This window comes from Lutra lutra, chromosome 17, assembly GCF_902655055.1.
Source record: "Lutra lutra chromosome 17, mLutLut1.2, whole genome shotgun sequence".
Taxonomy (NCBI): Eukaryota; Metazoa; Chordata; class Mammalia; order Carnivora; family Mustelidae; genus Lutra; species Lutra lutra.
The window spans coordinates 1,522,499-1,800,941 of record NC_062294.1 but is presented as its reverse complement, the minus strand read 5'-3'; the positions used below and the strand labels follow the sequence as shown (position 1 = coordinate 1,800,941).

Below are 278,443 nucleotides of genomic sequence, written 5' to 3'. Positions count from 1 at the left end.
TCTGTGGGGCACGGCCACGTCCATACGCAGGCCGCCGCGCTCCCGCGTGGGATGGTCCTGACCATGAGCTTCCACAGCCGTCCTGGACACAGCCCGGCTATGGACTCTGCCTTGCTTTGCTTATCTCTAGCTGTTTCTCTGCTACCTTTCGAGCAGATTTCTTTACTACACTGCACTGGATTGCTATATTTTTAACCAGAAATAAACTCAAGATTAGAGCATGTTCCAGTTAAACCCAGCATCGTTTGTTCCGTCCCACATTCACGCCCCCTTTCTTCTCATCTTGTCGTAGTTCGGGAGTCTTTCTTGGGGGCCTGGGGACAGAGGAGAGCGAGGATCCATTAAGAAATACGCTGCTGATGATGTCGCTTCCTAATGGGAAATGACATCTTTTTGCACATCTTACCTTCCGTGCTTTCTGCTCGGACCCGAGGTGAACCAGAGACTCCAGTTCCTGGCGGCTCAGAGCCCTCCGTGCTGGGACGTGGGTCTGAGAGTTCTGTCCGTGCCTCTTGGGAAAGATGACAGACTTCCGTACATTCCGGGGACAGCAGGACACGAAACGGGGCCTGGAGCGGCAGGTCACACACGCACACACACGCACGCACACACACATGCACACTGACCTGGGAGGAGCAGAGAAACACAAGCTGCCACCCCGTGAAGGCAGGACTGGTGTCATGACAAGGGGCTCGTGTCCCATTACACACCGGCCCTGCAAACACAGCCGTGACACCACACGGCCCACCCTTCCCTGCACACCCAGGGGGTTCCCCGTGGATTCCACCACAGCCACAATGTCCTGGACTGAGGGACTCCAGAAGCTGCTTCTTCCCTGGTTTCCCAACCGATTAGGACCAGTCAGCTTGGCACTTCTGCTCGCCAGGCTGGCTTCTCCTCCCGGCCCAGAGCCTCCAGCTCCCCCAGCGGGTGCCGGTCCTACCATGGGGCCAGGGCAGCTAACCCGCTTCTCTCCTGCGCGCTCCCGGAGGGCACACACGCAGAGCTAGACCAGGCCCCTCAGGCCCGTCGGGAAGCACAGGCGAGCAGGTCAGGGCCGGCCCCCCGTGGTTTGAAGTGCTGACACGTTTTAATTACTCCCAGAGCAACCTCGCGAGAGTCCTCTTCTCCCATGACAAATGCTTCCACACTCTAGATGTGAAAGCCAGAAGCAGAGAAACTGAGTGACCGGAGCCCCTGAGCCCGGGCCCATGGAGAGGTGGGGCGAACAGGTCCCCGGTCTATGCCCAGCTCCTGCTGCCCCGCTCCCCGGGCTGGGAAACCTGCACTCACACCTCACCCCAAAAGACCTGGGAAGGACACTGCCCTCTGGGGTCCATAGGTACGCCTGTCTGTGCACACAACGCACCTGCTGCATTACCAGAAAGCTGAGGAAACTTAGGAGGCGGGCTGTGCTTTCCGAAACCTGCTCAGGGCCTGTGATGTGCTTGGAACAATGTCAAGCACATGGAAAGTCACCCACCGGTCTAAGCTTCCCAATCATTAGCACACGGGATCCCAAAGACCCAGAGCAGGGAGGCAACACAGGAGCCTAAGTGACTGGCAGGGAGAGGACGGACATGGAGGAAACTCCCGGTAGCCACAGAAGTACAACACCCGTTACCAAAACCGCTGTCCCCAGAAGTCCACAACCACAGTTACAGCCGACGAGCTCCCGTCTGCATCGAAATGGCTGCAAGGGCTGTGCGCGCACACATAACTGTAGGGCACGGCTCTGTGCCACTTGCACCAACCAGACTCCCCAGCAAAGCAGGAAGAACACGGGCGGGTCCCCACAGCCCATGGCCACCCCTTGGGAACCGTGTCTGGTGCCCACACCAAGAGGGGACACAAAGAGGGCAGCCCCACATCCTGGTCCTAAAGGTGCTCCCTTTCCCTTTCAAGAGCATCCCCATTTGGACAATCCATTAAGTGGGGACCATCCACCCCCACTTTAAGCCAAGGGACGTCACCGAAAGCCCCAGGGCAGGGATGAGACGCTACGTACAGCCCGACGCAGACGAACATCTGGGCACTGAAGGAAAGTGGTTTCTCGCATTTTTTAGTTCGGGTGTTTTGACCTTTTCTCATCCCCCTCCTGAATCAGCACTAGTGCTGGGGTCCCTCTTGAGGCAGGTCTTACTTGCACCCACGGGGGGACACGCTCCGGACGCCCGCGGTGCCTTCCTCCAGGGGCAGGGGCTCGCTGGAGGGCGCAGGAAGACACGGCTCACGGTCGAAGAGCGCCAGCCTCGGCTCGGATGAAGCTGACCTTCCTCGACTCCCGCAGGTCTCGTCTTCCGGTTTTTCTTGCCTTCGGTCTCAGAAACTTATCATAAAGGTGCCTACTAGATTTTCAGCCTCTAGTCCACAGCCGCACGTGCTGTCGGGCCCCCCACTCTACAGCCAGCACTGAGGAGCGCGGACGTTTCGCGTTTCCGTGGTGTCCTGCCTCGGACAGGACTTGCTCACGTCAGTCCAGCATAAACGAGAAGCAACAAGACCAGAATTCCAGACGAGAAATAAGGAGCAGGGGTGACGTGCTCTCGGCAAACAAGGGGTCCTGTTAGTTTCTCCCCTGCCCAGGCCCGGCCACATGTCACACGCTACTGCCAGCAAGCAAAGACTGGGAACATGATCTGCCCCCGAGATCCGTTCCCAAGAAGTGTCGCTAACAGCCTTAAGAGCATCAGGAAAAAGTGCAGTTACCTTTGCTCCAAGACGGAAGAACAACGCTGCATTTTTACAGTCTGAAAGCTCTGGGAGCCAAGGGTCGCAGGCACTGAAAGCGTCTGAGGAAGGTTGGGGGGGGGCGCTGGGCACCTCAAAAAGCAACAGACAGAAGACACCAGCACGCGTGCCCCTGGACGCAGAAGACCCCAGGACGGCTGCGCCTTCTCCACGAGAGCACCCACTAAGGAGAAAGGGTGCCTCTGCGTGAAACCCCAACACGGAGATGCCTGAGATACAAAAGGGCAAACGCGCATCATTCCAGCTTGTTCCTCGGCCTCCGAGAAGCAGGCGGCCCGGCCGCGAGCAGCCCGGGGCCAGTCGGGGTGTGCGGCCGGGACCCGGGGCTTTGGGGACGGCAGGAAAGGCGGAGAGCAGCACACCTCATACCTACCTCACTTCGGTCTGCCCCCACCACTCCCACCTGCTGCAGACCTGACACACAGCTCACCGCTGTGTCTGCGCACGCCCACCCTGGCCGCGCTGCCACTGCGTGGGGACACAGGGACAGCAGCAGCCTGAACCCATGAAGGGCAGGAGGCCCCAAGGGGCGGCGCGACAGGTGCTGGCGGGGCCCCTGCTCGCCCCCAGCACACTGGCTGCACCTGCCCCGGCGATCCCTCGCACGCCTGCTACCAAGATAAGAGATGAGCAGGCTGGAGCATCCCAGTCCCGTAAGATGAGCGTCACCACCCCAGGGCTTCCCTCGAGAGAATACAAGTCACAGAGGAAGGGCTTTCCATCACGAGGCCAACCGCGAGGCCAAGAGCACTAAGGGGGTCTCCCTCCCTAACACCGTCAGGCGTGGGGCAGCCCACACCACGCAGCCCAGTGCTCCTCAGCGAGCGGCACCCACGCCACCCGCCCGCGAAGGGCAGGAGAGCAGTCGGGGAGAGGGCTGCCCTCAAGTCACCCAGCAGGGGCTTCCACACGGCGGGGGGGGGGGCGCTCGGGGAGAAGACGGGTCTGCGCGCAGGCGGCGGGCACCGGCAGCTCACGTGTGGCCGGGGTCCCCCTGACCACAGGGCCAACCCCGACAGCCGGACTCAGCTCACCTGCACCGTGTCCAGAGAAACGAGGCCCGCCGCAGCCCGATGGAAGTCCCAGTGGCCCTGACCGCGCGGGGGAGCAGCTGTGTGCACTCGCCCTCCCGCCAGACTGAGGCCGCGCACCGACAGAGATGCCTTTCCGTGAATTCTAACCGAAACCGGCCGCGGTCTGCAGTTTGCCTTCCCACGCCCCCGTGCATGTAAACGTTACCACGGTGCAATCGCTCGTGCACTGACAGGAAGGGAATGCTGACTGTGTTTTGATTTTTCCGACCGATGAAGCAGCTAAGTATGTTACCTCGCTGTTTTTTACCTTTTAGCCGGAAAATAGCTTCGTCACTCACAAAGGGAAAATTAAGACCTTCTCCTTGATGAATGTAACACTCGAAGTCATACCATTATCGTGTATCTCGCTCCGTGAGAGCAAGGGACACTGTCAAGATTTACAACACTTTTGCTCCTTTTAGTAATAAACGTCATCGTGTGAAAACTCTGGGTCCCTGCATGGTGTCATTACAGCCCAGAGTCTTCACTGAAGCCTCCTCAAGCCCAAATTTTCAGAGAAACGGATTCCTTCCCGGGGCAGAGCCTGTGTCGCCCCGATGGCAGCCCTGCAGCCTCGGTCCCCGGCGGGAGGGCTCCGGGAGCCCAGCCCAAAGCGCACCCCCTACCCCGAGCCAGGCCCGCCAGCCACGCCCACTCCCCTCCACAGGCTCTGCCCCAAGGGCCACGGCACCTCTGTGCTCACCTAGTTGGATCTCGCTTCTCCTGGGGGGGTCCCCAAGAGAGCTTTCCCATCTGAGGACCCCCTCCCGACACACTGGAGTCTCTCCAGGCCTCCTCCCCGGTCCAGAGCCCTGGCGCACGGCTGTTGAGCTCCACAAGCAGGTCTGGTCCCGAGGGTCCCACGCCCACTCAGCAAGGGGAAACCAGGCCCAGCGCAGCCTGTGCCCACGGAGGCTCCTCGGGCCCCGCAGCCTGATGTCCGCGGCCACTGGCTGCGCAGGTGGGCGCCGCAGCTTCCCGCGGGACACCACGGTCAGACCGCGGGTGGACGACCAGGCCCCGCCTGAACGCGGCACTGCCAAGGCTCTCGTGAAACAGAAACGCAGACGCCGCTGCTCCATACTCGGGAGCCGCCTGGGCCCATGAGACAGCACAGGCCTATGGTGGCCGAGGCCTGCACACAGCCTGCCTCCCGGTTCAGAGCACGCAGGGAAGCAGCGGTTTCTAGAAAGCTCCTTCAGTGCTCAGGGAAGTAAGCAGTGGACAGCAGATGGGTTTCTTGCTCACGTGAGCCAAAGGGAGTCACATCCCCCCGGCCCCGTACTAGGGAGCAGCTGCCCCTCCCCAGCCCCCAGGCAACACCGTGTCCCCTCCTGCTCACCCCAACACACGCGGGGGGACTAGTTCCCAACTGGGAGCCTCACTTAGGTCACCCGATCTAAACCCAATCTTATGCCTGAACTCCCCTGGGTGGCAGCCTGAGGTCCCTTTGAGCCCCGGGGGATAGCCCTGACGAGACCATCTGTCACCAGCAGGCCCTGGCCAGCCTCTAGCCCCTCAGTGTGTCTCTACTGGCAGCTAGCCGCTGACTCCCCTCCTGTACAACTTGATAAAAAACCCAAAACGTGTCCAACTGCAATAAATACCACTCTTCCAGCCTTTTAGAGAGAAATGGAAAAACACTGTGAACGTAAGGACATTTGTTCCATTCAAGCCAATCCCAGAAATCTACCCCCTCGGGGCAGCCCTTTGGAACCCGCCTTCCTGCAGCATGGGCTGCCCCGGGACTCAGCAGAAGTCCTCACACCCCACACCCCCCACGCCCCTCAAGGAGCTCTGCAGGCGTCCAAGACGGCACAGCCAGCGGAGGAGCACCGTGCGCGAAAGGCGCAGACCCAGCAGCGGGCCGCGGCACGGGGCTCACCAACAACTCAGCCAGCCGAGGAGCAGACGAGACAGGGTGTAACCGCAGGGTCCTTGCTGACCCGGAACACAGCTGTTTCCAGCTGTTTGGGCTCCAGCAACACGGGGAATGGGGGCCTTGGGCTTCGTACCGGCCACTCATGCCCGTGGCAGCCATCAGGGCATCCGGAACCTTCCGTGGGGCACAGCCGTCACCGACAGAGAGCAGGGCAGGCGGGCGGGTCCTGCTCCTGGGGGCCCCCGCCATCCCAGAGTGCATGGCCACCTCTCCGCCCGCTGAACACCTCGGGTGCGTCTGTCTGGAGTTCCAGGCTCAGGAATGCAGCAGCGGGGGCGGCTCCTTCTCCGGAAGCTTCTTTATTCATCCTCTCGGTCCACTCAAACTGAGTGTCCCAGCAATGACCCTGCGGACATGACGGCAGAAACAGAGACTTGTTTGTACACAGTTTCTTCAGGGGGGTTGGGACTTCTCTCTCGACTGGGCTGACTGCAAAACAGCCTCCTCCCTCAGACCTGCTCTATCCTAGAGACGATCAGAACACCCTGGTCTCTGACAACAGAACTCGGAGGCACAGCTGACAAGCTCTTCGAGGACCTCCCCAGAAAGCAGCCGCACAGCCGGGGCCGAGGGCCACATGTCAGGAGAGGGCACAATGGGCACCTGGAGGACCCGGGAGGTCCCGCACCTCAGCCCCGGCCCCCCACCAGCCGTGCCTGAGGGCCATCCAGCAGGACTGCCCCCCGCGTGTCCGAGGAAGACCCGGCCTGCCCCAGCGTCCAAGGGAAGGGGCACAGACACGCCCCTGGGGCCGGAGCGCTCAGCTTTTCCTCCAAACCCAGCCCATATCGAGTGGAAGGGTACTGTGCTACCCGGCCCCTGGCCTGGCAGGCCTGTGGCAGACGCTACAGCCAGGGGACAGCTTCCGATTTCTGTCTGCTAAAAAGCCCCCAGGCTCCGTTCCAGAGGCGTGCCAGTCTGACGGGCTGAGGTCCCACTGTCGAAGCTGCTGGGGCTGAGCAGGTGAGCAGGCTAGGGGAGCAAGGGGCTGCTTCTGGGGCAGGTCAGCCCTTACCCCTCCACAAACACCTTCCGGGCCAGGTCCCGCTCTGCCACAGGTGGGCAGCACCACTCTCGTCTGTCAGCGTCCCGGCAATGACGGGGACGGCCTACCGCGGGGAACGAAGAGGAGCCGGCCGTGTCTCTACAGACCAGCAGTACCGCATTCTCGCTGTAGGGGATGTTGAAGATGAAGAAAGGTGCCCGCTGGGACTTCAGGCCCAACTTCTGACCCCAACTACACAATGAGAACTGGTCTCCAGCCACGCAGCCCGGAGCAGGCACCAGTGTGGACGTGCAGGCGCCTGAGGCTGCCACCGCGGTGGCCCCGCGCTGCACGGGTGCCGGACAGCAACACCACGTGGAGACGGTGGAGTCCCGGAGCCCGGGCCTCCCATCCTCCTGTCCCTCTGCCAACAACAACCTAGAGGGAAAGAGCGCAGGGCGGCTCTAGCATCTCCTCCTGAAACCCACGGAGGGGCAGGTCTGAGGAGTCGGGGACGGTCCCTCCGAGGCCCGAGCGCAGCCAGCGGCACAGAACACGCACAGCTCCCCGGCCAACACAACTTTATTTCGAAGACTGGCAGAGACAGCGTGAAGGTGGCTGGGGGGCTGCCACCGATGACTTTCGGAAATCACAGCGGGGCCCGCAGGCCGAAGACACAGCGTCCACTGGAGCACGCGGCCCCTAGTCTCGCAGTGGGGAAACCACCCACCCCGCACCCCGCCTTCTACCTCGTCTTCTAGGTGCTGCCTGCAGCGCGGGGGCCCCGCTGGCACCCCCGGGGGCCGCACAGAACATCACCTCTTCGCCCCAAGGCTGGCATATTGGAAATCACACCCAGTCCCAGTGACACTGAGGGGAAGAAACCGCATCTCGCTCAGGTTAACTCCAGGGGTCGTCGTGGGAGTCGCCACACCGTTTGCCACAGCGTGACCGGCTCTCCTCTCGACGTGGGGCCCAGCGTCGTCCAGGGAGAGCTGCGCCCGCTACTGCTGGGGCCAGGCAGTCCATGTGCAAGCTGCTCAGCGGGCAGCACCGTGCGTGTGGGAGCAGCTCCGTGAGGCAGGAGCGGGTAGGAGGGGGCAGGAGGGGGCAGGAGGGAAGCACATCGAGCCCAGGATGGAGGCCCGGGTCAGGCAGCTCCAGAGGCCCCCGCTCCCCGCGTGGCAGGATGAGCACGGGAGCACCCTAGGTACAGCTGTCGTGCGGCGAGGGCACTCTTCGCTCCGTCCCAGACACCAGCGCGCTGCACTCCACACATAAACGTCCCTTCACAAACTTAGGCGTCCCCTGAGAGCGCACCTACGAAGCAAAACCAAACTTCACTGCAGTTGGAGTAAAGCACAAAAGTCTCTCGTTACCAGTAAAAATCAGGACTGTGGGAGCCAAGCGACCCCTGAGCTCTGGGTCTGGTGTGGGGCACTTGGCTCTGGAGCGGCGCGGCCAATGGCCTCCTGCCACCCCTCGCCAGCACACACGCCACACTCACCCCCAGCCTCCCCACCGCGCTCGCTGCTGTCCTCGTCCCCGCCCTCGGCACTCTCGCCCTCACTGCTGTCCTCTTCGGAGTCTGTGTCCTCCAGCCACTCCTGAGCTCCTGGAAAGCAAGAGCACACGTTCTGAGCGTCGGCGTGGTGGGACAGCCCGCTCACGGGACTCGGTGTGGACGCAGCTGAGCCCTGGCACTGCTGTACGCTCGGAGGAGACGCGTTGTCTCTCGGTGTCCGAGTGGAGGCGGGTGAAGGAGACGGACCGGCGAAGATGCGAGACCGCATCGCGTTCTCTCCTGCTCCCCGGCTCTAGGCTGGTCTTACAGGAAGACAGAGGAGTCTCAGGGCCACGGAGTAACTTCCCCAAAAGTATGAATTTTAACTTTATTCCTAGTCTCCAGCCTTAAAGAAAGGAGCAGCGGCTTGCGTCCAGCAGCTGCCTGTGTAGGACGTGGAGGTGAGGGACAGAGCAGTGCAGACTGGAGCAGGGGCAGCTGGAGGCTCCCCCATGTCACAGCCGGGAGGGGGCCATCCTCGGACCAGGGGCTCTGGGAGGTCTGTTCCTGCATCGCCCCTCGGAGCAGCGCCAGGACAGATGTGAGGCTCCTCGCAGCGCTGGGGCCGGCGGCCCATCCCCTTCCGCCCCCGGGACAGGGTGACTGGGGCCCAACGAGGGGAGAGGCAGGTGGCTCTGTGGCACAGGGCAGATGTGGGGGGCGTTGCTTGCAGGCAGAGGTGGCAGAGGCGCTTTGACGAGGTCCCCACCCCACCATGAGGAGTGTCCCTCCGGCCCGGCTCACCTGGATCCATCTCCACCAAAGCCGTCCACTCCTGCATCTTGTGCAGGTCCAGGCAGTACAGGTCACCAAGCGTGACCTGGCGGTCACCTGCCTCGAACATGCCCCCGTAGAGGTAGAGCCGCCCGTGCTTCACGGCCAGCATGGCGTTCGAGCGGGGGCTCGGCCCCACCACAGGGCCACTGGCGTTGTCGGGGCTGTCCTCCTCATCGGACGGCGGCCGTCCAGCCGAGCCCGGGGCAGCCAACGTCTGTCTGATGGTGACCACAGTCCCATCCTCTGTGACCACCTCTCTGACCACCTCCAGGGGCCCCTGGGCTCCAGCCCCCCTGCACTCCTGCTTGTCAGCACTTTCGGGCTCTGTGGTTTTGCCCTGCCTACGTTTCCTCTTCTCTGACTTGGGTCCCTGTTGATAAAAAGCAAGGCCATGTGTTTTACCCACAGACAGCGGGGAGCAGGCAGCGTCCTCAAGTCCCAAGGGGGGCTGGGCCACACCGGAGAAGCCCCTGCTGCAGTTTAGCCTGGGGGCCTGCAGCCCCCGACCGGGCGTGACCCCTGAGAGAAAGGCAGAGAGCCCAGGCGTCCAGACACTGGCCGCACGTCTACGCGGTCAGCTGCAGAGGCTCTGCAACCACAGGGAGTCCCTGCCGGAGTGGGCCGCCGACCCCATGCACTCATCTAGACCTGAAGCCCCAGGGGGACCCCACTGCGGGCATGGCCACCTGGGGACCCACTGTGGCATGGGCGGACGGAGCACCCACGGGGCCCCACACACCATGGGACCCGGGAGGCCCCGGCAACCCGAAGCCTCGCCAGAAGAACCGGCCGACGCGACAGAGGGAAAGCAGGTGCGGCCCTGCACGGGCTGCGCGCTCCAGGCCGGGCTCTACCTTCAGCTGCGCTGCAAACCAGCGGTTCTTGGTGGCGTCGTAGAAGTGCAGGTCATTGAGGAAGTCCCCCTCCAGGCTCTCCTCCTCCTCCCTGTCACAGACACCCCCGAAGAGCAGCGTCTGATGGTTTGGGGTCACGGCCACCGCGAAGCCAGACCTTGGAGTGGGCTTGGCCCCCGCAGGATTGATCCGGGTCCACGCCCACTTGCCTGTTGGAAGAGAGGGAACGCGGGGTTAGGGGGAGCTAACGCAGGCGCAGCCGGGATCGCCCGACCCCAGTGACTGGGACGGGCAGAAACGCAGAACCGCAGGCAAAAGGCCACCAGCTCACTCGTGCAGAGCCCTCCACGGAGACAACACAGTTCATCACGCCCCAGTTTCACCCTGCTCCTGCGTGCACTGAGTAGTATTCCCACGTGCTCTCCAAGAGCCCCCAGCCAAGCACGCCCCAGTGGGGGCTCTGAGGCCACGCTAGAGCGAGGCGGGCAGGCCGTGGTGACAGGAGAGCCTCGCGCCGCGCCATGCCCTGCCTGGGGGGACCGTGGACCCGAGGCAGCTGCTCCACGCAGGAGCCTCAGAACCACAGGCTCCCCCGCAGCCAACACTCTCACTCTCAGCGCCTGGTGAACGCGGTGCCCCACGCCGGCAGTCCGGAGCCTGACGCCCGGGTGCATAGGCTGAGCCCATGGGCTCAGGGGCTGGTGCCTCGAACACAGTCCGGATCCAGCTCTGGCTCCCATATGTGCACACCAGGCGGGTTTCTCCTCGGCTCCAAACCTTGGTGCCCACAGGGGAAAAGGCAGATGTCCTCCTCGGTCACTGAGGGGCCACAGCGCTGGCTTCCTGCGAAGCGCCCGGCTTCACAGAAGTCAGGGCGGGAGGGAAGGAGAGGCACTGTGCCCTGCCGGCCCCGGGGCAGACCCAGGACCAGCTGCACCACCAGGGTCCGGCACAGCCGGCTCACCCCAAGACTCACAGACAGGCCACTACCAGACTTTCTGAGCTTTAGAAAGCAAACGTGGGGGCCAGTGGCCCATAAGAACCATGCCCAGATCCCACATCCTGGCAGCCCCTGCTCTGGAGTGAGGACAAGCCAGGAAACGGCAGACAGGAAATGGCTTCCACCGGCTCTGAGGGGAGCTCCTGGGTCAGCGCTGCTCGTACTGGCCGTCCCCAACACCCGAGGGTAAGCACACCTCGATGGTCCCTGCCAGGCAGACACCTGGGGTTATTCATGGAGCCCCCGGACTGCCTGCTCAGGCAAAGACTCGCCCGTGACTTGGCACAGTGCGTGGGGTTCGCCGCCACCCCCCAGACCCCAGTGCCCCCTCCACGGGGCAGGCGGGCTCTCTAATCTCTGCCCTGCTTCCTGTAGGAGCCTGGGGCCCACGCCCACGGCCCATGCCCACGGCCCAGTGCCTCTACCTTCTCTTCCATCCTCCGGCTGCAACAGGAACATATCTGAATGCTGGGTGCCTCTGTCCACATCCTTCTTGACTCTCTGCAAGAGAAACAGGGAGCCATGTGAGAACCGGCTGGGTACTACCTCTGGCGCCCCGCACAGTCCCCTCAAGCTCACGGTCTGGCTTCCTGTCGGGGTGCGGCAAGGATACCTCCAGAGCCTTCCTTTGGACCAGCCCCCAAAATACCGGACCCACAACCAGTTCAATTCTGACCTCATTGAACAGATTATGATAAAAAATGCTGGTATGATTTACTAACCAAGAATGGACTTTGCTACAAACTCCCCATTCTTTTTTTTTTTTTTTTTAATATTTTATTTATCTATTTGACAGAGAGAGATCACAAGTAGGCAGAGAGGCAGGCAGAGAGAGAGAGAGAGAGAGAGGAGGAAGCAGGCTCCCTGTTTAGCAGAGAGCCCGATGCGGGGCTCGATCCCAGGACCCCAGGATCATGACCGGAGCTGAAGGCAGAGGCTTTAACCCACTGAGCCACCCAGGTGCCCCCAAACTCCCCATTCTTAACCAGCACCATCATGGCAAGGACGCTCCAGCGCGCTCTTGCGGGAGCGTCTGCGGCTCTGCAGCGACCCTGTTGTAGGTGGAGGAGCCCCTCCCCCAAGGCCACTGGAAAGTTCCATCGCAATTCCCGCGTGTCCCCCGCACCACCATCTTTCAATCCACGTGCTCAGGCTTCCCCGCAAAATCACACACACCGTCCAGCCAGCCAGTCTCTACCATTTTACAACTTTCCTGAGCATCTCCAACAACGAAACCAAGGTTTCTCTGCCCCATCGGCCGCATGGCCCTAGGCCCCCCCAGCTCCAGTGACCCTCTGGAGTGGAGAGGTCGCAGCTGGTATGATTCGTCTCCCGTCTCCCCACACATCCCGACACTTCTCTCGGCACTGCACGGGGCTACGCGCTCACAGATGACACGCCTTCTCTCGCAGCACGCCAGCGGGGCACGCTGGCTCCATGACTCACCACTGCTGCCCATCCTGGTCACTGGGCTGTCACGCCCACCCCCCACGCCCCCCGCCTGCAGCTCTCCAGTCCTCCAGGGCAGGTGCGGAGAGGGCAGCACGCTCCCCCCACCAAGGGCAGAGTCGGCCCCACAGCTCAGGAGGAATTGCCCCTCGCCCCTGACGCGTTTATTCACTCAGTTGTCGGCTTGCATGTAATCCAACGGACTCACGGATCGTTACGTCACACCCTGAGCTATAATCAAAGCTGCTTTCCTTACCTTTGTTGCTTAAACAGTTCCAGCTTTGGCCACGGGAATCCTTTCAGGGGCTCCTGTGTCCATCTGACATGCCCCCTTATGCGGGTTTCCTGTGAGCCCTTTCATGGGAGGGACAGCACGAGACCCTCCAGCCTCATCCCTACATTTTTTGACCCAGGCCTACAATCAGCCATTTCCCCAAGGAGCCCCGGGTCCTTTCACTGGAGTTGGTCAGAAACCAAGATCTGGGCACCAGGAGTGCTCGCTGCTGCTGCTACACACACCCCAACTTCTCCACCAAATGCAAGATAAGATCAGGAGACACGTGCATGTCTTCCCCTCTCAAACACGGGTGTGCGTGTACTACAGCGGGGAGAAGCTGGTTTCCTTCTGGAAGACAAAGCCACAATCCAACTGTCCACAGACAGGACGTGTGACCTGCAGGAGGTTCGGATCAGCCGTGCAAGGGAACCAGCCCGCGTCTCCGGAAAAGGGAACTGGGTGTGCCTCTCCGGTGCTCCCTCCAGACACAGGCGCAGGATTCAAGTGAGGCGATGTCTGCACGCTAGCTACTCAGGCAACACGCTCCCTTTCTCAAGCCGGTCTGCACGGCAGGAGGGGCCGTCATTTCACACCAAAAGGCCCGACACCTGCAGGAGCGGCATTCACACGCAGAGGCCCGGCCCGCTGGGGGACCCGGAAGGAGCTCAGGGACTACTCCACCTGGGGCAGAGACACACACCACAGCTGGGCCGCAGCCCCCGCACTGCTATACCTGCTGACCTGCGTGCCGTTCGGCTGCCGGCAGCGGTCAGAACCTGCTCCATGCTGCACCCATTAAATGCCTCCTCTCTAGGCCCACCAGCCAGATCCCTTCCCGAGAAGGGTGAAGCCACAAGCCCGGGGCCATGGCTTTGGGGCAGGCTGGCACACAGGCCAGGGCTCTGGCTGGAGGAGATGCGTCGCACGCCTTTGGATCAGAGCGCACTGGCCCTGGGGCTGCCCGCCCCACCAGCTCCCCAATTCCTCCCGTATAACCGTTTGTCCCCAGGGTGGGGAGAGGGTCCACACAGTGCCTGCAACCAGGTCGAGAGTCAAACAACGTGAAAAAGACCACGTGGGAGAAGCACCTTCAAGGAACCCGTGTTCCCAGGGCCACAGTCTCCTCAGCACACCCCGACCGGGGCCTGCGGAGACAAAGGAAGACCCCACATGCCCTTGGGAGAAGGTGCTCCCGCAGCTCCCAGGGAGAAGGGGGGCACAGTGGGGCAGGGGGGCCCATAGCCTCATTGTTCCTGCCCCAACGGCGGAGAACCGGCACGGAACCACCACAGAAATGAGCCCGTGTCCAGAGCTATCCTCCCCCACGGCAGGAGGAGTGACTTTGAAACCAGGCACAAAGGCCAGCTCACCGGCCTGACACGGGGCAGAAGGCCCTGCCCCCTCTAAGCAGCCAGGGTTGCCAACTGGCCGCCTCAGCATCTAGGCAACGGGAGGTCCCTTTATAAAGTCAGCACAAACTCATCCTGGTTCCCCGGATTCGCAACAGCAAAGAGCTCTCGACGCCGTCCAGGGACAGCTGTGGTGCTCAGGTGGCCGTCTGCGGTGCAGGAAACCACGAAGAGGCCGTCTCTCCCACCGCACAAGTTCAGACCCTGCTCCGCAGGCCGCCCCAAACTGCTCCAGGGCATCTGCGCCGGATGCTGACGGCTGTCCACTCAGCTCACCGCCATGGTGCCCAACGGCACCTGCCCTGGGTGGGGGCTCGGGGCAGGAAGGAGCACTCCACCAGTGCAGGCTCCGGTACCTGGACGTGTGCTCCAGTCAGGGCTCAGGCAGCCCGCCACCCACTCGGAATGACTCTAGTATTTCACAGCAGCCAGAACTCAGTCTTCCCCGGCTGTGATCAACCCCATGGAGCCAAACAGAAGTTTTCCACAGGGACGCAAACACCAGAGGTCTGGCGCAAGTGACCTGAGGGAAGGGCCTCGGCGGGTCCACAGCCCTGCCGGCGCCGCTAGCTGCAGAAAGCGGCTGCTGAGAAGCCCTGCTGGGAGCAGGCAACATGGCTCTTCCAAGGGTCGTGAGCGTCACGTGAGTCCCTTCTGCATCCCACTCGGGCGACAGTGAAGAACACGATGTGGGCGCAAGCTTCCGGCAGAAACAACCTGTTTCCTGGGCCTCCCGTCGAACACCTGGCTGAGGCCAGAGAACCAACCTAGGCCCTCTTTTCAGAACAAAGGCTGACCACTTCCTGAGTGGCAGAGCCGTGACTCACTGGGGCGAGGCGGGGGGGTGGGGGGAAGAAGGCAGAAGCGGGACGCTGCCCCACTGCGGGACAGACTCCTTGCCTGTGCCATCCCAACCACCCACAGGCGACCTGCTCAGCCCCAAGTCAGAGGGCCCATTCCATCGTGTGGAAATGAAATCAAAAACCACAGTGAGACAGCTCACATCCACCACAATGGCCAAGAACAAAAAAGACTGGCAGCATCAAGGGTGGCCAAGGGTGTGGGCGACCGGCGCAGGAAAGGCTGTGACACGCTCCACCCTGTGACCCAGCAGTCCCACTCCTGGATATTTTCCCAAGAAACCAGAAGGCAGAGCCACACAGTGACCTGCACAAGAATGCTCAGAGCAGCTTTGTTCCTAATGGTCAAAAGCTGGAAACTGCCCGGTGGCCGCCAGCAGAGAGCCGAGAAACTGCCCGGTGGCCGCCAGCAGAGAGCCGAGAAACTGCCGTGGTGGGACCTGCTTGGCATGAAGCAGCGAGTGACTCAATGTGCCACAGGGTCGGACCTCAAAAGCACGATGAAGGAAGGATGAGTTCCTCCACCGAGCACATCTGTCGGAAGTCCCAGAACAGACACGTCGAGGACAAGGGGGGACAAAGCAGACCCCAGCACCTGCCTCTGGGTGGGGGAAGGGCACGGCAGAAGAGGGCTCCCCAGCCCCAACACACTCGCCTCTGCGACCGGCAGGTACACACTGAAAACGAGTGCATCACGGCAGAGAAACCGTACATTCAAAATGGGACTTGGAGTGGTGCCCAATGGACTCAGCCAGAGGAACATGCGCCTCTCGATCTCGGGGTCACGAGTGCGAGCCCCTTACAGATGCAGAGAGAACATAAAATAAATAGAGTTAAACAAACTTGACTGCTGACCTCCACGCGCTGCTATGCGCGCTCCGGCGTTCAGGGGGAAGGGCCTGATGCTGCGCTTTTCCCTGACAAAGGCCCAGAAAGACGGCGGCGGACGCGAGGACAGCAGAGCGCTAACTACAGACGTCTGGGTGGGCGGGCGTTAAGGGCTCACTAATTCTTTTAAGTCACTTTGCGCTGGAGACATTTTCAAACCCTAAAGAGTAAGAAAAAGTCTGCAGTGAGACACCAGCTCAGCCCTCTGGGGCTCTGAGGCACGTGCCAGCTGGGGCGGGGCCTCGGGCAGGCACAGATGCCAGGCGGGAGGCACGTCCCCGAGAGGGACGCAGGGGCGCTCACGCCTGCCCACCTGCACTGCCCACGCCGGCGGCTCTACCGCCACAGTTGCCGGACCGCGGTAGCTGGCGTCTGGGGCTCAGCATGAAGAGCCCCCCGCACCCCCCAGACGGAATCACGCACGCTGCGGCAAGCCGGCCACATGCGTCCCCACACAGTGTGGCTTAATATGGCTGAAGGAGTCTTCGTACATTCACGGGGGAGCAGGGGACACTGCATCCATTTCCACTTCAACAGAAAGTGTTTCTAATAAAGCAATTCACAATCCTATTTGGAAGTTTCCAATCCTGGTGACATTGAAAAAGGCCAGAGAGGAGCTCCTAGTTCCTGCCGCATCCTTACCTGTTTCGAGTAGCCCCCGTAGATGACAATGCTGCCTTGAGGGGTGACGGACATCTGGCAGCCCGATCGAGGTGTGGGCCCAGCCCCCGATGGGGACAGTCTGCTCCACGTGAACGTGTCCAGGTTAAAGGAATACACGTCATTGTAGTAGATGTAATCTCTGGTTATAACACAGGGACACAAACAAGGAGGTGGGGACATTAGAAAGTGAACCTGATTCAAATTAAAGGTAAATTTTCTGCCATTTGTAGTAAGTTACTGGTTTCATTAAAGTTTAAATCCACACGAAGGGACCATGGGCATATGTGAGTTTGCATCTGGGAACTAGAGATAATGCTACCTTAGGGAAACACGGTAATTTGCCTAGAGCTGAAAGCCTTTTTAGCCTGAAAGTTATACCAAACTTCCTTACAAAGTTTACAAAGTCACAATCTTGCAAATCATGACATTAGGTTACCATGTGTGTAATTCTACAGAGCCAAGTGCATACTCAGGAAGGAGACACTCAGAGCTGCGCTAGAGCTGGGTGGAGACCCTGAGCCAGGCTGAGCATTCCTGAAACTGGCGCGCCTACAGGCCCGTGCCCGGAGCCCAGCAGCTGGGCAGCAGTAAGAAGGGCCTTGCCGCTGTGCCCTGCCTAGTGCTCCTGGGACTTTAGTGGCAAAGGACTTGAGCACAGACAGGACCGTGAGCAGGAGCTCGTGCAGGGGAAAGCAGCGGCTCGAGGATGCGGTGTTCTGGCGTCGTGTCATGGACAGCCACAGCCTGGCGTGAGCACACACGGAACACACGATCACGGCGGCTCGTACCAACACGGCTACACACAGGCACACGGGAGGCCCCTCTTCAGACAGCACTGCTCTCGCCATGGTCCCCAACACAGACAAGTTCAATTTTAGCCCAGAGGCTCTCAGAGTGGGGTCCCCCGGCCAGCAGCACCAGCGTCACCTGCACCTTTGCTGAAAGGCAGATTCTCAGACCCCACCCCTACCGAGTCAGAAAGCAGAGGGGGTGACGCGGCAACCGGACTTTCCACAAGTCCTCTGGGCGAGTCTGTACCAGGGTAAAGGCGGAAAATCCTGAGTTACACAGGATCGGCCCTATCACTTCCAGGTCTCGGTGTAAAACAAGGATGCAGAGCTGCCGCTCAGTACTACGGACTTCAAGACACTGAGAGCAGAGCGCGGGGGCTGCCGCTTCGCTGCGTATCCACGGAGCCGGCTCCAGTTTTCGGGACAGGCAGCACTTCCCGTGCATGTTCCGAGTGGTTCTTCCCACAAAAACTCTGCTCCTTACTGTCCCAGGAAAGAAAGATATCTCCAGGTGGTACCAACCTTGTACTCTCATGGAAGCCACCAAAGAGGACTAACTGTCTCTTCCAGGCCACCATCCGATGTCCGCTCCGGCCCGAAGGGCCTCCCGATGCTCTGAAATGGGGAAGAAAGAGACCACTTTTTACACCGAGTTCTGTTTCTTGAGCACTTACCGAGAACCGTCTAACTTGACCACAGGTAACCCAGACCGTCCTGAGTCTACTAGCTCCTACAAACATGGAGAACCAAACAGGAGACCGTCTCCACGACCATGGAGTAAAGCCAGCTGAGTGCAAACAGGGCCTTACAGAAACTGGACTTGGTTAAAACCGAAAACCTCAGCTCTTCGAAATAAACCATTACAGAATCAAACGACAGGAGACGGAAAGTCGGGGGGGGATTTCTGCACTCACCGGACCAATGACTTGTGCCCAGAATATGTAAAAGAAGTCTTGTATGTTTTGAGTAAGATAAACCCAATACGATTATAGGCAAAGACAGAACAGAAGGCTGAGACAAAGACAGGAAAGAAAAGACGCACGAACAGCCAACAAAGACAGCAAGAGATGGTCACCTGCCTCCGCCCGCCATCAGTCGCTGGGAGCGAAAGCCCAAACCACAGTGTGCTCCCTACCCAGGCCACTAGCAGCCAAAACCCAACGACAGGCTCAAGTTCTCCTGAAGCCACGGGCTGAGAGCCGGCTCGTTCGCACAGCACAGCGGCAGGGGCAAGGTGGCACGACCACCACGACTGTTCCTTATACCGTGAGACGTGCTCGGCCCATGACCTGGCGATAGGATGCCAGATCCTCACTCAGATCTGAAAACACAAGTGATCACAAAGACCTACACACACACTGAGAGAAGCTTTACTCCTGTCAAACACCGGAAGCGGCCCAGATGTGCCTCGACAAGGGATGCATCGAGCATGGTGCGTTCATTACGATGGACTACTTCTCGGCAACAGAGGAGGACGGTGCCCTGAGACATGCCACATGGACAGGTCTCAGACACACCACGCCCAAGAGAAGCCGGCAGCCAAAGAGCGCGTACTGTGGGATTCTGTGCCCAGGAGAGTCTTTTTTTATTAATATTCTGTTCCTGTATTTGGCACACGGAATGAGAGAGCACAAGCAGGCAGAGGGACAGGGAGAAGCAGGCTCCCCGCTGAGCCGGGAGCCAGACGCCGGGCTCCATCCCTGGACCCCGAGATCATGACCTGAGCCAAAGGCGGACGCTTCACTGACTGGGCCACTCCGGCGCCCCTAGGAGGCTCTCTAAAAGGCAAAAGTCCATCCATGGTGATGAGAGTAGCTGCCTAGGGCCAAAGAGTACAAGGGGACTGACAGCAAGTGGGCAGGAGAGAACTTTCAGGACGGACGCACACCTCATCTGTCCCGAGCACGGTGGTGGTCAGGCAGGTCTGTGTATTAGCGGAAACTCCTCTCTAACCGTCCAGCTAAAAGGCTGTCATTCTACAGAATGTGATTTTATCTCAATAAACCCGACATAAAAATACATGTGATAAAGAACCGAAAGACGGGACCTCTGAGCTCTGGTCTGGCATCAAAGGACTTGGAAGTCACCACTCGGTCCCAGCAAGCGGGACGCTGAGCAGACTGCAAGTCAGCCACTCTTCCCGACTCACACACAGGTCGAACTGCGGGCCCCGAAGTAAAGGCCAGCGGACGAGCACAGGAGGCTTCTGGAAGCAGAAGTTCGCGGGCAGACGCTGTCAGGAAAACCTGCACTGGACAGACACACTGCAGGAGGCTCAGTGCGGCCACGCGCGGAGTGGGATGCTCCAGGGGGACCTAGTCACGGGGCCTCTGTACTGGGAGACTAACCCGAGGGGCTCAATCGTCCTCCCACAGAAGTGCCACCGAACAACCCCTCGTGCTTCCGGCAGCGGCAGGGGACGGGGGCACCGAGCATCTGTACCCTCAGGGGCAAGCAGCGACCCAGGGCCCACCATGGGGTGCAGTGGTACCAGAGGCGCACGGACCCGAGGAAGGGAGATGGCTGGCTCCAGCTCCGTCTGGGCATGCGGCCCACCTACGAAGGGAGGAGAGAAAGCGAGAGGCCTTGGGGAAGTTCCAGGAGGGAGCCGAGCCCTCCTCCCCTGACGCGCACCAGCCCGCTCACACGCCTCGTCCCGGCCGGTAATCCCAGCCCGCGAGCGAGGGGGCGCGGACGAGGCGCGGCGAAAGGTAAAAATCTGCCCGCGGGTTCAGAGCAAGCACCAGAAGCAGACAGGCAGGGGTGCTGGGACCGCAACACAGTATCTTAAAGCAACTGTGAGGAACATGCTTAGGGCTGTGACGGGTAAAGCAGACGACATGCAGGGACAGGCGGGCAACGAAAGTGGCGAGACACAAAGCCTAAGAAAGAACCAGAAAGAAATACGAGAGATCAAACTACTAACAGAAGTGCGGGGGCCCAGAACGGCTCCGACGGGCTCACGAGCAGCCTGACACGGCTAAGAGCCCCAGAGCCAGAGGATACAGCAAGGAAAAGCTGGAAAACCCCAAACCACGGGGAACCAAGACCGAGAAAAAACAGAGGACAGTACCCAAGGGCCGTGGGGCAATTGTGTTACAGGCAAAACAGAAGCAGGATGGGCTGGAAGGAGAAGACAGAGGGATAGAAGAACAACACACAACGGTGAGAAGTTCCCCAGACTGAACTCTGACATCAAAGCCCGATGCAGGTCAGCGGACACGAAGAGGACTAAATGCCAAGAAAGGATACCAAGGCCTGTCATTTTCAAATTACAGAAAACCAAAGGTAAAGAAAAAATCCCAAAAGGAGCCATGGGGAAGCGACACCTTACCTATAGAGAGACAAAGATGAGAATCCAGTCCAACTCCTGCTCAGAAACCGGGGCAACAAGGACAGTGGACGAGGAGTTACAGTGGTGGGAGAAAACCCCACCAGCACCAGACTCCGTGCTCTGCGAGAGCGTCCTTCACGAGCGAAGGAGAAGCAGGACTCTCCCCGACAAACCAAGATTAACGGACTTGGTGTCAACAGACCCGCCTCACAAGAAATGTTTGACAGTCTTTGAGAGAGAGAGTGAAAGACCGTGTGTGTGTGCGTCGGAAACTCGAATCCACACACAGGAAGGAAACGGACTGAAGAAGGGATAAAGTGAAGGTAAAATAAAAAAGTTTTCTTTTCCGGATTCTTCACCTCACAAATAACAACTGGTACACAGTGACAGCAGCAGCGAAGTGTCTGACTGTGTGTGCTTCTCTACACACGTGTTCTTATAAGCTCACTCTTGGGGGAGAGAAGACAGCAATGACACAAGGGACAGGGAAGGAATTAAGATTATGTCGCTATCTCAGTGCATCCGCACAACTCATGAAGTGGTACCACGTTATCAGAAGGTGGACTTGGGTCAGTTGTACACGTACATGGCCAACCGCAGGGCAGCCACCCAAAACAGCAGAAACGCTGGTATAACAGATATACTAAGAAAGGAGAAAGCTGGAATCCTACCACATGATCGATTAAAATCACAAAAAACACCCCAAAAAGTCAAAAGACAAACAAGAACAAAGGACAAGGGCGACCAACAGGACAGTGACAACACGGTAGACTGTGATCCAGTCTGCGGACAACGACGGTGAGCACTAAGGTCTAAACCCACCATTTAATGACCGAGAGCGCCAGAGCGGATCAAAACACAAGCTCCAGCCATGTTGTACAAGGAGCCCACCCCAAACATGGAGACACACGCAGTGGAGGACACACACGGAGAAGACGCACACGCGACCAGCCAACCAAAGAAAAACCAGTGTAACTGCATTTCAGAGAGAGCAGACGTCAAAGCAAGGAAAGTTACCAGGGAGTTAAGTGGGCGCCACCTAAGTACACAGGGGATGAACCCTCCAAAAAGACGGAAAGGTTCTTATCACGTACAAATCCAACAACAGAATGCCAACTGACAGAATGTCGAACTATGTGAGGCAAAAACTAACAGAATTGCAAAGAGAAACAGACTTATCTGCTGTTGCGGTGGGAAAACTCAATGACCCGCTCTCAAAAATGGACACAGCAGCGGAAACCGAGAAGGATAGAGCTGAACTCAATCCCGCCAACAGGATATAACTGACATCCACAGACCACTTCATCCAACAATGGGCAAAAACATTCTTCTCAAGCTCACTTAGAACGTTCACCATGAGAGACCACATTCTGGGCCACAAAACATACCATAATGAACTGAAAATAACAGAAGTAAGACAATGTTTGCTTTTAGACCACAGTAGGAATAAACTAGAAACCAGTAATAGATTGCTGGGAAAAGTCCCAAACACATAGAGGTTAAACAATATTCTTATAAATAACATGTGGGTCAAAGAAAAAATAGGAAAAATTTAAGACTATTTTGAACTAAATGAAAATGAAAACAATTTATCAAAATTTGTGGGATGCAGTGAAATCAAGTGCTTAGAAGGAAATCTGTAGGACCAAATGTACTAATTAGAGAAGAAAAAATATCTCAAGTCAATAATCTAATTTTCCACCCCAGGAAACTTGAAAAAGAAGTAAGCAGAAGAAAAGAAATAATAAGAATGAGAGCAGAAGGGGCTCCTGGGTGGCTCAGTGGGTTAAAGCCTCTGCCTTTGGCTCAGGTCATGTCTCAGGGTCCTGGGATCGAGCCCCACATCGAGCTCTCTTCTCAGCAGGGAGCCTGCTTCCCTCTCTCTCTCTGCCTGCCTCTCTGCCTACTTGTGATCTCTATCTGTGAAATAAATAAATAAAATCTGTCAAATAAACAAATATTGATAAGCCTCTAGCCAAGCTAAAAAAAAAAAGAGAGAGAGAGAGAAAATACAAATTACTATTAATTAAAAACGAAAGAGGGGACACCACTACAGATCCTATGGAAATTATAAAGATTTTAAAAAGCAATACTACTAACAACACTATGCCCACGAATCTGATAACCTGGATAAAGTGGACCAATTCCTTCAAAGAGAGAATTTACCAAAATCCATAAGAAGTAGACAATCTGAATAGGCTTACATCTACTAAAGACATTGAATTAATAATTGATAATCTTCCAAAATAGAAAGCACCACATGCAGAGGGGTTCACTGGCAAATTCTACCAAATATTTAAGGAAAAAATGATACCAATCCTCTACAATCTCTTTCAGAGCACAGCTTCTGTCATCCCTCCAGCACTACCCTAACACCAAAACCAAATAAAGACATTACAAAAAAAGACTACAGATCGGGGCGCCTGGGTGGCTCAGTGGGTTAAAGTCTCTGCCTTCGGCTCAAGTCATGATCCCAGGGTCCTGGGATTGAGCCCCACATCGGGATCTCTGCTCTGCGGGGAGCCTGCTTCTCCCTGTCCCTCTGCCTGCCTCTCTGCCTGCTTGTGATCTCTCTCTGTCAAATAAATAAATAAAATCTTAAAAAAAAAAAAGACTACAGATCAGTGCCTCTCACAAACAGAGATGCACAAAATCCTCAATATTAACAAACTGAATCCAAGAAAAGTCTAAAGAGAAGTACACACTGTGACCAAGTGGGATTTATGCAGATGTGCAAGGCTGGTTCCACATTCTGAAATCCATTGTTATAACCCAGCACATTAACAGACTAAGAAAGAAAAGTCACACGGTCATACCAACAGATGGAGGAAAAGCATTTGTCAAAATCTTACACCCATTCAGGATAAACTCTCTCAGCAATCTAGGAATTGAGGGGAGTTTTCTGAACTTGATAAAGATCTACAAAAACCCGCAGCTAATACTGTACTCGATCATGAAAACTGAAAGCTTTCCCACGAAGATTAGGTACAGGGCAGGGATGTCCCCTCTTGCCAACTCTTTCAACGTTGCGTTAGAAGTTCTCGTAATGAGATAAGGGGGGGAAGGAAATAAAAACTATAAATATTGTGAAGGAAGATATAAAACTTTGTTTGCAATTGACATGATCTATGTATAAAATCTGAAAGAACTAACCAAAAACTCCTGGAACTAGTAGTGATTATAGCGACACTGCAGGCAACAAGACTAATACACAAAAGTCAGCCACTTTCCTACATACCAGCAGCGAACAACTGAGATTTGAAATTAAAAACAAAATTACCATTTATATTAACACCCCCAACATGAAACACCAAGTATAAGTCTACGAGATTTATAAATCTATTTGGGGAAAACTATGTCACTATGACAGACACAATCAAAGACCTAAATAAACAGAGGGACAGTCCACGTTTGTGTACGGAAGAAGTGGTATCGTCACGATGCCAGTTCCTCCCACCTGGATCTACGGAGCCAACGCAACCTCAACCACAATCCCACGAATTGCTTTATGGGTACGGACAAACGGATTCTACAGTTCACATGGACAGGTGAAAGACCCCAAATAGGGGCGCCTGGAGGGCTCAGTCGTTAAGCATCTGCCTTTGGCGTGGGTCATGATCCCAGAGTCCTGGAATCGAGCCGTGCATCGGGCTCCCTGCTTGGCGAGAAGCCTGCTTCTCCCTCTCCCACTCTCCTTGCCTGTGTTCCCTCTCTTGCCGGGTCTCTCTCTCTGTGTCAAATAAATAAATAAATACAATATTTTTTTTAAAAAGACCCCAAATAACCAACACAATATCGAAAAGATCAAAGTCGAAGACTGACCTACCTGACTTTAAGACTTGCTATAAAGCTACGTGATCAAGACAGCGTCGTGCCAGTGCGGAGTAAGCAGGCCGCTCAGGGAACACAGAAAGCCCGGGATCAGGCGCCCAGAAACACAGTCAACCGCTCTTTACTGAAGGCGAAAAGCCACGCGACGGAGCGACGAGAAGACGCCGACACACAGCGCTAGAACAGCCGGACACCCACGTGTCAAAACACGAGCCTAGAGGCAGACCGTCCGTCCTCCACAGGCGTGGACGACAGAGCGAGCTGTGAAACCACCGATAACCTGGACGTCGCTGACCTTTAAAACGTCTCCTCTGCAGAAGGCGCTCACAGGACAACCAGAAGCCACAGCCTGGGAGAAAACATTTGCAGATGACGCATCTGAGAAAGGATCAAAATCTACAAGGAACTCCTCAAACTCGACAACAAGAAAACAACCGGACTGTAAAAGAGCTGGCGCGCGGGCGGCTTCCGGGATTCTTACCGATTACAAGCTCAGCTCCTGTGTGAGAACCGGGCTCTGGGTGCCTCCGCTTCCCGCACGCTGCTGCGTGGCTCCCACGGCCCGGCTCCCCGACCTGAGAGAGCTCGGTCCAGTCCAGCCCACAAAGCCTCGGCAGCTCCAGGCTGCAAAGGACGGCTGCGACCTGAACCACGCAGCCCAGCACTTCCTATACAACGTGTTCTTTCCGCTTATTTTTGTGCATTATACACAGTTTCCTCCAAAACTAGGTGCCGCAAAAAATACATTAACAGCGGCAGCTGGGTGGCGCAGTCACTTAAGGTCCGACTCTTGGTTTCAGCTCAGGTCATGATCTCAAGGTCATGAGACAGAGCCGCACATCCGGCTCCACACTCAGCATGCGGTCTGCTTGCAATTCCCTCTCCCTCTCCCTCTGTCCCTCCTGGTTATGTTCCCACATGCTCTCAAATAAATAAATAAATCTTTTTTTAGGATTTTATTTATTTATTTGACAGACAAAGATCACAAGGAGGCAGAGAGAGAGAAGGGGAAGCAGGGCCCCCGCTGAGCAGAGAGCCGGACATGGGGCTGGATCCCAGGACCCTGAGATCATGACCTGAGCCGAAGGCAGAAGCTTAACCCACTGAGCCACCCAGGTGCCCCTAAATAAATAAATCTTAAAAACAAAACAAATAAACAAAAAAACCATCAACACACAGAATCTCAAAATGAAAACAACGTTCAAACGGCCCCGTGTTTCCAGATGAGGCGCCTCATCGCATGCCGCCGTGAGGACGGCCAGGGTCTTCCCTATTCCAATCCAGAACCAATTCCGTTCTCCCCACCTTTCCCCAAATGCCTGATCACAGGGTCTCTCTCCCCTAAGGCCCTCAGTTCATTAACGTCCCAGGGAACGTGTTACTCACAACGACCACCATACTCGTCAGGGGAAAGTCAACCACAAGTAATCCGTACCTGTTCCTGGAGGCCAGACCCTGTTAATGCAACCTTTACGCATTAGCCTTTGGGCAGCCTCGCCATGCGCTGATGCCAACCAGCGTTCCGAATCACTAAACCCTCCTCTTCTACTAGCAGGGGCAGCTTTTTTAGTCAACTGTTTTAATCCTATATTTACGTGCAACCCACAAGGGACACTTCTCCCACTTCAATCTCATCTTGCTGGATTTGGTCCACAAAGGTTAATTTTGGATGCTGACTTTGTCAACCAATTTATTTGCTCTCCCTTCCAGCTTTGTATCACCCACAAATTTAGTAAGCATATTTTTAAGTCCAAATTCCTGATAAAGATACCAAATGAACACGGCTCTGAAGGGGGGTCTGGGCCCACCAGGATGCCACCACCCACAGATTCCTGCAGTGGCTGGGCACCGACCTCGACTGGCACTCTGACGTCGTGGCAACAGCGTGCAGCCACTTCTGTCCCCACTGTGCCAGCTGTTGAGGAGATGGGCCACCCTGCATGACAGAAGCCGAGTAAGAAGAAAAACACCGTGCATGCTGGGGACAAGGACTCTCCCTTCTGAGAGATATTCTCATACGATACTTTCAAAGTACAACCCAGGGAACGAATTTTCATTCAACAACTAAGCCAGTACAGTGCTTCCGGTTCTACTTTAAAAAGAGTTACGTGGAGACCCGAATGCTACGTGAACCTAACGGCTGTCATGGCCCGAGGACGCCCGGCAGCCGGAAGGCTGCAGGTCCAAGGCCCTCGCTCAGCCTCCTGCCCACGCATCCCAAGGGTGCTTGCTCCTCTGGGGAGGCAGGCATGAAACACCAATTCCCTTTTTCTGGCAGCAGCCAAGTATCACTGTTTTGTAACCAAAAAGAGAAAATTTTTCTATAAAAAGACTCTATATACCCCTTTAGAAAAATAAAGCAACCAAAAGAGCCTGTTTATATCTGAATCTCCAACGAGCACATTTCAATTGCCGTCACTCCTAAATATGGAGTCTTAGAAAATTAACAAGTCCTACTCAGCCAGATCTATATGTGGCACAAAAACACGTGTGTAACGTTGTGGGAGTGAGTGCTTTTAAACGCATCTGAGCTCCGTGCAGAACGGCATCCAACAGGGCAAGCCACCGCTCTCGTCACCCACCCTCCGGAGGCCGCCGCGGTGACGTCTCCAGGACACATACGAGCATCAGCTCACTCCGCAGCTCCAGCACAAACAGTGCTAAGCACCTGGTAGGCAAGTGATTCCCTGAGTTACTTTAAAGTGTACACCTTGCGAAATGATACGCTCTAGCAGCATGCCATACCAGCAGCCCCAAGACGTCTAGGGAGCAAAGGAACCATTTCTCTCACAATCCCTGAGATTCAAGGTCACACAGGGAGACCCAACAGCGAACTTAGTCTCGTGACTCTTCCTCAGAATAGAAAAAGCCCCTCCTCCAAGAATGGTTATAACATGGCCTGAGGAGGAAACGAAACACGTACAAGAGCATCTCCCTTTTCATTTCAAACAATGTACCTCTGGAATTCGGCTCCACTTTTCCAAGGATCAACAGATTCTGGGCAAAGTAAGTATAAGGTATTCAACTGCATCGTACAGAATAATCGGTACCAGTCTCTAGAACCCAGGCAACCTAAGGCACTATATCCTTGTTTTACTTTTATTTTAACTATTACTATGAATGATAAAACTACTATCTCTGCGGTGTTTATCTTACACTAGGCATGCTCCTTTTATGGGCTCTCATTCATAACAACAACCAGATGGGCAGGTACTATCCTCAATCCCATTTTACAGATAAGAACGACAAGACCTAGAAGTCAAGAAACACACTAGGCTGGCCAATGGTAGAACGAGAACTGAAAGGACACAGTCTGCCCCAGAACGCACAAGTGCAACCACCAGTTAAGACATAAAGCCACCCCAGATGAAGCCGGAGGTCTGAGCACAGAACAATCTATGAGTCAGTAGACCTGAGCACCGACCCCCGGGACTGTGTCTGCACTCCCCACCCTCTGTGTGCTGGACCCTCCTCCTTGCCCGAGCAGGTCCAGAGCGACAGTCAGCCAGCAGGGCAGGAGCAGGGAGTCTACACGCACTCCTGCTCCCAGTTCTCCAGGTGCCGGGCTCACACCCAGCCACAAAGGAGGCCGGAGAGCGTGCAGCCCCCAAGCTCACAGCTCCCGGCAGACCCCGGAGAGCAGGAGACATGTGTGTTCACTTCCACATGCATTTCAGGTCCCAAAACTCACACCCTTCCAAACGACACGGCATGGTCCTCACAACCAGATCAGACAAAAAGTGCTGCTAACGGTCCTCCTCTCTTGGGGTGCTCATGTGTCCCGTGTGTCTCAGATGCACCATTAACACACACACACTACGGAGGTCTGAGGACCAATGTCCGTGCCGTTCGCAAATCAAGAGAAAATGTGCACACACATTTCTGTGTATTTTTTCATTCAACCATTTCTATTGCTCATCTACTAAGTGCTCAGACGCACAGAGAAGTGCCTGAGTTGTACGTGAACGTTCCTGGCAGCATTACTCGCAGAATGGAAAAGTGCCAGAGCCCACGCGTCCGTCACGAACGAATGGATGAGCGCAATGTGCCCCGTCTGTACAACGGAATATTATTTGGTCATAAAAAAGCACCAACCAGGGTGCCTGAGTGGCTCAGTGGGTTAAGCCTCTGCCTTCGGCTCAGGTCATGATCCCAGGGTCCTGGGATTGAGCCCCACATTTGGATCTCTGCTCAGCGGGGCGCCTGCTTCTCCCTCTCTCTGCCTGCCTCTCTGCCTACTTGGGATCTCTTTCTCTGTCAAATAAATAAATAAAATCTTAAAAAAATAAAAAAAAGCACCAACTCCCGACACAGAGTGGGCCTTAGAGACTATGCGCAGGGAAAGTCGGTCCCAAGAGCGCAGCAGCTGCAGGCCTGTGGTTGTGTGAAGACCTGAGAGAGACAGACGCACAGACAGAGGGTAGATGAGGGCTGACCGGGGGGAGTGGTAACGGGAGCGGAGCTTCTCTCTGCTCTACGTGAGCTGGCGGCGACGGCGGCACGACTCTGTGAGCCATACGTCGAGAACGGGTGACCTCCTGGCACGCGAATGACCTCTGAACACACAGAGCTCTAAGTAGCCCGGCCTCCCTCTGGGTTTCGAGTCACAGGGAACTGCTGGGGCGGCCCCAGATTCAGAAATCAGTAGAAAAGGGATGCCGAAATCTCTGTCCCCTTGGTGACCCACCGTGGGCGCCCATCCTACAAGAGGGTGACAATTCTGTTCGGGGGCAGAGCAGGTGTGCAGGCATCCCCCGGGGAAGACAGAGACTGAAGGAAATCTCAAAACATCTGGGAAAGCTGGTCTCACGCGCCCCTGAGGCCGCCACCTACCGCGGCCTTCCTGAGGTCAGCAACCCTGCCGTCTTCTCGTCCCGTACCGTCATGAGGTCGAGCGGGCGTCTGCCGCTAGCGACGCGAACGGAAGCAGGCAGGACCCGAAACGACAGTGGAGTCCACTCGGTGTCTAGTGTGCGACGGAAGCGGCGCCACAGACGGCCGCGGCCGGAGCTCACCGCGGGGCTGCCGAGCGAACCGGCGCCACAGCGTGCAGATGCGTGCGCCAGCGTGGGCCGCAGCTGGACGTGCTCACTCCGCCTCGACACACTCGACAGAAACACACGGACGCGCGTCCCAGCATGTGTGCGGGCGTGCGGACGGCAGACCCCTCTGCACCTACTGGAACCCGGTGGCTTCCCGACGCCCGCCCAGCGCCCATGCAGCGTCCTATGTCCCTACGAGTGCGCCGCAGAGCTCCCAGTGAGCCGGCTACTGCCGCAAGCCGCGCGGCCCGGGCTCCTGGCAGCGACGCCCAGGAAGCCAGGGGAGGCAAGACTCCCTCCCTGCGCTCCGGGCCGCACAGGGGTTTTGGGCACAGCAATAACGCGCTTTTCTGGGCCTAAGCACAGAGGGTGTTTGCTTCCACGGATTCATCGAGCTGCACAGAACTATGTAAATTCATCCCAGCGTCATTTTTAAAACGGCACCTTCCCCAAAACCAAGCTGGCATTCGGTCCCTTTGGAGCCAGCAGCAGCACGCGGTGAGGCCGTCCTCTAGCAGAGGTGGCTGCAAGGCGGTCCCCAGCAGCGCCCCCCACCGCGGGTACGGACAGCACTCGGGGCCCTGGCTGCACTGGCTCAGGCCCCGCGGCCTCAGCTGGCAGAACCAGGCGCGTGGTGGGACGGGACGCCAGGCCGGGGCGTCCGGGGCACAGCACGGCCGTGAGACAAGGAAACATGCGGATGCTGGCCGATCAAGGCGCCCCTCTCAGGGACCTGACTGCAGACCTCGGCACAGCGGCTCTTCCCTGACCCTCTGCAGGCCCCGACTCTTCTCCCCGGCAAGCTGCACTCGCTTCCCCAAAGGTCCGTTCTCCAGACCAGCCCCTGCACGCAAGGATGGGCCGGCACACCCGCTGTCTCAGATCGTCAGAAGTCGGCCAGCGAGAGGGAATCGCCCTGCCCTCCCAAAGGGAAAACCTGCTGGAAAGCCAGGAAGGGTTCAATACACCCTACATGCCGATTTAATACAGCCGAAGCTGGCCTTGACCCTTCTCTGGAAGCCCCACCAGAAAGCTACCCCCACGGGAGTGAGAAACGAACTGAGCGCCGGGCCGAATCCTGGGCAGAAAGCTCGCTCGAGCTCGCCGCGGGCTCTGCCTGTGTCTCCCGAGCGATGTGGGCTCTCCTGGCCTCAGAGGCCTTCCCGGGAAAGGGGAACTCAGTCCGCATTTTAAATGAATCTCCCCACCTTTCTCTGAGATGAGACGAGATTACGGAGGCCACACGGCCACCAGGGGTCCCCGCTCCACAGCAGCCACTGTGCCTGGGCGGGAACAGCCCAGTCCCCTGCCCAGGAGCAGCACCTCGGACCCCCAGGGACTCAGCAGACAGGCTCTCCTCGGCAGCCATGGCAGGTGTGTGCAGCCCAGCCGGGAGGCCAGCAAACAGGCCGTGGGGTGCTCGCGGTCTGCCTAAGCGATACATTACAGAAGCACTAGCTGGTCTATTTTACTGCCTAAGGAGCTAAGGAACTGGGCGCCTGGGTGGTCAGTCAGTTGGGCGTCTGCCTTCAGCTCAGGTCACGATCCCAGCCAGGGTTGTGGGCTCAAGTCCCACGTCTGGCTCCTTGCTCAGCGGGAAGCCTGCTTCTCCCTCTCTCTGCCCCTTCACCTGCTCGTGCTCCCTCTGTATCTCAAATAAGTAAATAAAATCTTAAAAAAACAAAAAACAAAAAAAGGAGCTAAGAAATTTTACCCGTTTTCTTACTTCGGAGACAGCAGCTGACGTGCTCCATGTTCACGTCCGCGAGCAGGGCCCTAAATAAGCACTAAACCCACCAGTCACCAAGGCCAGTGGCCCCAACTGTGGCCGAGGCCCACCTCGGTCAAGATCACTGAGTGGGGCGGGGAGGGCTTAAGTGAAGGGCCGATTCCCGAGCCCCATTTGAAACGTGCTCTGAACCAGAGGCGGGCAGGGAGGTGAGAGCCCGAGAAGCACGAACAGAAGTGTGACCTCAGCTCTGGGCCACAGGTCTCCCAGCCACGACACCACCGAGTCTCGCTGGGACACCACAACCATTCTCTGGGGAACCCTTCCCAAGTCCAAGTGAGGACAGGAAATGACTTACAGGGCTGCCGCCCGCCATTAAGGAGCTGCTCCACAGAGAAGGAAGGGTCCAGAGACCACCAAACAAGAACACGGAGCACCCGCTCAGCGCCAGGGACAGGCGTCCTCCCAGCAAGGAGGGAGCGTGGCTCCAGTCTCTGCAGGAACAGACACGAGGGGAGAATCCCGGAGGCACGGCTGGCCTCTGACTCCGCAGTGCTCCTCCGAGGTGGCTGCAAATTCTACGGCCGGGCGAGCCATAAACCTAACTGGAGACAAGTGCAGCGCTGCGGGGGGAGGACCGCATCGGAAAGACGTCGGCTCCCCGGCGTGCAGGCTACAACCAAAAGAAGCCCCGTCAAAATCCTGCCGGGGTTTTTTAAAAATACCACCTGAAAAACTGATTCTGGAACTCGTATGAAAAAACACACAGCAAAGCAAGGTTTTCAGTAAATGAGCAAAGCCCTCCGGCTCTCAGAACACACCGGCCGGCTGCAGGGACGAAGACAGGGAGCGATCCCGGACAGGCACAGACCCGGCCGGCGCAGGCACGGCTCTCCTGGTGGGCGCACACGCGTGTGTACACACTCGGGCTTTGTTCTCAGGCACGGACTGTTCCGCCCCGTGGTTTTTTGGTACGTTTCTCGGTATAAAACGAGAGCGAGTATTTCCTTAGAGTACGTTCCTAGAAATGCACTTGGGGCGGAGGCCCATGTAAAGCCGCACGGGGCTGACCGATGCATCGACATCCTGGCTGGGGGGTCGTCCTGCTCGTCCGCCTCCCCCCTGCCCGAGCGGCACCTGCCTTCACCCCTGCGCAGACTCCCCGGGGCCGCGTGGGGCTCTGGGCTCGCTCCTCTACGGTCTCCGAAGGAATACGCGCTCGTGCCCCCTCTCCCTGCCAGTCCCCGCCCTCTGTGTCCTCGTGGCACCATCTCCCCTGCAAAACCAACGGGTCCCATGGTCACGTGAGTCAGCTCTCGTGGCTTCTGGTGCAGTGGGAAACCCTTCTGCAGATCTGCGCGTTCCCCGCCCCACGGAGGGCTGCGGGAAGCCGGGAGGGCAGGAGAGGGGCGGCACAGGGAGCACTTCCCTCCTCGTCTCAGAACCACCTCTGGGGCAGGCGAGGCGGGGGCTGCAGCCTGCGGGCAGTGGAGCACCCAGCGTTATAGGAAGGCAGAGCTCAGTGCCCAAGATGATACAGCATGGGAGCCATCGAGGACACGGACGTGGGCAACGGTCATCACATAATGCCTCCTGAACGCCACTTAGGACTTTCTGCTTGTCATCAGCCACTCAGGACAGAAAACAGCTCAACGAAAAATGCGTGAAGCAGCAAAACACAGAAATCCAGCCACTCGTTCAGAAGCTCGTGACACACAGAATCGGAAGCAGGGCCGGGGACAGAAGCCTCCCTCTCCTGCCTCGCAGGCCGACCTCCTAGTCAGGGGCACACTCCCACGTGGCCTGTCGGACAGCTTGCGCGACGCCACCCGCCAGACCTGGGGCCCTTACCAGGAGGAAGGCTGGATGAACTCAGGCACGAAGTAGAACAGAGCAGCCCGGCCTGTCCCAGGCCCGCCACTCCCCCCGGACGAGCACGGGTTAAGAACGCCAACGGGAGGCACCGCGCAGTTCCCTGTCAGCCTCTAACGCGCTCTGCGACGCGCTTTCCACAAACTCTGGCATCACGGTCACAGAAAGCCTCCAAACCGCGGCCGCCTGTTTCACAGAGACCACTTCCAACCCAGGACACAAGCCGCGAACGCCATGCCCACGTGCTGGGACTGACAGCCCGGGGCACACGGAGGCGAGGGTGGCTGTCCCGGGCTGGCTGGGAGACAGTGGCCACAGCGAGCCCCTCAAAGGGCACATCCGCGAGTGGCCATGTGTCCCTAGTGCCCCCGGCTTCCGTGTTCCACCCACAGTACACGCCGCAGAAGCAGGCAGGGCTGAAGGCCACGAGAAAACGCGCACCCCGCGACGCAGCTGAGGACGGCCCCGCCCCCGCCACCAGCCCCAGCCCCGCGGAGCCCGCCAAGGGGGCCGCGTTCTCTCGTGGAGCTGAGCACTGCCCCTCACCCACCCAAGAATTATGGACAGAAAGCTACTCAAACTGATAAAAAAGTGAAGAAAATATGGTGTATCAATTCCCCAAAGACGGACAGACGAGCGGGAAGTTAACAACCGAGCCGGCGCGAGGAGCACGGGCGGGCGCCCTGGGCCCGAAGACGCTTTAACTGAGGACAAATGGCCAGTTTCCACATGTGCCCAACAAAACCACTTTTGATACAAACGTGACTGAACCCTGTGCCTGCCGAGGCGATGAACATCTCCCAGAGCGAGCGAGGGGACCAGAAAGGACATCAGCCCTCGGCCGCGCTCACAAGGCTCCCCAGTTCCCACTTCGGTACGATGAACTCGAACCCCGTGGCGGCTTCGCTGAGCCGGGGCCACACGCGCTCTCCTTGCACACAGCAGCCTCCACCGAGCTACCAGCCCAGGCCCGGAGCGGGTCAGAGCCGGCCTGCACAGCCCGTCAGCAGTCTCCTCACACCACCCGCCACAGCCTCTGGGGAGTGGGGCTCCCTTCCCATCCAAGTCCCAGGCCCCGAAAAGGGTGCTGCCCCGTGACTGAACTCTGCGATCCGGCCGCCTGCTCCGGCGTGCAAGGAAGCTCTGGCCCGAGGCTACCACAGCACAGCCAGGGCCCGGAGATTGCGCTGTACATGGCCCCAGCCACGGCGCACATGACCCCCGACACCGAAGAATAAAGCCCACGCACCCTACTTCCCATCTGTCGTCCCGCGGTCGTTCTGCCGACGTGCAGCTCTGACAGGCGGTGAACGTGCAGTCCAGATGCGACAAACCCATCGTCAATGTCCCCGACGGGGCAGAAACCCAACACCAACGACCGTGGAGCCTGGTTTGCTGAAGAGCAGCAAGGACGCTCTCTCCCCGTCCTTCCTCCCCTCATCCCAGCTCCGCTACGTCTAGGTCCACCAGACCTAAGAAGACTGTCCCTTGTAGTGACGACCACAGTCCACTGCCAGCAAGCGGACACCCAGCGCTGCCTCCAAGGGGATCCACAGATGTCCTGGGAGGGGACTGCGTACCAGACGCTGCCATAGGTGCCCCGGAGGGCAGACAGGAGAGCAAGCAGGGATACCGTGCTGTCCCAGCGAGCCCAGCGACGCCTTCAACAAAGTCAGGCGGTCAGGGAGCTATCGCCGGGCCGGGCTTCTCCAGAAGGGTCTAGAGAAAAAGGCGAGCTCTTGCCTGCCTTCAGGCACCAGCGAGACTGGCCACTCATGGCTCTGCAGTCATGCTCCTCGAAACCCCGGAATTCCTAGAGCTGGAGCCGCATCACCGTGAGCGCAGGATGCCGGCGCAGGACCGGAGCCAGGCCCAGAGGTCGAGCTCACCACCCAGCACCTCACCTCACTTGCTCCCAGGTCTTGGTGGCTAAGTGCAGCACCCAGAGATCCTTGTAGTGGTAGAACCGCTCTCCGTCGGGAGAAGCAAACTCCCCTCCAAATGCCCACAGCTGTCCTCCGCCCTGAGGAAGCACCACCGCCTAGCAGAAGAGAGAGAGAGAGGTCAGGGCCGCCATGCAGCTCTCAGCTGGGTCCACGTCCCCAGGACGGCCCAGAGCACCACACCCGGTGGCCGCAGCCAGCACCCGTGCTCAGCGATCATCTTCCCCGGTCTGAGGGGAGGAAGCCTCAACAATCCCGCATTCGGCAGATCCTCCGCAGTCCCACACCCACCGCCCGTCCCGGAATTCCTAGGAGGCAAAAGGGACGCAGGCAAGCCCAGGCCCCGTTCAAGCGGACCCAGCGGTGCCAGACGCTCGCAAGGGCTCTACCACGAGCAGACAGAGTACCTTCTCCTTCTCAAATACGGATGCTAAAGCTGCTGGGCCGCGCGCGTTAACCCCTTCCCCAGCCGTGTGGCACGAGCATGTACAACCCCTCCGACAAACCGAACCCGCGCGGGACGCCCGCCGCTTACCGACATGTACCTCTAAGGGACAGACACACAACAGCAAAGGCAAGCGAAAGCGGGGACAACGGTGCCCTTGGGGCCGCACATCCCAGGGCCCGGGAGAGGACGGGGCGAGGGCAGCAAGTGTGACACGACGCAAGAAGACTGACGACGGCGTATTTCAAACTGTCACTGGGCTGGGGCGTCTGGGCGGCTCCATCGGGGAAGCGTCTGCCTGTGGCTAGAGTCGAGGTCCCGGGGTCCTGGGATGGAGCTCCGCACTGGGCTCCCTGCTTCTCCCTCTCCCCACTTCTGCTCCTTCTCTCTCTCTCTCCCCCACCTGCTTTCTCTCAAATAAATAAATAAAATCTTTAAAAAAAAAAAAAAAAAGGCGTGGTTGGGCTTAGCAGAGTATCAAAGCTCTCAGAGCAGTGGTCCCCGGGCACATCTCATACACCCACGTGCCCAGCTGAGGGGAGAGCAGAGTGAGGACGCGAACTCCAGGGCTCAGGTCACTCACATGCCCGAGGTCACCACCTCAACGACAACGAGGAATACCCAGCACCCCGAAATAGCAGCAGGAAAGCACACGCTCGGCCACGGCAGACCGGGACCACCGTCCTGGGCCCCCCACAAGAGCGGAAAAAGCGAGTCAAATCATGGAATTAGAAAGCACGTGTCAAAGCAAGTCCACGTCTTCAGGTTTTCCAGAAAAGGGACTCGACCGTGGAAGGGCATGTGCTCCAGGTAGCTAAACTAAGAGCGAACGCCGCCCCCCCCGGAAAACGACCTGGACAGACGCAAACGCACACCAGTTCGGAGGGTTAAAGGCAGTCTCTGGACGACGTGGTCCAGGGCTCTCGAGCTCTGGGCTGGCTGTGCGGCGAGGGAGCAGGCCGCTCTCCAAACACAAGCTTCGGTGCAGACGGACACGCGCTGCGAGTGACACCGGAAGCCGGAGCCCAGAAGCCCAGAACCCGCACCCCCTTCTCGCCCTGGGGACACCCTGCCCCCACAGCTGCGCCCCACCTCAGAACGCCTGGCCTCTCCGCGAGTTTGCTGCAGGCCACGTGCCATCGACCACGACCGCCTGAACCCGCGACAGCCGCCCCCGTGGCCGCCCAGTGACGGGGAGTCCTGCCCCCCTGAGCTCTAGTCCGATGACACTCCGCCGGAGAGGCGGTGCAGTTCCAAGGACCGTGGTGACCCAGAGGACTGCAGGGTGCGGTGCGCGGGTCTGCAAACAGTGTGGCCGCGGGGACGACTTCACAGAAGCAGGCTGTGCACACGCCCTGCAAACCTGGGCTGTGGCAGAGCGGAGGCCGGGCCGGTCTCCTGCCATCACCAACCACGGGCACTCGGCCACGAAGTCAACACCACAGGAGCATCCGTCACACCAGGGGGGCCCTCTGGCCCGGGAGCTCCAAAGCAGGGGCCACCGTGGCAGGCCATGCGGCAAGCGGGGACTAGGTCCGGAAAGAAAGCGCTCACTGGCCGGGTCGGGCGGTGGCTCCCAGCAGGCTCTGTCCCCGGGCACCCACAGAGCACCCCAGAGCTCCTGCGGCAGCGCCCTGAGCCACTCCAGGACGCAGCAGAGCCGTGGCCCTGTCACCAAGCCACTGTGGCCCTGCACTAACTGGGGAGTCCTGTTGACGCAGTTAGGGCGACACGGCACCCGTCTCCACACAGAGGACCACCGTGTGAAGAGACAAGCCCGCTTCCTCACACTCTGAAACACCAGTGCATGTGCGGGGAAGACACTGACCGTTTCCAATCATTAGAGCCGACGTCCTGATCCGCTGAGGCCCAATCTGACAATTTTCGGAGTTAGTGGGGTTAGCGGGCCCGTGAGGCTGCACATTACAACAGCGCCTCGAGCTTCCACATTACAGACAGCGCACACCCCGCGGGGCTGACGGCGGGGCCAGCTAGCAGGAAGTACAGATGTGCAGAAACGTGCGTCTGTTTTTTTAGATATTTTCTTTATTTGAGAGAGAGAGAGAGAGAGCCCACGCGCACACACGTGGTGTGAGCACAAGCCGGGACGGTGGAGAGGCAGACTCCCCACAGAGCAGGGAGCCCGACAGGACTCGATTTCAGGACCCGGGATCATGACCTGAGCTCAAGGCAGACGCTTCACCAACTGAGCCACCAGCTGTCCCCAAGTCAGGTGTTTAGACAAGAGATGCAAAAATGGACAATGGACTTACTCAACTTTCTAATTCTTTTCATTTTTTCATAACGTATCTTTATTACTTATATAGTAATTTTTAATCTACTTTTTTTTTTTTAAAGATTTTACTCATTTATTTGACAGAGAGAGATCACAAGTAGACAGAGAGGCAGGCAGAGAGAGAGAGAGAGAGAGGGAAGCAGGCTTCTTGCTGAGCAGAGAGCCCGATGCGGGACTCGATCCCAGGACCCTGAGATCATGACCTGAGCCGAAGGCAGCGGCTTAACCCACTGAGCCACCCAGGCGCCCTTTAATCTACTTTTTAAAAGATGTATTTGACACCGATATGCGGAGTCTGAGAAAGAGACAGGGTCACAGGGGAAGGGAGGGAAAATGAAACAAGAGGAAACCGGAGAGGGAGACCAACCATGAGTCACTCTTGGTCTCAGGACACAAACTGAGGGCTGCTGGAGGGGAGGGGGTGGGAGGGATGGGGGAGGGACTTTGGGGAGCGTGTGTGCTATCGGGAGCGCCGTGAGCTGTGTAAGACTGGTGAATCACAGACCTGTACCCCTGAAACAAGTATACATGGTGTGTTGATAAATAAATCATCTGCTTGAGAAAGCATCTGTGCACATGGGGCAGAGGGAAAAAAATCCCAAGCAGACCCCACCAAGGGCAGAGCCCAATGAGGGGCTTGATCCCACAACCCCAAGGATCATGACCTGTGCCAAAACCAAGAGTCAGACACTTAACTGACTGAGCCAGCCAGGCACCTCACTTTTTTCTGCCATTTTGGAAAAAAAAAAAGAAGTCAAAGTCCGGGCAAGTAGAGCTCGGTCTTTCACGCCGCGTCCCCACTCACCCGCAACGGCAGGCCCGGCCCAGTGGGAACCCTGGAGGCTGCACAGAGGCAGGCTCACGGTCCGTGACCTCGGAGTCGCATTTAAGCCGCTCCTCGAAGACTGTGGGCACCAGAGGAGAGCTCGCACACGGCCAAGACAGGCTACGGCTCTATCCACCCAGGTGTTAAACCCGCCCTTCTAACCCGACGGACCACCGTGCAGCGGGGCAGTCCTACTTCCCCCACGCCATCTGCAAGGGGAGCACTGGACCATCCACAAAGCAGCTGTAACCAGGCGACAGGAGGGGCAGGCTGTGCTCCCAAGAGTCTGCGATCGGGCAGGACGAGCACGTCGACTCTGGGGGCGCTTTCTGCCCCTGCTGCAGGGAAAGCAGCCCACCAGGACAGGTGGTCTTCCTGAGCCGAGGAGCCAAAGGTCAGAGTTCAGGGATGCTGAGGGCTGCTGGTCTGCAGGGCAGGGAGCTGGGGAGAGAGCACGCTGTGAATCCACACGGGGACCCCACTGGGGCCTTCCAACCCAAGCAGCACAGCTGCAGGGCCGGACCGCAGGCGGCCGGGCAGCCGCAAAGCTGAACGCCTGCGAACAGCCTGAGCTTACCAGGGGCTCGGGGCCCAGCAAGTTCCGACCAGACAGAGCGAAACGTGTCACTGAACACCAGGGCATTCAGTGGAGACCCCGGAAAGGCCACAGCCTGGAGCCAGGCCAGCCAGAGGGAAAGCCTCCAAAGATCACGGCGGTCTGCGGGTGACAGAGCCGCAGGCCAGGACCGACCTCGTCCTTCACTGACAGGAGGACAAAACCCAGACAGCCAGCAGGTAGCGTGCGCCCATCTACCCAGCTGCTGCCGCACGCCAGGAGCACCCTCTGGCGTCTGACCAGCAGCTGACCACACATTCCTAGGAGGAAAATGGAACCCGTTAGAAGAAAAGTCAGAGCAGAAAGAGGCCCGGAAGCGAGATGAGAGAATGAGTACCCGAGGACGCAGAGCAGTTACAAATATGCCCAAGGATTTAAAGGAAAAAAGAACAGAACAAACAGACATGGGAAAGGTCACCAAAACCAAACACCCTCCCGGTGAAAAACACCATTTGTGAAACGAAGACTGCTCAAGTTCACGGCACGTCCACTGGGAACCAGTGGGAACCACAACCCAAAATGAAGCCAAACAGAAAAAGGCTGCCAGAGGCACAGACTGACCGACCGCCAGGAGCACACCTCACCCGACCCCCAGAGCGCCACGAGGGACCTCCAAACCCAACTGCTAAAACGCCAACAGCAAAGAGAAAATCATTTAAGCAGACTTAGAGGAGGAAACAGACACATTAGCTACGGGAGAGCAAAGACAAAAATGACCAGTAACCTCTCATTGGAGCGATGGAAGCCAGAAAACGGAACATCTCTCCGGGCTCTCGGCCTAGAGTTCTGTATCTAGCACGCATATCGGGTAAAACCAAAGTAAAACGAAGACATTTCCACTCAGAAATAAAGCTGAAGGGCGCCTGGGTGGCTCAGTGGGTTAAGCCTCTGCCTTCGGCTCAGGTCGTGATCTCAGGGTCCTGGGATCGAGCCCCACATCAGCCTCTCTGCCTGGCAGGGAACCTGCTTCCTCTTCTCTCTCTCTGCCTGCCTCTCTGCCCACTTGTGATCTCTCTCTGTCAAATAAATAAAATCTTAAAAAAAGAAAAACGCATAAACATTTAGACAAATGTATAAATTAAGAGAAACAAATCAGTGAGATTCTTTTAGTCCCACAAACCTTCCCCACCTTTTAAGGATGATTTCAAAACGACTACATGAAAAGTACTAAGCAAATCACTTTCCTACCAACCTCAAACCAGACCCAGCCTTCAAAGACTAGAACCTAACACAACCCCAGTCATCCTAAAAAATGAGGAAATTCAAGTCAAAGAAAAGAAGCAAAGGGCAAGTCCCAGGGTTGCCGCTCACACACGCAGGCCCCGCGCCGCCGGCTCCCACCAGCACGCGCAGCCCCAGAGAGAAGCCCTTCCGGGGCACCAGTTACAGACAAAGCAAGATCAATTCTACATCTCCACTTCCTGCTGAACTACTTTTTTTTAGTTTTTTTTTTGTTTTTTTTTTTAAGATTTTATTTTTATTTATTTGACAGAGAGATCACAAGCAGGCAGAGAGGCAGGCGGAGAGAGAGGAGGAAGCAGGCTCCCCGCTGAGCAGAGAGCCCGATGTGGGGCTCGATCCCAGGACCCTGAGATCATGACCTGAGCTGAAGACAGCGGCTTAACCCACTGAGCCACCCAGGCGCCCCCTTTTTTTTTTAGGTTCTTAAGAAAAAAGATAATAAAGAAAATCTCCCTTCACTTGCCACCCCTAAAGACGAAGAAAATGGGTTTTAGGGCAAACTAAATTCATCTTCCTTTTTTCCCCTCTTCTGGGAAAGAAAAAAAGTCTGTGCAGTGCCCGTCGGGAGGCGCTCCGGCGCGTTACTGATGCTGCTGAGACCGAACCACCCTAACAGGGTTTTCAACGGGCGACCCGAGTGCACGCCTGCACCGAAGTGCACAGCAAGGAAGTCGCACGACTGCACAAATACACCCTCAACCAGGCGTGCTTACAAGTCCCGCCATTTCAAATAACCTGCCCCACTCGGACATTCTCATCGACGGTGAGGAAAAACAACCCACAGGTCTGTATCAAAGCAACCAGGGAAAAATGAAAACAGAAAAGTTTCTTGGCTACGGAAAGAGTAAGGAGCGAAGTGGCTCGTTCGGGAGTTCGCGACAGGATCTTACAATTCCCGCCCAGAAGTTTCCGTCTCATCAAGTCAAATTTCCAACCTCTTTCTGTTTCGTAACTGTTGAGTGAGTGACAGGGAAACTGCTTCGGAAAGGGGTCTAATCCAGGTCACGATCCGCGCCACATTTCCCCAAGAACGGATTCTCGTGAGGGTCACTGCCAGTTAGAGCTGTTCGCAGAATAAACACGCCGTACTCTAAAATGTCCCGCAGCAGAAGAAAAAAATGCATTTCCCAGAAGACAGCCATAAAATGCACATTCACGTCAAAACATAACACAAAAATAGTATGTTCAGGACCCAATAAGGAGATCTTCCAGAGTTTACGTTTTGCAAAGAAGTCTAGCACTAACGAAATGACCTCCTGGGACAGCCTAAGATATGGAGTCCTCTCACGGAAGACATCGAGGCAGAGGCTGGACCGCTGGGCAGCTCCTCAGGGCAGGCCTGGCCGGCTGGCGCGCACATACACACAGCGGCCCCGAGGGAACTGCTGAAGCCGTCGCCCGGGCCTCACGAAGACGAAGCCGGGCCGCTGACGGGCGGACGGCACGGCACCCTGCTCCGGGCGCGAGGCGAGGCCGGCCTTGCCCACACTGCGCTCTGACCTGTCCCATGAGGCATGCTTACTGCTGCATTACCTGGAAGGGAGTCGTGTCGGGAAAACCCCAAGTGCCCCACTCTCCCACCTCCAAATGCCAAAAACAAGCCCATCAGAACCCAAAGGATCAGACTCCGAAGGGACATTACAGCAGCTTCGGCTTCGTGAAAGCGCGAGTCTGAAAAACGCACGACGCCCTCGGGATCAGAGAAACACGAGACACAGGACACCATCATCAGGAAAGGCAGACTGTTCTTTTCTGTCGCCACATCCCAGCCCCAGAAGGGCGCCTCGCAGGTGAAAGACGCCTCCTGCTTCCTGTGGGAGCCAGCCGGGACCCCCGCAGTGCCCGCTCACCCGGTCGGGGACGCGGCCACTACTCACACGGAGGCCGGCCCTTTCTGAGCTCCAGGGGCCAACGTGGCTTCGGCCGTCTCAGGAGAAAGGCTTCCCGTGTATTAACCTCTCTCCAGAAATTACCTGCTGCTCACTAGCGCGCTAGGCTGACGTTTTAACCGTCTCTGACTGCTACTTTAGGCGAGAACACCTGTGTTTCGTGTGCGTTTCAGCTACGACTTCGGCAGAAACCAGCCGGGGACCAAGAAGACATGATCTCACGACCGCCACCTCCCTGCCGCCCGTCCCCGCAGTTCTCAGCGGCCCCTCCTGCTGGCGGTGACAGCTTCACGGTCTAGGCGCAGCCGTGTGAATGCGCCCTCCCCTCCTCCAGGGAACGGGGTGCTGAGGAGTGAGCCACTGAAGCCTGCACACGTCCGGCCACACCCCCAGCAGCGCCACAGCCCTTTCCTACCTCTCGCTGGGCTGTGTTCCCACAGAAAAGTCACAGAGGGTCTCCAATTACACAATGAAGTCAACCTCACCCTGCAGAACTCCAGAACCCAGGAGAAGAGAAAGAAGAGTGTGCGTGCGGCCTTCCTCTCCCCACACTCCCCGCCACGGTGGAAAAGAAGACAAAGAGCGTGGCCTCTGACATCACACTGAACGAGTCTGTAAGAAGGAAGGTTCTAGGTCTCGGGATTCAATGTTGTAGAACTCGGACTGTAATGACCTTCAGGCCAAAGACTTTACAACCAATTTTCTGTTTCCTGTGGCTCTACTTCATTGGGAAATTCGGAGAAAACAGCAAACCAAGCTTAACTACAAAGACATTATTTAGTCCCAGACTAGCAAAGTCCTCCTCAGGCACGCACATGAATCAGAGCCTGCCCAGCACTCCGGCCAGGTCACTGCATTTAAAAATCGCGACGGCTTTTACACTGATTCTTCAAGAATGCCGTCAATAACTGTGCTTAGAACAGCTAAGAAAACAAACGCAAAAGAAGCCCGAGCCCACATCACGGGATGCGGGCCAGAGTGGGACTGCCCCATCAGAATGTGAGCGGTCTGCGGGTTCAGGAATCCACGGAGGTACGTGGGAGGGCTGGGGACATGGAGAGACCACGGCCGGGACAGGACAGGACTCGTCCTCAGCCTGGAGGCCTGGGGCAGATCACGCGTTCTCAAGAACTGAGGGTCTCTGGCAAACGGATCAAACGTCAACATCCATGACCTAGGGGTGCCTGGGGGGCTCAGTCAGTTAAGCATCTGCCTTTGCCCTAGGTCATGACCCCAGGGTTCTGGGATCGAGTCCTGCTTTAGGGCCCCTGCTCCGCGGGGAGCCTGCTTCTCCCTCCGCCTGCCGCTCCCCCACTTGTGCTCGCTCTCTCTCTGCCAAATAAATAAAAGCTGCAAAAGAAAAAAAAATGCATTCCTTATTAAAACCCAAGCTTACTAAGACCTGACGGCTAAACCCGCAAGCACACCCGTCTTTTCCACAAGACGGACCCGTCCAAATGCCTGCAGGTCTCGGTGCAGCTCAGGTGGCCAAGTCCTCCTCTCAGAACCGGTTTCAGACCCGCGGGTGCCCGTGAGCAGAGAACCCGAGAAAGGACCCCCACGTGCTGTGGGGGATGCTTCCCTCGCACCATGGCAGGCTTGCACAACCTTCTCTCTCCAGGCTGAAAACACATCAGTCGTTCAAATTATTCTCTGCGCCCTGACACTGGTCCAAGTCCGGGCTTAGGACAGTAACAGGAAAGACCAAGGGCCCTTGCTTGTGGAGTTACAGAACCGGACAGCAGCAGCTCTGGCAGAGCTCCCCGGGGTGAGCAGAAGCCAGTGACAACAAGCCGACGTCAGCTGCTTCGTGATCTCTGGTTACGATTCGCTCCTCAGCAACGACGTCGGAACACTCGGCTTCTCCCGAGGAACTCCTCTCTCTGGCCACCAGGTCTGGGGCCCGCGGGAGCCTCTCACTCCGACGGAGGACGGGCGTTTTGCCGTGTGGCTGCGGCGTGCTGGGCACCACACGAGGCAGACCGACTGGGCCTCTTCCCCGAGCTCTTCGGCCACCTGGAGAAGGTGCTCAATGCCGTCTCGTAAGTGAACACGCCGAAGAGCAGAAGCTTCTCGATGCGTCCAAACAGTGACAGCAAGCGCACCCGCATGTCAGTCCCCACCCTTCCGAACCAGGCCGCGTGTCGTCCGCCAACCCCACGAGCACAGAACACAAGGCTCCCAGGGAATGAAGAAGGCAGAGCGTCAGCACAGACACATACCTGGTGCGCACAGCGTCTTGGAGGTGGGTTGGGGATGTCCACTCGGGTCCAGGCGTCCTTCCTGATGTTGTAGGTGTACAGGTCATTATACATAAACGTCTGTGAAGGAAGAGGGACTCCGTGTCATCCGTGAAGCCTCCAACCAAGCGACAGTAAGTGGAAAGTGGGACCTCAATCACTAGCTTTCCCCAGGAAACGCATTTCCTAAAGCCACGTAAATCCCACCAGTGCGGGAAGCCTGCGGCTGGGCCCCTTGGGTCCCTGGGATAATGACAGTCATGCCCAGTAGCGCCTACGGTACCCAGATCCTTGGCTGCCTGGCAAGTCGCCTCTCAGAGTCCAGCCGGGCGCTTAAAGGCGTGCGAGTTCGGAGCGGACGCGGGCAGGAGTCGGGCTCACTGGGATCCTCGTGCGGAGGAAGCCCACCCACACTTTCCTAAGGCTTCACACGCGACTCTGACACGCAGGCCTGTCTGGCCCGCTCGGAAATGAAGCTGAGCTCTTCACTCTACCGCACTCTCCTCCACTTTCCCAAACAACTCTGAGCCCCATCACGAGCTCACGAATCATCAACCCAAAGGGGCAGCAGAGCAGCGACTCGGAAGCTCGCGGAAGGAGCCTGGTGGCCTCTCAAGGACAAGGTCACGTGCCAGTCCTGCAGGCTCAGGACAGTGGGACCAGTGCAAATTTGCTATCACCACTTTAAACTAGTTTTACTCAAAATGAGACCCATGAAAATTTGAGGATGAAAGAAAAAAAATATAATATATACTTTACTTTTTGGCCATTGAAATATTCACCTCCGAAAAGGATTAACTCGTCTTTCTCGGGATGAGCGGAGAGGGAGGCGTGTAACCTGCGAGAGACAGAGGCAGCGGTTCACCACACAATCCGGCCCCGCGTGCCCAGCCCAGAGCCGCCTCCCTCCCGCCAGAGGCCGCATCACCTCCCCAGACTTCTGTGAAAGACAAGCCTGGCAACAGGAATGGAAACTAAGGCCCCCATCCCTTAAAATCAACCTCGCGGCCACAGTACGAGGGGGCCCCCCCGAGCTGGGTGACTCACACAGCTTTTGAGTAAAAACCATCAAGCAGTGAGGAGTCCAGGTGCCCCTAACGTACATGCCACGTTTCCCACAGCTGACCCGTTTCACGGGCCCGTCCCCTTAAGTCACAATCAAAACTGTTCGACAGGGCACCTGGGTGGCTCAGTTGTTAAGCGTCTGCCTTCAGCTCGGGTCACGATCTCTGGGTTGTGAGATCGAGCCCTGTGCTCCGTGTGGAGTCTGCTTGAGATTCCCCCCCCCCCCCCCCGCTCATGCTCTCTCTCCCTAAAATAAATAAATCTTTTTTTTTTAAGATTTTATTCACTTACGACAGAGAGAGACCACGAGAGAGGGAACACAAGCACGGGGGGCTGGAGAGGGAGAAGCAGGCTTCCCGCTGAGCAGGGAGTCCCGTGTGGGGCTCAATCCCAGCACACTGGGATCATGACCTGGGCTGAAGGCAGACGCCTCATGACTGAGCCATCCAGGTGCCCCGATAAATCTTTAAAAAAGGGGGGGGGACTATGCTGTGGAAAGCAGTCTGACAGTTAAAAACACAGAATTAGCACACGACCCAGCAATTCCACTCCTGGGTACACGCAGAGAACCCTGCGAACGCGGACCGGAGCAGAAGCCCGCACGCCGACATTCAGTACAGCGTGCCCGTCCGTCCGTCAACACATGGATGTGGTACGTCCGTACAGCGGAACACTACTCAGTCTTAAAAAGGAACAGAGTTCAGATTCACGCCACGACAGCATGAACCTTGAGGACGTTGCGCTAAGGGAAAGAAGCCAGACACAAAAGAGGGCCGTTGGGTGACCCCACTTCTATCAGAAACTGGGACGTCAAGGCTCCCGGGGCCGAGAGGAGGGGCGTGGGGAGAGACATCCCTGGGTCCAGAGCATCGTGACTGTAAGGAATCCCAGTGACTGCACAGTTAAAAATGGATGAGATGGAAAATTCTATGTTAGATATATTTTACCACAATTTTTTTTTAATTTCAAAAGAAAACCATCTGTTTCCCAAAGGTATTTAACCCCAAATCTTTTTTCCCTTAACAGGTATTAAAATTTTCTACGTAAAATTAACAAGCACAGCTGGGAAACCATAGCCCAAGTGAACGCCACAGCGGCCACAGGGTGCCCGCAGGGTCCCTGCCCCCCACAGCAGGCCATGCCCACCCCCTCAGCCCTGCACCTGCCCCTCTGCTGCACCTGGTCTACGGCCCTTGCTTCCCCACTCAACTCCATTGCCGCCAATACGCAGGGACACGTGCACTCACAAAACCCAGTAAGTTCACGGTTTTTCCTAGAACGTGATGGAGGAGGAGGAGGGACGTTACCACGCTGACTGACCGAAAAGTCTCACTTTATCCCAGCTCCATCGCAACCAATTCCCGGCTGACGGGGAAGCACCAAGGTTCCTAATTATATCCGAACCCTAAACCTGGCTTTTTAGGCATGTTACCTCAGGAACAGTTTTAATGGTCAGCAAGAGGCGGGGGGTCGGGGGCCGATTCACATTCAGAATGGCTTCCCTCGGGGGTGCCGTAGGCATGAAGCCTCCACCATTTCTCGGACTCACTCGCCCTTGCCACTCTGAGGACGGCGTGCGTCGACCACGTGGTAAATGCTGTGTGGCCCTGGGGTAGGAAGCCAGACACGGAAGAGCGCGCCCCGCTCCCTGATGCTGCTCTTAGATGAAGACAGGGACATCGCACAACTCGGGGCGCTGCTGGACAGGGGAGACTAACCCCAGAGGCACGGCCGGCGGCCCCTCCTGATGTGCTGGACCCCGGGCCTCCGCTCGGGCTGGTGGCAGCTCCAGTAAGATTCATCTCATTTCTTTTTTCTTTTTGAAGATCGTATTTATTTACTTCAGAGAGAGAGTGAGAGAGAGAGAGCACGAGAGTAGAAGGTCAGAGGGAGAAGCAGACTCCCCACGGAGCTGGGCGCCCGATGAGGGGCTCGATCCTCCAGGATCACGACCTGAGCCGAAGGCAGTCGCTAACCGACCGAGCCACCCAGGCGCCCCAAGATTAATCTCATTTCTGACAACAATACTAGTGAGATTAGTTTTTATTCTGAGAGGAAGGAAGCAAATCATTTTTCAACCAAACCAAACAGTCTCGTGTGCTTGTGAAGTTAACGTTTTTCCCTTCTCTGAAGAACGCGGCATCTCTTCTAGGCTCGTTTGGCCTTTCCCGATTCCTGACTCAATGCGTTCCGGGTTTCCCCGCTAGCGCGTCAGCAGCGAATACAAGAACCACAGGCCCGAGTCCGCCCGTAACAGAGCTGCAGCTCAGAAGCCAGCAGGACAAGACCTGACACCAAAGAGTAAGGAAGAGGAAAACCAAAGCTCATTCTGGCTCACTCCGAGTACGCGAAATCCTGCAGAAGACTCTCGAGTTCTCCACATAATTTATAAATTCATTTGAGGGGCGCCTGGGTGGCTCCGTGGGTTAAAGCCTCTGCCTTCGGCTCAGGTCATGATCTCAGGGTCCTGGGATCCAGCCCCGCGTCGGGCTCTCTGCTCAGCGGGGAGCCTGCTTCCTCCTCTCTCTCTGCCTGCCTCTCTGCCTGCTTATGATCTCTCTCTGTCAAATAAATAAATAAAATCTTAAAAAAAATTCATTTGAAATGGCTGGTACACGCTTCTGTTTGAAAATCACACCTGTCGTTACGAACAAACAGCAACAAGAGACTATGCCTGTGACACTTCTGCAACGTTTCAAGAACCTAAGAGCTCGCTGGGGCAACGCTCCCGTGTGTGACTCTGACCAGCTGGACCGCTCTCGAGTGGCGCTCCCTGCAGAGCAGCCGAGGGGCCCCGTTTCTGTGTTCCTGTGACTAAAGAGCTGAAAAGCCTCACCCCATCCTTCAGGAGGAAAGTGAAAAGCTGTGTGATGGGCACTTGTCTGGAATGGGAACAGGTTTAATGAGGAAAACATTCCACGTGACTGGTTATTTATGGGAAACACGGTCCCAGGGTGCCTGGAGGGGCTCAGTCATTAAGCGGCTGCCTTCAGCTCAGGTCACGATCCCAAGGTCCTGGGATCGAGCCCCGTGTTGTCAGGCTGCCCGCTGGGTGGTTCTGCCTCCCCCACTCCCCCTGCTTGTGTTCCCTCTCTTGCTGTGTGTCTCTCTGTCAAATAAATAGATAAGATCTTTTAAAAAATAAAGAAAACACGGTGCCAATTTAAAGTGATTTTCCAATATAGGCAAGAAATCTGTCAGCTGCTCGAAGAGTCCTGCCGACGTACCTTGGTGAAGGCGGGGGGCATGGGGTCTCCACGATCTGAGTCTTTGTGGCGTCCAGGGTCTGGAAGTGGGCGATCAGAGCTTCGAGGTCTTCCTGTAGACAGACAAACAGTCACACTTGAGACATGGTTTTAAACTCGCGCCAACCTGCCCGCCCTGTCTGACCCGCCCAGGTCCAGTCACATCCGGGGATGAGAACGCGCACCCCCATATCAGGGACACGGACTCTGACACCTGCAAAAACACTCAGAGCTTGACCCTACGGGCAACGGTCTCGGAAGCACACGGAGAGGCACACACGCTGCATGCACCACCTCATTCCAAACCCTCAGAGTCCCCGCCAAGGGCCTCCCCTTCAGACAAGCCCTCCCCGGCTTCTGCCAGCACCTTCTCACACGGCCACGCCTGGCCACCCCGCCGCACGCAGCGTCTGAGAGCCCCCTGCTCACTCACCCACTCTGCCCCCGCCTCCCTCCCACCAAAGTGATAAAAGGCGACCTGCAAGCAAGACTGTCTACCGAGAACCGCGCCTGCACGGCGAGCGCCGCAGCTGCAGCCACAGCCGAGCTGGGTACGAAGGGCTCCGCTCCTACAGCTGCCGGAGCAGACTTAGAAGGGAAGACGCCAATCTACCTGCCCAGCAGGACGGCACCGGAACCTGGCCTTCCTAAGCCCAGTCGAGTCCTACCCTGCATCTGCCGGTGGTCACACACGCGGGCGACGTGTGACCCGTGCATCACAGGGAAGCTCCCTTCCGTCCTCACGCTCTTCTTCAACGCACTCTCCTCCCCTCACTCATGCAGGCATCTACGTGTCCCCGCCTCCTCCTTCCCTGCTTCTCTCTCCCTCCAACCCCCAGCCTTCATGCCCCAGTTCCAGCTTCCCCAATGTCCTTCCTGAACCTAAAACCCATCCTGCCCACTTCATCTCCCACCCCACCTCCTGGCTCCAAGTGCGCAGGCTGCCTCAGTTCCTTTCATCAAAACGCCACGTTCCTGGGGCGCCTGGGTGGCTTAGTGGCTAAAAGCCTCTGCCTTCGGCTCAGGTCATGATCCCAGGATGCTGGGATCGAGCCCCGTATCGGGCTCTCTGCTTGGCAGGGAGCCTGTTTCCTCCTCTCTCTCTCTCTCTCTCTCTGCCTGCGTCTTGCCTACTTGTGATCTATGTCAAATAAATAAGTAAATAAATAAAATCTTAAAAAAAAAAACAAAAACACCACATTCCTCAGCCTGAACACCCGCTGCAGCCCTCCGCCTCCCCTGTGTGTACCCCTGAGCCCCGAGGAAGCACCCACTTTCTGGGACAGAGGGCGCCTTACTCTCACGCATTTCCTTATACTCTTACGGCACGTAAACGCACCCCAAAGTGACATGTATGAATTATCGTTTCACACGTTTCAACTTCACGTCACCAGCATCAGAGTGTGAACTCGCCTGCAACCTGCTACGTGGCTCGATGCTGCGGAATGAAGTCGGACGCCCCGACCGCATTCCTGTTCACTGTGGCAGAGGTACCGCTCCAGCCCGGCTTCTCCACTCATCCTGCCGCTGCTGAACATCTGGGGCAAATCCAATGGTTTGTTTTCACAAACACTACCGGGGTCAATTTTGTGAAATGTCTTTGTGTAGCTGGAAGTTTCTCCAAGGTAAGCCTTCAAGTGCGTAACTGCTTCGTGGCAGCTCACTTTTCTCGATAGGGACAAACTAGGGTCCAAAGGGGCTCTGCCAATTTTCGCCCTCATGGCGGTCTTCAGAAGCACCCACTATCCCGCCACGTCTATGGGAGCAGATGCCTGAAGGCCTCCTACCGACCACCACATCCCCCGTGCAAAACCGGTGCCGCGGGCCAGCAGGGCAAACTGCTGACCCACTGGGATGTTACGGAGAGCTGGCCGAAGGGACTGCCCGTCGGGAGTCACGTTACTCCGGGGCGCCTGGCCCAGTGTCCTTCATAAAACACCTTCAACACACGCAGCGTAGAAGCAGGAGGAATGTGCGTGACACCCAAGTGAAGTTGTCACCAGGTTCACATGAGTTCTGCGGGAGGCAGAACTCCCAGCTGTCCCCAAGATGCTCCCCTCAGGCCCCAGCCAGGAAATGATGGGACGCACACTCGTGATGAGATTACGTATGTGACACAACGGACTTTAAGAAAGGGAGAAGGGGGGCGCCTGGGGGGCTCAGTGGGTTAAGCCGCTGCCTTCGGCTCAGGTCATGATCTCAGGTCCTGGGATCGAGCCCCGCGTCGGGCTCTCTGCTCAGCGGGGAGCCTGCCTCCTCCTGTCTCTCTCTGCCTGCCTCTCTGACTACTTGTGATCTGTCAAAAAAATAAAAAAAAAAAAATCTTTAAAAAAAAAAAAGGAACGAAAGGGAGAAGATCCTCTGTGTGCCTGACCTAACCAGATGACCAGCGATTTTCAAGATCTGTTCTGAGGAAGGATGAAGGCACCATGCAAAGTCCCAGGCCCCAGACCTGACAGGCTCTCTCTGTCCACAGGGGAGCCACTGTCATCCCCCAAGTACGGGGCTCCGCAGAGAGACGGGAACAGGAGCGAAAAGCAGCCACCAGTCACAGCACTTGCTGTGTGCCAAGCAGTGTTATAAAGGCGCCCCACATGGAGCACCTGGGTGGCTCAGCGAGTGAAGCCTCTGCCTTCCGTTCAGGTCATGGTCCCAGGGTCCTGGGATCGAGCCCCACATCGGGCTCTCTGCTCGGCGGGGAGCCTGCTTCCTCCTCTCTCTCTGCCTGCCTCTCCGCCTGCTTGTGATCTCTCTGTCCAATACATAAATAAATAATCTCTAAAGGTGCCCCACAACCTAACTATCTTCTGTGCCACGACCCCACGCAGGCCCGTGCGGTGCCCCGTGGGACACTGAGACGCGTAGGTTGCACCGACAGTCGTGCTCCTCCGAGGCCTTCCAGCCAGCTGCAGCGGAGAGGAAGTGCAAACCCATGCCTGGGGCTGCAGGGCCCGTGCAGGCGACCGGCGAGGAAAAGCCCACCCCGTTATTCCACAGATGGGGAGACTCAAGACAGGAGCGGCTCTGAAGAAGGGGCAGCGCGGAGTCGGAGCTGGGACCCGGGGACACCTGGTCGCACGGCCGCTGGGCGCCGCGTCCCCGCTGACTCGCCGCTGAGTCCCGCCGTCAGCCCGCGCGCCCCAGCTGCCGCGCCAGCTCGCGGTGCGGACCGAAGCCCGGGCCGTCGGAAAGCACCGCCACAGGGAGCGGGGCCCGGGGCGCTGAGCTCAGCCCGGCCCCTCCGCAGACCCGGCCGGGGCAGGACGCCGAGACCGGGAGAGACGCTGCGGCGGTCGCGGCACCCGGCGGCACGCGCCCTCGGAAGCCCGCGGCTCCGGCTGCAGTGCGGCTCGCCCACCCCCTCTCGAGGGATGGGGACGGAGGCCCGGAGACTGCGACCCTCGCCGCAGACCGCGCGGCGCCTCCCGGCCGACGGAGCCCGACGGGACCCGGGACCCCGGCGGCGGGCGGCTGGCGCACGGAGCCTGGCAGCCGGCCCCGCTCACCCCCGCTCACCTCCTCCTTCCGCGAGCGCTTCGACACCTTCTTCTCCATTTTGGCGGCGGTCTTCTCGGCCCCGCGGCCTTTCTTCTCCTTCTTGCCCTTCTTGCCCATCGCGCCGGTCCGCGGTGGTACCGGGATTCCCCTAGCGGCGGGCAGCGCAGCGCGGCGCGCCGGAAATACGCGCTCGCCGGGCCGGCGCGCGGAGACGCGTCACTTCCGCCCCGCGGAGACGCGTCACTTCCGCCCCGCGCGCGCACGCCCTTCCGGCCGGCGGGCGGGCGCTCACGTGGCCGCGGGAGGTGGAGATCCGGGAAGGGAAACGCCGAAGCGCGGCGCGGAGGCTGGAAGCGCGGTCACCGGAAGGGCCGGCCGCCGGGGCCTCGCGGGGGAGGGCGCCGGCCGCCGCGAAATCCCCCGCGCTCCGGGCTCACCCCCGCGGGCCCCGAGGCGGACAGCCGTCCCGGCCTCCTGCGGCCCCCCGGACGGCGCCCGCCCCTCGCCCGCGGAACTCGCCGCGCCCCGCCTGCGCGTCCGGGACGCCGGCTCCTCCGCCGCGGCCCGCGGAACGACCGTGCTCTCTGGGCTGTTCCGGAGCCCCGCGCCGTGCAGGGAGCGCGGGAGGCGCGGCGGGGCCCGGCCGCCTGCAGGAGCCTCGAGCGCGCGGGCGGCGGACGCGCGGGCGCCGGGGAGCAGCAGCGGGGTGTCGCGGTCGCCGTCTCCTGCCCGCGCGGCGTGGCCGTGGGAGCGCCCCGGCCCCGGGGCGCCCTCGCTAGGGTCGTGGTCCGGGGGTCGAGCCCCCGTCGGGCCCTCGGCTGGGGCGGGGAGCTGCGTCCCCCCTGCCGGCTTGTGATCCGTCTGTCCGACGCGTCAGTGAGACTCAGGAAGGAGCGCGCCCGACCCTCTCCTGCTTTCCTGAGATTGAGCACCCTGGAGGCGACACGCTCGCGGCCGAGTGGCCCTTGCGTCGCGGAGCGTTTGTGGGACATTCGTTCCCGCGGGGCTCCAGGGGGCTGAGGAGGGGAGCGCGGTCGCTCTTGGAACTCAGGAGCGTCCGGTAGATATAGGGTTAATGCTTTGTCACCCGAAAGCGTCGCGAAGCGAGTTGAAGCTCCCGGTGGGGTTCGGTGGTTTACGGGAGGTTGAAGCGCTCGTTACCCGGAGAGAAGCCGGAATACGTGGAAGGAGACCAGAATCCGGAAATAGTAAGATTAACTACGTGTTCCTATTTCAGTGAAATCGCGTTTTTGAAACTTTGATGGGTGATCGTAACAACGAAGAGATCGTGAACTGTTACAGTGTAGCTTTTCCTGCGGTCAGGCGCCCTCTGCGGCCTTCGAGCCGGGACCCAGGAGAGAAGAAATGCCGAACCCGGGCGCGGGCCGCAAATAATCCGTGTGCCTGGGAGATTCTCCCACGTGTGGAATGGGTGGTGCGGTTATTTGCCTGTTTCCCATCCGGAAAAATGAGTGTTTACCAGCCTTCCTCCTGCACAGCATTCTTGGGAGAATCAAGCAAAATAACAAAAAAGCTTAGAAAAGTTTAGCAAAATACAAATTTAGGAGATTCCTGTGCTGTGAAGTCACGAATTTGAGCGGCCGAGAGCAGGACAGGCAAGGTAACAATGTCAACTTCCGCACGAACATTGTATCAGAACACAAGACCGGCCACTGGCTTCCAGGAGCTTCCTTCTAACAAGACAGATAAAGGTATGATACATGTGATGTCGCCCCTCAGATGCTTTTTGAAACAAAGCAAGGAATGAGGAGGGACCAGGGAAGGAGAGGAAGGAAGGCAATAAGGGAAATCAAACCATTGTTTCACACATTCATCTAGCGATCAGGACATCCAAGGGGAAAAACCCAGTGTCGTTGCCACATTGGAAATTTTGCTTTGAATGCAAAATTCTCTCCTCTTTGGAGTTAAAATGTGGTGTTTAATTTCCAAATGTTTGGGGACCTTTTTGTTATTTTTTAATATTTATTTCACTAACCTGAGATCTCTGAGAGTTTAGTGCTCTCGCTCTCCCTCTAAATACTGCTTCAGGTGCATCTTACAAATTTTAATATGCTCTGTTTTGATTTTTCATTCTGTTCAAGATACTTCCTAATTTCCCTTTTGAATTCTTCTCATATCCCCGGGTTACTTAGAAATGTGCTCTTTCGTTTCCAGATATTTGGAGATTTTCCGAAGATCTTTCTGAAGTTTTTGTTTTTCCTCTTAACTGCTTATACGATTTTATCTTCATTCTTATTGCCTGTAGTTTCACTAAGGTACATTTGGATGTTAATTTCTTTTTATTTATCGTGTTTGGGGTTCAGTAGGCTTCACAAAGCTAGGGATGGCTCTCTCGTTTTCAGAGAATCCAGTTCTTTCACTGCTCTTCTCCTGGAGCTCTAATTAACTACATGACATCCCTTCTCAGTCTCTGTTCCAGGTCTCTTCACCAATTTCCCCCATTTTCCATTTGTTTGTCTCTGTGCTGCATTCTGGATAATTCTTTCTGATTTACATACTAGTCCATAGGCTCTTTGCCCAGCTCCATCCAATGTCTTTCTGACAGCCCAGGCAGTGAGAATTTAGGCTGAAAGTCCAAGGAAGGGCTGGGATATGGTTCCAGTACCCCAGGATCTTTCATTCTCACCCTGCTCAGCACCGAGGTGATGTCCTTGTGGCCCCAAGTACCAGAGGGCGGTGTTGCTTCTGCTCTACTCTCGCCTTCAGACGCAGCCCTTAGGGCTTGAGCTTCATCGGAGATCCTCTTACCCTTCTAGATCCCACCTGGGCAGCCTTGGACTTGATGACATTTTTTCTTACCCTTTGAGGCTGTCAAAACCAAAGTCAAACATGGCAACCCTTGCTCATGCCTGGAAGCAAAAGCCATTCACAGAACCTAGTTTCTACCCAATTTTTTTGTTCTTTCTGTTGGGTTCCAATTTGGTGGTGCTCAACTTGTTAGCTCTGAAGTGTCTTTAAGAAACTCATTACAACTGATCCAGCATTTTTAGTCGCTTTGAATGGGAAGGTTGGTTCACATAACCCGGTCTTCCATGTTACAGCCTTGCTTCCTTTTTTAAATGGTACTTTTCAGTATGTAATTAACACATACTGATTTTTGAAATTTGGAAAACACAGGTCTAAGAAGGAAACTTCAAAGTCGCCCACGGGCTTCCCTCCCACATGCAACCACTCTGCATCTGTGGACTTTCCTATTGACTGATGGCCAGCAAGGGTCTGCGTTGTCTTTCCCTCACCTGCTTAGCTCTTGTGTGGGAGACCTCCTTCACTCTTGCTTCTCTTGCTTCTCCCGTGTCTTCTTTACCCCTGGATCTCAGAGCATCACATGAAGATCTAGAACGGTCCGTAAGTCGTTAGATGTAGACACCGGGGAGAAGGAAACACGGGAACCTGGACGATAGCACAGGAAATGGAACAGAAGACGGCAGTCACGCTGGCTATGGTCATTGCAAGCACGGAAGCACCTTTAACATCACAGGGGCAGCAAGGGGTCGGCGAGCAGGCCCGTGCATGTCACCCACGTGAGCCTGTAAGTCCCATCCATTCTGTGGCAAGTGTGTCCCATCAGCCTACCCAGACACAGCCCAGAGTCAGCTTTCCTGAACACAGTGGTCAGAGATGGCAGACAAGAGAAAATACAGTCAGAGAAAACAGTGCCAATCTGTCCCTAGTGATTATTTGATTTTAAGAAGGTAAAACTCCAACTTGCCAAATAGTTGGAGACACTGGTGATTCCTAAAGGAACTTGATTTTTTTTTAAATCCCAGTAAAAAAAATAAAAATAAAATCCTGCTAATATCACTACGCTGAGCGTCTGGCCCTTGAATCCAGGAACCAGCTGTTTGCAAACTCACTCACCTCGTAGGCAACGACTTATACCAAGGGCTGCTCGTGGTATCCCCTTACATTCCAGCTGCCTGGCTATTAAGTTCAATCACACCCACTAAAACCTCCTTGCTCTCAAGAAGGGCTTTTTCTGTCATTGTTCATCCACATGGCTCTGATCTCAGGCCATCTGGCAGAGGCAGGTGTTAACCCTTCACGGAAGCACGGTTGTGAAAACTGCATTCTGGGCACAGAGCTCACCACATCCTCCTTCCCTTGTCCACACTAGTGAATGATGCAATTCATAGAACATGTGCGATTAAAGAAAGGCCTTCTCCATCAGAGACTCTGAGGACTGGTCTGTCCTAAGATGCACCCCGTGACTGGACTGGCGAACTGGTGTCGTCTTGCCTAGTTTCTCAATGACACGCCAGGAATAACAGAGTATCTGATTTCCAGGTAAGTCAGGATTTTCCCACTATCGCGCTTCCTCCAATGGTCCTGAGAATTCACTAGAAACCCACTGTGTTAGAATCACCCACGCGCTGTAGCTCCCTTCCCCTAGATTTAATCTCCCTTCCGCCTTGCCTTGTTCACTTTCCTATCCCCAGATGGCAAGGTCACACTCTTTGTTAAATGTTCACAAACTGAGTAAACGGTGAATGCATAAAGTCCCCTCGTGACGGACAAGGGCTGCGGAAAGCGTTGTCCAGCTCGGGCAGACGAGGGGAGGATTTCAAACGTTCTAGAATAGCAAGCCGCACTACACACAGATCATCTGTTCCCGAAGAATAAGAAGGGCCCATGTTGGGAACTCGGGTGAGGTTCGGGTGGGGATTTAGGAAGGTGCAGCAGAGGAACATAGGGTCACTGAATGAATTCACAGTTGCTAGAATGAGAGAGAAGCCCACAAAAAAACTGTTGAGTTTTGAGTAAAATGCAAATCCCATCTTCCCCGTGAATGGACTTTGCGTGAGACTTGATGGTTTCCAACCTTTATTTCCATCCCTTGCCAGCTCTGCCGTCAGCTCTCTGAACCAGGCCTCTCGTTTCCCTTCCTTCCTTTGTACCCCCACTTCCCTGTTTATGTTTTGCCCGAGTGGGAGAAGGAAGGCCTTAGAGGGGAATTTAGCAGCAACAGGAGATGGTTAGTGCTGAAAATAAACACACCAATTACTCCTCCCGGAAAATGGGTGGAAGCAGATCCAAGGCAAAACCCTAATGCCAGTGACATCGGTGTGAAGCCACCTGAGGCCCTCACACTCGCGCTCTGCCCCGGGGACCCTCCCACGAGGGCCTCCACTCTGGGCCCCTCGCATCCCCTCTAAGCAGGTCCCAGGTCTTAGGCTCTTAATGTCCTCTCTCTTCAAAGACACAGTTAGTTCAGGACTTTATACATAATGAAGATTGCCCCACGTCCTAGGTCATCGGGGAAATGCAAAGTAAACCGAGGAGACCGCATCATCCCACGCCCATTAGAACAGCATCCAGACACAGCCGGCACCAGATGCCGGCAGGGATGCGGAGCCCCCTTTGCGTGGCAGCGATGCCACTAACGTTACTATCCCCAGTGCATTCAAAACCAAGTAGCCGGCCTGTATGACCAGGGCTGGGAGTCGGTACAGCAGGTGGGGGCTCAGCCGCCAGTGCCAGGCTCCGGGAAAGTAGGGTCAGGGGACACAGTCCCACCGCAGGCTCCCAGGGCCGGCACGCAAGGCTCTTGGTGTCATTACGAGCTGCTCGCTGACTGGTTGTTACTCATGCGTCTTAAAGGTTGCTTTCCGGCAGGCAAAGCCCATGTCCCAGATTTAGCTGAGGTTTCCAGACAAGGAAACGGCCGCCAGGCTGCGCGGCCAGCAGGGGGCGAAGACGACCCCTCCCAGGGAAAACTGGCTCTGCCCGCAGGCACTGGGGCCACGCTCACATTGATTTCTATTTAATAAACGTAGGGACGTGTGGTGGGGCGTGCCACTCTTGATCTCAGGGCGGGGAGTTCAAGCCCCATGTTGGGCGTGGTGATTACTTAAAAATAAAACTTAAAATGTATATATTTAATAAACACAATAAGAAAAAAGAGATATAAAAACTAGCAAAGAAAAAAAAAGCATGCCCTCACTTTAAAATTACCCGGGGGGCGCCTGGGTGGCTCAGTGGGTTAAAGCCTCTGCCTTCCGCTTGGGTCATGATCCCAGAGTCCTGGGATCGAGCCCCACATCGGACTCTCTGCTCAGCCAGGAGCCTGCTTCCTCCTCTTTCTGCCTGCCTCTCTGCCTGCTTGTGATCTCTGTCAAATAAATAAATAAAATCTTTAAAAAACAAATAAATAAAATAAAATTACCCGGGACTGGGACACCTGGGTGGCTCCCTCAGTGAAGCGTCTGCCTTCAGGTCATGATCCCCGGGTCCTGGAATTGAGCCCGCCATCTGGCTCCCTGCTGAGAACTTCCCCTCCCCCTCTCACCCCCCCACCCTGTGCACGCATTTGCCTGCTCTCTCCCAAACAAATACAATATAAAATGAAATAAAATAACCAGGGATTATGAGAACTGGACATCTTTGTCTCGCCCCACCCCTCCCCGTTTCTGACCCTTGTCCCTGCCCAGTCCCCCGGCCCCAGCTCCCACAGGGAAGTCCCAGGGGTCTGCATTTGCTGCCCCAGCGTTCTTGAAAGTGGAAGGTGGGGTGTCTCATTTCCTCTTGAGTCAGATCACTCTGGTCTGTGACCCCCGGGGCCACTGCCCAGAGACAACCTGACCGTTTTGGGCCAAGGTCATGGGCAAAAAGGGTGGAGGGACAGGATGTCAGCGCAGGTAGAGCAGCAACAGCAGATAGGGCTTCCTTGGAGATGATGAGCAGGCCATGTTCCTAGTGGACCCCCTGCTCCCACGGCCCCCGGCCCCCAGCCAGGCCCAGGGCCAGGGGACTGTGGACACAGTGCCCACGACAATGACAAAGAAGCCTGGGAGGCGAGCATCACCCCACCACCTGCACCTTATAACCCAGCAGCCTTGAAAGGCCCTTGCGGGGGGCGGTGGTCCGGGTCACACGCGCCTGGAGCCCGCCGCCACCCCGCCCCCCGCAGATGATGCAACACCCGTTCCAGTTTGCTAATGAGCCCCAAGCCTGCAACGCCACGAGCGGCCACGAGAGGGCGGCCCTGCGCCGCGGACGGCGGCCCCGGCGCCGCGTGCTGCGAACCTTGCATCAGCTCCCACGTGCGCTGTCCCCGCAGCAGGGCAGGCGTCCGGCCAGTGCGGCCTTCCCGGTGCACGTGCGGCCTGCGGTGGCACTCACGCCAGAGGTCCTCGGTGCGCCCGGGGACCTCACCTGCAGGCCGGCCGGGAGGGTCCCCGCCGGGGATAGCCAGGAAAAGTGGCTTTTCCCAGTGTCCGAGTTGGACCTCCGGGATGAACCGTGTGTTAGAAGCCGCATCTCGGTTTCCCTTTGTGCTTTGAGACGGGCTTGGGGCAGACTTCGCCGGCGTTTCCCCGGGTTAATTGAGGGAGGAAGTAGAGGCTGCCGGTGGTGGATGGGGGAGGGGGTGCTTGGCTGCAGCCCTGGGCCCCGGGAGAGTCTGGGGAAAAGGGCAGCAACCAGATCCCAGGATGTTTGCCGTCCCTGCTGTCCCTTCCGTCACCACCCCCGGTGGCTGTGCAAGCCCGTGGGTTAGTTTGTTCAACTGTTCTGAAGCCAAGCGGTGCAGAAAGGCTCCCAACTGGTGAGGAGAGCGCAGGCCGAGGGCTCCCCGAGGCTGTTGGCGGGGTGATCCTGACCGTCCCCAGTAGCGTCTCCGTCTTCACAGTGCTCCGGCTCTGCTGGGAGGACGCAGCTCCCAGCGGCAGCCACACGCCCTTCTCCGCCCGCCTCCCGGGGCTTTCTGGCGCCTTCCGCCCTCTGCTCGCCCGCCGGCCCCCTCCCCTTGCCCCAGCCCTCCGGCACTTCCACCTGCGGCTCCACCGGCGCTTTTGTTCCTGCTGCCCTGCGTTCGTTTCCCATCAGGTGCCCGTGTTCTCGTTCACGGTCATTTTAGACTTCCGACAAGTCGCCGAGACCTTCCGAGAGTCCTTGTGTGCTCATCTCCTGCGACCACAGCGAGTGGGTCGGAAGGAGAGACGCCCACCAGGGCCTGACTGTCCGCCGCACCCCCGACCTCATCTGGATGTTGCTGGCCTATCCACAAACGTCCTTGGTCCGGTCTCCACCGCGACCCCACGCCGGAGACCGCACTTTCAGGTACAGCTCGCTTCTCCGAGAGCAACCCCTCACCCGTCCCACCCTGCGTGGGTCCTGGGCCTGGGGGCTCCAACTGCCGCTCTTGGGCGACAACATCCCCCTGCGTGGCAATTCCCAGCATCCCTTGGGTGCCGCTGGGCTATGGGTGAAGGTGGCTGTGGGCATTCATTTGCCATTCTCCCTACCCTCTCCCCTGTAAGAACTTTTCCTGCATCCTTTTAGGGAACCACTGGCATCCTTATCACGCCAGTTGCCCTGCTCTCAAGTTTCGAAGTATCAGTCTTTCACTACTTAGTATATAAACCACAGGCTACCAAGCCTCACCTCGCTGAGATGGGCAGATGCAGAGTCCTCTGGGGGTGAGACTCATCTAGAATCCGGCGTAGAAGTAGGGATTAAAGCCTCTTTGAGATTCTCCTTACTTAGAGTCCCCTCTGTCCTTCTGTGACTGTCCTTTTCCGCCCCACAGGATGCCCACAGTAACATATCAAAGCATCTCCCTACAGAACTTTTGGCTAGCAGCCGCCTACCCACCGGATGCTTCCCCAGACCTCACAGTCAACGCACTGATGCAGGATGTCATCGGAGACTCCCTTCCAAGCCCCACATAGAGGCTGGCAGGAGGAGCTCTTCGCTCCAAAAGACTAAGGACAATCTCTTCTTACCGAGGCCGGGCCCTCCTGAGGACCTGTATCCTAGCAAACCCATGTCTTTGTCCAACTACCCCTAAATCATTGGGTTCAGCTCAAAACATCCAAAGAAACTCAGGGGTAAGATGCAGAAACCCGAATGTCTCCCAGCTGTGCACCCAGGACTCCCAGCACTGGTTTCTGCTCCCAGGGGCCCCGGAGCACATGGGTACCAGAAGGTCCATGATTTCGTTCACGAGGTCACTCTGTTTCACCATGACAGTGCAATGGGGCCAGAACATTTGGGGCTCCAAGCTGTGCCAGTCACCAGAGGAGACTGCTGTCCGAGTCAGGGATCACAGTAAAGCCGGTAACCCGTGGGGCCATCCCTGGGCAGGGCAGAACTGTGTACCCAACGCTGCCCCGCCCTGCCGGCCCCAAGTGCAAAAACAGGACATCCTCCTGACCCCCAGGGTCACAGGGTAGCTGAAGAGCCTGGGGGAGGATCTGAGAGCAGAGCCTGGAGCAAGTGACAAGGGGGAAGCGCTGTCCGGAGAGCCCGGCACAGGGAACCCACGACCAGTGTGAGCTCTCATGGCCCTGATGGGGCACCAGGGCGATGGGGGCTGGCTTCCCCGTCCCTGTCCCTGGCCTAGGCTAGGCCGGTTCCCTGCTCCCCCGCTCCCAACCCCGCAGAGACACAGTTAGTTCTAGACGAGCGCCTTTCGTCCCCGCCCCACCCCAGACCCCTTGCAAGCTTCCGGAAAGCCCCTGCTTTGTTTTGCAAATCAGGGGACTGAGCACAAACAAAGGAAGTGCAGGTTCAGGAGGCTGCGGGCAGCCGGGATGCGGTGGGGAGGGGTCCTGTACCCTCCTCCCAGCCCCCAGGCCAGACGTGCCGCGTGTGCTCAGGCGGCTGTGTCCCCTCCGCCCAGGAACATTCCCTGTGAGCACCCATGGTCCCCTCGGGCTCCCCCCACGGCTAACCCTCTCCAACCATCACCGCTCCGTGTTCTGCACAAAGAGACCAGAACAAACGCCTTCTGGCCCCAGCGGTGGTGTGAGAAGTCCGACACCCAGGGAGAGTAAACCCATTCTTGGGAGCACAGAGGGGGCTGGGCGACGGCGACGTGTCGCTGTAGGCTCTGACGGTAGCCCGTTACTGCTCAAAAAAGTAAAGTCCATACAATTTTTTAAAAAATTAAAAAAAATCAAGGCAAGTCTCTGTAGCTTGGCTGGTGCCGTTCCCATGAGGCTGGGGGTCCTGTGCCCTTGGGCCAAACGTCACCTCTCTCCCCCTCCATGCCCGCAGGGGTGGGCGGCGCGGTTTCTTTAAGGGCAGGACACCACGTGCAGGCAGGGCCCATGCAGCCCTCTGGGCCTGAGGGTCCCCCCACGCCCACCACAGTCTCCTGCTCAGGCCACCAGGGCCATGCACCACAGCAGGGACAGACCGGCTCTCCCAGGGCTGAAGGCAGGAAGGCTGAGGCCGAGCTGTGGGCGGGTCCTCTGGCAGGTCCCTCCTTGGCCTGCCCAGTCCCAGGGCTTCACGGAGTCATTGCTCTGTGCCACCGTGAGATCTCAGGTTAAGGGATCAGCTAATGCCATGTTAACCAACCCCTCTTGGGGGACCCTATCTCCGATGGAGGGGACTTGCGGAGGAGATGGGGCTTGGCTCTTCCACGTGTGAATTTTGCAGAGATACAATTCTTGTCCTCGGAGCCACACGACTCTGTGCTCGTGCTCACGTCCTCTCTCTCTCTCTCTCTCTCTCTCTCTCTCTCTCGGTGATGCCGGGCCGGGACGCTCAGGGCCTTCCCGCTCTCTTCACTAATCCCATCACGTCGTTCTCATCAGGAGGCTGGAAGCCCGGCGAGCTGGACCTCTGGAAGGCCTGGTCTCCTGCTCGCTTACGGGGGTATATTTCTTTGAGGACAGCCGGGACATATTCTCGGTGCTTTGCTTAATTTGCCTGGTGTGCGAGATAACAGGCTCTCTGTCATCCTCAGAGTGTGACTGATGAGTGCATCCATTTGCCTTCATGCCCTCACGAATGCACGGATTCAGATGCAACCGAGGGGTGTCGGTGTCAGTGCACGTCTTCACGTTACGGAAGGTCCGATCACCCCAACTTCAGCCAGCAGGAGCCCCCCCAGGGCCGGCCCCCTGCTCCTGCAGTGTCTGACGCCCCAGTCGCTGGTGTGTCAAGATGTTTCAGACTTGCCTGTGCCCAGACCTAGAATCCACAACTTCCCCGAGCCCTGCCTTTTTGGTTTATGGGGAGGGAGTGAGAGGAGGAGTGGGCTGGGAGCAAACATGGTACCTTAAGACCACGGTCCAGGCTGTAGAGGCACCCGGTGCGTGTGGGAAGGTTTCCCTTGACTTCCTTCATACCCCATCTTCATCCCTGGGAATGGTGTGGCGCAAGGACACCTGGGATGACAGAGCTAGACTCTCCCTGGCCACCCATCGGCTTTGTCCACACCCTGCATATGGTGTTCTCAGAACAGCCGAGTCCACGCTGCCAACATTCGTGTGATGTGTGTCCATGCTGTGTGGGGCATGTGAAACCCTATCTAGCAGGCGTCCCAGGAGGCTCCTGGGAGCCTGCGTTCTTACAAGGCACAAGCACTTTCTGTGCTCTGCGTGGGAAGATCCATTTTGCTGGGTATAAAAATCTCGGGCTCTGGTTTCTAGTACCTTCCAGGCGTGACTCCCCTGTCCCGGCATCAAGGGCTGCTGTGGAAAAGTTGTGTGAGAATCTCGATTTCTGTCTCTTCTAAGCCAGTGCTCTCTTTTTACCTAGAGGCCTCAAGGATTTTTTGTTTTTCTTCAAGTACCAGTCATTTTGCTAACATATGTCTTGGCATTGGTCATTCTGGGCTGGATTTCAGGCAACTTTCCTTGAATACGGGCCTCAGAATTTGTTCTGCTGTCTTGCGTTGGCGCCGTCCTCAAAGAGCCCTGTTATCTGTCTGTTGGAATTTTTTTGCCAATTTTCACAATTTCAAAGTTTCTTTGACATCCTTCGAATCGTGGTTTTTTTCTTCTTTTGAAGTTTGACCTGTTTCTCCTTTTCATCTCCTCATCCCCTGAAGGCATCATGTCCTCGTGCTGCCTTCAACTCTTGAATTTCTCTCTATTTCATCTACATTTATGAAATAATCGTTCTTTTGTTTTCCATTCCTTGCTTGAGTGTCTTGCCTCACTTCTGAGTTTTAAACATTAACTCGTGGTGCACGCATCTCCCCCCTAGGTTTTCTATCATTTTCTCATTTTTAGTTTATTCTGGAACAGCATGTTGCAATTTTGATGTTTCCTTTTTTTGTTTGTTTTGAGCACGTCCTTCTGCTGCGCTTCCTCTCTGTAAGGAGCGCCGTTCTGTGGCACACTCTCATGTTTCTGGCAGTAGCTTGTATGGGATTTACCCCTGATGCTTTTCTGTTGCTCAGTGTCAATTTAAGGCTCTTGAGCGTCTTGAAGAACACGGGTTACAGCTTTTCTCATTTCCCCAACAGCCCTCTCCTGTCACTCTCCTGGGCACACTGTGACCCCCGGGGCTTTAACGAACAGGGTCGCTGACCCTGCCCCCTCGCTGCGCTTGTCCGCAGCTCTCCCTCGCTGGTCTCTCTCGTCCCCGTCCTGCTTGGTGCTGACCCAGCAGTTCTCCCTCTGTGTGGGGCTCTGTCCCGAAAGAGCCACCAGAGGCTGCACTGTCCACCGCCGTGGGACATGACCAGGCCACCCTGCCCCGCTCCTTCTGCCACAACCCGCTGTCCACTTCACCTGCTGCCGTCAGACTCCATGCCGTCCAGGGCATACTTGTGGGTACTCGTGCCCCCTGACACTCAGGTTTGTCACACACACACCCCCCACTCTCCCTACACAGACCCAACACCTGCACTCGGTGCCTCCCCGTGACTCAGCCCCACCCACTGGGACTCTGAGATGTGCAGACACCACACCTCCTAGTTCTGTGTAGATGTCGTCTGTGGATATTTCTTACTTTATCTTGTTTATTTTTTTAAGATTTTATTTATTTATTTAACAGACAGAGATCACAAGTTGGCAGAGAGGCAGGCAGAGAGAGAGAGGAGGAAGCAGGCTCCCCACTGAGCAGAGAGCCTGATGCGGGGCTCGATCCCAGGACCCTGAGACCATGACCTGAGCTGAAGGCAGCAGCTTAACCCACTGAGCCACCCAGGTGCCCCGGATATTCCTTATTTTAAACAATTTATTTATTAATTCATTTAAAACAGCAATAATCATCTTATTACCCATTAACATAAACTACCTACTATTCATGAAAAGCAACTACATTTCTTTTTTCTTTTTTTTTTAAGATCTTATTTATTTATTTGAGAAAGTGAGTGAGTGAGAGATAGCATGAGAGGGAGGAGGTTCAGAGGAAGAAACAGACTCCCACCAAGCAGGGAACTACGTGGGGCTCAATCCCAAGACCCTGGGATCACGACCTGAGCTGAAGGCAGACACTCAACCGACAGCCACCCAGGCGCCCCTGTATTTCTTTTTAATCAAAAGTGACAACGTTCTGTGAAAAGACGAGCATGATTTGGTGTTTCTTTTTTTTCTTTTTTTAATATTTTATTTATTTATTTATTTGACAGACAGAGATCACATGATTTGGTGTTTCTTCAGAGGTCTCGGTGTCTGGCTTCGTAGACAACGGATGAACTTCTCATTCCCGCCTGTGCATTTCGTCTGTCAGGCATAGCATGTCCCTGGCCTCTGGAAAACTCCACTGCACACTTATGAGAGTTCTTGGAAATTTTACTTTTCTTTCCAGTGGTGCCATGTTTTACGTGGGGCTTTGGAATAGCCAAAAACCAGGCCGCCATGGCCATCTCTCCAGAATCCTTCGTAGGCTCTTTGATGAAGGAAGGAGGTTAGAAGGAGGTGAAGCCCCAGCATCCCCTCACCACATCGCTCTAACACGGCAAAGGCAGGCCGGCCACGCAAACAGGCAAAACAGACAAAAGGCACAAGGTTTGAGAAAGGGCAGGCTAAACTGTCCTTATTCACACAGAGCACGGAATAAAAAAAAAGCCAAAGGCATCTCCCAATGATCTATTCAAATTAAAGAGGTAAACTTAGCGAGGTTGCTGGATACAAGATCAACATACAGAAACGGGTGGTTTTTTGTTGTTTTTCTTTTTTTTTTTACAGACCAATCACAAATAAATACAAAATAAAAAATCTTTAGAAGTTACCATTAATTAGAGCACCAGAAACCACCAAATACCTCGGAGCAGAGGGAGCGGGAGATGGGTTAGACCTTGCCCTGGAGACTACAGGGCACCACTGAGGAGAAAACTTAGCAGACCCGCATATGGAGACAGAGGTCTGAGAGACGAGGCGAGACTTGCCGCTGGAAAGGTTTCAATCTCCCCGCCATGACTTACAGATTCAGCAGCATTTCCTCAAGATCCCAGGGGACTTTCTGCGGACCCAGACGTGTGCACTCACAAACCGAGAAGCCGATTCTAACACGTAAACGGAAATGCCAAGGACCGAGAAGGACAAGGCAAAATGCAAAGCAGAACGAGCTCTTGTTTGCCGTATCCATTTGAAAAAACAAATGACTAATGAATCTTCGGGCCACAGAGCCAGGTCGGGAGCTGCTGGTGTTCTCTCCTCGGGGGAGGCATTATGGAAATGGCCCACAAGTCGGCACTTGGCATTTCCCCTTCTTTCTGAACCGAGATGCACGCACCCCCGGAAAGCTTTGGCCGGCTGTCAAAAAAGGACAGGATGAATGAAAGGCCAGGACGAAAGTCGGGTTGGTGGGAAGCAGCTCCCTGGGCTTGCTGGGTCGTGTTAGGGAACCCATTAATCTGGTGGAGTAGGAGCCCGGCAATTCTTGGGTTGTTGGGTCGCTCCAGCGGCTTCATTCCTTGGGAATTAACATACAGGATCCTGCAGGTCTCGACAAACAAATCCAGAAGAGCAGACGGGATGTGCCCTGAGCGTTCGGGCCGCGGTCCCGGGGATGGGACAGGGGCGTGCTGCTCTGCGCACACAAGGCTCCAGCTGCCGTGCCGGGTCCCTCCACCCCCGGGATGGTCAGCAGTTGGTTGGACTGTACGTCGCCTGATACAAACACCGGCTTCACAAATGTGCAGAAATTTGCCCGGCAAACTGTGGCTCGGCACGGGCGCCGGGAAGGGTGTTGTGGGTGGGGAGGCTCCAGAGGGTCCACGCCCCACCGCAGCCCCATCCCATGGCTGTGGTTGCAGAAGTTCTGTGTGACCCTGTGGACACCCTGGACCCTTCCCCATAGAGTGGACCACTGCCCCCCGCCTCGAGTGTTTGCTTTTGGCTCTTTGCTTTGGTCTTTGGGGTCTCCGGGGTCTTCAGAGGGCTCCTCCCTGGGGCAGCAAATGGAAACGAACACACCTCAGGCTCACCTTTTTTATTCATCCGGAAAAGACTCTTGCTCCATTGGCCTTCTTTCTACTTGGCGAGTGGATGCATCTTTCCAGCCCTGGGCAAAATCATGCAATGCTCTCATCCTCCGGAGATCATTGCGGATCTCTGTCATTAACAACCATGCCAGCACCCCGCAGAGGACCCCGCTGCGCGGCGCAGGCCGGCGAATGGGCCAAGACGCCGCTGTGCTTCTTGCCCCCCGGGCTTGGCTGTGCTGGTCCCTGTGTCAGCACCTTCCTCGTTCCCCGAGGCTCTCCGGCCCAGAAGGAACAGTCCATGCCCTCCTGCCAAGATTCGGGGCATCGTTTATCTTGTGGTCCCACAGCCCAGCCAGGCTGAGGCTTCCTGCCAACGAATACTGCTCCCCGTGGCCGAAAGCCAAGGCCAGACTGGGATTTGGAAGTGGGGTGTGGCAGAAGCAGAGCTCCCAGACCACGGGTGGAGAAGGGCCCGCAGCGGAGCCCAGCTCCCTGATCCGCGGCCGCTTCCTCACAGTCGCAGGAAGTTCATCTGCTCAAGGGACACAATGGGGGCCCAGAGCCCAGGGACTCGGGCGTCTCTGCCACAACACTGTGCCCTCTGTCTCCCCAGCCCGGGCCAAGAGCGCTTTGTGTGTCTGAATCCCTGGCCGGGAACTGGACGACGAGCCCGTGCCAAGAAACAGACGACAGGGCTGGCTTTAACTCCTTGGCGTCACCCGGAATGCCTCGGCGTTTAACAAATATCCTTGAGTGCCCACCGTGCGCTAGGCCTGCTCAGGGGTCCCCGGACCTCGGCTGGGGAACTCTGCTTCTGGAGGTGACACGGACGGGAGACAAGTGAACGGAATCACGGACGGGTTTGGACAATGACAAGTGTGTGAATGAATTAAACAGGACAGCGCGGTATGCAGGAAAGCTTCCTCCATGGGACGGCGGGAACACTCTGGAGGAGGGGCGGAGTGCTGAGGGTGTTAGGGCTGCCTTGGGGTGGGGGAGGCTGGGTGGAGAGACAGGGCCCCCCTCCTCTGGGGTTGTGAGCACCGGGAGGCGTCTGGATTTTGTTCTAAGCACCACAGGAGCTGCTGGTGGGTATAAGCAGGGCAGTGACTGGAAGAGACCCACCCTTTAGAGAAAGAGCACTGTAGCCCCTGTGAGCTGAGGGACAGACAGTGAGGGCAGCAGGGTCACCCGGTTCTGATTCCCAGGAGGACTCTGTGGTTATGTGACCCTATCGGGGGGACAGAGGGGACTTTGTAGCTACTTTCCTAGTAGCCTGATTTCATGATAAATCAAGACAGAAACCAATGGCAAGGAAAATGTAGGACAAACAGGTGGGTGCCTTGCTTCAGTGTATTAGAGATAGGAACCAACAGGGTGTGCAAGTGTCCTGGGGCCATGATAACAAACTGCCACAAAGTGTGTGTGGAGGGCAAGGGGGCGAAACACAGAAATCTATTGTCTCACAGCTCTGGAAGCCAGTCGTCCAAAATCAATGTGCTGGTGGGGCTATGCTCCCTCCGAAGGCTCTGGGAGGCTCTCCTCTCAACCCTGTGGTGGCCAGCAGTCCCTGATGTTCCTTGGCCTGTGGCAGCTTCATGCCCAGCTCTGCTTGCCTTCGCATGGGCTTCTCTCTGTGTCTTCACGTGTCTTCATACAAAGACAGCAGTGGAAGGGCACCTGGGGGGCTCAGGGAGTTAAGCCTCTGCCATCAGCTCGGGTCATGATCTCAGGGTCCTGGGACCGAGTCCCGATCAGGCTCTCTGCTCAGCGGGGAGCCTGCTTCCCCCCCACTCTCTTCCTGCCTCTCTGCCTCTTGCGATCTCTGTCAAATAAATAAATAAATAAATTTTAAAAAAAACAAAAAAAAAAAAAAAAGAAAACAAAGACAGCTGTGGTTGGCTTTAGGGCCATGTTCATCCAGTGTGAAGCGGCGAGTTGAAAAGCGACCCCCCAGAAAGATATGTCTAAGTCCTAACTCCTGCGCCCTATGGATATGACCTTATTTGGAAATAAGATCTTTGCAGATGTGATTAGTTTACAAAAATCAATGTTGAATCTCCTTGAAGGTGACAGGAGAGGGAGAACTGGGATGTAGGGACACAGGGAGAGGTCATGGGAGAACAGAGGCAGAGAGTGGAGGGAGGTGACCACAGGCCTGGGGGGGCCCGGAGGTGTGTGATATATTTTATGTGTCAACGTGGCTGGCTCACAGGGTGCCCTGATAGGTGGTCAAACGTTATTCTGAGCATTTCTGTGAAGAGAGTTTTGGGTGAGATTAATGTTAAAATCGGTAGACTGAGCAACGCAAACTGTGCTCTGTAATGATGGTGGGCGTCATCTAATCAGGTGAAAGCCTGAAGAGAACCGAAGGCTGACCCTCCGAGTGGCTCCCTAAGTCTCCGGACTTGTCTGCTGCAAAGCCTCCACTACACTCTGCACACGGGAGGCAGCTCCTGATCCATGCCCTTGACACATGGGAAGGTGTGAGGTTCAGTCCCTCCCAGCTGACCATGCGGATGTGGAAAGCCTAGAGATAGGACATACGCTTCACTTTCCTTGGGGTCCCCTTCATGGGTCACCAAGCCCTGCCCATGGTGTGCTTCACTCAGCTGCCCAACAAGGCTGGGGGGTGCTCCCAGAAAGCAGGAGGGGGTTTTACTCATTTTGGGGGTCCTTCCAGCTCCAGGTCCGAGGTCCTGCCTTGGGCTACTGTTGTGGACTGAAATGGCTGGACAGAGGCTTTGGGGCTCTTCGTATCCAGGGGTGCGGCCCACAACTCCGATGCTCTGCCAGCTTCGGGCCAGGCCTCGGGAGGCTGGCAGCTTCCCCTTCTGGTCTCTCGGAACAGTCCTTCCCGGAGCCTAGAATTCCCACCGAAGAACCACGGAGAAACTGGCAGGCTGAGGCTCTCCCCACGTCAGTCCCATGGAAAGGCCACATGGACAGAGACGTGCCTGACCGGCCCTCGAAGCTCCAGCCATTCCAGCCTAGGGGCCAGACATGGGGACCAAGAGTCCCTGACCTGAACTCTAGATCTAGCTGTCCTCTGACCCCGGCTGCCTGTGAGACCTCTTCAGGATCCGTCCAGTTGAATCCAACTCTCCAGAGCCATGAGCCTCATAATGAATTGTCTTAAGACACTAACTTTTGGCTGACTTGTTGCCTAGCGACTGGTGGAGCAGGTGGTTTGGCGAGAATGGAAAAAAAGTCTTCCCCTCTTGGCGGGGGACACACTGTTCAAAAGTATTCCCTCTGGGTGGGCACAGTGGATGTCTCAGCTATTGGATGGGATTCTGTGCAAAGAAGCAGATGCCCCGTCTTCAAGCTGGAGGAGGCCTAGGCGAGTACACAGGGTGCACATGGAGCATGGGCCAGTGCCATGTGCCTTTGTGCAGTGTACAAACTGTGCAACTGTACGTGGCAGCCCTGTGCAGAGGCCTCACTACCAACAGGAGGAGGTAGGAAGTGTCTGTTTCAGACGCGTGATCCGCCGCTATTCCTCCTCACAGCAACCTTGTGTTCATCGCTCAGTCGCAGTGGGCCCCCTCCCCCAGCCGGCCAATTTTGGCTACTGGGGAGCTCAGCCAAGTAGGGACCTGGAGGAATGCTCTGATAGAAGCAGGTCCAGGTGCCAGGAGAGCTCAGACGAGGTGCCGGGTAGGTGCCAGCAAGGCTCTGGGATCGGGTCTTGACCCCACCTCCCGGGTTCGGTCTCTAGTCGTTGCTTGTCTAGCGGGAGCAACCTGACAAGAGCTCACCTGACAAGAGCCCTTTTGAAGTCCGCTGCTGGGGATGATCACAGGGCCCTGATCCGGAACAGAGCACCCACCCCCGCCCCTCTAATCCTTGGCTGGCTCTGCTGGAAGCGGATGGGCCTCTCCCACCTCTTCCGCTATGACCCCAGCCTGCCTGGAGCCACCTACCATCATAATCCAGCCTGCTCTGCCCGGGCCTGAAAGCACCCAAGCCGCCGCCCGGGGCCCCTCCAGGGCCTCCCTCTGCCGTGCCCCCCCACGTGTCCCCCGTCCTGCACCCCAAGGCTGCTCTGGATGGCCAGCTCCCCACTTTGTTGCCCTCTGGCTGCTGGCTGGATTTGACCAATGGGGACGCTACCGCGGGAGCCCGGAGGCTGATGCTGGAGGGACAAGGAGGCCAGAGAAAGACGTGTTGGGGCCCTTCCTGCGGGTGGGGCTGCATGTCCCTGGGAGCACTACCAGGCAGCCCCTCCCACAGCCGCGGGAATCTCAGGGCGATCCTAACCTGGGCGGTCCCGGCTCCTGGCCTTGCCAGCGCCACGACCTTCATCTTGGTGACTAGTTCCTCAGCAGCCTGTTGGGGGCTGCCTGTCCCCCGAGACCCCGCCGGCGTGGGATTAAAGGGAAAGCAAGCTGGCTTGAACAGTACATGAGAAAGCTTCCATCCTTCCTCTGATTCAAAAATCCCCCAAAAGTAAGGGCCTCAGAAAGGCACTGCCCCAGAGACAGTTGTCCCCTTTACCCCATGTCTTCGGGGTCCGATGGGGGCAGCACGTGCTGCAGAAAAGGGGAACCATGCCTCACGCTCCCTCACCAGACTCCCACATGTCAGGGTCATCGTCTGGGCCCCATGTGGCCGTGCTGGTCTCTGACACCTGCCCGACCCTGCGCTGGGGACTTGGCAAGGCACCAGGCCTCTCCACACCCCCAGTCCCTCCTGGAGGATAATAAGAAATTACCAACACAACGTCCCAGTCTGTGATGAAGGCTCCTTGACCCGGGTCTCGTAGGCTCCTCTGCACCCTTTCCCAACTAGGCCTCTGCAGAGGCCCGTCCCCGGGAGCCCGGAGCTAGCGCGAGCCTGGCCACGTCGGTTTGGCCAGATCTGCCATGTTGACTCTCCGGTCCTCTGCTCAGCTGGAACCTCCCTCCCTGCCATGTTCATCTTCACGACTCGCAGCTCCTGACCCCAGGGCCCCTGCCATGCTGGAGCGCTCAGCTCTCTCCCCCGGGCGGAGCCCCGTTGCACTGGCCCTATGTCCTGCACAAACCTGCCTCCCCCACCCCGCTGTGACAAGGGGGATGCGTGGCTCGTGCCCAAGCCTCCCACGGGAGCCGCCGCTTAGAACCTGCTGCCGCGACACCACCCTCTCCTCCGCAGTGAGTCTCTCCGTTTGTCCCAGACGCCCAAGCAGGTGCTTCTCCCCTCGTCGGAGGGCCTCCCGGCAGACCTCTGAGGGGACCAGGTGACACCCGCCACTTGGAGATTCTGTCTTCACGTCTGACGAGGCTCGGGGGGCTTCCCTGCTCCTGTGGACACGTTGGCAGGGGTCCTTCCCAGGAGCCCAACCCAGGAGAGGGTACCAGAAGCGGGGGCAGGGGTTGGCCAGCCTCCGAAGAGCCCAGGGCCAAGAGGGTCAAGGGACTGGGAGAGGTGGGTGTGGCTGGCGGATGTCAGAGCTGGGACAGGAGGGACCGGACTTTCAGCTGGGCAGAGGACAGAAGGACTGTTTCTGGGGATTTGCTCCACTCAGGGCCCTGGGGCTGGCACTCACTCAGGGTTGAAGGTGCCTCCAGGGGACACTTGGGGATGTTTGGTGACATCTGTCAATATGGGGAGAAGTGAGTGCCCTGGCATCTGCTGGGCAACCTACGACGCAAGGGACAGCCCCGCCGTGGAGGACCTCTGGCCCCAAGTGTGGTGACTCCAAGATGAAGGGCATGGCTGCCTGACTCCTGTGTGTCACTGTCCCCTCCTCCTTGTCACTGTCCCCTCCTCCTCCAGGCAGAGACCACAGGGAGGCCACTTCCTGTGCTCCGGCCCCCAGGTGCCCACTCAGCGGAGAGCTAGGAGGCAGGGGCTGAGCAAACAGCTCCCAGGCCACCCTCCCCGGCACGCCGGCCCCTGTGGCAGCAGCTGCGGGGCCTCAGAGCCTCCCCGGGGTTCCCGGGCAGGAACCCTAGTGCTGGGTCCCGCCAAAGACTGGCCGTGCTATTTCGGGCCTCCTCAGGCTGTCGCCCCTCCTCCCGGCCCCGCCCCCCCCGCCCCCCCGGGCGCGCGCAGTCTCTGGCTGGGGAGGTCGTGTGTGGTGCTCCTTTTCCTTCCTGCCATCCGTGCCCACAGCGTTGGTCCCTTTCTAGTTCCCCGTCGGCAGAGCCCCGGCACAGCCCCTCTGTCTCTAACTGTCGGCCACATGTTGGCAGCTGCCTCCGCCTTCTGAGCCATCGACTCGTCGACTTGTCCTTTGCGTCCCGCTCCCCCCAGCCCGAGCAGCAGTTCTGGGGAACAGGCCACTCCAGGGGGGCCTCTTGCATCAGCCACCCTTTTGCACGAGGCGTGGGGGGAGGACGGACGGGCTGCTGGAGCCTCCACCTGGCTGCCGGCTCGCGGATGCGCGGGAAGGAAAGCGCCCCTGGGGTTTCTTTCCCAACACAGCCCGAGGCCTTCTCTGCCCAGATGGGCACTTGCGTCACCAGAGGCTGCCATTGTGGTCGGGCCAGATGCTCCTTGCCGCCCTTACTCTGACACTTGCCTGTCCTCACCTGGGTCTGGGAGTCACGTACCCCCACCCCCTGCCCCCGGAGGAAGCACAGGCAGGGCCCAGGGCAGGGGCGCCGGGAGTGAGGTGCAGCATCTGCACGTCCATGGGAGGCAGCAGGGTTCTGGAAAGGGTCACGGTGCTAGAGAGAGAATTCACAGAATTCACACACCGGGACCTGGCAGGGAGGGCAGAGGGGCTCCCCTGGGGCTGACCCTGGCGGGCTGGGGCCCTGAGTGGCATGGGGCCTTAGTTCCAAGCAGGGATGCTCGGCCGCGTCTGGGGACAGCTTGGGGAGGGGCGCCCTTGGCGTCCCGCGGGGCCGGGCCAGAGGCTGCTCATGCGCTTCAAGTCACACCCGGCCCCCAGCACGCACGGCCCCCAGCACACACATCCACAAAGCATGATCTGGCCCCACACGTCCACAGCCCCAGGATCAGAGAGAAAAGGAGCATCTCATCTGTGGCTTCTGTGTGCCCTTGGCACCGGGAGGGGTGCAGTGAGGCTCTGTTGTTCCAACCTGATCCCAGACCCACCTGGCAAACTGTCCTGCACGGAGGCAGCTAATCCGTTCCGTCTCTCCGCTGTTTCTCTCCAGGCCTTTTGCTCCCACAGCCTCTGTGCTGCTCGCCCCGGGCACAGAGAGACGCTCACTGGACCCCGTGCAAACCAGGGTTTCCGCGATCTGGTGGCCTTCTGCGGATAGCTTTTCCTCGGGGAAGGTGGTTAGACGGGCAGGAGTTGCCATCTCAAAGGGTTCCAGGGGCCAGACCTAGAAGAGGGGGAGTGGGAGGGGCAGGGGGAGGCCATGGTTCAGCGCCCAGGTCCGCCAAGAACCTGGGCCACTGCTGGGCCGCTCCAGGGGACCAGGAGCCCAAAACTGCTAGACTGCTGAGTTTTCTTTTAAAGAGAGAAGTCAGAAATTTGTTGTCATTTTTTAATGCGAAATCCCCCACTTTTAAATGACAATTGGAAGTACTGTGGGGTGGGGAATAGTTTTGGCGGTGGCGTGGTCAGCCCCAGCTGTCCCTGCCGCAGCCTCTGTGCCTCATCAGAGGACGGCCCAGCTCCTAAGGCAGGTGCACCCGCTCAAGAAACGGCACCGCACGGGCTCCGGTCCCACAGACTGTGACGTCATAGTCCCCACCTGTCCAAGGACCCACACTCGAGGGGCTTGGGGCAGAAGATAACACGGCATGGGATGGGGGAGGGACGGGACCCAGGAACGAGTCCCTGCTTGGGACTTCAGATCCCGACCCCAAACCAGAACCTCCCAACCGGCTTCTCCACGGTACCCTTCTGGGAACCCCTTAAACTGTGGGCCCTGGGACTCTGCCCAAGCCTTGTGAGACCAGAATCCTGCAGGTGTGACCAGGAATTTGTTTTCCAAAAAACCTTTTTTTTTTTTTTTTTTTAGATTTTATTTATTCATTTGACAGAGATCACAAGTAGGCAGAGAGGCAGGCAGAGAGAGAGAGAGGAGGAAGCAGGTTCCTGGCTGAGCAGAGAGCCCGATGTGGGGCTCGATCCCTGGACCCTGGGATCATGGCTTTAACCCACTGAGCCACCCAGGCGCCCCAAAAAAACCTTTTTTAAAAGATGTATTTATTGACCCGAGGGGTGGGGGGAAGAGCAGAGGGAGAGGGAGACCCCTGCACAGCGCATATCCCCATGCGGGGCTCGATCTCACAGCCCCGAGATCATGACCTGAGCAGAAAGCAAGAGTCAGACGCTTACCTGACGGAGCCCCCCAGGTAAAACTCTGTAGTAACGTTTTCCATCACAATGGGGTGTGAGGTCCCCAAGGGCATGTGTCCAGAGTCATCAAGCCTGGGCTCCACCGAGAGTCATTTTCAAGGAAGAAGGAAAGGGAGACAGAACTAAGACGATGCGTGGTTGGAAGTAGGGCCCACGTCTTCACTTCCTGGGCCCTGCAGGTGTCTCAAACCTCGGCCACCCCGCGGACTCCCCATCGCTGTCCTTTTACCGCTTTTCCTAAAATGGACTCACTTAATGGGAAAACCAGCCGTAAACATAAGGAGAAACGCCACATTAGAGGGTCGCGGGTCTGGCTGTTCATGGAAGGAAGGGAACGCCGGGCCGCGGAGACGGAGGACAGCATGAGTGTCAGGAGGTGATGGAAACCGACTGGCGGCGAAGTGGGACTCACAGGGGCGGGAGGTTCTGGAGAGACCCCTCAGCGCCAGTCCACACACGGTCTATGGACCCTGATGCACCTCCGGGGATCGCCTCCGAGGCCCGGATCTGTGTGTCAGGGACACCCTGCCCCCTGCGGCCTGGCCGTGTGTGAGAGATGTCCCCTCCCCGCCGCGGGGTCTCGAGGGAGCAGCTGGGGACCTGGCCCCGCGAGCCAGATCGTCAGTCAGACCACAGGGAACGCCGGGGACCCACCGGCTCCGCTCCCCGGCGCGAGCCCCGAGGAGAGGAACCTTCGTGTTCGAACCGGCCCCGGAGTGCCCGCGGCACACACGTCCGCGCGGCGGCTCCGCGCAGTGGGTTGGGGCATAGCCAGGGGGCAGGAGGGGCAGGGAACCCCTCTACGACCCACCGCGTGGACCCGCTCGGACCACGTGTCATTCGGTCACGGAAGCTGGTTGCAGAAGGCCACTGAGGATGTGATTCCACATGGAGGACGTGTCTGGAACAGGCGATTCCGTGGAAACAGACGCTCGATCGCGGGGGGAGGGGAGGCCGCGATGGTCCCAGCTCCGGGCTGGCGGGGAGGGAGGGAACCTCTCGGGCAGCGGGTAGAGTGGGGGGCACACGGGGGTGAGTCTCCTAAGTACTGCGGAGCCGGACCCTTTAAAGTGCTGTGTCACTTATAGTTCAGTTAAAAGGAACCTTTAAAACTATGTACGTATATTTGTAAAAGAAACTGGGGAAGAAGGGACAGGGATGGCTCCGTGCGTGAGGCTGAGCCCAGGGCACGGCAGGCGTGAGGCTGAGACTCTGGCCAGCAGATGCCCCGACCCCTTCCTCAGACAAGAACGGTGGGAGCTGGGGGGAAGGAGGACGTGGGCGGTGCCCCCCACCAGGGGAGAGGGAGTCCCCAACGCCCAGGGCTCTGTTGTGCAGAAAACGCTCCCGCCTCCCACCTGCCCAGGCCCCGGGGTCGTGGGGGAGAGCCCCGGGCCCAGGCCGTCTTCGCCACCTCCCAGGCTCTCCTGTGTGCGGTGGCGGGTACGGAAGAGCCCCGGGCAGGGGTCAGCACATCTCCGGCCGAGAGGGGGACGTGTCTGGAATCAGCTGCTCCCTACTGACTCACGGGCGCCTACAACTCTCTCTGGTTTTGGTGGAGTCGCTGCCTGCTGCCTCCTGCGGATCACAGGCGCTCCCTTAATCCTCCGGCCGGACAGAAGCATTATCCCCGCTGGAAAGAGGCAGCCATGTGGAAAGGAGGCGAGGGCCGGGCCCCACAGGTCAACGGAGGCTGCCCCACACCCCACAACCACACGGGCTTGCAGGGCTCACGCCTGACAGCGCGCTCCCCAGTGAACAGTTGAGACCACCGACCCAGCGTCCTGAGGGGCCGTGGCAGTCCTGGGGACACCTCGACCTCAGACCTGTCTTGCGGGACCCAGGCGAGGACGGGTCTGGGCTGAGTGCCGTGTGCGTGGTCCCTCGTTCCAGCAGGACTGGGTGTGTAGACCAACGGGGCCTCTATGCTTCCCCCACGGAGAGCAAACAAAGCTTCTTCTGCTGTCCTTGCGACGGGCCTGACCGCGTAGGACAATCCTGGAGGCAGCTCCTGGCAGGACGGTCTCTCCTGTGGTCGAGGCTGCCCTGCAGGGCCGGGGCATGTGGGGAAACCCTGTGTGACTTCCTCAGCCTCCCAGTCCAAGCAGAGCTGCTCGTACTGGATTCACTGGCTGACATTTTCAAGCAGGTCACCTTCACCCACCGCTGTGCCGAGGGGCAGGCCACACATCCTGGGTCAGGATGAGTCCAAGTTCCTGTTCCAGTAAAGGGAGCTGTTGACAAGCAGAACACACTGAACGTTCTCGCCTTCACCTCAAACATCGCCTATCTGCCCATCTCCTCTGAGGGAGAGTTTCAACACTTCCTAGTGGCTTGAATCCGAACTTACAGCGTCGTCCGTGTCCATCTTGGGGGGCTGACACTGCCCCTGATGTCCCTCTGCCCCATCTGGGGAGCCCCGGCGGGGGCCGGCTGAGGACTGACGATGCTGTCCACGGAAGGCCGGCCACAGAGGGCCGTGGGGTGGGACACTGACGGCCCAGCGGTCACGTCCCATTTCCCTGGAGCCTGAAGAGAAGGAGCGGCAGGGACCCAGCGCCCACCATCCGGACCTTGACCAGCACCCACCCTCCCTGCCCTACACGGTCCAGACACCTCCCAGAGCTCCCGGCCGTGACGTTTGAATCCGTTCCGTAGCAAGCCATCCAGAGCCATCCTGCCTCCCCCTCTTAGAGCCGCTGGGGCCCCGCCCTTTCAGTCTCCCCTGGGGTGACACAGCTTTACCTCCCAGACCCAGCCAGGGGCGGCTAAGGCGCAGCTCGCCTGTCCAGACTCCCCCCCTCTCAGAGACCCCAAGGTAGGGAAAGGTGGGCAGAATAACCCTAACCCAAGACAGCCGGGCCCTAGTCCCCGGAGCCCGGGGCAGGGTACAGAGCAAAGGGGACGTTACGGGTGTGATTAAGGTCAGGACCCTGAGATGGGGAGATGGTCCTGAGGTGTCCACGCGGGCCCAGTGTCCGCACAGGTCCTTCTAGGAGGGAAGCAGGATGTCACACAGGAGCCACGGGGCCATGCTGCCCACTCTGCGTTTGGAAGATGGGCTGTAAGACAAGGAACGCCGGAGGCTTCTAGAAGCTGGGAGGCGAAGAGACGGACCACACCCAGGGCTTCCAGAAGGAGCCCGCCCTGCGCGTGCCCTGATGTTAGTCCTGTCAGCCCCATGTCAGACATCCGGCCACCGGGACCGCAAGATAGGAAATTTCTGTCTAAGCCACGAGTTTCGGGCTCCCTTGTTACAGCAGCAGTGACGATGGGGTGCCGCTCTGTGGAATGAGGTTTCCCGCCACCCTCTCCTTCACTGCGAATGCGCCGTTGGAGCGTAGCGCACCCGCTGTCCCCTCTGAGCCCCCTCGGCACGCACAGCTGGACGGGATCCGAAAGGTCATGGCTGTGGAACCAGAGCCGGACTGGCACCTGCTATCGGGAGCCCCCGGGAGCTCCCCTGTCGTAGCCGTCCTCCACACTGGTGTCGGGGGGAAGGGCAGCCCCCACCTGCAACCACAGAACGTGGCCTTATTTGGAAACGGGTCTTCGCACACATGACTAAGATACACTGAGGTCCTGCTGGGGTTGGGTGGGCCATAGATCCAACGCCCCCCAAGGCCAGGGAGATTTGAACAGAGGAGAGGCCCCGGGAAGACAGAGGCAGAGATGGAGGGACGTGGCCACTGCCTAGGGATGCCTGGAGCCCCCGGGAGCTGGAAGAGGTAGGAAGGTCCCTTCCCTGGGGCCTTGGCAGGGAGTCCGGCCCTGCAGATGCTCCCGCCTGCAGGACATCGAGGGGATAAACACCTGTTGCTGAAGCCCCTCCCTGGGCTGATATGTTATAGCGGCCCCAGGACCCTGACACCTGACACCGCCACCACCTGCCACGCAGACGCCCTAACTCTGCCCCTGGGAATAGGATAGCGCAGCGGGCAGCTCTCGCTGAAGATTTCTCTCCCGGGTTGTGGGTTTGTGGCACTCCACATGGCCGTGCTTAGCTACAGCCCATCAACCCTCACCAATGCTCATCGTCCCAGTGCGTGACCACAATGTCTCCTTTCTGGGATTCATGGTCTCGTGGGCAGTTCCCACTTTGGGCCACTGGGACCGGAATGGCTGCAAACAGTTGCGCACACGCCCTGGGGTACACGCACACCCAGAGACGGGACTGCTGATTCACAGGCGCGAGCAAACACTGACTAAACATGTCTGGAGGCTTGAACTCGTTTACACACCCTCCCAAAGCACGGTATGGAAACCAGGGCCGCTGCCGATACCTGACACCGCTTGTCCTCTTGGCCGAATGCAAGGACAGAAAGCAGAGTGGGACAGGGCAGGGGTCAGGAAACTCGGGGACCCAGGGGACATTCATCCAAATGGGGTTTTGTTGCTGGCAGAGCTCTAAAAATACGTACAGAGCTGGGCTAAGGCTGTCCAGGTTGTTGGGCTAGAGTGTTTACACCCGCTTAGAAGAGTTACGACGCCGACCGTGGCCTGGGCCGCAGGCCGTGCAGGAGGACTGTCGGGATGTCCACAGGAACGAGCTCTGTCCTCTGCGGGGTCCCAGGGATGGGCCTGAGCTCCCGCGTTGGGTGGGCGAGGCCGGGTTTCTCTGGAGCCCAAGAGAGGAACCAGGAGGCAACAGGCTGCAACGAGGCAAGGAAGCGGGACGCCGGCTCTGGTGTCTGAGAGGCCGGGAATCTTGGCGCCGTTGCTATGCCCGGGGTGGTATCAGGCACCCCATTTCATCCCGATTCCCTGGCTTTCTCGGGCTTCTCCTGCGCACAGAGCGTACCAGTGTTCTAGCGTAGCAGAGAACAGAGTACAGGGACGGATCGCACTGACTCCCCCTTCTCCCGCCGTGGTGACCCTGGCCCGCGTGGCCCCTTGTGCGTGGGTTCCCAGGAGGCAGCCTCTGACACGGGGATGTGAGGGGAGGGCTTGCTGGGGGGGGTTCCGCTGGGCAGAGGGGGATGCTGAGCTGCACACGGTCATGATAGGGGTTGCAGCCGACCCCATAGGAGCTCGGGGCTGGGATGGCTGCAGGAGTCACCCCAGGTGGGGCGGAGGGGCCTCCGAGCATGTCCGGCCACCTGCGGACGCCAGCGGTCTGCAAAGAAGCAAGCGGACCCTGGGCCAAGGGCGAGCCCAGGTGTCTGGTGAGGGCGGTCTGCAACCCCCCTGGGAAGGGGACACCCAGTCCCCGCAGGACATCTGGGCCATGCCGGGCAGCATCCACTCCAGCAGGCCGAGCCCAGCCAGGCACCAGCCCTGTCATCCCTGTGCAGTCCCGGACACGCGGGGGCTTCCACAGCCGTGGTGAAGGCTCCTAGCGCAGCGTCCTGGGCCGGGCTCTCATGCTCGAAGACACACTAGGAGCCCTGGCTTCAGGGACCTGCGGCATCCGGCAGCTCAGCCAGTCTCCACTGTCCCCTGTGTCCAGAGGGAGGGGTGCCCCTGCTGACCGCCCTCCGCACCCCTCCTGCCCCTCTGGGCCCTGCCCTGTGTGCGGATCGGCCTCTTGCTCCTGCCGTGCTCAGTCATGTGCCCGGGCAGGGAGGCTTCCCCAGCGGCTGCTCTGTCTCTCCCTCAGAGTTCTCCCCGCACCACGTGCTCTCGGCTCCCGAAGCAGGCCTGGGAAGTGGCCACCCTGTCAGCGGCCCTCAGAATGTCCTAGAAGGGAAGGGGGAGGAAGGATGAGGCAGAGACCACTTGTCTTAACCCTCACCACCTAGGAGATCACGGCTGGGGAAACTGAGCCTCGGAGAGGGGGCCACGTGCTCAAAGCTGCGTAGCAGGACAGCGGTGGGCCAGGACCCTCACAGATCCCGGGAGGACTGCCTACCCCATTCTATAGCTTTCATCTAAGCGTCTCCAGGAATCTCCAGGATCTAACATGTTCTTACACGTGAGCAATGAAAAGAAGCCAAAAGCCAATTCCCAACAACCCAGTAAAGCTGGAGGGGAGGAGAGAAGGCCCTGCATCCGGGGAGCAGCCGCAGTGAGCCTTGGAGGCGCATGGGTAGGAGGAGAGCAGGACTTAGCAGGCAGGAGGCAGGGAAGAGCAGCTTAGTGTGGAAACGGTGCGTGCAAAGGCCCTGAGGTGCGCCCCAGGCACAGAACAATGCAGCAATGAGAGAAGGCCATCATGGGCTGGAATGCAGAGCGGGGAGGTCGTCTGGCAACATTTAGATAAGTGGGCAGGTGGCCGATGTGCGAGGCCCTGGGAGCATTCGAGGAGTCGGGTCTCCGTGTCAGAGGCAGTAAAGTGCTTTATCCTGCACCTCTCGTGTTTGCTTCCGGCACCTTCCCGGTGTTCACGGAGGCGAGGGTAGAAGTGAGGAGCAAACAGGGCACAGGACAGGAGCTGTGGCCTCCCCCCAGGCACCCCACACCCCGCAGATGGACTGACAGTAACTCACCAGCCCCTGGTCTTCCAGCTGCTGGTCTTCCTGACTTTCGGGAACCGGGACTCGTGAAACCAGCGTCCTGAACGCCTCCGCCCTACCTAACCCTACCTCACGGCTGGGACCCGCCGATCTAACAAATCCCACCCCAGACCCGCCCCGCCCCCCACAGAAAACCCCGGTCTGGCCCTAGAGGTCGGATGGCCTCCTTTTGTAAGAGCTCACACAGTTGTCCCCCGTGAGTCCACTCTGGACGTTTCCCCCGCCTGAAAGACCCCACGCGGTGGTTGGTGTGGCCTCCCCCTTCCCTTCCCAAGAGCATCCGGGGGGGGCGGCGTGGGGCGGCTCCCCTCCTTCCGGCCTTCCACAGGCAAGTGCACTTTCTAGCTCTTTCTCTCTGGACCCTGGGAGGTGCCCGTGAGAGCCCGCCGCTGACCTCATCACCGTCCCTCGTCAGTGGCCCCCGGTGTGCTCTGCCTCCTTCTGCAGAGGCCGTAAGGACCCCGGAATCCCGGGAAGAGAGACGGGGAGAGGGCTGCGAACCTGCTTTCCATCCACACCTGGGGACCCCCGAGTTGCTCACATTTGCGTCCAGCAGCTGTTCCGGAAGATGCCGTGAGCGGAAGCGGTGGGAGCGTCACGCTGGGCGGAGAGGACTGACTCCCAGCCGAGGTCACACGCTCACCAGACCGAGGGCCTCCGGCTGTCACACGCTCTCTCTGGCCAGCTGCCTCAGTGTCTCCATCCATGAAACAGTCTGGGTGCAGCTCTCTGACTTTCCGAGTTTGTGCTTCTGACCATGGTAGCCTGGGGAGGCAGCCAGTTCCTGGAGCCATCTTTGTCCTCCTCCGACGCGTGTCAAATCGCGATGAGTCAGGCCGCCAGAAGCAAGTCCAGTCAGGGCTGACAGCCACTCGGGGAGAAGGCGGAGGCATCGGCCCGGGGTGACCGCCCGGGACGGCAAGCTGGGGCCTACGGGTGTGAAGCCTGGAGGTCATCCCAGCCGGGGCCCCATGACCCTCTCCTGGGCCGTAGCAAGGTCCCCGAGAGGTCCCGACCCTCCCCACCCCTCCAAGGAGGCCTCATCAGGTTGGAAGCAGAGGTGCAGCCTCGAGGAGAGTGGGTTTGCTGGGGGAGGAGCCAAGCCTCGGAAAGCGGGAGAAAGGTTCAATGCACAGGTGACTCCCAGGACCTGCGAAGGGCTGAATCCTGGCTCTGTTTCCCACCAGCCTGGGGGTCTGTCAACATAAGCGAGTCCCTTGTACCCCACCTCCCAGGCCCCAGAAGCCCCTAGCTTCTGAGGAACGAGGAGTTCGTGGCCAGGGCTGGAGAGGAAGGGATGACAGCGCCCCGTCCTCACAGGCGGGGGTGCGGATCCCGTGGTCTGCGGGTACATCAAGCAGACGCAGTGAGACCAAGGCCGAGCCCAGGCAGCCACACGTCCAGGGCACTGTGTACAAAGGGTCAACCCTTCACAGCCCATGAATTTGCACCCCCCAGATCACTACACAGAGCAGTGTCTACGTCCCAGAGAGCCTCTTGATTTGTAAAAGCTCATTCAAAAAGTATTGTTTGTGTGAACGGGTGAATCGTCCGTGTGATTCAAGTCCCACAAGGAGCAAAAGGGCGCAGGCGACAATCCCTTTTCCTGCCGCACGCCCAGCCCCTCCGGTTCCCTACCTGGAGGTTCCCCCGGCTGGCTGATTCCCGCAGATTCTCCCAGAGATCTTCCGACCTCGGGGAAATGTATTTGTACACTCTTTCCACCTTTTCTTTCTTTCTTTCTTTTTAAGATTTTATTTCATTTATTTGAGAGAGAGGGGACACAGGCAGGGGGAGTGGGAAAGGGAGGAGCAGGCTCTCCACTGAGCAGGGAGACTGAGGTGCGGCTCCGTCCCGCTGGGATCATGACCTGAGCCAAAGGCAGATGCTCCGCTGGCTGAGCCACCTGGCGTCCCTGGTTCCACCTTTTCAATCAAACTGGTGTCGCTGTTCCCTGGGCTGCCTGTCCCACGCGGCGACGTGCTGTTCACAGGCTGTACCATTCACCACGTGAAGAGCCCGTTTCAGTGGTTCCTGGCACACTCACCGGGGTCGTGCTGCCAGCACCACGGTCGAGGTGAGGACACACTTGTCCCCACAGTCGGCCGCCCCAGCTGCACCGCCCACCCCTGTGTGCTTGGAGCTGCCCCACGCCAGCTTCTGTGGATTCCCGCCTGCTGCTCCCCTGCGGGGTGTGTGCCTCTCAGTTCAGCCCTGAACGCTCATGGCGCGGGGGACTCCGCAGCCCCATGGGCCGGACACAGGTCCCCAAACTCCCTCTGTGTCTCGGCAGTACTGACCCCACCGATCCAGCGGACGAAACTCCTTAACCAGACTGTGGTTGGGCCTCCTCTCAGACCCTGACCCTGATCCTCCTCAGGACGAGCCAGCGGACGGCCTGCAGGTGTGGGGACACCTGCTCTGCCCGGGCCCCACGTGACTGCCCTCCAGAAGAGAAGCCCCGGCCTGTCCCCTGGGTACCGGGAAGCTCACAGTCCCAACTGCAACAGCGCAGGCCTTCCAATTACAGTCTCTCCCTCCTCAGTCAGGACGTGGGTTTTATGTAACAAATCCCTCCGTGTGGGATCGCTGCCATCCGCCAAGACTGAGTGGGGCCCAGAAATCAAACAGCAGCCACTTCAATGGAAGGAGTCTGGATGCAGTCCCCTACCCCCAACGGTGGATCCCTGAGAATGAGGCCAAGTCTTCCATACAGACGGACCTGCAGCCTGGAGAGAGGTCGCCACAGCAAGAGGAATGGGACGGGGCGGCCGCCTGTCCAGGAACACCCTCCCACTGCCCTGGCTGCCCGGGGGGACTAAGCTGGGCCCTCCGGGAAGGCCAGGCAAGTGCTCCCGGACACCTGAAGTCAGCTGCCTGGTTGTTAACAGTCTGAGCGGCTCATGAGGACGGGCAGTGGGCCCGGCTGACCTCGGGGTCGGCGACGTCCACATGCCGCTTTCCCCACCTCAAGCGGGAGGCTGTCAAAGGGCTTCAGAAGGTGACCTCCCCCGGGAGGGTCGGGTGGGACCACATGTGGGCAGGGATGGACCCACACCTTGACTCTGGGCCCCGAGCCCTCCTCGGGGGGGGACGAGCCTCCCTGGGACCACGTGCCATGCTCCAGACACTGCAGAGGCTGCTGAGGGAGAGGGAGCTTCTGGAGCCTTCTGTGCCCTCTCTGACCTGGACGGGGGAATGGGTAGAGGCTTGTTCTGTGACTGACCCGGTCAGCCGGGCGCTGCAGGCGTGTGTGCTGCAAACCTGACTTTAATCACACGGCCGGCTCCTGCTGGTGGCAGGAAGTCACCCTCCGGCGGAGAGAGAAGCTTCTGGGTCTTGCCTGAACTGGACCCCAGGTAGCGCAGAGAGCAGCACTTGTGTGCTTGGCATGTGGGAATTCAGAGCCTTTGCTCTGCAGCGGGAGGGCGCCTGGGTCCCCAGCCACACCGCTGGTGCGGACAACCCGTGTGCATGCGGGGGGCAGGGTCCGCCCGCTTTCATGGGTGCTGCACCCGCCGTCGCCGTCTCTGGAGCCTGTTCCCTGGGGGTGTTGTGGGGCAGGGCAAGGATTTGCAGGACTCGAGCCCACAGAAGGGTCCTGTATTTGGGATGCTCAGAAAGGGTCTTGTCTGGATGCAGGCACACACTCCCTCCCTGGGGTCCTGGGGACACCCCGAGGTTCCCAAGCTCTCACACCTGGTCCTGAGGTCACCCCATCTCCTCCAACTTGGCTCAGAATCCCCATTTCCCTCGCCGGACCCCTATTTCCACAGCCTGCAGAAACCCTACACCCACAGTGGTTCCGGTCAATTCCACAGGCATGGGTAACCATCTCGCTGAGGCAGGTCTGACCCCCCGAATCCCCTCGCCAGCTCTCCATACAAGCACCTGGAGAATTTGGCAAGCCAGCAGGATTTCCCAGGAATTGGGGGCCCATAGGAAGTCCAGCGTGGAGGGGATGCTTAGTAGGACTCCCCCCACCCCGTGGACCTCTCTCCCTGCTCCAACCCTTGCCCTCTGGTCTCCCTGCCCCCACGTCCCTCTCCCCACCCCTCAGAGGAAGAGTGGGGTCCATTGTGGTGGGTTGGCTTGAGAACCATCCTTCAGTGGAAGGACAGCTGTCTCCGGGCTGGGGCCAGAGCCACAGGTTTCCCACCTGCTCCCTTGGCAAGGGATGTGGGATTTCTGTGCGGTCCTGGACGCATCATGAGCTGAGTTTAGCGGGGCTCCCTGGAGCAGATGGCGGGGCACAGTGATTGTGTGGGTGTGTGTGTGTGGCGTATGGACCATTGTGGGCACCTGGCCTCCCGGGGCAGGGTGGGAGGGCATCCGGCAGGGTCAGCAGCTCTGGGCAACCCTGCCCACACGGGGTCAGGAGGCCCTGGTGTTCTTGGGTTGGATCGGGTCGCACTCCCCTCGCCAAGCCCGTCTAAGGAATGGGGCAGAAACCCTTCACTGGGCACCCAGACCTGCAGTCCCAAGGTTCTGGCCGTGGCCACCCCACGAAGCCCTTTCGACCTTGGCAGACCCTTGCCTGCCTGTCCTCGAGGCCCTGTTCCAAAGTTGATGCTCAGAACAACACCCACAGTGTGTTGTCCGTGGGTCCGTGGAGAGTGCCGTGGCCCTGTCCTGCTCTGCTCCGGGGCTCGGCCTCCCTCCTGGCCCCAAGCTAGAGCCTCCCCTGCCCTCCCGGTGTCAGAGTGGCAGTAGCCACAACCGCCTGCAGGACGGAGGCCATACTCTCCCCCATTTCGACCGCAACAGCCCCTCCGAACTCTGGCTCAGCGTCCCCCGGCCTCCTTCCTGGCCTTCACTGCCCGTCCCAAGCCAGGGGGCTGCGGCCACTGTGGTGGGCCCTCCCATGCTGCCGGCCACGTCTGCGAATGAACAAGGTGTGCCAACAGGTGCCCGATCGGCCACCCCCACGGGGACAACACCCAGGGTCACCCCCGCACCCAGGGTCATCCCCGCACCCAGGGTCTGGCGCCGAACAAAGGACACAGGAAACCACAAGCAGAACTTAAGATTCTGATCGTTTTTCTTCAAAAACCAACGAAAAACCCCACACACAAAATCTCTAGAACTCCCCACCAAGTACAAGAGGTTAGCCACCGACGGGAAAAGAGACGTTAGCCACACACGCCGATCTGCAGCAGGCGTCCCGGCCGGGCTGACGTGGCCGCCAGGACAGCGGGAACACCGTGCAGCAGGGGTGGTCCTCAGCCCCACAGAGAGATACACAAGGTGCCGCAGCATCCTTTAAGTTAGTGACACATCAGGACAGGAGAAAACAGCAGGACCACGGACAAACACTTGCTGCTTACGGCAGGGTTTGCTTTACAAGGAAAGAAAACGAAGCTGGACAGATACAGGTGCCCGGACGCCTGTCAGTAGAAAGGGGACAGGAGGAGTGGAGTTTCTGCCTCGGCCCAAGGCCGCCGTGGAAGCACCGCCTGGTGTCTGAGGGCAGGCGGGTCCCCCAGGGGCAGGGGCAACCATGCCCCGATTCCCCACACCCACCTGCAGGCCACCCCGGGAAGGCCCCCATGGGCTCCCTGCACCCCGCCCAGAGCCAGCACTGTGCTCGGGCACAAAGCAGGACAGGTGGACAACAGGCTGACTTCTCAGCCTCCCGGGCGCCTCAGGCTGCTCTGGGTCCTGGAGCCCAGACAGATGGCGGCAGGCTGACCACGCCAAGCTCTCGCGGCCCTAGGGGGCTGAAGCGGCATCTTGGGCTACAGCCCGCACTGGCCCCAGCGGCCACCCCTGGAAAGCACCATGGGCACCACAAAGACAAAAGCCCAAGGAGGCAGGGCAGCCCCGGGAGCAGGTGCAGCGACAGCAGCCCCAGCTTCGCAGCAGTGGAGTCTGGCCTGGGAAGGGCCATGCAGGGGGGGAGTGGGGGGCTCCCGCGCCAGGAGCCCCAGCCAGCTGCAGGAGCCTTCCTGGGGTTGGTTCTTCAGGCCTTGGGAGGAGACTGTCTTGAGGGACTAGCCGGCTAGGGAGCCCTTCAGCATTCCCCATCGTGGTGTCTGCCGTTCCTGCCTGGCCACTTCTAGATTTCCAGGGCAAGTCTTTGCCCAGAAAACCTCTCGTTCAGTCCCGGTACCGGATATGGAACAGCCCAGGGTCATCCCGTGTTGTGCCTCAGCTCACGTGGGTGTCCAGGGAGGACGTACGGAGCGGGAAGCCCAGGGTGCCCTGGGTGACTGGGTCTAGCCCAGATGCTGGCCCTGCTCTGCCGTCCCAGGTGGCGCACACGGGTGGGAGCTCGGGATTGTCCGGGCGCCCGTGACCTCTGCCCGGGGCCCCCACCAGCAGCAGCAGGTGCAGGAACCTGCCTTCCGCTGAGCCGGGGCTAGGCTTACTCTCGGAAGGCAGCTGTTCTAGTGACCTTCTCTTCTCTCTTCTGGGGGTCGGGGAGGGATCCACCCTTGGATCTTTAAGGCAAAGAGACTAAGTCCCGAGATTAGTTTTTGCTGAAGTCACTACATCTACAACAACAACAACAAAAGAGAGCCAAGCTGCGGTCTGGGCTGCCGTCTGTCAGTGCAACTCGGAGGTCCGCACAGTGAGGCCTGAGTCTCGGTGGCTCTGCTCCTGGGCCTGGAGTGCTGCGGACTCAGGATCCCCCCTTCCTGGAAGCCTGTGCTGGGCCGGGCACCGCACCCCCCCACACGCCCAGGGCCCTCGCAGGCAAGTCAAGCTGCAGGGGGCAGAGGGCAAAACTCTCACTATTCCCCTTCATTTCTTTAGAAAATAATCATCTTAGTGGTGTCAACTTGACCCCAAATTTAAGTTAAAAAATTAATACAAATAAACAAAGGCTGAAAGGAGAAGGCCCCAGCGGACAGCCTGTGGTGGGTCAGGGGCCCGGCCTCTTCTTGGTGCTACGCTCGTGGAAGTGAAGACAAAAGTTCGCTTTCTGGGACTAAAGTCGTACCAGTCTGCACTGGGGCCCCAGCCCCCGACCCGGTGGAGGGACGGCATGGGGCGCTCAGCTGAGCTGCCTGGATGATGGGACCGGAGTCGCTGTTCAAGGGGTGAGATGCTCCAATACCATCTTCGTGCGTTTTCTTTCCGGCAGCTTCTAGGTCCTTCTGGCTTACGTCTCCTGGGGCACCACCTGCATGAGCTTCTGGCAGAGGACTGTAGTGGAGACTGCGAGGCAGGGGGACACGTGAGTTAGCTCGGGGACACCACTGGGCGCGGGCGGCATGGGCTGCAGCTCACCTCGTCCCCCGTGGCCACACCTCCCACAGCTGCACGAGCAGCCGGAGACCCTGAGTTCCTTCCGGAACCTCCTAGTGAGCGCCAGCCCAAAGAGAGGCGGAGAATGCTGTGCGAGGCGCCTCAGCCCAGGTCCGAGCCCGGGGCTCCTGGGAGCCACACTGGGGTGGAGGGGGTGGGCACGGCCTCCTTGGGGTGATCGCCACTCGCAGGCTGGCCTGTCCAGGGGCCCAGCCAACACCCACTGCCCGCGGCCTCTGCAAGCACTCATTTCTGGATGGGGTGCTCCTGCTCTAGGCCCCTGGGGTGGCGTGTTCTGGAAGATGACTGACAGGGAGCCAATGGGCTGGGCCGGAAGCAAAGCTTCACCAAATGACCAGCAGGCGGTGCCAGACAGAACGCAGAACGGCCGCCTGGCCCGGGGTGACTAGGGCCCAGGCCTGCGGACGCCCTGACTTTCCCGAAGCCCGCCACATTCGACGTGATTTCAGTCACGGGCCTGAGCTTGGCTGGTGAAGGGAGCCCAGGACGGCATCCCGGGGTCCCACACTGTCCTTCTCTGCCTTTCTAGGTCAGCCGGCTGTGCTTAAGCTGGTGGGATTTCATGACTCGGCCAACGCAGCCCCGTCCCCGGGAATCCCTTGTTCTGAGATTAGCGGGCGCCGCGCTGACCGCCTAATCCCTGCGATACGTGGGCCGGACGCCACCGCCAAGCATGCCATAGCACCCCGAGAACACCTCACTGCTGGCCCCAAAGCCAGGGCCTCACACACCCCTCACCGCCCCTGGCTGACCCTGGCCCAGTGGGAGCTCCTCTGCTCCTGGACGGGGGGGTTAGACCAGAGCTGCAGACGGTCCTGCTCTGGGGTCTGGGGTGGGGGCGGGGGGCTGGGGGAGCTGAGGCCAGCCCTGGGGCCCTGGGGTGCAGAGACACTCACAGATGCCATGGACAAGCCACTTGGGCTTGTTCTTCCACCAGACCCCGAAGAAGTAGACAGGGAGGCCGCTGAGGATTATGGTGAAGCCGATGCCACACTCCACGGGGGTCTTCCAGAAGGAGACCGCGATCAGGAAGAGGCAGGCCAGGATGAAGAACACCGGGAGGGCCAGGTTCACCTGGATGGGGACGGAGCAGGCCCTGACACCAGCCGCCTGTGCCCCTGCCTCCCACCCCACACCCCCCACTGCCTGCTGCCCCGAGTCCCATCCACCCTGCCGAATGCACACCCTCGCTGGAGGTGTCTTTTCCCTTGGGACCCCCACCCCCGGGCACCCCCTGCATGCCCCGCTCTGAGTCACTCCTGCGCCGCTGGGTCGCGGCCGAGCTCAGAGCAGCTCTGACCTCTGGGGCATGTTCTGGCCTTAGCCTCCACTGGCTCCGACCTGCACGGTTTTCTGAGTCGGCAATGGGGAGCTCCACCCACCCTCAGTGCAGAGCCACACAGGAACTGCTCCGAGCTCACGGAGCGCAGACACAGCCACGTCGCGCCCTTGAGGCTTCCCGAGGTCAGGGAAGGTCAGCCTCCTGGTTCCATCACAGGGTGGAAGCCTGGCTCAGCCCCTGACCCACGGTCACCCAAGGGAGGGGCCCGGTGCTTCTGGGAAGACCGTGGCTGCCCATGAATCCCACAGCAGTACCCGCCTCCTCAGAGAGCCCTTTGTGGGCAGGTGGGCTGTGGTCTGTGCCCTATGGGGACGCGGCCCACACACAGCATTCAAGGCCGCAGAGCTGCAGCCACACCCACAGCTGGCAGCCGCTCCCGGGACTCTCAGCCCACGTCTGCTCCCCGAGCCTTCTGCCAGGCTGTCTACACGTCAGCCTCTACACACTGAAAGAAACTCTAGAGCATGAGGGACAAGCGAGGGTCCCACTCAGTCCACGGGGCATGCCACCCTGGCCACCTGGCCCCAGTGGGGCAGCACCCCCCACCACAAGCGAGGGCCGAGCTGATCCCAGGCACTGAGGTTGCCTGTGTCCCCCCATAAGAACCCGTCCCAGGCCCTGCTAGGCTCTCTGCCAAGGAGGAGGCTCATGGACAGGTGCCCACTGCAAGGACCATGCACCAGCACGAGCTGGACAAGGGACAGGAGCTGCTGGCCGGCGGCTGCCCAATGACCACGACAAGAGGGTTGGGCCATGGCTGACGTGCTCACGGGGCCTTCATGGCTGCCCTCCTGGGAGAGACAGGGTCACCCTTGGGAAGCTGTACCCGAGGCCTGAGCAGACAAAGGCCAGCACCCTGCTTTCTCCTGGGACGGCCACGGCCAGGGCAGGCACCTCCACCCGCACCCCAGCTGGTCTCCCCTCCCGCGCTGGGGCCCGTCCTCCCAGGCTGGTTGGGGCCTCACCTGGCCCACTGCCCTGTGGCGCTCAGCACCCCCCCAACCTGGCATGTGGGGGTCTCACTTATCGCTCTGCCCTCCTTGGAACAGTAGCTCTAGGGCGCACGTACGGTCTCATTTGTTCAGTGATGAACCGCTGCACCTGGAAGCGCGCGGTCGGCCCCAGAGTTCTCGGTTACGGCCACAACGTGAACTAGCCCCCTGTCTAGCTCAGAAGCATGTGCACAGAGATCTGACTCGGGCCTCTCCGGGGTGTTCTGGAGAGAGTGCCCTCACCCCTGACTGGTGGAGAGAAGCGGGGGATGGCAGCCTGCCTGGCCACGGGCCACTAGGCACGGAGCCACATGGCTGCAGAGCCCCGGCCGGTGGGCCGCTCACCTTGATGGGCCGCTCCAGCTCAGGCTTCCGGTAGCGGAGCCATAGCATCCCGGCGATGGCCAGGGCCACGCAGAGCCAGTTGAAGAAGCTGAAGAAGTTGATGACAGAGAAGATGTCTCTGGAGAAGGCGTACAGCAGCGTCATGATGCACTGCGAACAGAGCAAGGCCGGGCTGGGACACGAGCACACGCGGAGCGCGCGGCCCGCCTGCGGTCACCCCCCTCCCCACCTGTGGTCACCCCTCCCCGCCTGCGGACACCCCTCCCCGCGGACACGGCGTGGGGCTCCCGGGAGCGGCCTGCGCACAGCTAGCTGCGACACCCCCGCCCCACACGCTTCCACACCGTTTCCCAAGCCTTCTGGTTCACAACTACTATGCGTAATTTTTGAAATAAAAACTCAAAAAGAAAAATGTACGAAGCGTGACATGAAGAAACACTCGTGCTAATTATTCATGTCTCCACGTTGGCAAGTGTGCAGGCTGCGGACAGCACGCGGAGCTGGACGGACGGACGGAGGACAGGGCGCGGATGGCGCGGCCCACTTACCGTGAAGACGAGGGACGGCACGGGCGTCAGGAGCTGGGGGTGGATCATGGAGAGGATGGAGGGCAGGTGGCCCTCCCTGGCTCCCACGAAGAACAGCCTGTGGACGTAGGAGCGGGCGCTTAGCCTCCTCCTCCCACACCCCCGGGCAGGGCAGGGAGTGGAGAGGGCCCATGACCAAGCGCCGGGCTGCCTGCGGGGGCTTCCCAGCATCCTCGAGGGGCTCAGCTGGCCAGGGTTTCGAAATGAACGCAAGGAAGAGTCCAGAAGGACATGGCTGGGTCACCTCTAGCTGGGGCCTGGGGAAGAGGGGGGTTCGTGGTTCCCTTGTTTCTGTACCCTCAAACGTGCCAGAATGAGACTCGGAGCGCACGTCAGAAGGTGGTGTGCGGTGGCCTCCCCTGCGCCCCAGGGCCCGGGGGATGAGGTGGGTCCGGGTGGGGGCTCACCGAGAGGACGTGAAGAGGGACCCATTGACAGAGCCGAAGCAGGACAGGCCCACGAAGACGGGGATGATCCAGGACATGACGCCCAGGTGGTAGGTCCCGAAGTCCTAGGCAGACGGGGAGCATGAGCCCCGCAGCCCCAGGGCCCCAGCCCAGCGCCCTCAGCTCGCTGCCCAGACAACAGGCCATGCGGCCATCCTCACAGCCGGGCCCTGGCACGCTTCTGCCTACACAGCTTCCCACGGGCTCATCGTGAGATGTCTGTACTCAGAGTGGCCTCCTGGGGTCTGGACCTTGGGGGCAGCCCCAGGGACAGAACCTGGGTCAGCATGGGGCGCTGCGCCTCAGTCCTCATCCATACCCTCAGGCCCCTGTCCCCGCCGCAGGACACCGGGGGCCCCTGGGCACGGTGTCCCCATATCAGCACATCCGCTCAAGGGAAAGGAGCGCGGCCATCTCTGGCTGGGCCCCCAGCGCCGTCCCGCCGCCCAAGAGCAGAACTGGGTGTTTATTCAGAAGAAGGGATTGCGTGTTGCCACAGCTGAGTCCACCGGGTCTGGGGGCCACCTCTGCTGGGCCCGGGAATGCCACATCCAATAAACCCAGGGTCCACGGCGCCCGTGCAGGAGGCTCAGGCTCCCAGCAGCTCCGCCCCGCGCTCAGGGTTGGAGGTGTCGCTCACCGGGGACTCAGCCCCCCCCCACGCCCAGACGGCCCCCACGCCCGGACGGCTCCATCGCGCTGGCCCACACCTGGCCTGGGGGAGGCCGGGCCCTGGTGTGCGGCAGACCCCCAAGTCTCAGGGGGACCTGGGGTTAAGGGCCAGCGCCCACTCTTTCTGGGGGGTGGCAAAGCGCCACTCAACCCTCCCGAGGAGGGAGCGGTTCACAGGGGCCTGGTCTGCTCGGGTGGCATCTTACCACGGCCACAGCCTCCGACGTCAGCATCTGCTCTGTGGACAGTGTGGTGAAGTAGGCCAGATTCGTCAGCACGTACACCAGGGTGACGATGGGGAGGGAGATGATGATGGCCAGGGGCAGGTTTCTGCAAGGAAGGGGAGGGGGACGTCATCCAAGGGCAGCCTGGCACGGGCCGGACCAGACGGTGAGGAGCGGGTGCCCCTTCCACCACATGGGGGGCCGGGTCCCGAGCCTCAGTGCACGGGGAAGGCAGCTGCCAGCACGTGGAAGGGGCTGGAAACTGGCAGGCAGGCGGCGGTGTGAACCTGGGCCAGGGATTCTGCTGCTCCAGCCCTGGGCCCGCGGGGGAGCCTGGTTCCAGGTCACACCGCCACCGTGAGGACGGCACCCCGCCCCAGTGACCCTCCTGCCCCTCCAAGGCCGGCCCGGAGCTGGCTGAGACATAACCAGGCTTCCTCCTCCTCTCGCGTTACGGTAACACAAGTCTGTGCGTGCTCGTACCTGTAGGGATTGATCATCTCCTCTGTGACAAAATTCAAGTAATTCCTAGAATTGAGAGCAGAATTTCACCACACGTCCCTCACACAACGCTTAGGGAAAACAACACCGATCCCAAGGGAGCCCCTCCTGGCTGTTCTGGGCCCATGGAGTGGGGATCCCCAACCCATGTGCGGGGCCCCCCACTGGTGAGCAGCAGGGGCCCCGGGGCCTGAGCGAAGTCAGCACTGCCCACCCCGCGGGGCCTGTCCTCCAATGCAGTCTGATTCCCCGCCCCAGGCAGCCAGCACCGTCTCTGAGGCAGAGGCACAGCCTGGCCCGAGGGGGGAGGGGAACCCTGTGCACCTCGCCCCACGCAGACCTGCAGCTCTTCCCGTCCACTCCAAGCACGCACGGGCAGGCTCGGGCCACGTGGGGAAAGAGACCCGAAGGGCAGCCCCCCACGGGCTTCCATGTCCGCAGGGAAAGTGCTGCCACATGGAGCTGGTTCCACGGCTTCCCTGGCTGCTACCTGACCCTTTCCGGCACCTTCTGTGCCTGCCCGCCCACCGCGGCCACTCTTGTGGCTCAGGACAGCCTACCCCGAGAGCAGAGGCCACGGCTGGGGACCCAAGGGGACAGAAGGCGTCAGCCAGAGCTGCAGGCAGGCACCTCGCTCCTGGTGGGGCGCGGTCAAGAACCACGAAGCCCAGCACCTGGGGCCTGAGTGCTCCACGCCGGTCAGCAGCGGGCCGCCTGCAGGAAGCGGGCTCGCCATGAGCAGTGCCCACGGCTGCACGGGCGCATGTCTGTGCCTCTCCAGGGCGCGCAGGGCTAGCAGCAGCTCCACGGCCTTGGCTGTGTTCCCCAGAACTGCCCTCGGGTGGCCGAGAGACCTGATTCCTGGACACCTGGGGGCCCACCCAGCCGGTGTGTCCCAAGCCCAGAGACCTGGACATTCTAGAACCTACCATCCCCCGTAGGCAAAGAGGCCGCTGTACAATGCCAGCACGATGTTCCCCACGTCCAGCTTGGTGCCCTCAAACGAGAACTTGGGATCCAGATTAGACATGTCACCTGGCAAAGGCCCGACAGACAGAAAGGAATGCTGGGTTAGAGAGCACTGCAAGGAGGTCACGCCGCAACTTCTGGAACGTTCCTGGAGCAAAATTCAGGCACAAGCAGAAACGCTGGGGTGAAGGCTTTCCACGGCAGCAACCTGCATGCACCTGCTGAACTGCCCGGCCAGCACTCCCATGCTTACACTCGGGCCGGGAGCGAGCAGGCACAGGGGACCCGGCGGACGGCCCCCAAGACGCCCCGCGAGCAGGAGGCAGTGCTGCAGATCCTCAATCACTCCAAGCCCAGCGGACTATGTGCTGAGGGGCAGGACACCCACGAGCGGAGGTGGGGGCCCGTGTGCGCCCACCTGGGGTTCATCGGGGCAGAAGTGGGGCTGGTCAGCTCAGGTCATCTCGGAGGACACCCCCCGCAGAGCCCATGACACGAGCCAGGGACACCTGGGCTGCAGTCTTGGCGCCCCCTTCGTGCTGGGAGGATCTTGGGCTGCTGACCCTAGAGCCAGGTTCCTCGCAGTGGGACAGCGTTCACAGCGTGACCTGGTGGCAAGCATCAGCAGGAAACTTCTCGCCGATGACTCAGATGTGTCCCTGGAACCTGCCCACCCCAGAGATGGTGATGGTATGAAGTAATGGGGCTGTGAGGGCCGGCACCTCCCGGACAGCCATCCCTGGGGGCATCGCAGCCTTGGTGTCTGCCCAGACAGATGACAGCAGGGCCCAGTGGGGCTCCATCCACCTCTCTGCTGACCGTTTCCACCGGGAGCGGCCCAGGGGACCCTGATGTGCGGTCACACCACCCCAGTGTCTGCCCCTGTCCTCCTGTGGCTTCTCTGCTGGGTCTCCCCTCTATCTTACTGGGATGCATGTCACTGGATTTAGGGCCCATCCCGAACCAGGATGGTCCCGTCTCACGCTTCCTCAAATATCACTGTGAAGACCCTTTCTCCACCTAAGGGCACAGTCCAGGTCTCAGGGGACAGTGGTTTGGGTCCACCACCCACACTGGCACACATGAAGGGGAATGGGGGTCTTGAGGGGGACCCTGGCTATCAGGCTCTTTCTGACGCTCAGCCTAGTATGCTCAGGCCCAGAACCACCTGCTCCATAACGAGGGGCCAGACTGCCCGCGAGCCCCATGCTTCTCCAGTGCTCCCAGCGCCCCGGCTCTGGGGACAGCTGCTGCAGGGACACGGGACATGGCTGGTCACTCAGCCCACCCGGCTGTGGCCACCTACCAGGCACACACAGCTGGGGGCGGGACTGCACTCTTGGTCGGGTGTGGACAGCTCGTTAGTTCGGGGACGTTTCTAACAGAGACCTTATGGCTCTGCCTGCGAAGGCCCCTGTGCTGCCAGCTAAGAAGCCATCGGCCCAGGCACCGCAGGGTGAGGCAGGGATGTGGCCCCAGCCCAAAGCCAGGATCTGCAGACCCCCCCAGGAGCCCAAAGTCTCCCACACTTCCCACCAGGGGCCTCAGTCACCCCAGGAACAGGACACAATGACAGCAGGGGAGGGGGCTTGTGGAGGGGACTGAGGAAGGGAGCTGCTGTCGCACCCTGTCACCCCACCCAGTAGAAGCCTGCACTTCAGAGCAGCTCCGACCTCCTCCATGTTCCGGACTCCGCCCTCGGCCTTGTTCATCCTGACCCCACAGGTGTGTGTGGGGGGGGACCTGGCTGAGGTCTCGGGATAGACTGCTTGGCCCCGGGGCGGCCGCCCCCTCACCCCCTGCCCGCATGTGACCTGTCTTGGAGGCTCAGGTCCTCAGACTGCCTGGTCACAGAGTGGTCAGCAGGCTGGGTGGGTGGGGGCCATGCCGAGAGCGGGCTCAGGACGGCACACCTTTCATTCAACAGCACCCAGGAGAGTGCCCGGAGCCCCCCGCGGCTCCCTCCTGCTGGCGCCCACAGGAAGGTTCTGCCATGCACCCCACGTCTGCAGAGCTCCACCACACCCCACGGCCTTGTCCACGTGGTTCTGCTGGCCAGCAGCCAGGGACCCAGAGGCTCAGGCCACCTGCCCCCGGATCCCCACAGTGGGATCTAGGACCATGACGGAAGACTCCCTTCTGGGGACCACGTGTGCAGTCTACACCACCCGGCACCTCCTGGAGGTGCCCCTAAAAGCCTGGGGAGCCCGCTGAGACCACCCTCCCTCTGTAGGAGCTTGTGAGGGCCGCAGGTCCCCAGAGCTGCTTCTGGAGCACGGGAGGCTTTGCGGAAGGACCCCTCACATGTGGCGCACGCGTGTCTGGAACCTAAGACCGTCTCACGAACCTGCCCCTCTTCCTACTAGAACATACGTGCGTGTGTCACGTGTGGTTCAAACTACGGATCTTCCCTCCGCTGTGACGCAGATGCGTGGGCAGGTGCAGTCGTTAGAACTGCCTCCCCCCACCCCCGAGTTAGTGACACTGTGCACACACATGCGGCTCGGAGACACTCCATGCAGAGGTCACTTTCGGGGGCCAGCACCCGGGCTGGTACAGGAAGGGTGAGATGTGGGCGCTCAGGATTCCTGGCAACTGCGGGTGCAGTGCCGGGACGGGGACAAAGTTCAAGGTGGGACCTGCGGCCTGTGGTCTGCAGGTGAGAACCAGGGGCTTTCAGCCTGCGAAGTCCCACGCAACCATGACGTCCTCCTCAGGTGCCACTCCCGCTGTGGCCACCAGCTCCAAGCTGGGACATGGACACACGGTCGTCTCCCCGAGACGGTCACGCAGCGACTGGACTTCCTGACATACGACAGCGTTTTCTGGGATCTACAGTCTGATTTTGCAGGGTCTGCGAGTCCGAGGAGATGCTACTGCTCTGACCAAACACAGATGAGTGTCTCACTGGGGACCTCGGCCAGGGCCCCCCCAACAGCCCGCAAAGATTTCCCCTCCCAGGACAAGTGTGCTGGGCCATCTGCTGGGACCTCACTTCCTGCCTGCAAAGTGCCTAGGGTCCCTCGGAGGAAAGCAGACATCGGGCTCATAGAGGGACGGCACACCTGGATCCCGTAGTGTCCCCAGACCCAGCTTCGCTCCTGGTGCGGAGGATTTGAGACGGATGGGGGCAGCTGGCAAAGCTCTGCCAAGGATTCGGCTACTGCTCCTGGCCGCCAGCCCACCCTCTGCCCAGTTCCTCGGGGCTGTCACGCCCCCTGCCACCTTCTCTAGATGCAGCGTGCCCCACTGCACATCGGGGACAGAGGAAGGGGCCTGACAGTGACCTGTCCTGAGTGGGCGGTATGCATGCACCCCCAGCAGGGCTCCCGGCTTTGTTCAGACTCAGACCGCGCTGGACGCCAGCCCAGAAGGGAAACCCGCAGCTTCTCCAGGCTCCTGACCCGACGTCGGCCAAGCACGCTGCCCCCTCCTTCTTGATGGGCACCAAGGAGCAGGCACTGGGTCTGCTGGCTCCATGAGCCACGTGGCTGGGGTGACTGGTCAGGGACAGTGGCTGCGCCCGCCCTTGCCATCCTGGGGTCCTGCTGGGGCTGGAGCCTGAACAGCAGGTGGTCTTCGGGGAGGCCTGGCGAGCTGGCAGGAGGGCCCGCCTGCCCGTCTCCACCAGCTCCAGCCGGAGGCGGGTGAGACGGCCACACCGCCGTGTCGGGATGTGTTAGCAGCTGCCCAGCCGTCGCAGCAGTGGTGAGCGAGGGTGCGGCGTGGAAGAGACGTGGAGACTCCGTGTGATCTCAACATCCCCCCCCACCCCCACTGCCAGCTGCAGCGGGGCACGTGCGGCAGTGTCCGGAGACACGCGGACTGGTCAGGGCCGGGTGGGGGCTGTCTGGTGGGGGGAGCAGGCAGTGCCACTCAGCACGGCTCCCCCAGATGGCAGCGACACGGGGCAGAACTGTGCTCACGAGATGGGTGACCAATGCTGGGCCCGCGGGCACCGCTCCCACTGCTAAAGCAGACACGCGGACTGTGCTGGGCCCCCTGACGGGGTGTCTCAGACACAGATGAATGATGACAGTCCTCCAGGGCCACCATGTGCCAAGCTACCAGATCCCCGACAGCAGGCCAGAGAACGACGGTGACAGGCAGACACGGCGCAGGTCCTCCCGCAGGCTCCAAGACTGGGGGCGCGGGCACCCTGGGACCACCCCTGCTCTGCACACCTCAGAGGTACCTCTAACTGCTGCCCCAAGGGGAGGCGGCGCGCCAGCTGAGGCTGGGTCCCGGCCCTCGGCTTGCCCGCACTGCAGGAGCCCCCAAACCCGTGGCCTTTCATGTCGGCCTATTCTAGCCCCAAACGCAGCCCCTGACCGCACCCTCCCAGAAGGGCCTCTGGGAACAGGAATGTCAGCGCAAAGCCAGAAGCTGGGCCTGCCTCCTGCCTGCTGGGACCCCTTGCAGACCGGGGTAACGGGGGTGGGAAAGCTCAAGGCCCCAGGGAGCAGCCGTCCAGGAAAGCCCAAAGCCCCGTGTCCCACAGACACAGCCACAGGCAGCAGCAGCAGCTCTGTGCACGTGGGGACAGGAGTGGTCCTTCCTCCCACCAGTGGAATGTGCCAGCCTTCCAGCTCCCACACTGGGAGGACCAGGGCTACCCACAATGCCTGTGTCCCCTGAGACCCGGCCTCTGCGAGGGGGGAAGGTCTGGTCAGACACTCACCTCGGCTTCTCCAGGGCACCGGGAGCCTGTCTATGCCGCGATCTGGAGATGGGCAGTTGGGGGCAATGGCAGAGAATCCCGGAACCTCAGGACGGCCCCACCCCCTCGCCATGCTTTCCCACAGGCAGAGCAGCCCTGGGGCACCCCTCCTGGGATGGGGACACTGTGAGAAAGCTAGCGCCAAACTGGGGAACGTCCACCATGCTGGAAGCTTCTGCTTCTTTTCCTACTTGATCCCTCCGGGGTTCTGTGGGGCGGTCACTGATGTCACGAGATGTGAACAGGGTCCCCCAAGAACTGTTAACCCAGCACATCCGAATGTGACCTGGTTTGAAGACGGACTCAAGGTGAGGACAAGATGAGATCACGGATGAGGGTAGGCCCCGAAGCCCCCCAGTGTCCTTGGAAGACACAGAGACACAGGAACGGGCCACAGGGATGAGACCAAGATGGCCGAGTGCCACAGCCACAAGGCCAGGGACCGCCAGAAGCTGGAACAGACGAGGAGGGACCCCCCCCCCCCAAACAAATTTCAGAGAGAGTATGGCCCTATGTTTGGACTTCTGTTACCCAGAACCACGAGAGGACAACAGGACACTGTCTGCAGACAGACCGATGGGCCTCACTCTGTCTGGGTCAGATGCTCTGGTCTCCACTCTGTGCCTCACGGGCGTGGCTGGGACAAGTTGTGGCCTTGGGTCCCGCCTTTGCCATCACTGGCCAAGTAAATGGTGTTTGGCCTCAGGCTCCTGCTCTGTAAGACGGGCTGTCCTGCGTGGGGCCCCGGGGCCTTGGCGCTGTCCCACCTGGTGAGTGGGCTGTGTGTGACTGGTGCCCTTAACGGGCTCGGGCAGAAAGCACCGCGACGGGTCTCCTGCTCCAGCCAGAGCCCAGCACGCTAGGAGGGGGCTTTCTGCCGCCGGCTCGTGGGCTCCCCTCTCCCATTTCCCTGCCCCGGAGGGACGTGTCCGGCATGCGGTGCTGTCCTGTCTCTGCCTGGTCTGGGAACGGTGCCGCAGCAAGAATCCGGGTTTGGGAGGCTGGTTGGTGCTTCTTCACTGGCCCAGCGCCTGTCCCTGGGACCCTCTTTTAGACCCTCGGAGGAATGGGCTCCTTTGCCTCAAGTTCTACTTTGAATCTCAAATCCCAATTGCAAAGAGGCCTCTCCCCACTGAGCAGGCTGCGAGAGACCTCTGAGAAACCAGTGTGCCCAGCACAGGCCTCCAGGGCTGCCACGGCCCAGGGCACGGGCAGGCGGAGGGCTGCGGCGGGAGAGCCCCGACTTCCCCGACTTGGCTTTCAGGCCGGATGGCAGGAGCAAAGCACGTGATCGCCAGTCTGTCCCGATTCCGGGCGCTGACTTAGTCAGATGCGCGAGGGCCCAGGGGAAAGGCCTCTAGTAAAAGTGACCAAAGAATGGGGCACCCAGGGGCTCAGTCGGTTGAGTATCAGACTCGTGATTTCGGCTCAGATCCTGATCTCAGGGTCGTGGCATGGGGCCGGGCAACAGGCACTGCGCTCCGGGGGAGTCTGCTGGGAATTCGCCCTCTGCCCCTCTCCCGCACACATTTTCTCTCTCAAACAAATCTAAAAAAATTATCAAAGAACGACCACAGAGGAAAACCACCACGCCAGTCCCGATGGCCCCTTTACGACAAGTCTTCCCTCCGTAGCCCTGTGACCTGATGCTCCAGACACTGCCCAGGGCCCTGCCCGACCCCTCCCTGGTCCTGGGACCCAGCTGCCCCAAGCAGAGAACCAAACCCCAGCCTTGCACGGTCCCCGCTGCAGTGCCCTGCAGCCGTGGCAGGACCCCAGCCCTGGGGAAATGGGCCCTGAAGTCTCCGTCGGGGGAGGCCAGGCCCGGGAGCACAAAGAGAAGCGACGGGCCACTCGGTGCTGCTCACTGCAAGGGCTCGCCCTTCCCGCCCTGCCGTCTCCCACACGTCCCCTGCTCGAGATGCCCCTATCATGCTGGGACAGTGCCCGGGCCTACGAGATAATCAAGGCCGGGTTTGGGAGCCTCCGCCCACCGTGCAAACCACACCCATGTCCCCCAGCATTTGGGGGCCAACGTCCCGGCAGCGGGGTGAACCTGTGCAAGCTGCTGCAGGGCTCAGGCTTGGCGCATGGAGACTCTGCCTGCCATGACCTCCCTCAGCAGAGGACATCCTGCTCAGACGCGGCGTGGGAGGCGGACAGCGCTCCGCGGGCCATTTTATCTGTACGAGGGGCGGTCGGCGAGGGGCGGTCCGCACTGAAACCACTCTCCCACCGATGCCGCGGCCCGAGCAGAACCACAAGGTCCCTTTGTGCATCCTCTGGGAGGGACCTGGGCAGAGGGATGTGCCTTCAGCACCCCACTCCCACCTCTGGTCTGAGAAACGCCTACTTGGCTTTGGGAACGGCCCGACCTCGGGGCCATGGTCTCTGTGGGGCGACACACAGAAGGAATCCACAGACCAAAGGACAAAGGCAGGTGTAGGCAGCGGGCGTGTAGGGGACTCTAGTGCCTCCGCCCGTCCCGCCTGCCAGCTCGTCTGACGCCTGCCCTGCTTTGTATGGGAGCCACTGGGTCTGAAACGCTGGCCTGAGCTCCGTCTCCCCTCCTGAAAATGCTGGGAGCGAATCCAGGCACCTTGCATGGCGCCAAGCCCGCATGCCCGACACCGAGGGCGGCCTCCCACCCCCAGCCACAGGGCAGCTGAGCCGCGCCCACACCAAGATCCCAGCCTGGGGCCATGCAGAGCTGCCCCTTTGTCCCCCTAGCTCTGTGCCTTCTTTCAGCACCCCCCATCCCGCCCTCAGTCCTGGTCTGGGCTGGCGCCCCATCTGCCTGTCTGTAATTCTCCTGTTTCTGCGCTGTCTGGTGTCCCCACCCCAGAGCTGAGCCCTGGCCAGCAGGGCCAAGTCCTTGTCAGGGCTTTGCACCGAGTCACACTCGGGGCCTCAGATTTCCAGTGAAGGGCAGCGGGAAGTACAAGGGCAGACAGCTCACGGGTCTCGAGGGAATGAGACCAGCTGAGGCCTGGGGGCTGACCATAGGTGAGCTGGACTCAGACCCCCTCTGCAGCTCTCGGGCCCCCGGGGTGCTCGGTGGGCTGGGGCAGAACACTGGCACTCAGAGCCTAGGGGAGCAGGGCATGTGGGGTCTGTGCTGTGACACTACCCAGCCGGGGACAGTCAAGCAGTCTAGCTGAGCCCCTGCACCAAGGATCCAGGCCCTCCCGCCAGCCATCAGCAAGGGGACCCAGGAAGATGGGCAGGATGCCCGAGGGAAGAAGAGTCAGACCACAGACTCCTTGGAGGAGAAGGGGGTCCACTTTACAACCATGTGTCCCCCAGAAGGGGAGGCATTCATCTGGGAACACACAGCTCTTGGAGAAAACCAGGAGGCAGAATTCTGCAGACGCCGCACTGTATCCCGAGTTCAGAAAGGAACTGCTTAAGGGGCTGGGGCGGGGAGGGGTGTTTTTTTCAACAGCATCAACATCATAAACACATTAGGTATTCCAGCCCAACAAAAGCTCTTTGCTTTTCAGACTGAAATGTGTTTTTACAAAAGTCAGGTCACCCCCTCCACATTCCTCATCTGTCTGTGGCTAATCAGACCGGCCAAGCGAATCCCCTCCCGAGCAGATCTATCAGAGGTCTCCCGGCCGCACAGAGTCTGGCCCGCTGGGTCCCGCCCGGCCTGTCTCACGATGCTGCACAGGGAAGCCCTGACCAGGTCCTCAGAACTCAAGGAATAAGGAAAAAGATACGGTCCTATCCAGGAGATGCTGGACCCTGGAGTCCTGGGGTGAGGTGGGAACCCCGGAGCAGCAGCGGCCCCGACTGGGGGCCGCTCCCACCCCCCAGCACTGCCTGGTCGGCGCCCCTGAGGCCGGGAGGGTACTAAGGATCTCCTGGGTGATCGGAGACGAGCTCCCGGGAGGAGGTCTGGCCCCCAAAGCAGTGACCCACCTGCCCCAGAAAGGGGTCTGGAAATCAGGTGGTGATCGTAGCTCGTGGGTGCTGGGTTCTCGTGAGGGGCAGGGGCCACGTGAGAAGCCTTCACACCCGGGCCGTGTCCGCTAAAGATGGTCTGCCTCAATTACCCGACTCTCCCTGCCGTGTTACTAGGCCAACGCAGACCAGCGCGTGGGCTTCTCTCTGGCCCCAGAGATGGCCCACGGGCACCCAATTCTCCCGAATCACAAACGTCCCCCCTGCATGGGCCATGGTCTGTGGACGCTGGGTTCCTGTAAAGTGGGGTGCCCTGCGTGGCCGCTACAGGAGGGGAGCAGGGGCGCCGAGAACGGCAAGAATGGGTTTCTGGGTATCACAGGCAGAAGCCTGTAGGACGCTGCAGACACGGGGCCGTTGCAGGGTTTCCACCCACTCGACTCATAGCTAGCCTGCATGTGCAGAATGGGGGCTGGGGGGAAGACGCCCACAGAGGCCTGAGAAGCCTGCGCATGAGGGGCAGCCCTGGGCTGGCCTGCGACCACGGGCGGCACAGACCCGGCCCTAGCCCCGGCTCTCCCACTGACCCCGAGACTCCGTGAAGCAGGCGACCAGCACCCTGCTAAGCCGGAGGCACGGGTGCTGCCTTCCTGCACCCCAGGGCTTGGAGAGCGCTTGGACATGGAACGAGGCCATCACAGAGGCTGTGGGGCACCAGCCGGGCCTCTGTGTGTCCTCTGCGTGCACGTGGCTGTGCGTCCCCGTGGTGACCCACTCTGAAGGACCACCCTGAGGGGCGCTGGTCTGTGAGGTCAGCTAGAGACCACCCCCGCTGGGGAAACCGTGTACTTCCCTCCCCAGCACGGAGATGACACACTGCCACCAAGCACCATGGCATGGGTGACCTAGAGGGTCAGACGGTGGTGGCCCACGCAGGAAGGGTCAGCAGGCAAGATGCTGGGGCTGGGGGAGGTCCTATATCCTCCCTGGCAGACAGCCACCCCCCATCAAACATGCACGTGGGATGTGGGCCCCCGTGTGTGATTGTCTTGGTAACAGTTCCATCCCTCCTCACTCTCCGTATGCCAGGCGCAGCCCTGAGGTCCCTCTGCAAATGGCCATGTCCCCATCCTACGCCCGCCCTCGCAGGTGGGTAGGAGAGTGGGGTTCGGAGGGGCCAGGGTGGGTCTGTTTCTCCCCATCACTCAGGATTTAACTCGCTGCTCAGTCTCCGTAAGGACGTCAGTGCCTGTCGCCGGACAGCGTGACCGGCTCAAGTAAAACTGTGAGTGCTGGAGTGCCGAACCTTCCGGGCAGGGGCACTTAGGGACGGGGATCCTGGGATTGCACTCACCCTTCCCGATCTGGATGAAGCCCAGCAGAATGATCAAGGCCAGCGCCAGGAGCTTGGCGGCGGCGAAGGCATCCTGGACCCGGGTGGCGGCCTTCACGCTGTAGCAGTTCACGGCCGTGAGCAGCACTGTGGACAGAGGGCAACAGTGAGTGACACGGGACAGGGCCTCAGGGGACACCGGCACCCCCAGGAAGGGGAGCCCAGAGCCTCCGGCAGTTCCCAGCTTCTAGGCCTGGTTCTGCTCTGGGCTCTCCAAGTTCAAGGCCAGAGGCTGAGAACAGGCTTCTTGACTCCCAGAACAGCTACAGTCCCACCCACCCTTGGGTTATCACAAAGATTTTATTTATTTATTTGAGAGAGAGAAAAAGAGAGAGAGAGAGAGCAGGAGCAGGGGGAGCGGCAGAAGGAGAGGGCTCCCCACTGCCTGACGCGGAACTTAATCCTGGGACCCTGGGATCACGACTTGAGCCCAAGGCAGACGCTTTACCGACTGAGCCCCCCAGGAACCCCTGTGCCACAAAGAACTTTTAATGAATGAATCTCAACCCCCTGCCAGCCTCTGCCCACAGCCCCGCCCCGCCCCACCCCTGCTGCACCTGTGGCACAGCTGGGGCCCTATCTTCAGAGTGCAGGTTACAGACACAATCCTACCTTCCTACAGGCTCCTCCCACCATTTCAGCCCAACTTAGGTGCCCACACAGTCCACCTCGCCTACCCAAGGTGGGAAACCCTTTCTGCAGACAGAACCTTCTAGAATCCCACAGAGGAAACAGGTAAGTGAGGTACAGTTAGCATAAATCCATATGACAAACCACGTGCTGGGACCGTGGGGGGCCATTCTGACACATGAAATGGGGACTGAAGGCGAGGCCAGGCCAATGGAGGGGGTCAGCAAGAGGCAATACATCAGCAGACCCAGCTGGGGATTTTACCCACATGTGCTGAAAACTGGAAATCACACCCATCACAGTGGGTCGCCCGACTGGGACAGGAGAGGAGGTGGTACTGGCGTCGGGGGGCACAGGTGGGCGGCTAAGCCCGGCTCTACCGATATGCCCAGATGTGCACAAGCAGGCCCTGCCTGGCTCCCGGGAGACCCCTGGCCCTGACCCGAAGCGGAGGCATCTGTGTGGTGAGACAGCGGGTGTGTGGGAGACGCAGGAAGGGTGCAGGGAGCTCGGGAGCTGGCCATTGTCGCGGCCACTTCCGATGGAGCCAAACTGCATTAAGACAAAAGCAACAAATCCCCAACACTCAGGCCTTCCAGCACATTAGTGGTGGCTGGCGCGCTCGGCCGCTCTGCTGCGGGAGGGAGGACGCCCGGGGTGCACGGGGTGGAGGGGTGAGCTCGCCGGGCTGCATCCTCCCGAAGCCGCTCGAGGCGACCTGCCAGGGAGCTTTCACACTAGGAAACCCGCAAGGGCGCGCAGCGGGGCCCTTCTTTCCTGGAGGCTGGTTCTGTGACTTTAACCCGCAGGGCCTGGACCTCGGAAGGGCCCCTCCACGAGCCCCCCACACCCACTGCTTCTCCAAGGGCTGCAGTTAAGGTAAGAGCGCTGGAAAGGTCTGCACATCTTTTCTCTTCCCAACACAGAACCCGCCCAGGACTGGCGGACCCCAGGGGGCTTCTTCCCCAACTACAGTGAACCAGTGAATTTTACTGTTAGAGCAATTAAGGCCCAAAGAAATAAATCCGCCCTAATGAGTGGGTAAGATCCAACAGCTCAGGTAGAAGAGAACAGGAACTGTCCCAGGCGCTTCACCCTGCCACCTGCTCTTTGCTCCAGGAAATTAACTGGCGCCTTAATAGCGCCCCTCCCCCCAGCCTCGTTCCTCACCGCCCGGGCTCTGGCTGATTCAACGGCCACCGACACGGCCACCGACACGGTGCTTCCCGCTGACGCTGGGCGGAGTCCGGCACCGGCCACTGCCGTTCCAGAGCTGACACACTCAGGAGTGCCCTGAGCTGGGCAGGGCAGCGAAGAGCAGTGGTGTTTGAGCCCGGCGTGGACCCTGGAGGAGCCCCGGGTTCCCGGGCCGTGGTCTGCACCCGCCCCTCCCAGGCCCTGTAGTAAAAGGAGCTGCCACAGGGAGGTGGGGCTCCAGACTCAGTGTCCACACCAGAGGGGTGAAGGAGGAGCTGAGCCTGGCCAGGAAAGGCTCAAGTGTGCATGGGGCAGACGGCCCGGGGGACCTTCAGTGTGGCCCCAGGAGTGTTCGGTCCAGGTTCTCTGAACCAGCAGGGAGATGGCTGTCCTGTACCAGCCACGTCAGCACTGCCATTCTCCACACAGAAGAGAAAACGGAGGCTCAGAGTGGCTCCCTGCCCCCAACATGGTAGGGGCAGACCTAGGACTGAGACCGAGGTCTCTGCGGTCTATCTGGCAGCCCCACGGTCATCACTGTGGAGGGCAGGGGGAGAAGGAGCGGGACTCCCGTGTCCTCGGATTCCAGGGGAGCGCTCAGTTCTGTGCTCATTGATTCCTCTGGCCACATGGCTGGGATCCGGCATGGAAGGGCCTGGGAGGGCAAGCCCAGGCTGGGGCCGTGCCTTCCTGCCACCAGATTCCCGGAGCCTCAGCACAGCGAGAGAGCGGGGCCGGGGTTTTCTGAGACAGCGTCACATTTCCTTATGGGGGGAGTGTGCCAGTACTGGCGCAGAGGCCCCGGCCCCCCTCGCCAGGCACAGGTGGCGAGCACTCTGCGCAGATGCAAATGCACTTCCGGCAGGAGGCGGCCCACAGCCGGTTGCATCACTCCCCCATTCACCCCCCATTCATGCCCCAGGGAGGCAGGGCCGGTGGGGGAGGTGTGGCCCAGCAGCGCGGGGAGGCAGTGCTCTGGGAAGGCTGGACACCCTGCCCCATGCGGCTCCTGGCAGGCTGGTCTCCTGGCAGTGGCACGTGGGCACAGCTCTGGATAGCCCTGCACGCCACCCCTGCTCTTCTGGGGTCTTCCCACCCCTTTCCCCATTTCACAGGGGACAAATCCGGCTCCAGGAAGTAAAACAGGCTTGCCCGGAGCTCCCGGCTCACAGTCAGTCCTACCACGTTGCCCGCTACTGTTGTGCTGGTCTCGGCGGTCACCAGGACAGAGGCCCAGGGTCCCTCCCCTTGCACGCTACTGCCCCTCTATCAGGAATGCGTGGTGCACGCCCTGCCCGTGCCCACACCTGACCTTTCCCCAGCCGGCCCAGCAGGCGCAGAGAGCCTCTCTTCACAAACACACACACACAGCTCTAGGTCACATTGAAAGCACCCAGGTCACCAACAGGCAAGGCAAGGTGGGCTGCAGGCGGGAGGGGAAGGGACCTGCTCACAGAACAAAGCTACCTTGTAACATCCATTTCTTTTATAAAAAGAAAAACTGAGTATTTGATGAAACTTTAAAGTTCCCTGACTTTCGCTGACAAATAAACAAATGCTTTAGTATTCTCCATGGCGTTCCTCTCTTAAAAAGTTTCAAAATGAGACACAATCTGAAGTAAACACACGCATTCCTCAGGGACCCACGCTGCTGGCTGTGCAACTCAGCTGCTCCCTCTGAGGACCGGACACCTGCACAAGGGGGGCTGCGGCCGGGTGTCTGGTGGGGATGCTGGGACCCTGGGTGTAAGGGGAGGACATGCCAAGGGTCAGCAGTGTGGCCACTGTCCTCACGGACGCGCAGCCCTCCAGGGCCTGTGTCCCACAAGTGGGCAGCGGGAAGGCGGCCACAAGGCCCTGCCCCAGCAGGCCGGCCGACAGGGGCAGAAGTGCCGTTGGGAAGGCTCCCCACACGGGCACCCCCAGATAAGCGGGGCTGTGCTCGCGCATGCTGACAGCCAGGCCTGGGGAGATAAGGCAGCTCTGGGCAGCTGAGGACAGCCAGGAGCAGGCTGGGCCTGGCGGCCGGTCCGCAAACTGCACTGGGCCCTTGTCCTTCACGTGTGTGTCCATCCTGTCCTCGTCCTGCTGCGACGCAGGCCACCTCGCTGGCCAGCAGGAGCACCAGCTCAACCTCAGCAAAGGAGCCAGGGTCTCGGTGGGGGGCTCCTCCTGCACCTCAACGGTGGGTAGCATTGCCCAGGGAGGGAAGGATGACCCCACAGCCGCACAGGACACCTGGTCACAGGGAGACGCTGGTGTGAGCTCCAGGCTCGCGGAGTAGGCGATGTCCACTGCGATTCCTGCCTGCATACCCGGGGGTGCACATCCCCAGAGGGCCACTTGGGCCCTGGGCTCTGGCCCCCCAACCTGTTCTTCCCAGGGTCCCCTCAGGGAGCGCTCCGGGACGCTCCCCGACCCCGAGCGTGGGGTGTCCTGCCACCGGTGGTGCTAGATGGGACTCGGGACACCCTGCATGCTCCCTGCTTCCCGGTCCCAGGTGGAGCCTCCGAGCTGCTGACGTCACAAAGGCACGGGGTTGGGGGCACAGAAGAAGGTGCCCTGAGAGGGGGAGGGGGCGCACATACTCTCCACCAGCACACAGGTCACCAGCATCCTCTCGGCCTCTGCTTCTGGGAAGACCGTTACCAGGGCAGGACTCAGAGGCTCCCTCCCCCAGCCCGGCCCCACCTCCCACCTGACCTCTCACCTCTGGAGGCCGCCCCAGGGACCCCATCACCCGCCAGAGCCCCAACTCCTGGACGGCAGCCGCGTGTTAAATGCGCTCATTGAGCTGTTTCACCCAAGGGGGCCAGCTGAAATGTAAGGGGAGCCTGTTTTCATTTAAAAACACCAAAACCAAACAAAATTTTCAAGATAAAAATAAAAGAAGTAAAAAGAAAAAAAAATACACCAAAATGAAACACAAAAAAGCCACACCAACTGACGGTAAAACGCTGAGGGCGGCAGCGGGCCCAGTGCCCCAGGCTGCGCTTCCTCGGGACCGTGTGGACCCTGGCACCAGAGTGAGCAAGGACCGTGGTTAACGAGGGGGTGCGTGAGCTCCAGCCGTGCACTGTGGGGTTCGCCGCCCTCTGAGCACCTGTGGGCAGGCCTAACCCTCCCCCTCCACTGGCTTGATGTCAAGCACACCAGGGGAAGGTCATGAGTAAGCCAGAGAGAACAATATCCCAACCCCCAGCCCCCCCCACCCCCCCAGCACACGCAGGGGCCCAGAGCTTCACGGGGGCTCAGTGAGGGTGGGGGTCGTTTACCAGCACCTGGCCTCTGCCCCTCACAGGTGCACATGTCCTCTGAGCGAGCCCCCCTCCCAACAGGCCACCTGGGGGCCGCGATCACCTCCTCCTTCAGGTCCCGCCTTGACTCTGTCCGAGTCCCCAGGGTAGATAGCATCTCCCCCTCCCCGGACACCTGACGCCCTTGGCCCCTGAGGGCCTCGTGGGATACAGCGGGGGGGGCGCACCCTAGAGCTTCCGACTGGCGGGTCTGAGAGTCCGCATGCCTAACTCTGCCCTGGGACGCCAGGGCTGCGGGCCCAGAGATCCCCACAAAGATCCCACTTGCAGAACCGGAGGGCAATTTTGAGAAAAGGAATGCACATGACCCCAAACCACCTGACAGGCCTACCTCAGCTCTGGAACGTGCTAGAACACGGAGCCAGTTGAGGTCGAGAGCCCTGCTCCAGACCCACCCACGGCAGGGAGCTGTTCCCACAGGGCCCAAGGCTCCCTCCGCCAAAAGGCCGCTGGCTGCGGGGGGAGAGGCCGACGCGGCCCCTCCACGGAGGCGGGGACTCCGGCTCTCAAGCCGCCCCCCCACATCATGTCGACTCCCTGCTTCTCCATAGAAAGAAACTGCTGACAGGCCGGGGTCCCGTTTTCAAATTCCCCAAGACCCGCCCTGGAACGTGCGTCTCCACATTTCCTCCCATTTTTAATCTGACCAAGGAGTTCACCAGGCCCTGGGGCGCGGGTGCCGGCTCGCATCAGGAATGGGGCTGGCGAGCTCACGCCAAAACACACCAGCGAGGGGCAGGCTTAGTCAGCTCGGAAAGCTGCCAACCCCCCGAGACCTGGGGCGAGCAGGAGACCCCCGGCAGACAGCGGCGTCTCACTTTATCGGCTTTTCTAGGCACAATTCCCGGAGAACAGGGAGGTCCCTGGGGGCCCCCGCCGCCAGGACAGCCAGGACAGCCAGGAGGGCCCCCCCTTGGCTCTGAAGCGACGCCCGAGTGCTGACATGCTGCGGGGGGAAGGTGGGCAGAACAGGCGAACTCACTGTCTAGCCCCCCACCAGCTGGTCACTGACGACTGTGAAGATCGGCTCAGGACAGACCAGGCTGTTGTGCGGGAAACTCGGTGCTTTGGGGTCCCCCTGGGGGCCTGGAAACCCCCAGCCATCCACCCTGCACCTCTAGTCATTCTCCTGCAGAAGAAAACGGAGGGAAACGCGCTGTGGTCACAGCCTAAGAGGGCAGGGAAGCATCTAGCCTCATCAGATAGTTAGGAGAATGGAGCTCAGAGAGGTTGTCTGACTCACTGGAAGTCACACGGCCCAGGGAGTGCGGAGAGGAGGCTCAGGTCTCCCCAGTCCCCCTCCTATGTTCTGGAGCCCCGGCCAGGACTCTGCTGCTTACCGAGGGGAGGGGGCACATCCCCCAGGGACCCACCCCCCCACGTGCACACACGTGATGCCTGTGTACCGAGCGCCCTCGAAGGGTAGGGGCCAGGTGGGTCGGGGGACGCCAGCCCAGGTCCGAAGCAGGCTGTCCCTCCAGGCGTCTGCTGCTCTCTGGATGGAAGGTTTCTCATGCAGGCTGTGCTGGCGTTGCAGGGACCATGCCCAAGACAGGGGCAGCCAAGAGCGTCCTGGGTGGGTGCCCCCACAGCATGCCCCCCATTACATGACAGGGCCTGACCAGAGCTAGACAATGTGTTCACACACGTCTCCCTCCTCCCAGGTAAGGAGGCCGCAGGACAGGGCCCGGTGTGTACCCCCAGGCCTGACACCCCAGCATGGGCTGTTCACGCAGGCCACACGCTGCTGAACCACAGCAAGGCTTCCCAAGCCCTCTCCCTTCATGTTCTGGAAACAGCTCCCTGTCAGGGGCCCCCTTCCCTGACGACCAGGCCGGACACAGGTCTTCAAACTCCCTGTCTTCGCAGTGATGACCTCACCCATCCACCGGGATGAAAGGCTCCTTAACCAGACTGCAGTTGGGCCTCCCTTCCTCCCCAGACCCCTGACCCTGGTCCCCCTCAGGGCGAGACAGCAGATGGCCTCCAGGTGTTGAGGGGGGACACCTGCTCTGCCCAGGCCCCATCCAGCCGTCCTCCCCCCACACCCATCCCAGGTCCTTGAGTCCTTTCCCTTAACTCCAGGGGGTCTAAGATAATTGCAGGAGACACCCCCATCCCAGGGCTGTGACACGAGGGTGCCCAGATTAGGGGCAGCTCCAGCCAAGCCCCGTCTCTGCCCACTGCTACACCTCAGAGGGCCACAGCTCCTGGGCCCCCAGCCGGTCCTCTGTCCCCTACCAGGCGCAAGTGCTGTCCCGTTCGATGTCCGGCCGGTCCTCTGTCACCGGTCCCGGCAGCGAGGAGATAACCGACTCGTACGCCCTCTGAGGCGCGACCCGCGCACCCCTGCTCTGCTCTGAGACACAAGTCCAGGGAAGCTAAGCACCCGCCCCAGGTCACACAGCCCAAGGGACTCACAGTAGTCCGGGGACGGGGACAGGGCCTAGAGTCCCACCCAGGCCTTCTGCAGCAGCCCAGGTAACTCAGGCTGGATATGAGCGTGTCTGTGCCCAGCGCCAAACCCCGTGCCAGCCCTGGCAGCAAACACTGACATGGACAAAGCATGAGGCTGGCCACAAGATCACGGTGGACTTCAGGCCCGTTTCCCTACAGTGGCCTCAGAGCTGGACTGGCCACGTTGTGAGCTCACAGACAACCATGGACAATCTGCCGGGTCTCAGTAGGGACAGACGCCAGCCAGCAGCCAAGGTCAGAGGAACTCAGAGCAGGATGAGGTTGCGAGCACCGTGCTCCAAGGGCCCAGAAGGGAGGGTGGTGCCCGTGCCTCACACGGTGGGAGGGGCGGGCGTGGCCCCCAAAAATTCTCCCGCAGGGAGGGAGGGAGGTCCGGAGGTCCGCCTGGACAGGCGTCTGGAGGGAAAGGCACCTCCCACACTGTGAGCCTCCCTAGGCACACGGGGGGTGCTTGGAGGCCGGCTGGGAGGGCGCAGGACAAAGCCGTGTTGGGGACAAGTGTGCCCTGGGCAGCGCCCGGCCAGCAATGCAGAGAGGGCCCAGGGAGGTCGCACCCCCAGCAGTCCCTGGGTCCCAGCACCTGCTGTGGGTCACAGAAGGCAAACAGGGACTGGCGATCCAGGTGGTCATGGGAAGGGGCACGTGCCGGGGGGGGCAGCTGTGGGCCTCCCCTGCCCTAGAAGCTCCTGTGCAAGAGAAAGATCTGGATGGAAACGAGAAGGAAAGATAAAAGGCTCCCTGGCCAGCTGTGCATGGCGGGGAGGGGGGGGGGGGTCAGGCACCCCGGTCAGGATACAAGCACACCCCAAAGACTCCATGGGACAAACCTCAAGTCCCCACGTCTCCTTACCCTGGCTGACCGGATGCCTGGACCTGGCGACCGACACCACCCCAGGGTCCTGCCATCCGCCACTCCCGCCCAAGATGGGGCCCTGTGTCCCTACACACCATGACAAAAGACGGTTCAGCACGCACAGCGGGCTCTCAGCCCACCACTGCCTCAGTTTCCCTGGCCATACGAGAAGGATGGCAACACTCCTTTCAAAGGCTGGGGCAGGAACATGTGATGAGAGGCAGCCAGGAGATGCCAGATCCATTTCTGCCACCCTTGGGGGGGCAGGGGTGTGAGAACCCCATGATTATGCACACTTAGGAGTTAATACGCCTGGAACACATTTCTGGGCAGAGTCTGCACATTCCATCGGATTATCAAAGGGGTCCGTGACCCAGAGAGAGAAGGGTTAGAAATGCCCACTCAGCATCTCGCGCTTCCTCGAAGTCACACGCTCTTGTGAAGGACCCCACGGGGCTGAGCTCCAGTCCCGTGACCCAGCGTGACTTGTTCCAGTGGCCCGAGCACGTTCGTATCTGACTGGGAAAGTGAGATTTCCGTGTTAATGACTGGGCCGTCGTCTGCACTTAGCTCACGGCTTGTGACTCCGGGGTCGCGAGCAACATGCAAACACCCAGAAGCCTCACTGGTTGGGCAGAGATGGGCCCAGCCCTAGCGGTCGGCAGGCGTTCAGATGCCCGAGACCAGGCCGTATAGTGGCAGACACACTGTGTGGGTACCCCGCAGCCCCCGGAGTGGGCACCGCCTGGACCTGATGGAGGACAGCTGGTCAACCAGAAGACTGGGGGGTAGGCCTTGGGCTCCCCTCCCACTTTGATCATCACCCCGACTGACTTACCCTCACGTCGGCTGGCCCCAACCCATGGCCAGCCAAACCCGTCCCTGATCCATGCCCCTTGCCATCGGGACCTCCAATCTCCTGTCCCCAAGGGAGGAAGGGACTCCTTGTGGGCCAGGCATGTCACAGCTCAGACCCCAGCCCGAGAGGGAGACCTTGGCATTCACCCACCGCTCTTCCTACCTTCTCTCCGTTCTCTCGCCCCCCCGCTCTATGCTAGACTGGAAAACAACAAGTTCGAGGGCAGCTCAAGACACGAAAGGTGAGCAGCAGACAGAGGGTGGTGCTGGGAACTAAGGCAGCCATGTGTGCTGCGCTCAATCCGCACGCCGTGGCCGAGAGTTCCCACGTTCGCCGGGCAGAGCTGTGACCCATCCCCATCTCACGGATGTGGAAACTCTGCTGAGGCCCAAGCAGATTTCCCGAAGCAGACCAGGTCTGTTCCCACGCAGAGCTTAGGCTCTCCCTGACACCGGCTGGAAACCATCTTGGCTCACAGGTCCCCGGCGGAACACTCACCCCTGCCCCACATGGATTTGCCCAATCCACGGGCATGGTGGGGTAGGGGACCCTTGGCAACCCCCGTCTGTCTCCCGCAAGAAGGCAGACGGAAGTGCCTTCCAGACCTAGCCAGAAAGGGACCCAGAGCCACCAGCAGACCATGAGCTCTACATGCACGTGGCGGGTCCAAGCGGCGGCTGTCCCAGGGGGCTCAGTCACGCCCACACCCAATGGTGGGGGAGAGGGCAGAGGAGGGTAGGCGCCCAGACGTCTGCAGCCACTGGCCTGACACCTGCCTCTGGAGTAGGAGTGACCTCGATACAGCAGCTGAGGCTGGCGAGAATCTGAACTCCAGTCTGAGCGACTTCTGCCCGAAAGTAAAGGCCCCCATCGTCTCAGGTCCAAGCAAACGCTACCAAGTTTTTGTTTAGGGAGAAGGTAAGCCTGGTCTCATGCCAGATCCCACACAGCCATCAAGACTGACAGAGCAAGGGCGCCTGGGTGGCTGAGTGGGTTAAAACCTCTGCCTTCGGCTCAGGTCATGATCCCAGGGTCCTGGGATCAAGCCCCGCATCGGGCTCTCTGCTCAGCGGGGAGCCTGCTTCCTCCTCTCTGCCTGACTCTGCCTGCTTGTGATCTCTGTCAAATAAATAAATAAAATCTTAAAAAGAAAGAAAAAAAAGACTGACAGAGCGAGTCTCTCTCACCGTTCCATGCACTGGGCAACACCAGAGCCACACGAAACGAGGGCCCCATGGTGGTCGTTGCGGTAAGACCTACAAGAAAAGGGCTTTATGCCCGCACATACTACCAGCAGGACCACACCAAGCACCAAAGCCAACCTGTTCCTCAGCAGCACTTTTTAGGAAGCCAAAACTGTGCTGGGTTGTGTCCAGGACACTGAAAAGACCAACCAGCAAACCTGAGAACTTTGCTCGAGCGCCCACGACACAGCACCAAAGGGGCAGGCCACCATGGAGCCTGGGCCCGCACTGCTGCAGCGGGTGGGGGGCTCGAGGCGGAGAGTGGAGCAGAGTGCCCCTCCTCTCCTCGGGGAGAACTTCTAGAACCCAGCCGTTGTGGGATACTTGGAGGACACTCAGAAACTCTCTGTGGCTTTTCGCTGCCTCCTCAGAGGCCCTACAAGGGTGGGCCTGCCTCCGTGGACACCCAGAACCTTTCTCCCTGCTCAACTTAGAGCCGCCAGTGCCAGGCAGCTCCGAGTTCTGCGAGGCTTGGACTGGCCTCTCTTTCCAGACGGTGAGGCTCTAGACGGGTACCCACCCTGGCAGACAGGGAGTCCCCTTCTGTAACTGAAAGTCCTCTTTCCACCAGAGCCACCCATACCTACACACACTGGACACACTCCCAAGGCGGTTCAGGGAAGAAGAGCCCCAAAGACTGATGAGGACATGGAAAACCTCAGCCGCCCTCACGGCCCCCAAGGGCAGGGGCACCGTCGACAGGACTCCTGGCCAGGCCCAGCAGTGCCACAGTGACATGGGGCGGGGGGCAGCGCTGAGCTCACTGCAGTCCCTCTGCCATCTACTTAAACCTGAAAGTTTAAGAAGGGACTTTCTTTTAAAGACTGGAGAGAGGACAGGCCCTTAGAGACATCATCTGTTTCACCACAGACTGGGCCCACAAACGCTAAATCACATTGACACGCGATTATTATAATCGTATCAAGAAAAGTCATCCTGCCTTTAGAGGGTCTTTCCCTTTTCGGACCAATGTGTCATCCCATAAAACCCTCATCTCAAAGCCCCAGCAGAAACCACAGGTCTTCCTGTCCTCGAGCAGATGGACCTCTTAGACTTGGACAAATGTTTTTGTGTTTTTTAAAGCCGAGATCCACACCCTGAGACGGCCCCCCAAAAGGCAAATAGCGCTCCTTCCCCCGCATGGCTGCTCTGTTCAGGGTCTCTCTCCGGAAAGCGGGCCATGTCAGGCAGCCAAGGGGAACCGCACTGGGTTTTGCCTTCTGGGCTCAGCACTTCGTGAAGCGGGCCTGCCCCGCAGGACAGTGTGGCTCGTGCCGGACCCTCGGCCCACACACTGCAGAATCCCCACGGCACCAGCAGCCACTGCCCATCAGAAGCCACTCCTAGTAGGCGCACAGTCCCCCAGTCTCGCGGCCAGGACCCCAACCCTGAACGTAGCCTGCGGGCTCGGGACCTGCGGGCACTTAAGAGCATCCAGGAAAGCCTCGCACGGGTGGCAGCTCTGAAAGCAGGGTGCTTCCATCCGCAAGGCCCCACAGAAGCCGGCCGGGGGAGGCAGGCATAAAAGGCGCCAACAGCCAAGAAGGAGAAGAAAACCACATGATGTTTGGTACAAACGGTTTTTTCTGAAATCCCACAAGACGAGGGTTTGGCTGAGCACTCATACCGCCCCCGCCCCCGCCCCGTATCCTCCGACACACCCAGACCATGCCCGAGGTGAGGAACTGGAGCAGGGCTGTTTTTCAGCACGACTGCGGACCCCCAGGCCCACCCTGCACCCCCATCCCACACAAAGTGAACGCGCAGCCCGGACCCCGCGGTGGCTACTTCGAGGCCGCCGCCTACTCGAGCTGTTGGCTGGGACGCGCCAGCCCTCGCCGACTCGGGACCGGCCGGTTTCCGGAGCAGGAATGAATGAGTGTCTCCCTCTAACTGCAGCGTCTGCTGGCGGTCGGCCCCGGGGAGCGCGGACGGGACACGCGCGGACGCTCGCACGAGGCAGGGGAAGGGAGTCGCGAAGGGACGAGGTGAGGAAGTGGAACGCGCCCCCCCGCCCTCCCCCCACCACCCCCGCGGCTGGGGCAGGGACCCCGCTGACTCACCGCCCCAGCCCCACGAGGACGTGTCCACGGACGGACGCGACCCACGTGGCTGGCCGGGCCCTGCCGCCCCCCGCCCCCCGCGGGCCGTACTCACGCACGCAGAGGCAGGCCACGAGCTTGGCGGCCTCCTCGGGCACCGGGCAGGTGGGGAAGAGCGGCTTGAGCAGGTACGTGGCGAAGACGAGCGCCACGATGTACTGCGAGGACGGCCGGATGATGAGCAGCTCGATCCAGAGCTTGAGGAAGGCGGGCAGCGAGCCGTACACCTCGAGCATGTAGGCGTAGTCGCCGCCCGACTTGGTGATGGTGGTGCCCAGCTCCGCGTAGCAGAGCGCGCCCACGATGGAGAAGACCCCGCACACGGCCCACACCACCAGCGCCAGCCCCGGCGAGCCCGCCTCCTTGAGCACGCCGGTGGGCGTCACGAAGATGCCCGAGCCGATGATGGTGCCCACGATGATGGCCACGCCGTTGGAGAGCGTGATGCTCCGCTGCAGGGTCACGCCCTCCGCGCCGTCCGCGCGCCGCGTCGCCAGCATCCGCTCCCGCGCCTGCCGCTCCTCCTCCTCGGCCGCCGCGGCCGCCGCGGACGCGCGCCGCTTCGGGCCGGCGCCTGCCATGCCGCCGAGCCTCCGGCCGGGCCGACCACGAGGCGCGCGCCGCCGCCCCGCAAAGACCCGCTCCCTGCGCGGCTGCTGGCCGCTGCGTCAGGGCGCAGGCCCGCCGGCGCTTTTATATGCCAGCTCAGGCCCCGCCCCGCCCCGCCGGCGCAGGCCCCGCCCTCCCGCCGGCGCAGGCCCCGCCCCGCGCCCCGCCGCCGTTGCCTGGCGGTTAGAGGGCGCAAGCCCCGCCCCCGCGGCGCCGGCGCGCACCTGCTCGTGCGGCTGCGGGGCCCCGCGACCCGGGCTGGGAGCCGGGGTGCGGGCGGCTCCTACGGGGCCCGCCATGCGGAGGCGCTCAGGCCCGGGGGGGCGCGCGGGGCCAAGGTGATGTCCCCGCCCCTCTCGCCTCCACCCCGACCCGGTCTGCTCCTCCTGCGGACCGGGGCAGTACGAGGACGTTCAGAACCGGCCCTCCCGGGGAAGCTGGGAGTCCAGGAGGCCGCTGGGGTACTAAGTCACGGGCCGAGTTCCTTTCTGGGCCAATTGCCATTTTCTCCTAAGGGGACTCTCCCTGCCAAAGAGCAGCGTTCCGGGGCACAGCTCTGGAGGTAGGGAGCTAGAGATCTGCGTATGCGTAAGCTCACGGAGACTGACTGACGGGGGACTCCTGGAAGGACCCCCTGAGGACCCTGCCCCCAAGTCCAGCAGGCTGTAGGGTGCAGGCCCTTTGGTCTTTAGTTTACGAAGCTGAAAATGGGTGCAAGGTCTCCCAGTCACCGGTCACCCTGGGGCCTGGAAGCCGGAAAGGATCCAGAACTCTCGCTCATTACGCTGACACGGGTACAGGGAAAGAGCAGAGAGTCCCGTCCTCAGGGACAAGGCACATCACTCTGGGCCTTCTACACCGGGCCCCCCAGCGGACCCCCAGCCGCAGCTGAATGTGAGCAGTGTTGGAACCAAATGAAATCCCGGCAGCCGAAGGGTCACCGCACAACCGCTAACAGGCAAGATGGGTCTGACGTGGCCTACGGGAAACAAAAAACGATCTTGCTCATCTTGCCCTTCAGCTGTCCTTCCAGAGCAGGAGGGCCCGGCTGCCCATGGCCCAGCAGACTTCCCCAGCCCATGGGAGCCCCCGGGCGCTGAGCTGAGGCCTCTCGTGCACATTGTGACTAGAGCCGTCTTATAGCTGAGAAGCAGGCTGGGCCGGGTTATGTAACTTGTCTGACAGGTGAGTGGGCTGGGACTGTCCTGCTGAGGACCCCGAGCCCCTCTGCCACCCTTCTTCCTGTGGGTTATTCACCTCTAGACGGGCGTTCACCTTCTGTCCCAGTCACCCATGGTGGCAAAGGCGACCATCCCAGGATGGATGACAGCTTCTCAAGGAAGGCGAGGCCCCAAGCACCTCACCTGTGCTCACACGGCAGACACCTGCAAAGGTGTGTCCTCGGGGTCGGGCACTGCCCTGAACTCCGGGCACCTGACCTGGAGGGTGTCCTCCAACAAGAGAGCCGATCGATAACCGCACGTGGAGCTGTAAAGCGGCCGCTGTGATAAGCCGACCGGCGCTGCCGGGACCTGGAATGCTGGTCGGGAGGAAACAGACCGGTCTAGTGCAGCTTTCCCGGCGTGAGAATTAATGGGGGAGGCACAGGGGGCTTGGGTGCGGGGCTCCGGAAAAGATGCGGGAGACCTTCATGAGCTGCGTTCCAGCACCCCGGGACCCCAGGGGCCCGCTGCTACGGTTGGTTTCCATATGATCATGTCCTCGATTTCTTCCTGCCAAGGTGCTCCGGACAAGTTTGTGTCTCAGCTCCCCGCGGCTTGTTGAACGGTCTGAAAACCTCTGACCCCGCGCCCCCACTCCGAAATCAGACTCTAAAATCTTAGCCAAGAGTGCCATCTACTGGCAGTGTCCTTAAGGACCCTTTTCTCCCACAGATTACCCAACAGCGGTCTTTTCAGGGCCAACCCGCGCTAGCTGCTCATTTACTAAAAGCTGTGCCCTTTCTTCTCACGAGCGCTGGAGGGGAGGGTCTCTTGAACATATTCCTACAGAGGAAGGTTCTCGGGAGTTTCCACCAGAAGCCTTCAAGCCTTATGCCTTCTCCCTAGTCATCCCGCTTCTGGGAATTTCTCTTCGGAAGTAAGGACCGAGCTGTGTTTTGGCTCCGTGGCCGTTTATTATGGCTTTGGAACCTAATGGCCAGTATTGGAAAGAAACCAAACAGCTGACAGACCTGCTTTGGTAAATTGGCCGTGTCCGCCCGTGACACACTGTGGAACCCTCGGACGTCAGGGTGTGAAAGGATCTTTCCCTGGCACAGTCTAGCCTTGATTTATGGAAGATGGGGATAGGATGTAACATTTCAAAGCTGCATGGGGCGGACTCCTGACGTGCCCTGGCTGAGCTGGGTCTCCCCTTCTATTTTTCCGGGTTCTGGGAGACCTGCCGTTTTGGAGGAAGAGCTGTTGCTCTTTCTCAGGTAGGGGGTGTAGCCAGGCCTCGAGCCAGTGCCTCTTCTGGGGAGGAACATTTCCCAGGGCCTCTTGGAACAGGGAGGACTGGCTTCCAAGAAGCAGAACCGCCCTGGAGGGAAGCGGACACCGAGCTTCCGGGACAGCAGAGCCACACCTGTTGTGAGTCTTGGAAATTACGACCCCCTTTTAGGCGGCAGCCTCTCTCTCTCTCCTGTTTGGGATCCCAGAGGCCCTGGGGCCAATCTGGGGAGAAGAGAGCCTATCTCAAGCCCCCACCCCGCCCCAGCTGCTGGGAGATGGGCTGGACCTTGGGCTAATGTCGTAGCCACTAGGCATCCCTGCTTTCTTTCTGAGCGCCGTCCTGTCATCTCCAGAGTGGCCCTGAGGTTCAGGTTCTTGGTGGCAAGTTGTGGGGTGCAGGAAACGGGAAGTGGGGAGGGGAGGGGGAAGGGGCAAAAGGAGCCAGAAGACTCAAACTGGGAGGTGTTGGTGCTGGTGATGGTGTGGTCAGCGGGGGACCTGAGTTCACAAGACCAGTAACTATGTGAGGTGATGGGTAGACTCGCCATGGGGTCGCCTGCAGCATATACAAATGTCAAATCATTAGGGGGCACCTATCTCCATAAACTTGGGGGGACACGAAAGGGAGATTTCATGGCAGCAGCGTCATCCTTGGGCTTCCACGCAGGCCCCTGAACTCACTGCTGAGTCCCCCATCCGCAGGGCCACCAGCTCAAGGAATGGGGCAAATCCTGCCACTCTCTGGGCCTGGGTTTCCCAGGCTCTAAGTGGGGATCATGGTTCCCACTACAGACAGCACAGTGTCGTCACAGAAGAACTCCATCAGTAGTGATCACCAGCAGTGGTGATTGTGTCTATAAATGGCAAATTTGATGGCTTAAACCCCAATTTGGTGACAGCAGCTATCTCCTGGTATGTGCACGAGCGTGCGTGTTACCTACATTTTCTTCTATTTCCCTGTTGTTTCTAAACTTTCCACAGCGAGCGTACCCTTCTTCCACATTCTCAATCTCTCTCTCTCTTTTTGAAAGATTTATTTATTTATTTATTTGACAGAGATCACAAGTAGGCAGGGAGGCAGGCAGAGAGAGGGGGAAGCAGGCTCCCCGCTGAGCCGAGAGCCTGATGTGGGGCTCGATCCCAGGACCCTGAGATCATAACCTGAGCTGAAGCAGAGGCTTTAACCCACTGAGCCACCAGGTGCCCCCGTTCTCAATCTCTTCAAAGTCCTCCCATCACGGAGCCCAGGGTTGAAAGGAAACTCTCCGGGGCACACACATGAGCAACGTCTGAGTTCTGGCTCCCGTCCCACACCGAGTCTGGCTTGGGACTCCTCCGTGGGGAAGCTAGGAGTCTATGGGAGGTTGCCTCCTGCTCCCCTAGCTTTGTCTCCTACTGTCCTTTGCCAACACACTCTGATTTTTCGGTCTTGGGGAAGAGAAGCATGGCCCCCTCACCCAGGGAGAGTCAGATGGCCTCACAACGCTTCGATCACCAGACGTGCGTGCCGTGTCTTTCACAAATATTCCCAGCACAGTTGTCAGCCAGCACCCTTCACCTAAAACGAGCCGCCTCCTGTCCCCGAAGGTAAAGAAAACTTGCAGACCACACACGTAGGGTGATTTTCTGCCTCCCGGACAGATCCCCGGCTCCAAGAGACAAGAGATTTCTTTGTCTTCAGGGTTTAAAAGGCTTCCTTCCTACTCCGGGGCACTCCTGGGTGCCCCCGCTTCGAGCTACCCAGACAACACTTGGTTCAATGCTCATGGCCTGGCCAGTGGCCTGGCTTGGAAAGGAACCTCCAGCAGGTGTGTCCCAGCTTCTGCATGGGTAAAACAAGGGCACTAGTAGGGTTTGTGGGGGGTAGAACTGAGACAAGCCATACACAGCAGGTCAAGGAAAGCCAGGACGCAGCATGGCAGCCACCCGCCCCCACGGAGTAACCTGCATTAGGGCAGAGCACTGAGGGGTAGGGAGGGTGTGACCCTCTGTTGGCTTGGCCCTGTGACTTTGCCTGCTGCTCCGCCAAGGCCCTGGGCCTTTACAGGCCTATCAGATCCTCACTCTCCTTTAGAACTCCTTCTTTTTCCCATGAAAGAGCTGATCCGAAAATCCCTTGCTGATGTGGAAACTTGCCCCCTCCCACGTCATCTGGCTGCCCCGTCTCCCTCTTCTCAGTTTTACGAGAAATATCTGTGTCCTTTTCACAAAGAAAGCGTCCTTTCTTCTCCTAGAAATGTGTTTTTATTTTTTATTTTTTTTAAAGATTTTATTTATTTATTTGAGAGCGAGACAGTGAGAGAGAGCATGAGCGAGGAGAAGGTCAGAGGGAGAAGCAGACTCCCCGTGGAGCTGGGAGCCCGATGTGGGACTCGATCCCGGGACCCGGGGATCATGACCTGAGCCGAAGGCAGTCGTCCAACCAACTGAGCCACCCAGGCGCCCCTAGAAATGTGTTTTTAAAAGCCACTCTCTTGTTGGGTTCAGCTGCTGGCTTTTCCTAACACCTGAAAAGGTGGGCCCGCCCTCAGCAGTATCTGAAATGATGTTCTGTTTCTGGACCCACGTGTGCCCACAGCTGCTGTCCATGGGGTGCTTAGCCCGGCCAGACCTTTATGTCTGTCCTGCAGGAACATCGTGAGGCCCTGCTTGTGGCTGGAGAAATGAGGCCCGGCAAGTTCAGGAGGTGGCCAGGCCCAGCCCCAGCTGCAGGGCAGGCCACGCTGACTGTGTCCCTTACACAGGCCACCATGCCACCTGCTCTCCAGCGCCTGTCGGACCAGCACGTGGATCCTTCTAGTTTGTGGACAGCGCCATTCCCGCTGCTCCTGGAGGCTCCCTCGTGGCCCACCCCCGGGAGGACTCCTGACGTCCCTCCACAGAAATCCTTCTGGTTTCATGCAAGTGCTCCGCAAGGCCGCCCGACTTGGTCACAGTGTTTGTGGCTCCAGGGGGGGGCCCTGAAGCCCCGGGGAATTTCTGAGTAACAGCAGTGAAGTGTGAGAGATCCTAGGGCTACATTTTCATTAAGCGCCTCAACCTAGTGAAAAACGGGACGTGGGCCTGTGTTTCAGGCATGGGTCTGACCACCGGCCCCTGGGCCCCGGCCTCCCGCTCGGCTTGTCCCCGAGCTCGGCCCTGTGGGTGCGCTCAGGGAGAGTGCCTGCTCTGGACTGCGCGGGAGGCGTCCCGCAGCAGGGACCGGGAGGGGAGTCCAGGCGCACGGGTCAGTGCACGGATGGGCCGGCGTGAGCGCACGCGGCCGACGCTCGGAACCGAGAGGGCGTCGAGCTGTGCGATGGACGCTGGGCACGCGGGCCGCGCGGCTCTGGTCCCTGGAGTGTCCAGGGAGGGCGCACGTGTAGAGGCTGAAGGTACCCGCGGCTGCAGGGGAGGGTGGGCGGGGGCAATGGCTGCTGGTCGCGGGTTCCCTTTGGTGTGCGCCCGGGGCCGGAATATGCCGAATGCCCCGGACTGTCCACTTTGAAGGATGGCTAACGGTCAGTTTCCTGTTCCGTCCATTTGAGCCTGAAGTAAGGAGGGGAGGTGACGGCCCGGACTCGGGGGCCAGCGTTCCGATGTGGCCTCTGTCCCAGCGCTTAACGGAGCTCCAGGCAGGGCCTGCCGCGCGCCCGGGACTCAGTTTCTCTCTGGAAGAGCAGGTGGGTGGGAGGAGCCGGTGGGAAGCCTCCCGGGGCGGGGCCGGGGTGGGGCGGCCCCCGCAGGGGCGCTCTTGGGGGCGTGGGGGGGGCATCTGCGCGGCCGAGCAGGGCTGTGTGTCCCACGAGGCCAGGAGAGGTGGTTCTGGCGCTGTGCTTGCTGCTGGGGCCCCTCGTGCGGTCAGAGGACGCGGGCCCTGACTGTGGACTCTGGGCTCCGCAGCGCTGCAAGGACCAACTCCCGGTGTGGAGAGCCCCGCCTGTCGTGCTCTGTCGCAGCCCTCAGCCGGCCCTGAGATATTATAGAAAGGGGGGCCCCTTCTCAGACCTGGCTGGTCGTGCCTGCCTGTCGGGGGGGCAGGAAGAGCCAGCCTAAGCTGCCCGCGCGACGCTCCCGGGGTCCCCGTCTGGCTGAGCACCCGTGGGTCCCTGTGTGCCCGGCTCCGAGGGGGGCCTGGCCTTCCCTGTGGGCACGTCTGAGCCGATGGGGCCACAGGCTCCAGCAGATGGGAGAGCACGTCTGGCAGAATCGTCTTCTGGTGGAAGGAGGGACAGACGGACAGAGGCCGTTCTGTACCAGGCAGCGTCCACGTCGGGGACCTGCACACACAGATGTGAGCTTCCAGGGTCTCCCCCCTCCTCAGATGAGCCACCTCCAGGCCATCTCACACCCAGAATTTGCCTTGCTCGTGGAGTGCAGCAGGGAAGGAGGTAGCTCCCAGCGGTCAGCCTGCCTCCGGCGGCCAGCTCAGGCCCACGAGAAGGAAGTGGCAGGGAGACCGTCCTGTTCCCACTGCTACTCCCATCCCAAGTGGACACAGACAGTGGCCGGAAGGTCCCAGCTGCTTCTGCTCCCCACACTCGGGAAGCTAGGAGGACCCAGGCAGCCTCACGATGACTCTGCCCTCTGGAACCCAACACCATCCCAGCTCCCCGACACCCCTGGGGCAGCGCCTGCCTGCTAGGTTCTGACCCCAGACGTTTCTACCCTCTCCACGCAGGAGTGTGGCCCACACGTGCATCTGTGTCACTGCACTCAGCCCTTTTGAGGTTCTAGAAGTGAGTGGGGTGTGGACCAATCGAAAGTGTAGCTCACACACCTTGAGGCCATGTGGGAACCGTCGGAGCTGCAAGCGGGAGAGGGTCCCTCCATCTTCTCCCCTGACCTCTAAGCCAGCGGAGCAAACCCCATCCTCTGAGCCACGCGTCGGTGCCCTGACCTTATCCTCGACCCCCCATGTTCTCTGGCGCCAACAGCCAGGGGGTCAGAAACCACATGCAGATGTCTCCAGCGTCCACTGCTTCCGGCCAGCGCTGCTGGCCTGCTTTGCCACTGGGCCTGCGTCTGGAACAGGAGTGACACGGAGCCCTGGTCACCTCTAGCGGTATTCCACACTTGCTTATCCCATGCCCTGTCTCTGCACCGCCTTCCCATCAATGCACGCCCTGCCCAGGGCTGGGCCCCATGGGCTTTGCTGTCCTGTTCACGGACATATGCCCACTGTCTTGCACGCTAACTGGTACGCGCCGGCTCGAGGTGTTTGAGCAATGGTTGTGGGACGTTAATTGCAGGGAAGCTGTGTGTTTCGTTATGGAATCGCGGATATGGATGTAGAGCCCGAGCTCTGCGCCTGCTGTTTGGTGTCCGTAACTTTGATTTGTGTTTATGTGTTCAGGGACCTGGAACACCTGGAGGGCGACCCCCTCTGAATTTCCAGAATGTAGTAAAAGGATCAGAAGATTTTACTTTAAAATAGTTTCCCTATTTCAATGCTACTACGAAAAAAAATTCCCAAACTGATACAGGAAATTCTGATAGAGTATAACCTTGGCATTGAAAAAATACACAGCCTTAATCTTCAATGCAACAGTTGGTGAACGTATCTTAAGTATGGCGGAAACAGGAGAGCTTTTTTCCTGTTGACATCCATGCTAACGCTTCCATGGACTTGGGGCCAGGCATCTCCCTGCTTGGTGGCAGATGTGAGAACAGAGCCTGTGTGTTGGTCGGTGCACAGGCGAGCCGACTCTCACACTGAACGTGCTCCCACCTTGCCCTGGGTTGTCGGCAGATCTCGTCCTGCAGCTTCCAGTCTGGACTAAGCAGGGCCCGGCCTGAGGAGCGCACCTCGCGAGTAGTTCTCTTAACTCTGCGGAGTCTAGAGAGACCCATGCTCTCGGCAGTCCCAGTTCTCAGAGCTGCTCACTCAGGGTCCTCCGCTCTTCCTCTGTGTTTTGGGCACAGTGGCCACTGGTCAGAGGCCACACATACCAAGCCAGGTACAGGACTCAGAGCAGAAAGGTAGATTTGGGGACGTGAGACTTCAGTTCCACACTTCAGAAATCTCCGGGAAGATATTGTTCCCCACCCTACACAACGCTTTCTGTGGTGAGGGCCGAACACCGAGGCTACTTCATGCTTTCCGTGCTGTTCCATGATGCTCCTAGCTGCTCTGTCATGCTCCATGCTGGTTATGGTGTTCCATGTCTGCCTCCTGCTGTTCCATGTCTGCCTCCTGCTGTTCCATGTCTGTTCCATGCTGGTTATGCTGTTCCATGCTGCTCTGTGTCTGTTGCATGCTGTTCCACATCTTCTCCGTACTGTTCCATGCTGCTTCATGCTCTCCCTCTCTCGCTGTCACACGCACCGGTAGGACACGCAGTAGCACAGAGGAGAGGGTCAGTTCTCTGGGGAGGAGCCCGGGAAACAATCACTGCAGAGGAGGCACTTGGGCCAAGCCTTGCACGATAGAGGTTTACGAGCAGAGCCAGGAGGGGAAGGGCATTCCCAGGAGAGGGAACAGCAAGGCCCAAGGCCTTGAGGCAAGAGCACGGACAGCTGACTTGGAGACGGCAGGCAGCCCCTGCGCCTCAGGGATCGGCGCTCCTCACTCCGTTTCCCCAGATGAGCGTTTTCTCTGGGCTGCGAGTCAGATGTAGTCAGATGTAGTAGATGAGGACCCCGCCGTCGCAGGGAAACAGGCAGCGGACCAGGACAGGATGAGTGCGCCATCCAAGCGCAGGGCTGGAGGGCTGCAGGGAGGAGGAAGAGGAGGACTCACTCAAACAGCTGTGGGGCGGCAGTGCCAGCACAGAGGACTCCACGCTCAGAGGTCGACCCAGCAGGGAGCTTGGGGTACAGATGTGTTAGGAGAGTGGATTAGGCGAGAGCCGGGAGGGCTGGAAAGAAGGGGTAGCACCGAGAGGCTGCCGGCGTGATTCTGGCCAGAGGTGTGGCAGCTGGGGCCGCGGCACGGACCATGGAGCACGGAGAGCGGAACTAGAACCCGTAACGGGCTGGGGCTGCCACCAACAGGATCCACAGTTATCTGGGAAGTGGGGAGCGAGGGGCAGGAGCTCCGAGGGGCTCCCAAGGCTGGCCTTGGCCCTGGGGGTGGAGGTGCCGTTTACTGAGATGGAGCTGGTGGGCACCTCTCGGCCGGAGGCCAAGCGCCCAGGACGGGAACCCCAGGACGGGTGCCAGCGAAGGCTCGGGGGGCCTCGTATTCCAGGTGTTTCTCCAGAGAGGGGGAGGAGCAGAGGGCGGTGGGTGGGAGAGCCGGACGTCCAGGCCGGGGAGATGCGGGGTGAAAGGGGTCAGACTCCCGGCTGGTACAGACTTGGGGGGAGGGGTGCAGGAGGGAGGTGGGCAGGGGCCATCCGAATTAGAACTCACAGTGGGTTCTGTCTGCAGGGGCAGCGTGGGGCTGCCACCAGGAGCGAGCATCTCGGGTCTCGGGTCAGGACAGGGGGGGAGGGAGTGAGGGACGGCAGTTTGCCAGGAACCAGCACTTTTTACCCGTTTGTATTTTACAAAATGAGAAAATAACATAAAAGCACAGGGAGGGGCCTTTGAGCTTTCAAGTCTGGGCCAGAGTTTCCACAATACGGACCTCGGCCACAATGTGCCGCCCTGAGAGTCCGTCCCGCAAACTGCGGACCTTGACCTCTGTGTCTGGCCGCCACTTGGAACAGGGAGTGGGAGCGTCTGTGTTTGTTTTTTGTACCGTTGCTTTGAGGGCTGAGAGCCACGTCTTTCCTCTCGGGGTGTTTGTGGTCTCAGGGCAATGCATCCAGGCTCGGCGTGGGTCCCGGGAGAGTCTCAGCGTCCCAGGGTTCACGCCGGCTTTTAAAAATAACTGACGAAAGAGAACACCTACCAGGAGACAAAGGCACCCGCCTGCACACGCGGAGGCAAGGCTCACGTCAGCAAGAGAACCGAGGATGAAAGTTCTCTCCTACCTGCTGCTGGGTTTCTGGTGGGGACATGACGTTACTGCGGGGCGGGTGGAACCGAGCCCGGGCTCTGCAGCCCCCTTTCTCCTCTGCACACCTCAGCCTTTCTCTGCCCCGAAAGTCCCCATGGAGAGGGACAGCGCAGAGACCGCGTTCTCCAGTCACCCACGTGCCTGCGTTATCTGCAAGCGGGGTTCTCGGAAACTGCGGGAGGTCTGAGCAGGTGCCTTTTTTGGGTGGAAGCGTCCGTCAAGGCGCGACTGGAGGGTATCACAACGTGAGGTTTTTCCTAAACAGAACAGCTCAGGGCTTGAGCTTCTGGATGGGGGACGGCCCTTTTCCTTGTCTTTAAGTGACACCAGAGGAGGCAAGAGCCAAGCGGGCGCTGCCTGGGCCTCCGTGGGCCGCCTCCCATCAGAGAGCAGCACTCTCTCCACCCCTGCTCTTCCTCAGCAAGCCACCATCTCTCAAGCGCACCTCAGTTTCCCCATTAAAACCTGGAGGCTGTTTCCCAGAAGTTCCATAGAGCTGGTGACAAGAGCTAAGTGGGATGGCCGGGGTCTTGTCCCCAGCCACCCCAGCCAGGCAGTTGGGGAGCTTTCTCAAACACCGTTCTGCAGAGCAAGGGAGCCGCAGACTTTGGGGGTGAGGGCTGGGCCCATGCGGTTGGACATGCAGTGGGGGTGAGGGTTGCTGACCAGGAAAGCAGCCCAGGGTCTGGGCGGGGAGGGCCCCCCGAGCTGTGCCAGTTCCTGGTAGTGGCATGCTCTGCTGGTCAGTAAACTCCTCTATAATTACGGGTGAAGTGATGGGGGACATCTGCTTAGCAGTGGAATAGAAACACGTCCATTTCGGTGGGTTCCTTCTTCGATATCCATTTTGGTGGCTTCAAGCCAATGCTCTCCCACCCAGCATCACCCCCAAACTCAGCCCTGGTGAGAGTCAGAACAAGTTTATTTTCAGCCATTTCTGTTGCAATCAAATGATGTGACCAGTACACAGAGCCACCTCCCCTTGGAGGCACTGGTCACCTGCTGGCAGGGAGTTTGTGATGCCCCCAGAGGCTGGAGTTGACATCCCAGGTGGCCGCAGGTCCTGTCTGCAGGGCCTCAGAAACCTCAGCTCTCAAGTGGGCAGCCAAGTAATATACCTCAGGTCCCGTTAGAAAGCTGCGCTGCCCAACACGGCGGCCACCGGCTGGTCACGGGCGGCATTTGAATTCAAGTAACTAAAATTATGTACAGTCACAATTCTGTTCCTCAGTTGCACTTGACAGATTTTAAGTGCTCAATGGCCATCTGTGTCCAACAGCTGCCATAAAGGACAATGCAATTCTGGAATATCCCACCATCCCTGGGAGGGCTATAGGACACCACAGTTCTAGAACGTTCCACCGTCCCAGAAAGGGCTATAGGACACCACAGTTCTAGAACATTCCACCGTCCCAGAAAGGGCTAGAGGACAGTGTAGTCTGGGACATTCTCAACATCCCTCCCTCCACCCCTGTGTTTCCCTGGCATCCTTCCCAATCTATCCCCTCTCTACCTCCAGAGGAGACCAGTCTCAGTGTGGTTTTGTGCACACAGTGTGGATGGCTGAGTAATGGCCCAGGGCGTCCTTGTCTGAATCCCCAGGGCCTGTGGATATGTGACCTCATGTGACAAAGGGACTGTGAACATGGGATCAACGATCTGGAGGTGAGGGGCCTGGACAATGACGGTGGGCCCAGGGGAACCACAAGGCCCTCATGAGAGGGAGGTGGAGGGTCCAAGTCAGGGGGATGGTGTGGTGATGGAGGCAGAGGCTGGTGGCAGTGACATGCTTGGAAGGTGGTCTTAGGAGGGGCCATGAGCCAAGGGACAGGGGTGCCTCCCGCCATTGGGGAAGCCGGGAAAGCGCCAACAGCCTCCAGTGGGAACCAGCCTGCCTACACCTTGACCGTTGTTCCTGGAGACCTGAACCTCCTTGTGCCCTCCAGACGCTAAGGCAGCAAACACACACTGTTGGAAGCCGCTGAGTTTGGGGCAACCTGTACGGCCACCGCAGGACGCTCTCCCCACGCGCAAGCCCACCCTTACTCTAGGCTCCAGCTCGTGCCGTTTCCCCAGAAGACAGGAATATTTCTGGTCCGAACCAGGCTTTACATGATCCTCTCCTCCCCGGCCATCCTCCTGCAACCACGGGAGCTGTCCTCCCCTGGCTCCGCACAGGGCTAACAGCCAGGCCCCACCCATCAGCACACCCACGCTTGCCGGGCCGGAGGGGCATCTGTGGGCTCTGTGGGTGCCCCGGAAGGCCCGTGGTGCAGCCTCTGGACGAGGCCTTGTAACTGGACAGGCCCTGCAAGGGTGAGCTTTCCCAGAGAACCCAGCCTGGGTTCCTGTCTCTGCAATGGGGGCCAGGGCCTCCGATCGCCCAAGGCCGGACTGCACACTGTGGACATCCCACAGCAGCTGCACACTGTGGACACAGCACGGGAGCTCTGAGATAGGAGAGAAATGAAAATCTCTGCACGTCAAGCCCTGCCCACATCACACCTTCTCTCTGATTCGAGATGCTGTTTGTGGACTGTATGAGGTCTGTTTTTTGTCTCCCCAAAAGGAAGTGGAGTTTTTTTCTTTTCTTTTCTCTCTCTCTCTCTCTTTTTTTTTTTTTTTTTGCTGTATCTCCACAGATTCCGTATTTTCTGCGCAGGGACGGGGGCCGTGGCGGCGAGCTTGCCGCGTGTCTCTCCATCCCTGGGCTCCGAGCGCCCAGCAGAGACAGGCCGTCTCCGTGTTCTTGACATTTCCAGAGAAAAAGATACCCCGAGGTTTTAAAACGTAAACAAGTAATACCTCCTTACTTTAGGGGGGAGAAAGGCTATTTAGGAAAGGAAGAGGGAGAAAATGTGCCAGACTCTGAGCCGCGTCTCACCCTCACAGCGCAGCAGGCGGGAAGGTCACGCTGGGAGACGACACGAGGGCTTGCTCCTAGGTGGCCTGGCCACCAGAGGGGAATATCTGTGACACTGTGAGCGTAAAATTGGCCTTTGCCATCAGGACGTTCCTCAGCCACATAGAGGAAGGAAGGTCTGACCCCGACACTAAGGTGGGTGAACGTTGGGGATGGGACGCCGAGGGACGCAGGAGCACAGATACTGTACGGTTCTGCTTGTGTTTTACTCCAGCACCGCCGAAGTCCAGATATAGACTCTGGAAGGGCGGCTGCCGCAGGCTGGACGCGGGCGGGGGCAGAGTTCCCGCTCCGAAGTGGGTGCTGGGGCCGGGCGGTGGGGGCAGCTGCACACCGTTCTGAACGCAATAAACACCATGGACCCGATCACTTGGAAATGGGTAAGATGGTAAATGATGCCGTATGTGTTTCACTATAATTAAAAAAAAAGCAGAAGGACCATAGCTCAACGGCACGGGGTCCTGAGAGGCCACACTGGGAACCCCCGGGCCTCAAGCAGGGAATGCAGGCCGCCTCTGGCGGCCGGGCAGGCCAGGAAGCCATGGTGGCCTGCAGCTTCCCGGCAGAACCAGTGTAGGCTTCTAGTCCCCGGAGCTGGGAGGCAACACACTGCCGTTGAGTCAGCCCGCTGGTTTGTGGTCATACGTCATGGCCGCCCCAGGACACCGAGACATCCTGGAGGCCGGGAAGATGCATGTGGGTCCCCGTCCCTCTGCGTGTGGAGACACAGAGGGTGCCTGTCTGAGACAAGGTTGCGTGGACGGACAGGGGCCAGGCTGGTGGCCTGGGTCAGCTGTCAGCGGGGGCTCGGTTGGGCCCTGCCATGGGCCCCGAGCTACCCCGTGTCCCACATTTCCGTTCCCCACCCCAATGAAGCTGCTTTGAAGTGGTTTCCTTTCCCTGCAGCTGAAGAGCACGGGGACTGGAACAACGATCTCTTTCTCTGTGTTTAGCGTCAGAGGCGACATCTGCTCAGATGCCCCCTTCCGTGGCCTGGAAGGAGGAACGGATCTCGCGGTTCATCAGGGGTTGAAGTGGACGGTAGTTGTCCACCATGGACCGCTCTTCTTCACCGAGCGCAGAAGACAGGAGCGTGCGGAAGGCAGCCAGCTGTAACAGAGAGCAGCCAGAGTGGGCGGGGTGCAGGTGAGGTGTGACCCAGCTCCCAAGCGGCCCTCCTGCCCTGTGCACATGTGCTCCGCACCCCACCCCCGCCCCAACAGGCTGAATCAGAGATGGCCAAGCACGGCCAGCACAAGGTGGTGGAGGGGACAGCTGAGCGTGGTCAGAAGAGGCATCAAAGCTTCCGCCTTGGTCTCCAACACCCTTGCCCCGGACAAGCCAGCTGCCATGTTGTGAGGACATCCAAGCAGCGCCTGCGAGAGGCACCGAGGCCCCAGCCACCAGCCCGCACCAGCGTGCCGGCTGCCGAGACACCGCTTTGGCCACGAGCCTCCAGCCCGGCTCAAGCCTTTGGAGCCCCCAAACACGTGACTGCAAGGTCACGAGCGATCCCAAGCCGGAACCACCCCATGTTCTGACCCCCGCAGCTCTGGGGGATGCCAGTGGTGACTGGGAGTCACCACACGGCCACAGGTACCGAACACCTGGAGCCTTGGTCAAGCGAGGACGAGTGGGAGGCGGTGACCACAGACTCGTGTCTCGCCGGAGGAGCTGCCGGTCCACTTCCGGTCACCTCGTTTGTCCTCAGGGTGTGCCGAGGAGCTCCACGAGGGTCACTCGCAGGTTCGATGGCCCAGGGAGCTGGGGTTGTGTCTGCACAGAGACCGCGCGGGGAGCAAGCCGGCGGCTGCCCCAGAGTTGCGAGGGCATGGAGGACATTGGCTCCCGGGGCTCAGCCCATGGCACGCTGCACAGCTTGCTCAGGAAGCAGCGTCTCTCCACCAGCCCCCGGGGACAGTCCCACTCAGCATTGCTCTGTCATACATGCCCCTGTCTTCAAAGGGTTAACTCTCATTTGTCTCTCCCCCAGATGACGGCGCAGACACTGTCCTCAGTGTCCGTCGTCACTGCTTCTGCTGCTACCCATGTCCAGCCCCCTGTGGCTGCCATCCTGGGAACTCACGGGGGCTCATGGCAGGTGCGCTGAGTGACAGGAGGAGGCTGGGTGACCAGGGGCCATTTTTCAACCAGCGTCCTCCTTGTGTCTCTAACAGTCCTGGTGTGGGAGAAGACGGGATCATTCCACCTTCCAGAGCAAACAACGTCATTTGGTGACTTTTGCCTGAGAGGATATTCGCGGCATGGTGAGGCCAGAGCCTCAGGAGGAAGACGCGACGGGCGGGAAGGCCTACTCTGCACGGGGACGGCGGCCATGGTGGCACGCTTGCTATATGTCTGTCTTCCCCGGACTCTGAATGCCCAACACAGACAGGCTGTCCCCGCACACTCGGGATTTCCAGAAAAAGGATACTCTAGGTTTTAAAAATGTAAGCAAGTAATATCCTCTTACTTTGGCGGGCTGGGGTTGGGGGCACTATTTGGAAAAGGAAGAGGAAGGAAATGAGAACCCTGCAAAACCCTGGGACAGCCAGCGCTGACCTTCTGGTGTAAGTCTGTGTGCGAGATTAGGGCTTTGCTCCGTGAGCACGCGCTCCCCTCCTCCCCACCGCCCCACGGACCTCAGCCACCGGGCCCTGCTGTGGCCAGTGGGAGGGGAGCGCGTGGGGTCTGCTGGTCTTTTGCATTTCTGTCGTGCGCCATGGACTCAGCTCTGGGTAACCACTGGTCCAATGAGCAGGGACACACTGGACCCGACCCAAACCACCAATGCCTGCCATGCACAGCCAACGCACAGACAGACCCACAGCAGGAAAAAGAGATGCTTGTCAGGAGCCGTTGGGTTTTGGGGTGTTTTGTTAAGTAGCATTATTGTAGTAACAGCTGACTGACCTAATCACTCTGGAATCTTCTCTCAACGTACATAACTTAGTTCAGCCTGTGAGGGGGACCTCAGAAACCTCGACTGTTGTATTGTCCCAAGTCGTGGGACAAACTCGGAAATCTCTTCTCCTCCAATGATCCACCTTCTTCCGCGGCTTTGCAGAAATCACCGACATTCTCCTTCCTCAGTTAATTTGTTCACCTGCAAACACCCACAAGGTCCCGTGCCGGGGACCCGTACCCTGGCTCTAATTCACTTCTGTTCTTGTAAAGTAGCTCTAGCCCCGCACACACCAGAGCCAAGCCCCGACCCCGCTCGGTGGGCTGTCGTCAGGGACACTCGCCGAGTCTGAGTTCGAAGCCACCAAAATCAGACCGAGCCCGAGTGTGCCGGTCCACCCAGCTCCTGTTCCTGCCGGAAAGTCCTCACGGGGGGACATCCAAAAACCCTGACCCTTGCTCACAGCGTCTTCGCGCGGCTTCAGTCCCGCCCCCACAGTGGTTTGGCCCCGCCCACCTGGTCCTGAGCCACTTCGACGGGCCGCTTCTGGACGATCCAGGTGACCGACTCGCTGAGCGGAGGCGTGGTGAGCGAGCCCGGGTAGGTCCAGTAGTCCCGGCAGGCGGGCAGGAGGCGGGAGGGCTGGAAGGGGCCCACAGCAGCCCGTGCACCCTGCGGGACCAAGACCACGGGCTGCGTCAGGTCTCAGGCAGCGACAGGGGCTGAGGGCCGGGGGGGGACGGTGCCCCATCTTCACCCAGGTGACAAGGCCTTTACGGGCTGAGCTCGTTCCTGGGATAAATACCGCAAGGCTGCGGCTGTCACCTGTGGAAGCGGGAAGTCGTGACCATCCTCGGCAGGGCAGGGACGCCCGCCCGTCACATACTTACAGTTTCCTTTTCTAGTCACTCACGTTCGCGTACCTCCGGTGTGAAAATGTATCATTTTTGGAAACGGTGGTAAAATAATGCACATAACATGAAACGGACCATCCTAACTCTGTCGAAGCCTATGGTTCTGTGGCTCCAAGCACGTCCACGTGTACGAACACCAGCACCACTTGTCTCCAGGACGTTCCCATCTTCCCAGAAAAACTCTGTCCCCATTAGACACCCCCTCTCCACCCCCCCCCATCTACTTCCCATGTCTGGGCCCGACTCCTCCTGGGGCCTCTGTGAGCGGGATGTGCACAGTGTCAGTCCTGCTGTGACGGGCTGACCCCGCTTGCTGGGACACGTGTCCTCACAGCCTTCCCAATAATCCGCTGCACGGACGGACCACGTTTCGCTTCTCCGCTCATCCCCAAAGAGAGACTTGCGTTGCTTGCCCCTCTGGGCTGTTGTGAGTGATGCCTTGGGAACATGTCAAGACCCCGCTTTCGGTTACTGGGGGGACATATCCAGAAGTGGATGCACTGGGTCCCACGGTCATTCTGTATTTAAGTTTTTGAGGAACCACCAGAGTGTTTCCCATAGTGGCTGCCCCAGAAAATACTACACTTCCTGGACAGTTGGTGTTCTCTTTGAAGCAGGTGCCCTGACCTTTATGCCAGGATTCTCCTCCTCTGGATGCTGGTCTCGACTGCTGAGCATCAAGCTCCCTGGGCTGCAGCCAAGCGGGTGCTCACGTCAGCACCTCTCCTGCGTGGCAGGCTCCGGTCAGGATCTGTGTCTACTGGCTTTCCAGCCTTCATCAAAGGATCGGGGAAAGCTGCCGCTCTCTGTTCTGGAGGGCATGGATGGGGCAAGACCTTTATTTATTCGCCGCAGCTATGTGGTGTGCACCTTACTCTATGTTAGGCACGGGGTGGGTGGGGGACAGGATCAGACAGAGAGGACAAACTACCCACATTCATGGGACTCACCTTCTACTGGAGAAAAGCAGATCACACACAAAGTAAAATATCAAGTTGTTCCCACCATGGTAAGCGGGATGGAGGAAATTTAAGTGGGGCTCTGGGATCAGAAATGCAGGGGCGTAGGGGCTGTGTGTTAAGAGGGATGGTCCTCAATGCCTCATAGAGAAGGAGAAGTTTGAGTAAAGACTTGGAGGAGGTGAAGGAAGAGGCATGCGAGTTTCTGGGGGAAGAGCCTTCTAGGAAGTGGGCAGAGGCAGTGCAAAGGCCCTGAGGCAGGATGTGGCCTGACACAGAGGCCACCTGGCTGGAAGGAGTGAGAAACCAAAGCAGTAAAGAGGTGGGGGCCAGGGAGCCTGCAGAAGGGGACACCCTTGCTTCTGCCCAGGACTAGGGGTCCCCTGAAGAAATCTGCCAACAGGGGCAGGAGCCCTGGGGCCGTGATCTGGAGGCCACTTAGCACCGTGCAGGACGAGAAGGGGAGCAGACAAAGGTTGTGTTCTCCAGCCAGGGGCACTCCAGCAGGCTGTTGCTCAGTGACGGAAGGATCTCTTGGGGTCCCTTGGGATGGCAGGCCCAGGGCAGTGGCCCCTACTGCTCTGCAAAGCCAGGGAGACAAAGGCCGAGGGGGCAGGCCTGGGACAACACCCCACTAGCCAGCGCTGAGGTCCCGGACTTGCAGACTGGGCCCGGGGTGGGACTGCGGGAGGGTCCAGGCACGGAGCAGACATGCTCGTCCCCAGGGAAGGAGACCTCCCTGCTGGCCCAGCCCCCTCCCCGCCACCGCCACTGCCCACTGCGCCAGTCCATGCACCGTGGGACTCCTTGTCTCGCTACTGCCCTGCAAACAGCAGTATGGAAACATATTCCCACAGCGTGGGACCCTCTCGTCCAAAGCTCCCCGCGCTCTGGCTCTCAGGACGTTCGCGGATGGACGCCTGCAGCCATCTCCACAGTCAGCGTGGAACAGCCCCACACTCAGAAATGAACCCCAGGCATGCCCCCACCTCCCCCACCCACCCTGGCCTGCCCCCGATCTGCTTTCCATCCCCTCGGATTTGCCCGTCCTGGACATTTCCTACACAGAACAAAATGCTCTGGGGCCTCGGGGGCCAGAGTGTCACTCAGGGTCACGCCTTCAAGGTTCCCGTGTGGGGTGGCGTGTCGGGACTCCCAGTCCCTCTTGAGGCCGATGATGTCACCCTGCGTGCTCTGGTGACATGGCGATGGAAGGAGGTCACGGGTGAACGTGGGACAAGACCCAAGAAGTGCGGGGGTGGGGAGTGCTGAGGCAAATCCACGCCCCTCCCCTGCCCCCCCAGGCTGCAAGGGCCAAGCTTCGGACCCATTGCCAGGCGGGTTTCTACTTTGCTGAAGAGGAATGTAGGGTACGCAGAAGTGATCTTCCCAAAGCCACGTAATTGGTGGCAGCGCCCAGACGCTGCGGGAGCCTGTCCCACCCCAGCGCTGGCTGTTCCTCCTTCCCGGGGCGGCGGGAGTGGGGGTAGGGGCGGCGGCTCGAGGCGGGGGCCAGCGGCGTCCACCCACTGCCGCTTTCCCGCCAATTAGAATGTTGGGAGGATCCATGACTGCGCGTTTGTCAAGACCACAGAACGGTAGGCCACAGAGATGGTGTCTAACGTGGCCTATGTGAAGAATGGCTCCAGATGTTGGGGGCACCCGGCATGGGGCACAGGGGCCACTGAGTCTAACTGGGTCCCCACCCCCCAAACGCCCGTGAGGCCCAGATGCCCGCCCCGCAGGCTGGTCCTTTTCGTCTCCTCATTTCTCAGGTTAGGAAACTGAGGCCAAAGTCGAGCGTCAGGCCCAGAAGTGAGGCCCAGGTGCTCCCCCGTCCCCGTCGCCCTCACTGACACCCCTTCTCCCATGCGGCTTTCCCAGACGGCCCTGGGGGACCAGACGCGCCCCAGAGCTTCCACGGAAGGAAAACAGACCCCAGAGTAAACAGCCCCTTGCGGCCGGGTCCTTCCCTTCCCACCAAGAGGTGGAGGCCACGCCGTCGGGGAGGCGGGCGCGCGGGGAAAACAGCCTCGGTTTACTCTGGCTGCGCACCAGCAGGGAAGAGGCTGCTCCCGGCACCTTGACCTTGGGAAGTTCCTGCACCTGCGGGCGGGCAGCGGGGGGTCTGGTCTTGGTCCCTCTGGGCCGGCCTGAGGTCAACATCAAGGGGAACACACCGCCCACATCAAACAGATCCCGCGAAGCCCCTGAGGAAGGGCTGGCCCCCGGCTTTCATCTGGAGCCGCTTGGGCCATTGTTGCGACAGGTCCGGGCCCATCCGTCCCCATCCAGGGACCCCCGGGACTCCTCACGTCCCGGAATTCTTTTGTTTGGTACCAAACAAACAAACGACATCTCTTTGGAATTTCCACGTGTCGGTGGAAGTCCTTTCTCAGCTGCTGCTGGAGAAAAGCTACATTGTTGTCCTCGGTTTTCAGCTGAGCTCCGGCTCCGGCACCGAGGGGCGGGAGGGGAGCCGAGCGCGGACGCCCTCGCTGGGCGAGCGGGCGGGCGGGCGCAGCTTTCTCCCTTCCCGCAGCCGCCCTGTTCTCCCGGGTGGGGGCCCGACCATCCCGCCGCGGGGTGTGGCAGGTGGCATGCGTGTGGGCACCCCTGAACGACAGTTGGGTATTTACTGCCGTTGGTTTTAAGACAGACATTATCCTGGTAGATGTCATCAGCCGGGACAAGTCGAAAGATTCTTCCGAGCTGATCCATTTAAGGAAAAGCGCTATGTAGTGAATAGTGCCCACGACAGGTGGACACGGCAGAAACCTTAAGACGCTGCCTGAGAGGCTGGATTTTGGGAAACTCAGACGGAGTCCAGCCCCCCCTGTACTGAGGAGGGAGGGGCCCACGGGCGGCAGGGACGTCAGGGACAACAGGCGTCGGGGAGTGAGCTCTCTGGAGACACGCTGGAGTGAGCCCGGGGGTCCCAGCCGTAGGGTGGGCCTCAGACACGCCCTCGGCCAGACCCTTCCACCCAACCGATCTCCCGTCCTTGGAACGAGCCATCCCTCTAGCAGACGCGCTCCTCTGGCTGTGCCAACCGCCCCTTACCTTAAGCTTTATTTCCGGCAAGACGCGCACCAGCTTCTGCAGCTCCTCGTGCCGGGCCCCCAGCTGCACGGCAAGACGGGAACAGCCGCTGGAGAAGGCGGCGGGCAGGCGAGCCCACTCCCCACTCCACGGGCGGGGGTCACCTGATTCACGTTTGAGGGGGAGCCCGAACGAAATTACCTTTATAAACACGCCTATCACGGCCACGCCGTTCTCCCCCATTACGGCTTCTTTGTAATTTCGGTATTTCACCGAGTTCCAGTGAACTAAGTGCAGCTGGAGGAGGAGAAAGGCAGGACGTTGGTCCCGACGCGGCCAGACCGCAGCTGCTCCTCCTTCCCTGGCCGGACCTGGCACCCATTGCTCCGTTTACCGGTTTGACTGGATTCAGGTGTGTGGCCTGTCTGGGGCTCCCAAGTGAGAACCGCAGAAAATAAGGGTTTGGGTGCTTTGGGGGGAGGGGAAGGAGGCTCGGCTTCACGGGGTGAGACGGGACCTGGTGGCAGGAAGATGTCCTCTCTCCCAGAGACCTGAGCGCAGCTGCCAGACCGGCTCCGGGACGCTCATTTAAATTTGAGTTTCAGATAAACGACTCCCAGTCTTTAATGCCATCCGAATTGCATTTTCTCCCCATGTCCGTCATTCTCTTTGGAACCTCATCTAGGCCCCTATTTTCCGTCCCTCCTCAGGTTTTGCCGAGCCCAAACTCGGCATCGGGATTGGCCCGCCGGCAAGGACTTAAATGAGCGGCAGAGGATGGGCCGGGGAAGAGGGGAGGCCTGGTGCCGGGGCCTGGCTTGGGCTCCGTGTGACGTCCTCCCGAGGCCGAGCTTGGCCCAGAGCAAAGAATGGGCCCGGGTGTCTACACAGAGGTCCTTCTACGGGATGAGCTGGGCTAGAGGTCTTTCTGAATGGCGACCCAAGCCCCAAGTCCACACCAACAGTCCAGAAAGCCCTGCAGCCTGTCGTGGTCACCAAGACCCTCCCCAGGCAGCTGCTGGGTTCCAGGGCCGGGGGGGCCTTGCCAAGGGTGCGGGGTGCATGGGCACTCCAGTCGGGGCGTTGGGCCCAGTGGCAGGCAGCTTCCTTCAGAGGCCCCAGCTTCAAAGTGGATTTGCCTTCCAAACCCCGCGGGAAACGGACGCCCCCACACGGGCCAGAGGCCTGGCCAGAATGGGCCTGGCAGCCCCGGCTTGGCTGACTCAGGGAGAGCCACCAGCGGGCCCAGGTTACAGTCTTGCTCCCTATGCAGCGACCTCTTCTGTTAAAGCCTGGTTCGGGGGTGGTCAGTGGGTGGACGGAGGGACGGGAGTGTGGAAAGAGGAGTGATAAAGTGAATGTAGCCGGTTGCTCACCGTTGGACCTGGTGCGGCCTCACGGTCTCACCGAACAGTTCCTCCAGGGCTGCTAAAATATTGGGGTGATTCCCTTGCTGCCCTATCATAGCTACGAACACCAACTCCTAACATTTATCCCTACTGGTTTTCCCTACAGAGTCCCATTTTGGAACGAGGCCAACGTCTCGTCCTTTTAAGAAGATGATTTCTGTTTGTAAGGATTTTCAGGTCTCCATCGAAGGCCCCAAGTGCCTCGAAGGACCGGAAGCTTCTAGTCCATAACTGACCAGCAGCGGGCACGTGGCAGAGGGAGCAACTCTTGAATCCCAGTGGCCGACCTTGGCAAGTCACAGAGCCGCTTAGAACCTCGGTCGTTCCTTCTGTTAGACTAAAGTGTGAATGGTACCCTGGTCTTAGGATAGCTGTGTGACTGAATGTGTAGGGCGACCCACTGCTCCAGTCTGAGCCCCCAGAGTCCTGTGTCCGGGGAATGCTCCCTTCCTGGGCAACCAAGCCGGCCGGCCACCCTACACCCTCCATGCGAGGCCAGGATGGAGAAAGCAGCCCCGTAGCTGCGGCTAGCACATCTACCAACCTCTGCTGGGTACACGCGGCCGTCCACCGTGTGCTCCGAGCCCCGCTCGTCCGTCGCTCCCCAGTGGAAGTGGAACTGCTTCAGCCTGTAGTGGTTTTCCAAGGGGCCGCCGCGGATCCCTGGAAAACGAGGCCAGCGGGACTCGTGTGTTAGTGTGTCTCTTCATTGCACTGGGTTTTGCGGGGAGCGCGTCTAACCGCACGGGGTCACACAAGGTCCCTCTGGAAAGACTGATGTCCTGCAGAAAGGACAAACCGAAAGGTGGGCCCCGTGGGAGGTGGGACTTGTCTGTGTTCACTTCCGTCCCTGTCCCCCGCCCCAGCTGGGCAGAGCGAGTGCAGAAGCCAGAGCTGCCACCAGGTGGCGGCAGGGACCCCATTCCCTGCGGGGTGGCCAGAAGGCGGAGGAAACCCTTTCAGAGGCTCACCCCAGTCCTAGAAGGTTTCCAGAATTTTCTATAATCTAAAAAAATGATGTCTTTTGAATGAAAAAGTAGCAGCTGAAATCCCACCACTGAGGAATTCCGTAAACTAATATATACCGAGCGAGACGTTCCCGAGAAGAAATTCTGAGACGGTTCCCTGCCTTCTCCGGCAGCGCTGACCCGCAGGCGGCCCCCGCCCCATGGCGTCTCTATGACCAGCACTTACTGGTAGGCTCTCTTCTAAGTCACCCTAAGTACCTGGCGCAGCCTCCCTGAGAGCTGTCAGCAGACAGGAGCGTCCGTGATGGGGACCCCGGCTCTCCGGTGTCCCGAGCCCAGGGTGAGGCTGAGAAACCCACGGGCACGCCTGGCCTAGCTCTGGCCGCCCGTGGCTAGCAGATTTCCGTCAGTGCTGCTACCGACAGAACGGGGACTGCAATGCCCCTTGCTCTTAGCTGAGGTGAGCTCGCGGCCGCGGGGCTGGGGGCCGGTCTGGAGCCCCCCACCCACCGGCAGACCCCAGGTCGTGGCACCCACACCGGCTCCTCTGTGTGACCGCTGCTACTGACAACGTCGGAGGCTGCTGGCTGGTGCGGTTGTCAGTCCTGTTTTGGCCATAAAAGGTATAAGGAGCAGGAAAGGCTGAACGGTAAAGTTGAAACCAGATTCAGTTCAGGATTCTGCTCACCGCTCGGTCTCGGAGCTCGTCAGGTTCTCGTCTCGTCGCAGACTGCTACGGTTTCAGGAGGTGATCTACTCTCCTGGGCGCACACACGTGAGTTATACCTCAGTTTTTAGAAATACACAGAAGCGTATAAAAACATCCTAAGTCCCAAAGCCCGAATCTCTCCGTGGCCACAGCAGGAGAGCGTGAAGGAGTCACTCTGCTGACGGGAAGGCCTCCGGGGCGGTTGGAATCCCAAGGCTTTAATGCAGATTTTCTGTGGCTCAGATGACAAAGGGGGCTGATTTTTCTCCCCTGGAGGGGAGATGAGCTTGAGCCCACTGGCGCGCTTTAACTTACCAGGAGAGGGCAGGCGGGCTGCTGGGAATCCCAGCAACGGGACCTAGGACTTGAGCCCAGGTCCGACACCAAAACCCACCACACCTTCTCCACTCTGTCCTTCCAAGCAGAAAACACAGTCTCGGGAAATTACAGGACCACGAAGCCGGGCAGTGGGAATCTCTCTGCTTGCTCGCGTCTGGCACCTTCTATCCGTGGTGCGATGGGGCTTTGTAGCACTGGCCAGCCAGAGACCACGTGCTCCCAGATGCACCCATTCGTGACCATGAGGCAAGCCTGAGGGGTGAGTGTGCGGCTCATCGCAGCAGCTTTCCTGCAGGAGGTGCCCGGGCAGTAACATGCTTACCCACGCAGGCTGACGTCATCTTTTCTAGAACCAGGGTGCCAGACAGCAGGAACGATGCCGAGGCCTGCCTGGGCTTGTGGCTTCTTACCCCTGCCTCACCTTCACTGTCTGAGCCTCAGCCTCCCCCACCTGGGCAGTGAGCGTTGGTGGATAAACAGAGGTGGTGGCGGGAGGGTGCCTGGCAGAGGGTTGTCAGGATGATGATGACGTTGGTGACTCTACGGTCATGTAAACCCGCAGGGACTTACATCATCTGTTAAAAAATTCCCAGCCAGAAGGTTCTTGTGGTCCTTTCCTGCTCAAGCACCTTAGAATGCTCTGTAGTCTCCTGTATGAGGTCTCTGAACGCGTGATACCAACTGTACGCAGCTTCAGTCCACCCTAGCTGGACGCCTGCTAGAGCCCCGCTGACAACACCCTTGCAGAAAAATCTCCCAAGTTGTCAACAACAGACCCAGGGGTGGGAAGCCGCGGGGATGGGAGGGTCTTGTGGGCGTGCCCTCTACTCCTTCCTTGGTGGAGAGCTACAGGTCAGGAGCCTTTTCCAAGGTCACCCTCCGCGTGCCCTCAGAATTTCTCGAGGACGCTGATGCAGTCTCCCACCAGCCCGAGTCCTGCCCATCTGCTTCCGCAGGAGAATGAAGTGTGGAAGGTCACCCTTTGGCACCCGGGGCTCTGGCCCACCTCGGCAAAGAGGGTTGCCGTTCGCTGGGGCCTCCAAGACAGGTGTCTTTTTCAGGGCGACATCTGGTCCTTTGTTAAGGAAGCACAAGACCCTGGGTGGGGGGACCAGTGAGCTCCTAACACACCCCCCCCAGCCCCAGGAGGTTGTGGCACCCGTTAGCCTTACCTTATGCAAACACGAACAGAGATAAGCAAAAGTGAGCTTTCTAGGTGGCTGAGTGAGGGGGCCGGAGGCTGGTTTACGGCCAGGGCTGGGCTGGAACGATGCCCTGGGGCAGTTGGTTAGAGACAGGAATCTGGCCCTTTAGTGGAGGCAGTCCCGGTGTCCCCATCAGCCTTGGAGTGCACCCCGGAGGAGGGAGGGGCAGGCCAGAAAGCACAGCTTTTCTGTTCCAGTCACCCAGCGACCCACCGCAGGCCTGCTTGAAGGTCCCCTCGGCGGGGGCGGCGGAGTTCCAGCCAAAAAGCCTTTCCTGCTGGGAAGGTTAGGAACTCAACTCAACGGCAGCCCCAGATCAGATGATCTCAAGGTGACTTTTCCCAATGACAGCGCAGTGTCTGGGTAGTTTTCTTTGATGAGACAATTTACAAAGGCAGCCTGATTCAGGAGAAGGGGGCCTTCCGCTTGCCAGACCCCAGCCCCCAGACCCGGGCGCCGGGAGGGCAGGTCCGTCTGACCCACAGTCTGCCCTGAGCAGGTGCGCGGAACTGCCCGAGCCGAGACCCTCCTGACACCCGGGGAAGCTCCACATGGAAACGTCTGTCCCCGGTGCTGCTGCGTCGGCCTGCTGCCGTCGCGGTTGACGGACACTATCTGGAACTCGGTGCTTTCCGCAAGAGAAGCTGACCTTTGGAGGTCAAGCTCCAAAGGTCAGCTTAAAATAAAGACGAGAGGTTTGAGATGCTCTAATTAGTTAAAACCGCAAAATAACACAGTATTGCCAGATGCTTCCCGCCCATCCTTGGTGCCACCCAGGGAGCTCGCTAACGTTCCCGGGCTGGGACACTCAAGGACGAAGGGCTTGCCTGTGTTGCCTGCACCGGGAAGGTCTCTGTCACCCTCCCAGGGAGCGGGAGCCACCCCTGGCGGCCGGCGCGTGTCTGGCTGGTAGTTACGCGCTGAGATCCCCACGTACTGGCTCCAGGCTGCAGGTCGGGCTGACCTGGCTCACGGATTTCGCATGGCTCAGCTTCCGCAGCTGTTTTTACGTCTCTGCGTCTCTGTGTCTCTCCCTGTCGCAGCCCTGGGGGCCCAGAAGGGGCTCAGCCAGCGACTGTTCTCTGTTACCCTTCCTGGCATCAGCCTGTGTCCCCAAATGATCCCCGGCACCACCAGCAGTGCAGAGACCTGCAGAGATGGAAGCGGCCGCAGCAATGACCGCCGGGGTAGGGCCCGCACGTCTGGACCCTGTGGGGCAAATGCGTCTGTGGAAAGTGGCTTCGAGGAGGGGTGCGGCGCAGCACGTGGAAGCACAGAGAAGGCACAGGGTTCATTCGCTTGCAAATGTTCAGGGAGCTGCTCTGAGGTGCCCCGCTGAGGGCTGAGCATCGAGCTGGAGGGGATGGGGAGAGAACAGGGCAGAGGCAGTCTGCCCTCCCGCCCTTGGGGAGCCTGGGCTCTGGGGGCAGGTGGCCGTGCGTGGGTGGTGAGGACGAGCGGTGATGGCGGGCGATGCTCCTCAGGACCTTCACTAAACACCTGGGAGGGCCTCCCTGAGACAGGGGCTTCCGCCCTGAGGATGAAGGGAAAGACGCTGTTAGCAGGCGGCCGGGGCAGGTGGGGGAGAGGCCAGGCCACTGAGCCAGCACAGACCGAGGCCTGCGGCGTGCGTGCAGGGCATAGAGGGGCAGGTGCTGTCGTGGGCCCGTTGGGGAGCCCCTGTGGACAGACCGAACGTTCCGGTCTTTAAAAAGGGATGCGTCACAGTCACGCAAGTTTCAGCCAAGTCCATCAACTGTGCGATTGCTCAGCTGCCCTGGTCTGACCCCGGGGGTCTGCTCCTGGGTCAGCCTGTCGGGAGGAAAAGTTCTGTGTGTGGACGGAGGCCCTCTCCGGGCCAGGCTGGCCACTGTGGAGCAGAACCCAGATACAGCCAGGATCGGGGAGGCCCAAGAAGCCCACGGAGGTTTCCCCCCTGCAAGGCCCGAAGGTTCACCGTGTCGGTGGCCATTGGCATCTCCTTCTGAAGGTCAAACACGTCATGTTCCCAAGGCCTCGCCGCAGCTCCTTGCCCGTCTCTCCTCTTCTCCCCACTCCCCACGGGTCTCTCCCCCGCCCATCCCCTGCCTCCGACGGTCTCCGGGTCCCCCTTGTTGTGCTCTACAGACTGTGGTTGGTCGACCCTCGTCCTGTGCTCCTGGGGGCCGTGCACATGGTCACCGGCTTGCGGGGGAGCAGCGCGATCCTGGGGACGGCGTGGGGGCCGGGGATCAGGGCAGGAGAGGAAGATCGACGAGCGCGGGGAGGAGGGGGACAAGACGGCAGACGGACGGCTGTGGGCTCGGGGGCCTGGCGGGCAGAGCGTCCTTCCAGGCGGGTTCTCATTCCCACTGAGTGGGCGAGGGACAGGCCTGGAGAACCGCGCCTCCCCTGACCTCCAAACTAATGTCTCTGCCCCCAAAATGCCCACGCCCAGCCCCTGAGGACAGAGACAGCAGGTAAATCAGGAGTGAAGTTGGAAGATACAGTTCCAGGAACCGGATGGACAACTTACAAATTTGTGGTAGAAAAACGCCCCAGGACAAAAACGTGAGGATCGCGTTCCCTCATCCCCAAGGGGGCGTCCGTCCGCGGTCGGCCCGCGTTGCCGCAGGCCTGCTTGTGGCCGCACAGGACCCCTTCCCGGGGTCCCCTCCTCCCCTCTGTTCATGCCTCCTGGCAGGCGCCTGGCCCAGCGCTGTGGTCTGTCTCCACTGCGGGAGCAGGCGTCAGCAGCGCTCCCAGGGTGTGCGGTGGGCGCTGATCTCGCTGGCAAAGACTCGTGAACTTCTCTGCTCTCAGGACCCAGGCCTGGGTGGGATCTCTTGGCACTGGGGGTGGTGACCAATGGTCATTTAGGGGATCAAAGGCTGTTATTGGCCCCACTTTACAAGTGACTTAAAATCCACTTTGAGGGGCTCCTAGGGGGCTCAGTGGGTGAAGCGTCTGCCTTTGGCTCAGGTCATGATCCTGGGATCGAGCCCCGCATCGGGCTCCCTGCTCAGTGGGGAGCCTGCTTCTCCCTCTCCCACTCCCCCTGCTTGTTCTCTCTCTGTCAAATAAATAAGTAAAATCTTTAAAGAGAAAATTTGAAAAGCATCCACTTGGATGCGGGGAGGGCTTAAGTGCATGATGCCTTACTTGCCCCCTACTGTCCTTGAGAGTGACCCTCAGGGGGCTGCCCACATGTCAGGAGGGGGTCTTTCTCCCGCGGCCAGTTGGGTGGGGGTCACACAAGCACCTGGAGTCCTGGGTGCGCGGTCAGGGTCAGAGAGCGGGAGACGCAGGGGCCGTGCTGCCTCTCGGCCCTCTCCGTGCTCCCTCTAGTGGAGGCAGAGCCTCCTGAGGCAGCTTTCCTGTCCAGTGAAGGGCAGTGCATCACCAAGGGGTAACTCAGCTCGCAGGGTGCCACACGCTTCCCAGGACCCTCTTTAAATCCTCCCAAGCCGGGCTCCGATCTCCACCTTCTAGAGGAGGAGACTGAGGGTCAGAGAGCTCAGGTGACGCATTAGCGCTGATGTCAGACCGCACGGCGTTCTCTCCCTCCTCTCTCCCACCCACCTCTGCCCCAGAGTGGGACCCTCACCCGGGGCGGGGGCTGTCCTCTCCCTGCACCTTCAGCAGTGACCGACTTCGGTGCAGAGACGCAGTGCAGGGCCCCGCCCCCACCTGAGACGGGCTGGCGTGTAGGGACTCCCTTGCCCTCCACGTCTGTGCCCTGCACTCCCCTTCGCAGGTGGACGGGGCCTGCACGGGGACGGGCGCCTCAGCTCCCTGGCCTCAGGCTCTGCCCCGTGAGGCCGCAGCCCACCTGCTCCTTTGCCGTGCATGGCCGGCTGCCAGCCCGGCGCAGGGCTTGGAAACAGCCCTGGGCTGAGCGTCGGGTGAGGGTGTCCCCGTCCCTGAGTGGGAACAATTTCCGTTTCTTGGGGATGGAATGAGATAGAACCCGCACCCAGCTCAGCATGTGGTTGGCCAACCCCGTCCAGTGGGGGTGACTGTGGCGACCAGTGCCAGGGCGGGATCCGGGTCACAGAACGCGTGTCTCCTCAAGTGGACCCCCCTGCTGAGTGCCAGGTGGCCGGCCGGGTGGACGCTGTCACACCTGATGGGAGGGGTTGCCCTGCAGGGCTGGGGCAAGGGGGCTCCCCAGGTCAGGCACTGTGTGCGTGGGGAGGGGTGTCCGATGGTGGATGCTGCCTTTCCCGGGTTCCCCCCTCACTCCCTCCCCTTCTGGGAAGCTCTCCCAGTCCTGCGGCCCCTGCGCCAGCCCCCTCCTCCCTGGCCCTCAGCGCCACTCTCTCTCTCGAGTTCCTTGGAAGGCCCCGCTGTCTCTGCCTCTGTTCTTCATCAGCGCTGGCCTGGCCGCTAATCTCCAAGCACTCATATCCCTCGCCCGCTGGAGACAGTGCTGGAACCTTCTGCGCCGATGGAAAATGTCTCGGCCTCCTGGTTGTGTTTGGCTCTGGGTTTCTGGCAGTACCTGTCGGGGGGACCCGGCCCGAGCGATCCCGGACTCTGCAGTGTTAATTCTCCACCTTGTACCTTCCCCGTTCCCCAGGCGCTTCCTTGCGTCAGTCCAGGGGTTTGGGGGGCTTGGGGGGTTATGGGCACATCTCCTGATTCTCAGCTTCTTACTGCCAATGTGTTCTGGCGTGTTCCATTGTTCAGGTGCTTTTTAAATTTTCTTTGCTCCTGGCAGTCCCCAATTTCCAGCGAAGGTGAGGGAAGACAGAAGGTGTAGAAGTGGGGCGGGTGGGGGTGCTGGGAATTGAGCTTGGGACAGGGGTATGGGGCCTGGGAAGTCGAGTAGGAGAAGGAAAAGAGGAAACTGGGCTTTTGGGAGAATGACAAGTAAAGTAAAACCAGATCGGCCTGGGTGGACGTGAGCCACAGGGATTATCCAGTAATTTATACGGCCGTGGGGAGACACCCAGGTAATTCTTTCGGTGTGGCTGGGTGGGGCGGGGCGGTGGGTCCCTTTGAACCAGATTGAGAAGGTGGTGGAGAAGCCAAAAAGTGGGGGTCAGGGCCAGGTCACCACACAGGCCTGGCTGCATCAGGCCCAGAAGTCGTGGGCTCTGAAAGCCCCCAAGTCCAGGGTAGGCCTCGGTCCGCTCGGGGTCGGCAGCAGCACGTCAGGCCCAGTGGCGAGAGCATGGAGTGGGCCTCCCCACCCCGATCCCCCCGCTTCTGAGCACAGCACCTGGCTCCTGGGCGGGCTCGTCCTCACTTGCCGTGATGGCTTCAGCGGCCACGCTGGGCTTTGAGGATCAGCCCTGGGGCCCGAGCCACACAGCAGTGGGGGCAGAGGCCCGGTCTGTCTCAGCCACTCTGGTGGGAGGGGAACCAGAGCAGCGGGAGTCCGGGCGCCATCTTGGCTCCCCTTTGGGCATCCCCAGCCTGGGAGGACCCCACCGGGGGGAAGCAGAGCCCACGGGGAGATTCCCGACTTCCGTTCTGTTCCTTCATTCCTTCAGGGATCCTCCCGTCCCCCGATCCTGCCACCCGACCCAGACACACCCAGGACTTCTCAGGATCTGGGCCCATGCATGTCCCTCTTCTTTGCTCCCGCCAGCCTGAGTGGAGTTTCTGCAACCCAAAAAGAAGTCGTGCCCTGTTCAGAGGATGCCGCCCTTGGAACCCGACGGTGCTGGGAGCTCGAAGCTGGCCGAGTGGGAGTATTTACGCCAGGGAAAGGGACAAACGCTACAAAGGGTTTCCGGTCGCTCCCCCAAGTCCTGGAAGGCCAGTGGCTGAACATCGACCAGTGTGTGCAGAGCCAGTTTGAAGGGCCAGTCCCACGTGGGAGGACGGACCTGGAGTTTCCGAGCACCAGGCTCTGCCCCCTCTGGGCTCCGTCTGCCTTGGGCCTCGCAGAGCTGCCACTGCCTCGCACTGGGGCAGACAGTGCAGGGCGAGGCTGCCGGTCCCCGACATGCGTATCCTTCCCATTTCCTCTCTCTCCACGCAGCCACTTTTTTTGGCCTTCTGGATCAGGGCTGCTAGAAACAAGGGCCAGAAGCATTCATCAAACTGACCTAAGCAAAAAGGAGAGATTTATTGGTGCGCGGGCTGGTCCGCCTGAGGCACAGCTGCCTTGAGAGGCTCCAACGGTGGTTTCGGCTTTTCTCCACCTCGTGGCTTTGCTCTCTCTGAAGACCAGGGACCCCGGTGTGCAGCTGAGCGCGGCACAACCCCGGCAGGAAGGGATTCTCTTCCAACATCTCCCGGGAGAATTCTGGCGCTCAGTGGTCTGACTGGAGTTGCACGCCCGCCCCTGGACGGGTCCCTGAAGCAGAGGTGGCTGTGTGGACAGGCCATGCCCAAGTCGATGAGCGATGCTCCGTGTGAAAATTCAAGAGGGGGAAACTCTTAGCCCAGAGGAGGCTTGGATTTGTGATTTTGGGGATAATTATGATCTGTAATAGTGTCCTTTGCCGGCCTCATATCTGACCCCGATCTCCCAAAGGACACAGGAACGTCCAGAGTCCAAGACACACAGGCTGTGAGACACCCTTACAACATCAGAGCAACAAATTCACCCTTGACCAGCACATGCGTCCCACCCCTCCCATCCCGAGAGCCGGGTGTGGGCCGCTGGTTGCTGGCTGAGGGATGGCAGTCCCACTGGCCCTCCTGTTGGGGTGCACTCACTGGATATGGACTTGGCTGGGACCCTGAGCTGGCTGCTGGCTCTCTGGGGACCTGACCAGGAGCCCAGAACCTTCTCGCCAGGTGCTAACGCTCTCCTTCCTTCATGCGGGGTCAGCACCTATGGCTTCATGCCTGGTCTCTGTGGATACTGGGTACAGATTTTCCCACAGAGGCTCATGCTCCTAAAATTGCCTTCTTCGGAGGACAGAGCATCCCGTTGCGAGGGCTTGGTGGCCTTTGGCCATGAAAATCTCTGAGCCTCATTTTTCTTAATCTGTGAAATGGGAGCAAATAGCCACCTCACACAGTCGTGGGAAGGAGAGCTCAAGTCGGTGTGAGCAAAGCACAGGCAAGGAGAAGGGGCCTGGGAAGGGCGGATGTGGTGATGGGACTCGAGCTTCCCACGCGCAGGAACCCGGCTTGCACCTGACCCTTCCCTCAGCCTCTGTCACCCCTTGAGGACAGTGAGGACACTGAGCCTCTCCACTGGGGTGTCTGTCTGGGGCCACACTGTCATTCACGGGATGGAGGCAAGCCTTCCTCCTTCCAGCAATGGCATCGCGATGTCCATGGGGACCCCCACTTCCCTGAGCGTCCCGGCGCCCTGGGTCTTGGGCACGTAGGTCAGCATTCCAGGGGCTCCCCTGACTGAGGGCGGGGTGAATGCCACGCTCAGCCACCAGACCATGGGAGTGTGAGCGACTCTGTCAAATGTCTCTTAGCACACACAGAAGTCCAAGCCTTCACAGCTTTTCTATTTTGCGACTTAAAGGAAAATAAATTTGCTCTACAGGTATCAGAAAGACCCATAACTGCGCGTAATAATCCCAGGAGAGGAGCGTGAGTTCTGTAGTAACTCGTCCCCAACCGCATCCGTTTTTCTCTAAGTCAGTATATTCCCGTGACTATTAACCACACAATGAAAGTTCAGGAACGGGGCGCCTGGGTGGCTCAGTGGGTTAAGCCTCTGCCTTTGGCTCAGGTCATGATCTCAGGGTCCTGGGATTGAGTCCCGCATCGGGCTCTCTGCTCAGTGGGGAGCCTGCTCCCCCCTTCCTCTCTGCCTGCCTCTCTGCCTACTTGTGGTCTCTCTCTGTCAAATAAATAAATAAAATCTTTAAAAAAAATAAAAGTTCAGGAACTATTACTGTTCTTTTTTTTTTTTTTTTTTTTTTTTGAGAGAGGTTGGTGGGGGAGAGGCAGAGGGCGAGAGAACCCCCAGCGGACTCGCCGCTGAGCGCAGAGCCAGAGAGCCTGGAGCAGGCAGCTCGAGCTCCCGAGCCTGAGATCAGGACCTGGGCTGGGATCAGGAGCCAGACGCGCCGCAGGCCAACCGCCCAGGCCGCCCCAGGACCTGGGATTCTTCATTCAGTCTTTTAAAGTTGCTGCATAAAAATGTAAAAAAAAATGATCCAAAGCCCACGAAACCTGAAAATCCGATTTTAGTTTGCTCCTTGGGAATTTGAGCTTGGCAGAGACCGACACGGGCCGGAAGACAAGCCGGCACACGGAGCAGACAGGTTCGTGCCCCGGCCGGCTGCCGTGCTCGCCGGGATCCCGGCACGCAGCCCGCCCCCTTCTCCTTCAGCCTGTCTCGTCCTTCCAGGAAGTGCTTCCGTGCAAGTGTCGGCCGCGCTGGCGTTCTGGTCCCTGGCGCTCAGCAAGCCCCGTGCCGTGCAGGAAGCATCACGGGGGTCCCTGCGAGCAGCTCTGGGCTCTGCCTGGGGAGCAGAAGAGAGTCACCTGGAAAGGTGGGCCTCGCTGTCTGAGAAGCGCCTCGCAGGGCCCGGCCCAGGCCGTTCCTGTGCATCCGGCCGGGCCTCCAACTGTCGTCCAGCCCCTCCCCGGCAAGGCTGGTGTGCGGCCTGCCCGTGGTTCTGGGGGCCCGATGTGGGCACTGCATAGGCTCAGGCGTTTCCTGGGCTGGGTGACCCAGATTCTCGAGGCGTCCAAGCCCAGGTGTGGCGACAGAGCCAGGACACAGGGCGGGGCAGACCTGCCCCTGACGGTGGAGGCACACTGACTGCCCTGGGGCCGTTCGGAGACGCCGCATCGGCTGCACTGTCCTGCTGCGGACCACGGAGGAAGCAGCCAGAGCAGGTGGCGGCAGCCCACCTTGGGAGCTGGTCCTTGCAATGCTGTGTGAGGCCGAGTGCTTCCCTGCAGTGGTCTCACTTGTCCCCCGACAGCCATGGAGGTGGGCGCCCTGTTCTCCAGCCCCAGGGGAAGAACTGGGGCCTCATTTGCTTTGTTAACTCCCCGCTCGGTGTTCACCCATCAGCTGGCTGAGTGCCCGCAACGCTCGCTGTGAAACATCGTCCTGCCCTCGCAGGGCTCGCGTCCTCTCGGGGCAGCGGGTCCCAGAGTCCGATGACAGGGCTTGCAGGAGGAGATGGGCGGAGGGCTGGCCCGGAAAGGACCTGGGACTGAGTGGGGCTTGGGGGTCCCCAGGTGCGGAGGCTCCCTGGAAGCACTCCCAAGACGCCGCACACAGCCGCCCGTGGGGCTGGGGTAATCACGGGAAATGACACAAGCTAGTCGTGGAGGGAACTCGGGCCCCCCCGAGGGACATGTAGACCGCCCCCCGCCCAGCAACGAGCTGTGATGTCACGTGTGAAGTAATGCCCTCTGGGGACGCCCAGAAGACCCTCGGTGTCTAAGGTTTTCGTCAGGGGCGGGTGACGGAGGATGCCTCTGCCCTTGTGTGTTGCGGACACCGATCCCCACTCCCAAGAGGAGGACAGACGCTCGCCCTATGCAGGGCTCACGGGGTATCAGCATGTGCTGAGGGAACCCCAGACACAATCCAGCAGCAGCCCGGATACAGATGCCTTCCCAGCCCTGACAGAGCCCCTGTCCCATACCCGGTGAGCATGCTGGGGAGCCTGTGAGGGCAGGGTCCACACGAAGCCTTTGGCGGGGTGCTGAGATCCGCACGGGGTCGGAGACTCTTGGGGCCACCCTCATGGCCTTCCTGCCTGCCTGCCCCAACCCTCCCCTGCTACAGTACCCTGCTCTCCTCCCCACCATCCCCTCCCCCGCCCCCCCAGCAGCTGGGCGTCCATGAGACAAAAACCAGTGAGGGTACCAGGCTCTGGATGGCTTGCCCTGTCGTTGGCACAATTTTCTTCTACCTCTGCCTTTAGGCTCCATGGCCGCCTCCCTCTCTCCCCCGCCCGGACCTGCTCCGTTCTTGCTGTGATGTGCCATGTACTACCTCTCTATGGGCCTCTCCTTTCTTCCTGACCGGCCCCTGGAATGTCCGGCGAACGTCAGGGGTGGGCATCCTAATCCTGACCCTGAGCACCGTCTCCCCATCCGGCAACGCTGAGACACCTCTGCTCCTTGCCCCCCAAACACTGTGCATAAGCAAAGCCCTGGGCCCCTTCCCCACCCAGCATAGCCCTGCTCTCGGGCTGGGACAGGAGAAGAGGAAGGTCCTCCCACCCCACCTCATCCCCTGGCCCTGGGCTCACCTGAGTCCTCGGCCGAGTCGTCGAATTCCACCTGGAAGAAGTAGCCGGTGTTCCAGACGTGCAGGCAGCTGGCCGCGGCGTATGAAACCCTGAGGGGCTGCAGCTGCGGGTCGTAGACGCTGTCCCTCCAGCGGATGTTGACAGGGGACTGCCAGGTGCCTCCGGGCACAGAGGCCGGGCCCTTCCAGAGGGGGTGCCCTGGGGCAGAGAGAAGGAAGGGGAGGCCTTGCTGAGACCTCGGAATTATTAACCCCACAGGGGAGGCAGTGACCCTTGCAGATGAGCCCCTAGGGGAGACAGCCATCTGGAACTGGACCGACATGGAGCCCAGGGGCCACTGGGCCACCCAACAGGTCTGCCCACGCGTGCGGTGCCCACGGTCCGTCTCCACTCCGACCATCAGCACTGACTTCCTGGCGCTATGCCGATCTGGTTTTGACTCACGGTCATGGTCACAGTGTGGTCACAAGTCCGTGCCCGCGCACCGGGCAGAGCCATGGCCATCTGCCGTGCGGGCCACCTCGGGGTCCAGGAACTGGGGCTCACCAGGCCCTGGAGACACAGCCTGCTCTCCGCCAGCCTTCTCCTGCTCACCACGGGCACATGGAGGACGACAGCCTAGACCTTTGTCCCAGCTGCCTCCCGCTGTAACTCAGTGTCGCACCAGCAGCCTGGGTCGTCCATGGTTGGTTCTCTCCCCAAAGGCCCCTGAGCCGGCACAGGTCGTGACTACATCATGTTCACGGTACAACCCCAAGAACCTCCCCAGCCTCCGTCCCTGCGACAGGGAGGCCGGTGAGGAGCTGGGCTGCACGCAGACTACACCGGCGGCTGGACGTCATGGACGTGGTCCGCGTCTCTCCGGAGACCGACAGAGGCGCCTGGTTGGGAGGAAGCTGACGGTTCTCCCTCTGCCCCATGGTCGGTCACTGTCGGGCCCTGAGAGCCCAATGCCCTGCACGGTGCCTACATCATCGACCCCGTGTCCTCCGGCCTCGCGGGTGCAGGATCATCTCCTGTCCCCGCCGGAAGGCGAGTGCGGTGCAGTCGTTTGGAGAGAGAACCTGCCGCCCGTGGTTTCACTACAAGCCCACGTGACAGCTGTTCTGCTGTTAGAAGTCGTGTTGTTTGTCTCAAACTGTGTCGGCTTGAACTTGCCGTGGACGTGTGTGTTTAGGAGAGAACAGTGTCTGTAACGTTCGACGCCATCTGCGCTTTCGCGCACCTGCTGAGGGGCCCAGAGCGGATCCCTGCAGAGAAGGGGGGGCCACTGCATTTGGGAACAAACTTGTTTTTTGTCCCCCAGGGAAATGTGCTGCAAACTCCAGTACACAAAACACTAGACCGGAAGCGTAGTGACCGAGGAAGCCCCGTCTCCATTTGGCAGGATATACTCCGCTCATCGTGGACTCTGGAGTAAAACCTCAGGCGCCTGGAAGTAGCCCGGAGGCCAGGGCGTGGGCAGACTTAGACGGAACGTCACTGAGTCCTACACGCGTGTGTGAGGACATGTGAGAATGTGGTTGGTAGTAGTTAAAAATTGGTACCACCTAAGGTCCCTCAACAGGGTGGCACGGGGCCAGCTTCGGCAAGGTGCCTGGCGTGGTACTGAGCCTCCGCATGCCCGACCTCAGGTCTGCGCCCAACAGCTCTGTGAGAGAAGTTCTGGGACGCCCCACCCTTACAGGTGATGCGACCGGGACTCAGAGAGGTTAAGAGGCTTGCTGAGGGGTACACAGCCGGGATTCTGGTCTAGGTGACCTGATGCCTTTCCCGGTCGAACCACGTAGTAGAGTGGGGCTGGGTGCAGATGTCGCCGGAGGAGACTGGAGGAAGCCAAGGGGCTGACCAACATGCACAGAGGGGTCACTTTTTGTTTTTTTGAGAAGTCTTGTGAACGTGCAGACCCGTTCCAGTAGCACAGAGGAAGGCACCAGAAGGCTGAGCTCTCAAGGAGACAGAGCAGTGGCCTCTGGGAATTGGAGTTGGAGGGGTGCAGGTGGGAGGGCCTTCCTGTACCGTTTGAAATTTACAGGTGGTTCTAGGGCGGGGCAACGGGTTTTTCATTTCCAGCAAGTTCCCAGGGGGTGACGCCACTGCCCGTCCGGGGACCCGCTCTGAGTAAGTCTCCGTCATGTTCACTGGGAGCCTGGTGTGTGGCAGGCTTTCGACACCTGTCCTGCCGTCTTCATGTGACCCCGTGCGACACTTAGTCTGCCCCTCTCGCAGGCGTGGAGACTGGGGCTCAGCGAAGCCTCTGTCCCCGCTCTCACCTCTGCCAGTCACTTGTCCCGAGCGCCCACACTCGGGAGCTTCTGGCTCCGAAGGCCACACTCTTCCATCCGTCCAACCCGGAAAGTGCTGGTATTTCAGAAGTGACCTTCGGCAGTGACCTTACCGCTAGCTTTTTTTTTTTTTTTTTTTGATGGGGGTACATCTGAGACCCAGAAAGGAAGAGGCATGAGTCCAGGGTCCCAGGGCGTTAAGGACGGGTGCCTCCAGGGTGCGGCCGACAGAAGCTGACTGTGGACAGAGCCGGTTCCATGATCTGTTTACGGTGTTGTTACCCAAAACGGTCTCTGCCAGATGGATTTTGGAGTGGGGGTAGGGCTGGGTGTTCCTAACAACAGCTCAGTTTGGGGGGCGCTTCCTACCTGTCTTCTTCTGAGACTCTCACCCTCCTGATGGCCCCATGGAGCTGTGGTGAAGGGAACTGCCCATGGTCGCCCACAGGAGAGGAGAGTGCGAACCTGAACCCAAGCGTCTGGTCCGACTGCCTCCCATTCTGGAAGACACCACAGCATCAGCCAAACGTCAGGCCGCACCCAGGGAAACCCCAGGATCTACTTACAAGCGTTGCTCTGGTTCCTCTGTGCGCAGGGACCCTGGGAGTGGCATCGCTCTGCCCTGCGTGGATGACAGTGGGGGGCCCCCCACAGCTGCGTGACCGAGACGGAGAAACCAGAGGCGTTCCGAAGGCTCCTGCCCAGCACCAGGGTCCCTAGCATACTGGGTCTGCTTCCCCACGGACCCCAGTAAAAACAGGTGATTCTCCTACTCTCCGGTCTCACTCGGATCAGGATGACTGTGCGATGGGGTTGGCCCACCCCTTTGTGTAGAAACTCACCCAACCCCCCAACCCGGACGGTTAAATTTCAACCCACGCTTGCCCCAGCATCCTGGGTGACGTTCGGTGTGGCTCAGGGGTGGGTGCTCTGGGACAAGCGGCCTTCGCCGTGGCCAGCCCCCGAGCTCACTGAGCTTTGATCTGGTAAACAGCAGAGCGTGCCAGGGGTTTAGGAGAACAGTGTGGGGAGCCTAGTGCCAGCACCAGGAAGAAGGTGGAGGCACATAGGAGAGAGCAGAGTGCCTGTTCTTGGGGGCCCACTCTGGGGCGGCTTCGTTCATTCGTTCATGGACTTGTCTCAGGCTCCTCGTCTGTAAGGCCCTGCTGTGATGTCGTCAGGGTTCAAGGCCCTGATGCCAGGGAACCGCTTAGGATACAGCATTTCTGTCACGGTGCCCCGAGCCCCATGCTCCAAGCCCTGGCTGAGCCCGGGGTGAACGCAGCTTCCCGACAAGGGTGAGCCCATCCGCGGCTCCCTGCAGACCCCACACGCTCTCAACAGCGTGTCCTTGGCTGCCCTCAGCTGCTCTGCCGTCTTCTCTGCCTGCCGTGGGTAGACTGCCCCGCCGCCCGTTCCCATGGTTCTGGGGTTTCCCCGTCCCCCTGCAGCCACACGGCAGAGCTCTGCTTTATTTAGAAGATGTTGCTGGGCCCGGCTGTCCTGCACGCCCCTCACAGCTGACTCGAACATCATTTGTCACTAGTAGGGCACATGCTGGAGTCTCTGCCAATGAAGGACATTAAAAAGCCATTTATGGGCGTATGATGGAAAATATCTGAAGCCAGTCCAGGGTGAAAATTGAGTCTCTTTCTCAGCGTGAACGCTGGTAGCAGTTTCTTCTGGCACTTTCTGGAAATTTCCATGACAAATAATCCTACATATATATCTCTGTGTTTTTAATACAGGAGATAATCATATCCTACCTCAAGGGTATACATGGATAGGTATATAGTCAATAATTATCATGAATACGTTTTTGTATCAATTTTTAAAAAGATTTTATTTATTTGACAGAGAGAGAGAGAGAGCACAAGCGGGGGGAGCAGCAGAGGGAGAGGGAGAAGCAGGCTCCCTGCTAAGCAAGGATCCCGCCGAGGGGGCTCGATCCCAGGACCCCAGGATCATGACCTGAGCCGAAGGCAGATGCTCAACCCACTGAGCCTCCCAGGCGCCCTATGTCAGTGTTTTTTGCTGTTTTTTAACTATAGAATATTCCATTAGAAGATATACCATAATTTATCAAATCACTCCCCTTACAGAGAAACTTTTTTGGGTCTATAATTAACACCACACTGAACATCTTCGAAGGAGATTCCCAGGTCTGACATCTAGGGGTCAATGGATAAAGGCACTGGAATGGGCGACACTGTGCCAACGTACTCTCTTGAGACAGGGTACCACGTACCATTCTTGCCCACTCTCCTTGTATTTTGAGCCAAAAAGCCTCATGTTTATCCAAGCCTACAGCTTCTAATTCCTTAGTATCTCCTTTGCTCGTGAACAGTCAGGGGACTCTGTATGACCTGTAATTATCAGCTGGAACTGAAAATTTGTCGCACGGACACATGCCGAGGTGTTTGGTTGAACTTTATTCTGGTTGTTTCAGTGGAGATGTTTTTTTGGATGTGATTAATGCCTCAATCAGTGAACTGTCAGTAAAGCAGATTCTCCTCACTGTGTGGGTGGGCCTCACCAAATCAGTCGAAGGCCAGCCTGGAACAAAGACAGACTTCCCCTGAGCAGGAGAGAGTTCTGCCAGCACTCTGTCTTTGGGCTCTGCAGGTCTCCCCAAGTTTCCAGCCTGCAAACCAAACCCCCCCCGCCCCATTGGATTTTTGGATTTGTTAAGCCTTCCAGTCCATGAGCCAATTTCAGACTGTCCTTCAAGTAGAGGAGGAAAACACGGGGATTTCTATCTTTATTTCCTCTCTCATTGGTGGTATTGTCTATTGTACATGTTTCATAGAGCAAACACTGTCATACCCAATGCACGGGTCTGATTTATCCGTAAGCACACTTGAGTTCAAGGGCATGCCAGGAGCTTTTAGCTGAACCGAGTGTGTGATCAAAGCACAGAGCGTGCTGCTCTGTGAGACCACTCGGGTTTCTTGGCACGGCTCTCACCAAACGGGGCTTTATTCTTCCAGGACAGAAATTCAAATCCATCCCTAAATGCACCCGAATGCTCTCCAGAGTACTTTAAGCTTCCCCAAATGACACAGACACTGTCCATAAAGAAATTCTATTCCAGTTGGAAAAAAAAAAAAAAAAAGAGGAAATGGGAGAAACCCTGATTGGACAAAAATCTTGAAAATATGTGGAAGTTTCTATGTGCCTTTCCTTCTTCTTTTGTTCTCCATGGATTTTCCTTATAGTACAATTTTGGGCACACACTTTTATTGATTTTATGGATTTATAAACCTGTTCCCCTGATCTGAGGAGCCCGAGGGGACACTTTGTAGTGGAAATCTCTTTTTCATAAGGACGTTAAGTGCTTTTGTGATACCCATCATCTGCCCAGCATAATTACCCTGTATTCTGAGTCAGATGAAAACCAGTGAATCACGGCTGCCTGGGAGCCCAAGGGAAACATTTCCTCCTCCTTTGCTGAAACATACACAGCTTCTCCTCCCAGAAAATATGAATCAAGAGGCTCCAGGAACAAAGCGGCACCACTGGAGTGACATCAACATAGACGTCACTGCTCATGTGTGTCCAGGCGTGTCTTTTGGGTCTCCTGGGAGCCCTGGGACTCATGTGCTGGGGGCAAGGGCTGTGTATGTCTGCCTGACACGGGACACCTGGCCACTTTCCTCTGATAACACCTTCTGATAATCACTTGACTTTTCCCTGGGACACCGGCCCTGCCGGAATGGCCATCCAAGGTCGAGCGGACCCCTGTCGCTGAGGTGTCTCAGGTTCGACCGACCGGAGAGAAAATAACTTACAGGTGAGCTTTGCTAGCCAGTGAGCGTTAGCTCTGAGAGCTTGGCTGTAGGCATAGGGTAAGAGGCACGGTCTGTCCGCGATGATCGTTAAACTGGTAAGAAACACACTGTGTGCCGCTGCTGGAAACGCTTCTTCAGATCTTGCCCAAGAATGGAGAGAAAACTGAACCCAGGGTTGGGAAGGCTGGAGGAGGACAGAGAGTGAGAGCGAGAGCGAGAACATGGCGTTGCTCCGGCCAAGTGGTTCCTACGCCTCTATCCTGAAGTTCTCTTCCAAACTTCCCAGTTCCGTGACTCAGTGAGGTCCTTTTATTCTGCTCCGCGTGTGCGCACTTCCCCTGGGTTCCAAAGGCCCTGACTTAGTAAGCACTGTGGTCTCCATCCAACAGGGGAAGGGCCCGGAGCCCGGGCAATGATGCCTATGGTCTAAGTTCTCCCTTGCTGGAGAGTGGCGGGGCAGGGGTGATGCATGTGGCCGTGACCTCATTCTCCCCGTGAGCCTGGCCTACCCATGTGTATCCTCGGTGCGCCTGCCGTGCAGGGAAATGCCGGCCGCCTATTCCCACCGCGTACCCGGTGCAAGGCGATTTTTGGTTTGGAATAGAAACAGTGCACGGAAGCCGATGCCCCAGTTACCTACTACGGCCTGACCCGGCGCTCCCAGGGGCGGTGGCTGGAGACAGCGGTTACCGAACTGGCACGAACTGGCACGTGTCCGTTCTGGGTGTGGCTCAGTGGGAAGGGCCCAGCTCTGCCCCGCCAGGCCTCCGCCGCTGACAGGGCACGGCCGGGCCGGAGCACTTGCTTCCCAGGCGGCCGCCCAAGGCGGGGGAGCGGAGGCTGGGGTGCTTCTCGGCGTGGGCCTCTCTGAGCCGGGAGTCGGCATTCGCTCCCTCAGCACAACGAGGCCCTTTATGCAGAGAGTCGGACGGCGTCTTCCATAAAGTCAGACGTGCGGGGAGCCGGAGACCCAGCAGTTCCGACCCGGTGCGCGCCGCAGAGAGACGAAGCGCAGAGACGCCCGCACACAACGACCGGAAAGTAAAATCACCCACGTGTTCACCCGTGGAGGAACGGATCAGAAGGACAACGGTATCTCAACATGCAAGTATGCGGTCATAAAAAGGAACGCGGTGACAGTAGTCGAGGCCGTGTGGCATCCGCAGAGAAACAGCCTGATCCGTCCGTGGGGCCGAGCAGAGCCCGGGAGCAGACGCCGTGAGCGCAGCCGGCGCGTCCGGGACAGCAGCAGCGGACTTCCATGAGCGAAACCAGACTGGTCGACAACCGCGGAGCGTCCCCGCGCCCGCAGAGCGAGTCCCAAACGGACCTCATGCCCTGACCACGTTCCGCCGGGTGAAAGGGGCCGGGCCGAGGGGCCACATGTTGTGGAACGTCGTTTGTGCCGAATGTCCGGAACAGGCCAATCTATGACGCGAAAGCAGAGGAGGGGCTGGCAGGGCTGGGGCCGGGGCCGGGGGGGGGGGTGTGTGACTGATAAGGGGATGCCCTGCCTTTGGGGAGGATGAGAAGGTTCTGGAAAGAGTTAATGAGTGAGGGGTGGCAGAACACCGGGAATGTGCCTGATGCCACTGCATCGTACATTTACATGGTTAAAGCAGCCAAGTTTACGTGATGTGCATTTAAACACTACACAAAAAAGGAGGAGTGGGGAAAGCGGTCAAGCAGGTTTGGCCAAGTGTAGACACACCAGTGGGTTATCTCGTGACTTAGGCAAAGGCACAGCACTGGCACCTACGGGCCAGGTGGTAGCGGTGGCTGCTAACGCTTTCTCAGTGGCACCCAAGTCCCCGGCATACATGCGACACAGTCTGCAAAGTACAGTCTACTGTCCCACTTTCCGGATGACACTGAGGGCCCGGAGGTCAGGTTACCGGTCCGGAGCCACACAGAGAAGCGTGAGCGGGAGTGGGATGCACATCCGGCAGAGCTCAAAAGCACGAGAACGCACAGGTGACTTTTGTGAGGTCTTACTGTCCCATTTCCCGGGGGGCGGGGGGGGAAACTGAGGCACAGGACGTTCTGGTGGCTTTCCCAGATTCACAGGACATCACAGCCATGCAGCAGCAATGAACCAGAGTCCTCATCTCTCAAAATCTTCTTAAAAAAATACTCATTTTCCAGCTTTATTGAGGTATGATGGACAAACCCCAGGACGATTTTATACACGTCTACACCGTGGAAGCGTTATCACAGGTACATCAGCAACTCCGCTGTGGACCCAGTTAGCGTGGTTGTGGTGCTGAGTACCCGAGGTCTTAGAAACTCTCCAAGACACAATGCAGCCCCGTCAGCTGTGGTCTCCACGCTGGACCTCAGGTCCCTGAATGCATTCACCTTCAAACAAGAAGTCTCCACGCTGTGATCCAAAGATCCCCATTCCCCCACCTGCCGGGCCCCGCTAACCACCGGCTCTACTCTCTGCTTCTCTGAGTTTGACTTTTCTAGATTCTACGTATAAGGGAGACCGTGCAGTCCGCCTGGCGTACTTCACTCAGCGTGAGGCCTTCCAGGTTTGTCCACGTTGTCACAAATGGCAGGACGTCCTTCCTTCTCGTGGCTGAAGGATATTCCATTTTTTATCTACGCCACAGCTTCTTCATCCATCCATCGGTCGGGGGACACTTAGCCCATTTCCATGTCTTCCTGCTGAGAGGGACACGGCAGCATTCAGACATCTGTTTTCGTCTCGTTTGGACATTTACCTAGAAGCGGCTGCAAGCTCGGAGTGTCGTTCTTAGTTTCCTGAGGGCCCTGCGGACCCTACATTCCCACCAACAGTGTGTGAGGCTTCTTCTCTCCCACCTTCAATGATGCTTGTCAGCAACTGTGCTTCCGATGCCAGCCGTTTTAAGAGGCGAGACATAACTTACTGGAGGTTTGATTTGAATTTTCCTGATGACCAGTGATGTTTCACGTACCCGTATGTCTTCTTTGGAAAAACGTCCACTTAGGTCCTCTGTCCATTTTAAAATCTCTCTCTCTATTCGCTCTCGAGTTGTACGAGCTTCTTCTCTACGCCGAGTATTAACTGATTATCAAGTGTGTGGCAGGTAAACATTTTCTCCCCTTCTTTAGAACGTCTCTTCGGTGTGCCATGCAAAAGCTTTTTGGTTGGTTGTAGCTTGTTTTGGATAGTATGGACCATTTAACAATATTCATTCTTCTGACCCACAAACGCGGGATATCTTCCCATTTCTGTGTGTGTTCTCTTCAGTTTCTTCCACCGGTGTCCTGTCGTTTTCAGTGTACAGATCTTTCACGTCCTTGGTTAAACTTTCTTAACTACTTTGCTATCTTGATGCTATTGTAAACGGGACCGTTTTCTTCTTCTTCAGGTCATTCTTTGTTAGCACATAGACTCTTGCATGCTGTTTGTAAGGGGACAGTTTTTTTGGCGGGGTCTTCAGGGTTGTCTATGTGTAAGATCATGTTATTGGCAAACAGAGACGATTTAACTTCTTCCTTTCTGATTTGGAGGACTCACTTCTTTTCCTTCCTAACTTCCCAGGCTAGGACTTCTAGGACTCTGTGGAATGGGCCCCCTGGTCTTATTTTCAGCCTCAGAGTTCAAGCTTTCAACCTCTCACCATGGAGTCTGATGTCAGCTCTGGGCTTGTCATACATGACCCTCATCGTGTTGAGTTTTTATCAAAAAGGATGTTGAATTTTGTCAAATGGTTTTTCTGCCCCTATTGAGATGATCACATGGTTTTCACTTCATTAACGTAGCGTATCACATCACGGGCGGGTGTATTTCCCTGTGTTCCTGGGTGGACTGCTTCCGTACCAGTTACAAGTGGCTGGAGCTGGGTCTCGGGGCTGTTTCAGGAGGGCTTCAGCCACGGATGGCTCGTCAATATTTGCCGCTGAGGGGGTGTGATGGGGAACCTCCTATTCTACCACATTGCTGATGGGCTTCCTGGTCCTTAAATCTCCTGGTGGACCGGAATATGTGGCTGTGGGGGATCCATGCTGGTGGCAGATGAGGCTATGATGGGAGCCGAGTGCTGCTTCTTTCCATTTCCCCTGAATTGTCTATAGGCTCTATTACCAGGACTCCATTTCATCCCCTAACCTGATGTCTTGCCAGCGGATGCTTGTGTGTGAGGCAGAAAACGGTGTCCTGGAGCAGGAGAGGAATTACAGAGTGTAAAGAAACACTGTTCAGGGTCGTCACCATAGCCACGAGTGGTAGCCAGTGGCTGGCGGTGCTGAGTTCCCCATCTCAGGGAATGGTACTTCCATCATCTGATTTTCCATATTTGCAGGCCCAGGTGGTGTCCCAGATGCCCTTCTCCCTTACCTGTGCCCCCAGGAGTGGGTTTATGGTCAAGTCCTGTTGATGTCATCCCACGCTGTCCACTTCTCCACATCGGTCTCCACTGTGAGCGCCCTAGTTCAGGCCTTCATCATCTCTTGCCAGGACCCCTCCCAGAGCCTCCTCCAAATCCACTTAGCAATCTTCCTCCCCACCCCCAGTTCATTTGTCAACACTGTAGCTAGAGTGACCTTGGAAAATGCAAACTGGACCAGGGCCACCCTTGTCCCAAACCTTATAAAGACGTTCCGTTATTTCAGGATCAAAACAAAACCCGTCCCTCGGCCAACAAGGACCTGCACCGCCCACATCTCAACTACCTCTCCTACCGCATCTGCAGTCTTTCTCTTGCAGGCCTTGGCGCCGCTCCTGCGCGACCCTGGATGTGCTTAACCTTAGTGAACTTCACGTTCTCCCGCAAGAGCTGGCACGATTCTATGTGCCGAGCTCATGGTGTGGCAACGTAACATACGGTCATAGGGTCATTTCTGGAGTCAGACCCTCTGCTAAACCCTTTACGAAGTCTGCTTCATTGAATCCTCCCAGGCTCCCCACGTGCCGTGAGTTTAAAAGGCCGGTTTCCAGAGGGGGTGGAAGGCTCACGAGGCCTCAACAGTGTAATTTGCACACGGGAGAGCTTGGATTCCAAGCCCAGGTCAGGCCAGCTCCGTGTCCCTGCTCTCGTAGATGGCAGAACTGCTTTCTAGGCTCCTCTCGGGCGACTGGGAGTTTCATGAAGGATGGACTTTCCTCCACCCCAGCGGCATCTTCAGGAACAGGGCCCTTCTGCAGAATCCCAGGATTTGCTTTAAGTGGGCAACACACGGTTTTGGAGAAGGGGCCTTTGAGATTTTTGCAAATGCCCAGGGCACACAGATGGAAGGGGTCCCCCATTTCTGGTGCCATTCAGGCCAGAGTGCACCTCCCTGTCTTCTTATCAAGCCCCCACTGACATGGCACCAGCTTCCTTAACTCCAGAACCTGAACTGGAAGAGGATGATGATGATTTCATATATATATGAAATTATTATTATTTTTTGTGAGAGAGTCAGAGACAGAGAAAGAGACAGACAGAAGGGGCAGAGGCAGAGAGAGAATCTTACGCAGGCTCCACGCCCACATGGAGCCTGATGCGGGACTGTTACGCAACCCTGAGGTCATGACCCAGCAATAGACTGAAATCAGTAGTCAGAGGCTAAACCCACCGAGCCGCCCAGAGCCCCCACACCCGACTCTTGAGGAAGTGCCTGGCAAGGAGCGTCCCCCGCAGTAGGGAAGCAGCTCCCCCTCCGTGCACGGCTGTCCTCGCCGACGTCCAGCTGCGCCACTGTTCTCAGAACCACGGTGCATCAGCCGGTGTCGGTCCGGGCAGCACCGGCCTCTCCCTGACCCTCCTGGGCAGCGCGGTGAAGAGTTAACGCGCCGAGTCATCCACACAGAAGACAACCGCGACTGTGGCACCAGCACCGCGACCGTCTTCCCGGCGCGATCCGGGTGAAGACTCGGCTGGAGCCCGCGGGGCGCAGGGGCAGGGCCGGGAGGGAGCGGGGACCCGCGCCGCGCCGCGCCAGCCGCCGAGAGGACAAGGCGGCGTCCGGGAATGCGACGGGGTCCGCCGCGGTCACCGCTCGCGCTCACACGTCCGCGAGTCCGCGTCGAGGGCCCTGGGGTCAGCACCGGGACTGGCCGCGGCCGAGGCGGAGCCGGACGCAGGCTGCGCGGTGGGCGGCCCGGCCCTGCCCCCAGCTCGGCAGCCACCCGACCGCGTCCCGCACCGCGAACCCGCCTCGTTCTTTTTCGGCAGCGCGACCTTGCCGAGCCGCGGCCCTCCCGGGGCGGCGTCGCCTCGGAGCCACGTGTCCTCCCCCGCCCCGGACTCCCGCCCGGGTCTCCCGCGGCCGCCGTCCGGAGCGTCTTCGGGGTGCCCTTCCCGCACAGCTAACCCGGGGACGACCCGGCCCGGCGGCTCCCCGAGGTCACTTCTGAAAGGAAGCGTCCCCGGCAAGGTCGCCCAAGGTCACACGGCCCGTCACCGGCCGGAGTCCGGTCTCACCGCGGCGACGGGGGCCGGGGGCGGGGAAGCCCGAGGAGCAGGACCGCGTGTCCCGCCCGCACGAGGCGGCCGGCAGGTGTCCGCGCGACGGGCCGAGGCAGCTCGGGGACACAGCGGCCCGAACCAGAAAACAAGACGGCGAGGCGGGCGGCGCGGGGCCAGGACGCGGGAGCAGGGCCTCCGGGGAGCGCGCGCCGCTGTGAGCGCCGTCGGACGGCCGCCGCGACCGCAGGGGACGGCCGGGCACACACGCCTGCGCGCGGCAGCGCCGGGCCGTGCGGACGGACGCCGGGGACCCCGCGCGCCAGCCACGGTCCCCCGACCCCCGACCCCGACCCCGACCCCGGAACTTCGGCCCTTCCCTCCCAACTACAAGTCCCAGCAGCTGCGCGCGCGGGCGCCGAAGGGAGCACGGAGTATGGAGAGACTACAAGTACCGGCAGGCTCGGCGACCGCGCAGGGACTACGATTCCCAGGAAGCCCCGCTCGCAGCTCGCGCAGGGCCCTCCGGGATATGTAGTCGTCGCGGGGAGGTAATTCCCTAGTCATCCAGCCTCAGAAGAAACGGTACATTCCTCTCCCGCTGCGCCGACGCGACTTCTGACTGGGTAACGAGAAGACGGAGCTCACGCCGGGGAAGGGACGATCCTGAGAGGCCCCGACCGTGGCGCGGCGGGAGGTCGCGTGCGCATGCTCGGCATTCGCCGGCGCGGGCGAAGGCGCGCGCGGGAGGCCCGCGGCGGCAGGCCCCGCCCCCTCGCCGCTTCCCGGAGCCCGGCGCGCCCTGCTCGGAGAGTCTGCGCAGACGAGGCGGGGCGGCGGGCCGCGGGGAGGGACTCGCGGCGCCTGCGCAGAGCGGCGGCTTCTCTCGCGAGGACGGACGCCATTATCGCATCTCCCCGACAAACACCACGAGAATTCCGCAGCCCACACGGTAATTGCAGCTCCCGCAGCCGGTCGCGTCTCCACCTCCCCCTTCCCGCGGGGCGAGAGCGAGAGCGAGAGCGAGATCTCCCCTCCTCCCTCCTCCCTGCGCCCTCCTCCGGCCGCCGCGCCCGCGCCCGCCGCCCCCGCCCGGGCGCCCTGCGCGGCCGGCCAACGGCCCGCCGCCCTCGGCCCCGACGCCCCTCGGCGCCCTCGGCCTCGGTCCCGCCGGCGCGCCCGGCCCCGGCGCCCCCTCCCCGCTCCCTGCGGCTCCCCACCGGGCCCGCCGCCCCCGCCCGCTCCCCCTCCCCGCGGTCCGGCCCTCCCCCCGCCCCCGGCGGCCCCCGACTCCGCTCCGGGCCGTGGGCCGCGCGCCAGCCTCGCTCCCCGGGGGCCGGGCGGGGGCCGGGCCAGGCGGCTGCGCGTGGCGGCGGGCGCCCCTGTCACCTGTCGGGGCGCGGGGACAGCGCCCTGCGAGCGAGGCCCGCGCCGGGGGTTCCCGCCGGGCCGCCCTCCCCCGCGCGTGTGCCCGAGGAGCTGGCGGGCGGGAGCGCACCCCGTGGGCCGAGCGCTGTGGGGGAAGCAGGGCCCGGTGCCGGCTGGGGAGGGCCCCGGGCCGCCGGGGACGAGGTCGGGCGCAGGCTGCGGAAGTGTGGCCTCGGGGCTCGCCGCGGGCGCCGCCCTGGCCCGGTGTAGGCCCGTGTCGCCTGCACCGTCCGAGCGCTTGCGAGGCTGCCCGCGTGGGGCGCGGCGCTGCCCGGAGACCGGGCGCTCCCGAGGAGCTGCTGCCGTGTGCGGGCGTGCGGGGCCCGTGCACGTGGGCCGGCTGGGGGCTCGCCGTCCGCCCTGCGCCGCCCCGCCCGGAGCGCACCCCGCGGCCGCCGGAGCTGTCGTGGAGGAGCCCCGGGAGCCCGCCGGCGGGGGGTGCAGTGGTCTTCCCCGAGCGAGGGGCGGACGGCCCAGCGCTTCAGCCTTCCGCTGTAGGGTCCGGGGGTGCCGGTGCTGGCGGGGGAGCCACCGGACAGCCCGCCGCGTTAGCCCTCCTGCCGGGACCCCCGGGCCTGTGCCTGCAGTGGAAGCAAGTGTCCTCCGGGGACGTGGGGTTGTGTCCACGTCCCCCGGCTGTGGGTTTCTAACCGGTTCAGTGCGGCGGCGGGGACTGCTGGTCACCCCAGTGTTGTCATCCCAGGGACCCCGGGTCGCGCAGACTGCCCCGCGTCATAGATGAGGTCAGTGGGACCCACACAGGTGAGGACGCTCGTCCAGGACACACATGGCCGAGGGCTGGAACTCAGTCGGTGCGCGGTCTGTTTTCTGAGAAGCACAGGCACGCGTGGAGAGCTTACCCGGAGCAGCGGTGCGGGAAGCACCAGGGAGAGCCTGGGCAGGGCAGCAGCTCGGCCGCTGGGGCCACCAGGATGTAGTCTTTCTGCGTGCGGAGCCCGGACCAGGGCAGTGGCACTGTCAGATTGCCGGGGCGGGGACGCAGCTGCTGCAGGATGACTTCCTTCTTCCCGTCCCCGCTCCCCAACCCACCCTGCTCCGGGACTCCCGTTGTTCCAAGACCGGGCAGTGCTGCTCGCTTCCCCGCGGGGGAAGGTCTTTTCTGCCCGGTACCGGCCTGGGCTGTCTCTGCATGTGCTCCCCGGGACTCTTCGCCTGGTTTTACGTTCTCAGGGCTACTGTCCCGGCTCTCCAGCCTCCGCTCTTCTCCCCAGTCTTCTTTTTCTAGTCGGGATTGATCGCTCCGTCCGCCAGCCCAGGTTTGCGCGCACTTTCGTTTTCTGTGCGTCCGAGTCCGTTCAGGACTCCGTGTCCCAGTCCTGGCTTTGTCCGTCGTTTCCAGTTTCAGTGCTTCAGTCCTTTCCGGTGACCTCAGGACCCTGCTTGCTGTGAGGGCGTTCTCAGAGCGCCCTGGGTGTGGGGTCCCACTGCACGTGCTCTGAGGGCTCGCCCCGAAGCCCCCCGACGTTCTCTTGCTTCCGTCGAGGACTTTCTTCTGGATTTATTCTTTCTGTCCTTCTGACGTTGGACGTCTCGGACTGACCCACTGAATCTCTTGTTTCTATCCTCTTGGGTCACATCACTCTCGTTTTGGGGAGAGGGCTTCGTTTATCTCCAGTGCTGTTCTAAGCTTCTCCTTTCCACAGTTGAAGACCACCGGGAGCTTATGTTGTCTGTTTTGTTGTCCGCGGCAGCTGCTTGTGTTACGAATGCGCCATCTTCCTGGCTTTGAGGACACCGAAAGGATTTTTTCATTTCTTTTGTTCTTTGAATTCTTGTATCTTCTAGTGTCATTGTCGCCATCTTCTTAAAGGCGTTGGCTTCGTACTTCATATCGCAAAGATTCCTTAAATATTGGTAATTATTGTTGTTTAAGGCAAGAGAAAGTGGGCAGAGAGCTCCGAGTCTGTGGGGCTGGTTGTGAAAACATGTGGGTCTCCCCTCGGTGACCGGGAGCTCGTTACTGTGTGGGATGTCAGGAGCCTGGTTGCAGAGCCTTTTCCTCTGGGTCTTACGGCTTAAGAAAGACCCCTCTGATTGGGGGCTGGTCTGCCTGGTCCAGGGAGGCTTCTCGTACAGCTCTTCTTCTTCTTCTTCTTTTTTTTTTTAAAGATTTTATTTATTTATTTGACAGACAGAGATCACAAGCAGGCAGAGAGGCAGGCAGAGAGAGAGGAGGAAGCAGGCTCCCTGCTGAGCAGAGAGCCCGATGTGGGACTCGATCCCAGGACCCTGAGATCACGACCCAAGCCGAAGGCAGCGGCTTAACCCACTGAGCCACCCAGGCGCCCTCGTACAGCTCTTCTGTGCCTGCGTCCAGCTTGTGGGAGCAGGCGCAGCCCACGCTCTGCGGAGTGCCCTGGCCTGTCAGGCTTCGAGCCCACCTTCGGCTGCACCACTCCTGTGCTCCACACCGTGGTTTCCTTGGCTCTCCTGAGCGCCTTCAGGTCTCCCAGAAATTTGCAAAGTATCTTGTGTCTTACTTTCTTTCTTGTGGGTTTATTATTATGCAGTTACCTTAGTGGGACGAATAGAGGTCAACTTTGTGACCATTTGCTCTTGGGAGCAGGAATTCCTGAGCCCATTCTCGGCATTCTGGTTCTTGTCATTCTGCTCTCCTGCTGCCCTGCAGTCTTGGTAATGGATGCCTTCCGCCGTGGAATGGGTGGCCTGACCACTGTCCCCGTGGCCGCCTCTGTGTTGCAGTGTGGGCGGATGGATGTCCTGCGTTCCTGCTGCGGTTCTGGCTCCGCAGCCTTGGAGCAGGGCCAGCTCAGCCCTGGAAGGCCAGCCGTAGACACAAGTCGCAAAGGTAGATTCAGACTCGAGGTCGCCTTGGCACACCAGCTTCTCGGACCATGTCGTGTGAGGATAGCACTTCAGTGTGCCAGACTTAGGGTCGCTTCTAGTTAAGCAGGAATTACACTTGAAGTGTAGTCTTGGTGCATTTTAGTCAATTATCCTTTGAAAATGGTGCGCAGTGAAGTACGGCCCCGTATCTGCCAGGGCCTAGCAGGGCCCACACAGTGACCTCGCCATCGCTGGGTGTTCCAAGGAAAAGGCAAGCTCTCAGGCCCCCACCAGACATACGGAATCAGAATCTGCAGCTTTGTAAACTTTTCCTTTTGCAGTAATTTTAGATTCACAGAAAAGTTGCAGAGATAGTTCAGAAAACTTCCCTGTTCCCGTCACCCACTTCCGGTAGTGCTGAGTTCTTACGTAACCAGATATCCTAAAAATCAGAAAGTTAACCTCGGCACAGTACTGTTAACTAAACTGCAGACCTAACCGAATTTCGTAAGTTTTCCATTAATACCCTTTTTGTGTTTCAGGATTTAATCCAGGATCCCACTCCGCACTTAATTGTCATGTCTCCTGAAGTCTCCTCCAATCTCTCATACTTACATAGCCCCAGAGTATCTCTCCCAGATATTTGTAAATTACAAAGGGAAAAATGGTAACTTCACAGTGGAACAATCACCTCCTTAACATCACCAGTAATAGCACCTATGATGTCACGTACCCCAGCTGATAACCCGAGACACAAGTGCAAGCCCATAGTCCAGTCCCGAGAGAACCCGAATGGAGGGTCGTTCACCAGAATGTTAATGGGTGTCCCTTAAAAGTATCCCTGTCTTGCAAGACTGAGAAACACCCAGAATTTGCATTTAGAAAGATGGCCCGGTGTGGTGTATGCACTTTGATGCTGAAGAAGTACTTCCTGTGCGAGAACGTCGCCAAGGAGGTGGGCTAGACAACCACAGTCTTGCGGACTGGAAGATGGGTGCTTCAGGTATGGGGTCTGGGCGAGCTTGTGATGGCGTGGCTGGATAGCCGGCATCTCTCCTTAAGGATCTGGTACACCGCGTGAGTCCCCACAGCTGAGCTGTTCAAGTAAATACGTGACCCACAAGACGGACCTGGAAAGGTGCACGTAACTTTACCAGTTCGGCCCTTTAGATCTGGGAAAGGAAACGTTTTTCTTTTTTTGAAGAAGCTCCTGGAGGAAAATACACATTAAGGTTTTCAATGAGATTGACTCAGATAAAAGCTTTAGAGAGTCCTCTGCACGACAGGTAAATGACAGCGTTGTGTTCTCCGACGTCACGTATAGGACGGTCAGAAAAACAAGATCACACGATGGCGTGTTCACTCGAGTACTCTGAACCGCTCCGAAACGTTCATTCTTCTGGGGTGTGAGAAGGAGGGCTAGGGAGCTGGAGAGCAGGCAGCGAGGGGGGTCACGTGACTGCGGCTTGTTTTTGTCAAAACTGCACTTGTTTCCTTGTTGTCCAGTGCCTGGAGCTCGTTTAGCTGGTCCCTGAGAATTAGAGTCTGCAGCGACCCTGCTTTTCAGGGAAGTGCTGAAACACTTCACCCTTAGGTTGCCCAGTTTCGTCTCGTGCAGGCGTGACACCAATTAAAAATCAGAGCTTTAGCTAAGAGCTCATGCTGTCTTCCCCTCGCTCTCTGGCTCTGGTCGTTCCTTGCCTGGGACTGTGGCTGGACGGCCCCCCTGAGGAGGTCGCCCCCCAGAGAAGGTTCTTGACTCCTCACCCGCCAGTGCAGCGGCGAGGGCAGCAGCCCCTTGTTCTTCCATCTCGTTCAGGGGAAGCGGAGCGCGGGTCAGGCCCTGGAGCCCCCCCGTGGCTTGAGACGTGTGGCTGTTCTTGATTTAACGTGAGATGGGAACGTTAACTTCTCCAGCCACAAGCAGATCGTAGGCCCCAAAATTCTGTAACATCACAGGAGATGAAATTTTGAATTAATTTTTCTGCACCTTTTAAGATTTTATTTATTTGACAGAGACCACAAGCAGGCAGAGAGGCAGGCAGAGAGAGAGGAGGAAGCAGGCTCCCCGCTGAGCAGAGAGCCCGATGCGGGGCTCGATCCCAGGACCCGGGATCATGACCTGAGCCGAAGGCAGAGGCTTAACCCACTGAGCACCCAGGCGCCTGCACCTTTTACTTCTGCCCATGGCCAAGAACCGTCCGATTTGGTTAAATGTTTCGACCATCTACCTCTGTACTGGGGCGGCCAGTCAGAGTCGCTTTATGACTAAGCGTCACAGTGGAGGGGAGAGGTGGTGGTGGTCAGTAGTAACCTGCAGGGTCAGATTGCTTACGGCGTGGAAGCGATGGACGAAGGACGTCGGGCAAGCAGAAGGCAGAGCTGAGCGCGCTTTAATTCAGCCGCGTGCAAAGTAGGTAGGTGGAGGGGGTGTTTGTGGGGAAACGGATGCCGTTGCCTTGCCCAGGTGATTCCGTACAAGCGCTTAGGAGAGGAGCATCCGAGGAGCACGGCAAGCACGGCAGGTTGGCCAGGAGGGCCTGGGGGGACGGCGGCCCGGCGAGCAGCTGGGCGTGCTGTTGGGAACGCGGGCCCGCGGCGAGCCCGTCGGGCTGGGGCCTGAGCACCTGTGGGCAGAACCCTGTACTGACCAACTGTTCGGTAATAAAGACTGACTTTCTGTGCTTCAAAACACGCTGCTTGTGGTCTGTACTGATTTTTCCTCGTTTCACAAGGTAGAAAATCATGCAATAACCGGAAGGGGTTTGAGTGAAACTGCCCCGCGAAAACTTGGTGATGTGGGCTGCTGCACTCCCGGGGGTCCACAGTGCGTCCCTGGGTGTGGCCAGAGCCCTGGGCGTCTTCGCTTCACAGAGCAGGGACACACAGACACGGGCTGCTGTCACCTGTGATGCCGCCGGCAGGTGGATGGCGGGGAGGCACCTGTCTGCCGCCGCCCCTTGCTGTATGGGGTGAACTCTCGTCGCAGGAGCCTAGCACTGCGCCAGGTTGCCCCGAAGATGCCCGCCGTGATTCACTCCCCACGGTTTCTCAGACTGCATTGGTCAGAGAAGGCCGAGTGTCCTGTTTCCAGCTAAAAGTCGCCGCAGCTGTTGGTAGTGACTTGGCCTTCTCCTTTTGCAATTAAACATTTTATGGATTTTTACGATTTGTGACATTCAACTGATTTTCACATTTTTTGCCAAGTGAGGGTTTAATGTGTTGTTTTAGATTTGTGTCATTCAAATTGATGTAAAATGCAATCACACTGTGATAGGGAGGAGAAAGGGAGACAGGGGCGACCGGCATACGATGACAGCAGACAGGCTGCTCGTACGGAATGCCGGGAGGCTGGCTTCTGGAGTCCTCCTGGGGATTGTTAGGGAACTCTGCAAGCGTGCGTTACCTGGTTGGGATTTCCGTGGACCCGCCACGGTAGGAATCCGAAGTCTGTCCGTCCAGTGACCAAGGCAGAAGAGGAGCCGGCGGAGGCCCGGAGGCATGTCCCAGTCCTGTCACAGTGCAGGCACGTCTTTCGGGAGCCCAGGATGACCCTTCCACAGAAATGGGTCCGAGTTTCTTGATCCCTCGGCCTCGGGGCAGTTTCAAGGTCTGAAGATGCCACAAAGGTCACTCGACGCTTGGGAGCTCTAGGGCAGAAATGCATAAACCTTTTTTATAAAGGGCAGGATAAGGGAATGTTTTTGGCGTTGGCGTCTCCGTCCCAGCTGCCCAGCTCTGCCCTCGGAGGGCGGGAACCAGGATGCGTGCGTCCGTCCTGCAGCGCGGTGACTCCAGAAGGCGCGAGGTTGGGCTCCTGGGCTGTGGTTGGTGCACCCCACACCCAGACCCCGAATGCTCGTGCAGGTTGGAGAACGAGATGGGGGCTCGGTGACCGCCACATGGCGGGGCCCCTAGAGCTGTTGCCAGGCTGCTCACGGGGCCGTCCTCTGTCACAGCCGCGCTGCCGCTCACCGGCACCGTCGCGCTCCTGACCTGCACTGAGACTGGGCTGTCCCGGGGGAGGTCCGCGGGGACCGCCTCGCCAGCTGCAGAAGGCACGAGGTGCGTGGGGCAGAAACCTCGAGTCCGTTTTCGGGAAATCTGCTCGGAAAGGAAGTGTCCCATGGCGGCGTCTCCGAAGTGGCAGTGGGCGTGTCGGAGGCCCCTTCGGATGAGAAAGCTCCCCTCCGTCCCCAGCACCGTTCTTTGGAGAAAACCCTCTTCTCTCCGCAGGAGTTGTGTGTTTTCAGGCTTCGAATTTGCAGGAACGGTACAAAGATTTGTGACAGCCCTCTCCGTTCTCACATGTTCTGTTTTATACTTGATTTATTTCCTCTCTTCTCTGTAACTGTTGATGTGTGTATTTTTTTCCCCCTGAACAGTGTAAGATGTGATGTCTCTTTACTTCTAAGTCCTTAAGTAGTGGTTTCCTATAAACAGGGATATTCTTTTGTGTAACCACAACACAATGACTGAAATTGGAAATTTATCATTCATATAGCTCTGGTATCTGAGCAGCGGAGCTAACTCGGATTTTACTTCTTGTCCTGACAGCGTCCTTATGGTAAAAGAAAAATGGACTCTTCTACACTTGGATGAATCTGTTTCTCCCCCAGAATATTTGCCCTGGCCCATAGAATCAGAAATTAGGCCCATACTCATTATAAATGACACATTTTAGTAAAATCAAATGTGCGAATTTATTGTTGACAAAAACCACGTTGAATAACCATTTCCTTCTGTGCTTCTGATTAGAAATGGGAAGACGGTCAGTGGGGACAATGCTCGCTCTTTCCAGAGTCTCAGACCATCAGTCGCAAGTGTGCGTGCGGTGTTGAGAGTGTGCTAGAATTGGGGTCAGAAGTGAATATGACCTCATGTAGCGTCATCTGCTAGATTTATTTTTTAAAAGGTATTTTTTTAAAACTTTTTTAATTTAAAATTTACTAAGGTTGTCCTCAAGTGTACATAACCCTGTTGGGCTAGGTAAGTTATTTTCCGAGGGTACCTACTCAGTGCTGGACCTGGACCTGTTTTTGTTGTTGTTTTGTTTTGTTTTGTTTTAAAGAATTTATTTGACAGAGAAATCACAAGTAGGCAGAGAGACAGGCAGAGAAAGGAGGGAAGCAGGCTCCCCACTGAGCAGAGAGCCTGACGTGGGGCTCGATCCGAGGACCCTGAGATCATGACCTGAGTCGTGGCAGATGCTTTAATCCACTGAGCCACCCAGGCGCCCCGTTTTGTTTGTTTTTAATCAGAGTCTAAAAGTTTACGGTTTCTGAATTGAAAATTAACACCCTTGAAAGGTTGTTACGGGGCTAAGGTGAAAACATCTCTGAGACCCAAGTAAGTTATGTCATGTGTTTTTTTGTTTGTTTTGTTTTGTTTTTAGATTTTATTTGAGAGAGAGAGAGAGCAGGGGGAGGGGCAGAGGGGGAGGGAGGAGTGGGGGACTCCTTCCCAGGACCCTGCTATCGTGACCTGAGCCAAAGGCAAATGCTTAACCGACTGAGCCACCCAGGTGCCCCATGTCCTGTGTCTTTTTTTTTTTTTTTTTAAGATTTTTTTTTTTTTAAAGATTTTATTTATTTATTTGACAGAGAGAGATCACAAGTAGACAGGCAGGCAGAGAGAGAGAGAGAGAGGGAAGCAGGCTCCCTGCCGAGCAGAGAGCCAGATGCGGGACTAGATCCCAGGACCCCGAGATCATGACCTGAGCCGAAGGCAGCGGCTCAACCTACTGAGCCACCCAGGTGCCCAAAGATTTTATTTATTTATTTGACAAAGAGAGATCACAAGTAGGCAGAGAGGCAGGCAGAGAGACAGGAGGAAGCAGGCTCCCTGCTGAGCAGAGAGCCCGATGTGGGACTCGATCCCAGGACCCTGAGATCATGACCTGAGCCAAAGGCAGCGGCTTAACCCACTGAGCCACCCAGGCGCCCTTTTTTTTAAGATTTTATTTATTTTTTTGGCAGACAGAGATCACAAGTAGGCAGAGAGGCAGGCAGAGAGAAAGGAAGGGAAGCAGGCTCCCTGCTGAGCAGAGAGCCCGATTTGGGGCTCGATCCCAGGACCCTGGGACCATGACCTGTGCCGAAGGCAGAGGCTTTAACCCACTGAGCCACCCAGGTGCCCCTGTCCTGTGTCTTTAACCAAAGCAAATTTTTTTGGTCAGCAAATAGATTTTCTTAAAATTTAAGAGTACGTTTCATCTGGAAATTACCTTTGCTCCCCTAGCAAACCGTTTCAGGCCCCTGCGTTGCCTTCCTTGTCTGAATTCGTGCCTGGAGTCTGGCTTGCTCGGCTCAGTGTGTGGCTCCGACTCGAGCGTGGGCTCCGGGCTCCTGTTCTGCGCTCCGGCCGTGGGTCCTCACACACTTCTGTGTTCAGGTGGACTCATCCTCTCTCAGACGCGTCGCAGCTCTGTCGCTGATAGGACTGTCTTACGTGGCGTGGCGTGGGCTGGTTTCGAGGAGGGGGAGTGTTGGGGTGTGAGACGCAGAGCACCTTGTTCTGGCTCTTTGGCTCAGGGCAGACCCTTCAGCGTCCCCTCCAGGGTAGGGCAGCCCGAGCCCCACTGGCGAGGCTGTAGGGGGGGTGCAGATGGGCATATTTGGGAGGCCGGTAGCTCAGCGTTCACCGGGCTTCTCTCCTTCGTGCCCTCTGCAGCCTGGACCCCTGAGTCCCCATACCAGTTCACACAGACTTCCTGGTGTTCTAGAGCTAAGAGAAAGGCCAACTAGTTGGACGAAGATTGGATGACCACGTGGCTGTACAGAATCACACTAGATGCTTTACATGGACGTTTGGGCTGCGTGGACCCTCTTTCAGCCTTAGACCTGATCCAGCTAATTTGGGGTCCCACGTGCGGCTTATTTCTTTGTGTTGTTTTCCATGACTAAGTTCTGACTATATATCGAGAACCATGACTTTGGGTAAAGCAGGGCCAGGGTGCTGCATCTAGAACCGAGACCATCAACTGAGATCCCTGGTCCCCCACCGTGATAGGGGCATGGGCTGCGTCTGCCACCAGTGAGCCCGTGTGAGGGCTGTGCCCAGGTGAGCCAGTGTCCCTGACATTACCTTTGCTAGTGTTCCTGGACTTTGTTTTGGATCATATTAACGAGTTCTCGTTGGTTGTCAGCCCTGCCTCTGAGAGGTTGCACTTGCTTGACACGTGGTGGGGATCAGAAACTTCTAGAATTGTCCCAGCATCTGCCACCTGTCACTGTCACTTATTTTAATGACTGCTCCAGTTGGGAGTTAATCTTCTTTTGTTTTTATGTTGCCTGCTTAGGATCCCAAACTGCCTTAACATCTTGGCACCCGCTAGTGGTTTGTTTGGTTTCTGTGAAATGGCGAGGTGGAAAAAGGAGGTTCGTACGCTGTGGCATCCTTATCCTTGGACCGATGACCGTTCTCCTCCCCAGGCTTCACAGTACGTGGCATTAAGCAGAAGCAGCAGATGGGCGATGGAAGGATTTCAGTTTCTGGAGGGAGCCAAAAGAGATGGACAGTTGCGGAGGTGCGGACACCAGGGAGGAAGACGGACACTGTGTCCTGCAGTTAGCAGGACACGGTCGTGGGGAGCGTGCTCTGCTAACTCCCCGTCCCCACCCCGTGTCTTCAGGGCACTCTGGTCATATTTCCACATCCCAGAGTCTTGGATTTTAGAACTGGCCAGGAACTTGGAGACATTTTAAATTCGTAATCTCGCTAGGAAGAAGCTTGCCCATATTTGCGAGGGACACATTTATTTGAAGTGCAGGGACCCACGATGACTTCTGTGTCTCTGCTGGGGGGAACTGGCCAGCGTGCACTCCACAGGCCACTGTCCCTGCAGCCGTCCTGGACAGGCGTTAGCTCTCAGACACTCTTGCTCTCTCCAGGGAAGGGCCCTCTCTTGCATTTTCATTGTACCTTGTGAGTGTGCTGTTGCTCCGCGGTGCTGTCACTTGTGTGTGTCACGAAAGGGGTGTGCAAGGGCAGTCGGGGGTTGCTGCCGGGCTCTTCTCTGCCCCCCGGAGAGCAGCTCCAGTCTGACAGGGGGTTTGGAAACCATACTGTGTGTCTGGATTCGGAGGGAGAGGGAAGACATGCTGTTCCTGAACGGTTTGGGGGGGAGTTCCAGAACGCGCTTGAGGAGTCAGGCGCAGGAGGGATGTGGTGGTAGCAGGGCCCGGGGGCAACGCAGTGGATTGGCGGGTTTTATTATTTTTGTTTTTTTCTAAACATTTCCTCATTTTAGGGCCTTTTACCGGCGATGCTGCAGAGTAGAGTGCGTTGTTCTTCTGTGCCTGGTTCCCCCACTGTCAGCAGCGCAGGCCACCATGGTGTGGGGTGCTGGCCGCCGGCAGGGAGCCCTCCAGCCGCTGCTTGGCCCGTTGGGACGAGTGGCTTCTGTGGGGTCCGTGGTTCTGTACCGCCTCTCCTCCCCTTAGTCTAGAGGAGAGTTGCTGGAGGAGAGTGGTGAGTTCACGGGTGTGGGGCCTCCATCTCCGCCCGCAGAGGGCTGGTGTTACGGGGCGCTGCCGCCTCGGCGTGTCCGGGCACACCTCGGAGATGCTGGGGTCTGGTCGCAGACCTCTGCAGCGAAGTGAGGGCCGCAGTAACGTGCGTCCTGCGAGTCCCCGGGTTTCCCAGCGGGCCCGGCACATGCAGGGGTTTGCACGGCACTGCTGCTGACCGGCCGCCGGAGCAGTGCGCGGAGCGAGACCCCGCACGTGCCTGTCTCGGAGCTGCATCATCGCTGAAACGTGCTGCTCATCCTGCTGCTTTCAGTGAATCATAATCACTGATCACAGGTCAGCACAACAAGTCATAATGAAAGTTGAAATACTGTGAGAACTACACATTTTGGCAGTTTTTGGTAACCTGTGTTTTTTTTCAGCTTTTCAAAGTAGGTTGCAGAGCTCGCCGTATTTCACCGCTAGGTGCTTGAGTGCTCCTGTCCTGGGAGCAGGAGCGTCCTTTCATATAACCATGCCTAAAAAAAGAGTAATAGTGCCACCGAGGATACCGCCCATGTTTAAGTGTCCCCGAAATCATTTACGGCTGATGCTCCTGCCACCCTCCCCACCGCCCCTGCTGGGACCTTGTGGCATCGGGCAGGGCTCCTTAGGCTTAGATCACTGAGAGCAGACCTGCTATTTGGTTTTTTGTTTTTTTTTTTTAAAGATTTTATTTATTTATTTGACAAAGAGAGACACAGGGAGATAGGGAAAGTCAGCAGGGGGAGAGGGAGAAGCAGGCTCCCTGCTGAGCAGGGACCCTGATGCAGGGATCGATCCCAGCACCCTGGGATCATGGCCTGAGTCGAAGGCAGAGGCTTAACCCACTGAGCCCCCCAGGCGCCCCAAGCTTCTGCTAGCTTTATGCCGTAGGCTTTTCAAGGGCCCTGCCTGGGAGACCTGAACCTCTAACACCTTCGTTCTTGCCTCTGTCCTCTGCCGACTCCCCCAGATCTCCAGCAGCCTCGGTCAGTGGTCCCCAAGCTAGGGACCTGTTCCCCTCTCCGGCCAAGCGGTAGATCCCGCTCGTCCCTTGCACGCGCCGTGCTAGGAAGCACCTTCAGGGCGGGTGACGCTCTCCTCCCTCATGGCGTTGGTTGACCGCAGCGCCCAGCGGCTACTTTGGAAGGGCGCAAGAAGGTCACTTAATGTGTGAAAGTTCACAGAGGCTTCTAGAAACTCCTCCCAGAGCTAAGACGTCAGGCTGAGGCCTTTAAGCCTGCAGTCGGGTGCTCAGTACCGTGCTCCTGCCTCTTGGGGGCAGGTGGTGGTTTCTCTTGTCGGGGGAGATGCTTACCATGTGAGCAACGACGCACCGCTGACTCGGGGCCTTGCGGTCGGGGCTGTGGCGGTGAGCACCCGTGCTCCTCCCCGCAGGCTTCTCGGGCACGTTCACATTTGTCTTTGGCAGTTGGTAAATCAAGTGAAAGTTGCTTGTAATTGCTTTGATGGTTTGCATTTCGTAGCAGAAGTTACCCGAAATTCACTTCCAGTCACACAGGAGATGGGACACCGAGAACAGCGACTTCAGTGGGGTCTGAGGAGCCCCCGCATGGTCTTGAGAACTTGCCTGGGGGCCTGTGAGGCCGGTTTTCCTAACGATCAGTAGAGGCCACTTGCCTCTTTCGTGTGCCGGTACTTGCGGCGATGGTGCGGGTTGATGTGGAGAAGCTGCGGCCGTCGGGCCACGCCGGAGGCCAAGGCCCCAGACTGCACTTGGGTCCTTATAAAAGAAGCCATTTTCCTTTAAGAATGTCCCTGATGCAGCAGTAAAAACCTATTTCATTGAGTCTCAACCTGCGAGTACACGTCCCTTTAACACTCAGTGTGACCAGCGGGAAGTTCGTGGAAAGCAGGCGTCTGGCTTTCCGAGTGCGCGTGGCCTCAAGGACAAGCCCTCCCGCCCCTCCCGTGCTCGCTCAGCGAACCGTCTCTGTTCACGGGCCGGCGGGAAAGAGTAATTGACAAACTGCGGATGTTTCTTGCTCAGTGAACAGAGTTAGCCACCAGCGCTCTCGCCGGTGATCAGATTGGGGCTTCCAAGTGGGATTGGAATTTCGGAAAGTGTGTCTCTGCCGTGGGGACCCCGACAGCTCCTCGGTACTTACAGATGTTTCTGCTACCAGCGTTACTGTAAATGAACGTCATGCTTTGATGAGACCTAATAAACCGCGTTTGGAAAACCCTCATCACTCAGTGACCCAGTGTTTTCCAGATGAGCAGTGCACGACGTTACGCACTGGCCCTCTGGGAGATCCGTGGACAGTGCAAGACGGACCAGTGGATTTCAGAGTCAGAAAGTGAAACGGTCACTGATGAGGTTTCACATTCCACACCACAACGAGACTTTGGGGGAGAATAAGACACCTGTGGAGTTCTGGTGCGCAGCGACAGGGAACAGCCACAGCCACCTAAAACGGTGCTGAAGCAGTGTCCCAGTCTCGCTTCTGTGGGACGGTGGCTTGTCTTCGTGTGTGTCAGCCAGCATGGTTCCGAGTGCAAGACTGAAAGTTGCCGCAGATCTGGAAATCCGGTTATTTTTCCGTGAAGTCTGACCTCGAGATTCTGCTGCTGCTCTTGCTTCGGGATCTGTGGTTATTTTTCATAAAAGATGTTTGGTACGTTAACATGTGATGTGTTGATTTTTTATAATTTGATTTCTCTAATTTTTAAATGAATAAAGAGATGGTCAAGCATTTTCTGCTCTAATTTCAGATCTGGTAACTGCTAGGTACACCCCTACGAGCACAAGCTTTTTGGGGGTCTCACTGGCTTTAAGGTGGTCTGGGGGGGTCCTGAGCTCGGCACGTGTGTGACGAGGGCGGTGGGGGCTATGGGACCAGCTTCAGTCCAGCTCTTGCCTCTGTCATGGGTCGTGTTTGAGGAGGTGTGTAGTTTTTGGAAAAGATGAAGAAATGTGGCAAATTTAATCAAACATATTAGCCGGCTCTCTGAAGACCGGCTCTCTCGTTTGGCCGTTCTCTGATTTTATTTTATTTTATTTATTTATTTATTTATTTATTTAAAGATTTTATTTATCTATTTGACAGACAGAGATCACAAGTAGGCAGAGAGGCAGGCAGAGAGAGAGGAAGGGAAGCAGGCTCCCTGCTGAGCAGAGAGCCCGATGCGGGACTCGATCCCAGGACCCTGAGATCATGACCCGAGCCGAAGGCAGCGGCTTAACCCACTGAGCCACCCAGGCGCCCCGTTCTCTGATTTTAAATGTAAACACATTTAAGGGGGCTGTCTTAACCAAGGCATGGGGTGACTAGGTTTTCCTAGGAAGAAGTGGAAACCACAGGAAGATGGATTTCCTGCTTCCCAGTTTTCTGCCCTCCCCCTGACCCCCACTGATTTGGGAGAAAAAATGAAGCAAGCTGAGTTTTTTTCACATGCCTTAGTTTAAATAATATTGATGTCTTTGCTTACTGCACACTGGCTTTTAATTATGTCATTACTATACTTATATCCAAAAGGATTTGACTAAATGGAATGATTTTTTAGTTTCTTGGAGGTTTCCCCCTCATTCCGAGCGTCTGTCCCTGGTAGTAGTGCTCTGAGACTCTTGGATGCGTGCCGGGCCACTCTTGACCCGCAGGGTCGTACCTTCAGTTCACGTCTTCGTCACGTGTGACGTGAAGTTACACTAGCTCTAGACTTAAGGCCCTTTTGAGGTGGGGCGTGCCCAGGCTTTCTGGCTCTGTCTCGCTGGCTGTCCACTCTGGGTCTGTCTGACGGCAGGGAAGTCGTTGCAGTAGCGTGGAGTCGGTCGCTGTCCTCGAGCTGATGCTGGGGTAGCCTCTTCCCGGCCAGGGTCAGTGTCAACCCCGTTCAAGGGTTGTTGTAAGAAACAGCTCTGTGCAGAATTTCTGCCCTTAAAAAACTGATGGGAAAGAAAATCCTATACGTGTGACATCCCTAATGAGACAAGCCGCGTGGTGGTGTTCTTACAGGACAGAAAATCCCAGTGTGGACTCAGGGAGGCTTTGTTCGCTTGTTCTTTTCTTGCTGCCTTTTTTGTAACGAGGGCTGACAGTCCAGAGCATTTCCTTTTAAAGCCTTTACTGCTAAGGCAAAGTCGTATCAATTACAGTAGCTTTTCTTTATTCCTATTTTAATGGCCTTGTGGTTTTATTTTGTGGGTGTTCAAAATATTTAAAAATTAGCAAAATTAAAAATAAATTTGCAGTTCTGTATTTCCGCTGATGAGCAGCGGCTGGGGTCTGCGGCTGACAAGTGAGGAGCCGCTTGTTACATTGTTAACTGCGGTCACAGGAGTCCAAGGTCATAAAGGAAACGGACTCGGGACTTAGTTTCAGGTCCGTCCTTACTGAAATGGAAACACAGACCCAGTATGTTGCAGACTTTCTGCAGTTCTTAACTAGGAGTGCTGACCGTCCCTGTTCGCACTGGTGTGGAAGCCCGCAGTGGGTTCTTCCACGGGACATACCAGGCGTGTCGTTCCTGCGTCCCAGCCGGTGCCAGGCCCGGTGCTGGGCAAGAGAGCAAAGTGACGGAAGTCCCTTCCCGAAGGAGCTTATCTCCTGGTAGGAGAGACAGGTGCTAAAGGGGTGTATGCAGTGAGTGAGGCTGTCAGTGCTTTGTGCTAAAGCAGGAGGGGAGCAGGGAGGCAGGCAGGCACGGCTGGTGGGTTTCAGATGGATGTGATTCAGTGTCTCTGGGAAGATGGCTGGAGCGCCAGGGCTCTGAGCTGAACATGTCCCTGCCGAGTGGGGAGGCCACCTTGGCTGGGTCCAAGGAGCGCGGGGAGAGCCTGAGGGGCACAGGGGGGTGTCGGCCAGTACACAGCTGGCTTCAGAGTGCCAGGAAGCCCATAAGTTGGCAAGAAGTCTTTGGTGGCTTTGAACAGAGGAGTGACACGGTCTGACACGTGTTTTAACATGATCCAAGTGGCTTTTGAACTTGGTATTGGGAATCATGCAAAGACGGAGCAGGGAGACTACGCGGAGGCAGATCCAGACGTGAGAAGATGAGGCCAGAGCGGGCCAAGTGAGAGCTTGGCTCACAGATGGATGTAAGAGGGACAAGAGCCAAGGACTGAAGGTTTTGATATGGCAAGTCTGTGGGGAGCAGGGTGGTGGCGGGGTGGGTGCTGAGTGCGCTTTGGGCATGTGGAGATTGGGATGACCCTGGGAGGTGACCAGGATCTGGCTGCTGCGTGGATGTGCAGTTCACCCGAGAGGTCTGAGTCGAGGGGGAGCCTGTGTCATCGGCACGTAGCTGGTCGTCCCACGTGACTGAGAAGAGGTCCTGCCCCCAGCCCGGACATTCGGCCAAGTCCGGGAGACGAGGACCCCCACAGAGGGAAGGGAAGGCAAGAGAGGCAGGTGCATGAGGCGGGAGTGAGCCTGCCTGGAACCCACCTGGGCGGTCTGATGGGTGGAAGGATGTCTGATCGGGCAAGGTCCTAGAGGGAAGCGAGGCAGCAAGTCTGGGCAGTAGTTTGGGGAGTTTTGCTCTGAAGGGGAGCAGAGCAACAGAGATGGAGGGCGGCTGGGGACATAATGTGACTTCTGTTGGGAATGACCCCAGAGCCCAGGGGAGCGCCCACAACAGCTACAGGGGCCAGGGGAGTTCTTGGGAAGCACTGGTGGGGGATGGGGAGAGCCAGCTGGTCAGCTGAGCCCTGGAGGGAGGGGCTGGGATGCAGAAGGTGGAGGAGAAAGCGTGCGCCCCAGACATGGGGGCGGGTGCAGGGGTGCCGTGGGTGCAGGGCAGCGGCCTCCCTGAGCAGGGCTGTGCGGATTTGCGCACATGCAGGGCTGAGGCCGTTGCCTGGTGTTCGTCGGGGTTTGACACCGTTGGCCTAGTCTGAATTCCTGCCGGTCTCAGGGAAGCAGTTTCCCAGGGACGGTTACAGGTGTTGTTAGGAGACCCCACATCCTGGGAAGGATACGGGATGAGCGTTGTCTGCGTTCTTCCTCCCTCCCGGGTACCAGGAAGTTCACCGTGGTCACTCCAGACCCTCTTGTGAGCGTTTACACACGCACACGGATGTGTGACTGCACATAGGTGCCGTTATTAGCCAACAGGACTGGGGTCAAGCACATACAGTTCTGCAGGTTTCCTGTTACGTCCCTCTCTGCTCATGTGAGATTCCGGACATCTTCCCATCTTGTCCCATCGTTAAACCTGCCTCACTCACAGTGATGAGGGTGCTGTCTCAGGGCGTGCTGTGCCGTCGCTCGTCCGTCATCCCCCGCAAGATCAAGCACTTGGGCCGTTGATGTTGCTTGGTGGGTTCTGGACTTCCTGTGCGCCGGGGAGGACGCCCCCTTCGCAGGCGTGCTAGGGGCCAGCTCCTCGTCGCTGTCAGAGACGTTATTGAGCGTTAATCTCAGCCCAGCTGCTTCATTGTATTAGGACTGGATTGTCTCCAGGACTTCTGAGAAATGGTAGATCTAATTTGCCAAAATGGCAACCGCATGTTCCGCTCTGCTCCAGTTTTCTTGGGCTTGTTGCCCTAGTTTTTTCTGTTCAAACCTTCACTGTTAGCAGAATTTTAAATGACTCTGTCCTGGCAACAGAACCATCTTGAGTAAACAACTTGGATAGCGTGTGGCGTCCTCATTTGGAAGAGCTCAGGGCTGGGGATTTTATGGCGACCTTGGAGTATTTTCTCAAGCTGCTTGCAGATTTTGGAGACCGGGAAGAGGCTTGAACTGGGCGTCTGAAAACTTTTCATTAGCCCTTGGTGAGCGAGCTGTTTGGCCTGGGACCCGTGGCCCCTGGGCTGTCATGAACGGGCGTCACGGCGCCACACCTGGGTTAAGCCTGGCAGCGTGTGGCGGCTTCTGGAACTCGCTGTTGTAGAGCAGGTGGCTTGTGAGTTTCCCTTCCGGTGGGGGAAGTCTGAGGCTACCAGTGCAGGGACATGTGGCAGCTCCTGTCCTGCTCTCTGCTCCAGCCTTCTAGTCCTTTTCGTCCCATCCTCATGCCTGGAGTCTGGCAGCCAGAGGGCAGGGAGGAGGGCTGTGGCCACATGCCAGCTGCCCTTTCACGAGGTGTCCCGGAAGCTGCCCTGTGCCACGTCTGCGCTTACACCCCGTCGGAGGGACCCGGATCCTTGGCTGAGGTGTGCTGCTGGAGTGGCTGCGGGGGAGGGCAGTCGGCCTGAGGCCACGTGTCCCGGTAAACTGTGGCTCTTAACACTGAGCGCCGGTGGAGCAGCTACTGAGATAGGCTGTCGTCGTTGGTGTTTGTGACGCTCTGAAATTTGGCAGAATTTTGTCTCTGTGTTTTTTTCCTGGAAAACGGTTCATAGGGTTTTTTTATTTTGTTTTGTTTTTTTGTTTTTTGTTCTTTTAGATTTTGAAAGCAGTGACCTGAAAACGTTTTAAACCCACCAATTCAAAGGTTGGTTGTTGGGTGGTGCTCTCTCCCTGAGGTCTGCCGCCTTCGCTGACCCGTTCGCCGCATCCTTCAGTAACCTTTGCTTGGGTCTCGATTTGGGCGAAAGAAGACCGAGTTGGTGGCATGACTGGCTCCGACCTTCAGACTGACCGCCGGTGAATCTGTACTTAGAGGTCATCTTCAGAGGACACAGAGGTGGCATGACACCTGTTTCCAGACCCGTCCAGTCTGATAGGCCCTCGTGCTTCCGCCGGTGTCTGCCCGGACCACCAGGTCTCGGAGGGTGAGCACCAGTGCCGGGAGAGCGCTATTCTCCGGCAGGGGCTGGGATGCTGGAGTTCCCCGGCCGTTTATGCCTGTGTGTTTAGATGACTGACTTTTCTTCTTTTTCTTCTTCTTTTTCTTAAGTAGGCCTGGTACCCCACGTAGGGCTTGAACTCACGACCCTGAGATCAAGACCCGAGCAGAGATCAAGAGTCAGACACGTAACTGACCGAGCCGCCCAGCTGCCCCTAGATGACCATTTTTTTTTTCTGAAAAAGTCTGTTTAATATCTTCCCAAAAAAAGTGTTTAATTTTTTTTTAATTTAAATTTTATTATTATTATTTTTTAAACATATAATATATTTTTATCCCCAGGGGTACAGGTCTGCGAATCGCCAGGTTTACACACTTCACAGCACTCACCATAGCACATACCCTCCCCGATATCCATAACCCCACCCCCGCTCCCAGCCCCCCTCCCCCCATCAACCCTCAGTTTGTTTTGTGAGATTAAGAGTCACTTATGGTTTGTCTCCCTCCCAATCCCATCTTGTTTCATTTACTCTTCTCCTACCCCCTCAACACCCCATGTTGCATCTCCTCTCCCTCATATCAGGGAGATCATATGATAGTTGTCTTTCTCTGATTGACTTATTTCGCTAAGCATGATACCCTCTAGTTCCATCCACGTCGTCGCAAATGGCAAGATTTCATTTCTTTTGATGGCTGCATAGTATTCCATTGTGTATATATACCACATCTTCTTTATCCATTCGTCTGTAGATGGACATCTAGGTTCTCTCCATAGTTTGGCTATTGTAGACATTGCTGCTATAAACATTCGGGTGCATGTGCCCCTTCGGATCACTACGTTTGTATCTTTAGGGTAAATACCCAGCAGTGCAATTGCAGGGTCATAGGGTAGTTCTATTTAGATGACCATTTTTAAAAAGTGCTTTTTCTTTTTGAAAAGATGATAGATGCACAGGATAAAAATGCACATATTATAAAAGGATAAACAGGGGAAAATAATTTCCTTTCCTTCTTACGTCCCAGAAGTAATCGGTGTGTGTCTAGCATAGCTCTTGAAGACAAGAACACACGCTATACACTTTGCTCCGTCTACACTCGTGTAATTCAGCATCTTGGGAGCTGGTTCTTAGAGAGATCCGGCCTGTGTTTTCATGTGGCTGTTTCGGTGTGTCCCGTTGTGTGGCTGTGAGTGTCCCGTAGGAACTCCTGTCACTGTACGTGTCGGCTATGTCCCTTCCTTTGCTTCCCGAGCAGCACCTTAGTTGGTCTGGGTTTTTGTAGCTGTAGATCTTCGCACATGCATGTGAATATGGGCGCTGGATGGATTCCCGAAGGGTGTGCGCAGGGTCCGGGCCATGGCCAGCCGCGTTCTGACCGCTCTCTCCTGCTGCTCTTGTCAGAGTCCTGCTGGTCTCCACTCCCACCGACGCCCCGCGGAGCCCGCCATGGAGCCCGCCGCGGACGCCTGGAGCACACCGAGTGACTGAGGGTTGCCGGTCTGACGGGTGCAAGGTGGTGTCTCATTTGGAATTTGCAGTGTAAAAGTTACGTGAAAGGTTGAAGTCTTCTCAGGTTTAAAGGCCTTGTGACTTCTTTTTTTTTTTCTGTGAATTCACCCTCATTTTGTATGCTCATTTTTTATCGGGGTTATTGGTCTTAGGCCTGTCTCTGTGCACGAAGGAAGTTAGCTGTTTGGCATACGTGTAGCTAATACTGTTTTCAAGTTGGTTTGACTTTTACCTTTAGAAATCCTTATTAAATATGCTGCGAATTTAGAAAACTATAGTTCTGTCCACTCTGTTGTTCTCTCCTTTAATTTATAGGGACCCTCTTTGTCGCCCCCCGACCTGGGGTTCTCTCATATGCCTTTTGGTTTGCTGTGTGTGTTTCGGTGGCGCCTGTGGCGTGTTCCGCGATGTCTCTGTGTGCCAGGCGCCGGGAGCAGTAGGGTTCTGGACATGGCTTTGTGTGTCCGGCGGCGGGCCTGCCTCAGGGGGTGGCGTGCTCGTCGTTAAAGCGGGAGAGTCGTGTATGGTGTTCTTGGCGTTGACGGCTCAAGCGCCACGTTCTCGATTCATCAGGGTCACAAAGTCACGTCTTTGCGGTATCACTTCCCCACTCTTTGTGCCGTGGAAGGTCTCTAGTGGTCCATTTCAGGTGGAGAGGCAGGATGAGTGTTTGATTTCTTTTTATCACCATTTTTTAAAAATTAAAGATTTCATTCCCTGGCACCTTCCAAGGGTGACTTTTGTTGTTGGTATCATGATGTCATGAACTTAAAAATACTTTCTTAAGTCCATTGACATAGTTATCCTTGTTGATGTTCGGTCTTTTGTCCATCTTTGCCCGAGGAGGAGCTCTTCGTGTTGGCCGTGAGTCCATTGATAGAGCCCTAATGTCTGTCGTACCTTCCTTCCCTCTGGCCTGGCTCGCTGTCCTGGGCGTATCCCTTGTCTCAGTTCTGGAGTCAGCGGTTCCTCTGGGAGGCCCCGCTCTCCTCGGGTGGGACGTGTCACTGCAGCATCACAGCGTGGGCTCTAGGGACGCCCGTCGCTACTGGTCTGACCATGGTCTCTTCACCTTTCTTCGCTGGAGAGAGTTAGAGTGTGCACACAGACACATGGCACGCTCGAGTTCACACTTGCCGCCCACTCACAGCCCCAGGTGTCTGCCTGACCTCTGGGTTCCTCGTCCTGGTCCTCAAGGACACGGAGAGTGATGAGGTTGGAATGTCCCGGAAGTGCTCATCCGAACACAGAACATTCTGAGAAGGGAATTCCGACGCTGCCGGTCGACGTGACCGCGGACGATTGTTGGCCCTTGTTCTGTGCACATTCCTCCAGTTTTCCTCCCCATTTGAAGGCCAGTTATTTGTATCTCAGAGCACGCAGCCGTCGTGGGGTACGGCTCCCTTATGTTCCTCCCTTGGTTCTGCTTGTGAATACAGTGTGCTCACTGCTCGCCGGTTCTCACCGGTCTCTTCAGCTGCTTTTGCTTTTCCGGTTTGTTTTCTAGCCGTTTTCTCAGGGAGGGCTCACGGGAACGTACTCCTCTAGCGCTAGGTCGCGAGAAGTGTTTGTCGCCCTTACACTTGGAAGTCGTTTTGTCTGCATACAAAATGCTCGGCCCACGTTCCTTTCTTTGAGTATCTGAGACATGCTCATCTGTTTTTTTTCTGTTGGAGTTTGATAATCTTTTTTCCATTTTAAGTCACCTGGTCTTTTTGCCTGGATGTGTAAAGGAATTCCTCTTTTTCTTTCAATAATATTTTTACTAGAATGTGTCTTGGGGTTGGGTGTCTGTTTTCCGCCCCCCTCTCTGGGTTTGTGGTGTGTCTTTTTGGTAAGTCGTTTCAGACGATCCTTTCCAGAGAGTCGTCTTGACTCACACTTCTGGGCACTCCATTTCCCCGGGTTTGGCCTTGGTTTTCCTCTTCAGAGCGCCTCTCCCTGTGCCAGCGGGCCTCGGCCACCGTCTGGGCTCCTCCTTCTTGAACTCTTCTCCTTCATCTCTTTCTCTTTCTTAAAAATTTCCTTCTTTTCTCCTTTTGTTTCTTAGGCGCAGTTTCCCTGTGTTTACTGCTCCTGGGCGTCTCGTTTCGTTCATGTCTGAGCTCTCCTGACCCCCGTCCCTGCCCGTCTGCACCTTCTGAAGCCGCCCTGGGGCTCCCCATAAGCCCTGTGCTTGGCGCACTTCAGGGGGAAGGGTTTCGCCTTCCTTCAGCGCTTGTCTTCAAGTGGGCTGTCGTGGTCTGTGGTGGCGTTGCTTTTTCCTTATTCTCTTAGATTACGTTATCTTTGCATGAGATTGGACTTCAGTATCTGCTGTTGTTCCTTTTCATGTAGAATTAATTTTCCTGAATGTTTAGAAGGGAGGCATGGTTTAGAATAGATTTTCTAATTTCGGTGTCTAGGGTCCTTTATGCCGTCGACGTTGGAAAGTGTTGAAAGGCACAGCAGCTTATCTTGTGGGCTCTCCTGGCTCTGCTTTTCTCCCCCACCTTTTTTTTTTTTTTAAAGTACGCTCTGTGCCCTGAGTGGGGCTTGAACTCACAACCCCGTGATCGAGTCTCCTGTCCCGCCAACGGAGCCAGCCAGGCTCCCTCTCTCTCCCACCCTCAGTCAGACTCCATTTCCCTGTCTCTCTCTCTTCCTGTCCTGACTGGATATTCTGTCCCCAGTCATTTCGTTTTCGTGGACGTGGCCTGAGGGGAGCTTTGGATAGTTAGATGATTAGCTCTGAGAGTTCCTGGGGTCTGGACTGTGCTAGGCCTTCTGGACACTTCTGCAAGCCCGTCACCATCCTCTGCCCTTGGGTGGTGCTTGGTCCTGGTTCCGGCGCTGCGGCTCTCTGCTTCCTGCTTCCGTCTGCTCCCCCCACCCCCCCGCCGGTGACCTGTAGCTTCCCTCCCGGTGACCTTGTCGCTGTCAGGCCTTTGTCCCCCTGTGCTGATATTTTGGGGCTCGTAAGGAAAACCTCATCACACCATCTCGTTATGGGTGTTGACCTGGACGTGGGTCTTGCTAGCCTAGCTGCTCACGTGGTTTTATGGGGGAGGCGGGGGTTCAAAACCTCTGTCATTACCATCTTTCCACTGAGGGTCCTACCAGGTTCTGTGCTGCCTGCAAGGCCTCCTCCCCTCTCCCCCCTCCCCCCCACAGTGTGTCATCAGTTTCCCCTTTGTTGTGGACAGTTGGTGCTTGGGCCTCTCATTCAGCATCCTGTCAGGTGTGTCCGTGGAGAATAAAAATGCCTTTGCGATTTCGAGAACGCGTTCATGTAAAAATGTTGCCCATACTCTCTAAAGGAAGAGGTAAGACAGGAGCTTGGTTCCTTCTTTTACGAATTTGTCTCTAAGAAGTTCTGTAGAGTTAAGATCTGGATGAAAGAGAAGAGGAAGCACATTTTCTCCGAGGAGGTAAGCACACGTGGGACACCTGCAGGTTGGCTCCTGCGCCTGCTGGAACCGGCTCATTAAAAGGTGTCCTTAGACACCTAGGTGAAACCAGGTGATCTGAAATTTTGACTGGACTCCTCCTGCCCCACGGGAGCAGGGACTCGGGATTGTGAGACGTCCTGGTGACGAGGGCCATGCCAGAGAGTTCAGGGTGTGCTTCCTGTCCCCGGAGAGCATGTACTCTAGTTGGCAGACGAGCAAGAAATAATGTGTATTAAAAACTTGTAGACACAAATAACTGAAGATAAATATGCAAAAACATTATGGCGACATTGACCCTGGAGGTCTCCGGGGCATCCCATTCTTAAGTAGTATGGTTCGGTCCGGCTGTCGACAGGCCATGTCTGGCATCCTATGAACTCGTTTTTGTTTTGGAAGAGAAGGTCCTTCTTGGCCTAATCAAAGTGTTTCAAGAGCAAGAAGAAAGGAACTGACTGTTCCGGAGATGGTTTTTGGCTTGGGGGTGACAGCTCAAACCCCTGCTCCTGAGGGCACGTGGGGGATGGGATGCTCCCGGGGCCATGGTCCTGGGGTGGTGCCATGGTTTGGGTCTGCCCTGGAAGCCAGAGGGCAGCGAACAGAGGTGCTTAGTGGGAGGGCGATCTGGGTAGCAGAGAGGGAACGTGGGCACTGCCTCAAGGGTGGCAGGGTCCATGGAGGGACAATCCAGGAGGTGGGCAGTGTGTTACTGGAGACCGGCAGTGGGCATGTGACAGTTCTCCAGTAATTCTCCAGGTTGTGGTGTGTGTAGCAGGAAGGGCAGAACAGTACTGTGGGGGAGGTAGGAGATCCCTGAGACTCCTGGCTTGGGGACGGCACAGTCAGGCCATCACAGGCAGCTGACTTGGGAGGTGGTGTGAGGAGGAGTGGGCTGGGGAAGCGGGAGGCTGTCAGGTAGGGGCTGATCTAGTGGTTAAGGACGGAGGCCCTGAGCCGTGTTTGTGAACTGCTTCTCCCCTCTCAGGGAACACTGTCGTTTGGGGGTCTGAAGCGAGGAGAACCCCATATCCAATGGTGCCTAGCACCTGGCGTGCTCTGGGACACACACAGTTGGCAGTTGGCCTCATGTCACAGGTCACGCTTGTGATCTCCCTGTCCCTGTCTGTCTCGGTTTCTTAGGTGGCAGAAACGCGGTCCTGCGTGAGTTTGGTTCCTGCCCACTGCCCGGCCACTCTACTCTCCCTCTGGATGATGTCAGAACAGGACCTGGCGGATGTGGTGCAGATTGCCGTGGAAGACCTGAGTCCCGGTCACCCAGGTACGGCGCTAAGGGCCTCTGGGCGGTGTCTTCGTCTCTCCTCCCTGGAAGTCCAGGAGCGCTGACAGGAGTGGTCTTTCCTTTAAAAACAGAGCAAGAAAGTGATGTGTGTGCGGATGGTGGAAAATAGAGGCCTCGGCCCCATATCCGTCCTTCCTAAGGGGCAGCCCCCAGTCCCCACAGTCTCTTCCCCCCATCCCTCCCCCACCTGTGGCCATCCCCTGACACTTGGGGTTCCACCACTGTCCTCCTCATGACCTCCGCTTCTTAGAATTCGTTAGTGCAGGTGCTTTGTTGGGGGTACCAGTCTGCCTCAGGCACCCGACTGACGGACCTCTTCCCTGTCGGCGTCATCTGCGGTAAAGGGCCTTGCTCCGTCTCTTAGCAAATAGTTTTGCAGGGTAAGTTCCTGGAAGTAGAGTTTCCATGTGTGTTCAGAGTTTCGATAAGAAGTGACAGATTTTCCAGAAATGTTTATTAAGTCATTCTTTCATTGACTGGGAGAACTTTTTATTCTATACTTTCATTAAGACGGGTAGTTTTTCTTTTTTCTTTTTCTTTTTTTTTTTTTTTAAAGATTTTATTTATTTATTTGACAGAGAGATCACAAGTAGACGGAGAGGCAGGCAGAGAGAGAGAGGGAAGCAGGCTTCTTGCTGAGCAGAGAGCCCGATGCGGGACTCGATCCCAGGACCCTGAGATCATGACCTGAGCCGAAGGCAGCGGCTTAACCCACTGAGCCACCCAGGCGCCCCAAGACGGGTAGTTTTTCTTAATGACGCTAAAAGCACGTATCTACTTTGAAAGTTTTTAAATATTTGTTTTGAGAAGATTCTTTATAAAAGAAACCCTAAGTTTCAGGGATTTCACCTATGAAAAATCTTTGTCCGCACATTTATTTTAGAAGATTTCTTTGTAAATTTTTTTTCCTTTCTTTTCTTTTTTATGGTTTGAAGTGAGAAGTGCACATAACAGAATCACTGAGTGTGTTAGTTGCCTGGTTATGGTTTTTGGAATCATAGAATTGAAATGCTGACCTTTTTTTTTCCCCACAGAAAAGAGAATTTTCGGAAATCTCCTAAGAGAGTACCATGATGTCTGTTTTTTATGAGCTATTTGATATGTTAATTGAAAAAACCTTCACTGGGGGAAAAAGAAAAAAAACCTATTTGGAGCTTAGTTGTGCCCTGGGAGGGAGAGCCGTGTAAATGATGTTACAAGGGGAGGACCAGTCACGAAGTAGAGGCGCTCTTCATGGGGTGCTGTGCTTTTCCTCTGATTTTGCCTCTAATTTGTTTGTAAGAACCACTGTCACCTGGTGGCTGGTCAGATCAAGAGTCTGTCAGGTCACGAACAGGGTCAGCGCATGATGTGGAGCCGTGTGCGCACGGCTTCCCTGTGGCCACCGGCCGGGCTGCCTCAGCACCCGCCTCCGGTGCCACGAGCGCAGAAGACAAAAAAAGCAAAAAAATAAGGTGGAAACACTATCGCTGTCCATAAAAATTTGAAAAATAACTTCATATTTTGGTAGGTGAATGACTGTGTCTTTACAAAACACACACTATGATGTTATGTGAGAAACTTGTTCCAGTTACGTAGCTTTTAAACTTTTTTAGAATTCTTAAAGGTCTGTGTAGTTTACTACCCAAGTAAATTCTTTCTTTGTAGATTATGGTTCAGAGAAGGCTTAGAGAAACCGTGTCTGACCTTGGTTTTGTCCAGTCTCCGTTCCCAGAGTGACCGGGATCATAGTTGGCTGTTCGGTGAGACCGCGTGCGCCGGGCTCTCTGAAGCCCGCGTAGACAGACGGCTTCCGATCTCTGGCCCGGAGAACTCGCACGCACCCGGCATGTCCCACGGGGTACACGCGCTGGCCTCCAGAGTGGGCCTGAGAGGGAGAGGATTTTTTTCCTTCATCTCTGTAGTATGAACTTTGTCGAATTTAGAGGTGGTTAAGCAAGTGGAGGAAATAAAAATGTCCCGTGATCCTTGCAGTAGAACTGCTTATGGGCGTGAGCGTCTGTCTCCTTTCTGGTGCTCCGGTCTCTCTGAACCTGCACGTCCTCCCCATGTGGCCGCCCCCCCAAGCTCCCTGGTGTGGACACAGACTGCCCTCCATCGGGCCTGGCCTTCACCTGATTGTCACGGCTTTAACATGAACACTGAGTTCTTCTACCTGATTCCAAAAATAACGTGTGCAAAATTATACAAAGCATTGCCGGTCGTTTTTGCAAGTGTAGCACAGGACAGCTGCCCCGGCCGAGCTAGCCGTGCTGGAATGGCCGGTGTGTCCACCTTTGTTGTTGGCCGTGGGCCCACGTCCTTTCGTGGGGCTGCTTTGCTGCCCTTTGCTCAAAGCCTCGTGTTCTCGCTGCTGCGGGGCATCTTCTCTCCTGTTACGGGAACGAGCTGTGTGGCCCTGGATAAGTCACTTACCTTCACTGGACTTGCTTCCTCTGCAGCAGATGAAAAGGAGTAGCGTCATGACTGCCAGGATCGCTCTGTCTTCCAGTCCTGGTACAATTCACCAGTTTCCAGGGGGAACAAATAGACTAAGGTTTTGAGAACCTGTACTTTGCTAACCACAAACACTTGTGGTGGCCTGGATTTCCCCTTTTTTTACTTAATTAAATGAGAGTTCCTTCCCCCACATTTCTGCAGAGGCGGTTGAGGCCTTCCCTGCTGCGTGGGACCCACAGGGTACGGCGCACAGCCCTTCGGGCAGCGGGAAGCTGCTTGTTCTGGCTGGTTTCCGCAAGGCGCAGCTCTGGATGATTTCCCTCTAGGTAAAGCCTTGCCTAGAACCCACGAAAGGCTTGTGTTTGAGCCTCGGGACTGTTTATCATTACATTTTGGTTTCTCGTTGGGTCATCTGGTATGTACAGGCTTAGAGGCATTGACGCTTGCAAAACTGAGATGTGATTTGGAACCTCGGAGCCTCCTGTCCAAGCGACATGCTTAGGTGGTGGTGAGGCCTGGCACCTGGCTTTCCCCCAGCCCTCCCTCAGCACAGGGGGACTCACAGGTCCACGTGTGTGGGCGGCTTTGTGCAGAGGGGACAGGGGAGCTCTCAGCTCGGGGGATGGGCCCTTTGTCCCAGCTGGTGGCAGGTGAGAGCTGGCTTGAGTTCCAGCCTCCACGTGGGGCTGCGGGGACGGCGGCTCTGTTTCCCTGAGTGGAGGTGATTGGGCGTGGGTGGTCCTGGGAGGGCCGGGGAGAGGAGCGCTGTCGGAACAAGGCAGACGAGGGTGCCTGTCACGGTGAGTCTGTCCTGCTTGACTGGAGTGTGAGGTGCACATGGAGGGTGGACAGATGATACTCCAAAGTGTGTGTGCACTCATGTATGCTTACAGGCGCACACTTACACCCCGTTGTACTGTGTGTTCTACGCGTACTCCGGTGTGTTCTCACGTACCAGTCGTCATTCTGGGCTGGGGTCCCCGACTGCTTTACCGTGAGAAAGTTGGTTGAAGCTGCAGAGCAGGCGGGTGTCTCTGTGCTATGTCTGTGGCCACGTGTGGCCACGCAGGAAGGAGGAGGAGGAACACACGGGATGGGCGCACTGGGGACCGTGGGCAGGGAGAGGACGAGGAGAAACGCTGCAGTGAGACGGAAGGGGCTTTGTGGTGTGACGTGGAGACAGATGGCGAACCTGGAGTTCTGTGTGCTGCTGCAGGTCTGCCTGTGTTTTGAGGTTGACCGGGTGTGGGGCCAGGGCTCAGGGATGGAGGGATGTGTGCCTCAGGAGGGGATCTGGTTGTGGCCCGTTGTGGGGTTTGATTGTGTGTTGATCTTCAGTGTTGAGTTTGTAGTGACCTTGGGATGGAGGGAAGGCGCTCGGCATTGACTGGGCAGAGCTGCTGGTCCCCCACGCAGGGGCTGGGTGGCCGGCTGCACAGGGGCAGGGAGGCTGTGGGTGTGACCGTGTCGTGTCTGTGTAGGAAGGCGGCGTATGCACCCAGGGGTTTGATTTCCGGATGAGGTCGCCACCGACAGGCCTTTGACGCGGACAGAAGTCCTTACTGTCCTTGGGTTTCATGAAGCTGGGAGTCAGGTGGTGGAGCTGCACAGAGCCCCGGGAGCGGCTCTTTGGTCCGTGAGAGCTAGGACAGACGCTGTGCACGCCTGAGGCCGGGCGCCGGCGGTCACAGCGCTCACCCCTGCCGTGTCTGCATCGGTTTGCAGTCGTGCTGGAGAACCATGTGGTGGCGGACGACGACGAGCCGGCCCTGAAGCGCCAGCGCCTGGAGATCAACTGCCAGGACCCCTCCATCAAGGTGAGCTCCTCCCTGCACGTCCTGTCCTGCCAGGGGTACCCGCACCCCTGCACTGCCCCAGGGGCCCCCCTGCCGGGAGGGGCTCCCCCCACGGCCTCGCTGGCTGCTCGCTGAGGCTGGAGCTTGGAGCTCTGTGGTGGCCCAGGGTGTGCGGCGTCTACAGGGCCCGCCAGGCTCTCCGCACTTCCCACCGTGGTCGCGATGCCCCGCGTGCTTGCGCCATGCAGTGCCAGCCCCCAGTCCTCCTGCAGGACGTGAGGCAGCCTTCCCTGCGCCTGGCGGCCGCGTGGTGAAGACTCGTCTCGGGGAGGGCTGCTGTGGTCACTGTGGGGCTGCCCCACTCAGCGGGCCAGGCCGTCAGCCAGGCCTGCGGATTCTCGAGAAGCCTCGTGTGCTACCCGTGCACCGCAGCCCTGCTCCCTGTGCCCTGGTCCCCGCAGCCCCCTGCCCTTTCTGCCCACCCCCCATCTCGGGGGCAGGAGAGGAGAGCGCCAGCGAGTTCCCGGTTGCCGAGCATTGCCTGGGCTGCAGGACCAGCGTGGGTGCTCGTGGGTGCAGATGCGGGGGTACGCGCAGTGTCTCCGCCCCAGGGGCTGGTAGTGGGGAAGCCAGGGGCTCTCCTGGCCCAGGGTGGGCTGGCGGCAGGGCCTGGGGCCTTGCAGGTAGGAGGCAGCCGCAGCGCTGCAGCCGGAGGTGCCGGGCTGGCCACTGGGTGGCAGGCTTGCTGTGCACAAGCGCTTGGCTGTGGCCGCTCCGTGTGCCGCCTCCCCAGCTAGATGGCCCGGCCTGCGTGTGCGCGTGCCCGCCTGTCGCCCGGAGCACACCCTGCACACCGCCACTGCTCCTGCCACGGACTGGGCTCACCCGAGGGGGCGGCGCGCGGCCCCTGTTCTGCGCACCTGTTGCCCCTGGAAGCAAAGGAGCCCAGGGGCAGGGGCCGTTCTGCTGGAGCGGACACTGTTGGGATCAGGGCCTCTAGAGCGGGGTCTGTGCCGCTGTCCCCTGTGGCCACGACACCCCTCCTGAGCGGTGTCTCCTTTCCTCTTGCAGTCGTTCCTGTACTCCATTAACCAGACGATCTGCTTACGGCTGGACAGCATTGAGGCCAAGCTGCAGGCTCTCGAGGCCACATGCAGGTCGTTAGAAGAGAAGCTGGACCTGGTCACCAACAAGCAGCACAGCCCCATCCAGGTCCCCATGGTGGCGGGCTCCCCTCTCGGCGCGACCCAGACGTGCAACAAAGTGCGATGGTAAGAGCCCAGCGGAGGGTGGGCCGCCTGCTCCCTGGCCCCCCAGCCCCCGGGCTCCCCGGTCCCCTGGCCCTCCAGCCCCCTGGCCCTCCAGCCCGGCTGTTCGCGTCACCTTGTGCATGGCTAGGCGACTCGTCTCGTCACAGCCACAAGCCGCACGCGGGACGCCCAGCCCGGTGCCTTGAGGTCCTTCCCCCGGTCTCTGTTGGACAGAGCCTCACTGCGTATCCTCTCTCTGGGCCGGGGCCACTGGGTCCTCGAAAATGTGCATTCCTCCCCTTCCTCTCGGCTCTACCTGGCCCGTGTGCACCCCGGTCGTGCTTATCCATTTCACTCGAGTCACCCGATTTTCCCTTCATATCAGTAGTTGTTTCTGTGCCTTTTTCTTCTTTTTAAATATTTGGAATCTAAAGTCAGTGATGTGTGTGGTCCTTCAGGCACTGTTTGAGTTGGAACTTGGTAAAGGATTTGCTTAGACGGGAAAGGTGCCTCGCAGTGTTTGGCCTGTTCATGGATGTCCGTCCTCAGCACCCGCGAGATACCGGAGCCCCTGCAAGGAGCTGAGGCTCAGTCTGGCACCTGTGCTCGTCCCCGCACCGGCTCCAAGGACGTCCAGTGTGTGGCGGTGGCAGAATTAGTCCTTGTAGCTGACGAGTGCTTGAAGCGTGTTTGCGGGGGCCTCACCGCCAGTGTTTGCTGGGCTCCCCTGCCCACGTGCCCTGGGGACAGGAGCAGCAGGAGGGCCTTGGTGCACTTTTTCCGGGGAATGTGGGGTTGGGGAGGGGTTCCTGGTGTGGTTTGGGGGTGCCCACGACGAGGCTTCACCTTGAAGGTGGCCCTTGTCCTGCGTTGTCCGGGACAGCTGTGGATGACCCCTGCCTTGTGGGTTTAATGGATAGTGTCCTCCTGTGTTGGGATCACTGTGTGGCCTCACACCTGATCTCTGTCCCTGAGGGGGATGGTTGTGGTATTCTCTGAGACAGGTCTCCTGCCCGCGTCTGTGTGTCCTCCCCCAGTGGACACTGGTTGAGCGTGTGCTCTGCAGGCAGGGACACTCAGCCCCAGCCTTTGGCTCAGAATAGTTTTCCTGTCATGCCTTCGTACCCTCAAAAGTAATGTTGAGAAAGTGGAGTTTATAATGGAAAAGGGAGTATAACGTCTTAATTGTAACATGAGGAGAAATAAAAGGTAGAAGGTATAATAAAATAGCGTGTGTTTTGGGTTGTAAATGGTTGAAGGAAACACCCAAAGAGGCAGTGAGCAGGCCATTTGCCCAAACCCCGTCTGCCGAGTCCCAGCGACGGGGAGGGCTGTCGCACTAGGCCACACCGCCTGGGAACTCAGGTACCAGTCGTCATGGAATCTTACAAGATGAGCGGTTTTTGATGAAGTTTCAAATAAAGCAAAATGTAATTTTTTTCTAGATTTGAACCATAGTTGAATTCCTAGAAGATTTGTTGTAGTAAAACTATCCAGAAATATCTTGGGTGGAAACGCAGGGTAGCGTGAGATTTCAGGCTCGGGACGTTGTTAGAATCCTGTGTTTTCTCACGTGAGTGCCGGGGACATTTGAAGGCAAGACCTTTTGTTAGATGCGAACACCTCACGTACCGACGATGTCTTAGCCTTCGTGGCGTACACGCCACATCGCGGTGGTGTCTTGTGAGGTGACGACCCGTCGTACCCCACTGGGTTTCAGCGCTTCGCCCACTCACCCCCACCCCCGGAACCTCCATTGGGAACTGCTGCTCCGAGGGGTAGGAAGAGAAGGAAGGACACGCTGCCTCCAGCTTGTACGCCAGACGCTGGTCTGCGCGGAGGACGGTCCTCCCGAGCCTGTCACTTTCTCAGCGGTGTTTGGAAGAGCTGATCTCCGTGAGTCGGGGAGGATCCGTTCGGATCCTTTGCCACTGATTCCTTGTGACGGTTCCAGCGGGGCAGCATCAGCCGGAGGGCTGAGGAGGGCACCTGTGACGGCTTGTTTCGGGATTCCTTCTCTCTCCAGAGCGTTGTGCGCGGTGGGGAGCACAGGCCTCTGCGTGCCACAGGCTGCCTCGGGCTGAGCTGGGCCAGTCGTATTAACTGTCCCCATCTTGCAAAGCAGGACAAGACGACGGTGACCTAGGCATGCCTTAGGAGCCCCTTGGCATTTCCCATAGTTTTAACGATGAAGTTGGCAGGTGGGGAGGAGGGTGGCGCTGCCCCCAGACTGGTGTGCCACGTCCCTCCGGGGTTCGGGCGGTCTGATGACAGAGGGGCTGCTTGGATAAAGAAAGGCATTGCCGGGCTGCAGGAAGCCCCCAGCATTTCTGACCCTCCTCAGCGTTTTCGTGATTTCAGGCTCGTGGGGAGACCCCACCAGCTCTTCCCTGAGTGGGAGTGCTGTGATCTGGCTGTGACCCCGACCTGCTCTGGTTTTCTCCACGTGTATTGACAAGTGGCAGAGCGAAAGGCAAGTTTTCTGGCTTGGACGCAGATGTTTAACCTAGTCCGTCCAAATCACTCAGGTTTCCTGGCTTTAAAGATACAGGTACAGGTGATGTAGAATGAAATCATTCTAGAATACGCACGTGCTGGGCTTCAGCACAAGGTGCGTTGATACTGTTAGTAAAACCATTAGATGCAGACACTGACGGAAGAGGAATAGAAGGGACGGTCCTTTCTCTGTTCCCTCCTAGGCATGGTTTTAAATAGTGCCTTTTTTTAAAGATTTTATTTGTCAGAGAGACAGAGGGAGCGAGCACACACACAAGCAGAGGGAGCGGCAGGCAGACGGAGAAGCAGACTCTCCCCCCACCAGGTGAGGAGCCCGACGTGGGGCTCAATCCCAGGACCCCAGGATCATGACCAGAGCCGAAGGCAGACACTTAACAACTGAGCCACCAGGCGCCCCTGTACAAGTGATTTTTAAAGAAGTAGGACAATAGTTGAAAACGACTAAGATGAAATTTTGGGGAGAGGTAAAGAATAAGAATTTGATCCCAGTACATCAGTGAAAAAAATATAGTTTAATTTGCAAGTTACGAATATGTAGACACGTAAGTAATTAAAAACTGTAAGTGTCAAGTGTGGGCAGTGAGTGAACATAGAAGAGGCAAAGTCTCCAAAACAAACTAGAAGTGGGTTAACACCAAGTCACAAAGTCCTTTCACCAGTTATCTGTTTTGGGCCTCAGGTATTGAAGATAAAAGTTGGATTATTTTATATGCAACCCGTATGCTTTTAAGAAGAACGTAGGGTTGCTGGGGCCCGTCTGCGTTTGTTGTGGGTGGTTCATGGTGAGGTCTGAGTGTCACCGGGCCAGATGGATGCAGGCATCATAAAGGTCTTTTCAGTTAACGAGGATCCTGGGTGGTGCCTGAGGAACCGTCCCCGCAACGACTCGCGCTTGCATTTGGAGAGGCCCCCCGTGGCCCAGAGCCAGCCGCGACCCCCGAGGCAGGGCCCGGTCCCTCCGCACCCGGAGAGTCACTGCCCTGTCGGTTGCTTCTGATGACGGCCGGCCCACGTGAGCGCGCTCTGGGCTCGGAGAATCCGTCACCCGTCTGTGTCCTCCGGGCGCGCGGAGCGGGCATGTGGCGTCCGATGGTCAGAGTTTACACCCGAGTGTGGTCGTCTGAGCCAACCAAGAAAAGGCAGTGACGGAAGCTGTTTTTCTGTGGTGCTAACGCTTGACTGTTGTAATGAGAATGTCTGTGAGGGTCTTTGGAGGGGTTCCGGCCCGTGGCGGTGCTCTCCTTGGGGAACGGGAAGGTGGGCTGCGGTGACTGCAGGCAGGTGCTTTTGGTCCTTGAAAGTGCACTGCAGATTCAGATTGTGCTTAATTGTGATTCTGGGTGTTGCGACTTGAGTCTTTCTGAAGCTGCTTTCCCCGGTGGCGGACGGGGCGGGCGACTGGAGTGCTCCGGGGTGGGCTGTGCTGGTCCCTGTACCGCGGGCTCGTCCTTCCAGGCGCTGTTGGGGGGGCCGGGTGCACAGACAGGGACACTTCCCCGGGTTGGCTCAGAAGTCCCTCCTTGGCCCTTCTTCGAAGCTAGACACAGAGCCCTTGGAGGAGGTCGCAGGGAGCAGGACGTGGCCGAGCGCGGCGCAGCCCCAGTGGACGGCCGCCGGGCAGAGTGGAGCCAGGATCAGGGGACAGAGGACCCACTTGTGCAGCAGGGTCTTCTGTTTATTTGTCTTTTAAAGATTTTATTTATTTGAGAGAGAGACATGGAGAGCACAGGGGAGAAGCAGGCTCCCCACTGAGTAGGGAGCCCGATGCGGGACTCGATCCCAGGAGCCTGAGATCATGATCTGAGCCGAAGACCCCGTGTCACTGACTGAGCCCCCCAGGCGCCCTGTGTGGCGGGGTCTTATAGGGCCGGACTCCTGGGTGAGTCAGAGGGCAACTCAGACGTGGGTGTTCTGTGTTTGTTTTCATTAATGGGGTGTCCTAATTAGAAGAATACTTGTTTCTTACTTTTTTTTTTTTTTAAAGATTTTATTTATTTGACAGACAGAGATCACAAGCAGGCAGCGAGGCAGAGAGAGAGAGAGGAGGAAGCAGGTTCCCCGCTGAGCAGAGAGCCCGATGTGGGGCTCGATCCCAGGACCCTGGGAACACGACCTGAGCCGAAGGCAGTGGCTTAACCCACTGAGCCGCCCAGGCGCCCCATTGTTTCTTACTTTTAAAAGCATATGTTTTTTGTTTTTTTAAGGCACAAATGGTTTATTTTTATTGAAATATAATTGCCCTACAACAGATTTTTATTTTTTAAGCTTAAATCTTTTTTTTTTTTTTTAAAGGGCTTTAGTGTGTTTCTACAATTTTGAAACAGCTGTGCTAACCCAGTGGCCTCTTTATAATACTCAGACATAAAGGTGATTTCTTTTCAAAGTCCTGTCCTTCAGAGAGCTGTGTCACACCAGACACACAGAGGAGGGACGTCGGGTTATCGTCCTAGAAGTTGCTTGTTTACCACGGGGACCTGAGACGCTCGATCAGTAGATCACGGCATCCCTCTGCCGCTGGCTGCTGAGTCGTTGTTCTGGCTCTCGCAGGCCTCCTGTCGGAAACGTGGTGGGCGTTCGGGAGACGCTGCTCTGCGAGCCCCGCGGCTTCCGGGTGGAGAGAGGCCCCCTTCCGAGCATCTGCGCCGGCCTCGGAGCGCTGGCCAGTGCTGAGAGCGGCTCCCTCGGGGCCATGGGCCTTCTCAGTCGGGAGTGGAGCTCTGCGCGGCTGCTCCGGGCAGGGCTGTTTGAATCGTGGACAGATGGTTTGGTCTCAGCCATGATGGGCCCGAGTACAAATTTTGAGTTTTTGATGTTCCCACTTACTTTTGTAGACGTAGGATTTCTCTTCGGGACTGAGGCACACTGCGTGGGACAGCTGCCCACTTTTAGTGCCCTAATCGCGACACCCGAACAAGGGAAGCACACGCCCCTGCACGTACGATCTGGGGAACCATGAACCCGCTCTCACGACTCACATGTAATCTGACACCCGAAGCAGGTGCCCCGGTGGCCAGTGTTTGCAGAGGTCGTGCGCTTCCTCGTGATTCGGAGCGCGTCTCTGGTGGTGGGGTAGCTCGAAACTCCACTTGCAAAGAACCGGCCTCGTAACACCATCAGTCTTTTCCCTTCCGCAGCTCTCTAATTCCTGGTTTTCAGCTGCTGTTGTTAATGCTCTTGTGTTTTAAATTCCAGTTTGCCGTTGTTTACGAGCCGCTGCGACGAGGGTTCTTCTGACCCCGCGGGTTGAGGGTCGCAGGCTGGCGCACTCTGTGTCTGAGAACGCGGCTCTCTCCTGTCTCTGTCCCCCCGAGCACCTGTCCAGAGCGCTCTTTGCTTGCGAGAGGGTCTGGGAGTGGAGCCTGGCTGCGTCACAGCTCCCGGGGCAGGCCCGCCATATGAGGAGGGCACAGGGGTTCATGGTGGACACGAGCCCGCCGCCCCCCGGACGTGAGGACCTCGGGTTGTCGCCCCCCTGCTGCCGCACCCGCCTCGTGTGCGCTGTTGAGGCCTGAGGCCAGCGAGCGGTGTTGTAAGTCGGTCACGCTGCACGCGCGGTTTCGTGATGAGCCGTGTTCCTGCGTGCTGGTCCTGGGGCAGCCATGACAACGGCGAGGGACACAGGCTTTCGGGGCAGGCCTGTCGTGGAGTTTCAGAAGAATCTGCAAGTGCGTTTTCTTCGAATAGAAAGTGGGATTACTTGCGATTTTTGCTAGCTCTCTTGCATTGGCTGAGATTTCTTCCTTTGGAAAACGTGTGTCGTATCGGATTTACCCAGCTGAACTTTGCGAATGGTTCCTTTGGATTGGGAAGGGACCAGCTGTCAGCGGAAAGGGTCCACGGGAGGCTTCACTGTGGGTGGGAGGGAGACAGAAATGTTCCCAAATATTTTTCGAACGTTCCAGTGGGACTCCTCCTCCCGCAGCCACAGAGCACGGAGCCGTTCCTCCGGTGTGCCCAGACGCCGTGCGGGGCTGCTTGCTTCGCTCGGGTGGGCCGAGGGAGGCACCTTGAGGAGGCCGTCGCCCTGTGAGGTTGTGGTCTTGCCTCCCCCTTGACGGCATGGTCCCTGCCCGGCTCGGGTTGGTGCGAGCGATAGACCGGGAGCGCCTGGGCGGGAGGGTGGGTGTCTCTTCGGTGCCCAGAGCACGGCTCTCGCTGAGCTCTCAGGACTTTTTCCAGGAAGGAGTCGGCAGGGGACTCTCCTTTGGGCACTTCGAGTCATTCAGCCTTGTTTTGGAAGGTTAGTTTCTCCTAGGATGGTCGTGCCCCGCACCCGCCCACATAAGGGGAGGTTTCGGCATAGAATGTGGTTGTGGCCGCCCTTCTCCGTCTTGCGGTGGCGTGAGGCCTGGTCCCTGCGTCCCCCCAGCCACGGATGCTGCTTCCGTGAACATCTACGGGCCTGTCACTGTTGGGATTAACCCGACTGGCCGGCCTCTGGCTTCCTCTCTCCTAGACGAGCGTTTGTGTGCGGTGAACGCCGACGGTGCTGGTGGATGGTCTCCTTGGTCACTGGGAGCGACCACCCACACTGCTCGTTATAAACCTGACCTTCTGGGCGTGCCTGTGCCGTAAGGGAGCCCCAGGGGTGTTCTGGGATAACCCCAGTGTACTGAGATTCCCCACCCCGCCGTTCCTGTGGCGGACGGGCTAGTTGGTGGCCGCTCGTCCCCTCCGAGCTCGCTGCAGCTGCAAACCTGGAGCAGCCTGCCGTTTGGTTGGAGCTGGGCCCCGAGCTCCCTCCTGCCGTCCTCGTTGAAGGGGTTCTCTCCATGAGGATGCAGCCTGGCTCTTGTGTGTCTGCGTGTGCAAGTGTCTGTTCGGGATCGGTGATACGTCCCTGAGATCTGTGTGAGGTTGGAGCCGGTTCACAGAGCTGCTGTCGCGTTCTCTCGGCTTACACGGAGCTGACATCAGGCTCTTCTAGAGAACCGTTGGAAACTCTGGGTCCCCTGACTTGGCGTGATTTTGGCTTCTCTTTGCCTGAGGTCTGCGTGTGTTTGTCGCTGGGCCGTGTGCATGTCACATGCTGAGCTCCTCTCCAGTGTTGGCCAGTCTGGGTCCTGGGCGCCCTTGTTCCTCCTCCCGGTATCCCCACCTGCATCGACCATGGTGGGGGTTCTTAAGCCTTATGGCTCAAACGCTCTTCTTTTCTGTTTTCCTTCTGTAATAAAAAGTGGAAAACACCATCTTGTGAGAAATAGTTTAAATCCTGCATTTTTCAGGAAGATTTTCTTTTTAAGTCTTTTATTTTGTGGTTTGTTGACTTTTTAGACTTCGACAGAGCCCCTTGGCATACATTCAGATGACAGTCCTGTTCTGTGTGAGTGATGAGCAGAGGGGACAGAAATGTTAATGCCTAAATTCTGGTACAGAGAATTCTAACATGGTCACAAAGTGGTTTCCTGCCACAGAAGAGACGTTGAAGGCCCGTTTGTGAGTTCGCTTGGAAGATGTTTGCATGATCCCTCTGAAAGCTGAAGACGTTTTGTTGGAAATCCATCAGAATAAAACCGTGAAACCCACACTGAAAGGGTAGCGCAGTATAGCAGTAAGTGCCATCGGGCCGTTCCTGGGCTGGGCTCACAAGGGGCTGAGAGCGTGAGAGGCACTTGGTTTTGAGTACGAGCTCTGTCACCCACCCGTACGTGGGGAGACCGTGGGCACGTCCGTACCCTCTGCAAGCACCAGTCCCTCCTCAGTGAAGCTGCCAGTGAGGTCATGCGTACGAGCGTGCGGTGTTCCTTCTCTCCAACCCCCGTGAGGCTGCGAAGACGGATCATACAAGAGTTCTTGTTCACCGAGGGTCTAGCGTCAGCCCGGCCTCGTGCCCTGTGCTGGGCCCCGAAGCCACAGAGTTCCCAGACCCTCCGTGGGTGACCGCGCCCTCGGTGGTCCTTTGCGTGTCTTCTCGTGAGGTTTCTGTTCTGGCCCGTGATTCTTGGTCTCTTTCGGCACGTGGACCAGCAGCTTGAGACCAGGGAATCTGGAGGCAAGAGCCAGAGGCCTGAGCTCAGTCACCGGGCTTAGTGTGGAAGTCATTCCCCCGTGAAACACGCAGGCTTGCGTTCTGGGCACTCACCGGGGCGGCAGGTGGACAGAGAGAGCCTGTGCGAGGTGCGGGGGCCGGGGAGTGCCGCGTGACACGCTGAGTGCAGCACGTGGGAAACAGCGAGCGGGGCACTCCTGTGCCTCTGACACGGGTGAACACGTGTGCGATTTTGTTGTTGGTGTAGCGGCACCAGCAGAATCCCGGAAGAAATGGTTAGAAAAAACACAAAACCGCTGGGCTCACTGGGGCTGGTCTCTAGACCCCCCAGAAAATTCTAATGTTGAAACAGTAGTGGCTTGTGAACTGTTGCTCATTGGTTTCGGTTCGACTGTCCCTGGAGAAGTCTGGGACAGTGTCACATGGCCGTGTGGCCTTGGGCGGGTGACCGTGTCACCTGGTCTGCACGGGGAAGGCAGTGCGGTGCCCCTCGTGTTTTGAGAGTGTGTCCTTCCACGTGGGGTCCTCGGGGCGGTGCTGCCCACTGTGACTGCTCCTGGGGGCGTCACTGGGGGCCCTGGACTCAGTCGCTGTCCACAAGGGGGAGTGGTCCTTGTGCCCCTGGTCACAGATCACTGTGTATCTTTTACTTCTGAACAAAACCATGTTGAGGTAAGCGAATCCCACTTGGGTAATTAGCGTAATCTTAGTTAGGCATGCACATTCACTTGTAACCAGCGTAATCTTAGAATTACAACAGGCGGCACACTCTGAGTGTCATTTTCCCCCTTTTCTTTAATTTTTTTTTTAAGATTTTATCTGTTAGGGTCACGTGGGTGGCATAGTCGGTCAAGTGTCTGGCTTCAGCTCAGGTCCTGGGATGGGGCTCCCTGCGTGGTGGGGAGTCTGCTTCTCCCTTTCTCCCCACCTCCTGTGCTCTCTCCCGCTCTGTCTCTCCAAATAAGTAAAATCTTTTATTTGATAGAGAGAGAGAGAGCACACAAACAGGGGGAGCAGCAGAGGGAGAGGGAGAAGCAGGTCCCCACTGAGCAGGGAGCTGGATGTGGGGCTCAGTCCCAGGACCCCGAGACCATGACCTGAGCGGAAGGCAGACACTTCGCTGACGGAGTTCCCCAGGTGCCCCAGTATTTTGGTTTTTATTTAATAGAAACTTGAGAACCAAAACGACAAACATATAGGTAAAGATATAGAAAATGATTTAAGGTTGTCAACGAATGAATTGGGCACATAGTTTTTAGAAAACAAAATGAGGGAGGGAGAGAGAAATCGGTGGGTGGAACATAGCAGAGAGCCTAGAAACAGGCCCGCGGAGCTCCGACAGAGGTGCGAAGACCCATCAGCGGGGGAAAGGCAGCCTTTTAACTCATGGAGTCAGGACACCGGGACACCTGCAGGCAGAACGAGAGGAAGGAGCCTGGGGTCACATCACCCCGGAACAAAAATTAATTTCCAGTGGAGCACAGATTTCAGTGTAAAGCCGAGACCTGCAGAGGAAGCTGTAGGGGAAACTCTTTGAGACCCAGGACCTGGCTCGGACCTCTTAGACGTGGTATGAAAGCAGCGTCCGTGAGGACAGTGAGGAGTTGGACGTGGTGAAATGATGAGCTTAGGCTCCTCGAGGAGGGGAGATGCGGGACGTGCCTTGCGGCCCAGCAGTCCTATTCCTGGGCACTTGGCCTGGAGAAGTGAGAGCATGTGTCCATAAGCGCCACGCGAATGTCTGTGGCAGCCTTGTTTGTAGTGACCCAAACCAGCCGGTCTCCCGCTGCCCAGGTGGGGGTACAGGGTAGAGGGCAGGCTGCCCACGAGTGACGCCCTGTGCTGCGGGAATGTCCTCAGCCGCCCCGAGGGAACCGACCTCGGCGGCTCCGCCCGGCCCAGAAAGCCGGTCTCAAAGGCCGGTGTGCGTCGTGTGTCGCCAAGTGTGAGAACCACACAGGTGGAGAGCCCGTGAACGGCTGTGGGGGCAGGGATGAGGCTGGAGGGCAGACATGTCTCAAGGGGCACCGTCAGCCCAGGAGCACGGGTGTGCGTGTGGGGTCGGTCCTCCCAGAACCACACACGCAGACACATGCGCACGCATAGCCGGGAAATCTGAGGAAGGACTGGAGGCTCGCTCCCAGAAGTGTCCCCAGAAGTGTTCCAGAGTGAGTTTCAGGCTTTCCCTACTGTACTGAGCTACATGCTTTATAGGGTGTCACCACGGGGGCACGGGACTCTGGGTACTTTTACCACCTCTAATTATTTCAAAGCAGAACCAGTAGGCGATGCCATCGTGTGTGTGGCTGAGAGAGGAGGCGTGATAGAGCGAGAGAGGGACTGTACAGCTGTAAGGGTTTGTGCTGGCGTTGACCAACACACTTGTGGGGACAGCCAAGCTCATTGGACATCTAGAGCAGGTTGGCAGGAGGGGGAAGTCAGGATCACCTGGCGGGGGCCGCTTGGCATCTCCAAGACCAGGAAAGAAGGCCTCGACCCCTCACCTGATCTGGCCAGGCCCACCCGGGATCATCTCTCTTTGGTTAATTTGGAGTCAGCCAGTGAGGACTTTTAATCACACCTGCAGAATTGCTTCATAGCACATGCAGGGCAGTGTGATTGAATAATTGGGGAGTAGTTCAGCCCAGGCAGGACATGCACATTATGGTGGCGATTTTCCATATCAACCCTTTGACGACAGTTTCATTCTTACTAGTGTGATATAGATGTTCCTTAATTTTTGAAAAACGAGATATTCTTTTGTACACCTCGAGGCTGATAAACTGCATTGCGTTAGTTGAAAGTGTTGTAACGCTGACTCATTTGCTTTCTCAGATGTTTGCATTATAATCTAATACCATCGTCTGTTTAAAAACACCCCACGAATGCACTTTCCGCAGTTGAATTTCACTGTATTCCTTTGCTTTTTTTTTTTTTTTGAAGATTTTATTTATTTGACAGACAGAGACCATAGGTAGGCAGAGAGGCATGCAGAGAGAGAGGAGGAAGCAGGCTCCCCGCCGAGCAGAGAGCCTGATGTGGGGCTTGATCCCAGGGTCCTGGGATCATGACCTGAGCCGAAGGCAGAGGCTTTAACCCACTGAGCCACCCAGGCGCCCCATTCTTTTGCTTTTTTGAAAGTTCGTTCCCATCTCCTCCTCTCCCTGGAGTTTGCTGGGTCCATCAGCCGACGTACTTCTGTGCAGCAGGGGCAGAGAGAGAGGCTGAAGCTGAAGAAAGTGTTTTTTGTAGCTGTGAGGCCGCAGGTGTTGAAAGCTGTTTCGGACGGATCTCCTGACAGCGTTCGTACCCGGTCGAACAAAACCACGTCCGTGTGTTAGCCTAGAACGAACTCGTAATGGTCCGGGATTCCAACTGCGTCCCTGAGATGGACAGGGCTTTCGTGTTGACTAATCCTCGAATCCGTGCATGAGTATGACTTATTGCTTAAAGGGAGACGAGGGTCAGCCCTGGTCCTACTTCCAGTGCCAGTTTTCAAAGTTTCAAGTGCTGAGAAGCTTTGTTCTGGGAGGAGAGACGCCTCTCAGCTCCTCGGGCCGTGTCTAAGGGCCTTGTACGCTGTCGTTGGGGATGACTTTTGATGATCTCTGGGCTCAAGAGGTACCTAGTTCGTCTGTCAGGTTTGCCAAAAGCCGAGAGCAGGACGCTGGTGTCGCGCCGGGGCCGCCGTGGCGGTCGGCAGCAGATCGGCTTTCTCACACCCAGCCTGGTGCCTCCCCGGGGCCCCGCGTTCCGCTGGGGGGCTGACCCCGCACGGACGGCGCGTGTCTGTGTAGCTGCAGGGACGGCTCCTTTCCCTTTACGGTGGGAAAGGGGCTTTGTGAGAGAGAACGGACACGTTGCCCGTGGTGCGCGCTCAAAGCGAAACGGTTTTAGAAAGAGTTCGTTCTGCAAGGCGAGGAAGTGGACGTGGCGTCGCTGAGAGCAGCCCCCATCCAGGAGCCCCGGGACGTCGTGGGCGACCCTTCGGGCTACTTGTTCACCTTGACGCTGGCTGCTTCCGGACATTGCTTCCTTGCCCTCGACAAGAGCTGTTAGGGAGGAAAGGTCTGTTTGTCCAACAGCGTTGCCAGTTGGTGCCACGAGTACATTTTAATCTGTTGCCTTCCAGACCTCGAGAGCTTTCGTGTCCTGCTGCCCATGGTGAGTTCCCTTTAGCGCACTGCTAGCCCGCAGAGCCGTCCTAGTGAGCAGCTCGTGGGAGGGGACGGCTGGGGAGGCCTGTGTGTAGGATCCCGCAGGAGAGCGGGGCTCCATGGAATTTGCTGCAGGGAAATAGCAAGTGCCCAAGAACCAGGAATCTCCTGTCTCGACATAGGAGACTCGTAAATCTGGAAAGCCCACTGTACCCGTGGTACCGAGTCGAGGGTCACGGCCCGGGTTCCTGTGATGCCTGCCCTGTGGCCGGGCTGTAAGGATTGGCTTCCTTGAGGTCCTTGTCTGAGGACAAGTAGAATCGCCGAAAAATAATAATATAAAATATATAAAATAAAATAAAATAAATAATAATTGTGAGTGAAATGCCGTTGATTCAGTTTTTATCTTAGAAAAACACCTCATGGTCCTGTGGTTTCCACGGGCATGAAACGCCGCTGTCTGTGCCCCTGATTTGGGGAGAGGGGGTTTAACAGCCGTGTGGCTGTGACCCTGGGTTGCATTTTCATACACGCTTTGGGTTACATGAAACTTCTCATGTGAAAGCATCGTCTCCCCCCGAGCGGTAAAATTTCAGGATGGCCTCTTCCCCCGTGGTGCTGCTGTGCGTTTCCAGTGCGGCCCCGCCCCCTCCCCGCAAAGCACGGCCCGGCTTCCTGGGACCACAGCTCCAGTCGCTGGACGCTCCGTGACCCAGTGGTCCGGGGGTCCGCGCGGTGAGATGCACTTCCGGCTGCTGCTTGTTGAAACTCACAGGCCGCCTCCCAGAGGGTGTCCGGGCAGGGTGCCGCCCCTCGGAGGGGACTAGGACTCTCTTCTGTTGTCTAACCCTTTTCCTTTGGGGGGAAGAGCCCAGGCTCTATGTTGCGGTTCCCACACTCCCCTGGTAGCAGCCGGAGGGGACACCGTTGCGTGGTTTTGCCCCTTTCCTAGCAGACCTAACCCTGGGGTGGTGTTGGCAAGCGTCGTGCTGCGGAAAGCCTCGATTTGTCATGGAGGAAATCTCTGGGACGCACTGAGTATGGATAGCAAGCTGTGTTTATGCCGACACAGTCCTTCAGAGACCTTAACTGCCCAACACCCCGTGAGCTCTCGCTCCTTTCTGTGTCAATATTCCTACTCGACTCCACTGAGAACACCGGCCGTGAGGGAAGGTAAACTCTCTCCTCAAAAGAAAAAAAGTAAAAAACAAAAAGAAAAAGGGAAACACCTCTGGTTTATTCTTCGTCCAGTGTGGACCGTCCCTTACCTTGACCCGTGACTTCCTCTTGGGACCACCTCCCCGCCCTTAGTGCAGGTCATGGGGAGCCGACTGTATTGAATGACTCTTATGTACGCTGAAAATGAATGTTGTTGTTTTAAGGTCTTCTTTTTCTTTGTGATTCTTTTGTTCCCTAGCGTCGTCCCCCAGACTACAGTAATACTCAACAATGATCGGCAGAACGCCATTGTAGCCAAGATGGACGACCCCTTGAGCGGCAGGGCGCCGGATTCCCTGGAAAATGTCATTAGCAAGTCAGTAGCCACAACACCAGCCCCACCTTTCACTGCCACTGCCACCGAGATGAGTCCCCTGGAGAACCAGCCAACGTTCCGAGCCGGGCACAGCCGGCCGCAGTTCTCCGTGGTAGGGGAGGGCCGAGCCGTGCTGCAGGCCCGCGTCCTGACGTGCTAGCTGGAGGAGCGGACGCGTCCAGGGGAGAGGCACTTGGAGCTGCCATGTCCAGTGCTCTCGTGCTGTAGGGGAGCTGGCTGGATGTTTCCACAGCAGCCGCTGGAGCTTGTGTCCCCTCCCTGACCGCCCTGCACTCACGTCTGTCTGTCTGTCTGTCTCTGTAGCAGCATGTCAGGTCAACAGACAGCCTTTTTTCAGGTTTGCTGAGTGAGGAAGGCATGTCCAAGTGATGTTTCTCTTTAGAGACCTGGTGGATATAACCTTGGTCAGAGATAGGAGAGCTTGATGGCAGCGTGTGACGGTGAGGTCACTGTGGGCGGCCTTGCCTGGCGGTCTGGGCTCCGCTTTTCCTGGGAACGTGCCCGAGAGGCCTCTTTGGCCTGTGGTTTCCATCAGTGTGTCCACAGAGTTCTGTTTGGCCTTTGCTCTCCATCCTCCCCCAGCTGTGTCCTGCTTCCTTATTGTCCTAGCTTGGTCTCGAGGGGCCCCGCCGGGCCGCGGCCTACTGTGTCGGGTGGGAAAGGCCATCCAAGGAGACCCGGCCAGTGGAAGCGAGGCAGGGTCAGGCGGGCCTCCAGGGGGCTTGGCTGGAGGTCAGCTGTCAGACTCGGAGCACTCAGGAGCAAGGTCAGCTTGGGCAGGCTGCGGTGGCGTTGGGTTCTGAAGGTGTAGCCCCCTCCCCGCGGCTCGGCCAGGGTTGGAAGCGTGTTTTGTCTCTGTAAACAGGGAAAGTGCGTTTCCTTCCCTTTCTCCCTGCCTGCCAGGCCCGGTGAAGGGATGTTGAGAAGGTCCTGGAAATCCCAGGGAGCATGTCCCCAGGTAATAGTACATAGAGATGTTTCGAGCCCTTCTCGGAGCTGGTGGCTTGTGTCTTGTTTTTCGGGCAGGAGCTCATTGCTCCGTGTCAGGATCCCTTAGGGTGGTGAGAGGATCCCCCAGGACGTTCTTGGCTGGTTTTTTAGACTCACGTGAGTGGTTTTTGTCGGCGGGAAGAGGCGGGAGTGGTCACTGCCCTTAGCAAAGCCCAGTTGCTTCCAGAAGGTGTAACAGTGCAGAGTGCGTTGGGTCAGTGGGAGTCTCCAGGCTCACTTCCTCCTAATCCGGTCTTTCTTTGACATTGTCTCCAAAGTTACGCACGTGTCTGATTTGCGGGGTCACCTCTGTGGTCAGAGAGCTGCAGTCTGGGCCTGGAGTGACAGTGGGTTGTGATTTTCCTTCTTTTGCGATATAAACATGTTTGCACGCTTTTAAATTTCATACGGTTTCTTCCAACCCCAGACTATTTTATGCTGTTGAGTTGCTGTCCGTCTCAGTAGGGAGAGCTGGATGGGAGGCCTCCTGAGCGGCTGCCCTGTGCGCGGTTAGAGTCTCTGATAAACGGAGGACAGAAGAACGTGGCAGTGCCTGAGCGCTCGTGTCTGCCTGTGGGTCGTGGCGCTCTCACAACATTGGCTGGTGTTTTTGTCTCCCGCTCAGCGCGGTGCCCGGGCGACGGCAGAACACCATTGTGGTGAAGGTGCCGGGTCAAGAGGACAGCCACAACGAGGACGGGGAGAGCGGGTCCGAGGCCAGCGACTCCATTTCCAACTGTGGACAGTCAGGAAGTCAGAACATTGGCAACAACGTCACCCTCATCACCCTGAACTCGGAAGGTGCGCCTGCAAAGCTTCTTTCTTTTCCCTGAACGGCAGTAGGTACCGTTTTGTGTTGTGTCTTGTTTTTCTGCTTCTTAGGAAAGCGAGACGGGCCTCTGCCTCCTGAAGGTTCAGCATCACGGTTTGTCAACTTTGTCAACACGGTTTGGAGGTGCCAAACTGACCCTCACGCTCGGTCGAGACGTAATTTGCATTTTGCATCTGGGTCTCTTCCCCGGGCTGGTGGTGCGGGGCAGGGCTCCCCGTCCCCTGACGATTGTGCGGTCAGCAGCCACCCTGCCACCGCCACGGAGCACCCAGACACGGCCGTCCTTGTGGTCGCTTTTAACGCAGGATTCAGACGTTCCCCAAGCTGTCGCCCACGGTATTGTGTGTGTCACATGATTTTGTCCCCCCGGAGGCTAATGTGGATGTTCTGAGCACGTCTAGGCTGGGCCGGGCTCACGTGTAATGGTCGGTGGGTTAGGGGCATGACGTGAGTTTTCGACCTTGCATTTCCCAAGCTCTGATAGGTTTCTCGGGACATCGCCCCTGCTCAGTGGGGAAGATGTGCAGACGTTTACTGTTTTCCGGGAGAGAAGAGAGTGAGAACAGCGTGAATTTCATGTCTAGAGGTCGCTGCCAGTCCTGCTTGCTTTTCTTGTGGGAACACGCGCACTGTGTGGTTTGGGGGCTCTCCTCCTCCCCTGCAGCACGGGGGCCTTCCACGGCGTGCAGATCAGTGGGGCTCTGCAGACTGATGACAGGCTCTTGTGCTTTTTGTAGCCGGCAGCTGGTCACTGCCTTTGACCAGGGCTCTGTCCGCGTCTCTGCCAAGAGCCAGACATAGGTGCTTGGGGGAGGTCGTGTTCCTCCTCCCCCTCCCGCCCCGAGGGGCAGAGCAGCTCCTGGACGTGAGCCTGTTTCACCCACACCCGGCTTCCTGTCCCCCTGCGTCTCCTGCCGAGGTCGGACGCCTGCCCGCGCCTGGCCCGCTCTGCGCAGCCGGCCTCTCGTGCCTCGCAGCGGACCTCTGCTGCCTGGCGTGTCTGTCCTGCCTTTTTGGGCCAACTTAGGCTTCCCACACAGCTCTTTACAGCAGGGCGGGTGGGGGACAGGTGTGTTTGGTGCTGTGCTGCTGCCTTTGAAAGCCTGGGTTTCATTTTCTAGTGTACTTGGGAGGTTTTCTGGTTTTAGGTCCGAGTTGTTGATTTTTACTTCCAGGAGCTATGTAAGTTCCTGAAGACAATGATGCAGACGTACTGAGCAGAGGTTTTCCTGTTACACTGGTTACCATAGCTGAAACCGTGAAAACAGTATTTTTCTCCAAGTTTTGGTCACGTCTGACATAAATTGCTCGGATGGGGACGGTAGGGCAGGAGCGGGGAGAGAATGAGAGCTTAGGGACAGCCTTTCTGTACATCTGAGATCTAATTTAAATTCTGTAAGGTCGACCATCGTAACGCATACCATTCAGTGGTGTTTTGTATGTTTGCCTAGTGTGCAGCCATCATCCAGTCTGATTCTAGAACATTCTGTCACCCTAGAAAGGAGCCCCGCCACAGTCCCTGCCCGTTGTCCCTGGGAGCCACCTGGAATGACCTGTTGTAGGCACTTCCCATGCGGGGTGGGGGTGGTGGAGGGGGTCGGGGGCGGAGAGAGCGCCAGCCCTTCACCCCATCCGTGGCCGGCTCGTGCTCCATCGTGTGGATGGACCATGGTCATCTGTTGGCGGACTCTCGGGGCGCTTCCAGTTTCTAACTGTGATGACCGCGCCTGCCCAGGGGTTGGCGAGAGGGTGTGTTTTCGTTTCTCTTGGTAGGCACCTGGGAGTGGATTCACCTCGTTGTTTTGCACCTTAGATTGGAGGACGAGAGGGATCCCCCATCTCAGCTGGTGGGTATTAACCTCCGTGGTGCAGAGGGCGCTGGCAGCAGCCTCTCTCACTGTCCGCGGGGACTCCGGGTCACTACCCGCCACTCGAGGCCCGACGTTCGCTTGGTTTCAGCTGCATTTGCTGAGGCGCTTGGCGCTTGGTAATTCTGGAAGTTTCTCGGGTTATCTTAAAAAGAGAATGTTTTACCTTTTTAAGTATCTTACTTTGATGTGGTTAATGTGAAAAATACTCCATTTGGGGAAACTACAGCATGCTGCTAAATGAACACAGAGAAATGTTCAAACTCTGAGCTTAGTGACATCTCGGAGAAAAAGTACAGATCTTCTTTGTATCTGAGTCTGAGTTCTTGACGAGCTGACGCGTTTGCGGGAACCATGACCCGCCATCCAGGGGGTTGTGTCCACTGGACACGTCTGAGAGACGGGACCTGTTGTTAGGATTGGGGCAAACAAGGGGAGCCTGGGTGGCTCCGGTCCCCGTCTGCAGGTGCTGGGATTGAGCCCCGTGCCGGACTTCCTGCCCGGTGCGGAGCCTGCTTCTCCCTCGGCCCCTGCTCATGTGTGCGTGTGCTCTCTCTCTTTTTCTCAAATAAATAAATACAATGTTACAAAATGAACAAAAAAAGGATTGAGGCAAACTAGAGGAATTTTTCTGATATTCGAAGAAGCGATCCTAATTCAGGATTCCTCTTGACCGCGGCATCAGGAGCAACTCGCTGGGATATGTGCCTTCTGCGACCTCTGCCCTGGGAACGTCTCCCCCGCAGTCGGACGTCTGGGAGGAGGCCCCACTGCGCTGCCCCGGCTGGAACCGTGGTCGGTGCCCGAGGGCCTGGAGGCTGCCATGCACGCACGTGCTGCGGAACAGGCCCACCGTTAGTGCCCGTCAGAGTCACCTTCGGCCTGTAGTGGCATCGTGTGTGAAAACCTTCTCTGAGATGCATGAGCGCTGTCCCTCCCACGTCCTGCCCAAGACCAGCTCAGCTGGCCCAGCCGGAGAGGGTCGGGCCAGCTAGTTTCTGTTAACTTCTGGTAACATGCAGAGCTCTGCAGGGCCCTGGGCTCGGCATTGCGTGGCGTCCTCGAGTTCCTGATTAGCAGCCCAGAGCTGCACAGGGACACGCCGCTCTTAGAAAATTATTGAAGTGTCTGCAGTTGTAAAAACCACAGGTTCCAAAATGGTTATTTCTTAAGAATTCCAAATGGTTTGCATGAACTGATGTGCTGTTTTATATCAGTGTGGAGTCCATTACTTACTGCAAGGCACTGTGTCTGTGTTTTGTATTTATTGTATTTCATTTTTTAAAGAGCGAGCGAGTGTGTGTGTGGGTGGGGAGGGGAGGGCAGAGGGAGAGAGGATCTCACGTGACCTCCCTGCTGAGCTTGGAGCCCAGCGCAGGGCTCCATCCCGACATTGTGACCTGAGCTGAGATCAAGAATCAGGTGCTTCACTGACTGTACCCCCAGGTGCGTCCTGAAAACATTTCTTGAGAATTTATTTTCATAAACTTTTTTTTTTAAGTAGGCTCCATGCCCAGCGCAGAGCCCAACATGGGGCTTGAACTCGTGACCCTGAGATTGAGACGAGAGCTGAGACGAAGCGTCACAGGCTTAACCCGCTGGCCACCCAGACGCCCCTATGTGAACTTATTTTTTTTAACATAAATTCTTTATTTTTATTTTTATTTCTTTTTAAGATTTCTCATTTATTTGAGAGAGAGAGGGAGAGAGTGCGCGCGCATGCACTCACATAAGCAGAGACACAGAGGGAGAAGCAGGCTTCTGCGGAGCAGGGAGCCTCACGTGGGACTCGACCCCAGGACCCTGGGGTCATGACCTGAGCGAAGGCAGATGCTTTACTGTCTGAGCCACCCAGGCGCCCCTGACATAAATTCTTTATGTTGCCATAACATTAAAAACTTTTTTTTTTTTAAACATTTTATTTATTTGACAGACGGAGATCACAAGTAGGCAGAGAGGCAGGCAGAGGGGGAGGGGAAGCAGGCTCCCGGCCAAGCAGAGAGCCTGATGTGGGGCTTGATCCCAGGACCCTGGGATCATGACTTGAGCCGAAGGCAGAGGCTTTAACCCACTGAGCCACCCAGGCGCCCAAACATTGAGAACTTTTTATCGGCAGTCGTAAGTGGGCTCCTGAGAAGGGTGGGTTACAGACAGGTTGGTGCTCAGTGAAGATGGCGTTGATGAATGAAGCCAGAATGGCGGAAGGACCCGACAGGTCAGGGGAGAGGGCTGTGGGGGGATGCCGGTTCTGGAGTTAGGAGTTCTGGCTCCTCCCGTGAGGTTCCAGAAGGGACGGCACGTGACGCTGATGGGGGATACCCTGTCCATGTCCCGTGATTCCCGCTCGTTCCTGCCAAGGAGGATGTCCTTGGCCTCTTGCTGTAGTCCCAGCTGAGGTCGTGATGACTCGTGCTCAGTAGGGCAACCTGGCCTGAGTCGGTGGCCTTGCCCCTCGGTCGCTGGTGCACTCATGGTTTCTGTGGAATGTGCTTAGAGTTGGGGGAAAGGGCTTGGCTGCAGTACCAAAGACCATTTTTTTTTTTTCCCCCTTTTTCTTGTGATCCTATGTGCGACTTGAGTTGCCCATTTACAAACCCCAAATTATCCATCTGTTTATAGCGCACAGATGTCCTGTCACTCCCAGAGAAGCATGGTGGTTTGGGCTGGGGGTACACAGCGCACTGTGTCTAATCCCAGAGAGGTGGGCTGTCTGGTTTCTTAGGTCGGTCTGAGGGTCGAGCGTTGTCCACGCTCACTTCAGGTGACACGCGTGACTAAGGGGAGCGGTCAGGAATGTGCCGGGTTGTAAGAGTCCTGTTTGATCTGGGGCTTGGGGCCACCCCAGCAAGGCCTGTCTTGGAAAGCCGTGGTCAGCTTGTTCCCAGGGCTGTCCTCCATGAGCATGGCCAGAGCCTCTGGTCCTGCAGCCCGTGGGTCCCCGTGTCCTCGCCACCCCCACTCAGCAGGCCATAGAAAAGGCCACACCTTCTTACCGGCCTTAGCCTCTGACTCCAGAAGCTAACGATGTTTGCTTCTGGAATGGTCTGGTTTAGGAGGGGGACGCGGGGAGCTGGATGCCCCAGGGCGTGAGGCCAAGAGGACGGTTGTGAATGCTGGGCTCTTGGAGCCACTGGAGGGGGGCTCACACTCCGGTTATGAAAGCCTCCAGGTGATGTCGGAGCTGGGCAGCGTGGTCCAGCAGTGGGCCTGGACATGGGTCGAACGGAAGACACTCCACGTATTCCCGCTGATCCCACACCTTTCCTAAAGTGGCTCCTGTGACTCTGAGCAGGCCCACAGCCTCTGGAAGCAAGAGCGCGCAGCACGGTCCTGGGACTTTGGAGCCCGGGGTGCGATCGCGTGGGGGTCTCGGGCACATCGGCGTCCGTGTGTGAGTGGTGGGGGCGCAGGACAGTGGTGGCCCTGCTCTCTGTCCCACGGGTGCGCGCGGCAGCATGGCTGGGGCTGCCGTCTGGCTGCTCTCCACTGCTCCGCCATCTTCCCGGGGCTGAAACAGAGCCTCAGGACAGAGTGTTAGTTGTATGGAAGTGTTTTCAGGGGAGGAAAATTTGAGTTAGTCCTGAAGGGTTTTCGTTAGGTCTTTCAGAAGTGCTAGTTCATTTCGTCGACAGTCAGAATAATTGGAATGGGAGGTTAGTTTATTTTTCTGACGATCTGGTAGTTTCTCAGTAAGGCCGGTAGAGTCTGCTTCAGATGCCCAGCGTGAACAGGCTATTTTAGTAAAATAAATACACGCTTTCCGAAGGGTCAGAAGAATTTCTCAAATATTTGTGTGGGAAGGTGTTTCATCTTGTTTCTCATTTAAAAGACATGATTCATCATCACTGCCGAGAAGCTGGAGTCCAGCCTGTGTTCTTGCCTCTGAGTCGGAAGTGAGTTGGGGCTGAGTCTTTCCCAGGGGAGCAGGCCTGAGCCAGTGGGTCAGCCAGCATGACCTTGGGAAGGACGGGCTCTTGAGTGTCGCTGGCAGTCACGTCCTCTTGCCTCAGGGCTCACGGAGATGCAGCACCTCTCCCACAGGACTGCGACGGCAATGGTGGTGTCCTAGTCCCCTCTCCCACTGGTCCCTGGCTTGCATGACAGTGACCTTTCATCTCGTCGTTGGTCAGGGTCACTGAGGCCACTGTCCTTGTCCTAGCTCGACTTCCTGCTCTGGCAAGGAGCACACACCTGTCATTTGCAGGGCATCTGGTGACATTTGGGACAAGTCAGTCGTAAACAGGTCAGAAAATTCCTTGTAAAATGTTGAGATGTTGGATTGGAATAAAATTTCCAGGTAATTTTCCATGTTACCAAAGATATTTAAACCATTCTGTTTAGGAGTGGTAAGGAGGTGGGAGATAAGGAAAGTTAATCTTTAGACTAATGTCCTTTTTGGAGGGGAACAGCATCTCCTGAAATAGTACTTACCATAGGAGTTTGAACTGACACCTTTCATCCTTTAGAATATTCTGGTAACATTTCCAGAGCCATGTGCTCGGCACGAAGGGACAGGCTCTTTTTGTCTGCTGACAGGGGCGGCATGGAGCGGGGCCCCCGCTGGATGTGGAACCCAGCTTTCTCTGCTGGCTTGGTGCGGGGCTGGCCCTCTCGCGTCCAGGGGCGGTTTCCCTGCTTCTGTTGGAGCGCTGTCGGCGGAGGAGGGGCGCCCGGCTTGGCTCACGTAGGGCCTGCCGCAGTCAGCACCCCAGCGGAGACCAGTCGGGGGATACGGACCCATCTTACTGATGATTATTTTTGACATGAAGGAAATGGGGTTTAATGGTTATTTGTCAATTTTTTTCACTTATTTAGCATCATATTTTGTTCTTACATAGGTGAAATCACTTTGAAAAAACTCGCATTTACACCTTTGGCTACGACAGCCACGAAGGTGGACTGTCCCAGGGTCGCTGTGCTGGTGTTTTTCTTTGTGTCTGGAGCGTGAGGCTCTCCGGTGGGGACATTTGGAAGAGTGGCTTTTTTCCTTGTACATTACTGTGTCAGCTCCAGGGGCCAAGTGCGGGGTTTGGACGAGGTGACGTGCTCTCGGCACAGGTACGTGGCTGTCAGGAGCCTCCGTGCTGAAGCATGTTTGGTTCATGGGCAGCGGAGCCAGCAGGAGACCTCACAGCGTGGACAGCACGGCTTTGGTGGAGGGAGACATGTCCCCGAGGGTGCCATGGGGCAGTCTGGGTGGCCAGCTGGTTTGTCGGGGCGTCGGTGGGGCCGGGCTGTGGCCCATCCCTGGCTGAGTCATGCCCTGGCTGCAGGCACCTCTTCTCAGTACTGGTTTGAGGAGACGTCGACTCCGACTCCCTGTCTGAACTCCTGTCCGCCGTGTGCGCTGCTTTAGAAACACCGCGTCACCGGGGAGCTCGCCGGCACAGTCCCATCACTTCTTACTCCTGAGAGAGCCTGCCGCGGTCTTCGGCAGTTAAGCCCTTGCGCTGGCCATGGGTCGTGTCCGTGGCGGTCGGGGAGGCAGGTGCCGTGGCGGCCTGCGCCCCTCCTGGCTCAGGGTGCTGCCGCCCTTCCCCGTGGGCTCGCAGGATCCTCCTTCAAATACTTAGGTCTGGAGAAGGTCTGTAGACCGCACTTTTGGTCTGACCGTGTATGTTCACAGTGAAACCAGCAGCGCGTGGGAAGGGAATGTGGGAAGGTTTCAGCACCGAAGGTCCTGCTGCTCCTTGGACTGCCGAGTAGCCCATCAGCGGCCGTGTGTGTCCGCTGTCACCCCCCCAACACACATGTTCCCTGCCCCTCCGTTGTCAGCACAGATGGGGTCACTCCCCCTCCTTTCCTCTCCCCTGCTCGCTCTGTGGCCTGACTGTGGCAGGTAGGGAAGTCTTTCCACTCTGCGTGCTCTCATGAAGCCTTGGGTTCCCCGAGGGCTTCGACCGGAGCATGGGACCCAGTGCCGGGCGCAGAGTTGCCCAGTAAGTATCTGTAGATGAAGCGGCAAATACCCTGGAAGTCGGAGCTTTTCTGACATTCCAGATACAACCTGGAGACAGCCCCCGCCAGGCCCCCTCCTGCGCAGATCGCTGGGCCGGGCTGGCTTCTGTGCGTAGGCCGAACGTAGCAGGAGCTGGCTGCTGAGCGTCTGCTGAGCGTGCGCCCAGGGCGCCGTCTCTCCCAGAGCCCTGGGAGAGACGAGCCTGCCTCCCTATGGCTATTCACAGTTGCCATAATCAGGTTTGTGATTGGTTTTCTGTCCTCAGCTAAAGCCAGGCGCCTGGCCTCAAACACGCTAAGCAGTTCTTCTAGCCACCGGCTGGTCCCCGTGGGCGACGTGGTCACCTAGTCGGGGTTGCCGAGCCTCGTCAGATGCTCTCGCAGAGCTCAGCCGGGAGAGGCTCCCTGCGAGGGGTGTGGGGCGTGTGAGTCACAGATGGGCGGCCACGTGCTCCGCTCCAGCCTTTGGCAGAGCATGGCTGGTGCTCCTGGTGGGACCTCTTCCTGCCCTGGGCGATGGGAATGCCGGCATCATGACATTTTGGAATCAAGCTCCTGAGAGATCTGAAGCTGGGCCGGCCTGGCCTTGGCGTGACCTAGCAGCCCACTTGATAGAAAGCGGGTGTTCCTCTCACACCCCAGCCACCCAGGAGGAGACCTCCCCTTGCTTAGTGCTTCACGCAGGTGTGCTCTCCCACCTGCCCCGGCTGCGGAGTCCGGCTCAGAAGAGATTGCTGGGGAAGCCGCCAGTTTCCTAGTGGAACTGATGGGTCCCCGGGTTTGGGATCTTAACTGGAGCTTTCTTCTGCCAAAGGTTGAGGCTCCCTTGAGTTGGCGTTACGCTTGACGAACCTGGAGCCCTTTTGCTTGCACACTGGGCCACTCTGACGGCTGGTGGCTGTTTGTGGTGATGGAATCCGTGGTCCTCCGTGGTCGGGCAAAGCCAGACCCCTTGCTGGGGGTCTTACTCAGGAGCCAGGGGGATGGCTGCCTCACAGTGTCCCCTGCTTCTCCCACAGGGAGCTGACGAGGTGCCCGTGGGCCGGGAAGGCACCCCAGGTAGAAAGGTTTCTCCCGTCCCACTGCCCGCCCACTTCTCTCTCCGTGTCAGCTCCGTGTCTGTGTCATGATCATCTGTGTGGCCTTGTCGAAGGCAGAGGGGTCCCTCCCCGACCTGAACGCAGAGCTCTGGGTGTGTGCGTTGGACTCCCTGGCCGCAGACTGGCCTGCACGCAGGGCACGCTGCCTCCTGTTTGCTCGTATGTGAGTTAGCGGGCAGGGCTCGGCCCGCAGAAGCTGTCAGGAAGGCAGAAGAGGGTTTCCATCTGGCTGGCCCTGTCTGTCTCTCTGCGATGGGTCGGTGGACACCAAGGTGGCCCTTGTGGGAATGATGCGTGGGTTTCCATTCATCACGTGTCCTCGGTGACCCCAGGGGTTGCCCCCTTGCTCCTGGGGAGCGCTTCTCCAGCGGCCTCCCCGGAGCATGTCTGTGCCGAGCCCAGGGTCCTCGGGTTCGGGAGCTGACGCGAACCCGCCTCTTCTCTCTCGCAGAGGACTACCCCAACGGCACGTGGCTGGGCGACGAGAACAACCCCGAGATGCGCGTGCGCTGCGCCATCATCCCCTCGGACATGCTGCACATCAGCACCAACTGTCGCACTGCCGAGAAGATGGCCCTGACGCTGCTGGACTACCTGTTCCACCGGGAGGTGCAGGCCGTGTCCAACCTGTCGGGCCAGGGCAAGCACGGCAAGAAGCAGCTCGACCCCCTCACCATCTACGGCATCCGCTGTAAGTGCGGTGCCCTCGTTCCCCCCTCGGGGCCTGCCCGTAGTGCGGGGTCGGGGGTCCTACGAGGGAGCGTACCAGGCGAGTCAGGCCCGGGCCCTGGGGTCGGGGAGGGTGCCGGGCTTGCCCCTCGTCCCGAGTCTGTGGGTGGAGCGTGTTCGGCAAATGTCGCGGCTGCCTGCCGTGGGAGAGACATGGGAGATGCAGGCCTCTCAGACCCCGGCTTCCCTGGTCCCCAGGTGGCTCTGGGGCTCGGGGAGGAGCAGAGCCGGAGCCAACCTCTGCCCCCCGCTGAGCGCGGCCTTTCCTGGGCTTCCCAGTGGCACGAGCAGGGTGCCGCCGGCCTCCTGCCCTTCAGGTAGGGGTGTCATTACAGGCTCACCTCCCTGACCGTGGCCGGCACATCTCATGACACTGGTCCTGATGTCCCCACAGTCTTTGTGGTTTTCCTCCTCTTCGAAGAGCACCCCACATTCAAATCAGTCGTCCCTGTGTCCTGTTGGTGACATCTCAGGGGTGCAGGAGGCCTGTGACCTCCTCAGCAGCACTCGCGAGCCTCTCACCCGCCCCGGGCTTGTCCGCTCCATGGAGCCTGCTGGACCCCGGGAGTGAAATGAAACAGACTGTCCAGCCGTGCACCCTATGCATGTGTGCCAGCTGGGCTGAACCCCTGGCAGGGGACCCCCACAGGTGCTACAGTCCCCCTAGGAGGCCTCTGGTCGTGAGCTGCTGTGGGATGGAAGTGCGCCCGTGTCTGCGCCCACAGTGACTGGTCCCCACCCCCACCCGTGGGTAGTGCTGGTTTTGATACTGAGCTCCGGGGAGGGAGGGTCTTGGGCAGGCTGAGATCCAGGGGGACTGAAGAAGGACAGGCAGTGTCTTAGCAGGGCTGTGTTGGGAGACTGATGTGGCGTCCAGCCCGGGTCTGCTGCGTGAAGCAGGGGACACAGATAGAGCCCAAGGTTCTGGAAACAGGCGCACGGCTTGACTGAACAAGAACTCCGGAGGTCAGCATTAGCACTGCATGCTGTGGGGGAGCGCCCACCTTCTCTGTAGCAGAGGACGCCTTTACCATCATCGGCTTCTGAGTTCTAAGCAGAATGGTTGTGTTTGCGTTGGAGCCAAGTGCCGGCGCCCTGAGCGTGTGTTGGCAGGAGCCTGGGCCGCCTGCGTGTTCTCATGGAGGCCCAGGGAGGGCAGGAGGGTTCTGGGGTGGCAGGCTGTCCGGGGGCTGGCTTTCCAGACAGCTGCTTTGCGTAAGCACCGAACCTGGCCCCGTCTCTTTCCCACGCAAGGGAAGCCCTGTGGGTCCTCAGAGTGGAGGAGTTCCTGACCTAGAACGCGCACATTGGCTTTCTCGTGTGCAGTTTGCAAAGAATGAAGACGTATCTTTTAAAAAGGAAATCCCTGGAATTGAGGGAGTGTTGCCCCAGGAAGTGGGGCCTGCCCTCACGGAGCTTCCATCCCTCCAGGAAGGCCCCTGTTGAGAGAGCAGGCCAGGTGTGGTAGCGGCCGGTGTCCTGGAAGGAGCCGTCTGACCGCCGCTCCGGGCTTGCGGCCTGTGTGTGCGGCCCGGCAGGAGGAGTGCAGGCTGCGGGGCGGGGGCCCGCCGCGCTTGTGAGGGGGTGCCTGCAGGTCATGCTCCGCAGCTCTACCGGGGACCGGTTGCCCGTCTGCGACCACAGGAGCTGTCAGGACGCGGCCTTCAGAGGAGGTGGTGTCTGGCATCTTGGCTGGGAAGCAGGGAGCGGCCGTCGGTGGCCCCAGTGGGAGAGCCCCCATCTGGTGGCCCACACCTATGCCTGCGGCCTCTCTCAAGCCCCACGCAGCTCGGTCCTGGGGTGCAGAAGTGCAGGCAGGATCGGGTTTGAGCCACGACTTGGGACCCTGGGCCGGTCCCCCCCGCCCCCGTCCCAGCGCAGAGAGTGGCCTTGCAGGGCCGCTGGGTAACACCAGGGGCCTGTGCCGCCCGCACACAGTGGCCCCCGCGGATGTCGTCTCCCCTGCTCTGTCCCGGTCTTACTGGGGAAAACATGAGCACTTTCGAGGCGTACAGTAGGCTGTTTCCAAGAACTGCCTTTCTCGTGCAGGATCGAGGGTCTTCAGAGACAGGGCGAAAGCTGCTCCCCGAAGAGCACACATGCTTCTCAGGCTGTGCGTGTCTCAGGGCTCCTGAGAACTCCTGGGCTCCCCCAGGTTCGGGTAACCCGACCTTACAGAGTGTGTCCAAAGCATCAGTAGCACATTCCAGTGACCTCCCCAGCTGGGGCCAGCATCTGAGTAATCGCCCCGAGAACGCCAGGGCCGGTGCGCTCCCCGTTGAGCCGAGCACAGAGCCTTTGCTCTTGGGCTCGCGCTGGCGGGGCCGGCACCTCTGCGCAGGCCGTGAGCTGCTGCGAGCACACACCCAGGGGGCTGCTGGAAAGGCAAGGAAAGCGCGTGTCGCTCGGACGGCCCCGTCTCGGAAGGCGTCTGGGAAGCCTGCAGACGTGGAGAAGAGATCCCCAGGAGGCCACTGAGCACTTGACCGGGACTCAGGTCCTGTTTTCACAGGGGACTGTGGTTGGCCCGTTCTGCCCCGGCATCCGCCCCGATAGGAGGTCGTGTTCCCCGAGGGCACCCAGAGGCTGGGCGGCACGTGCCTCTGTGAGTGTCCCGGTGCTGCTGTGGGTGCTGGGGTGCAGGAACGTCTCGGGGTGCCTGCATCCAGGCACAGCCCTCTGCAGTGCTAACTGCAGCAGCATTTGGCTCTCCGTCCGTCCCAGAGGCTGGAAGTCTGACCTCACGGTGTTTGAAGGGCCAGGGCGAGTCTTGGCCCCCTCCAGCTTCTGCTGGTGCCTGGGGGTTTGTGCCCACACAGCTCCCTTCCCCGCCGGTGTTGACACTCGCCCGTCTCCTCCCTCTGGGGATGTCTCTCCTCTCTCCTTATAAGGACACCCGTCATGGTGGATTTAGAGCCTAGTGTACTCCTCGTCTGACCCCATCTTAATTAATCCCATCTGCAGAGACCCTGCTTCCGAAGGAGGTCATGGTCTGAGGTCCTGGGAAGGACATGCATTTTGGGGGACAGTTCCTAGTGCCTGGGGCCTGTGTTCTTTGGAATAGCAATAGTGTGTTACACACTTGCCCCAGGGGTACCCAGCAGGTGGGTTTGGGGACCCTGAGGGCCCACCGTGAGCCTGGGGCTGGGAGGCAGGTGTGGTCAGCACGCGTGAAAGACAGTTGGAGCCCTTGCTTATGGGGCGCCTGGACGCAAGACCATGGGGGGGCCTCGGGCCCCTCCCATTGTGCTTCTCTGCTGTTGGGGAGCTTCTCACTGCTCGGGGAGTGGGGGCTCCCTCGGCTCTGAGCCCAGGACACCAGACACACACAGTACGTGGAGACACACCGGCTGCTCCCCTCACTCGGGCTAAAGATTTCTCTTGTTTTTCTGGGTCAGTCCTTATCGAGGCTCCTTTTGGGACATAAATTTCTGGCACTCCGTTTTCTGCTTTTCTTTGTCCTTGAACTTGAGATTACTTGAGCAGTGATAGTGTTTCTCATTCCTCTTTCTGATAAGCCCATGCCACCCACCACGGACGGGAGATGGCCAGCTCTGTTCCTTTTTCCCACAGTGAGTCTCAGCCCCCGTGGGGCTCCGTGTTACACAGCTGGGCATCTGGACTTACAGTTCGCAGCCCCAGGGTGAGGATGGGTGCTTCGGGAAGGGGTAAGGCGGTGAACGCCGATGGAGCTTTGGATCTTTGGTGGGGTAGCCGGACAGCTTGCCCGGGAAGCCGCGGGAGCAGGCTGGGGAGGCGGTGGTTTTGGGGGCAGCTGAGCATTCTCCTCCAAGGCGGTGAGGTGACACGCGGCTTGCCTTGTGGATGACTCAGACCCCACAGCTTCCTGGGGACCCTGTGTGCTGGGGCAGAGCCCTGGGAGCAGCCTTCCGGTTGCCATGTCTCCTGCCCGGGCGCCATGGTGGCGGCCTTGTGGAGGGAGGTCGGGAGAACAGACGCACGGGGCCTCCTGTGTGCACCGGGCGGGCGGTGCTGTGCGGGGCAGAGGGGGCCGGAGCTGGGGTTTCTGTGGCCACTGCTGCTCTGCTTGGGTGGGTGCCCGGAGGCCTGGATTTCAGGATCGTGTCTCACTCCTGACTGATACTTGGACAGGAACTGAAGCTGGGGGCCTGGCATTCTTAGCTCATGAGGTTTCCTTGGAAGCAAGAGAGAAGATGCTTCAACAGTGTGAAGAGGCAGTTAAAGTGAGTTTTCTGTCCCTCATTACCGAGGTTTCTCCTCCAGCGCTCGTGAAGTGGGGCTGCTCGGTGCCGGCAGAAAAGACGAGGCCGAGGACGCAGCTGTCTCGGGGGCGCGCAGGGTCTCAGGCCCCCAGGCCGCCGCCCTGACAAGCTCAGGAAGGCCGAGCTGAAGCCCGGGTGGCGTGCACCGTGGGGGGCGCCTTCCTCCCGCTGGGCTGTCCCCGCGGGCGCGTGCAGTGGGGGGCGTGCTGCGGGCGCGTCGTGCGGGGGTGGCAGGCGGCGCTGCTGTTGGAAGGAACGGGTAGCGTGAGGCCGTGGGAGGACTGAGAGACGGACGGCCTGTAACGCACGAGCGCGTGCGTGTTCTTTCTTCAGAGGGTGGGAGCCAGGTCTTGAACGGCTGGCTGCTTTTTACAGAGTTGAATAAAATGGTAACCTTCTCGCTCGTCGCTCGTGTACCTGTGTGTGTTGCAGGGGGTCATTTCTGTTCCTGACGCGCTTTTTAATATTTCACAGCATGTCATTAACCCCTGGAGGCCTCGGGAAGGTTTCTCCCTGAGTGTGGGGGTCTGAGGGCAGGAAGACGGGCTAGAATGTTCTTCCTCATTGTGGCGCATGCCTGGGGGCCCTGCTGAGGCCCGTGATTGCCTTTTCTTCTCCCGTCTCGGAGAGCACCGCTGCCCTCGGCCCCTGTCTGACTGCAGCTGGGAGCTGGGCTTCTGTCACCGGTGTTGGCACCTCGCCTGGACTTTCTCAGTCCGCCCCTGCACTCGAGGCCACATGGGGCACGTGGCGGCCACGCGGTAAATGCTGATTACTGGTCTGTGGCTCTTTGAGAGGCGACCCGAACACCAGAAAGCAAAGAAGGGGCCACTCCACGTGTGTATTTCCTCTTGCGCACGAGGGTCACGAGAGCTGCTGGAGCGACTGGGTCACTTTTTTTCCATAAATGTTGCTCATCGGGGTCCCTGTCGATGTAGGTCACGGGACTTTGGGTTGTTGTGTTTAGATCTGGTCTTAGCACATGCTCATAAAGCCAAGGAGTGTCTTTCCAAGACAGAAGAAACTCGGTACTTCGTAGGATATGGGAAAACCAGCTCTCCTTCCGGTGGTTCTCCGTGCGGCGGGCTCGCGGGGGGTTTTAGGGAACGGGCGCCAGTTAAGCTCTCAGTGGACGTGTAAACACGGCCCTCCCGGCAGTCAAATCGGTGTTGTTCAGCTCCACTTTTTTAGTCTTCAACTTTGGGATTCTGTCCGTTTATTTTCCCGTTAACCAGTGAAGTTTCACGAGCCGGCTCAAGAGGAGGTCACCGTGTAGACGAGGGTGTCTTCCTGTTCCCGTGCTCGTGACTGTGACTTGGCCTAGAGAAGGGGTGAAGTGTCCAGGGAGGGTCTCTGTCTGCCGCCCGCTCCTTGGTGGTCTCCCTGATGCCCGGTTTCCTTGTTGATGATGGCGGGGGTCTCTGGTACCGGGTGGCGTGTGCCGAGAGGGCTCTGTCGTGGAAGTGAACACACGTGGGCGCCAGTAAGATGCTCCACGGTGAGGAGTGGGCCCTCCGGCGGGCAGCAGAGTGGAGGAGATGCCCTCCGCCGGGGTGTGCAGGGCCCTCGGCCATGAAGAGTAATGTGCCCTTCGGGAGTTTTCCTCCCGACCGAGTCCTAGAGGCCGGTGTCAGACTCGGGCAGCAACAGAAGAATGTCTTTGGACGACCTGTGACCACAGGTGGCCTGCTGGCGTGGGAGCGCGTGCCCCGCGCCCAGGGTCTGGGCTCTCAGCACACCGAACAGTAAATACGTCCGTTCTGGGAGACGCTCGAGAGCCGGCTGGCCGTGCAAGTGGGAGGGACTTGGGGTCCCTCGGGCTGGTTAGGGGCAGGGTCACTGAGGTCGTGTATGAGCGGAGACTTGGGGGAGTGGGGGAGAGCTGCAGGCACGGGGGCCCAGGAGAAGGCGAGCTGGTGCTTGGGAGTGGGGCTCCGACGGGGTCGCGGACTCCAGTTCTGTCCTCGGCGTTGACGGGGTAACATCCCCGCGTGAAGCGGGAGCAGACAGGGTCGAGTGTGGGTTCTCAGGGGCTCCGGGTACCAGTACCCGCTCGTCGCCGCCTATAGCGCAAGCGGGTGGAACGCGTGCAGAGCCCCGCGGGGGCGTCTGCAGGGGCGTCTGCAGGGCCGCTGCTCCCGCGCCGGGTGCTCGCGGGCCCGCCCCTCCTGGTGCTGCAGTCCGGCTGTGTTTACAGGTCACCTGTTCTACAAGTTCGGAATCACGGAGTCCGACTGGTACCGGATCAAACAGAGCATCGACTCCAAGTGCCGGACGGCCTGGCGGCGGAAGCAGCGGGGCCAGAGCCTGGCCGTCAAGAGCTTCTCCCGGAGAACGCCGTCCTCGTCTTCATACAGCGCCTCAGGTAGGCTCTGTCCGGTCCCGGGGCCCGGGGGGCGGGGTTGTGGTGTCCACGTGGAGCCCTGTGACCAGAGGCCCCGACTGTGTGCGCCCTGCGGGTGGGTTCCTGTGGGCCACTGCTGGGGGGCCCTCCTGGAAGTGCTCTGGATCAAGGCCTGGAGAGCAGGGCCTGGCCGTCGTCCTCATCCCACTTGCGTTCGAAGCGGCAGGAGGAGCTCGGTCAGGATGGTGGCAGCTGCGGCAGTGAACCGCTGTGGCATGTCCTGCAGCCGAGGTCCCGAGCGGAGCCCTGGGCTCCGTGTGGGGACAGCAGGTGAGGGGAGGGGCCCACGCAGAACTGTGGTGCCCGTTACTGCTGCTCTCAGTGTGGGGCCTCAGTTCCACTTGCGCACACGAGAATGGACCTTCCAGACTCTTTGAGGCATCGCAGGAGGACCGGCTTTCCCCGGAGACATCTGCCCGGGAACGGGTGCGGTTTCAGTACTGCTTCTCACCCAGCCCGTCGCCAAGCAGCTGAACGGGAACATTGAAAACAAAGTCTCCCCAGAAGCTCCCTTGGCGACGGCTCTTAGAACCTGAGGCCATGGCTGGGGCCGCGACCCGGGTCCCCAGGGCAGCATGGGCGGGGCCGGCCAGAGCCTGTCCCGAAGCACAGTGGGGACCGGGTCACTGGACATTCTTGTGGGGTTTTGTCCTTCTAAGGTGACCTCAGGAAGCGGCTTTTCTCCCGTCGTTCTGGGAGTCACTTGCCAGCAGTTCCCGAAGATGGGAGGTGGCCACACACATTGTGCCCCAAAGCCCTGCCTTTGTGAGCGGCTGCCCTGAAGAACCTCCTAGTGGGGAGTCCAGACCTTTCTGTTGCGCTGAGCCGGTCTGTCCTGGGGACTCAGAGGCAGCCGCTGGGGGACGCGCGGAAGCCGTCTCTCCTTGAGGAAGTCAACTGTCTCTGCGGGTCTGGAGAGTTCAGGGAGGTGGGCTTTGTCCTCCTCACCCTGGGGTCCAGGTGACGGAACACAGAGCTGGACGTGCAGTTGGCCGTCCGTGCGTGTCCTGAATGCCCGAGGAGGAATGGCAGGATGGAGCTGTCTCTGTAGACGCAGTGTGCGCCCGTCTCTGGAGGTGCTGGCGCGGCACAGTGGCCCCCGGAATCCCGTTTCGTTCCCTTTCTCGTTTAGTCCGCTCAAACCTGCAAGTCCGTGTTTCCAGCAAGTAGCAGTGGTGCCCGCAGGCCGGCCCACACCGGGGTGTGCGAGTGTCGCATCCCATCAGTGGTGGGGTTGTGGGGCCAGACAACCCTGACCCTGCTTCTCACCCCCATTGGAGACCCAGATGGCTTTACATCGCACGCAGGTTTGAGTTCTGTTGTGCAGTCGGTGATTTTACGACATTTTGTGCTTGTGTATTTGGAATTGTTCATTCTCTTCTGGTTATTAGTGTTTCTTTTAACTGACGGTAGTTCATTGATCAAGAGTTGAGTTTCTTTGGTTGTTTATTGACACGTATTTCGGTATTTCTTCTAAGGTGCTTTGGGTTTGAGTAACTCTCCGGTGCTGTTGGCCTCTTGGGGGTGGTGAGCAGGCACCGTGTGAGCGCATGTCCAGTGCCCGTATCCCCTGGGCACACTTGACACGTGGGGACATGAGTCGGAGGTCCTAGGACGTGTTGTTTGGAATAGACCATGTCCGCTGATGAACAACAGGACATGCAGTGCTTCTCGTGGCCCGCCCGTGTCCTCAGGAAGGAGTCACACCTGTGCCCAGGTGTCCTTGTCCCACAGGAGAACCTGGCCGCCTCCGCCAAGGCCTCCGTGCCCGGTGTCTGTGTAGAGAGGCCTGAGACGCTGTATCCAGTCTCTCACCCCTACTCTCCAGTCACAACAAGGGCTGCTTCCTGTGTGGTCTGCTCACGGCTGTAGGCTTCCTGCTGAGTGCTGGAATCGAGTTAGCAAGAGAAACACAAAACATGTATTTTTCTTTTGTCAAACTTTTTAAAAAAATACATGGCTTTTTTTGTTTTATTTTTTTTTAAACGATTTATTTATTTATTTGAGAGAGCGAGCATGCGAGAGCGGGGGTGAGGGGGACAGGGAGATGGAGAGAGAAACGTAAGCAGATCCCGTGCTGAGTGTAGAGCCTGGTGCGGGGCTTGACCCCTTGACCCTGACATAGGGACCCTGAGATCGTGACCTAAGCCAAAAACAGAGTTGGCTGCTTAGCAAGCTGTGCCCCCCAGACACCCCTGAAAAGTCCATGGCTTTGTAAATTTCTGTTGGTGTCATTGTTTCTGATTTTGTTGTGCTGCACACCCGACTAAAATCACATAAAGTGAAGTAGCTGGTGGTCGGGGGGGCTCTGGTGGTCTGTCCTTGCCCTGTTTGCTCCCTCCCAGCTTCCTAAGGCAAGTCTGAGACGGTGACAGAAATAATCCAGGAAAATTCCTGGATTCCTGGCTCACTTTGGAATTGCTAGTGATTCCAGCTGGGTCTGCCTTGTTTACTCTTGGATTATCAGCAGCCAAAATAAAGAACTTCCAAATACGTGTTACAAAGGAAATTCTGAGCCCAAGCTCCTCTGTTTAAAGCTGATTTCGTGCTGTCCCTGTGAGCACAGACTAAAATTACTAGTGTCCATGGATGTTTACAAAATCAGTTTATTAAAACAGTGGTAGTGCACTCTCCTGTCTGGCCGCAGTGTGTGAGCTGTCGCACGTGCTCGAGGGAAAGACGGCTGCGTTTCACTGTTGGTCGGTGCCGCTCTGTGCCCACCCTGCGGGCCTCATCAGGGAGTTGAAGCCCTCACGGGGTGTCTGTGCGGGGTCCAGTAGTTTAGGCTTGCGGAGAATTAGCCCATCCGTGTGTGCAGCTGCCTTTCCTCTGGATGTGGAGAAGAGCCAGGCTGGCAGGGAGGTGGGGGAGGCCCTCCGAGTGGCCCGCCTTCCTGGCGCTCGCTCTGACAGCGGGCACTGCGGTCTGAAACCTTCGCAGAGTCCGCGCTGTCGGCTCGATCACAGGCAAGGATCCAGCACAGCTTCTTGTCTGGACTTTGATGTCCCTACAGATCCTGAGACGTGGACTGAAACTGTTCTTTTTTTTTTTTAATTTAAAAAAAATTTTTTTTTTAAAGATTTTATTTATTTATTTGAGAGAGAGACAGTGAGAGAGAGCATGAGCGAGGAGAAGGTCACAGAGAGAAGCAGACTCCCCGCGGAGCCGGGAGCCCGATGCGGGACTCGATCCCGGGACTCGATCCCGGGACTCCAGGATCATGACCTGAGCCGAAGGCAGTCGTCCAACCAACTGAGCCACCCAGGCGTCCCTGAAACTGTTCTTTATGTAGAATGACTGTGGGGAGCTCTTGATTCTCTGGTAGACTCAGTAATTTGAATCTTAAGCTTGGAAACCATTGACCTCATACCCGCATGGCCTGTCTTCTGCAGTGTCTTTATAGCCTCAGGGACTCATTCTTCCTTTATTGGAGCCAATAGAGAACTGGCAAGATCAGTGACTTTTTATTTTAATATTTTATTTATTTATTTGACAGAGACAGAGATCACAAGTAGGCAGAGAGGCAGGCAGAGAGAGAGGGAGCAGCAGGCTCCCCGCTGAGCAGAGAGCCCGATGCGGGGCTCGATCCCAGGACCCTGAGATCATGACCTGAGCTGAAGGCAGAGGCTTTAACCCACTGAGCCACCCAGGCGCCCCTAGATCAGTGAATTTTTATTAACGCTAGAGCAGAATGATTTGGGAATCTATTCAGTTATGTAATTCTTATTAACTCGCCCAGTGAACTTTAAATGTTTTGGTCAAATACCCCCTTTAAGAGGTTAGAAAATGTGTATTCTTCCTTGCATATTTTTAACTTGACGTTTTAAAATGTTGACAGCTAGTTTTCATTATACTTTGAAATCATTGAAAAGGTTGTCATTTCTGAGATAATGCAAGGGTTAACATTTCGCATGCAGACGCATTCAGTGTAATGTATGTTTTATGTCCATGTAATGCCCACCATTAAGCTGTTAAAAAACGAAAAGCTTTCGTTGGGTAAGCAGACATTTTACACCTTTTTTCTCCTTCCGTTCACTTCTCACTGAGTCTCACCCTGCCGTGATGAGTGTTTACATTTTTTACTATCCGTCTGCCATAATTCTCTGCAGAAAATTGTACACACACAATCAGAATGTTTTTCGGAGGCTTTAATGTTCTAAGTGTTTAAGAAAGTTCTGTTAAGATAAGGTTGCAGGTTGCAGCTGAAATTAACACACAACACGTCGACACAATGTATTATTTTGGATTAAACAAAGGGAGTGAGGTTTTATTGGAAATGTATCTTTAAGGAAGTGGTTGGGGATTTACCCCCCCACCAGTGAGTTTAATTGTCCATGAACAAGTATTATTTACTGCTGGCGTAAAGCAGACTATTACCAACTTTATTTCTTTTCATTTTGTTGATGAATCCGGAGCCACTTCATTTAACAAACGAATGAGAATCGTCTGTCCAAGCAGTCAGACCTTCAGACCCCTTCTGTCCACAGGTCGGAAACCTCCATTCCCTGGCACTTAGAACTAATGGTCTCTAGACCATGCCAAGGGTCCTCCCTTGGGACCTGTCGACTGGACTCGGGAGGAGCAATTCCCTTTCCTCTCTGTGGGGATGTGGGGCTGGGGAGGGAAGGAAGCCCAGAGGCTTGCACGGGGCTGGGGCCGCCCGACTCCGGCTGGTGCCTGAGGCCTTCTGTACTTCTCCGCAGAGACCGTGATGAGCACCCCGCCCCCCGCCAGTGAGATGCCGCAGCCCCCGCCACAGGCCCTGCACTACGCCCTGGCCAACGCCCAGCAGGTCCAGATCCACCAGATCGGAGAGGACGGACAGGTCCAAGTAGTATGTACCCTCCTCGTTAGTCTGCCTCCGGAAGGGATGTGGGGAGGGGGCTGGGGCTGGGGCAGGGCCACGGCCAGTGGGAAGGGCCACGCCTCATGGCCCCTTCGTCTCCCTTGCACGTGCTACCCTGGAGGCTGCCGTCTGCTCCGAGGGTCTGGGTCTTCAACTGTCCCTATTTTGGCCTGTCCTCCTGTCCACTGTAGGTGGATATTTTCTCAGTTCAGAAACACGGGCACCCTTCCACTGAGGGAAGAAAAAGTCCTCTCCTTCTGGCGTCTGGAGAGAAAGGGAGTGGCCTTCGGTCCTGCGTAGCCCTTCCTCTAGGTGGTGTGACGTGCGCTGAGCTCGTGGAGGCTGTGAGCACCGCAGTCTGCTTTGCATGGCCCGGCCCGGGGAAGAAAGTCCTCCTGATCCTCGCTGGGCCCTGTGGCCGAGGAGAGTAGGGAGTGTCTCTAGGGAGCTGCCCCTGTTCATCATGCTCCTGGGCTCCTGCGGACGTCCTCGTCCCACCCAGCTGCGTTCTCTGGCAAGTCGCAGGGGGCCCCAGTCTGACCTGGCACTTGGTGTGCTGCCTTGGAAAGCTGGGCTTCCGGAAAGCTGCTAACCAGTGCTTTTGAGGAGTTTTCTTCACCTTCCAAAGGAGGATGCTGAGTCCTCTGTGTGACTGACCGTCACCAAGGCCATTACTCCCGTCTTAGCGTCAGAGTCTTTGAGGGAGTTCCGAGGCAGATCGCTTCGATCCAGTTTGCACGGTCCGAGTAGAACCAGCGCAGCAGCAAGTTCGAAGCAGCGCTGAGTCCCGTTGGCATTTATGGCGGGCGGGGTCCTGCCTGCCCCCACAGCCCTAAGGGCGTATTAGCCGGGTTCTTGGTGTTGACCGACCTATTTAAGTAGTTTTGTGTTTCTTTGATTTAAACACCTTGCTGACCCATGTTCAGTGTAGACGCCCCGTGCAGCCCCTCCTACCGACCCTGTACTGCAGTGTGGCCTTCTTACCCCAGACCGCGAGGTGACCACCTGCTGCTTCCAGGAGCTTTCTGGTCCCTCCAAGTTGACAGGATGGCAGAAAAACAAGTTCTTCTCATTTCCTGGGAAATTTCTGTTTCCCGTCTTCTCTTTTTTTTTTTTTTTTTTAAGGTTTTATTTATTTATTTGACAGACAGAGATCAGAAGTAGGCAGAGAGGCAGGCAGAGAGAGGGGAAGGGAAGCAGGTTCCCTGCTGAGCAGAGAGCCCGGTGTGGGGCTCGATCCCAGGACCCTGGGATCATGACCCGAGCTGAAAGCAGAGGCTTTAACCCATGAGCCACCCAGGCGCCCCTGTTTCCCGTCTTCTCTTAATGCTCTTTCTGTTATTAAATTTGCCTGTTCGGTACCATTTGAGGATGGAACAGATTGTTCCTGGGCCCCATTGCTTCTTTAAGAACTGTTGCGGTGCTGTGTGTGTTACAGACCAGAACTTGGTGGTTTCGGGAGGCTCTTTGATAATGCGCTCCCCCGTCCGCATGTTCTCTTACGCTGTTCAGGGTTTAGTGGTCTGGAATTGCCAGCAGCCAATCCGGAGCAAGAGCTTCAGAAAGCGTTGCTCGTTTCCTGTGGCTCTGGGTTTCTTCTGATGCTTCTTGGTGTCTTCTCTTGCTGCGGATCCCACAGGGCCATCTCCACATCGCGCAGGTGCCGCAGGGCGAGCAGGTGCAGATCACGCAGGACAGCGAGGTGAGTCGCAGCCCCCAGCGCTGCCCTGGGCCTGCTCTGTGTCCCTGTGCTCTTGCGCTCCAGTCGTGGTCCAGCAGGGGGGATGGCTGGGAGTCCCCAGCTGACACAGCGTCCCTTAGTGACCACCTGACTCCCGTTTCCTCAGGAGGTCACTGTGGTCGGGGGAGGGGCTGCGGGGAGAGGGACCCAGGACATGTTGTTAGGACGGAGGTGCCTGTCAGCAGGCTGCATCCAGAGGGAAGTGGCATAGAGGTACTTGGGGCAGGGGTGGGGGGTAAGGACCTGCTCCCAAGCGAGCGCTGGCCAGGTCCTGTAAGGGGGTACCCCGGCAGGAGGACAGCCAGCTTGTGGAGTGGCCACAGCGCTGGGTGGGGAAGGAGAGCCAATGGTACGGTTGGAGGAGGTCGCAGGCACTGGGTTGCCTTGAGGGCGGGGGGAGCTCCCTGGTAGGGGCGCAGAGAGGTGTGAGGCCCAGCTAGTGGCCCCAGACGCCTGCCAGGATAGGGGATCCTTCACTACGCCCTGGAACTTACGGTAGCCTCCTGAAAGGAAATCATTATACATTTGTGTTCATACTGTTTCTGCCCAAAAAGTCATTAGGATATTCTTGAATTTCATGAATTTGCCCCTTTTTTCACATCTCATAAGTGCGTCCCTCCTGTCCATGTAATCCAGCATTTGTTTCCATTAGGAATTGAATGCACTGAATCAGAAGAACTCGCTGATGCCATTAATGATTTCTTTGTCCTAAGTTACAGCCGCGATTGGTCCCCACACGTAAAACACTTGTTCGTTGAACAAATATTTTGTCAAAGCGAAGCTACCTGTACAGACAGTTTTAACAGAGCCTCTTAGAGCTGTGACAGTCATTTTTTCCTAAACAAATGAAAATGCATTTCCACCTGGTCAGACCCCAGTGCGCCTGTGATCTGGTCAGTTGTGTTGTGTCCTGTCTGCTTCCTGGTTGGGGCACTGCACCTGGGTGCCTCAGGCGTCCCCGTCAGGGCCCTGGGTGACAAGTACACGGGACCGTGCTGTGTAACAACTTCTTGTTCTCTTCGGTCTAAAGTTGTTTCAAAATTGAATTTTGGGGAAAACATGACAGTTCCATTTGGGGTCAGGACTGGGGGGTGGGTACAATGTTTTTTTTTTTCAGCTTGTTTTTCTAAGAAAAAATAGTCTGTAAACTCAGTTTTTGTTTTGTTTTGGGTGTTTCATTGTTACAGGGGGTTGACTTTTTGTAGAACTGGTATGCATAGTTTTGCTGTTTATTCACAGATGGCACGGTTGCCCCACCTCTGTCTCATTGTGCCTGGAAGTTTTTCTGGTCCTTGATCTGTGCCTTTTTCACCCATTCTGCAGGGCAATCTCCAGATCCACCATGTGGGCCAGGATGGGCAGGTAAGTGCTCACGTGCACTCCCTTAATGCCAGCTTGCCGAGGGTGTCGCCAGATCTGGCATTGCTGCGGGGAGGGGTGGGGAGCCGGACGCTGGTGCGGCATCAGCCTTGGGGACAGGCCAGTGCTAGCCCTGCCAGCCACAGACGTCTTGGAGCATGTGGACATGTGCACGGGTGGGGCTCTGGGCTACATATGTGGCTTCGTGGGGTGTGACGTAGCTTTTTGCTTTGTAGCGGAAGATCTGTCGTCCCTTTAGCGTCGTCCATGAGTTAACATGTGGGCTGCCGGCGGCCGTGTTCGTGCAGTAGTTACATACTAGAGTATGGTGGGTTTTTCGTGGAGGTTACTGCAAAATGCCAGTCACCAGCCTTTTAAAAAATCTTTGACAAAAAGCGTAACGGACACTCGTTGATCACCCGGGACATGAACTGTGTTTACAAGGCGGGGTGCTCCGGCGGGGAGGTCCCACCATGCTAACATCCAGAGAGATTGCTGGGGACTTGGAGCATTGACATTCCATGCCCTTTGGGAGTTTCCGTTACAGAGATGTTCGTGATGTTTGCAAATGATGGAAGAGAGTCTGGAGAATCTTCCTGATACCATGTGGCCCAGAGCCATGAGAGCTCATTTGCTGTCATGACAATAATACTTCTTGTTCTCAAGACCAGCTGGGCTGCCTGCTTCGACACGGCCGTGTGCGCCCCTGTTGCCGTGGAGGGGGCACTGGTGTTGGCCGTGCGCGGGGCATGGAGCATGGGTGTCCCTGCGCTCAGAGACAAGAGCATAATGGCACCCCGCGTGTTGCATTTGGAACCTCTGAATGCCCCGGGAGAAGCACAGCGGACCTGAAGTCACTTGTTTACATTGGAGTTTCTCTGTTTCCAGTTTCATCTTGAACACACCCATGAGGCGTTTTTTTTTATTGTTATTAATATACAGTGTATTAATTTGCCCCAGTGGTATAGGTCTGTGAATCGTCAGGCTTACACATTTCACAGCACTCACCATAGGCCATACCCTCCCCAATGTCCATAACCCAACCACTCTTTCCCTCCCCACTCCCGCCAGCAACCCCCAGTTTGCTTCGTGAGATTAAGAGTCTCTTATGGTTTGTCTCCCTCCCGATCCTATCGTTTCATTTTTTACGTCCCTTCCCCCCATGACCCCCCACTTTGCCTCTCAGCTTCCTCATATCAGAGAGATCATATGATAATTGTTTTTCTCTAATTGACTTATTTTGCTCAGCATAATACCCTCTAGTTCCATCCACGTCGTTGCAAATGGCAAGATTTCATTTCTTTTGATGGCTGCATAGTATTCCATTGTGTATATATACCACATCCTCTTTATCCATTCGTCTGTTGATGGACATCTGGGTTCTTTCCATAGTTTGGCTATTGTGGACGTTGCTGCTATAAACATTCGGGTGCACGTGCCCCTTCGGATCACTACGTTTGTGTCTTTAGGGTAAATATCCAGTAGTGTGATTGCTGGGTCATAGGGGAGCTTTATTGTCAACTTTTTGAGGAACCTCCATGCTGTTTTCCAGAGTGGCTGCACCAGCTTGCATTCCCACCAACAGTGCAGGAGGGTTCCCCTTTCTCCACATCCTCGCCAGCATCTGTTGTTTCCCAACTTGTTGATTTTAGCCATTCTGACTGGTATGAGGTGGCATCTCACTGTGGTTTTGATTTGTATTTCCCTGATGCCGAGTGATGTAGAACACTTTTTCATGTGTCTGTTGGCCATCTGGATGTCTTCTTTGCAGAAACGTCTGTTCATGTCCTCTGCCCATCTCTTGATTGGGTTATTTCTTCTTTGGGTGTTGAGTTTGATAAGTTCTTTATAGATTTTGGATACTAGCCCTACATCTGATATGTCGTTTGCAAATATCTTCTCCCATTCTGTCAGTTGTCTTTTGATTTTGTTAACTGTTTCCTTTGCTGTGCAAAAGCTTTTGATCTCGATGAAGTCCCAATAGTTCATTTTTGCCCTTGCTTCCCTTGCCTTTGGCGATGTTTCTAGGAAGAAGTTGCTGCAGCAGAGGTCAAAGAGGTTGCTGCCTGTGTTCTCCTCAAGGATTTTGATGGATTCCTGCCTCACATTGAGATCCTTCATCCATTTTGAGTCTATTTTTGTGTGTGGTGTAAGGAAATGGTCCAGTTTCATTCTTCTGCATGTGGCTGTCCAATTTTCCCAACACCGTTTGTCGAAGACTCTTTTTTTCCATTGGACATTCTTTCCTGCTTTGTCGAAGATGAGTTGACCATAGAGTTGAGGGTCCATTTCTGGGCTCTCTATTCTGTTCCATTGATCTGTGTGTCTGTTTTTGTGGCAGTACCATGCTGTCTTGATGATGACAGCTTTGTAATAGAGCTTGAAGTCTGCAATTGTGATGCCACCAACTTTGGCGTTTTTTTCAACATTTCTCTGACTATTCAGGTCTTTTCTGGTTCCATGTAAATTTTAGGATTATTTGTTCCATTTCTTTGAAAAAAATTGATGGTATATTGATAGGGATTGCATTAAATGTGTAGATTGCTTTAGGTAGCATAGACATTTTCACAATACTTGTTTTTCCAGTCCATGAGCATGGAACGTTTTTCCATTTCTTTGTGTCTTCCTCAATTTCTTTCATGAGTACTTTCATGAGTATAGATTTCTGAGTACAAATTCTTGGCCTCTTTGGTTAGGTTTATTCCTAGGTATCTTATGGTTTTTGGTGCAGTTGTAAATGGGATTGACTCCTTAATTTCTCTTTCTTCTTTCTTGTTGGTGTATAGAAATGCAACTGATTTCTCTGTATTGATTTTATATGCTGACACTTTACTGAATTCCTGTATGAGTTCTAGCAGTTCTGGAGTGGAGTCTTTTGGGTTTTCCACATAAAGTATCATATCATCTGCAAAGAATGAGAGTTTGATGACTTCTTTGCTGATTCGGATGCCTTTAATTTCTTTTTGTTGTCTGATTGCTGAGAGGCTAGGACTTCTAGTACTATGTTGAATAGCAGTGGTGATAGTGGAAATAGTGGAAATCCCTGCCATGTTCCTGACCTTAGGGGAAAAGCTCTCAGTTTTTCCCCATTGAGAATGATTTTCACTGTGGGTTTTTCATAGATGGCTTTGGTGATATTGAGGTATGAAAGAGTTTTGATCAAGAAAGGATGCTGTACTTTGTCAAATGCTTTTTCAGCATCTATCAAGAGTATCATATGGTTCTTATTCTTTCTTTTATTAATGTATTGTATCACATTGATTGATGTGTGGATGTTGAATCAACCTTGCAGCCCAGGAATAAATCGCTACTGGGTCATGGTGAATAATACTTTTAATGAATTGTTGGATCCTATTAGCTAGTATTTTGGTGAGATCTTCGCATCTGTGTTCATAAGGGATATTGGTCCGTAATTCTCTTTTTTGATGTGGTCTTTGGGATCAAGGTAATGCTGGCCTCATAAAATGAATTTAGATGTTTTTCTTCCATTTCTGTTTTTTGGAACCGTTTCAGGAGAATGGGTATTAATTCTTCTTTAAATGTTTGGTAGAATTCCCTTGGGAAGCTGTCTGGCCCTGGGCTTTTGTTTGTTGGGAGATTTTTGAGGACTGCTCCAGTCTCCTTACTGGTTATGGGTCTGTTCAGGTTTTATATTTCTTCCTGGTTCAGTTTTGGTAGTTTATACTCTAGGAATGCATCCATTTCTTCCAGATTGTCAAATTTGCTGGTGTATAGTTGCTCATAATTTGTTCTTATAATTGTTTGTATTTCTTTGGTATTGTTCTAATATTCTAATATGTTCTAATATTCTAATATTATTCTAATATTGTTCCTCTTCTTTCATTCATGATTTTATTAATTTGAGTCCTTTCTCTTTTCATTTTGGTAAGTCTGGCCAGGGGTTTATCAATCTTATTCATTCTTTCAAAGAACCAGCTCCTAGTTTCATTGATCTTTTCTCCTGTTTTTTTTTTTTGGTTTCTATTTCATTAATATCTGCTCTGATCTTTATGATTTCTCTTCTCCTGCTGGGTTTAGGGTTTCTTTGCTGTTCTTTCTCCAGCTCCTTTTGGTGTAGGGCTAGGTTGAGAACTTGAGACCTTTCATGTTTCTTGAGAAAGGCTTGTATTGCTCTAGACTTTCCTCCCAGGACCACCTTTGCTGCATCCCAAAGATGTTGAACCGTTGTGTTTTCATTTTCATTTGTTTCCATGAATTTTTTCAGTTCTTCTTTAATTTCCTCGTTGACCCATTCATTCTTTAGTAGGATGCTCTTTAGCCTCTATGTATTTGGGTTCTTTCCAACTTTCTTCTTGTGATTGAGTTCTAGTTTCAGAGCATTGTGGTCTAAAAATACGCAGGGAATGATCCGCATCTTTTAGTACTGGTTGAGACCTGCTTTGTGACCCAGGATGTGATCTGTTCTGGAGAATGTTCCATGTGCACTAGAGAAGAGTGTGTATTCTGCTGTTTTGGGATGGAATGTTCTGAATATATCTGTGATGTCCATCTGGCCCCGTGTGTCATTTAAGGCCTTTATTTCCTTGTCGGTCTTTTGCTTAGATGATCTGTCCCTTTCAGTAAGGGGGGGGGTGTTAAAGTCCCTACTATTATTATATTATTGTTGATGTGTTTCTTTGATTTTGTCATTTGGTTTATGTAATTGGCTGCTCCCATGTTAGGGGCATAGATATTTAAAATTGTTAGATCTTCTTGTTGGACAGACCCTTTAAATATGATATAGTGTCCTTCCTCATTTCTTATTATAGTCCGTGGCTTAAAATCTAGTGTATCTGATATAAGTGTTGCCACCCCAGCTTTCTTTTGATGTCTGTTAGCATGGTAAATGGTTTTCCACCCCCTCACTTTAACTCTGGAGGTATCTTTGGGTCTAAAATGAGTTTCTTGGGGACGGCGTATTGATGGGTCTTGTTTTTTTTTTTTTTTTTTTTTTAATCCATTCTGATACCCTCTGTCTTTTGATTGGGGCATTTTGCCCACTTACAAGGGTAACTATTGAAAAATATGAATTAGTGCCATTATATTGCCTGTAAGGTGACTGTTACTGTATATTGTCTCTGTTCCTTTCTGGTCTGTTACTTTTAGGCTCTCTCTTTGCTTATAGGACCCTTTCAATATTTCCTGTAGGGCTGGTTTGGTGTTTGCAAATTCTTTTAATTTTTGTTTGTCCTGGAAGCTTTTTATCTGTTTTCAATGACAGCCTAGCTGATATAGTATTCTTGGCTGCATATTTTCTCGTTTAGTGCTCTGAATATATCGTACCAGTCCTGTCAGGCCTGCCAGGTCTCTGTGGATCAGTCCGCCGCCAGTCTAATATTTCTACTGTTGTAGGTTACAGACCTCTTGTCCCAAGCTGCTTTCAGGATTTCCTCTTTGTCTCTAAGACTTGTAAGTTTTACTATTAGATGATGGGGTGTGGACTTATTTTTATTGATTTTGAGGTGGGTTCTCTGTGCCCCTGGATTTTGATGCTTGTTCCCTTTGCCATATTAGGTAAATTACCTACTATAGTTTGCTCCAATATGCTTTCTGCCTGTCTCTCTTGTTCTTCTTCTGGGATCCCAATTATTCTAATATTGTTTTGTCTTATGGTATTATGACTTATCTCTCGAATTCTCCCCTCGTGGTCCAGTAGTTGTCTCTCTTCTGCTCAGCTTCTTTATTCTCCATCATCAGGTCTTCTATATCACTAATTGTTCTGCTCATTTATCCTAGCAGTAAGAGCTTCTATTCTTGATTGTACCTCATTAATAGCTTTTTTAATTTCAGCTTGGTTAGATTTTAGTTCTTTTGTTTCTCCAGAAAGGGATTCTCTAGTACCTTCCATGCTTTGGGGGAAAGCACAGCTAGTACTTTGAGAATCGTCATTCTGAACTCTAGTTCTGACATATTACCGATGTCCATATTGATTAGGTCCCTAGCTGTAGGTACTGCCTCTTGTTCTTTTTTTTATGGTGAGTTTTTCTGCCTTGTCATTTTATCCAGATGAGAACAGATGAATGAGAGAACAAAATATTAAAAAGGTAGCAACAACCCCAGAAAAATACACAGTAACCAAATCAGAAGAGACCCAAAACCAGGGGGAGAAGATTGGGGGAAAGAAAGAAAGAAAGAAAGAAGAAGAAGGGGAAGGGAAAAAAAAAAAAAAAAAAAAAAAAATATATATATATATATATATATATATATATATATATCTTAGACTGGTGAATAGAACAGAGCCACACACTTGATTTTGAGTGTTTTGGGGTATATTTTGGTCTGTTAGAAGAAACTACCTCCCAGAATTTTAAAGAAAGAAAACTTATATATATACACACAAAAATAAGGGTAAACACAATGAAGGGATGGAATATAGCTGTAATGATGAATATTAAAAAAGATTCTAAAAAAGGAAGTGATAAGTAGGTGGAAAAAAAAGAAGGAATGTGATCAGGCTGGAGACTAGAACAAAGCCATGTGCTCCATTTAGGGTATATTTTGATCTATTAGAAATTGTATCCCAAAATTTTAAAGGAAAAAAAATCTATATATAAAAATTAAGGTTAAATGCAATGGAGGGATAAAATACGACTAATGATGAAAATTAAAAAAGATTTTAAAAAATGTATTGATAAGATAAAATAGTTAAAAATTTTAAAATAGGAAAGAGGAAAAATTAAAATAGAAAAAAAATTTTTTTTTAAATTGAACTTGGCAAGACTAAAGGATCACAGGAAGAAAGCCATGAGTTCTATGAGTTGCTGTCAGCTAGCTCTGAAGTTCCACCATTCTCGTTAATGGGTGAGCTTGGCCATGGCTGGACGTTCTAGCTGATCTTCTGGGGGAGGGGCCTGTTGCCGTGATTCTCAAACGTCTTTGCCCGAGGCGGGTTGCGCCGCCCTGGCCAGGGCTCGGGCTGAGTCATCTGCTGGGTTCGCTCTCGGAGCTCTTGGTCCCCGAGCGCTTTCCGTAGAGCCGCGGAGGCGGGAATGAAGATGGCGGCCCCCAGCCTCCGCCGGAGGAGCCCAGAGCCCGGCCGCTCCTCAGTGCGCCTGCGGAGAAAAGCCGTGAGTCCCTCCCGTCTCGGGGTCTCCGGCCGCGCTCCGAGCGTCCCTGTTTCTGGCGCGGCCCGTCTGGAGTCTCCAAACCCAGCAGATTCCTGCCTCCAGAGAGGGAAGGTGAGTCTCCCCAGATGTGCCACTTGTGGGGTCCCTGCTCGAAGAGCAGTGGCCCGGCTGTGCCGTGGGTCATGGTTTAAGGTGACCCCGAGCTGAGCGCCCCGTCCTTGGCTCTGTCTCTGGCGCCGGCTTCCCTGCTCCAATACCTGCCAGCTCTGCCGCACTCAGACACGCCCGGTCCTTCTGTGACCCCGCGGGACCCGACACCACACTGTCCCTGCCTGGGCTTCACCCCCATTAGCCTCTGGAGGGACGTCGTCCGTGGAGCAGACTTCTAGAGGTCCGGATTTTGTGGAACTCTGCTGCTCCCCCGCTTGCCGGGAGCCGGCCCCTCCCCCCGCGGTCTCTCTTCCCGTCGCTTCGGACTCACGTCTCCGCGCGTCCCGCCTTCCCGACCGTGGTCGATTTTCCGTTCTGAGCTGCTGCTCCTCTTCTCTTCGATCTCCTGGTGGGTTTGTAGGTGTTCGGATCGTTTGATGACTTTCCAGCCGAACTCCTGGGCCCTGATGATATCTCGGTCTTCTGCTCTGCCGCCATCCTGCTCCCCTCCGAGGGGGTTTCCATCAGAGCCTGAAGCTCCGGGAAGCCAAGGCAATGCCAAGTGCAGCAGCAGCCCCAGTCGTGTCCCCCAACCTTGTCTGAAGAGCAGGTTGCTGGGCCAGGCAGGTGGACGGTGGCTCTCGGCTGGCTTTCGCTGTGAGTTCCTCTGGGTGGGGAGAGAGCTCTCCCGTCTAGGATAGGAGAGGACAGGTCATCGCCCATCGTCGATCTCTGGTTTTGACCACTTCGTGTTTGTATTTGTCCTCATTAGTGTATCATACGTGATGTTGGATTCTTCTCGTTTTTGTCTCTATTCCTGAGCAGAAGGCCACTTGGGAATTTTGAAAGGTAAAATAACGTGGACTTTATATGATGGCAGTACAGTGTGTGGCTGGAGACAGGGCATCCGGAGCCGGTCAGGAAGGCCGAGGTCCCAACCTCTGTGGCTGAGATGGCAGGCCCGGCGTTTAGCCCCTGAGGGGCTCCGGGCATATTGGAGGAGCCCCGCTCTGAGCATGGTACGACCCGAGTGTCCTGTACATGCTTTGTGGGTGCTGTGTGCCTCGCTGTGGCTGCAGGCCTGGGCCTGTGCTGTGCCAGTGGCGGCCTTCCCCAGACGCTCGACCTCCAGCACCTGTGCCTCTCGCCGCTGCCCGAGAAGGGCAGTGGGCCGCCGTCCTGCCCGCCGTCTCTGCCGTGCCGGTGCTGCTTTACTCGTCGTCTGCTCATGTTCGCCCGTCTGAGCTCGCGCTGCCGTCCAGCTCTGCCCGGCGCTCACCGTCCGTCCTGTCTGGGTCGGCCGCTCAGAGACGGAGCTCAAGGACAGGCAGGACAACGCCGATGGTTGCCGGAGGATTTTTCCCAGCTGTCGCCTTCTGCTTTCCTAAGGGCAGCTTGGCTTTCTGACTTAAGCAAACCCTACGTGTTGCTCTAAAGCTGCCTTTTTCTGGCCGGTCTGTCCAGCTCATCCTTTCCCGTTTCCCTTTGTGGAAATTCCTTGTTGTTGTATCACTTGGCTGACTCTTGATCCTATTAAGTTACTCGACTTGAGACAGCTTCATTTTTAACATTAACCCAAAATTTGCAAAACAGAATGATGTTTTGCAAGACAGAATACGCCACCCCACGTGGTGTCACTGACGGGGCAAGTGAGAAGTGCGGCCGTGCTGGAAGCTGGGGCACCGTGAGGCCTTCCCCTGCCCTCACCCCCGCCCCTTCTCACCCCCGGCGCCCCAGCCTCCCTCCCCGGCTTCGCACACCCTCAGGAGGACGGTGCCGGGCGCTGTGGCTCTTTCCCCGTCACTCACACGGGGCCCAGTGGTCTTAGAGCCGCTCCCCAGTTTCCACGCGGTGGGCCGGTGCCGGTCCTGGTGTCATTGTGGGTGTGTGGTTTCCTGAAGAGTACCGCACCAGGCTTGTTCTGGTTTTAGGGAGCAGAGGTGCTGAATGGGGAGGACGATATCCTCCTGAGTTGCAGAAGCCCGAGAGGAAATCCTCATACTGCTGGTCTTGTACAGTGTGCAGACTCAGCGACCGCTGGCTTCGCGTTCAGTCTCCCTGCAGCCTGCTGGTGTGGCAGCCCTCCACATCCTTCCAGAGCTGCTCAGAGTCACATGGGGGCGGTGGCCACACGCAGCCCTGGGCCTCTTCTCCCACTTGCTCCCTGACTCTGGGAGCCACCGCGGCCCCTCCCACTTCTCTCGGGCTCCGGTCCCGTGCGTCATGGGTTGCTCACGGGGGTGACTTTCCGTGTCAGCGCCTGGTGTCTGGGAAAGCTCCGTGCCCTCGTGCCGGGGTGGGAGGGGGTAAGAGCCGCGTGCATGGCCACTCTGGGCGGACTCCGTTTTTGGGAGAGGGAGAGCTGCTGTCTGCCGGTGCGTCCCTGCACGGATGCGGTTCCGCCTTGCGTCTCCGGAGCCCCCACGTGCTTCTCCTCCCTGGGTCGTGGCCCCTACCCATGGCGGGTCTGGTGCAGGGGTACATGAGCGTGGGCCCGGTGCGTTAGAGACAACAGCAGTGTCTCGTGCTCCGCAGATGTGGGAAGGAACGTTAAGGAGCGATAGCCGACGTGCACAGCGGGAGAGAGCTGGGGGTTTAGTTGGAAGCCTCCTTTCAAGGGAAAGTCACGGCGCCCGCCGGTGGCCCAGTTACACGTTTCCTGTTCTCTTCCCTCTGTTTCTGGCCACCTGTGTCTTCTCGCAGTGACCACTTCCTCGTCCTTCCTGATCTGTTTTTGGGGGAATCTAGACGGTCAGATTTACTGTGGCGAAGTTCACGTGCAGTCATGGATTCTGGGCTCTGGGCTCTGGGCGAGGGCAGCTCCCGGGGGTGAGATGTGTGGGCTGCGGATCTGTGGTCCTGCTCCCGATGGTTCTCGTTCAGAGGCACGTAACTGGGCCCGTTCGTGCCGTGCTGATTTCTTTTGTCGGCGGCCTGAGCATGGGTACCAGGGACACGGGTGATTTCTTCTACTGCCTCGTGCTGCTGTCTTCTCCGTCAGCCACGACTCTTTCAGGATCAGTTGTTACTGTCACGTGAACGGAGAGCACAGAGGCTTGTAAAGAACGTGGGGACTTAAAAGGGTTTGGGTGTTATTGCCCACGTGGTGACTCAGGGAAATGTGGAATCTGGGCACATGGACTTTGTGTAGTAAATGAGATCAGGAACAGGGAAATCTGGGGTTCTCAGGAGGAGCCTGAAGCTAACCCTGGCTGATAGTGAGGCCCAGAACACGAGTTGAGTGTGTAGACGTGTATTAAAGGTGCTAGGCATGGGAAGTGATCGCTTGTGTAAGGGAGTTCAGCTTTCCGAGTTAGTGGTCGGTGTGATAGAATTTTTTTTTAGCGAGAGAGCTCATGGGTGCTAGCCGGTGGCGGGCTGGGTGGGAATAGAGAGAGAATCTCAAGCAGGCTCCATGCCCAGCCCTGAGCCCAACACGGGGCTCCATCTCCCAGCCCCGAGATCATGACCTGAGCTGAAATCAAGAGTCAGATGCTCACTGATGGGAACCGCAGGTGTCCCAGTATAATAGCATTTTCAAATTTGGTGTGGATTTTCAGAAGATTCTGAAAAAGTGAAAACAGAAGGTTTTCAAATGTTAAGAGCCATAGAGATGCAAATTGCAATGAGGTGGATGAAATGATTTTTGAGATGCATTTTAAATGAGAAATGAGGAGGTCATGGCAACTTTTACATGGAGTCATGTGGCACTTATGCGGGCCAGGGGCCTCCTCAGGGAGGGTAGGCGGACTGGGGAGCCTCTGCAGGGACTGCCCCTCGCTGCAGTCGCTCGGCCTACCTGCTGGGCCTCGGCTGCAAGTCATCCTTGCTTCTCGAGCCCGTCCTCGCTCACTGTGGCCGCTGGGCCACCCTGCAGGTCTGGCTACGCTGCCGGTCGAATGATGGGTTTGTGCTGTGGGACCGGACTGTGTCAGGGTCCACAGTGTGAAGACAGGTGTTTGTTTCGGACTCTAGCTCCCTCTCGTGCTCACGTGCACACACGCGCAGCTGAAGCAGGTTCCCAAAAGGGTTTCTACTTAACCTCTCTGCACGCTCGTTGCTCTAATACTTTTTACTCTATTCTCTTTTTCTTCTTCTTTTTAAAAATCTCTTTTGAGTACTGGTTGTGACACATTAAATCCATTTCATGGCTTGCGGTTTGAAAAGGTCTAGAACAGGTGACCACTGATGTCGCTTTCTTTTCTTAGGAGCCTGTAGCTCTGTGATGTTGTCCTTAAGTAATTTTTAAAATTTATTATTTACTTTTTAAAAAAGATTTTATGTATTGATTTGACAGAGACACAGCAAGAGAGGGAACACAAGTATGGGGAGAGGGAGAAGCAGGCTTCCTGCGGAGCAGGGAGCCTGATGTGGGGCTCGATCCCAGGACTGGGATCATGACCTGAGCCACCCAGGCACCCGTTAAAGCAGTAGTTAATTAGGATATATTCCCTTTCTCGTTAAATTAACACCATGAATGAGCCTTTTAAAGAAAGGTCTTCTGAGGGGCACCTGGGTGGCTCAGTGGGTTAAGCCTCTGCCTTCGGCTTAGGTCATGATCCCGGGTCCTGGGATCGAGCCCCGCATCGATCTTCCCGCTTCCCACCTTCTCTCTCTGCCTGCCTCTCTGCCTACTTGTGATATCTGTCTGTCAAATAAACAGATAAAATCTTAAAAAAAAAAAGAAAGAAAAGAAAGGTCCTTTGAGCCTAATCAGTGTAAAGCAACGTAGTTTAGAATTTAGCTCATAAAAAAATGGCTTCCTGTGTTTTGTTAAAGACGAGCCAGGCACGCACGTGTTGGTCATCTCGGGGAGCTGCTAACACTTGGTGCTGGAAGGCCAGAGGCGCTGTGTGAGTTCTAGAGAATCCTGAGTGGGGCGCACGGTGCTTCCGAGGGCTGGCCACTCACGGGCCTGTGATGTCACACAGGAGCCGGGGTGCCCGTGGCCGGGAAGACGCCCAGGCCCGGCTCTTACCAGTTTTGCCTTGTGGAGCGAACATGCCAGTCAGGCACCCTCTTCGTCATTCCCGCGAGTCTTGCTTCTGTCGCTGCACCTGGAAAGCAGAATGTGGCGAGCATGGACACTGGTCACCGAGGCCGAGGAAGGTAGTCCGGCTGGGGCGGAACCCAGCGCTTGGCCAGCCTTGCCCCTTTATACACAGATGGGCTCGTAAAGTTGTGGAGACCTTTTAACCTCGGCAAGGTGTTTTCAAAACCATTTTAGATGAATAATACAGGATTAGGATTTGGCCCGTTGTGTGCCTTAAGGTGCATTACTGAAGAGCGAGCCCGTTGGGGATGCTTGGGGAGTGACTCCCGAGTTCCAGTAGATGGGCCTTGGGTTTCGCAGCGTGCGGTGCCTGTCCTTTCGCTATGACTTTTCCTGGCACAGCCCCTACTTTCTTCCCTCTTCTGTCACCAAGCTGTTTGCGTCTCACCGTCCAGCAGCCTCTCCCTCCCGTGCTGTGTCGGCCCGACAGCTCTGCGCCTCGCGAGGCTGGCTGCTCTGTGGGGCGCAGGGACGACGCGCGGGCTCGGGACTCGGGACAGACGATGCTGTTCTGATGTCTGCCTTCGACAGCGGCGCCCTTCCTGTGAGCGGGCGTGCAGGCTGCTGGAGGGCCTGCGACGCAGGCTGAGCGCTGCCCGCTCTCCTGGCTTTGAGGCGGGCGTCCCAAGGCGCTTTGTGGATGTGGACTTCTCACTCTTCTTCAGGAAGACGGGGTCTTTGCAACAAGAGGGTCTCTAAAACCTTCTCCACTTTGAAGATTTGAATGTGAGCCTCAAAGGGGGGCCTTCCCCACACAGTCCCCACGAAGTGCAACATGTCAGTCCGCAGCCTTGGTCACCAGGATCCTGGCCCCCTGGGGGAGCTCGCTGCGGTTCGCCAGCAGCGCTTTGTCAGGTGAGAAGGGGAGAAATCGGACGCGCTCCTCTCAGAGGAGGGGTGGGGCTGCTCCGTCCCGCGCTGCTCCTGCCGCTCACTTGAGGACCGGTCGGCCTGGCTCTGTGCGTCGTGGAGTCCGCTCAGGGGAGGCCTGGTGCGCCCACCCCTCTGTTCTTAGAACCCCGGTTAGGCCCGGAGATAAGCACCCTCTGGCGTGAGTCAGAGTCCGGCCCTTGCGAGACGCCGAGCACGTGTGTGTGGCTCTCTGGGCCATTACCCCCAGTGGGGACGGTGGCGGTGCCTTCCTGCCTCTCCCAGACGCCCCGCTTCCCAGAGGAAACGCCCTCAGGTCAGTGTTCTGTCCACGGAGGAGTCGTGCTTTGTTCAGGCCCTGTGTCCCGATGATGGAGTGCTTGGTCATTGTCATGCTCTGACGTGGCGGGGGTAGGTCACGTTTGGTCTTTACGTGGCTGCAACTTGGGACCATCAGGCCGGGATTTCAAAGCTAATATCTAGGTTTGACCCAGTCACAGTGTCCCCAGGTGCTAGCAGAAGCAAACACTGGACTCAAGGGGGTGACCCTTAGGACGGCGGGGACAGCTGACAGGCAGCAGCGTGGGCAGGCTCGGATGAATCACGGCTCCAGCCTCTCTGAAACCACGTGCAGCAGCGTAGTTGCGTGTGCATTTGTTATACCGGTTTTCAGTGTGGTGAATTTTGGATAAAAACCTTGCCAGGTTGTTGTAGGGAACATGTGGTCGCTCTCGGTTTAGACAGTGGGAGGGACAGTGCGTGCTTTGGTTCTGATTAATTTTATGGGATTGAAGGCTTGCCAGCTCACGATAATTTTTCAGATTTATCTAATCAGTTGGAAGAACAGCTGCATAATTAGCCTCAGTTTACGAGACGGTGAGGCCGTCGTAGAAGTAAACGTGGAAGTACAGGCCTCCCCCCGAGCGGTTCGGCGTGAATCTTGGGGGGAGGAAGTGTCCAGAGAGGAAGGACATTTGCTCTGAACGTCGTCTGTTGCATCGGCTTCCACAGAGCAAGAGGCACCGTGGAAGTGTGAGGTGTCAGAGTCCGCATCCTCGCGACACGCGGGGAGACAGTGTGAACCCGCACAGTGTGCCCTGCTCTGCGGCGGGGGCCGCGGGGTCTGCAGGGAGACGAGCCTGGCTTTGGCACGACCGTGGAAGCAAGGCTGCTCTGAGTTCACGCGCTCAAGACGCAGCACTCCCAGCCACGAGCCTGTAACGTCAGGACCAGACTCTCCTGTAACTTATTACGTTGCTAAAACAAAAAAGTTTTATTTGTTTCCTCTTCCCTTCTCTACAGATGCTTGTCTTCTGGGGTTTAGATCGCATAAGCCCTGGGAACGGTGCTGTAGTAACTAGAGCTGCATTGTCGCTCTGCCCGAGCACACCACGGAGGAGAGAACAGGTCTGTGCGGCCCGGGTCCCGTCAGGGCAGCCAGGACGCGGCCCTTGTCTGTGGCTTTGTGCGGTACTTAGGCAAGACCAGCGGGGAAGCGGCGGCGGCAGCCCGTCGTTTCGTGCCGCTGTGCTCGTGAGCCGTCCTCTCCCTGATGACGGCTGGGGCATTCGAGTGGCTGGTGGAACCGGTCACGTAAGCGCAAGGCGTGGTTGGACAGGAAGGGTCCGTATCCCTCAAAAGTGCCCACCTGGATCAGCGCTGGCAGTCCGGGAGGGCTGGCTCTCGCTCTGCCTGGATTAGAACCAGTCACCAGTGAGCCGAGATTCAGTGTGTGAAAGTTCAGATAAGCAGAAATCTCCGAGTTTGGGTAACAGCGAGTGTGGATCCGTTGTGTTCTGAACAATCTGACAGCAAGTTGCGTGTGCCAGAAACCTTAGAGTAGAGCTGTAGGCGCCGGGACAGGGGTGCCCGTCGAGCCGTGGGCGCGGGGACCTGGGCACAGGGCACTCGTCTGTGCAGGAGTTGGGCCATCACTCTTGCTTTAGTTCCCTCTTGCTGCGCCGCATGCCGCCCCAAGGCAGGGCTGACGACCACCATTGGTCATTATGCCTCACGATCTGGTTTTCCTGGGTGCAGCGCGTAGGAGTTCGGTTTGGAATGGTGTCACTGGGGTCATCTGGAGTCCGAGCAGGCTGCCCTGTCAGGCTGTAGCTGGGCTGGCCCGTGGCCCGGGACTCTGAGGCTGTCCTCCCAGGCCCTCAGTCCTCCCCTGCGCAGGCTCCCCTCGTGGCCCTGGGCCTTACAGCACAGTGGCCGGCCTCCAAGAGGGGACGTAACCAGCGTTTGAGAACCGAGGCTGTGGGCCTGCCAAGTCTTGTGGTGACCCGGCTGTCTTTGCCGGGAGGGCGCTGGGAGGGGTGAGGTCGAGGGTGCCTGCACGGAGGGTCCCGGCGTCTCGTGGCCTCCACTCTGCTCCCAGTGTGGCTTGGCTGTGAGCTCCTGCAGGGCAGGGCCCGGGCTGCGCCCAGGGAGGGGCTCTGCCCACACACACGGCGTGCGTGCAGGGACCGGGGCTGCGGGGCACCTGGTCATTCTAGGGCGGGGCACAGGGCCCTGGAGAGCGCCTGAGTGTGTGTACGGAGATGTCGACTGCGTGACTCAGGCAACACGTGCAGGCCCCAGCGGGGACTCTCCCGGATGCGGCGGCCGGCTGGGGGTGGGTTGTCAGCACCGGGGTCGTGACCTCAGGCAGGCAGCCGCCCACCCACGTGGCCCAGATCCACCCTGGGAAACTCCGTGGGTGTCACGGTGTGCTTTGTCGGGGCGGCCTCGCTGACGAAGCACGTCGGGTGCGTCTCTAGTCCTCCGCGGCGGCCGCTGCCGAACCACGGGAAGTCCTCGATCTTTCTGCTCTGTCTGTAGCGAGTTCAGGTTTTCACAGTCTACATTCACACCGTTTCTGCAATAGCTTTTCGTTCCATTCATGTCATTTTCTTGGGAGTTTAAGAAAACAAAGCAGAGACCTAAACATGTATTCATGTGACTGGAAATACTGGTCCAAAAGCTGTCTGTGTTTGGAGAGTTGGCCGCCGCCGCTGGCTGACCTCCGGTCCCCTCGGCGCACGATGGCCACGGCTCCCCTCTGCTTACGGGGCTCCTCAGCACCAAGGACAGGCACCTGCTTCCTCATAGTTAATACCAGCTTGTTAGAGACAAGACACAACCTGGAACGAGAGGTTCGGGTCGCTTTAACCTTGAGCATGGTGCAGGAAGGTGCCCGTCCCGCGAAGATGCCCTCCAGAGAGCCGATGGCGCCTCGCCCTCCAACGCCCTGTGAGGAGCGGTGTTGGGCCTGCAGGCCCTCAGGCCCCGTCCCAGGAGTTGGACTCGATCGTAGCCCCTCCTGTTGCCTTGTTGGGGAGGGGATGAGTTCCGGGAGCGGGTGTGTGTTGGAGTCTGTGCACGTGGGCTTGGTTGGGGAGGGAAAGCCTGGGAGGAAGCCACGCGCGGGCTCTGGTGTTCTAGACCACCCTCTCCACTGCTGTTGCCACCGCCGCGGGGATCGAATGGGCTTGTTCATAGTCTTGCTCTGTGTTCGCGTCTGTCCCCTCTGCTCGCTGCCTTCTCTGTCCTTTCTGGGGCCCCTGGAATGGCAGTGCTTCCTCCGCGAGGCTCCTACCCGTTTCTGCCGGGAGCCGGGGGTTCATGGAGACTCCCAAGGGACTGAAGGGGCACTTGTGAGGGCTGTTTCCGGTCACGTGGTACGAGCGATGGGCACAGGCGCGTGGGGCTGCTTACCGACACGGTCAGTGCCCAGCGTGGGACCCAGATTCAGATTTTGGAGGACCGATCACGCGCTCTGTTCCAGACTCTTGCTGGGCAACATCCTGTCTTGGGAAAGAGTCCTACTGGGGTCCGTGACTTCTCTCCACGTGGGAGGTTGTAGCCTCGCAGGCCGCCTTTAAAGACCTGGGCTTTGCTTGTGCTTCGAGCATGAATCACGGGATGGCTCAGGGTCGTTTCACGTCGGCGTGTGTGCGGATGCGATCGTGTTTGATAGTGGGAGCTGATGTTCTGAGAGTGCGGGAGGGGAGTCCGCATGGCTCTGTCCCGGACGGTACCCGTTCATGCCAGCTCTTGGGGGCCGTGTGTGTTTGGGTTAGCCCGTCCCTGTCGCGGCGGGCACACCCGGCACACACGACGCACTTGTATGGAGCAGAGTTAGGCGGCACAGCTCTGAGTCCAGGCTGCGCTCATGGTGAATTTCCGGGGTAGCTCTGCCAACATCCTGCTAACAACAGCTTGGCAGTCTTTAAACTCTTAAACCTCTCTTGACCTCTTTGGCATTTATCATCCTCCTCATACTTGAAATTTCACTAGCTTTCAGAACTTTTCCCGTGAAATGGGGCCTTCTGAACGAGCTGGGGAAAAGATTAGAAGAGGCAGGAAGTAGCCGACATTTTATGTGCACGACTTCTTGTGGAGTAGGTGAGAAGAAGGCGGGTGTGTGTGCAGAAGAAAGTGTGTTGTGTGTGCACGTAGGGGCCCTTATCGGTGGGCAGTAAGACGGTTGTGTTTCTGGGAGGGTGGCTGTCGGCTTTGGAGGGTGGTTCACAGTAGACAACAGCCTTGGCCTCGCACGCAGCATGCACTGGTCCCTTCGCTTCTAACAAGAACGTGCTGTTCACGAAAATACAGCTGTTGCGTGCCAGACAGAGACAGGAAACTTGGAGGACCTACAGGTAGTTCAGGGCATCCGTCCGTTATGGAAAAGCCTTCCCTGACTACAGATGGTGGAAAGTAGGATTTAAGTCATAAATGCCAGAGCAGAATGAGTTTGGTGTTAATGAGTTCCAAAAACATCCTAGAAATGTCACAAAAATGAGTTTGCGTCTCCTGTTGTCGGATGGAGGACGCCCGGCTGCCTCTCCAGGGGCTTAGTGCCGCGCCGTGGGTCCGGCAGCCTGCCTGGGGCGCCGGGCCCAGATGGGTCCGCGGGCGCACTGTGTTCCTGCCGCTGGCTCCGGTTCTTCTGGAATCGTTTTGGTCCCCAGCGGAGGCTTCTTACACAAAGCCACATGGACTGGCTCCTGGTGGAGGGGCACGTAGGGACGTGTTCCGGAGCGTCCCGTCTCCGAGCCTGCTGACAGCGAGTTGGGGCTGCGGCTGTTTCCGCGCGTCTGCCATGTTTCCCTGCGGGGGTCTCGGCCGGGCTGCTCTGTGCCAGGCTGTGGTTCGACGGGAAGGATATTGTGCCGTGTTCTCGAGAGGGGTGGCGTGAACCGATAACTTACATGTCTGTTCCGGAATTTGGCGTAGCTGAAATGACGCTGTCTTTGAGGGGCTCCCGTGTAGTTGAGGCTGGAGGAGCCTTGCGGTACCCCTGGGTCCTCCCCGTCTGGACACACTCTGTGCTGGTCGTGTGCCCATGGCCCAGCCTGAGCCCCTGGGGTGGATCTCACATCCAGGTCCTATGACTGCAGATGGTCGGCGGGGGGCGGGGGTGTCTTCAAATCAAGGGCAGGCCTTAAAATCATTGTCAGTGTGTTTAAAAGGTAAATTAAATCGTTTCAATACCCTTAGGTCCACAGATTTTATTATTTCTGTTGCTTGCAGAACCCAGTATCGGAGCACAGCCTCCATTCCTGGTGGTGACGTGTTGATGAGCGAGTGTGCTGGTAACTGTTCCGTCAGCTCTTAGTTGTAGGACGCGCAAGCACGAGGCGTTTTGAAACACTCCTGTTTCCGAGCAGTTCCGCGGTGGAGCCGCGCTTTCCCTGACGGCTGTCCTGTGGGTGACAGCCCGCACACGGCAGAAGGGCACTCCCTTAGAACGCACAGCTCAGTACGCTGGAAAACTGACTTCTGAGGAACTCCAGAATTTCTTTTTGGTGAGATCCAGGTTCCGGTTTTTCTGTATAAGGGAGGTGTGCTGATCTCCCCGGGCTTTTCTGTCGCGGTCTCCCTGATGCGTCTGTGTGTGTGGTGAGCAGGCCTGCTGTGTCGTGGGGGGGGACGTCCCCGTGATGGGCTGGCGGCCGTGCCCGCGGGTCTGGTCATTTGGCTGGGACGCAGAGCAGCTGAGGAGCCTGCGAAGGTTCTGAACCCCCGAGGGTTCGCTTCCAGAAGCCGTCCCAGCAGGTGGCGTCTGCAGAGAGGAAACCGTCCCCACCATGGTCCCAGGAATGGGATTTCTGAATCTCTAGGTTGTGCAGGGAGGGGGCCTTCCCTGTCACTGCGTGAAGGTTCCACTTCTTACTCGTCACAGAAGTGGGGAGTGAAAGAGGGACATGTGCTAGGACGTTTCGTCCCTACTCTGATCACGTGCAGCACTGCCTTATGCAAACTCAGGCGCTTTGATGGGCCCCCCTTGCCTGCAGCTCCAGCCTATTCCCTGCCCTCCCTGTGGACTCTGGGCTTACACGGTAGGAGGGGAGAGCAGCCAGGTGGCTCGGGGCCGGGAGGGCTGCCGGGGGCGTTCAGGGCCAGGAGGCCTCACACACACACGGTCGACCCTCGGGATGCTGAGCAGGGAGGAGGCAGGGCCATCGAGGACCCACCTGCTGGTCAGTGTGGTGGCAAGAGACGCACCGTGGGCCGAATCCTGATGGATAAGAGCCGGGAGCCCGAGGGACGTCACATGGGGCCCTTGGGCTGTCACAGGACGGAACTGCTGCAGAAGAACAAAGTCTTAAGCCCGGTGTAACTTTCTCATTTTCCACCGGCTTTGGGCGTGAACTGCTGAGTATTCGGTTCATCGTGTGTCCGTGAGGGAGCACGTTCGGAGATCCGGGGTCGCTCTGAGCGGGGTTCCTGGTTAGCGCAGTCGGCTGCTGTTTGGTGGCGAGCTGAGTGACTTAAGATCAGCAGCTGACCTTGAGAACCCAAAGGACAGAATGCAGGTCCCCCGCCCTCGCTGGGTCTTTGCTGGTGCGGTTTTCCCACCGGCGCCGGGCACAGCCGACGGGGCCCACCCCGTCCAGGAGGGAAGCTCTGTTCCGGGCTCCGTAAGGGTCGAGGTTTAGAACTTCGTGCCGGTCCGTGGCAGAACCGCGCGAGCGGCAGCACGAGGCGAGGGCAAGAGCAGAGTTCTGTTCCTCACCCAGCAGCGGGTCACAGAGTGGGGTGGTTTCCGCCGCGTTCTGAGCAGCCGGAAAGGGCCCTGGTTTCCCCTCTCACGGGTGGCGAGGGGACTGCTTGGAAACAGCGGGTGATGACGCTGCGGCTGTCGCCCGCAGATGCGGAGTGCGGGGCTGCCCGGGCTTGGGCTGGGGGGGGCGCGGGCTCGGGGCAGGCGGGAGCACCTTGGACTGAGAGCGGCTGTGTGCACAACACACGTGACGGGCGGAAAATGACGTGGCGATTACTTCGACGTGTGAACAGTCACGTTTAAAAACTCAGTTCGTTGTTTCATGTTCCTCCCGGAGTGAAACAGACCAACAGCTCGTGAAGTGACCCGGACTGATGGTTAATAGTCTGCTCGTTCGTCCCTCTGAGCCGCTGCCTTTGCCTCCGGCCACGGGTCTCACGTCACATTCGTGTCATCGAGGTCCGCACAGCGCTCCATGCCGTGTGCGTGGAGTCAGGGCCAGGCTTGTGCCCCGCGCGGCCGCTTGGCCCGAGCTCCGAGGTCAGCCGCGTCGCTGGAGAACACTGCCGGTGCCGCGCGCGGTTTGACGCCGGAGGCCTTGAGCAGAGTAACGACATGGCCGGCCGCGATAGCCGCCCCGCCTGTCCGTGCACGTGTGCCCTCCCAAGAGTGGGGCCGGCAGAGGCACGTGGGCACCCCCTGGGCCATTCGCCCAGATGCAGGCTGCCGGCTGCGGCCACTGGTGGGCCTGTCGTGTGCAGGTGTCCTGATGGCGTTCTGTGAGGGGTGCCGTGAGCGGGAGGTTTGCTCAAGTAGGAGGGGCAGCCTGGCCTCCTCAGAAACAGGCCTTTGTGGCGTAACCAGTGGATGAGTTGTTCTGAGAGAATTCTTTTCCATCTGGGATGATGCTTCGTGGGCACCCGAGGGAGGAGAGGTCAGCCATCAGCGGGAGTTCTGCCGGGAGACGATCGGCCCAAGGGAAACCGAAGGCCTGTGGCTGTTTTCTCCTTGCTGCGAAGGCTGAGGTGGCGAGGGCTCTGCCTACACAGTGTCCCTCAGTGTTGGGAGCCCCATGGCTGGTGCGTGGTCGTCCTCGCTGGCCCTCGACCGCTCACTCACATGGGATCAGCTCTGGCCCCGAGCTGGGAGGCGGCGGGACCACAGCCGGCACAGCCGTGCTCAGAGCTGCTGCTGATTGCTCGCACTTTGACTGGCCTGCAGTGCCCGCGCACAGTTAGCCCCCGAGGCCCCCTTCCTCCCTGGCAGCGTGGAGCTACTGGTAACAAACACGATGACGTCTCTGCCAGATGCCCAGGGCTATGCGCGTGGGCTGAAGCCCCGGGATCCCAGCCAGTCCTGCTGCCCCCTGCAAGCTCCCTGCTGTGATGGTCCTGCTCCTGTGTTGGTGGAACGGCAGTCGACGAGCTCTGGGGATAACCGAGACATCGCATATGGTCCTGATCTTGTAGCCGCTGGCAGGACTCTAGAGGGGACCCACTGTGGCTGAGCGCGGCAAGGACCGTCCCCCCAAGGCTCTGCCCCGTGAGCTCGCTGGCGGCCCCTTGTTTGCAGGACATGGAGGGTCCGTGGGGAGGGCTTCCTCTTGCCGGTCGGGCTGTGCTTTGTGACTGGGCGGTGGGGATGGTCCCCTCTGGACCTGGAGAGTGATGTGCCGTCCTGGCCCCGGGGGGAGACGCTGTCCCTCACGAGGCCTTCTCCGGCCTGTGATTAGTCTTACCCAGCAGAGAACTGCATTTCTGAACCTTCCCAGAGTAGAAGAAAGATGCTGTAGCCCCGCCATGTGCGGAAGGCACGGACGCCGTCAGCCAGCAGCCCACACGAGTATGTGGCTGTGGGCACCGCGGACCCCTGTGTGTTTACAGCCTGGTGAACTGTCACGGTTACACACAGACTCAGGTGTTGACCTCGGGGTGCGCCCTGTGGCAAGAGGCACCTCTCCTGGTCTTTCCCTCAAGGCCTGGGGGCTGCGTGTCATTCTTACCAGCACACGGCGCCGTCCGTAGGGGAGAGCCTGAAGCCCACAGCCGCTCAGTGCAGCCTCTGCACCCCCCGGCTGGCATCTGTAACCCCTACAGCAGGGCGCTCCTGAACGCTTTCTACTGAAGTGACCTCGAGGGAGAGGGCCTCGCCCCTTTCTGAAGCTCTTTCTTCCGCCCACACGGCGAACAGCACGAGAAGCAGTGAGTTTCCCACGTAAAGCAGTGAGCAGGGCCGTGGGAGCACGGTCACGGGACAGGGAGCCCAGGCTGCGTGCCCGCCCGTGGCCGGCCCTTCAGCGGCTTCCCATCGCCCGGTGTGCGGTTAGCCGGCTGGGTGCCCCGGGCCGCCGGCCTCAAGTGGCTGAGACCCTCACCCGCGGAGCCCATACAGACCTTTCATGCCCTTCCTGTTCCGTCTCACCCGCTCCCCGCCCACCCCACGCAGCCCTTCTGGAACCCGTGGGAGAAACTGGAGGTGTTCAGATCTGACCTTGGCTGCATTACTAACCCCACCCCCCCACCCCGCTGGAACATTTTAAAACACGTGGTGGAGCTTTGTTCCCAGGAGTGCCGGCGTTTCTGGAGGGACGGGGAAGGAACACCAGCCGTCCCAGACTTCGTTCCCGCTCGACTGCGTTTTTTAGGTTTGTGTTGCTTTCCCTAGATTGCGTTTGAGCGTTGTGCTCGATGCCGGAGCGAGCTCCGGAGCCGACGGCAGGAACCACGCTCATCGCTGCTGGCCGCTCGGCGCGTTTGCGGGAGCGGGATCTGGCGGCGGCTCGCGGCGTTGTCCCCGCGCGGCTGAGGCGCGGCCCTGGAGCGGTGGCTTCTGCGTCTGCCCGGATGCCTTCTCTGCTGGGTTGGGACCGGGTTCTCACGGCGCCTGGGCTCAGGAAGGCGCTCACAGTGGCACCGAGCGAGCCCAGGAGCGTTCCCGTCAGGGGGTTTCGCGGCTTCGGAACGATGGTCCGTGTTCGGCGTTCGCTGTGCCGCTATAGGAGGAGGGTTTGGGGCTGGGGGCCTCCGGCCGGGGGTGATTTAGGGCGTCCCTGGGACGGCCTTCCCTCTCTCGGATCCTCCTTTTCTGGTCACGAGGAAGCTACTTCTTGAATTAACCCCGAGATTTGAGGAGGAGGATTCGCTGAGGCCGTTCCCTCAGCGAGCTGGTTGCAGACGGGGTGACAAGCTGGTGCCCTTCTGTCCCGGGACAGCCGAGGTCACGGTCTCGCCTCTGTTCCTGGCCGTGCACGTGACTAAACTGCGTGGAGCGCGGGTCCTCCGGCCGCAGGAGGGGCCGGGCCGGCTGTCGTGTGTGTGGTTCTCAGCTGAGGAGACTCTGGGCTGGAGTCGGGGTTCTGAACCCAAACCCTACTGAGAAGCCTTGGCCTGCCCGCGCTTACTTGGGGTTATACCAGTTTTGCGTTACCTCACGTGGTATTAGATCGTTTCAAGATGGGGGTGTGTGGGGGAAACCAGACGCGTGCAGGACCCCTCCGTAGGCTTCACGCGCACACCCTCCGCCCTTTCTCCTCGTCCGGCCGGCGCGGCTCTGCTTCCGGCTGAGCGGCCAAGCCCTGTGAGCAGGGGTGGGGACCCCGCAGGTGCCTCTCGTGCCGCCTCTGAGTCGGGAGGGGGAGGGCGGCGCACGCCCAGGTCAGTGCAGGCCGGCGGCTCCGGGAGGCCGTGCTGCTGGCTGCTGGCCTGGAGCCCGCCGCGTCCCTGTGAGGTCTTCTGCGTTCCAGAGCCTCGGGAAGAGGCTGCAGACCTGCGGCGATGGGGAGGGAGCTGGAAGCTCATCACTGACGTCTCTGTGGCCTCCAGAGCAGGGACATGCGACGTGCCGGCCTCGCGTCCTCCAGCAGAGCAAGGACGGGTCGTGTTCTTTCTGTGGGTTCCTCCGGGTGCCGCCCTGACCCGTGGGGCAACAGCCGCTGGGTGCGCGCCTCTCAGCTGCGCGTCTGTGCCTCCCTGTCCCCCCTGGTCACTCACAGCGTCCTTGCGCCGGCCACTCGTCCTTTCTCGGTGGTGACTGTGGCCTTCCGTGGCCTCCCGTCCCAAGCCCTGCCCTGGGGCTGTGGTTCGTTCTCTCGTTGTCCGAGGGTGATGGTGAAATGGAAGCTGCCCCACCGGCTTGACAGTGGGGGGTTTCCTGCTCGCCCCGCGGGGGTGCCTCGGTGCACCAGCTTACATCAGAGTTTCTCCCAAACTCAGCGGCGCAGGGTCCTCACCACCGGCCCTTAGCAAGTGCGCACCGGTGATCGCGGGATTGCGGAGAAACCCGTGATCCGCAGCGTTGCTGCCATCCTGTCTTGCCTCCTAGAACACCTCCTTCGCCGGTCGTCCCTTCCACGGGGTGAGCACGGACTCCACTGGCTGGGCCGCGCGACCCAGAGCCCTCCTCTGCCGGGTGCTTGGTGTCCTTGTGTTTCCTGGACGGGGGAGAGACGGGCTGTGCTGTGATGGGTAAGGCCTGCGTCCCGACAAGCATCCCGCCTCCCTCGTGAAGAGGCCCCTGATGGCAGAGCCGTCCGTCTGGCCCCTCCTGCCTGTGTTCCCTTCCTCCGCCGCTGTCATCTAGCGGAATGCGAATGTCACCTTCAGAGAGCTTCCCCCGGATTCGGAGGACGGCCTGAACAGTGTCCCAACTGCTTGGTGTGCAGGCGCTGGGGCCCAGGCGTGCCGCCTCTGCTGCTCGAGGTCCACCTGCGGGGCGGGAAGTACCCCTCGCGGGACTGAGGGCAGCCGTGGGTTGAAGCCTGCAGGTCAGGCCAGGCCGGGACGGTGGCCCGACTTGCGGAGTTGGTGGCGGTGCCTTCCCCAGGGTGAGGCGGGCCTGGGAGGTGCCCTGAGACCCGTGTGTCCGCTGCTGAGCCTTCCTGACGGCCGGCTGGGCTCCCGAGGCTGCTGCTGCCCTCAGCTTGACTCCGCTCGGGACGAGCTTTCTGTCCACCGTAGGGGAAGCCGTTCTTCCCATCGAGAAGCTTGTCTCCCTGCGGGGCCCTCACTCCCCACTGGAGGACTGGTGCCCCGACCTGGTCACACTCCCAGCCCCTCCTGTGGAGGCCGCCGTGGGAGGGTTTTCTCCGCAGGGTCTGGGGTGTGAGGAAGAGCAGGGGCGCTAACCGAGGCCTGGAAGGCCTTTCCTGCCAGCCCCGCGCCCATGTTGACTTTCTGACTTGTTCTCAAATCTGTTGCCAAAAGCAAAAGTGCGGACACACTGAGGAGGTGTGGTGTTTGGGGTGAGATCTCAGGGAAGGCGTTTTCCGGTTTCTGTCTTCCGGCAGCCGGGGCGGAGAAGTGGCGGACTTCGTTGTCACCGCCCGGCTTGTTTAGATTCCGAACTTTCTGACGTTCTCGTTCTCGACGCCGTCAGCGGTGCGGGCCGAGGGCCGTGTCCCCTTCTGGGGGCACCGACAGGAAACAGCTCACCCTCGGGAAACCCTAACAAGCCCGGGTCCCGGGTGGTCGTGGCTCGCCGCCAACACCAGACGAAGGCAGAGGCTTCCGCGAAGGTTCCGCAATAGTGTGGCTTTCGTTCTTAACAGTGTTGATGGCATGACCGTCAGTGCGTTGGGGGCCTTCTGCGGCACACAGTGGTGACAGAACCGTGACCACGTTACCTAATGCCGTCGCACCTGTGTTCGCAGATGGTGCACGGTTTCTACGCTCAGTGCAGGACCGAGCTATGGCATGCAAAGTGAGCGCAGCCATGGGCACCGCTGGGCTGTTCCAGGCCCCCTTCCCTCGCTTCCCCATTTGGATCTTTCCTTGCTGCCTGGGCTGAGCTGCTCCCGCAGGGCACATCTCCCCCGCACCATGAACCTGCGCCCAGTGGGAGTGCCGTTTGCTTGATTCCACCAGGTTGACGGTAGGCTCTCCCACTGGGGGGGTGGCCCCTGCCCAGGGCTGCCATCCCACGGGACACATGGGGGCTGGCGTCTTTCCTGTGAGCAGCACTGGGGGTTATCGTGTGACCGTGAGAGGCCTGGGGGGTCCAGGGACTAATGCAGGAGACTTGGGGTGTTGGCAATTTTTCCAAACCTCTGTGCCGAGCACCCAGTGATACAAGGAGCTGATGATGGAAAAGGAGCTGTGCTTGGGTCAGCCCTCGGGGAGCGAGAAGCCGGCTCCTTGGAAGGATGCAGCCCAGGAAGGGCCAGCGTGCTGTGTGCCTGGCCTGTGGCTGCTGCGGCGGCGGGCAGCCACACACTCAGGCTCTGAAGTGTGAAGGTCCGCGTCCAGCGTGGGCGTCATAGGGCTGACGCCAGGCTGTCACCAGGCCGCTGGCACACTCCAGGTCAGGGTCGCCTCCTGGCTTCCCCAGCCTCCATACCTGCCCCACCTGTGGCTCCTGGCCCGTTTCCCCTCCTCCAAGCCACAGGGGACCAGAGGGCTCCTCTCACGTTGTGTCTCTGCTTCTCAAGGTGCCGTGGGACACCGGGCCCCATATAACCGAGGACACTCCCTGTCGTGATAGCTTCACCTTAGTCCCCACTGCAAGGTGCCCGTTGGGGACACACCCACAGGGCCTGGGGTGACCTTGTGCCCCTGTCCGGGGCCTTCGCCTTCCTAGCGCAGCTAGCTGCTATCAGAACACGAGACCGCGTGAGTGGTTTCTGAAGACACAAAAGAGAAAGTAATTAAGAACTTTCTAGCTTCTATTTTAGTAATTGAATTTACCATTTGTTTTTTCTACTGATGGGTGTGTTGTTAAAGAAATAGAACTTTCGTTCATCAGACGCCACAAAGCTGTTTCAAAACCACACACTGCGTTTTTGTACAGACTGTCGGTGAGCCGTACCTAAGCCCGCCTTTCCCGGAGTGGACAGCCCCCCGCTCTGAGTCCCCTCACCGTCTTCCTCGGCTCTGACCATTGCTGTGGTGGCAGTTGGGCTGGTCAGGAAGCGTGAGCGTTGCGCTGCTGTGCACTGCTAGCAGGGATCTAGAGGGTGGCCCTGTGAACGTAGAATTTGAAAGGGGAGGGACACAGCCCCCAGTATAAACCCGCACAGTTCGTGGCAACTCCTGATGAATACAGAGCCTTGGAGGCCCTCACGCCCACTCCCCATCTGGCCTGTGGGGCTGCAAGGTGCCCCCTATGTGCCCTGCTCTTGGAGCACCAGGAGGGCTGGGTGTGAAGGGAGCCTGGGTGTTGGGGTGCTCAGGAGTCGGGAGGTCATCCAGAGCCTGTCCCCAGGGTCCTCATCTGCTCCCTCCTCTTGGTGTCTCCCATGCCCTGGGGGCTCCCCCTTGCTGCCTTCCCGATGGCAGCTCCTCACGCCGAGCTGTGACCTGTGGCACCTGGAGCCGCGGGTCCCTGATTCGTGCCGGTTGCTGCTTCGCTCTGTAACCGCGTGTGTCGCGCTCGGAGAGCTTCGTCTCCCTGCTTTCAGGCGTTCCGGGGGTGGCCTCCCGCGAACCTCAGATGACGGTGATTTCTGGAAGGTCTTCGGTGCTTTGGTCTCCCCGTGTACCACCCTGCCGTCTCCTTGCCAGACTTCTCAGGCTCCCCTCGGCCACGTCCCCAGCTTTACTCTTCGAAAACTTGAGCTGGTTGGTGTTTCTCTAATCCGCTTGAAGACCCAGCGTTCTGTCCTTCACCTGGCTGTTCGGGGGCCGTCACTTGGGAACGAAGCAGAGCAGTTCGGTCATGCTGTGTGCGTTCGCCCGGTGGGCCCCGCGGTGTGGAGGGGTGCCCTGGGCCGCCTCCCTGGGTTTGTGTGGCTGTGGGAGTGGCGGTCGCCGCCGGCCCAGCGCGGCTGTCCGTGCTGACCATGCTGTCGTGCTGACCGCGTCTGCTCTGTCTCCGCAGGTGCTGCAGGGCGCCCAGCTGATCGCCGTGGCCTCTTCCGACCCCACTGCTGCAGGCGTGGACGGCTCGCCCCTGCAGGGCAGTGACATCCAGGTCCAGTACGTGCAGCTTGCCCCAGTGACTGAGCACAGCGCTGCGGCTCAGGTGGGTGCGCCTGCTGGAGGCGGACGCTTGTCTGCGGACAGGTCCCGGGGCTCCTGCCGGCGGGGGCGCAGCTCGGGGCTTCTGCTGCCGCTGTCCCGTGAGGAGGGTGACGGGCACGTGCTGTGCGTGGAGGCCCCGGTTTCTTGGGATGCCTGACGACGCGGAGGTGAGGAGCCCGGTCCCCGCCCGGGTGCCAGTGGGAAGCCAGTTCTGACACATCCCTGCCGCGTCTTCTCTGTAAACTCGGAGGCGGGAATTGAGTTGTGTCTGGGGGCTGCAGAGCGAGAGGGTCCGTTGACCTGAGACCCCACTGCCCCTCTGACAGCGGCAGGGCCCAGCCCGGGGGTCAGCATGTCCGCAGACGGCGTAGCCCCAGCCGTCAGCCTGGACCCTTTCTCCAGGGGTGGGGTGTGGGTCCTTGCCCCAGTGGGCTTCTCTCTGCTGGGGATGCACGATGGCCTGGGGCAGCTGTAGCATGTCCCTGGGGTCCTGAGGCCCCGTCGGGCCTGGGTAGCAATCTCTCGCAGCGCACCACCCGTGTGGCAGCCGAGGGCCTTGCTGGGCACAGCTCGTGCGTGGGGCAGTCGGGAGGGGAAGCCCCAGCCACCCCCCACCCGCATAGCGCATGTTGTCTGGTTTGGCTGGGTGGTGGGGCTTGTCCCCTCTGCCTGTCCTCCATGCTTTCCCTGAGCGTGGGAGAACGCGTGCTCGCTGTCCGGACCCTCCTGATGTGCCCGATGTGGCGGCTGCCGCTTAGGGTCGATGATGCATTTGTGGAGCGGCCCCTCGCCGAGTGCCCTGGCCCAGCGAGCTGTGTGGCCTCCCCTCTGGGTCCTCAGGGCCCCCCTGCTAGTGCAGGGGGCCAGCTGGAAGCTCCCATTAGGGGACAGTGTGGTTTTGGTGTTGTGGGCTGATTGGAGAACAGCGGGGCCTGTGTGTCTGACAGTAACGACGGGTGGGTCCCGAGGACGCGGGGGTCCGTCCTGGCACAGAGCACAGGCTGCGGGTGGTGGGAGCGACAGGTGTGCTCTTTCCCTGTGTTCTCAGAGCTTCTGGGGTGCTTGAAGTCGCCGGCCTTCTTGCTCTGGCTGGGCCGAGTGACGCACTGATGCTGGGGCTCCCAGCTGCTCCGACCGTGGCTGGCCAGCTACTGCCTGCTTCCTCCCACGCTCTGCCGTCCTCCGGGCCACTCCCCACCCCCTTCCCCCCCCCCCCCCCCCGCCTCCGGTACCAAGAAGCCACATGTGTCTCCATGCCCCCAGCTTCTGATGCTCAGAACTGAAGCCCCAGATCTCCGTGCTCCCTCTGTGTCTGCTCAGGACCGGGCTGGGCGTTGTGTGTGCTCCTAGCCCTCGGGAGGAGAGGGACTTCTCCTTCGCCTCACTTGCTGGTGAGGAGGCTGCCAGGGACGGGAGCTCGGTGCAGCCAGACGGGGACCCGGGACCTGACAGCCAGCTGGCTGAGCTCAGCACTCCCCTGCGGGCTTAAATTTTTCATTTCCTAATCCGTGGCGATGCCCCAGTGGGCAAGCGTGTTTCCTGGAGAAGGTGCCGCTTCTCTGTTCCCCTTAGACTTTAGCCCCTCCCACGTGAGTGGCCGCGGTAGCCTGGGACCTTCTATGTGGCTTTTGTGTGGTGGTGACCACAGAGGCCCACTCCACCGTGGCATGAGCCGAAAGGGGTTGAGTAAGACCGGAGCCAGCGGTGTTGGGGGACGAGTTGGACCTCTCTCCGGTGTAAGCACGAGTCTGTCCTGGAAGCCAGCGCCTCCGCAGGCCTCCTCCTGCCCACGCCAGGTGGCTTGCGTCCGGTGCCCCGCGTGGTTCTAGGTAGGCCTTGCACTCGGGCAGTTGCCTTCCCCGCCGCCCAGCAGGCATGGAAGGGTCCCCAGTGTGCTTCAGACCTGGGGTGCAGTGTGGCCGGCCGCCTTCCTGGACCTGCGTTCGTGGTCCTGCTGCAGATTGCAGAATTGAGGAAGGCTGTTTCCGTTCAGCTCTTGGCCTCCTTGGCTTCCTGTCTGTGTTCTTTGTCTTGATTCCTGCCGGGTGCATTCTTGGGACCGACTTAGAGGGTCTGTGTAGGAACAGGCCAGGGAATGAGATGTGCACCCACGGGGTTGTTTTCCCTGTCACAGACCCCGTTCGGCTTGGACTCGGTGCGTCAGCAGGTGACAGGAACGGGTGGCCCACTATGCGTGGCCCTGGGGCGTGCTCTGCCCATCTCATCCTTGGGGGCTCACTCTCCTGTGCCCCCCCAGCGCCTCCCGTAGACGGGCCCGTGTCTGCAGAGGGAAGGGGTCCCTGACTGTCAGCATGAAGGCCCTGCTCTTGCTGGATGTACGTCGAGTCTGCCGGTCAGGACAGGGTCAGGGACGTGACCTCCTCTCTGGAGAAGACGACGTGCAGCTGAGGAGATTAACACAGGAGCCGCCATGGGGCTGGAGGAGGGTCTGGCTTTTCCTGGGCAGGACACCAGGGAGCTGGCACGTGTGATGGGCCCTGCCCCTGGGACCCTGCGCAGGCCGATGCCCGAGTTCTGAACTCCGGGGCTGCCTGGGGCTGCCGGCTGTCTTTGGGTCCCTCCAACGTCTGGAACTTTCTGGGTCATCTGGTTGGAGTCCTTTCTCTCCATTTCCTGCCCGAGACACAGGTCTGGCTGCTGCATTTTGAGGACAAAAGAGAAGGGAGGGGTCCTCATCAGGGCTGGGATTCCCCAAGTCCCCCAGGTAGGCGTCCCCTCATCTGTGATCCACCTCCTGTGGGCCGAGTCGGAAGCTGCCTTTCCAGGTGATCAAGGGGAGTCACTCTGTGTCCCGGGGGTGCCTCTGTACCCCTCCTGCAGCCCCCCTGCTCCCTCCGCCTGCAGCTGCCACCTTCCTGGATCTGCTTTCCCTCGCCCGGATATGTGCGGGGCCTCCCGTGTCGTCCCGGCTCCGTCCTCCCTCCTTACTCCTGCCTGGGCTGCTGTCCCCGGCTCTGCAGGCGGTGCGGGCGATGCCCGTGCTCAGGGTGTAACCCACAGGGCCTCTCCCTCTGCTCAGGAAGCCCTGTGTGCGGTATCCCCTGCCGCCTGAGTCCCAGCGGCACAGCCTCTAGAGTAGTGGGAGCCGCAGCCCAGCCGCACGCCTCCGGGCTCCTGCCTGCCTGTGTCCCCGGCTCTCGGCCTCTACCGCCTTCACTGCCTCGTGCCCGGCCTCTCTTACCACGGCTCCTTTGGGGCAGCCGGACGCCCACCTCTGAGGGTCCCATCTTTGTGACCTTGCCTTTGATGGGCAGCTTGGGGAGCTGAAGGAAAACCGTCTGCTGATCTGTTTGGGGCTCATTCTGGTCAGTGAGCTGATGATTGCTGCTTGTTCTTCCTGGTCGTTTGCCGTTTCTCTCCAGCTTCTGAGTACACATTGGAATCAACACCCGGAGCTCCTTGGTTAGAACTTCTTACATTAGGGAAGAAAGGATAACTGCCCCTAAAATGGTTTTTGGGGGGACAGTGGAACAGTTTTTGTAAGAAGGCAAATGATGACCGAAGTTCTAGGGACAGGATGGTTTAAGCACTCGGAAGACGTTCCCCAGTGATGGGCGGGGTGGGACTGGGAAACAGGCCCCAGCAAGCCACAGAGCGTGTGCGGCAGGGTCGGCGGGTGGCGGGGGCAAACAGAAGGTTCTGAAAAGAGGGACGTTGGCCCCTTCTGGCTCTGCTGTGTGTGTTTTTTCCAAGCCCGAAAGCCGCTGGTGTTCTGTGACCGGCGAGGGCCTGGCCTCGCGTGGTGGGTACCTGCATAGAAGCCCTCCTCTCTCCCTCTTGCAGACGGCTGAGACCCTGCAGCCCAGCCTGCAGCCTGAAATGCAGCTCGAGCACGGAGCCATCCAGATCCAGTAGGCGGGAAGGCCGCCCACCCACCACAGGACCTAAGATGCAGCTGCGGCCGTGCTCTGCGCCGGCTTCAGCCTCCCGCCCCATCCTGCGCGCCCCAGCCCCACGGCTTTGCACGGAGGGGACTGCACGTGTTCTGTTCGAGTGCGTCGGAAAGCCTCACCCGCGCGGACGGGGGTCCAGGCCAACACAGGGTGACAGTAACAGCCACCGCCCCTGCCGGAAGACCCTTCCTTTTGAGTCCCACTGTTGGTGTCCAGAGAGAGAGTGGGGAGGCACAGCGTGGATTGCGTTAAGTACGTGCGGAAAATCAAGAACTACGATATTTTTCTCTGTTCAAACAGCTTTTTTTAATTTGCTATGGTGTTTATAACAAAAGAGAAAATTGAAAAAAAAAAAGTGGAGTAGCAGAAGCCTTTTGCTGTGTGCTCTGTTCCGTGTAATGAAAATAGGTATTTGCAAAAGACAACTAACGATTTTGATGGAAATATTGCTTACCTACTTTTCTAGGGGGAAATGCTCTCAACACTGTTAATTATGCATTTCTAATGAAATAAAATGTATTTATGACCACAGCAGCTTTGTGTCTTTTTGCGTGAAGAGCTGGTTTGGCCTGAGCCCGGCCTCCTTCCTGGTGGCTGCGTGGGAGTCACGCCGTGGGCCCTCTCAGCTAGACAGGAGATGTGGGGTCCTTTCCAAAGGAAGGCTGTGGCTGTTTCTTCCGGTCCCATGGAACAGGCCCTGGGAATGGCTCCCCAGGTCGCCAAGTGCCATACCACGGCATGCCCCCTCGGACTCAGGCCTTGTCACGGTGTTGCAGGAGCCCCGCAGGGAGACCCTGAGTCACATGGGCCTTTCCTGGCTCTATAGTCCCAGCTTGGGGGTTCCCCAGGGCAAGTCACATCCAAAGAAGTATGGCGTCTCCTATAAAACTATAAAAAGAGAGGTGGTTCCACCCTGACGTCCTGGAGGTGGTTTGCAAGACGTGCGCCCGGCGGTGCCTGGTCTCCCTGTCCGCTCCGTCTGGCACTTACCTTGTGGGGTCTGCGGCCTCCGCACCACAGAACCACATTCACTGACTCAGACTGTGACCGCTCAGTGCTTTTTCTGGAAAGGGTTCAAAGTTGCCGTCCCAAATCATTGCAGCTCTCCCAGGCTGTGCCATAGGGGTCAGCGGGCTGGGGGAGCAGCTCCTGAGAGTGGGACGGCACCTCTGTGTCCCCTGCCTCCAACTACCGCCAAGGGGTATGGTCCGTTCTCCCATAGACGGAAATGTCTGGAATCCCAGAAAGAGAGAAGAGAAGGAAGATCACGTTTAAGGGACACCAGAAACAGAACGGATCCTAGGCAGAAGGAAAAATAAAATCACACCTGAACCCCCACGCAGTGTTCAGGACAAGGCTAATTCTGAAAGCGGGTGGAGAGAGAGGACAAGCCCCCGTGCGGGGGAGGGACCAGGGCAGAAGCACGGCCAATTTCTCCACAACCTCCGAAGTCAGGAGCACCAGCCTGTGCCATCAGGGCTCCGAGACGAGCACCGTTGCAGCTCCTGCTTGAATGCTGAGGAAGACTGGGTGTTGTTTGGGAATATTTGGGACACTTACAGTCCGACCCAGCATTTCCATCCTGTGTGTAAGGTATACACGCGAGGACACTGAAAGCACGTGTCTACACATGAACTTGTACACAGGCGGGCACCATGGCATTATTTGTAATGGAAACAACCTGGAAACAACCAGGTCTGTCCGCAGATGAACGGTAAGCGAGATGGGATCTTGCCGTCTACACATGGAATATTACTCAGCCATGAAAAGGAGTGAAGTTCCAACACAGCCGTCGTGCCGACCGGGAGGGGCTGTATATCCTACAGTCCCATTTCTAGGAAGTGCTCGTAACAGGCCAGTCCGCAGAGGAAGCCAGGAGAAGCGGGGAGCGACAGCTCTTGGGGTGGGCTTTCATGTGAGGAGGCCAGAATGTTCTGGAATTAAATGATGACATTGGCCCAGCTCTGTAAACACACTGAAAGTCGCTGAAGTAGACACTTCTCATGAGGGTGAGTTTTTCAGCATGTGACTTGATGTTACTAAAAATAAAGGATGACACTTCAAAAATATTTTACAGACAAAACGGGGGTGTCACCTGCAGATGATTCCTCCTGCAAAGGAAGTTGCAAGGAATTTCCTTCAAGAACAGGAGTTCAGACCCAGGAAGAGGTTTTAAAGGAAGAAGAATGGGTGAACAAATGAAATAAGTATGTCTAAGGGCTGGGTTTAAAACTGTCCATGTTGAAATTTTCAAGTATAATATTTTCAAATATGATAATACACTAATAAGACACTGGAAAAAATGACTTCGTCTGTTCAGACTGGCAGGAAGGAGCTAAATTGTTTCAAAGCCCCTTTTGATTGCCCTGGAGAAAAGGGATTGAGATAGTGTCCAATGTCAAGACCTGGGGTTTACTATCCTTGACAAGCATTTAAGAAATGCAGTAAGTGGAAATGGTTAAGATGGTGGACATGTGACCAAGGAGCTGGGTCTCGCTGGCATGCAGAAGGCCACGTCCAGCAGCCATGGAGTAAAGTCTTCCCATGTGCTCTCTGGAACATTTTCAAGGTTGGCCTCATGCCTGCTCGTAAAGGAGGTCCCCACACACATCAGAGGACCGAGATCCTACAGACCGTGCTCTTTGACCAAGTGGGACGAAGTTAAAAGCTAATGAGAAAAAATGAGTACGTTTGCAAATGTTTGCAGATTAGTAGTGTCCTTTTAAAACAACCCATGGGTCAAGTAAAATATCAAACTGGAAAGGTGGCTTTAATTACCAGTTAAATGTGACAGATCAACGTATCAAAACCCGTGGAATACATCAGACGTTGTGCTTGGAAAATACTTGTTTCCTTCGGATATAGTCCCAGAAGTGGGACTCGTGGGTCTTTTGATATTTAATTTTTAATTTTTGGGGGATCCTCCATATTGTTTTCCTTGGTGGCTGCACCAGTTTGGAATCCCACCCGCAGTGCACAAGGGCTCCCTTTTTTTTCCATGTCCTCAAACCAAGAGTCAGACGCTTAACCAGCTGAGCCCCCTGGGGGCCTTTCATTGTGGTTTCGATTTGATTTCTGCCGTATGATACCCAGGATAGGAAACTGCGTAAATCCTAAGAGTTCTCATCCCAAGAAGAAATTCTGCCCCTTTTTCCTTCTTCCCTTTCATTTTCTTACATTTACATAAGAAGGTGGGTGTTCGCTGAACCTGCTGTGGTAATTCTTCCACAATATGTGTAAATCAAGCCATCATGCTCTCTGCCTTATACAGTAATGTATATTGGTTATTTTTTAGTAAAACTGGAAAAAAGAAGAGTGGGCATCTTTGTCTTGTTCCTGATTTTAGAGAATAAGCTTTTACCCTTTCACTGTTGAGGTGATATTAGCTATGGGCTTCTCACATACAGCCTTTATTAAGCTGAAGTAGGCCCCTTCTGTACCCTATTTTTGTTGAGACTTTTTACCATGCGAGGACATTGTATTTTGCCAGATGGTTTTTTGGCGCCTATAGGGATGATCCTATGATTTTTATTCTACACTTTATTAACATGGTAGATCATGCTTATTGATCTGTGTGTGTTGAATCATCTTCACGTCCCTCGGGTCCTCACACTTGATCATGGTGTATGGTTTGCTGGTCTTTCATCGAGAATTTTCACATCTATGGTCATCTGGGATATCAGCTGGCAGTTTTCCTCTCTGGTGGTGTCTTCATCTGGCTTTGATATCAGGGTAATACTGGCCTTGTAAAATGAGTTTGGGAGTGTCCTCTCAAGTTTTTTGGAAGAGCTTGAGAAGGGTTGGCATTAATTCTTCTTCAAGTGTTTGGAAGAATTCATCAGTGAAGCCATCTGGCTTGGGCTTCTCTGCGTTGGAGGTTCTGATGACTGTTTAATGTCCTTGTTACTGGTCTGTTCACATTTTATTTCTTCGTGATTTCATGGGGAAGGTTGTGTTTTCTAGGAACTTGTTCCTTCTAGGTTGTCTAGTTGGTTGGCACATGAATGCTCACAGTAATCGCATAGGATCCTTCTGCATTTCTGTGGTGTCAGTAGTAATGTCTCCTCTTTCATTTCCCATTATATTTGAGTCTCTCCTCAGTCTGGCTAAAGAGATGTCAATTTTGCTTATCTTTAAAAAAAAAAAAAACAGCTCCCCCCACTGTGTATATACATTTGTTGTTGCCGTATCCCTTCAGTGTATTGGTGAATTAATCCCTTTACCATTATACATTGACCTTCTTTGTCTCATTACAGTTTCTGACTTAAGATCTATTTTTTTTAATGTAAGTGTAGCAGCCCCTGTTGGGTTTTGTTTTCCATTGGCCTGGAATATCTTTTCTACCCATTCACTTGGAGTCTCTGTGTGTCCTTAAAGCTGAAAGGGGGTCTCTTTCTAGACAGCTTGTGGTTGAGTCTTGGTTTTGATCCATTCAACTCCTCTGTGCCTTTTGATTGGATAATTTAATCCATTTATATTTAAAGTAATTACAATTACTAATGCTTTTCTTAATTGTTTCCTTCCTGTTTTGTAGTTCTCTTGTCCCTGCGTTCTTCCCTCTATCCAGTGATGGTTGTCTGAGGTGATGCTCTTTGAAGCTGTTTCCTTTGTAAGGTTTTGCTTTGCTGTTACCATGAAGCTAACTTAACATCTTTTAAAAGTTGATAACAACTTCAGTCACATGAAAAACTACTCTTTACCCTTGCCCCATTTTATGCTTTTGATGTCACAGTTTATATCTTTTTACATTGTGTATTTATTGACGAATTATTATGGTTTTTTTTTTTTAAGTTTTTCTTTTTCAAGTAAACTACACCCAGCATGAGGCTTGAACTCATCTACCCTGAGAGCAAGAGTCCTGTGCTCTTCAAACTGAGCCAGCTGGGTGGCACCCCTGGACAGTTATTTTTAATGTTTCTCTCCTTTACCTTTTGTGCTAGAGTCAGTGATGAGCACGTCAGCACATGTGGCGGGGTGTTCTGAGTTCGTGCCCTCACCTGCCTTGGTGTGTCCTGTATTTCTCTCTGTCTTGTGTTACTAATTAGCGTCTGCCCATCTCCGCCTGCAGAACTCCTTTCAGCACCTCTCCTAAAGCGGGCTCGTGGTAATGACCTCCCTCCGCTTGAGTTCATCCTGGAATGACTTTCTGTCCTTCGTTTCTGAAGGACACCTCTGCTGGCCGTTCCGGTTGGCAGCTTTTTCCTTTCAGTGCTCTGCGTGTATCCCCCCCTAGCCTCCGGCCCACATCGCTTCTGCGGAGAACTCCACCGAGAGCCTGTGTGGGTTCCCTGGTACACGAGTTGTTGGCTCTTGGCTGCTTGCAAAGCTTATCTTCCCTGTGGTTTTAGAGTTTTATTATAATCTGTCCTGGAGAAGATAATTGGGGTTGGGGTCTGGGGGGCCGTCGTGGAGCTTTGTGAACTGGTATTCCTTGAACTCAGGTCCTGGCACCCGTCTGCCTCTCTCGTCTGGGGAGTCCAGCCATGTGCTCATGGCTTCTCCGGAAGTTCTCCTGGAGCTCCCGTTGGGGTCTCTTCCCCTTTCCTTGTTCTCTGTGCTGGGTGAGTCTGGGGACGTGTCTCCTGGCCCCGTCACTGCCCCTTCTGCTGGACCCGTCCGTCCGTGAAGCTCTCTGCCGAGGGCTCGTCTCAATGTATTCTTCAAGGTCAGGGTTTCTGATTTTAGAAAAATGTTCTCTCTCTTTGCGAACTTCTTCATCCTGTAGTTTGTGTATTGTTTCCCGAATTTCATTTAGTTGTGTGTGTTCTCTTATTGTCCACTGAATTTCTTTGAGAAGGTCATTCTGCCTTCTCTCCAGACTCTCTATGGCCCTTCCTTTTTTAGGGTCAGTTGTTGTTCTGTCAGTTTTCTTTGGAGATGTCATGTCTCCATGATTTGCCGTGACCCTTATGGCTTTCTGTTGGTGTCTGGACTCCAGTCTGCATGGACAGGCGCTGGCAGGGATGCCTTTCACCGTCTGCCCGTCCAGAAACCGGGGTGAGCCGTCTGCCCGTGTGCTGGGGGCGTGTTGCTGGAGTCCTTGGGCGGGTGGCCTGGTGCCCGCGTCTGCAGGGTTGAGTCTGGACCCTGCGTTCCCTGCGGGCCAGCGCTGGAGTCTCTGGGCCACTCAGGCGCATACCTGAGCCCCCCACCCCTGCCCATGGGGAACGTGTCTGTCTCGGTGCAAAACTGTCTTTCCTTGGCTCTCCGCCACCAGGGCGCTGGGATCCCCACCCGCACTCCTCAGCCGTTGGAAGGCATCCTCCTGTGGCACAGGTGTTCAGACTGACTTTCCAGGAGGGGACGAGCGCCAGAAGCCGCTGTGCCGCCCTCTTGCTGACGCGGCTCTCACTAGCTCCCATCTTCATGAAGCCTCCCTGAACTTACAGCGCTCTCGCAGGAGAACTGCAGGCACAGACGACTTCACTGCTCAGTGTTCAGGCGTGTTCGGGGAACAGCAGCGTGTTGTAGGCCCTCCCCGGAGCGGCCGCGACAACAAGGAAGCCTCCTGTCCGTCTTGTTTCACGAGGCAGCATGACCTTGACGGCCAGACCTGACAAGGGTGTTTCAGAGAAAGCAAGGAGGGAGAGAGGGAGAGAGAGAGCGTTACCGAGCAGGCTCCCTTGAAAATCCCAAACAATCCGAAACAGCACGAGCTGGTCTTGGTAATGTTGAGGGGGTGAGAGAGGATGAGCAGGTCGGGTCGGGCTCAGGCGTGCAGGCGTGTGTGTCCGAAAAGCCA

At 57.9% G+C, this 278,443-nt stretch overlaps 5 protein-coding genes and 1 long non-coding RNA gene across 27 annotated transcripts; 3 read left to right on the top strand and 3 right to left on the bottom strand.

Annotated features, from left to right (window-relative positions):
* Positions 1–7,316: 7,316 nt before the first annotated feature.
* KLHDC4 (kelch domain containing 4) lies at positions 7,317–52,591 on the bottom strand. 10 transcript variants are annotated; one of them, XM_047712457.1, is made up of 13 exons: positions 52,415–52,590; positions 48,881–48,972; positions 45,348–45,426; positions 44,571–44,669; positions 35,001–35,132; positions 20,611–20,617; positions 17,806–17,896; positions 16,472–16,631; positions 11,372–11,447; positions 9,947–10,155; positions 9,060–9,462; positions 8,259–8,366; positions 7,317–8,071 (listed from the first exon to the last, which is right to left on the bottom strand). In XM_047712457.1, the coding sequence occupies exons 1-13, from the start codon at positions 52,511–52,513 to the stop codon at positions 8,049–8,051; spliced, it is 1,578 nt and encodes a 525-aa protein (XP_047568413.1). In that variant the 5' UTR covers positions 52,514–52,590; the 3' UTR covers positions 7,317–8,048. The 10 variants fall into 10 exon arrangements, with proteins under 10 accessions (XP_047568413.1, XP_047568412.1, XP_047568414.1 ...); XM_047712456.1 differs by lacking the exon at positions 20,611–20,617 and having other exon boundaries at positions 17,806–17,898; positions 34,996–35,132; positions 52,415–52,589; XM_047712458.1 differs by lacking the exons at positions 20,611–20,617; positions 35,001–35,132 and having other exon boundaries at positions 17,806–17,898; positions 44,571–44,706; positions 45,371–45,426; positions 52,415–52,591.
* A 6,733-nt stretch (positions 52,592–59,324) lies between these two features.
* On the top strand, positions 59,325–62,869 carry LOC125089512 (uncharacterized). The gene is made up of 3 exons (XM_047711739.1): positions 59,325–59,660; positions 59,756–60,475; positions 60,982–62,869. Exons 1-3 carry the CDS (start codon positions 59,325–59,327, stop codon positions 61,084–61,086), a joined length of 1,161 nt encoding a protein of 386 aa, XP_047567695.1. The 3' UTR covers positions 61,087–62,869.
* A 24,408-nt stretch (positions 62,870–87,277) lies between these two features.
* On the bottom strand, positions 87,278–118,941 carry SLC7A5 (solute carrier family 7 member 5). The gene is made up of 10 exons (XM_047712466.1): positions 118,373–118,941; positions 105,599–105,724; positions 95,576–95,681; positions 94,629–94,673; positions 94,128–94,251; positions 93,211–93,314; positions 92,765–92,861; positions 92,217–92,366; positions 90,434–90,611; positions 87,278–89,426 (listed from the first exon to the last, which is right to left on the bottom strand). Exons 1-10 carry the CDS (start codon positions 118,896–118,898, stop codon positions 89,371–89,373), a joined length of 1,512 nt encoding a protein of 503 aa, XP_047568422.1. The 5' UTR covers positions 118,899–118,941; the 3' UTR covers positions 87,278–89,370.
* Positions 118,942–132,656: 13,715 nt separating this feature from the next.
* CA5A (carbonic anhydrase 5A) lies at positions 132,657–157,914 on the bottom strand. Of its 3 annotated transcripts, XR_007124106.1 has the most exons (8): positions 157,667–157,914; positions 154,816–155,013; positions 142,006–142,124; positions 140,254–140,349; positions 140,074–140,136; positions 135,654–135,809; positions 135,146–135,338; positions 133,249–133,342 (listed from the first exon to the last, which is right to left on the bottom strand). XR_007124106.1 is itself a non-coding variant. In XM_047712467.1 (7 exons), exons 1-7 carry the CDS (start codon positions 157,821–157,823, stop codon positions 133,205–133,207), a joined length of 927 nt encoding a protein of 308 aa, XP_047568423.1. In that variant the 5' UTR covers positions 157,824–157,914; the 3' UTR covers positions 132,657–133,204. The 3 variants fall into 3 exon arrangements, 2 of the variants coding, with proteins under 2 accessions (XP_047568423.1, XP_047568424.1); XM_047712467.1 differs by lacking the exon at positions 135,146–135,338 and having other exon boundaries at positions 132,657–133,342; XM_047712468.1 differs by lacking the exons at positions 135,146–135,338; positions 140,074–140,136; positions 140,254–140,349 and having other exon boundaries at positions 132,657–133,342.
* Positions 157,915–167,809: 9,895 nt separating this feature from the next.
* On the top strand, positions 167,810–272,232 carry BANP (BTG3 associated nuclear protein). 11 transcript variants are annotated; one of them, XM_047712451.1, is made up of 13 exons: positions 168,109–168,220; positions 193,768–193,906; positions 198,092–198,183; positions 199,234–199,433; positions 213,493–213,609; positions 215,246–215,421; positions 224,830–225,069; positions 231,549–231,716; positions 236,459–236,589; positions 238,232–238,303; positions 239,666–239,704; positions 267,645–267,788; positions 271,592–272,232. In XM_047712451.1, the coding sequence occupies exons 2-13, from the start codon at positions 193,837–193,839 to the stop codon at positions 271,661–271,663; spliced, it is 1,521 nt and encodes a 506-aa protein (XP_047568407.1). In that variant the 5' UTR covers positions 168,109–168,220; positions 193,768–193,836; the 3' UTR covers positions 271,664–272,232. The 11 variants fall into 11 exon arrangements, with proteins under 11 accessions (XP_047568401.1, XP_047568402.1, XP_047568405.1 ...); XM_047712452.1 differs by lacking the exon at positions 168,109–168,220 and adding an exon at positions 168,720–168,906; XM_047712448.1 differs by lacking the exon at positions 168,109–168,220 and adding an exon at positions 168,936–169,458 and having other exon boundaries at positions 238,241–238,303.
* Positions 169,467–172,980, top strand: LOC125089950 (uncharacterized). Its single transcript, XR_007124107.1, has 2 exons — positions 169,467–170,787; positions 171,000–172,980. It is a non-coding gene; the product is annotated as an uncharacterized LOC125089950 (long non-coding RNA).
* Positions 272,233–278,443: the final 6,211 nt, after the last annotated feature.

Coding starts and splice junctions, on each gene's coding strand:
- KLHDC4 (XM_047712457.1), bottom strand. CDS start 52,513: ATGGGCAAGAAGGGCAAGAAGGAGAAGAAAGGCCGCGGGGCCGAGAAG. Junction 35,133..44,570: donor CAAGACGCTGTGCGCACCAG/GTATGTGTCTGT, acceptor CTCTTCTGCTAG/GCGGTGGTGCTTCCTCAGGG. Junction 16,632..17,805: donor GGCTTCCATGAGAGTACAAG/GTTGGTACCACC, acceptor TGTTATAACCAG/AGATTACATCTACTACAATG.
- LOC125089512 (XM_047711739.1), top strand. CDS start 59,325: ATGATGCAACACCCGTTCCAGTTTGCTAATGAGCCCCAAGCCTGCAAC. Junction 59,661..59,755: donor ACCTCCGGGATGAACCGTGT/GTTAGAAGCCGC, acceptor GGGAGGAAGTAG/AGGCTGCCGGTGGTGGATGG. Junction 60,476..60,981: donor GCCGGAGACCGCACTTTCAG/GTACAGCTCGCT, acceptor ATCTCCCTACAG/AACTTTTGGCTAGCAGCCGC.
- SLC7A5 (XM_047712466.1), bottom strand. CDS start 118,898: ATGGCAGGCGCCGGCCCGAAGCGGCGCGCGTCCGCGGCGGCCGCGGCG. Junction 95,682..105,598: donor CTTCATCCAGATCGGGAAGG/GTGAGTGCAATC, acceptor GGCCTTTGCCAG/GTGACATGTCTAATCTGGAT. Junction 94,674..95,575: donor CTCTTTGCCTACGGGGGATG/GTAGGTTCTAGA, acceptor TCTCAATTCTAG/GAATTACTTGAATTTTGTCA.
- CA5A (XM_047712467.1), bottom strand. CDS start 157,823: ATGCTAGGGACCCTGGTGCTGGGCAGGAGCCTTCGGAACGCCTCTGGT. Junction 140,350..142,005: donor GCCGCGTGTACCCAGCAGAG/GTTGGTAGATGT, acceptor CTCCTCCTCCAG/CTGCACTTAGTTCACTGGAA. Junction 135,810..140,073: donor TGCCGGAAATAAAGCTTAAG/GTAAGGGGCGGT, acceptor TTGGTCCCGCAG/GGTGCACGGGCTGCTGTGGG.
- BANP (XM_047712445.1), top strand. CDS start 167,977: ATGCTCGGCATTCGCCGGCGCGGGCGAAGGCGCGCGCGGGAGGCCCGC. Junction 198,184..199,233: donor GCCAGGACCCCTCCATCAAG/GTGAGCTCCTCC, acceptor TTCCTCTTGCAG/TCGTTCCTGTACTCCATTAA. Junction 239,705..267,644: donor ATGTGGGCCAGGATGGGCAG/GTAAGTGCTCAC, acceptor CTGTCTCCGCAG/GTGCTGCAGGGCGCCCAGCT.